At 38.1% G+C, this 229,382-nt stretch overlaps 1 protein-coding gene and 1 non-coding gene across 2 annotated transcripts; both read left to right on the plus strand.

Annotated features, from left to right (window-relative positions):
* Nucleotides 1-54,983: 54,983 nt before the first annotated feature.
* HSD17B12 (hydroxysteroid 17-beta dehydrogenase 12) lies at nucleotides 54,984-220,216 on the plus strand. The gene is made up of 11 exons (XM_061201606.1): nucleotides 54,984-55,267; nucleotides 109,163-109,209; nucleotides 116,199-116,274; nucleotides 158,455-158,562; nucleotides 179,169-179,233; nucleotides 180,080-180,124; nucleotides 196,116-196,150; nucleotides 203,525-203,606; nucleotides 205,245-205,310; nucleotides 218,333-218,482; nucleotides 218,742-220,216. Exons 1-11 carry the CDS (start codon nucleotides 55,108-55,110, stop codon nucleotides 218,844-218,846), a joined length of 939 nt encoding a protein of 312 aa, XP_061057589.1. The 5' UTR covers nucleotides 54,984-55,107; the 3' UTR covers nucleotides 218,847-220,216.
* Nucleotides 191,070-191,175, plus strand: LOC133100209 (U6 spliceosomal RNA). The gene has a single exon (XR_009702447.1). It is a non-coding gene; the product is annotated as a U6 spliceosomal RNA (small nuclear RNA).
* Nucleotides 220,217-229,382: the final 9,166 nt, after the last annotated feature.

Here is a 229,382-nt window from a genome sequence, read left to right on the forward strand (position 1 = left end):
TATAAAAGTAGGGAAGACACACGCGGAGGGTCAGAACCTTTATATTTAAAAAATAATACTCAGCTTGAAAGTAATTTAAAACAAAAAATGTTTAAACTCTTCTTGTAATATTAGCTAAATTTTTGAATGCTTATCCTATTTCAGGCATTGTTCTAAATGCTTCTTATATTTTAATTTATTTACTCTGCACGACAATCCTTTCTGGTAGGTGCCTGTATTATCCCATTTTACAGATTAGAAACTGATAAGCAGAAAGATAGTATAACGTGCCCAAGGTTATAACGTTAATAGGTAGGAATTAGGACTTGATCCCAGGTGGTCTACATCCAAAACTCTACCTTTTTAACCTGTGCACTGCCTTCAGATCAGAGAAGGATCTTGTTACTCTCTCTCCCCTTTCCCTGCCTCACTTCCCTGTCCCCAAACTTTAAAAAAAAAAAATTCTATGTTAAGTTTTGGTGAGCTGTAAAAACCTCACTGGGATTTGGTGCTGGTGAGAGTTGCTTGACTATTGAAGAGACAGGCATTCTGGTGGTCCACAGATTTTTCACACTGGACTCTTAACATCTTCCATTTCATCAGCTTCAGTAACCAATATCTCTTCGATATTTAAGTGACCTTCAAGTATGGGCAAAATTTGATGAGTGACTCAGGGAGATTTTCAGTGCCTATCTCCTTAATCTGGACTGCTTGAGAAACCAGGTGACGATTGTGATGACCCATCTTTCTTGAGATATAGGAAGTTGTTGGGGAAAAAAAATCACTTCCCTAAATCATCAGGAGACTGACTATTTCTGCTTCTGACGAGGGTGGTGAGATTGGGAGGGTGGATAGGGATCCTGACCCAGACTAGAGGCACTGAGTCTCTCTAGGATTTTGTTTCCACTTCTCTACCTGAGAGTTGATATCTCCCTGGGATGAGTTCTTCCTGTGATCTTTGAGATTTCAAGAAGGAAAAGGATAGCAGATTGCAGGCTGTTATTATGGCAAGATCATTTCTCTCTGGCCACCAAACAGTTGTTCCCTGAGTCATTGAACCACTGTGTTCAGTGTCTGTCAAACTCAACTGCCTTTGAAATTTAGAGGAGAAAGTCTGTGTGTGCCAAAACCAAGGCCCTGAATCACACAGCACCCAGCAGGAAGACAGCAATGAATCGGGTTGGAAGTAGTGCCAGGAACCACACCTTGCAGCTGGTATGGACCTACAAGTGCCTATTCCACAGACATCTTTCCAAGCCATAAAATCTCATGTCCTCGCAGACAGGAGGTGCCATTGTCTATTCTCTCTGCTGTCGGCAAGGCTCCTGATTAGTGAATCATCTCCCTAAATATCTTTTTACGTGGATTGAGCCATGTACTAGGGAGATCATGTTTTATTTGAAATATCTAAGGAAACTGCATTAGACATTACAGTTTATGAAACAAAATAGGGTGAGTTTGTATTGGAAACATAGCATCTTATTTACTAGGAAGACCTGAACTTGGACAGCTCTACCCGGGCCCATTTGAAAACTACTGTCCTTTTTCTCTTGTCAACCAGAGTTCTGCAATTATTCTATATAATTGTTATTTTTCTTTTCTTTTTGGAAGGAGTCTCCTGCTGAAGAAAGAATCTAAAGAGATGCCTAAGTTCCAGGGAATTTTCCTCTAAGACTAATAACATCAAGATAGCTTTGATTTTATTTATTTATGTTCATTATTTTTTTCCACAAGAGAAATACGTGTCATCTTCAGAGATCCTGGGTTAGAATTTTTTATTTTACTTGTGCTGGTTGAAGACAAATCTCAAAACCTGATGATGTTTTTTTGTTTATTTCATGAAGAATTTCATATGGTTCTTGACAACTGATGCCTTCTATAGAACCAAGAAATATTGTTATACACTGTGTATATTAAAGATATCTTCCAAGTGTCATTTCACCAAACAAAGAAATTGAACCACCTTGCACTATACATTTTTGGTTAAATATTTAACAGCTATTATTTTGAAAGCCACCCAGAGTAATACTAGCCAAGTCAAAAAAATGTCCCACTGAAGGGCCAGTTAAATTTTGGCTCTCATTCTACATTTATACCCCATCTTGTCCCTCTTTAAGTTCTTCTGGAAACAAAACAGAGTATCCCTCCTCCAGCAAACCACTTGCAAAATTCCATGTAAGAAAATCCTAAACTTGAAATTATGAAACGTCACCATCAGTTTCTGAGGATTCCGGAACTGGAATTCAACCAGAAACTTTATAAGTTAGGGCTCGAGAGCCTAGAACATTAACATCTGAATTGGAATGGTATTGGCTCCAAGGTTAAAAATAAAGCACCACAGTTTTATTGCCTGTGATTATGACATACTCCCCATGAACATCAGTAGGGCTCAAACGTGTATTGAAGGCAGCCAAAGGGTAAATAAATTAACTAAAGTGACTCAGAAAGCACCGAGGGAGCAGAGATGTGCAGCTGTAACAAGGGACTTTGTTTTGGAGAACAGCCCCACTCAGAACTCAAGGGAGAGAGCCTCATTAGAAAACTCAAAGTACTATAGTACTAAAATGAGTTTCATTTATAAGCTTTCTGCACAGATATGGAAAATAATACACGTATTATGACTTAAGGGGACTAGTGTTATGTTTCGAAGGTCTGGGCACTTACCAGACATTCAAGCCAATGCACTTTTCCTTTTAACCCAACAGAATACCTGGATCATGTGTACTAAGAATGTCTGTTTAAAAAGATAGACTAAAATACGTTGATGTAAAGACCTTGAGACTTTTGGGACTTCCCTGGCGGTCCAGTGGTTAAGGCTCCGCGCTTGCCTTGCAGGGGGCACAGGTTCGATCCCTGGTCAGGGAAGTTACGCATGCCGAGCGATGTGGCCAAAAAAGAAAAAAAAAAAAAAGACCTTGAGACTTATTCAATTCCTCTTACCAGCTTGCTTCTTGGAACAGCTTCCTGCTAAGGCAATTAGCTACTACTGAAGCTCATCCTTGTAGAATATTTTTTTCTCAGTGATTTGCGTTTATGACTTAACCTTGCTGCATTTTTCTGTATCAGGACAAGGCCTGGTTGTCCATTGTCTCTCATGAAGGCATCTATGGAAGGTTTTGAAGTCCACTGGTTAAGAGGAAAAAGTGCTTTTGTGTTTGATCAGTACGGAGGCGGAAGGTAGTTGGGAACAATGCTGAGTCACACTTTAAAACAGCTGCATTTGCAAACAAAATGAGAGGGCTTCATCATAGGCTTTGAAGTTCCAAACCTGGGTCCTAGCCTTGGTTGCATCAAGGGCACACCTCTCAATGACTCTCAGTTTCATTTACTTTTTGGTTAAATACCAACATTTGTTGAGCACTTGCTATATACTCAGCACTTTTATTCATTTAAACCTCACAACAATCCTGTGGAGCAAACATTATTATCATCCCCATTTTACAGGTAAGTAAACTGAGGCTCAGAAAGTCTATGAAGCTTGTTCAATGTTACACAGCTAGAAACCTAAGAGGACCAAGATTCAAATTCTCATCAGTCTCATTTCAGAGTCTGAGCTTTTAGTCACCCTGAAATGGGTCTAATAATATTGTTATCGACACTGTGAGGATCAAAAGAGATAATGTTTGTAAAAGCACCAAATTCATATACACATGGGAGGTGTTATAATTGTTAGAATGAGGTCATTTAAGAAAAAGGAAAACTAAGAAATAGTTACATGACATGGTTATGGAAAAGTACTTTCAAATGCCTATAAACCAGAGCTTACTTGTTCCATGTAAACCAACTTAGAATTTCCTGAATACATTATTTTTCTTGACAGTACTCCCATCAAAATGCTAAATATGATATGTTACATAAATCAGGTATGATGAATGACCATTCCACTTTAGATTGTATCTGTTTTTGAAAGCTGGGCAACCTAAAAGACAAAGAGAAGCAACTCTGGTCTATTTGTTACCTCTGAGCCAAGTTGCACTGGTTTGCTTATTTATTTAAGTTATGAAGACATTTGCACAGAAATTCATCTTAAACACCCCAGGAATAATAGTGTAGGTTACCAATAGTCTAGATAGTGTTATTTGTTGCTTGTAGGACATAAGAGGATCAGAGTCTATGAGACGAAGACATAATGTTCCTTAAATCACCACCACAATACCAAGTTATTTTACTTTCAAATAGAAATTTAAATGGACCTCTACAAGCAGTAAATTTAGAAACACAGTGATCAAAATGTTTTGTAGATTTACTGTTAAAAAACAACCCAAACAAACAACAACACAAAACCCCAAGGATTTTGAAAAGATTTATTTGAGTTCCATATGCTCTTTCTCAGAAATATTCAATATATAAAACCCAAGTGTTTGGGCCACAAAGCCAAAATATACTTTCCCCTCTATGGGATCTGTAGGTTCCTCAGATCCGAAAAGCACTCTGCTTTTGCTCCGTGAGCCTGTCCTCTGTGGTCAGAACTCTGTTGACAGGTGGTGCGTGAGGTAGAAGAGAAGGCTCAGGTACTTCTTCCTTCCTTCTCTTTGCTATGTCAGGAACTCAACAAGAACCCTTCAGTCATCAGCGGGAAGGTCATGGCTACATGGGCCAACCAGATGGAATCTCTTGTGCAAACTGCTTCTTAGCGTCAAACAACAGGCTTGCCTTTTTCTAGTTCCCATAGTACTGATGGAATTGATTGAAGTGATTGGTTATTTTAGGGTAATGTAGACAGATATGAATGTGTAATAATAGGTAGGTCAAGAGTAAAGGGACTGTGGTCACAGGTATGTCGTGAAACGAAAATGTACACCCTAGTTACCAGATACTGTACCCTTTGTGGAGCTGAGGACTGAAAACTTAGAAATCATACTTAATATCCCTTATAAAGAAATTTTGTCCAAATTCTTGGGCTTGATGGTGACAATAATTCCCCAACTAGAAATGGGGATACTTTATCTGATGGATGTCCTTTTTTTCTGAATTATGAGTCTATTGATAGAAAACGTCTTTCAGGGTTATAATTTGTATCACATTTAGTGCATGTTTAATAATTCATTTTATTGAAAAGAATAGCATTTTATGAAATTGGGCTACAACAGAAAATCCACACTGAATGGTTTCCATACTTATGGGTTATCTTAGCTGATCTCCCTCTGCTGGGGTGTAAAGGCTTCTCTTCTGAAAACCAAAAGTTTAGTTGAGTCATAGCTCCAGTTATGTAGCAGTTGCTCCGATCTTACCCCTTTTGTCCAAAAATAGGAAAGGGTTTGCACCCTAAACAATCTGAAATGGTTTTGTAAAGTTGCATGAGCTCTGTCATTGGAGAAGGTAAACCAGAGGTGGAGTATTCTAGGAAGAAGATACAGAATGAGATAACTGAATGCTCTGCACAATGTTTGAGGGACAAGGGATTTTACTCTCTTACTGTTTTTTTGAGGGGGGGGCGCACCTCGCGGCTTGGAGGATCTTAGTTCCCCGACCAGTAATTGAACCCGGGGCCACTTGCTGAGTCCTAACCGACAGGGAATTCCCCTCTCTTACTGTTTTGATCCCTATTGAACCCTGTTGACTTCTCAGAGCCCTTGGCCCCCAGCTACTCAATAATAACTTTTATTATCTGAAGTTGGAACCTCACTTTTTTTCTATCAGGCAGAATATTGAAAATTATTTTTAGGATAAATAGAAGAGGATATGTGATAAAGAAGGTGACCAGATTTTATAAATGAAAGATTTTCAACTAATTAATGGAATTTGCAATTTTTTGGAAAGGTGATTGTAGACTTACTAGCCCAGCCTCCTTTCTCCTTAGTGTTACTAGTTTGTGCACTTTGAGAAGAAAAGAGGGCATGAATAAGGAACCATCATATGAGGAAATGAAGATGTAAATCCCCTTGGGAAAAATTTTTTTTGAGGGGAAAGGCTTATAAAAATTTATCTAGGTGCACCCAAACCAAAATGGCTTAAGAAAGGACCATCTTCAAAAGACAATCTCATGAATTTTAACATCAGAATGGAATCTAACAGTTCTACAGGATTTGTGATTAAATCCTTTTTTGTTTTGAATATTTTTTTTCCTTTTGGTTAGCTCAACTTGTTTTATAGTGAATAGGTGCTATTTGTGATGTCAAAGAGCTCCTCTGTGGGTTTCAACAATAATATCAAGGAAAAATAATATTGCTGGAGTCATGTTTTAAGACCAGTTGATTAACAAAATTCAAGGCCTTGCATGGTTTTGGGTCTTGTGGCTGAAGCTTTACTTTCCAGGTTTTATTCTGGAGGGAGAGTGAGTAATTTATTTAAAATGGCTGAAAATGGGACTTCCCTGGTGGTCCAGTGGTTAAGACTCTGAGCTTCCACTGCAGGGGGCATGGGTTCAATCCCTGATTGGGGAACTAAGATCCCACATGCCGAGCAGTGCGGCCAAATAAATAAATAAATAAAACAAATAAAAGACAAAATAATCTGGCTGAAAATGAAGGATTCCATGCAAGGTCTTGTTTTATCAATATAGCAATAGCAATTTTTGGAGCCATAAGCTAACATTTATTAGAGCTTCTGAATCAATCATTTAAAAAATTTTTATTTCTTTTAATTATTTTTATTCTTCAGTTTTATTGAGATATAACTGACATACAGCACTGTATAAGCTTAAGGTGTACAGCCTAATGACTTGACCTACATATATTGCAAAATGATTAACACAGTAAGTTCAGGGAACTTCCATTACCTCATACAGTTATAAAAAATGTTTTTTCCTGGTGCTGAGAACTTTTAGGGTTCACTCCCTTAGCAACTTTCCAATATATCACATATAGCAATGTTAACTAGAGTCACCGTGCTGTGCATCACATCCCCAGTAATTATTTATCTTATAACTGGAAGGCTGTACCTCTTGACCACCATCATTCAATCACATTTTAAACTCTTTCCCGTCTGCCATTAGCCATTTGAAAAAATGATGACTAAAGATTTAGATTTTCTTTTTGCATACTCTTCAAACAACATGATTTTTTAAAGTAGCCTATTTTTTGTCTTATGAAATGACCAATAACTTTTTTTTTTAAAAGGTTTCAGCAAAATGTAATTGAACAAATCTAGGTCTAACAAATCAAACCATTGCTACACTGTGGTCTTTTTAAAAAGAATTACCTTTAAATAGTCTTTCAGCGATGTGTTTAAAAAACCACAAATACGGACTTTTTCCTTTTGTATAAAGAGGTAAAACACTTTTATTTGTTCATGAAAACTGGGTGGGGGAGGAGAGATCATTTATATTTTCCTGCATGTAAGTGCCACGTGAAGAAGATCTGAGGAAAAGTAGAACAGACCCTGGTAAGTTTTAAAACATATATATATGCATATATTTTATGTTTTAAAACATACATATATATATTATATATTACTGGATGAATGCTTAAAATGTCACAAGATTTCTGGAAGGCCTCAGATGCAAGCAGTCAGTGAGGTTATACATGGAAGATAGTAAGAATTACAATTCAAAATGCAGTTTCAAAAAAAAAAAGCAGTTTCAAAAATCACAGTCCTTCCAAGCCTTATTCAGTCTAGTTTCCTGTCTAGACATGCAAATTGAACTGAAGAGTTGAAGCAATTATTCAGATAATTCAAAGGAAAAAAATCTCCTCATTGAAAAAAGATTTGGAGGAGCCTAAACTGTGTGAATTGTTTGTCCTCACTGATCAATTCACCAGATAATTGTACTTCGCCCTGAGAGTTTGAAAAGGGCCGTAGGATTTGAGTCAGGAAAAAATTTCATGAACATTTTTTTTTTCCTGTGCGTTCAACCTCAATGAAATGTGTATAATTTATAGGAAAAGAAAGTAAGGCTCTCGGAGAATCCTCTTTCAAGAAAATCGGAAGTTATTTTTATGAGGGATAGAAAATCTTTTATTCATAATGACTCTCCTCTCCACCCTAAAAAAGTTTTCTCAAGTCTAACCTTCTAAGTACCTTTCTTTTTCAGATGAGATGACAAGATTTAACTGGAAGACAAAAGAAACTCATTAAGCTATTTTCAGCTGGATGTGATACCCTATGGTTCTGTTTACGTGGTATTTGTATATTCTTGTGAATTACACAATTTAAATAAAGGAGGGAATTATTACCAGTGTGTTCAGTACACATAAGGATTGTTATCGATAGGTGCTAAAGTAACAGCCAAGCTATGAAATTATAAAGGTTCAGAAATTCAAAAGTAATTACATTGATCTGGTCAGCTAAAGGTAGATGATCTTTTAAAAATATTTTTTAAAACACATTATGAATTATTTTAAACATTTAAAGAAAATGTTCACATAAAACTGAACTGGGCTGCAAATTTCAAGGTAAAAATTGAGTAGATTAATAGTCCATGAAATATATCAGATATTTAAATTAAAACAAAATTTGAAACCCATTCATGCCAGAAATTACTACTGCAAAAGCCTGTCATATGTCCTATTAGAAAATTAGAATTATAATATTTAAACCAGGAAGAGTTAAATGAGTATTAAAAGGAAGCTTATTATTTATCTCACTGTTCTTCAAATATAGACTAATGGAATACATTCAGTAGAATCACTTTAATTCTGATACTGCTTTAAAGAAAGTTTCAGGCACATACAAAATTTAAAAGACAGTTCTTCTACAAACAAAAATATTATCAAAACGATTCCAAATATCAGACATGAAATGGCTGTTATCTGTTTACAAAAAGCCTAAACTTTATGAAACTAAATTGTAAAATGTAAAAAGAAAACAAAACCAAAAATTAAAATTTCTCCAAATTTAACTTTTAGGATCTTTCATTACAATTTTATAGTATTTGAAGATTTTTTTTCAAGATGGCATAATTAAATATTTTAAACTCTTAACATAAAGTTTTTATAAAGCCTCCGGCAGATACTGGCCTTAATCATTAAATGTTAAACTAATAGTTACTGTTAAAAATGCTGTACATATTTTTTTTTAACTTCATGTATTTTCAGAATTAAAGTAAAAATAGATAATTCTAAAATAATCTGAAAAACTAAATTTTGTTTATTAACAATCAATTTGGCAATTGATTTATAATTCAGAAAAAAAAGAAGCTAGGACTAAAATATGTTTTATTTGGGAATCATAGCTTATAAATATACTGGAAGCATGCAAGACATTTTATCACATGTTTATGTGAACCTTATTTTAAAAGAAAAAACCAAATTATAGAAAGAGGATGTTATCCTTTTAAATTACATTGTTTTAATTTTTGCCAAGCTGGAACATTTTGATGAAGGCATAATTGATAACTATAGAAATTCATTGTCAGCATAGTCCTGAAATTTGCCTTTAATAATTCAAAAATATTAAAAAAGACTAAACTAAACAATTTTGGACTAATAGTTAACATATGACATTGTTAAAAACCAATATAATTTTTTACATTCTCCCATAAGAAATCATGGGCAATTTCTAAATTTTAAGATGAATTATTGTTAATTCATAAATATTTTAATTTAGGAATAACATTATTGTAAATATTGAAAACTCTTCCTATGCTTTTTAAAAGTTTAAATTCTTGATATTTGAAATAATATTTGAAATACTAAAAGGAAGATGAGCTAATTTCATTAAAGTTTTATTTCTATGAAAAACAAGGAGCTGCTAAGAAAGTATTAATTGCTTAAGATTTTTTATTTCAATTTTTGAAAAATTGAATTAAAAAAACTCTGCATTATACCATTTGTAAAACAATGGAAAAGTATACATTCTGGATAGAAATCCTATTTAAAAACATTTACTAAAAACCAAAAGCAATTTTAACTAAATATAAAAAATTTTTAATTATTTCAGTTAAGCTCTTTTTACATTTATAAAGCAGAATAACAAAATTTTATTTTGAGTGCCAAAATTCAAGTCATTTGGTATTTTATTGCTCAGATTTTTGTAACATTTAGTTGGAATATAAACCTCCTACTTACTTCAATTTATTTATAAATTCTAAACATAAAGTATACATTCTAGAATTAATCACATATTTATTTATTGGTTTTTAAAAGCATATAAAAATAATGCATTTTTGTTTTTACAAACAAATAAATGAACTAGTAGCAAGAAACAGAAACCATATGGCATATTAAAGATTTCTTGCATTTTATTTTTTAAAATTTGCTAAAACAATAATTTCAGGAAAAGGATTATTTTCATTTTATCTGAGACCTGTAGTAAAATAAGTAACATTTTCAAAGGAAAATAGTACTATTCTTTTTAAACTTTCCATTTTGCCAACTCTTAGGCTTAAATGAAACAGATGCAGCAGATTACAATTTGATGCAAAATGTAACTCAAAACATGGTTCATAATCTTATCTTACCAAACTAAGTATTTGCATTGATATAGAAATAAATATTACACATTCTATGGGGTAAAAATAATAGTAAAATGGGTATTACACAGAACGTAGGAGCTACTATAGAAAGAATCAATAAGGAGGGAAATTTTAATACAGTTTTAGAACCTTCAAATCCATGCTAATCAGTTGCATTTACTTTACTTTCTTAATGAATTAAACTCACAGTCTTGAAAGCTGCAGAGGGGTAGCTTGGTTTTAGAAGGTGCACAAAGGTTAGATGACTCGGTTCTAGCTACCTGATGTTTACAAACATCCAGTTGTCGGGCTTCACCCAGGCAATAGTCCTGTGCAGATTTCTGGTTTTCATACAGAAATACTGACATTATAAAAGCATGGTAATTGGTTTTATAGTGATTATATGGAATTATACCAACATTGAGAGAAATGTTAGGGATAAGCCCTATTATCTCCTGAATTTGCTATTTAAATGTTTAGGTATTAGTCCTTGATTTAAAAACAAAATTAACTCAATTACAATGAACTGCATTTAAGAAAAAAAAAAAATATGTTTTTGAGTTAAAACAAAATACATGATTTAACAAAAAATTTATGCTGATATCAAATAGGAACCATAGATGAAAACTAAAATGACAAAAAAAAAACCTAAAATGGCATTTTACTGTTTTGTTATTTACTATTATGCATTCATTAGATATTTAAAACATTTTAAAAATAGTGATGTTATATCTGTTAACGTGTAGTTTTTAATTAACTTTTAAAAATTTTATAGTATTAAAAAAATCTATATTCTGGTGTCAGAGTATTTGCCAGTATCAATGAAAGCTTAACAAGTAAATTGTACCTATTTCTAAAACATATTTTCAAATATTCTAAATGATACTCCTCTCTAGATTTTGATCAAAGAGTTCTGATATAATGCTAACCTTTAGACTCTTGATCGTGATAAATCTTTAAGAAGTTTTAATTTTGTGTAATGTTAAAAAAAATCTTATCTGTATTTTCAAAGTATTATTAGAAAGAACTGAAAAGCAGTGGCAAATTTTTCTTTTTGCCAGCTTTAATGTAGGTAATAATAATATTTTAAAACTCTCAATACTGGTCCAGAAGTTTTTGTCTTTATGACTTTTTTTTTTTTTTTACAAAATAACATATAAGAAGAAATATAAGCAACAAGGATTTACTGTATAACACAGGGAGCAGTATTCAATATCTTGTAATAACCTATAATGGAAATAGTCTGAAAAAAAATGTATATATAACTGAATCACTTTGCTGTGCACTTGAAATTAAATCAACTATACTTTAAAAAAAGAAGAAATATAAAATTATGGTTTAAAATGTTTGCAACATACCACATAAAACAAATATTACAAAGCAATGATTTTTTTCAATTACTAGAGAAATTAGATCCCATTTCAATACAATTTTCTTTCCTTTTTTAAATAAAATTAAAAAAAATTTTTTTATTAGCTTCTCACGTTTTGTTTTTATTGTGAAATCTCATTTTGCTGAAGAACTTTCTGTTTGAAACTTACCACAAATAAAATAGATTTGAGCATTCTCAGCGACATTATTGGTTCAAGCTTGGCAACTATTGACTATATTTCTTTTGCTATCCACATGTTAACAAAAACAACAACAAACCCTCTGGCCTTGATCACTTCTCACTGTCACTGTTGACTAGAATTTTAGAAGCATTTTTAATTCTCAAGATTTGTTAGGCATTCAGATGAGCACTGGCTCACAACTCACAGATAAAAAATCGGCTACCCAAAAAGAATACGTTGTGCAAATATAAATGTTAATAAAAATGGACAAGAAGACCAGTTCACCCTCTCGCAGTTTTTCAGGCTTTGACTTAAAACCATTGTGTCCTAATACACATTTGGCTGGGTTAGAACTAGTCTCCAGATCTGTGTTAACTTTCTAAACCTTTTTTTTAACCTGTATTATAGCCATAGCCAAAGAAATAAGAAATGAATGGATGTATGGAAGCACACATGTATATTCTTTTGGTTTTATATATTTATTGTATTCATGGTTCTAACTAAACTGTGATACTACGTTATACCATCGGTAGAGCTATCCCAAACCTCTCTTAAAAAGCTCCGAGATTCATCTAAGTAATTTTCAAACAATTACTGTCGACTTTTGCAACGTCATTTGACTGGCTTAATCAAAAGTGTTATGAGCTATCCAAATAAGCATTTAAGAATGTCACTCATCTTTACTGATAATCCATACCATTAATCTCATAACCACATTTCACCCAATGTCTGGGTCTACATTTGTAATTGTTACAAAGCAGTTACTTGGCCAAATGTGATCCCACCCTTACTTTTTTTTTTCATGTTGATGGAATTGGAAGTTGATTTACCCAAGACTATTTTTCTAGGGAAACATGGATGATGGGTGGAGGAGGGTGGGAGGGGAAGGGGGATGAAGAAACATCTTTATTCCTCTCTGTCTACAAACCTGGAAAGATCTAGTTAACTGCCAATTCTGACAAAGCCTATTTGCAATCCCTCTGCATTGAACAAATGACCTAGACTTCTTGACAAAATATAATAATTTTTTATAATATTATAATTTTACAAATGAGCAGTGTCAAGTGATTCTTATGGGGTCCTGTGACATCTTGGTTTTCAAATTGTGATCATATGTGGTATTTTTGTTCGTTAACAGGAGTAAGTCTAGTTCATTATCTCTAAATGTACCTTGAGAAAGCTACTATAATTTTGTTTGTTTGTTCTTGGTATTTGTTCAATTTTCTCTCTTTCTCAGCTTTAAATCTATTGGGTGACCCTAACCAACATAGAATATGCTGTTCTTAGAAGAGCTCATTGGCAGATGGTTCAAACCCCTTGGGGATCCCATTCATGGAGTTTATTGAGCCTGTCTGGTGAAGTTTCCTCCTCTTTCTTCCCTCTTCTCTCTTCCGTATCACTTCTCTCTAGGTCTGCGTAGAAGGACATAGTACCTTGGCCACAGGCTCAATGGGTTTACACCAGTTTCATTTGGTGAATTCCTTGTGACTGCAGGCTCTTTTCTGTATTAAATGATCGCTATAAAATAGGAAAGCCCATACGGGTGGACTTCCCAGCCATGGTAAAACCTGGTGTTAGGTCCAGAAGGGAATTTACAAATCAATACATTCTCCATAACTGTTTAGTAGGGAGGTTGCAGTGTTGGAATTCATTTTTTCACGGGAAATATTTGTATTCAGTCTGATCTCCAATTCAAACAGGGTGTGTTTAATTTTGTTTGCTTTTTTAAAAATTGGGATACAAAAGAAAAATCATAATATACGCAGTACGAATGTAGACGCTAAACAAACAGAAACTATTGTTTTCAGACGTCAGTTAGGAGAACCTCTAATTCCGTGTCCAGGAGATCTACTTTAATTCTGAGCCTGGCAGTGACTCCTGGTGTAAACTTCTATAGTAATTTCTTTGTCTGGAAAATGAGGATAACTGTGTCTACCACAGAGGTTTCCTTACAGGATTAATTAAGGTGATGAATGTTTAAACATTTTGGAAAGGTGAAATCCAGTGCATAGAAAAGAGAACTGGACAGGAGGCAGAAGTTCCGGATTTCTCAACTTGTTGGTTGTGTCGCTTCGGGTACTTTCCCTCTCCGGATCCCCGTCTCCTTATTTATAAAATGTTAAAAGTGGACTAGATGAGTTTAAGTCCTCTAGTAGCTTTGACAACTTGTCTTTGGGGATGATGATGAGCCTTAGGGCTGGTGTCTATTGACAAGATAGCAAGTCTCCGAACTACCCCCAAGGTGGAGGGTTTCCAAGGTGTTTTTTTTTTTTTTTCTGTGCTTGCATTAATGCGCTACATTTCTGTTTGCGCCTCATGCCTCCGTTTTTTTAGGTGATACTGCCCTGGAGGGTATTACAAACCACGACAAGCCCCTGTGCATCCAGGTTTCTGTGACAACCAGAAGCATTTTTGTCTAAATGCCCCGCAGTGGAGTATCTTGCCATAGAGTGGACTGTGGGGGAAGGTTCGCTATTCGGCTACCTCAACTTCTGTGTTTCTATGAAGTTCATCTCCTTGTAAGAACCTAACTGGATGGCTAATTGAATGGGTCAAAAGGATGAAGGTTCAAGATGGTTGAGTTTTTACTGCCTTAATTAATATGTCACCTCTATTGAAGTTTCCCCAGCATTGGATTTAATGCCCTGTAAATTGAATCTTAATCGTCTAATAGGTTTCTTTTCTTAAAAAAAAAAAAAATGTACCTTTGTCTTTCTAAAGTTGGTTGCTTGGACACATGATTTAGACTACAAAGGAGATTTAAGTTTTGGTGCAGTCAGAAAATAGATGGTGGCTGGTTTGTCCAGGGGTAAAACAAAACAAAAGAAAACAACTATAAAGTTTTTTGAACAAACACAGATTGGATAGAAAGTAAGGGATCTCAAGTGTCTCTTCATAAGTATTATATTTAACAAGAGAGCTCCAAGTCCTCTTGTAGCAAGAGGACTTTCTAAAATATATTTTAGAAATAAACAGAATTTACTTGTTAAGCTTTCATTGTTACTGGCAACTACGTTAAGAGGCCAGAATATAGATATTTTAATACTATAAGAAATTTTTAAGTTAATGAAAAAGTACATGCTAACAGATATAACATCACTACTTTTTTTTAAAGAATCTTCCAAACATTTTCCCTCAAAATTCCTAAGGGCAGTTTCTTATTTGTCCAGAGCATGGTCAGTCCTAATAGGCACCAGCTGAGCTCCTTTTGACCCTTTCTGTTAAAAGAGACCATTAACATTAATACTGGGAGACAATAAGGTCCCATATCAGGAGACTGAATGAACGACAGAAAAATGAGTTTCTCTCTCTCTCTCTTTCTCGTCTTTCCCCTTCATTTCTTTCATTGTAAGAATTGTTCTCTGTTAAACCCTGAGCTGTTCTGCCCTAAAGTTACCATGCAATGAGCTATGGATTCTCATAGAAAGGAACCACCTTATCAATATTTGATTTAAAGCTCAATCTGTAGGGATCCTGCCATTTTTCTGAACCGTGGTTTCGACTGTGTCTGGGAGAGCCTCTATGTCCTATAGCCAGTGTCCTGTTTTTTCCCTATCATCTCTCCCTCTCACCACACCTGGGCTGGAGAGCAATCCGGGAGGCAGTTGGTTGACCATGCCACATCAGGGTGCATGTGTGAGGGAGTGGGAGGTGAGAAAGGAGGGATGGAGAAAATGGCCAGAATGTTTCCTTCTTCTGAAAAGTTGTCAGAAAGCACAATTCTTCATCTTTTAGTTTTGCTAGCTATTCTCTATCATGTCCCTGGCAGTTCCTTCTTTTGAGCTCTTTGCCATCTATTGAAGAAGATAAACGATTCAGAAAGCTGTATGACCTTGGTAAGTCATTTTACCTCTCTTGTCTCCCTCTGTAGAGTGAATAACTTGAATTAGATTATCTTTAAGGACACTTCCAACTTCAAAGACCAATGTTTCTATTACCAGGCATGTAGAGGTAATCAATAAGTATTTATTATATAAGTAAATGATGCCAACATTCTGTTTCTTGGACATGCTGTAAGGATGGCATAACACAGGACTACTTATACTGTAAATGTCACTTAGAAAGTAAATCTGTACAGGGAAAAAAATACCTTTCTTTTGAGGCATTTAAAGTTTTCTGAACTGTGTGTGTGCGTGTGTGTGTGTGTGTGTGTGTCTGTGTCTTTTGAAGTTGTAACACGCCGTTGAGTGAAGGCAGGAAGGCATCCGGAGGGATAACGACATGGGCAAGGGTGGATGCACAGCCTGTCTGTCCATCCCCATATATGTTGAGTGGCTCTGCAGCCAGTGTCACTGGTCAGGGATGGATTTCTGAGTTTTTAGATCTCCATAGGTCCTGTACAGCTCTTTTTTACTTCTTGCATATTTGCCATTTTTCTTGCCTTTATTCCGAAGAGTGGTAAGAGGAGGTAGCCAACAATTAAGTTATTTATTTATTTTGCTGGAAAGCTTTTTATTACTAAAGGGAAAGATGGAGGACTGTCTTTGGATTCTGGTTTCCCATACTGTCCTTTGTTCCCATTTTTGGAAGCAGTCACTTTGATTTCCTCCACCTAAATTATCATATCAAATGTAAATGTTTCCACACATACGTTTTTGTAAATGTACACATGGGCATGTTGGCATGTCTTTTAGAATGAGGTTCTTAAGGGCGTGGCACATGGCTGAGCGCTGATGGGTATGCCTCACTCAATTCTGATACTATCAGTAAATATTTTCTACTTCATACTTTTGCTATAGTTCTCTTATTATAAAAGAAAAAAAAAGAGAGAGAAAACATAATATGGTATGCTTTGGTTACAAAGGAAAGGGGAAGTATCTTTTCCCCACCCAGTTTTACCTCAGTGAACAAACCAAAATTTGTATTTCCTTAACTAGTTCAGTCATAGGTAAAAAAATATATATTTTTTTAAAATAATGAGAGCACACATTTTTAAGGTGGCTTTGTGGCTTCAGGGAGAAGGGGAAGATTCAAAAGGTAAAGCTTGAGAAAGGATGCTGTTGGGAATTCCCTGGGGTTCAATCCCTGGTCAGGGAACTAAGATCCCACAAGCTGTGTGAGGTGGCCAAAAAAAAAAAAGGATGCTGTTTAGCTGTTCCAAGCAATGCTCTCACTGTAAATAGCATGGAAGAATAGCCTTCAAGTGTCCGAGCTTGCAAAACCCTTGACTAACCATCTTCCTTTGTTTGCATCAGTTTTTGAAAGACATATATATATAGAGAGAGATATATAGATATAGATTTAGATATAGATAGATGATCATTTCTAGAAAAACAAATAGCTTGCAGATGGAACTGAAAAGAAAAGATAATCTTAGGTTACCTATTTTCTTTATTCTGATTATTTCCTACAAAAGGACAAGAGAGATCTTTTGCCCTGGTCTGTATGACAAAGCATAACAAAATTTATGTCAGGTTAATCTCTAGTCTCCTCCCCAAACCCCTCAAAAAACCTCTTTATTCCTCACTTCTAGAAATCCAAATAATCCAGTTATTCCATCACCTTCATGGATTATTATAATTTTACTTTCACTGAGTTAAATAAATGTTTGAAGGAAAAATGAATTTTTTCCTCTGAGTTTCAGTGAATTTGACTCTATCAAAAATTACCACCTTAGCATCTTGTGCGGATTGGGCTGTATAGACCTGTACTGAGTGAGGCAAAACAGCCCCATTTTAAACTATGTGACTGTATTTAGGGTTTATGGTCCCCTGTCCCACTCTCTTTGCTCCCCAATGCACACTGATTATTGAGGGGAGATACCTATTTGAAATACCACAGGATCTTTTATCGAGTTCTCATCAGTGTTTGATTTAACGTGACATCCCCAACAGGCAAAAGGGCAAGATTAGATGATGCCTGATGATCTGTCAGATAACGGACTTGGAGCAGTTCAAGGTGGGTATTGCTTCCTTAGCAGAACTAGTTGGAATTAGCCACTTTAGAGGTGGCTTTTATTTAAGAACATGTGTGTACTGTCACTGATGACAGAACAGAGACTTAAAAGATATTATCAAGAAAATTAGATTCCAAGTGGAGAAATTAGAATATGGCCTGTGTAATAGGGAATTATTGTTAATTTTGTAGGAGTGATAATGGCATTCTGGTTACGTAGGAAAATGTCCTTACTTTTTAGATGAGCACAGTGAAGAATTTGGGAGTGAAATGCCATGATGTCTGTAATTTCCTTTAGCGTATCTCAGCAAAGAAAAAAAGGGAGAGAGAGGAAGCAAATATGACTAAATGTTAATAACTATTAACATTTAAATAGAAATGATGTATCCACGATGTTTGTTATACTCTTTCTACTTTTCTTTGAAATTCTCCATCATAAATAGTTAAAAAAAAAACCCCGAACAAATAAAACCCCCTTGGGATCCAATATTTTAATGTTAAAAAATACCATGCATATTAATAAAATAAAATCTTATTGAGATAATATTTTGTGTGCATGTTCAAGAGGGGAGCATGGACTTAAAATTTCCCTGGACTAAGGGCAAATTTAATGTTCTGAGGTGGGGCTTTAGTTTTAAAGAGTATGGTTAGTAACACAAACCAGTATAAAATGAAAATCCTGTGCAAAAATACTATTTAATGTTTTTTAAATGCATTTAAAATTCTAGAATTGAAACTACAAGAAAAGCTCAGTAGACATTAAAAAATGAAGACGTGTTCCTTTTTATTTACCTGAGCTAATAGATGAAAAGTTTGGGGTTCTGACCTCAGGGCAAGGTGGAATGTTGCTTGAAGAAGGTCACAGAAATAAAAGGGTTTGAGGAACTTGGATTCTTGGATAAGAACTTGAGAGGAAATCAGGGTAGCCAGTATCGCCGTATAAGATAACTGCAAATCTGATGCTGATGAGATAAATTATGAAATTATAAATTATACCGAGATATTTTAAACATCTTTAGAATTACCAGATTTATGTGCTTCTTAAAAATGCTTCTTTTATCTTTTGAATAGTAATTACCGCAGTAGCTGTGTTCTAACCAAGTAATGTAATACTTTTTTGGTATGTTAGTATAGCATTTGTTTCTCACAAAATGTGTGTGTGTGTTTATTTATTGCCATGAGGACACAAAAAGAAAATATACCTACAGTAGTGAAGGGATTGTTTCTACGTAAAATTCTAGAGTGCAGAGCTCAGCTTCAACTGTGCTGATGTCAAGCCCTTTGATTCTTTGCTGTACGCAAATGCATGCCTGAATCTACTGTTATCATATTTGATACGTCACATTGATTTAAAAATATAAATATTACCTGCACAACCCTTGCAAGCCCCAGTTTTGTTTATACAGGGAAGGAGATCTTTCCTTTTGAATACTTTTTTTTTTTTTCAGTTAATACCTATAAAATGGGCTCATTTTCAAGTATGGGGCCTCTGGTGAGAAATACATTTCACCAAATCAATATCACTATTTGAAAAGACTTTAAACCTATTCTTAACACGGTGTTCATTTTTAATAAACAGGAAGCCTCTGGTAAGCTTGCTCTTCCAAAAACAGACACTGCTGACTTACAGATTAGCAAAGCCCAGCTGTGCACTAGGAGGTGAAGACAGGCAAATCCAGACTCCTTGATTCCCTGGAATTTGCTTTTTAGCAAGAGCTGTGTGGCTCAATAGCTAAAGCCCTGAACTAAGAACCACAAGACATGGGATATTTTAAAGTCTTAAAATTTAAGTGTGTCTCTGAAGTTAGCCTTGCATTAGTAAATGGTATTTTTAAAAAAGAAGTGGGTGCATTACTCCTGGGTTCCAGTCCTAGATTTTCCCACTAACTTCTGACCTCAGTGTGTTCATTTGCAAATTGAGAGCTCACCCATTAAATAATTGCTGATGTCTTTTCAAGCTATTTACTCTGTGCCGGGCACTGTTTTGAGTGCTTTACATTAAATTTCTTTAATTCTCATAATTATAAAGTAGATATTCTTATTATGCCTAATTCATCAATTAAGAAATTAGATATTCTGAGGTAATCAAGTGTTGGGTAATCAGAGGATTTTAGAGGTGGGAGGGCCCATGGAAATCATTTAAGCAGAAAGGCAGGGCATCATAATGGTTAAGGGTGCAAGCTCTGTCCCCAAAATGTATGGTTTTCAAACTTGGATCCTTCACTCATCAGGAATACACCTTGGACAAATGACTTAACCTTTGTTTGCGTCAATTTCTTCATCTGTAATATGGGGACGATAATAGAATCTGCATTAGAAGGTTGTTAGGATTAAATGTGGAGTGCTTAGAATAGTCGTCTGCCATCTAGGAAGCTGTCATGAATATTATAAATGATGAGGAGGATGACAATGATGACAGTAGGGTAAGTAAACACTATTGTTTCACTTAGATGAATGTGTCACTGTCATTAAGAGATCCTCAATTAGGTCAGAAAAAGGCTGCTGGTGGCAGTGATAGTCTTGATGGGAAGGATAGAGTTAACATTATTAGAGATACAGATGGTTTCTTAGAGAAAGAAAATAATTAGTTTGAAGAAGCAAACTGAAGAGGGGACTGGTAGCCTAGAAAGGCAGAAAAATTGTGTTATATTGTAATTTAGCAAAAAGTTTATAGAAACATAGTGACAGCAGTAACACACATAGAAATGAGGCCCAAATTTGGGTGCTTATATGGAGTTGGTCCAGTTTCTCTGGATCATCATAGACACATATAGAATGTTAGAGCTAAATGGGACCTTGGAGATTGTCCTGTACAACCCCCTCATTTTACATTTTACATTTCTATGAGGGTAGAATTTGAAGAAATTCGGCCAAGATTGCAGTACAGTGAAGCCAGGGAAATTTGTGGTATGTTTAAAGAGGGATTTCAAATAAGGATGAAGGAAAAGAGAGGGGAAGTTTCTTCAGTTTTAAAATGATACCCAGGTAGCAGAATAGAGAAGTCAGTGAACTTTCCCAAATTAATTAAAAGAGGGAGGGAAAGAAGGAGGGAGGGAGGGAAAGAGAGAGACAGAGACAGAGAGAGAATTCTAATTTTACGCTAAAGAGTGTTAGACTGGATTTGCGGTTAATGTTTAAAAGCCCATGGTAAAGAAAATTCTTTTTTTAAAGATTATTTCTAGGAACTTGGTTTCTAAAATGAAAGGAAGTTTGGGGGAGAGTTTGGCAGCGTTTATGGTTGCAGCAAATGAAGAATCAACCCCGTTTGCAGCTGGTGTTGAAACTGGTAAGCAGTTAATGTTAATCTGTTACTGTTTAGGATGGATATATCTTGGCTTTTTAAAAAAATCACTTTTAACTAAGTTTAAGCTTAGTGCTTTCTTTTACATAATGGAGTGTCTCAATAGGATCTAATGAGTCAGATTAATTTGGCGTGGAGTTCTGAACAGGGGAGGGGCAGAATCCTCCCAAACACTAATAACGCTTTGCTGAGTTTCCTTCACAATTCACTGAGCCAGGGTTGGGTTGGAGGGAGTTTCTCTGAGGGGTTTAAAGCCTCCCCACTGTGCTTGCTCCCCAGTTATGAGAGCGTTGGGTTACTGAATGAGGACTAGTTTGTCTGTTTACATGGAGAAAAAGAAGCCAATAGCACTGAGGCTGAAGGAAAGATAAGATTTTTATGGCCCTGAACCCACTTGTGTATTCTTCTTTATAAAAAGCATTTACCTACCATGTCAATATTTTAGAAAGAGGCTTTTAGCCTGGCTTTTTTTTTTTCTTTTTTTATTAAAAAAAGAAAAACATTGCTGTTATTTCTGACCCTCATTGCCTGCACTGTTGTAGGGTTTGGATATATTGGAGGCTGTCCATTTTGTTCCCGTCAACCTCACCCAATGCCACAGCCCACCGCCATTGCTGGGAGGCTTCAGGAAAATGGGTGGAGCTGAGGAATAGATGCCAGGTTAGTTTAAGTCTCTCTTCTTTTGGCCTTTTGATTCTGCCTTCCTTGGGTACTCCCACTTCAGCATCTGCTTGTGGTACTGAGTCAGGGAATGCAGTTAGAGATGAAGAAACTGAGGCACGGTGTAGTTATATGCTTATCTTCAATCCCTCGGGAGCATATGACAGGCAAAATGAGAGGCAGAACTCAAGCTTTTAGTCTGGGTAGAGACCCCGGAGGTCACGTTGCTTCTGACCTAGAAACTGGTTGGGTCTGTGAGTGGCCACCTTTCCCACCCTCAGAAGAAACCTTTGCTTTGCGCGTGCATATTATACCACAAAGTTTACATCCTTTGAAAAAATGGCTTAGGAAATTGAAGACAGCCTAGGGTAACATGAGGAAAGGAATTTTTTAGTGCTTGTGCGTGTGAATTTTTAAAACCCTAAAGCGTCAAGGTAGTTTGAGCAAGATACTTTCAGTGATGTGAATAGTGGTATCTGTGGTTGGCATTCTTTCTTGTGGATCTAATTCACCTTCACTCTCCAACTTTATTCATCCATATGTGAATCCCAAATGGATGTCCTGGTGAAGAACAGGATATTTCTAGGGTCTGTTGAATGAAAGCCCACAAGTCTCTAGTGGGGAGTGAAATTATTTATGTTTGGAGTATGGAGAGGTACCATTAGCCAGACTGTGATACATGCATCAAAACCCAAAAAGAAAATTGGAATATGCCCTAAAATGTTGGGGAAAGAAATGTCAGACAAATCTTGGTGGTGTTTAAAAAAAAAGAAAAAAGAAAAGCTAAGTGGGGTATGGTAGAATCATATAGAGGGAAGAATTAGAAACAGGTCTAGGAAAAGAAATTCAGGGGAGAAACAGCACAATTAACACTCATTAATACTCAGTTTGAAATAGTAGATCCTTATGTGAAATTAAGGGAAAATGTAAGGGATCTGAAAGTTTTCCAAGCCGAAGGTAATTTTTCTTTGGAGAGAAGGCATGATGGGAGTTAATGAATGTAACCCTGAATTAAAGTGGAGAAAAAATTATGAGCACAAAGAGGAAGAGGGAGGAGCAGGATAATTGTTTTTAAAAATTCAGCCTAAATCCTACTCTGTCTTAGAGTATTAGTATTTCTGCCTTAGAGTAGGTAGTGTTTTACACATTTCTTTTGGGGGAAATTGATTTGAAGCTAGAAAAAGCCTTCTGAAAGAAAGTTTAGAGTTTGGATTTTTTTCTTTCACATATTTATTTGAAATTTAGACTATAGAAACTATATATAAAGGAGGCATTATTATGTATTAGAAAACATCTTAAAACAGATAAAGATAGTTAATGACTTCAATATACTGAAAGAGTATAAAACTATTGAGCCATATGCATAAAAACAAGAAAAATCAATGGCAGAATAAAATGCAGAACAAGTAAGTATAAGAAACTACTACCTTGTGGCGGTTCTGTGATAAAATTTAAACTGTAAAACAAGATGATTTTTTAATTGACAGCATTGATTTAATTAAATTCTATTTAGACCTTGCTCTCTAAAATTAAGACTAAAAAGATTCAAATATCCATCATCCTATTATGATTTTTTACAGAGTAGAAGTGATCATAATCATTAACCTGTATCTTTTTCATTTCCACAGGAAAATGTAAAAAGTCTTATCTCCAGACAAACCTTGAAGATTCTTTTTGAAAGTGAAACATTTCATCTTTAGGTAAGGAAACGTTTTCCATTGTTTATCCATCTGTTGAAAAGAGAGCATTTCGATTAGAGAAAAGAAGTGACATGTACTTAAGCTTTGCTTATCCTAACTGATGTCAAACATTATGAAGAGGAAAGAAAGCAAGATTTTTTAAATTAAATAAAACAAATTAGTTGGAAAATTTTGATTTAAAAAGATCAATTGGTTGGAAAAAAATGAATGCAAAAATTTTTTTGCACTTTCTCATAGACTGCCGTGATAATAGGATTCCCATCATCCAGCTTTTCTAAAAGTATTTAAGGCATAAAATTAAAATTATATTTAGCAAAATCAGAAACTAGAGATTTTTCAGACAACTAGAATATTCCTAAACATAAATGTAAACGTATACGGTAATAAAAAGTAGACTATTTTGATAAATTTGAAAGACCGGTCACTGCTTTAAAAGCAGGCCAATGAATTAAAGTTAATTAAGATTTGAGAGAGAAGCTTAAGCTCTGGGATAGACTCACAATATTGCTTTGTAGGGTTATAATGTAAATATAACCAATTAGTTTAATCAGGCAAGAACCTGTCCTTTGTGTGTGACCTCTTTTCAGTTTTTGCTTGTGTCATACTGGTAATGTCGGAAAAGAAAAGACAGACTAACTTTTTGAGCAAAAAAGAATATTAGCAACTCATTCTGTTTTTGGCAGTAATTCTATTAGTGCAGTTTACTTGCATGAACAGTATAAATTATGTATATGAAAATCAGATGTTTTAAAGCAGATAAACTAAAACTGCAATTAAAACGTCTAAGCAAACATTTAGAGATGCTATTTTATGAAGTTAAAAGGATAAAAGAAGTAGTTACTGAAATTATATATAGAATCTGTTGTAAGATCTGCAAATCTGTACATTCTAGCTTTGTCACCAATACCACATTTGGAAAAAGAAATAGATTGCAGTGTTTGACTTCTATTAACATATATTCTCAAGAATAAACAAGATTTACCCTAATTTTAAATACATTAATACCGTTACATGTGAATATTAAAAAAAAAACATAGTATAGAGGTTTAGGTTTTTAAGAAATACACGTAAAAATCCATGTAATAAAACAGAATCTAAAATTTTGGGAGAAAAATACTAAATTTTTGGTATGAATTTGGAAAATTCATTTCTAGAATACATTTGTTATATTATAAAGAAACTCACATTAACATTAAGTATATAGGTTAAGACTTACTTAAATTACTTAACTAGGATATACTAAACTTCTAAGTTATTTTTAAAAGAAGAATTATGGTAACCTAAAAAAAAATAAAATTACTTCTATTTTAATCTTTAAATATAGCCCTTTAATATAACAATTTTTAAATCTTATAATTTGAAAGATAAAAGCAAAGCAAAGAAAAAAATGACTAACCTCCTAATGGAAAATATCATCTCATAGCACTGAGAAGAGAGTTGAAAGCATGTAATACATATACGAGGAGATAAGTTTCATTTCTGACTTGTATCTTAGCCTTTCTTATGAATCATATATTTTAACATCAGGAGAATAATATATAAAACATGCATTAAATTCTTATGGTCTGGCAGCTATTAAAAAATAGGGGGAAAACAATGCAACTTCTTCTACCTAAATTCTAACTAAAGTGTTAAGTGAAAATTAGAAAAATACAGAAGCTAAAATAGTATAATGAACTAAAATTCAAAACATATATGTATGTATAATTTTTTATGTCTTGGTATGTAGCATTTATCTTAATTGTTAATGAAACTACATACTGTAACATGAGTGAAAAAAATAAATGATGGAGAAATATTTTCTCATTGTAGTTTACTAGATCAAAACATTTACTAATAAGCTAAATGTAATATTAAAAGATACGTTTAAAATAGAATATTGTAGAATAGAGTTTTGCTGATGATGTATCTTTCCAAGAAGGCTTTGGGTTTTTGTTTGTGTATTAGGATTTCTGAGTTTTGTGCTTTGAAATTCAGGATACATTTTGAGTGCCCTTTCAAATGGCAAAATGCTCCAATGGAAAAATCAGACATTGTGTACATTTTATTTTATATTTGGGTATAAGAAAAATAGCAGATACTTTAGGAGTATTCTAGTTGTTGTTTTAGTGCATGCATCAAATACCAAACAATTATTTTGTCTGTCGGTCAGTTACACGTCTGAGCAAGTTAGTTTGTGTAAGTACAGCTTAGAGACTTAATTTATATTGATGATACAGTGATCTCTAAATGTGATTGTCATCTTTACTGAAATTATGGGCAATATATTTAAAAGAAATGTATTTTAAACCTTACTTTTAATTAAAATGAGAAAGACTTTAAAGGAGTTCTTTCGTGAGAAAAAGATGTGCTGTGCAGTTTTCTGAAAGAATGAAGTCTTCGTTTATTTTTCAAATTATATTAAAATGTTTCTTTACCTGTTGTTTGCTGATATTTTAAAGTCGGAAAGGAATAAAGCAGCAGTTTATGCTATATCTGATTGTCTATCAATAGAAAGAGAAAAGGGAAAGCAAAGTATGTTGGCACATGAGGTTTTCCCTTAAAAAAAAATTAACTTGAAATTTAAAAGATATATTGTCCATAACTAATTTGTCTTATTAGGACTTATTTAGAGTTGCATGAATTTCTTAGTCAAATATTTGAGGAAATTCGTCTTATAAAATGGAGAGATGTAGAACATTGTGGTCAGTTATAGGATAGTCTTTCTCTCTTGATTCCCACAACTTGAAAAACAGATTTTAAATTAATAAAGTTGAGTACCAAAAGCTCTAGGCTATAATAATTCAGAAAAATGCCAGAAAATTGTAAGGGCGAAGGGGAAGATTAATTGAAGTTAAATGTCCCCGTAAATGATAAACATTTGGCACTGTGAGGAGAGCTCTGGAAATAACAAAAAGTTCTCTGTCAGGGATAATTTTCTAGGCAGCTGAGGTTGTTTGTATGATAAAAGAAGGCACCGAGATAGCATAACTGTAGCTGCTTGACAAAATTTCCAAAGTTAGTTTCGGACTGTGAGGGTGATAGTAAGTGCAGCAATTGGGAGTTGGGAGGGGGAGGGAAGAAGAGCTCGCCAGCCCCGGCGCCACGACAGGGTTAACCGCGGCGCCGCCCGGTGCACTCTGGGAGTTGTAGGCCGCGGGCATTGTGGGAGTTGTCGTAAAAGTCCGTTTTCTTGTTGTGATGGCCGCCGCCGAGGCAGGAGTTGGGGGATCCTGCCATTCCGGACGGCGTGGGGGGCTCTCTGTACCGTTAGAGGGCCCCCAGCAGCCCCCAGGTTGCCAGGAGCCTGTTAGTTGTGTGCTTGGGAGGTGGGAGAGCGGCCTGACGGGTTAATTCGGGGGCCTGCTGTCGTTAGATTGGCCGGGGGGGGGTGCCTCTGGCGGCTACCGGCTTGATGAGGGGCCCCAGCCTGCCGGACCTTGGCCGTCTGGCCTTCTGCCTTTGAAATACCTGTGTGGCTAGCGCCTGAGAGTTTTGGTGTCGCCTCTGTTTTGTTGTGGTGTGTGTCCTGCGCCCCTCCCGCGTTTCTTACAGCGCTCCACTTTCCATGTAGTCGGTGATGCTCACGACCCTGTTTGGGGTGAGGTTGGGCTCGTTTTCTTGGGTCTGGTGGGATTTATGGAAGAGCTGGGATTTTGGAAAGGGTGGACAGCAGTAGCTTGGGTGTTGTCTCTTGTTTTAGGTGTAAGACACTGTATGAGTTGTAAGCCTGTCGGTCGTGGATGTGTGATTCCCTTTCTTTTGCTTGTGGTGAACTTTGCCCTTGTTTGCTAATGCTGTGAGGCAGTGGCAGGCAGTTCCTTCTTGTGAAATGCTTTTCTGCTAACTTGGATGCGTTCTTAAATCTTTGGAGCTCTCAGAAGAGTGTTTTGCAGCTGTCTGTAGAAAAGTATTGTGTGCAAAAATGGATTTAAAACAAATGCCAGTATCACAAGTAATACCTTTAGTTCTAGGGAGCAAGCCCCTTTGGCTTCTCTGGTGCTCTGAAGTTGTTTGGGAACTTTTGGAACTGTTTGGGAATCAGATTTACTTTTACCTGTGTTACCTGACTCTTGGCTCACAGGGTGCTTTTGCATGTTGGGACACTTTGATCTTTGTTATTGGGTATTTTCTCAACATGAGGCAAAAGGAGACACTGTGCACTGACATGTAACTTCATGTATTAGCATCTCCGGATAACACCAGATTGCCAAGCAGGTCAGCACCTGCCTTACCTACTGCAAGAACTTGGACCTCACTATTTCTGCCACCATGTGTTGCTCCATAAATTCTGCCTTATAGTCTGGTTGTTGTCTATGTAACTTGAGACCTAACTGGCCATGAAAAGCCATTTCTCAGACAAGGTTATTTAAAAGCTTCCCCCCCCCCAACCCCCAAGTAGAACTGGTGTCTAGAAAGTTCTTTCACTCAAGTTTGGTGAAGTAGGGGATTTGAAATAATGTACAATAGATGTTTTGGAAATCAGCTATCAGGTTTTAGTTTGGGGGGCAGGCCACATTACAGAAATTATTTATCGAGAGAGTAAAAAAAATTATGTTCCGTTTTTTTCTTGGTATTTTGGAGCATCTAAAACCTGTTTCTGTGTCATTGCATTGGACCACTTTCATATATCATTAAAAAGCCCTTTGACGTTTTGTAATGAAGTAGCTTTTCATAATTTTCCTCGTCTGAGTTTGCTTAGTACTTGACTACTTGAGAGTGTACTAATGGTAGAAAAAGCAAAGCTGGGTGCGTTTGTGTGTTTCTGCTGAATGTGATTTTGGGTATAAATTGGTAGACTGATATTGTTGGCTTGCTAGTCACGTCAGTTCAATTCTGCTGCTGATGTAAAATGTGTTTTGTAATACATAAAGTTCTTTCCTTTCCTCTGACCTGACCCCAATGTGTCTCAGAATATTAGCTAACTTTCCAGTTGAAAAAAGATTGAGAAACTTACTTTTAAATGATCTGTATTGTCCACATTTGTTATGGTTTGGTGATGCAGTAGAATAACTGGTGAGTTGGTTTTGTATCTTAGGAAAACTGGATGGCTAGAAGTTGTAGATTTGTAGAATCATTCAGAATCATTCAAAACCAACCACAAGCACGATTTGCTTTGAAAGAAGATACATTCATTTTAAATTGCCAAGTTACCTTTGACTTGTGTTAAGCAGAACAGATGGTTCTTAAGAAGGTGCTTTGAGAGTGGATGGGTGTTTATAAGTTTAGAGATAAACTTTCCAATGCATTTGCAAAGAACCCTTCTGGACATTTACGAGTAGACACATCTCTTGACGAAATGGTGAGGTTTTACACACAAGAATTCTAACATTTGGCCCCTGAGGCCTTTATTTTGTACTCTGCTTTCCGTCTCCATCACTTCAGTTCTGCTGCTGGTATAAAATGTGTTTTGTAATATATAAAGTCAACAGTAGTTTCAGAAAAAAATATGGCAAAATCCACTGCCTTTTGGAGAAGATGATCTCTAAGGTTGTGTGTTGGATAGGTATGTCCAAAGCTGTCTTTTTGAAACTTAGGCTTTGCATGGTTTTGATGAAACTCCTTTCAATCAGACATAAGCCAAAGGGTAACTTTCTTGACCTAGGTGTTACAAGTGAAAGCCTTTGGTTCTGGTGTTCATTCAAAAAAGAGACACAAACTTAGTTCCAGATACAGGCATACTGTGTTTTACTCTGCTTCACTTTATTGCACTTAGCAGCTTTGGCGGGTTTTGTTTGTTTGTTTGTTTGTTTTAATAAATGTATTTATTTATTTTTGGCTGCATTGGGTTTTCGTTGATGTGAGCGGACTTTCTCTAGTTGTGGCCAGTGGGGGCTACTCCTCGTTGCGGTGCACGTGCTTCTCATTTTGGTGGCTTCTCTTGTTGCGGAGCACGGGCTCCAGGTGTGTGGGCTTCAGTAGTTGTGGCACATGGGCTCTAGAGCACAGGCTCTAGAGCGCAGGCTCAGTAGTTGTGACGCACGGGCTTAGTAGCTCCGTGGCATGTGGGATCTTCCTGGACCAGGGCTTGAACCCGTGTCTCCTGCATTGGCAGGCGGATTCTTAACCACTGCACCACCAGGGAAGTCCAGTACCATTTTTCTAATAGCATTTGCTTACTTTGTGTCTTTGTGTCACCTTTTTGTAATTCTCAAAATATTTCAAACTTTTTCATTATTATTATATTTTTTATGGTGATCTGTGATCAGTGATCTTTGATGTTACTGCTGTGACTTGCTGAAGGCTCAAATGAGGGTTAGCATTTTTTGGCAATAATTTTTTTTTTTTTTTTTGCCTTGCCTCGCAGCATGCGGGATCTCAGTTCCCTGACCAGGGATCGAACCCACGCCCCCTGCAGTGGAAGTGCGGAGTCTTAACCACTGGACCACCAAGAAAGTCCCAATAAAATATTTTTTAGTTGAGGTCTGTACATTATTTTTTAGATATAATGCTATTGCATACTTAATAGACTACAGTGTAGTGTAAACAGTACTTTTATATGCACTGAGAAACCAAACAATTTGCATGACTTGCTTTATTGCGATATTCGCTTTATCACGGTGGCTGGAACCGAACCTGCAATATCTCCGAGGTACGTGGTAATAGAACTCGGGAGATAACAAAAAATTAAGTTTTCATTTTAGATTGTAGCCAAAATTTGGAAACACTTGTGGGGGTGGGGGTAGGAATATCTATTTGAGGCTTTTTCTCGAGTCCTTTCTATTCCATTTCCCTTTGCTGAAAGTAAGCATCTCTTATTAATGTGTTTCTGCATCTGTGAACATTTGTGAGTGGCAAAACTGCATGTACAAGGCAACAAATCACCCATTCAGAATTTGGCCCTTATTTTTCATTTACATTATTTGAAGAGGAAGAATTATTGATTGTACTTTGTGCACTTGTATGTGTATTTTATTTTCTTCTGTTTAATACATTTGTTTTTAGATCGCAATACTCTTAAACACACAGTGTGTCTCCACCCCTCACCTCCACCTTCCTGGGAGAAAGAGGAAAGGTATTTAAAATTTTTGCATGCCTGTCAATTTTATTTTCTGATTCTTCCTACATATATTTCTAGGAAAGACTACATTATCTCTGCTCTGCTGGGCCTTAGTTTTTGAAGTCAGAGTATTAGTCATGTGATTTTTATGGGCAAGACACAGCAAACCAACAGTTACTTCAAAATACTGTGTCTAAATTAAAAGACATTAATTCATTTCCGTCTGAAAGAAAACAAGGTCATAAGCATATATCCTGCCACTTAAAGGATTCTAGCTATATCTGAAAGCTTCAGAAGACCTTAAGAGGTCATTTTGCTGTGTCCTCTGCCTTCCTTGTTTTTCTTTTTGTTTGACTTTCTCCCTCAGTGTGCCTGTGTGCTTCTAGAACTTAAATGACATTTTCGTTTAGTTTGGAATTTGTTTTTCCAAATTAATTTGCTTCAACTTTAAAAAGCATTTTTATCTGAAATATTTGTAATAAGGACATTATTTTAATAAAGGATACTTGTCATATTATAATTATAATTTATAATTAAAATGCTATGCATATTATATTTCTATGTGCTGGGGAAGAATGAGTTAATAACTACCTTAAACCTGAGCACAAAGTGCCGGAATTTGGCATGCAAAACATCCGGGACATATAGCTTCAGTTTGCTTTTCTGTTATTAACAGTCTTTAGTTAATGAAGAGACGCATGACTTGTCATTTTCAGACAAGTCTTGCTTGAAGACAGTATTATTTCTTGCCTGACACTCTCATGAAATAAATATTTGTGAAAAGTTTTATTGAGACGATATCAGAAGTCCTTGAATTCACATAATAGAAGAAAGCAGTTCTGTGTGTGTTTACTAACCAAAAAAAATTATTTGTAAACTGCTTTTGTAGTTTGCTTTTTTTAACTCTGAAATAAATACATGTTTCTGGATTTTAAATTGTTTTTAAAGAAGTTTTTTTGAGGGGGTGAGGACCATATTGTCAATGAAGTTGTATTAAAAGAGTGGACAACTTTTTCTTTTTTATTTTAGCGTTAACCAAAGGTGTAGAGTATGTGCAGTTGATGAGGGGAAAGAAAAGGTGCATTGTATTAGAAAGTTAAAATGAAGACATCAGTGATTTTAAACTTTTTGTGCCATTTGTTCTAATTATTTTATTATACAATTTTAATTTTTTTTTTGGGGCGCACCATGCAGCATGTGGGATCTTAGTTCCCCGACCAGGGATCGAACCCGCGCCCCCTGCACTGGAAGCACAGAGTCTTATAAGCACTGGACCACCAGGGAAGTCCCTGAATTTTTAATATAATGGGATTAATTTAAAGATATCTGTGAAATGGTTTATTCTTTGAGAAGATCCTATAACATATATCATTAATTTTTTGAGATATATAGATTTCAGTAATTTTTTCATCCTAACAAAAGATTTTTAGAAGGAAACAGTGAAGTAAATGAAACTGTCCTATATTCTTCTACCTGAGGAGGAAAACTTGGAAAAAACATAATTTTTATAAATGAAAAGTTTTGAGATATGTAATATAAAAAGTTTTTATAAATCAGTAGGAAAAGATGGACGGGCTAAGCCATGGTTTGACAACTCACAAAAGAAAAAAAAAATCAATAATGTGGCAGACTGTGTTTTCCAAAGTTGGCCACAACAATATCTCCCAGCTCACATGTTCTTCTACAACGTGATGTTACTCTGTCATCAAAAGGTGGCATCTCTCCACTTTATTGAATTTGGGCAGGGCCTTTGAGTGCTTCGACCAAGAGAATATGGTAGAAGTGATGGTGTGCCAATTCCAGGTGTTGCTTTTACCTTGCCTGACTTCTGTTTCCTGCCTCTTGGAAGCCAGCCACTACATAAGAAATCCAATTACCCTGAAATCACCATGTTGTGAGAAGTCCAAGGTCATAAAAATAGGCCCTGGAGACTGAGACATCAAGTAGAGAAGCCAGGGCGCACGAAGGAAACTGAAGAAGTGAAGTGTAAGTGAAGAAGTCATTTTCGAAATGGACCTTCCAGCCCCAGCTGCCTTGGCTATTGCTGTGTAAATCAGGGGAAACGCCCAGTGGAGCCCCTCCCAATTTTTGACCCAAAAATATCATGAGCAAAGTAAAATGGTTTGTTTTAAGCTTCTGAGGTTTTGAGTGCTTCATTATGCATCAACAGATCACTGGAAAAAGGTACTGAGAAAAAAAGATTTCATAATTTATAATAGATGGCACTATTGGAGAATATATTTTCATGTCTAAATCCAACAAGGAGCTAGTATCTGTAATACAACAAGGAATACCTAGTGGAATCTAGAAAAATGGTACAGGTGAACCAGTTTGCAAGGCAGAAATAGAGACACAGATGTAGAGAACAAATATGGACACCAAGGGGGGAAAGCGGTGGGGTGGGGGTGGTGGTGGGATGAATTGGGAGATTGGGATTGACATATATACACTAATATGTATAAAATAGATAACTAATAAGAACCTGCTGTATAAAAAAAAATAATAAATTTCAAAAAAAAAAAAAATACAACAAGGAACACCTAGATCATCAAACAGAAAAATGCACCAAGGTTATAATCAAGCTAACAACATAGAAAGATATGCTCAAATTCATTAGTAATCAGAGGGGTTCAGATTAAAGCCACAATATAATATCCTTTATACCCAGTAGACTAACAGAAATTAGAAGGATGGGTAATGTCAAGTGTTGATAGGGATGAGGGGATAGGAACCCTCATACACTGGTGCTGAGAGTATAAAGTGGTAGAACCATTCTGGAGATTAATCTGGCAGAATTTAGTCAAATGAATATAGATCTTAATAGTTTCTGGGTATGTGTCCTCAAGTCTTACGCAGGTCTCCAGAGAAACAAAAATGAGGATATTGATCTCATTGTTTTTGGTGGCAGTAGCTTAGAGTCAACCTGGGATTCTTAATCCCTTTGGGGAGATGGGGGAATAGGTAAAATATGGTGGAAGCACATATATAGTACTATGCATTACATAGAAGCAAAGGACTACATATACCCACCACATGTGCATATATTTTTAAAAATGCAGTGTTTAGTGAAAGTAATAATGAAATCTATAACATAATACCATTGTGTACATTTAAAACACATGGACAAAAAATGTCTTACAAGAAAATATTCAAAAACATGTCAAACATAGAATGGTTTCCTAAGGACAAGAAAAATGTTGCCCATAGACCAAAAAGGAGAGAGAATAGGAGCAGGAAATGAAGTAAAAGGAACTAAATTAAAAGGCCAGTGATGATGGTGTGCTGTAAACCAAGGCATATGGTCAAACTTTCTGTGCCCGAGGTCCAACAATCTTCCCAAGAAGAGAAAATTATTCTCCAGTAATCAAAGAAAGTAAGTTGAAAGAATAGAACTATTTTTTAAATCTGCCACATTTGGAGAAAAATGTTTAAATGTGATAAGTATTTACAAAAGTGTGGTCAAACAGGCATTCTCATATTTTGTTGGATATACAAACTGGTATGACCTTCATAAAGGACAGTATTTACCAAGAGTCTTAAAAATGCTCATGTCATAACAACAATAATTGTAAATTGAAATTAAGAAACAAAACCATTTAACTAGCACCAGTAAACATGAAATACTTAAGGATATAATTAACAAGGTATGTTCAAGACTTGTATGCTGAAGCTGCTGAGAGAAACTAAAGAATACCTAAATGAGAAAGATACCATGTTCATGTATTGGAAGACTCAATGTAATTAAAATTTGACTTCTCAAATTGGTGTGTCTCTCTCTCTCTATATATAAATATATATGTAATTCAACAGGCTAAAATTTATATGGAAATGCAAAGGCTCTAGGGTAGCCAAATCAGAACACTCTGATTTTAAGACTTTAATTTTTGGCCATGCAGTGTGGCTTGTAGGATCTTAGTTCCCCGACCAGGGATTGAACCCAGGTCCCAGCAGTGAAAGTGCCAAGTCCTAACCACTGGACCACCAGGGAATTCCCAAGACTTACTTTAAAACTACAGTAACCTAACTGCCTAACTGTAATTTTAACATAATGATAAATAAATCAGTGGAACAAAACAAAATGGAGATGTGCACATGTAACATCAAGTGACTTTCAACAAAAGTGCCAGGGTAAGTCAATAGGCAAAAATAATCTTTTCAACAGATGATTCTGGGACAGTTGGATATCCATATGGAAAATGATGAGCCCTGTTCCTAGCCTCATACTATACTATACACAAAGATTAACTTGAAATGGGTCATAAATCTAAACATAAGAGAGAAAACTCCTAGAAGAAAACAGGAGAAAAATCTTTGTGATCTTGGTTAATGCAAAGATTTTTTTAGATAAGACACAAAAAGAAGGAAGCATAAGAGAAAAAAATTGATTAATTGTATTTCATCAAAATTAAAAACTTCCTCATCAAAATACACTTAAAAAAAAAATGAAAAGCCAAAGACTGGGAAAAAATATTTGCAACACATCTCAGTAATTGCATTTCTAAGAATTTAATATAAAATAATCAGAGATGTATATAAAAACATACTAGTATTTGTTTCAGCTTTATTTATAATAGCTGAATACTTGAAACAACCTAAATGCCCAGGAATAGAATATCATTTAGACCTGTCTATGATATATCCATACATGGACTCTGTCAAGCCATTAAAAGTTATATAGAAAATATGACTGGAAAAATGTTTACTATTTTAAGTACAAAGGCAGATTACAATATAGTATGCACTCTAGCTTTTGCTTTTATTTTTATTTTGAAACTGGGTTAATAGAATACATTGTTCACTATCTCATTGATAAATGAGGGGCAAGTGGGATTTTTGTGGTATTGTGCAAATGAGATCTGAAAATCTACCTCCATATGTATTTTTCTCATCAGAAATGGAAGAGATTAAAAATTTAGAGCAATGTTCTTTAGCACTAAGGTAGACCAAGTTCACCATTTCCTTTTACTATAAAACGAGGATTATACTCACTCTGAAGGATATTGACTAATGTTTATAAATCCCCCAATTGATCCCCTTAGGTTTGATTTATTAAAAATCTCCCTAAATTAGATTAAGAGGACACTTACTCACTTGTATCTCAGATCAGAAGAGAGTTGAAATGAGACTATAACAAGGGCAAAATTCTAACTAAACATAGATCCTCAGTACATTCCCTGGGGTATGGAAAGGGTCAGAATATCTCATCCCATCTATAGCCTGTACGTAAAATTTCCCATCTACTGGTTGAGCAGCCCCAGAGCACGAGTTCAGGACCACTTAGACTATTGAATATTTCCACCTTGAGGCAGGGAAGGTAAAACAGGTCATCTGATAGTGTTCGAACCTATATTAAATAGGGAATAAAGAGACTGTGAAATTCTTGGATTAGTCTCTATCTTGGTGTCCCCAAATTTTCATTGCATGATTAAAAGAAAGAATGGATTAACTCCAAGATCTCCAACTTTGCACCTCCAACTTTGACCAACCCTAGAACATCAATCAAGGAAGTTATCTAAACAGGCAAAATAACTATTAAATAATTGTATATATATTTTCAGTATCAGTTAATTTTTTGAAGGTAAAGTAGAAAAAAGTGTTAATGTTCAAACATTTTAAACCATGTCTTTTATATACTTGGAAATCTGTACTCAAAAATTACAATCTTGTCCAAAAATTGTTTTCGTTATCTTCTCTGTAAATTTGCAATTAATTGGATCTTTAAAAACAGGGTCTTTTATGTTAAGCCCAGATTATTAAACCCTTTGTATGAATAACATATATTCTCCATTTTGGATATCAAGTCTTTTTCACATTCGCATTTAAATGATTAAAATATCTCATTCATGAAATGATGAATGAGCAGTTTATTTATGAGGAACTTGTGAAAATATTAAAATTGGGCTCTTTGGTCTCTCTACAAATTCAAACCAAAAAGAGACCTATGTTAAGAAACTTACAGAAAGAGTGAGTATTCATTCGTATCTCCATTAAATACACATATATAAACATATGATAAAGTGCAGAATATAGTTATAAGATAATGCTGAAGCAAAAAAATGTCTAAGAGACAGTGTATGGATTGGGAATAGAAAACAGAGCCCTAGGAAGTACTCATATGTTGTGCAAAGGTTGTTTCTCCCTAACAAAAACTAGAGTTTTGTTACTGAGTCCAAGCTCGCTCTGCTTGCTGCATGACAGACCAATAAATTGGGAGACGAGTTGTTGAAGCAAGCTATAGCGACTTTATTCAGAAAGCCAGTCGTCCAAGAAGATGGTGAACTAGCGTTCCAGATGTACCATCTTATGGGGTCTGGATGCTAGCTTCCTTTATAGAACAGAGAGGGGCAGGAGGTGAGGAAGTAAAGTAAAAAGGCCATAAGTCTTGCAAAATATCTCCTGGTTTTGGCAAGCCTCGGGGGAGGGGGTGTGTTAATTTCTTCTTTTCTGCAGCCATTCACAAGTGAGCGCGGTCAGGGTGTTTCCCTGTGGGCTGAACAAAGGCACTTTATTTTAACATTCAGGAAGAGGGGCAGGGTTCCCTGAGGCAGGCCATTATGTATGCCTATAGCTATAGACAGAACAAAAGTAATGGAAAGCAAAGGTCAAAGTAAAAGAAACAGATCCAACATGGAGTCAGATTTTGTTCTTCCCTGTTACAGTTTCATAGTTTTATTTTCATATGATTTGTGTCAAAGAGCTATTGTCATTTGCACCTCTGATTTTCATTTAATACAGGTATGCTAAAACCTGTATTTCATTTAATACAGGTATGCTAAAACCAAGAGCAGTTTTTTCCTTGTGTCCAACTATAAATAAAGACCACTTGCTTTGTGCTCCAAGAAGAAGCTATTTCACCATTAGGATAATCACATAGTCTTTTTTTTTTTTTTTCTTCTCCCTTCTGTTATTCACAAAGTGGAATGTTGTTTTCTTAGCTGACTTGGTTTACACATGTTTCTGATGATTTCTTTATTTGTGGTGAGTCTGGTTACTGATTTTACATCTGTCTTTAGCAATTCACTTCTAGTAGTTCTTTGTATAGTTAGCTAGATATCTATTTTTGCAGCTGACTTAAACTTTTTTTTCCATGTAATGCTACTTTCTTGTTTGCTTTTCCTGGTCATTAAAATGTTCTCAACTTGATGAATCTTCCAAGTATGTATGTTTGAAACTTGCAAAGATAAAAATGGTATGTGGTGTGTGACTTAGTGGTATTATAGTTTTAAAAAGGGCTGTTACCAAATGCAAGTTCGTGTGCCTGACTAATGTAGGAGTTTGGAGCAGAGAAATGTTTATTGTGAAGAACATACAAGGAGAATGGGTGTCTCGAACTCAAAAACCCAGAACTCCCTAATGGTTTTGTTGCAGGAAGGGGGACCCCTTCCAGGGCCCGAGAGTAGGCTCTTGTCTAACACTCGGAAATGAATTGTCTGAGGAGACACACGTGCTGACAAAGCAAGAGACTTTATTGGGAAGGGGCAGCCCGGTGGAAAGCAGGAGGGTAAGGGAACCCAGGAGTACTGCTCTGCCATGTGGCTCGCAGTCTCGGGTTTTATGGTGATGGGATTAGTTTCCGGGTTGTCTCTGGCCAATCATTCTGACTGAGGGTCCTTCCTGGTGGCGCACACATGGCCCAGCCAAGATGGATTCCAGTGAGGAGGATTCTGGGAGATTGGTAGGACATATGGACTGGCATCTCCTTTTGACCTTTCCCGAATTCTTCTGGTTGGTGGTAGCTTATTAGTTCCGTGTTCCTTACCAGGACCTCCTGTCATAAAATAACTCATGCAAATGGCTACTGTGGTGCCTGGCCAGGGTAGGCAGTTTCAGCCAGTGTTTCCCCTAAGAGTTTTGGGGGAGCTTTACAGGCAAAATTTGGGGTGGTGGCTGCAGGGGGTGTGACGTTCTTCTGATTTGTTGGTGGTGAGGTAACTAGAGTGGTGTTCCAGGATTGTGCTCAGCCTGAACTTACCATCCTCCGCCTAGACAGGGCGTTAGTTCCTGTAGCAGAATTCAAAGACACTGTTATGTATAACCCTTGAGGAGGAACCAGGACCCAGCTCTAGTTGCTGCACTATTGTTTCTTGGTTGCTCCTCCTTTGTTCTGCATTCCCTCACTTCTCTGATTAGCAATTGTTTGAATCTGCCCTTTGGAACTCAGGGAAGGTCTTAGGAGGTTAAATGAAGCCCATTTCCTACAAACAAGAAACAGGGGACATGGAAAGGATTTGTACCTGGGAGCCTCACAGGGTCCTGCTTGGTTCCAGAGCCATTATAATTTTAGAGATACATGCTGAAATATTTTCGTAAATGATATGCTTTCTGGGATTTGCTTCAGAATAATTTGTGAAAGGGGAAGTGGATAGTGGTATAGATGAAACAAGAGTGGATATGGGTTGATAGTTATGGAAGTTCATTATGTGTAGGAGTTCATCAAATTATTGTCTGCCTTTTCATGTGTTTGAAATTATCCACAATAAAAAGGTAAATGCAGGGACTTCCCTGGTGGTCCAGTGGCTAAGACTCCACGCTCCCAATGCAGGGGGCCCGGGTTCAATCCCTGGTCAGGGAACTAGATCCCACGTGCCGCAAAAGACATGAACAGGTAGTGTGCAAAAGAAAATATATAAATGGCAAATAAACATATGAAGAAAATTTCAGCCTCAAAAAAAATGCAAATTAAAACAATGTGTGATTATATTGTATTATATTATAATATATTATATAATATATAATATAATATAATATAATATTATAATATAATATATAATATAATGTATTATATTATATTGATTATATTGATTTATAATGAGAAACATATATTTGGTCTTCCTCCACTGTTCCTGGCTCACAGCTCCCCAAAGCCTTGGAATTTCCTAAGTGAAAAGAACAATGGGAGCATCATTTGTTATAATATTTGCTCTTCTATAATCAGTTCCTTGAAATAGCTCCAGAGCCATAAGGGTGATAGGAGTGTCTTGTTATTCATAGCAAGCTCCTTTGAACTGCATCTGAGTTTATGTTAATGAGGTGACTTTTAGAAAGCTCCTAAGGATGGGTGCTGGTTGCCAGGGGACCCAACAGTGATTAGAGGGTTGAAACTTTCAGTCACACCCCTCCCCCCACCTCGGGGGAGGGGAGAGGGGCTGGAGGTTGAATCAATTGCCAATGGCCTACTATTTAATCAAGCATGTCTACGTAATGAGCCCTCCAATAGGATCGGGTTCTGAGAGCTTCCAGGTTGCTGAACAAGTGTATGTGCTGAGAGAGTGGTGCAGCTGGAGAGGGCATGGAAACTCTCTTCCATCTGGTTGTTCCTGAATTATATCCTTTTACAATAAACTAGTAATCTAGTAAGCAAACTGTTTTCCTGAGTTCTGTGAGCCATTCTAGCAAATTAATAGAACCTGAGAAAGGGGTTGTAGTGAAACCCTGCACCTCAGATTGGGACTTGAACCCACTGTCTTTTAATTGAGATCACACACCTGGTCTCAGGACTTAAGGAAACTCAGGTTCTTTATGTCTAGTTGCAGAAAGAATTCAGAGACAGAGTGACAGGTAAGAAGTGGATTTATTTAGAGAGATACACGTTCCATAGACAGAATGCAGTTTGTCTCAAAAGGCAAGAGCGGCCCCAGGGCATGGGGGTCGTCTGGAAAGTGAGAGCAGCCAAGATAGAAACACACTCCACAGACAGAGTGTGGACCATCTCAGAAGGTGAGAGACCCCGAAATATGGGGTGGTTAGTTTTTATGGACTGGGTAATTTCATAGGCTAATGAGTGGGAGGATTATTCCAAGTACTTTGGAGAAGGGGTGGGGATTTCCAGGAATTGGGCCACTGCCCACTTTTTGGCCTTTTATGGTTTGGCCTTGGAACTGTCATGCTGCCTGTGGGTGTGACATTTAGCATATGCTAATGTATTACAATGAGCGTATAACAAGGCTCAAGGTCTACTGTAAGTCGAATCTTCCGCCATCTTGGACCTAGTAGGTTCTAACCAGTTTTTGTCATATCCTCAAGGGCTATGTCATTCTTTTAAAGGCTGTGCCCTGCGCCCTTCCCTCCTGTTTCAGTAGGAACCTCCAATTTATAACCAGTCAGTCAGAAGTGCAATTACAACCTGGATTTGCATTTGGTGTCTGAAGTGGGGGCAGTCTTGTGGGACTAAGCCTGTGGGATCTTATGCTATCTCCAGCAGATAGTGTCAGGATTGAGTTAATTTAATTGCTCACTAGTGTTGGCAAACACATTTGGAAATGAGAGACTTTTTTTCACCTGTAGAATTGACTGAGGAAAAAATTGAATGATAATAACTACTGTTGATGAGGATGAGGTAAGGCAAATAATCCACCTGAGACAGGAGGGAAGGAGGCAGGGCACAACCTTTAAAAGAATGACACAGCCGATGAGGATATGACAAAAACTAGTTAGAACCTACTAGGTCCAGGGACTTCCCTGGTGGTCCAGTAGGTAAGACTCCATGCTCCGAACGCAGAGGCCCTGGGTTCAATCCCTGGTTGGGGAACTAGATCCCACATGCCTGCCACAACTAAGAGTCCACATGCCACAACTAAAAAGATCTCACATGCCGCAGTGAAGATCCTACGTGCCACAACTAATACCCAGCACAGCCAAAATAAATACATACATACATAAATAAATAAATATTAAAAAAAAAAAAAAAGAACCTACTAGGGCCAAGATGGTGGAAGATTTGACTTCCAGTAGGCCTTGAGCCTCATTATATGCTCATTGTAATACATTAGCATATGCTAAATGACACACCCACAGGCGCCATGATAGTTCTGAGGCCGACCATAAAAGGCCAAAAATGGGGCGGTGGCCCAGTTCCTGGAAATCCCCGCCCCCTTCTCCAGGATAGAATATTCCTCCCACTCGTTAGCAGATGAAATTACCAAGCCCATAAAAACTAACCACCCCATATTTCAGGGCTTCTCACCTTCTGAAATGGTCCACATTCCTATGGAATGTGTATCTCTCTAAATAAACCTGTTTTCACTTTACTACAGCCCACTCTTGAATTCTTTCCTACGCAAAGCCAAGGACCCTTACTTGGCAGCCCCAAACCTGGGACATGACCATCCTCTCGCCCCCCATTTTCCTGCAACACACCCACCACTAGTAGATATGTAAACCCAGCAGGCCTCTCAGGTTTCTTGGTTGTCCTCTCTGTCTTCTCCAAAAGGTAGGCATTATTTGCCCTCCCCATTTTACACATGAGCTAACTAAATACTAGAGCTGTCCAAGGTGATACAACTTAAGACTTGTTCTTTTCCTCATACTACTGAAAGAGAAGATTCTGTTTTTGAAATATTTTGCAATATATATAATAATGAGTTGTTTTCTGACCTGGGTGATCCAAGATGATTGTGAAACAGAGCAGACATAAGCCCAGCCCTGTCATTCCCTTTCCTGCCCTACTTCCCTTGCTCTCCAGTCATGCTACTCTCTTCCTCCCTGAACTCTTCAGCCTTACACCCTTTAGGCATGCTCTTCCCTCAGTTCCCTCCATACCTGGGTGCTAGGAAAGGGGGGGGCAGCTATTTATTTCTCCATTCCCCATCTTGTTTAGAAGATTTTGAGGAGGCTTATTAAAATTCTCTTATTGCAAAATGAAGAAAAATAGAAGGGAGCTAGAGATAGGAAAATATGTTTAGGTCCCCTACATAGATAATGTGAACATAGTTCACTAACAATATCTATTTCACAGAGACATACCCAGCATTTTGACTTTTCAACATCCCCTGTAAACTGAGTAACAGGAGGTGGTATTCCTAAGATCCAATCACTCTTGAGTAAGAGGTGACAATGAAGTTCGTAGACTTACCAGGTGAGCCCCCAAAGCAGGACAAATAGTAACCAACTAATTGTGTACTATTTTTAACAGCTTGCTTTCCCCCCCTGCAGATAGTAAATAAACTGATTTGGGCTAGGTGAGTTAATAAAGCATAGCTTCTTTCCAATTCTTTGTTTTATAAAGGAAAAATCGGTGAGTTATAATAAGAAAAGTAGAACCAACAGATGAGCTATATAGTTTAAAAATTGTGATTGATTTTACTTTTCAACTGGAAGTTATTGCTCCCTGCCACTAACTTTTACACTTTTCCTTCTACAATAATAATCTATTCGATCATTTAATGGATACTTATTGAGAGCCTATTATATGTTTACCAGGGCTACACTAGTGAATAAGACAAACAGAACTTTATGGTGCTTAAAGTATGGTTGGTGCAGTATGGATCTTTGTGCTTTTGAGGACTGTAGAGAAGGACCTTATCGCTTATGTGTAGTGAACAAGAGAGGAGGGCAGGGGCCAGAACCAGGTATGCTTCTTTAGGGCACACACACACACACACACACACACACACACACCCCATTAGTTTTCTACTGTCGATATTACAAATTACTACAAATTGGTGGCTTTAAGCAACACACACTTATTATCTGACAGTTCTATAGGTTAGAATTACAACATGGGACTTACTGGACTAAAATCAAAATTTTCATTTTGGAGGTTCTAGGGAAGAGTTTTTTTCCTTGCCTTTTTCAGCTTCTAGAGGCTGCCCACATTCTTTGGCTCGTGGACCTCTTCCTACATCTTCAAAGCCAGCATCATTGCATCCCTCTGACCATTCGTCCATAGTTACATCTCCCTTTCTGACCAAAGCTGGGAAAGATTCTCTAATGTTAAGAGCCCAGGTGATTATATTAGGCTCACGTGAATAATCCCCTCATCTGAAAATCCTTAACTTAATTGTATTATCATAATATGTTGTCATATAATATTCACAGGTTCCAGTGGTTAGGATATGAATCTTTGGGGGGCGTCATTATTCTGCCTAACACATACATATATGTACAAAGATAGATATGTAATGAATTTTAAAATTTATATAGAATTTTTCTCAAAAAATGTGAAATAAAGGAACAAACAATATGACTGTACCCTCAAACAGAGGGATAATCATTGTAGAAAGAATAAAGTTTTTCACATATGTATTATTACTATGTCTCTGATGAGATATTGCCATTGATACTGGGGGGAGAAAAATGGAGAGCTACAGCTACAGTAAACAACATGAATAATTCTTAGAAACATGATGTCCAGTAAAAAAAGCAAGTCCCAGAAGACTACTGAAATGTAGGTCTTAAGTCTATGTGTGAGTTTCCTTGGGCTGCTGTAACAAATTGACAAAAGCTGGGTAGATTTAGAGAATGGAAATTTGTTCTTTCACAGTTCTGGAGGCTAAAAGTCCTAAATCAAGGTATTGGCAGGGCCATGCTCACTCTGAAGGCTCTAGCGAAGAGCCTTCTTCCTAGCTTTTGGGGGTTGTCAACAATCCTTAGCATTCTTTGTCTTGTAGCTGCATCACTACATTCTCTCCCTCACATGGCCTTCTTTCTTCTGTCTTTCTGTGTGTTTCAAATCTCCTACTCTTTATAAGGACAGTCACTGGCTGTAAGGCCCACTCTAATCCTGTATGACCTCATCTTAATTTGATTACATCTGTAAATACCTTACTTGCAAAGAAGGTCACATTCATAGGTGACCATAGGGACCATTCCTTACGGAATGCCAGGGACTTCAACATATCTTTTGTGGGAACATAGTTCAACCTACAACAGTCAAGTTTCCCAGGAAATAGACTCTAAGACTGAGATTTGCTTGCAGGTGACTTATTTATGGAGTACTCTGGGGAACAACATCAGTAAGAGAATGAGGGAAGCAGGATCAAGCTGAGGAAGAAGCTGAGCTTCAATGCAGCTGTAATAGAGGCCTCAGCCAATTCCACAGGGAGCTCTGAAGCTAGGATGGCCCTTCAGAGATGTCTGTAATTGAAATAAGTGGGCCAGGCTTTTGTATTTCTGCATTAACCAGGCACTGGAAGCAGGCTGTCCACAGGAGGGACGAAGCAGCTCCCTTTGGCCAAGGATAATGCCCATGGAGGGACACAGCTGTGAGCCCTCAGCAATTAGCACTCTCCTCAAATGGATGTCTTGATCCTGCTGTGGGTGTCTGGGTTGCATCCCCCAGCATCCATTTATACTATGGTTTTTGTTTTGTTTTAATATTTTATTTATTTATTTATTTATTTGGCTGCCTGGGTCTTAGTTGCAGCACACTGGATCTTTTTAGTTGCGGCATGCGAGATCTAGTTCCCTGACCAGGGACCAAACCCTGGCCCCCTGCATTAGGAGCATGGAGTCTTAACCACTGGACCACCAGGGAAGTCCCTACAATATGGTTTGTAATAGATCTCAAAAATAAGCAAAACTAAACAATATATTATTTCATATAAATTTGTGATAAAGTATTTATATGTATAGGTATTTTTAAAACATTTATATATAAAAACAGCAGAATGACACACAACATTTAGGAATGTGCTTACCTCTGAAGTGTAGGATAGGGTAGCTTCTTGAGTCTTTGGTTCTTGAATTGGATGGTGAGTTTAGGGTTTTTTTTTTATTATGTTTTGATTTATAACTAACTTATGTATTTCACATAATCTTTTGTATATATCAAATATATTTACAAATATAATAAAGGGAAGAAAGAAAAGAACCAGGTGAAAGTCATAGAAATTAAGGTAGCCAGAAATTTTAGGAAAAAAAAAAATGAATAAAGATAGCAAATCCTGAGTCCACTGCTAAAGGAAGCATTTAGGTGAAGAAAAACTTCACCTGAAATTCCCTCATATTCTTTACTTCAGTTTGTTTGCATAACCATCCTAAAGTTTTGTTATTTTTGGCTAGCAGTGGGATGTTGGCAAAATATATTGTTTACTTTCCCTTTCACCTCATTTTAAACTGATGTGTTCATCATGGCACGAATTTTTTTTTAAGTGTAAGAATATTTTGGGTAAGGTTGTTGGAATGATTAATAGATCTGCTGGTGAAACAAAGAAATCCAGTAATGTGCAACCCTTATATGTTATTTCACTATGTCTTTTTAAAGGTATATTGAGTGGAGAAAGAAAGTGGTTGGCTTATGTTTGTATGATCACAGTTTGTACTTTTTTTCTTCTTTTTTTATTGAAATATACAAAATATTTATTGTTGACATACAAAATTATGCTAGTTTTAGGTGTACTGCATAATGATTTGCCAATTGCATACATTATGAAATTATCACCCCAATAAGTCTAGTAACCATCTGTCCCCACACAAAGTTATTACAATATTATTGGCCATATTCCTTATGTTGTGTATTATATACCTGTGGCTTATTCATTTTATAACTGGAGATTTGTACCTGTTAACCCACTTCACCTATTTCACCCACTCCACCACCCTCTCCTCTGGCAAACACCGATTTGTTCTCTGTATCTATGAGTCTTGTTTTCATTTTGTTTTATTTGCTTTGTTTCTTACATTCCACATTTAAGTGATATCATACATATTTGTTTTTCTCTGTCTGACTTATTTCACTTAGCATAATACTCTCTAGATTCACTCATGTTGTCGCAAATGGCAAGATTTCATTATTTTTCATGGATCAGTAATATTCCATATATATCTCTATGTATCTATGTTGATATATATATATATCTCACATCTTTGTATCTACTCATCTATCGATGGACACTTAGCTTCCATATCTTGGCTATTGCAAATAATGATGCAGTGAACGTTCGTGTGCATGTATCTTTTTGAATTAATGTTTCCGTTTTCTTTAGATAAATACCCAGGAGTGGAATTGCTGGATCATATGGTAATTGATAATTATATTTTTAATTTTTTGAGGCACCTCCATACTCTTTCTCATACTGGCTGCACCAATTTATAATCTCACCAACAGTGCATGAGGGTTCCCTTTTCTCCCCATTCTCACCAACACTTATTATTTCTTGTCTTTTTGCCAATAGCCATTCTGACAAGTGTGAGGTGATAGCTCATTGTGGTTTTGATTTGCATTCCTTTCCCTGATGATAAGTAATGTTGAACATCTTTTTATGTGCCTGTTGTCCATCTGTATGTCTACTTTGGAAAAATGTCTAGTTAGGTCCTCTGCCCATTTTTTAAACAGGTTGTTTGTTTTTTTGATATTGAGTTCTGTGAATTCTTTATATATTTTGGATATTAACCCCTTATTGGACATATTGTTTGCAAATATCTTCTCCCATTCATTAGGCAGCCTTTTATTTTTGATAATTTCCTTTGCTGTGGGAAAGCATTTTAGTTTGATGTAGTCCCATTTGTTTATTTTTGCTTTGGTTTCCCTTGCCCAAGGTGACATATCCAAAAAAAATTTCTAAGACCAATGAGAAAGACCATACTGCCTATGTTTTCTTCTAGAAGTTTTATGGTTTTGTTACAAGAAAATGGGGCACAAGAGGATGGTCATGTCCTGGGTCTTGGGCGAGTTCCTGGGGTGGGCCACCAAGTGAGGGTCCTTGGCTTCGCGCAGAAAAGATTTCAAGAGTGGGCCATAGTAAAGTGAAAGCAAGTTTATTTAGAGAGATACACATTCCATAGGCAGAATGTGGTCCTTCTCAGAAGGTGACAGTGGCGCTGAAATATGGAATGGTTAGTTTTTATGGACTGGGTAATTTCATAGACAAACAAGTGGGAGGATTATTCCAACTATTTTGGGGGAGGGGCGGGGATTTCCAGGAATTGGGACATTACCTACTCTTTGGCCTTTTATGGTCAACCTCGGGACTGTCATGGCACCTGTGGGTGTGTCATTTAGCATGCTCATGTGTTACAGTGAGTGTATAATGAGGCTCAAAGTCTACCGGAAGTTGAATCTTCCACCATCTTGGGCCTAATAGGTTTTAAGCAGTTTCTGTTGTATCCTCAACAGCTAATGGTTGTGCTCTGCCCCCTTCCCTCCTTTCTCACTTTTAGGACTTACATTTAAGTCTTTAATCCATTTTGAGTTTATATGGTGTGAGAAAGTAGTCCAGTTTGATTCTTTTGCATATAGCTCTATGGGGCTCAGCAGTGTGCTCCTCTCTGGTCATCAGAACGATATGCTCTAGGGGTGCCCCCTATGTGTACACCCTTCTGTTGTGGTGGGCTTGACTACTGCGGGCTCTCTGGTAGGTGAGGCTGGCCCCTATCCTGATTGGCTGCAAGGCAATGCCTCCAGAAGTGGATGTGGGCTTGCTGGAGCATGGGGTAGTCTTCCCTTGAGGCTGTCTGCGTGGTCCAGGGGTTATTGGGGCCACTTCTGCTGCTGAAGTGTGGGGCCAGGTGCCTGGTGCTAATAGACTAGATGGAGGGTTACAAAATGACACTTGCCAGCAGCAGTGTTATTACGGAAGAATGAGCTCCCCAAAATGGCTGCCACCAATGTCTCTTTTCCCAGGGGGGAGTTCCAGTTGGCTCTTTCCTCTCCCGGAGGCTCTCCAAGATCAGCCAGTGGGTCTGACCCAGGCTCTTTTCAAACTACTGATTCTGTGCTGGGACTTGGGGCATGTGAGATTTTGTGCACACTCTTAAGAGCAGAGTCTGTGTTTCCTACAGCTCCCTGGCTCTCCCAAACATAAGCCCTGCTGGTTTTCAAAGCCAGATGTTCTGGAGGCTCATTTTCCTGGTGCAGGAGGTGCACGACCTTTGGGCTGGGGAGCCCAGTGTGGTGCTTGGGCCCCCTGCTTCACGGAGAGGACCTCAATGATTGTGATATTTTTCCCATTTGTGGGTTGCCCACCCAGGTGTGTGGGTCCTGACTATATTGCATCTCCATTCCTCCTACCTGTCTCATTGTGGTTCCTTCTTGATGTCTTTAGTTGTGAAAAATCTTTTCTGCTAGTATTCAGGCCATTCAAATAGATAGTTGCTCTGTAAGTAGCTGTAATTTTGGTGTGTCCTTGCTAAGAGGTGCGTTCAGGGTCTTCCTACGCCACCATCTTGGCTACCTCTTCACAGTATTTTTACTAAAAAAAAGAAGTATGTATGTTGTATATATCATATAGCTTTATTACATAGAAAAAGAAATGGAAGAATGCACTCCAAATTGCCAGCTGCATTAGTGGGAATAGGAAATGAGGTGGGATAGTTTTTATACACTTCTGTGAGCTTTTGAAGCTAAAAAAATAAAATACTAAAACTGTATTTTTTCAATCATTTGTTTCAAAATGATTAGTTTAGTTTTATATGTTTACAGAAGGTTGCATGAAATGTGAGCGTTAAGTTCTCTTATAAAGTAGGTGATAGAGTAGAAAAGAGCACTGGATTTTTAGTGCAAACACCTTGGTTCTAGAAACAGGCCTACTGCACCAGAGTGGTTCTTAGGCAAGAAGTTCATCTCAAAGAGTTTGTTTCCTTGTTGAAAAAATAAGAGTGCTAACATGATGTTTGAATGGATAATGTATGTGAAGTCACTTTGAAAACGATAATGCAATATTGAAGCATATAAACGTTAATGCTCATGTCATGGTACTACTGTGTGTTAAAGAAATTAAATTTTTACTTTTTGGAAACCTCCCAATTTCTAATGTCACAGGTTTGTTTATCATGGCACTATTTCTTTTTAACCTAGAATTGAACACCTCAACTGAACTTAAAGGAGAAATTAAGTGCAATATTTTGAACTGCGTTTAAATGAAGATGAGATAGAAGACAGAACTGTTATAAATATGTAAGTTTTATTATACAGACAAATGAAGGATTCAGCTCTGTTGTAATGTATTCTTAAAAATTCCTAGCTTCTATGTAATTCTCTAATTATGGAATTTTGTTTCATTATATTGAACTACTCCTGATTTCACCATGAAAATCTGACCTGGAACTCAGTTTACAGAAATACTGCAAATGAATTTACAATTAAATGGGAATATTGGTATATTAATATGATACAATTTGGTTGATTCCCATTTTTTTCCATATTAAAGATTATTCTGAACTCTGAATCTTTTAAATAAATGAGACTGAAATTCAGTGTGGTTACCTCTGAGTATGTTATCTGTGTAACAACCAAATATTTCTAGAGACTGTTCTATTCGCCCTTAAGCATTTTTTAAAATGCTGCCTTCTCTGATCTAGTTATTGAGAAATGATTTCATAACCACAGTTTATTTCCATGAATTTCTTTCTTTATTTTAATTTTATTAGAGTATAGTTGATTTACAATGTTGTGTTAGTTTCAGGTGTACAGCAAAGTGATCCAGTTATATATATACATATATTCATTCTTTTTATAGATTCTTTTCTCATATAGGTTATCACAGAATATTGAGTAGAGTTCCTGGTGCTATACAGTAGGTCCTTGTTGGTTATCTGTCTTACACATAGTAGTGTGTGTGTTCAACCCAAGCCCCTGATTTATTCCCCCGCCATGTTTCCCCTTTGGTAACCATAAGTTTGTTCTCGATATCTGTAAGTCTGTTTCTGTTTTGTAAATAAGTTCATTTGTATCTTCATTTTTTAAATTAGATTCCACACATGAGTGATATCATATATTTGTCTTTCTCTGACTTATTTCACTTAGTATGATAATCTCTAGATCCATCCATGTTGCTGCAAATGACATTATTTCATTCTTTTTTATGGCTGAGTAGTATTCCATTGTATATATGTACCACATCTTTTTTACATCTGATGATGGACATTTAGGTTACTTCCATGTCTTTGCTATTGTAAATAGTGATACAATGAACATTGGGGTGCATATATCCTTTCAGATTATGGTTTTCTCAACCACAGCTTTTTTTTAAAGACACCAATTGTACTTGAACATTTGTTACTTTCTTTCTTTTTTTTAAAAATTAATTAATTTATTTATTTATTTTTGACTGTGTTGGGTCTTCGTTTCTGTGCGAGGGCTTTCTCTAGTTGTGGCAAGCGGGGGCCACTCTTCATCGCGGTGCGCGGGCCTCTCACTATCGTGGCCTCTCTTGTTGCGGAGCACAGGCTCCAGACGCGCAGGCTCAGTAGTTGTGGCTCACGGGCCTAGTTGCTCCGCGGCATGTGGGATCCTCCCAGACCAGGGCTCGAACCCGTGTCCCCTGCATTGGCAGGCAGACTCTCAACCACTGTGCCACCAGGGAAGCCCCCTCAACCACAGCTTTTAAATTGAAATCCCAATTCTACTAGTTTCTATGTGTCCATAGGAAAAGTATGTAAATGTTTTAAGCCTCACTTTCCTCATCTGTAAAATGGGGATAAAAGTAGTACCAACCTCTCTGAACACAATATCTCTGTGCCAATCGCTGCTTAAGTAGTATTGCCACATTTTACAGATGTAGAATTTGAATGCTTAGTAGCTAAATCCACCCAAGATCATACAGCTAATAAGAGGTAGAAGTAGGATCTTGTCCCAGATTTCCCTGACACCAAGCCCAAAGTTTTATAGTTTTGCTCCCTCTTCGGAGAGTTTTTAATGGTTTCATATGTTTCTACCAATCTCTGGGAACCATGGTCTATATTAAATTTTAGCACAGAGTACTGCTGAATAGGAGTAGATCACCATAGGTTCCTGTATGTATTAGTGTTTTTAGAGGTTCATAAAGTTTATCCAGGGGCAAAGCATTGTTGTTCAATTCCAAAAGTGTGTAAGTGTCTGAACCAGAAAGGGCTTAACTCTGTCATGTACCACTTCACTCTGTGAAGCCTCTTTTTTTTACTTTTAATCAATAGAATAATTAATATTCCTAAAAGGAAGTTGAGGTGATCAGAATAAATGTGTACATTTTTAATAAAAATTATTCCTGTTAATTGCATGGGTAGTGCCCAGATTTTATAGAAAAAGAACAGATATCAAAATGAGGTGGTTTCAATCTTCAATATTCCTTGAGTTAAAATAACATACTTAATATGAACTCTAACAGCAATGGCAAGTATATTTCTATGGTACCTGTCTTTATTTATTAAGAAAAATCCAAAATCAACAATTATTTTTAATGCCTGTTTAATTTTATGTCAGATGCTATGATAGGTGCTAGAGACACATATGTGTATTCTTCAAAACCATTAACAGGTATTGTTGCTCTTTCCTCTCCTCTCTTCCACTCCATTCTTTGCCAGATTAATTTCTGCTTATCTTTAGATCCAGTTTAAATGCTACTTCCTTAGAAAGGCCTTTCAGGGCAGTCTCCTCTCCCCACCTATCCTCTTTCCTTAAGCCCTATTCTTTTCTTCTTTGTACTTATTACAATTTTTACCATATAATTAGTTGGATATTTGCTTAATGTCTGTCTCTCCTGCTAAAGTGTTTTCCTTCATTCATCATTCATCCATTCAACGGGTATTTATTGAATACCTACTAAGTGTCAAGTACTCTTAGGTGCACATCTGAGGTGAAGAGAACAGTGGTGGACAAGAAAAGATCACTGTCCTCATGAACTTAACATGCTATTGGGAAGATGAACAAAAATTAATCAAAGAATTTGAAAACATTAAGTGTTATAAGGAAAACAAATTAGGGTAAAAGGATGAGTAGTGACAGGGCAAAGGAGACAGGCTATTTGGTCTATTTATGTAGGTCAGTCAGTGAAAATCACAAGTGGTGAGCAAAAGTCTAAATAATGTAAAGGACTGAGTGTTGGGAAATAGAAGGTAAGAGGTTCCAGGGAGAGGGAACAAGAAGTAAAACTACTTTGAGATTGAAATGAACTTGACTTATCTGAGAAACTGCAAAAAGTGTGGCTGGAATCAAGTGAACATAGGAGAGGGTGGTTGATACTGCTGGAGAGGTCAGGGCAGTTAAGCTGGTATTGGAGGATTTTGTTAACGTGATGTAAAGTCCGTGAAGGGATTTGAGCGAAAGAAATATCTAATTTACTTTAAAAAAATTCTAGTTGCTTCATGGAGAACAAACGCCAAGACAGGCTTCAGGGGGACGAGTTAGGAGGCTATTGCCATATTCCAGGTAAGGAATACTTGTCATTTGGATTAGGTTGGTAGGAGCAGAAGTGGGGGAAGTGGTCTGTCAAGGTATATTTTGGAGGTAGAATGAAAAAGACTTGCTGAAGAATTGGATATGGGAATGCAATGGAAAGGCAAAAAATCAAATCAAGGTTGACCCCTAGATTTTGGGCTTTCAGAAGTGGGTATATAGTGGTGCCTTTAACAGGGGAAGGGAGGGGTGTGTGTATGGTCGGAGTAGAGTTCTGTTTTGAATGTTAAATTTGAGATGTTTATTTTTATCGTACATCTGAGTGGAGATGTTAGGTAGGCAGGTGGAGATGTGTGTGTGTGTGTGTGTGTGTGTGTGTGTATACACACTCTGGTCTGGCCAGAGACATTTGGAAATTATGCGCTTACAGTTGATATTTAAAAACAAGGGACTATGGTAGTTCCCTGGTGGTATAGTGGTTAGGATTCGGTGCTTTCACTGCCACGGCCCAGGTTCAATCCTTGGTCAGGGAACTGAGATCCTGCAAGCCGCGTGGTGTGGCCAAGATCAAACAAAGACAAAAAAACAAGCAAAAAAACAAGGGACTAGATAAAATGTAGAGAAGTAAAGAGAGCTGGGGTCTGAGCCCAAGGGCATTGCATCATTTAGGGGTCATCAAGAGCAAGGGCCAGCAAAGGACTCTGGGAAGGAGCAGCTGGTGAGGAAAACAGTGGCCACCCACTGTTGAATGATAAAATAGGATGAGGATTAAGAATTGACCATTTTTTCACTATTGTATACCTAGTACTGAGTTCAGTTACTGGTACATAATTAGAGCAGAATAATATATATATTTTTGGCTGTGCTGGGCGGCTTGCAGGATCTTAGTTCCCTGACCAGGGATTGAACCCGGGCCCTCGGCAGTGAAAGCGCAGAGTCCTAACCACTGGACCGCCAGGGAATTCCCAGAATAGTGTTTGTTGAATGAATGAATGTTTACTTCTACTTATCTGTTAGATATTTGAGTGTCTCTAAGTTCCAGGTACTATTCTAGGTCCTATGGATTCACAGCATAGTGTTCCCAATAATCATAAATTGTAGTGTGAGCTATATATGCATACAGTACATACATACAAATGCCACAAAATATGTATTTTTAGTTTATGTAACTCTTTTCCCCTCCTTCCACCCTATTCTAAGAAGAATGGGATTGAATATCTGGAGGGCCCTTTTTTGGTGAGCAATGATGAATTGGGATATATAAATTTGGGGCTGTACTGTAGGCAAAGGTTTTGACAAGAGAGAGAGAAGGAAGGTGAGGTGGAGGGAGAGGAGTGGTGAGACTTCAGCTGAATTGGACAGGCAGCCCCAGCCAAAGATATCAAATTCAATTAAAACAAAATATGGTGCCAGCTCAACTCACATGGCTGAATTCTGCCGGACAACTGACAGTTTATGAAGAACATTAATTAATCCTATAAGAGGGAGTGGAGAAATATATAATCCCGTAAGAGAGGTTATATCTAATTAATCCTATAAGAGGAGGAGAGAGGGGGTTGGGCAGGGAGAGATAAAGCTCTTAAAGTAAATATTATAAAGTTATGACTTTAGCTTCAAGATGTGTTAAAATGTTGACCCTTAGAATTATTACCCTTAAGTCTCTGCCTTTTAAGAAACTCTCAAGTCTTGAATCAGCAGCCCCTACTGGCTAAGAAAAAATTTTAGGTATCTTATATGATTCCCAAATCCCTGCCAGAAAAAGAAACAAAAACTCCTGATGGGAGGATGAGGGAGTATGTGTGAAGCACCATATGGCATTACACAATTTCTTAAATTTACCTTGTGGTCCTACTCCTCTGGAACTTTGCTGAGGTGGTTTTCATATCTGTACTTGGACTGTGCACTTTTGTACTGTCTCACCACTCCCCCGCGCCCCCCACCAAAAAAAAAGAACTACGAAAGGAAAGTAAAAGAAAAATCTCTATAGTCCTTTAAGTCCAGTTAAAACATGGAGCCCTTCCCCCATCTAACTGTTCATCAAACTGTATTCCCATAATGTATCTTTCATTCATTTTATAGCTCTTATGCCATTGCGTATTATAGTCATTTGACGCCATGAAGTTATTTGCCTTGAACTCCAAGACATTGGGAACTGTGTTATTTAATGCTCCGCGCGGGAGGGACGCCTGGCATTTAGAAGGCCCTCCATAAGGCTGTGTAACCGGAGCGAAGGTGTGTCGTGGGGACGGCACAGAAACAGAAGATGCAAGCCTTTATTCGGAAAAGCTTACAGGAACAATGACAGCACATTTAACAATGGTACAGAATCGTTCAACAAAGATGTGAAAATAAAACCATGGCTCCACGTTCACTTCTTACTACAATCTTCCCATTCACTAGCGGTGTCTCTGACCCCATTCCCTCCTCAAACCCAAGCTCAAACCAGACTGGGTCTGATTGGCCAATAGGAGCACAACCTTCGGTAATCGCGAGGCCTTCTCCAGCCAATGAGAGACCTGGGCGATTTGGCGGCGGTGAGACGTGCAACCGTCTGGCGGAATCCTGGGGGCGTGGGGACACGTTGGGCGGGACTGAAGTTTGATTGGCAGGTGAGCGATCCACCGCCTTAGAACGGAAACGCGGCTCGGTGAGAGCAAGGGGGAGATCGTGGGCGGGGCAGTGAAACTAGGGTCAGCCAATGACCGACGCACTACATGCAGAGAGAAAGATAGATCACCAATGGCGGCACGGATATGGTGCCATGGGCGGGGTTTAGGCTCAAAGCTGTGTGGGAGCATCGCCTATCACGGTAGTCCTCATCTTCACGGCCGGCGCCTCTGCCTGCATTCATTCGTTTGTTTTTTCCATTCACGAAGGTAGTGAGGCCTGGTTGAAAGCCATGGAGAGCGCTCTGCCTGCCGCCGGCTTCCTGTACTGGGTGGGCGCGGGCACCGTGGCCTACCTGGCCCTGCGCATCTCGTGCTCGCTCTTCACGGCCCTTAGGGTCTGGGGTTTGGGTCACGAGGCGGGGGTCGGACCGGGGCTCGGTGAATGGGCAGGTGAGTCGAATCCAGGGCCGCCGGCCCCCTCGCTCCTGCTGCAGCTCGCGCGGCTCCCGGCCGGGCCTGGTACGCGCTGATCACTTCTGGGCCCAGCGCTTGGCCTTCCCGTCCCCAGCTCCCCTCTCCTCCATTCTGAGACTTCTGCGTCCCGCATACCTGCCTGTCCCCTAAGCCATTTTCTGGCTTGCTTAGACTTGTAGAGTTTTTAAATACTAAATACATAGCTGGCTTAAGTCAGCGAATCTGAAGTGCCACTTGGTGGGCGCGGGAGAAATCTGGCCTGAACTCCCTGGGGCTTGTGTCCTTTAAGCCGTTCCGGGTTAACGGAGTTAGTCGCCTTGCTGCTTGCTTCCTCAGTCGCACTCTACCCACCTTGGCTCGCCCCTTATGAGTGTTTTTAAAACAAAGTCTTTGTCTTGAATACTGGCCCTGTGCTCAGGATGAAAAGCATTCTGTTGCCTTTTGGGGGGCGAGGGTGGAGGAAGAGGACATAGAATTTCAGAAGACTTTCTGCTCTTTGGAACCTTGGATTCGGCCTAGTTCATGTAATTTACAAAAAAAAAAATTGGTTAACTGTTCTGGAGTCCTAATGAGTAGCAAGAATTATTGCTTCTGCAAAACGGTAACTCTTCATGTAGAAATCGGAAATACTTTCTGCAGAAGGACATTTGCAGGAAAAAGTATTCCCAGAAAGTGAGCTAAACAAACAGGTCTTGTTCCATCTAGTCGGGGGATTTTGAAGATGGAGGAGAAAGGTCAGATTGGAGAAGTTGGGAAACATCTGAGGAAAGTTTTGCGCTTACTGTTTTTCTTTTTCTGCCTTTTTTGCTAATTTTCTTTCCTTATTTTTGGTTCTTTTAGCTTTTTTTTTAAACCGAGTGATATGCCGTTCTCCGATGTGATTATTCATTCTGCTGTTTTATAATTGAATGTTCACTTCACAAAGCATTTTATTGAATTTTGGGGTAGTTAGGGGTTGCTTTCAGACTAGGCTCAAATAAGGTACACAAATAATGTTACTCCACATTCTTAACTTTATTCACTCAAAAACATTTCAACAACTTAGTAGGAAAAACATAATAAATTAACATTTTGGGACAGCAACAAAAGGAGAAAACATCTCAAGTAGGAATGAATATGTGAAGCAGCTATTAACATAATACATATTTTAAAAAGTCACTTAATTGTTTTTTGATCGTTGAAAAAGCAAGTGAAGTGCTCAGCTTGATTATAATCAAGATTGTAATTTCACGGTTGATAAGCCCAAATTCTTGGTTGTCACGTTTGGAAAACTTGCTTGTTGACTCTTTTTTTTTTAAATGAATGTTTTATTTATTTATTTAGGCTGTGTTGGGTCTTCGTTGCTGTGCGCGGGCTTTCTCTAGTTGTGGTGAGCGGGGCTACTCTTTGTTGCGACGTGCAGCCTTCTCATTGCTGGGGCTTCTCTTGTTGCGGAGCACGGGCATCAGGTGTGCGGGCTTCAGTAGTTGTGGCACATGGGCTTAGCTGCCCCGACGCATGTGGAATCTTCCCGGACCAGGGCTCGAACCCATGTCCTCTGCATTGGCAGGCGGATTCTTAACCACTGCGCCACCAAGGAAGTCCACTTGACTTTTGAACAAGACCCTAGTGCCTTAGGAAATTGTATATCAAGATGAATAAGTTTTGTAATTTGTAAGCAAAGACTTATGGTAAAAACTTTTTTTTTTTCAACTATCTAAAATTGACCATAGTGGCTAATAACTCAAAGGGACCAAGTCATCTGTATATGAATCCATAGTAGAAAGCCAAGTGATATGACATTGTCATTTCATAAGTATTATTTATATTGAAAAGATTTGGCCCCAGAGGAAGGATGTTTGATAAATTAAGGGCAATGTTTAAAAGATTTGGAAATGAAATTTGAACTAGAACACTGGGATATAACAGAGAGGATCATAGTATCATAAAGTGAAATGTTATCCAGTTCTCTTGTTGGGAAAACTGTCTTTTTTAAGTACTTAAGTAGAAAAAATAATGAAGTTGTTATTTTTAACATTACTTATACGTGGTGGCCTGGATCTTAAAAGTAAATACGTCTTCCTTTATGTCTCCAAATTCAGGGAATCTTTGAAAAACAAAGAAAAACTGAAATAATTTGAAAAACAAACCAGCAGAGATGACATTTGAATAATTAGGGTTAAATTGTGATTAAAAATAGGTAATTTGTTTAACCAATTATTAGTGTAACTAACCAGGCAAGGGCTCGTGTGCCTGTGGTGCTGAAAGCCAAACTCTGACAGTAAGTGTTTGCAGCAAAGTAAGGGTTTATTTGCGGGGCACCAAGTAGGGGAGTGGGAGACAAGCCTTAGATCCACTTCAACTTGGTCTTTGAGTTTAAGATTCTGTTTTTTGGTTTTTTTTTTTTTACGGGAAAGAACAAAGAGGCTGGGGTTAATCATCATCTAGGGACATTTCTGTAACATTTCCTAATCATAGTTTTGGGAGTGAGGGTGTCTCTGGTTTATGATTCCCAGGCCAGGTGGCCCATGGCTCAGGGGTCTGTGAGCTCATCTTGTAGTGGAGAAACAACCTGAGTTTATACGTTGATGATGTTATTGACAACAGCAGTTTTAGTACATTAATGATGTTATGGACAGTGGCGGTTTCAGTCATCTGACTCTGGTTGATTAGTGTTCAGTTAGCACAGGATTTGAGGTCACAGGGGACCAGAGAAGGAATAAAGTTTTGGGTAGAGAGATTAATCATAAACTCAATAAGGGAACTCGGTTTTAGGGCACCTTGGTGTCATTAGGGAGGCATTGCCTAGTTTCTAATACTGATGTTTATTTAACATCTTCCTCTCCATAACCAATTATTTTAAGTATTACATAATAATGTGTGTTGAGTTGGTAGTATATTTTTATACTTGTTATTCTTAAGTCTCTGTATGTGAGTATGTTTAATTTCTCCCCCTCAAATTTTAGAATCTGAGAGGCAGGGACTGTGGGTCCTCATTTTTTGTCTTTTCCCACAGTAACTGGCATATTGATCAGATATAAGCTCTTCTAGACATTTAAAAAAAAAAAAAAAAAAAAAACCTTGGAAAATCCCCGAAATACAGTTGTGCTTTGCAATCTGTAAAAATATTCCAGACCACAGATTCCTTAGTCTAGTAGGTTTTTAAGACCATCCATTACATGGCCCATCCTCTAATTTATCTCCTTCATCTTCTAATCAAGAGCTGGGTCATCCCTTCCCTAGTTCTCTCCAGTAACAGTCCCACTCAAGTGAATTACGCTGATTTCACTAGGTCCCTAGCAGGTGGGTTTAGCCAATTTAGGAGGTAAGACTCTCTTGCCTGCCATTGTCATGGGACACTTTCTGTATCTCTTCCGAGAACAAAGAGATCCTGTGAAAGTGCAGCTTCAAGTTGTTTGAAGGTCACTGTAGCAAGTAATGAAAAGAAGATTGCTAACAAAGGTGGTCAGTTTGTGCTAAGAAGAGAATAGTCCTTGCTGTGGAGCAACAGAGAATGTAATCTGTAGAATTTGGTTTGAGCGTAGACACATTTTGCATTTATTTGAGCAAGCTTCCATCATTGGAGTTCATCTAAAATGATTGATGTAGAAATAAAGTGGGGACTTCCCTGGTGGTGTAGTGGTTAAGAATCCGCCTGCCAATGCAGGGGACACGGGTTCAAGCCCTGGTCCGGGAAGATCCCACATGCCGTGGAGCAACTAAGCCCGTACGCCACAACTGCTGAGCCTGTGCTCTAGAGCCCGTGAGCCACAACTACTGAGCCCACGTGCTGCAACTACTGAAGCCGGCACACTCAGAGCCCGTGCTCTGCAACAAAGAGAAGCCACCGCAATGAGAAGCCTGTGCACCGCAACAAAGAGTAGCCCCCGCTCGCCACAACTAGAGAAAGCCCGCGCACAGCAACGAAGACCCAATGCAGCCAGATAAATAAATAATCTTTAAAAAAAATAAAAAAATAAAAATAAAGTGGAGGTGATAGGTGCAAAGACAAGGTAATTATACTTCCAAAGCCACGATATTTTATCCTTTAAACTTGAGACAACACTCTGAGCTCTTAGTTTCTAAAGGAGAGGATATAGCTCCAGGCAGCAAAGAATGAAGGATCCACTAATCAGTTAATGAGTTAGATTTTTAAAATAGCTTTATTGAGATATAACTCATAGACCATACAATTTACCCATTTTAAAGTGTACAATTCAAGGTTTTTATTATATTCACAGGGTTGCACAACCATCATTATAACCTAATTTTAGAGCATTTTCATCTTCCTTAAAAGAAACCCTGTACCTATTAGTTGTCACTCCCTCATTCCCACCCCCTCGAGCCCTAGTCTTTCTGTCTATATACATTTCCCTATTCTGGATATTTCAGGTAAATGGAATGAGATAATGTGAAGTTTTTGGTGGCTGGCTTCTTTGATTTAGCACAGTGTTTTCAAGGTTCCTTCATGTTGTGGCACGTTTCAGTGGCTTCATTTTTTTTTTTTTTAATTGCTGAATAATATTCCATTCTGTGGGGAAGGAAATCCAAAAAAGAGGGACTATATGTATATGTATAGCTGATTCACTTTTCTATACAGCAGAAATGAACACATTATAAAGCAAACTATACTCCAATAAAAATTAATTAAATAAAAAAAGGAAAACTAATGAAATCCAAATAAAGTATGAAGTTTAACAACAACAACAAAAAATATTCCATTCTGTGGAGTGAGTTAGATTTTGCAAAGGGTCTTCTCCTCTGTATTTTGCCCTCTGCACATCTGCATTAGCAGATCCCTGAGATTTTCCAAAGCTGATGGAACTCATTTGGCTCTGTAGTATTGCAAGGTTTTCCTAATTCAGTAGACAATGAGGACTTAAAAAGGGTATGGGGTGGTGGGGTTCTCCTGTGGAAAAGCCATTCGTCAAAGCTGGCTCTGCTTAGCCAAGCTACAAGAATCAAAGGGTTCTCAAAATCAGGTGTGGTACATAATTTGTGTTTTTACGTCGGACAGCTGTGCAGGATTAGTCTAGTTACCTCAAACTGTTGAAGGCTACTTGAGTGACCAGGGCCCACTGACAGTGGGTCCCTTTCTTTAACTAGGTTTTGAGGTATTACATGATTATGTATGTACATATGTATGTATGAGATGTTATTTAACTTGGCAAGTCCAGAAGAAATATTACTATCACTTATTGAATGCTTGAAGTGTTCCAGGCACTTCACATAGATTATCATTAATTTCTCTTTGAGTTGTGCTCCAAAATCCCCAGTGTACAGAGAAGGAAACAGGGGCTTAGGTAAATGACTTCGTCTGTGGTTTCATAGCTGGTGAGTTACAGGATCAGGATGCAAAGCCAAGTTGTCCGTTATGCAACGTCTACACGCTGTGTGTGGTGGGGATTGGCTTACAGACTACATGGATACTTGGGGTGGATTCCTTTATACCTTAGGAACTTTATTGCTTTTTGATTTAAGGCACACTTTCAAATCTGGACATGCTTGGTAATTCTGGAAGCATTGCAGGATAAGTAGCACATTTTAGAATCAAGTAGCTCGGGATTTTCTTCAGATTTGTAACCATGAACACATTGGAAAGGCACTCAAGGTGCTTAACAAAGCGAAGGGTTTGACTGTCATCAGTACCTGACCTTGAATGCTGTTTTCTGTTTATCAGTCTGGCATTCTCAAATGGATTTAGTGATTCTCCGGAGGTCCAGCTTGGTTAGTGTAATATGCTCCCTGTTGACATTCTGGTAGACCTGTTCTTGCTGGTGAGTTTGTTTTTGATGTTGATCACAGTGTTTTTTAAAAAAGCTGTTTTTTTTGTTTGGTTGTTTCTTTTGTTTTTTTAAAGCAGGGCAGGTGGTGGAGGGCAGAGAAACAGATGAACTTAGTCATAAAAGTTCTTGAAGATATTTATTAATTCTTCACTTCATCTCTGAAAAGGGAGTCCATAGGCCTAAATGGAACAAAGTCTCCAGATTGGAGTTAGCAGCGGCAACCTTAAAGCACTAGGGCTAGAGCTGTGCAAGAGGAAACAGATGCAACTGGAGGATCGGCCCTAAAAGCATGCCCTGGTCTTATTTGGAGGAAAAACTAAAGAGGATGGTTTCCTGGAATTAGAAATTCAGCCTCTGTACTCTGAGCTGTTCCCTCCAACCTCACACCAGCCTCCATAGTCTCCTGCTTCCTTTTTTTTTTCTTTTTGTTCTTCCTCTTCCTTTCTGTGCAATAATAAGTTTCCTATTTAAGGGTCAAACCTGAGACCTCAGAGACTCAAATCTAGACTTGGATTCTAGCTCCTCCAGTTTAAACTAGAGTGTAACATTGAGGAAGGTAGTAAACATCTGTGAGCCTCACTTTCCTCATCTACAAAATGGGGATAATACTGGAGCCTGTTTCATAGGATTGTTGTGAAGGGTAAATGAAAATACTTATTCTGTGTAAAACAGGTGGTGCAGTGCCTAGTACATAAATGCTTAATAACTTATTAGTAATATTATTAGCCTTTGTAACATTATATATTAATCACTTGAGCTAATTGACAAGATAAGGCTTAGTAAGGAAAGGTTATTAGCTGGCTGACTGCATCTTCAGCAAACAGATTACCTTTGCTACTCAAGTGAGACTGTTGAGCTTCGAAACTAATTTTCTGTTTGTTTTTGTTGGTTGAGGGTAATTTTCAGTTTCAGAAAAAAGTTATTGAAAGATTTAGTTAGTGAGCAGAGTACATTGGTAAGTGGGTTTGAATAGATCAATTCCATTGCCTTTAAAGCCATTTGTAGATAAGGATAAGTTAAAAGAAATTTTATTTAATAGTGTCTCTTAGTTCGTTTAGGCTGCTATAACAAAAATACTCTAGGCTAGGTGGCTTAAACAACAAACATTTCTCACAGTTCTGGAGGCTGGGAAGTCAGATCAAGGTGCTGGCAGATTCGGTGTCTGATGAGGAACTGCTTCCTAGTTTATAGATAGCTGTCTTCTTTTTCTGTCTTCACATGACAGAAGGGGCCAGGGAGCTCTCTGGGGTGTCTTATAAGGGCACTGATGCCATTTGTTAGGGCTCCACCCTCATGACCCAATCACCTCCCAAAGACCCCACCTCCTAATACCATTATATTGAGGGGGTTAGGATTTCAACATATACATTTTGTTTCTAGCATATGAATTCAGTCTGTAGCACAGATCCTTTATTCCATTTCTCTCCTGCTCATCTTTCCTGAACATAAAAATATTAAAATATAGCAATTTGTATCTCTGCCTTCTGGGATAGATTACGATTAAGGCTAGGAGGCAGGGAGGGTGAAGCCTTCACCATCTTGGTGGAGAGTGTGATCCAACACTGTTCATTTGTCCACCCACCATCCACATCCTCCTGAGGCTGGCCATGGACCTTGTAACAGACCAGTGGGATGGCAAACAGGAATCAGGAACAAACTGCCCTGTTAAGTGGTGGAAGGCAGACACACTTGGTTCTGTGGGAGCTTGTGAAAGAAGGTCAGAGTGATGACTGAGCTGAGATCTGAAGGGAAGTGAAGAGTAGCAGACAGAGCAGAGGGACCAGCAGGTGCTAGGCTCCTGAGGTGGGAAAGGGCAGAGTCCCCTTAAAACAAGGCCTGAATGCTTGGAGCCAAGAAAGGGTAGGCATGATGTAAGATGGGAGTGGAGAGGGGCTCAGGGGCCAGTGAGCAGGGCTGTTTAAGAACATGGAAGACAATTGTGGGGATTTTAAGCAGAAGGGTAATGCTGAGTTGCAACTTTATTTTTTTAAGTAAATTTATTTATTTATTTATTTATGGCTGCGTTGGGTTTTCGTTGCTGCGAGTGGGCTTTCTCTAGTTGTGGAGAGAGGGTTCTACTCTTCGTTGTGGTGCGTGGGCTTCTCATTTTGGTGGCTTCTCTTGTGGAGCTTGGGCTCTGGGTGCTCAGGCTTCAGTAGTTGTGGCACTCGGGCTCAGTAGTTGTGGCTCGCGGGCTCTAGAGCACAGGCTCAGTAGTTGTGGTGCACAGGCTTAGTTGCTCCGCGGTACGTGGGATCTTCCCGGACCAGGGCTCGAACCAGTGTCGCCTGCAGTAGCAGGTGGATTCTTAACCACTGCACCACCAGGGAAGCCCTGAGTTGCAACTTTAAACAGAAGTTTTTGCTTCTATGATCTTTCTGAAGCTGTTGCATTGTCACAGAGATAGAGAAGAGCAGATTATTCACATAATCTCAGTTAAAATTGCCTTTAAAAAAATGCAAATTCATACTTTATAGTAAGGGAGGCCATTTCTGTGCACTTTCTGGTTATCATCTTTCAAGGACTATTTCTCCCTGGGGGAAAATCTAATCACTGTGGTATGGGAAGTTCTGCTCTTGACCAGGGACTGGATGATAACATTGCATGAACCCTGAAACTGGGTTATTGCTTTCTCGAGGTCACTCCATAGGACCATGGTGTGATAGTTGAGAAGCCTGCCACACATCCCTCTCAGAAGGAATGCTTTGTTTTCTTATTCATTTTGTCTGGTGAAAAAGCGTGTTTGCCTGGTCTCTAACTGGCAATTCCAGGGAGACTATCCAGTTTCTGAAAAGTTATCCTTACCACTATTAAGTGAAGTTATTTCTACTTAAATGATCTAGTCATTGGGGGAAAGGAGGAAAGACTAGAAAACTAAAGATTTTGAACAATTACTGCCTCTCAGGAGTATGATATTGGGGAACAGTAACGCTAACAGAAGATTGGCTTTAGGGTCAGTACAGCAGGTCTGAGCTTTCCTACTTGCTAAGAAGTTTGACCTTGGACAAAGATTGCTAACCTCTGAGCATAGCTTTCTTCATCTAGTAAATGGGGCTGTTACTTTTCAGGGTTATTATGACAGTGAAATGAGATGTAAATGAGGTTCTCATGTAACATCTTGTGTGTTTTTATGGATGCCAAGTAACATATATTTAAGACATCTTTATTTGTATACATTGCTCTTATTTGATGAAAAGAGATTGTTGAAACCAAGAAATAATGTAGTTCACTCAGCAGATAAACTATTGGAAATCTGAAGTTGTGAATAGATTGATTAGGAGGTGATTCACAGTACTCCAGGAGAATTGCTTGCTTTGTGAAAAGATTTACTAAGTGGTTCCTTGAAATATGGTCCCCATTAGTGAACCTGAGATACGATGGACTTAGAAAAATCTGGTTCTGTGCAACTTTTCAACTACATTTTAAAAACCTTGGGTCATTTTCAGTTCTTCTTCTCTCACCCACATACAGTCTATTAGGAAATCCTATTGACTTTAACTTCAAAATATCCAGTATCCAGTTCCTTCTACCACTCTGGTGTAAGCCACCAAAATCTCTTGCCTTGATTATTATAACAGCCTCCTGTCCTTCTGATTCCACCTTGGCTCCCCTATAATCAGTTCTTACAGAGCAGCCAGTGATCCTTGAAAAGCTCTAGTCAGATCATGTGATCCTTTGCTCAGATCCCTCCAATGTCTTCTCATCCTGTTTATTTATTTATTTTTTTAAAATGAATTTTTATTGGAGTATGGTTGCTTTACAATGTTATGTAAGTTTCTACTGTACAGCAAAATGAATCAGCTATACATATACATATATCCCCTCTTTTTTGGATTTCCTTCCCATTTAGGTCACCATAGTGCATTAAGTAGAGTTCCCTGTGCTATATAGTATGTTCTCATTAGTTGTCTATTTTATACATAGTATCAATAGTGTATATACGTCAATTCCAGTCTCCCATCTCATCCTGTTTAGATGAAAACCCCACTTGTCACCATCTCCCATACTGCATACTTTGCTCATGTATGACATTTCTTGTTTGTCTACCCCTGTTAGAATGGAAGCACCATGAAGACAAAGATCTGTCTCTCTTGTTCACTTATGTATCTCAAGTGCCTAGGACAGAGCCTGCACAAAATAAGTGCTAATACATAGTTGTTGAATGAATGAATATATTCAGGTATTCCAGTGTTTTTGAGGGATAATGTATTTTTTGTGGGGAATTATCTTCTCTTTCTATATTCTCTTATTAGTTGTAAATCTAAGAAATATTAGTGGTCTCCCCACCTCTAAAAATGAAATTATTTAGTCTGAAAACAAAATATAGACTATAACCTCAGGAAGAAGTTCTCATAGTATAGACCCTGGAACTAGACTGCCCTGAATGTCTTTGTGTCCCAGACGTGCCTGTACTTACCGCTTCTTTCTGCTTCTGTGTCCTTTTGCTTGTGCAGAGACATTCAGTAGTTTCAGTGGTTGTTGAATGTTGATCTCTCTGCCTGGAGTGCTCTTTCTTCTGTTGTTCACTCTTCCTTACTCCTCCTGTTCATGAAATTCTACCTACTTTTCAGAGTCCGGATTCTGAATGTTTATGTGCAGCTGCCCACATGGAAGCCATCATGTACTTTTGGAACTCTGATAGTGCTTGTTTTGTGCTTTTTTGTGGGCTTTTCCACACTTTACCTTTTTGGTTGTTTGTGTATGTGTCTGTGCTTGCACTCATGACTTTGTTCTAAACTACAAGCCCCTCGAGAGTGCACAATAAATAATACGTAGTGAATGAATATATTTTCTTTGAATTATATTTTGATGGGGATGGGGTGTTTTGCTTTGCTTTTGTATTTTTTTGGTTATGTTTTACAAAATAGTTTGTACACCTCTTTTCCTCTTTGTTTTAAAACCTCAAGTGACACCTAAAAAGCTAGATTGAAGTTAAACCCAGACTGACTAGACAAAGACTGGTTATGGAATTATTGTAGCAGAGCTGGGATAACAGTTTTGAAAGTGTGAAATGCAGTGAGAGCAAAGAGATGTCCTTGTGTAGCATTGGTAATAAGCTAATCTTCCTTCATACTTGTGTTAGGAAATTGCTGTAGGAAATCAACCACTTTGCCAGATTTAATAAACATTTCAATATTAATGGATATATTTATTATTCATCCCCAAGTCTTTATAAAATTGTTACAAGTAGGCTTTCTTTTAGTAAGAAAGACTTTTCCAATGAAAGTTCCAGTAAAACCTTGCTAATTGGTAAGGCTGAGATGAATGAGTGAAAAAACTGAATTCTAAGATTCGTTGACCAAAATGTAGTTTTGTTATTTTAAAGGCCTGAGAAAATGAACCCACGCCTTCTAGAGCCTTCAGACTTTTTGGGGACATTGAGCTGAATTTCCTGGAAAATCTCTTTGGTAGTAAAGGCATTGAATGGTCAATGTATATACTTAATAACTGCTAGAAAGTTAACCACAGAGCATTGAATATATGCATTGTTTGCTTCATGGAAAGAAATGAATACTGCAGTTGGTTGATAATCTACAAAAGTTTAGTCAGCCATTTTGTGAGAAACTTGAGAAAATTGAAAAATCATTAGGAGGCAGAAGAGACTAATGATAGAATAACAAAACTGGAAGGGCTGTTGGTGACCTCTTCAGTTGAACTATTAGGGAAATAAGCTGGAAGAGGTAATGACTTGCTCAAGTTCATTCATCCAGTTAGAGATTGTTTAGGCAAGAGGGTCAGTGGCAAAGAGCAGAAAATGGGGGTTGCATCGGTGGTCGGTTGATTAAAAGCAGTGGTAGGAGTGATGAGCAGCAGGCCCTGACAGCAGAATAGAAGAGATTTGTCAGGGATGAATTCAGAGAGGAAAACTGGTGAGGAGGACAGGCAGAGGTGATGAGTGGTAACAGTAAGAATGCTGGCAGAACTGAACTTCATCACATTTCCGCAACTGGTATGGGGTAAAAAGCCTTCTCTGTACAAGAGCCTGAACTCTTGAAGAAATGGCACACATCTCTGTAGCCCCGAGGGTACCATTGTTTCCTACTCTTGGTACACTCCTACATGGACATTAAGACCGGGGGACTTTTTCACTGTGTATAGTGCTACAAGCCAAGTGGGTCGATCCAATGTCTCTTATCTATAGTCTTGGCTGTGCCTATAGCCCTAACTACAGGTGATGTTGATGACACTAAATTGCCAAGGAAATACTGTATAGTTTTTAGGATTGCTTCTCAAGGTGGCCAGCAAAGGGTGCAGTATCCTTTAGAAGTTTAAATTCCAGTTTTAGAGTTCCCTTAACCTTCCTCGTATGTAGAAATCTCATTCTCCAGATTGGTTTTACTGTAATGCCGGCAGTAACTGCTCACCACCAAGCTCACTTCCAGTAGAAATATTGCCAAGCTTGCTTTAATGATTACTGAAACTCCCATCTCGTCACATAAACAGACCTAATAAAGTAAGCAAGCTCCCCTAATCTTGCACATTCAGTCATAATCTTGCTGTGGAACAGGGAGCATCTGCTTATCTGTGTGTTCCAATACCTATCATTGCCTGTCATGAGAAAGGAGGGGATGATCTCTTTATAGATAATGTGAAAAAAAACCCACAGGGGTTAGACAATGATGTTCACACATTCTGAATTAGAGGAGGCTGAATTCATGAAATTTTACCGTAATGTTGACATCTTAATTTACAAATTGCTTTTGCAAGTATTCTCCAATGATTGCCATAACCACCCTATAGTTATTATTTCCACGTAATATACCAGGACCAGAGGGAGCTGCAGGGACTGGTATAGGGGTTACATAGCTAGTAAATGACACAAGAAATTGAATCCAGGTTTTCTGAGTCCGGGCTCCTGCCAAATTTCCTGCCAAAGCTCCTGATAAGGGTGATTCTAAGGCAATTTGCAATACCTTAGATAAGCAATAAGCAAGAGCTTATATGTCGGAGACTTCCTCAAATGTTGTCTGAAAGTGAAAGGTCTGTTTATGCCAATATCCATGGGACATAAGAATCAGTTGGATGTGCTGGTTAAAAATAGAGAGTCTAGGGCTTCACTACAGACCCACTCAATCAAACTCTCTAAGAAAAGAACATGGGAAAATGTATTTTTAACAAATTAAGTTGATTCTTAAGATCATGCATTTTGGGAAACACTGGACTGGGGTCGGGCTAGCCTTAGAAGAAGGCAGTGGACTATACATGCAGGCTTTTTAGCCAGATAGCTATTCTTGGTACCAGGGCTTGGTTTATAATAGTGTTAAAACTTCAAGTGATTTCTGTACTAAATATTTACTTATAACTTTGACGGTTAAATAGAGATTCTATTTTAGGCTAGTTCTGTGTTTGTGCATTTGAAATAGATTAGGAAAAAAAAAGAGGAAACTTGAAACTTCTCTGTGTTGCTATGCAATGAGAACCACAAGCAGCACACCCAGTATTTCCCAGTCTTTACTAATTGGAGATCGGGGGTGAGGGTAGTGGGGTCAATAAGAATGGTTTTTGGTAGATGCAAATAATGGAAATTTTACTTTGCTTTTGGTAAGACCATAGGAAGAATAGCTGAGGACTTTGGAAGCTTCACTATAAAGAATTGAGAGGGGCTTCCCTGGTGGCGCAGTGGTTGAGAATCTGCCTGCCAATGCAGGGGACACGGGTTCGAGCCCTGGTCTGGGAAGATCCCACATGCCGCGGAGCAACTGGGCCCGTGAGCCACAACTACTGAGCCTGCGCGTCTGGAGCCTGTGCTCCGCAACAAGAGAGGCTGCGATAGTGAGAGGCCCGCGCACCGCAATGAAGAGTGGCCCCCGCTCACCGCAACTAGAGAAAGCCCTTGCGCAGAAACAAAAACCCAACACAGCTAAAAATAAATAAATAAAGAAATTTATTTAAAAAAAAAAGAATTGAGAGAACAATATGTCCTTATTTTCTATTTGTGATTTTTTTTTTTAGTGGCCCCATTTCTTAGTTTATGTGTATTACATTTATAGACAAGAATGTTTTAAGTCTGCTTGCTTTCTTTATAGATGGATTTAAAAAAAAATTATCCTTATTGTGAAATTAATATAAGTGATTCTTATTGGGCCAATAGACTGGAGAGGATGTTCTTTTTCTTTAAACAAAAAATTAAAGTCCTCCAAATGAGGAAACAGCAGCAAAATGGGCTTAGGTTTAACCAGAAGAAATTTCGATTATAGTTGGCAATCTGAATGACTTTTGTAGTGATTGAACAGTGGAATCGGGTCATTCATTCATTCAGCAGGTAGTCATTATGTGCTGACTGTGTGCTTGGCGTACCGCACTGGGTCTGGAAATTAGTGGTGAGCAAGAAAGCCTTGGTCGCTACCTTCTTTGTTCTAGTAGAGGACACAGATCATTACATAAGCAGCTCCGAAAAGTTTAGCAGGAGCCAGCTATGGGAGCACCTCTTCAGGGGTTTAAACGTTTCTGGAAGAAGTCACATTTAATCCAAGGTGTGGAAGAAAAGAAGTAGTAGGAAGATGATGATGTTAATAATAGTAATAAGACAAAATGTTTGTTAAAAAGCTTACCATTTACCAGATACTCTTCTAAATGCCTCAGTGAATTCATTTACTCCTCACGCACTCCAATAAGGTAGGTCCTATCCCCATCTGACTGAAAGAAAGCTAACATAATACAGAGGTCAAGCAGTTTGTCTGAAGGCACATGGCTAGGAAATGGAGGAGCCCCTGGGATTGGAACTCCTGTGAACTCTGCAAACTGCGTTGATGAATGAGAAGTGGGCAGGTGGGGGGGTTGGAGGACAGGGGAGTTTTTCCAGCAGAGAGAAGACTTGCTTGAAGACCTTGAGGAAAGTGAGAGCATTCAAGAACTTTGGGCAGACAGTCCTTGAGAGGAGAGAGGCAAGAGATAAGACTTAGAGAAATGGGCAGCGGGCCAGTCCTAAAGGACCTTGAGGCTCCGTGAGGGTTTTATTTATCCTCAGGGCAGTGGGAAGTCATTGAAAGATTTTAAGCAGTAGATGTCATGATCGAGTTTGTATTTGGACTGCTTACTCTGGCATTTTGGAGAATGGATGTGGAGGGAGCCACCCAGGAGATGGGGGGGACCAGCAGGAGACTGGTGGTGGCGGTAAGCCAGGCGCTGGGTGATGGTGGCTTGGATTAAGGTCATGGGGCAGGGACTGAGCTGGAGAGTCAGACGAGAGACAGAGGTAGAAGTCCTGGGCCCTCGTCACAGGCAGGTTGTGCTGGTGAAGGAGGCGGCAGAGGCTGACGCTGGGCACTGACCGTGGAAACCCAAAGAGAAGGAGGAGGGTTTGGGAGGAAAGCAGTGATTCCCGTGTGGTTCTGGGTGGATGTCCGGCAGTCTTCCTGTAGATTAGCACTGGCCCGAGCCTGATGTTCTGAGTTCCTTACCAAAGTCCTTTGGCTCAGCAATCAATTATAGTTGTCAAAAATTATATGCTGTATCTTATGATCTATAGAAACTTTGGAGCCTCAACATGTAATATCTTAGGACAAGGAGAACATTATTTTTGAGCTGTTTGAGTGTATCCCATGTTGCACTTGGTGGCTTAGTTTGGTAAATGTTTGCTATTTCCTTTTTAGGCGGAAAAGCAGGGAAACACAATCAGAAGACCTGAGTTCCGAGTCCACCTTCCTTTGACATTTATTATCTGTGGAATTTTCAGTCAGCCTCTCTGTTTATTGCATCTATCAAATTATATCTAAAAATACCCACTCTGTATATCTTCAGAGATATTGAGTCTCTGAATCGTGTCTGGAAACACTGTACAAAGCATTATGCACAAACGGGACATGGGGCCTTTTTCCCCCTTCCATTTTCAGTTAGAAACCTAGAAATAGAATTGCCCCATGAGTTGATCAGAGCCTTTGTGTGAGGTTCAAATTGCTTCAGAGATTTATTTTGGGATCTGTTGCACGTTTGTCATGATCAACACCTAAGTTTCTTTTGAAGTGATTATCTAATATATGTCAATTTTAGAACATACCTAAAACTTTTTTTTAAACAACTTTGTTGATGTAAGCTGGGTTTCTGAATGAAAAGTTAAACTAATTTAACCACAGATTATGTTAATTTTAAATAAATACTTCAACTTTATTTTTAACATATGCAATGGCTATGGTTAGGTATAATGGATTAAGGTTATAGTTAAGTTATTGGCAGTGAAGTGTCATTTCAACTCTGATGTAATTGGAAGACTCTCAAGTTTGACATAACTGTTTAAAGTTCCATTATTGTATTAGAAGCGTTATTGTAAGAGGTAATTAGAAGTTCCTGTCATTTCTTACTCGGTACCCTACTGTTTTTGTCTCAGGCTTAAAGATATTCAGAGAGTACTTTTTCTTTAGTTAAAGGTTTTCTGTTCCAACCTTCATTTAAGCTAGATTCTTATGAATTATGACATTGATGACATAATGGTACTTTTTAGATCTCCAGAGCAAAAGTATTATCTTTGATATGAGGAAATAGTTTCCGGATGTACTTTGATTCTAATTTTAAAAAATATAGCAAAGATTAGGACCATGTATAAACACCCAAATCTTCTAATAATACTTGCTTCAAAATACGTTACTTCTTTGAAAATTGTGAATTACTTTTTTTTTTTATTTGTCAATGTGTTAATGTTTCTTCAAATGGAAACATTTACTTTTCTCTCCTTTTGCATTCCTATCTTTGGGTTCTCCCAGAAGCAGATACTGAGACAGGGACTCAAGTGCAATTAGTTTGTTTGGAAGATGATCCCGAGAAACACCAGTAGGGAGGGAGACAGGGAAGGGAACACAGCCAATAAAGGGGCTATTATCAAGACCTGTGATCACCTGTAGCTAGTGTAGAACTCAAGTTTCAGAGCTACTTCACCTGCAGGGCCTGGAAGCTCAAGTATTTTATATACCAATGGCCATTAGTCACTGGTTGAGGGCTGTTGGTGGTGAGGAACACTTAATTCGATAGTACTTATGTCCACTGTGCACTTGGGTGTTGCTGGCTTCAGCCCCCAGATAAAGCCCTTGGGGCGAAGAGACACATTTGGAATGTGCTGTCCAATGGTGTGGTCAGCATGGATATGGACAGGGCACTACCGGCTTAGCTCTAATTCCCATCACCATATTTGCCCTTGGTTTCATTTTCTTTAAACAAAGCAACGAATAAAGACCAAGGAAAAGGTAGGAGGAGTTATTTCCTGGAAATAATAAAAGAAATATAGTAGATTTGAAGCATAAGTTGATACATGTTATAATCCTTCACTGTGGATGGGAGTTCTGCTACCTCTCAGGGTGGTTGATGGATTAGCCTGTTTTAAGTGTTTTTACACTTTTTATAAATACAGATGACTGACTAAATATTGAATGAACTTCATTAGGATTATGTTTGCATTAAGGTATGAATTAATCTCTTCCTCTCCATAATTTAATTCTGATCTACTAAACAGGAGATGGTTGCCATATGGTCAGTACAGAGTGAGTACAGCATTTGAGGGAGTTGTGGCAGATGTGGTTGGTTGCTTGTTGACAGAATGCCAGATTTGTATAGGTATTGGACAACCATATACTTCAGAGGAGAATGGCCCTTTCCTCAGACCCAGGGGCCCAATCGTAGTTTACACTTATTTTGATGATTCCTCTCTCCTTGCTAGAGATTGGTTTAGGAATGGGCATGTAGCACAGTTCTGGCCAATGAGATGTAAGAAATCTCCTGGAGCGAGGGCTTCTGAGAAGCTTTCCTCCCCTTTCAAAAGAGGCAAAAGGAAGGGTATTGGTCTGTGAGGATGTGATGCCTGTAGCCGTCTTTGGGACCAGAGGGGACAAACTGAGGAAGGAACCAGCACACTGAGGGCTGCAGAGCAGAAAGATGGAAAGCATCTGGGGTCTTTGATTCTGTCATTGAGCTGCTGAATTCACCCATTCTGGTGGTGCCTTACACTTTCTGTTGTTTTGAGATGATAAACCCCATTTTTCTTAAAGCTATTTCTGTTGTTTCAGCTGAAAGCACCCTAACCTACAGATTCAGTAGAAAAGTAGGGAGATTTTCTTGTTTTGAGTAAAATTTTATAATTGATTTAAGGTCCTATAGACTTTGATAAATAATATATTGCAGTTCATTTGAATACTGAAATGGATGAAAGGAGGCCAACTTTGGTATGAGATATGATTGCACATCTCATTAAACAAATAAAGTCTCATTCCTGATTATGCTGGTCATTGAGTTCTTGCCCATATTAGGCCATTAAATTATTTTAGTCAGGTCTACAGTTTATAAAGCCAAAGAGTATAAGTATGTGAAAACTGTCTTATTGCCAAGATTCTTTGAGAACTGTTACCAAATGATTTAGGAATATTGGGTTTTCAATTAATTTGAAGTAAATGTCATAAGATGGTCTACTTTAAGTTAGTCTAAGTAACTTTATTTTTAGGGAGTACCTGGTAATCTGAAGACTTTGACCTAGTGTATGTAGTTCAACTGAATTGGAAAAGGATCAGGACTGGACATGAAGAAGTGAAGGTGGGGTGGGTGCATGTTATGTGTGGGTCTGTTACTATCCTTAGAGCTTATTTCTCTCTAATTCCATTTCAAAGCCAGTAAGAAGTCAATAGTGTTCATTACCCTGGTGGTATATTCTTAGCTTTGCCATTTCCTCATATTAATGTATTATTAATATAAAAATTATGAAATCCGTTTCATATATTCCTGGTTGGGACAATAATCGAGTATAAGGTTAGAGATTCAGTGTTATTTAAATTCCCTTGTTTTTAAAGTCCAAATGGGGAAATGTGCCATCTGAGTCACTGAAAAGCTGGAACAAAGATACAGGAGCTTAGGGACATGGATTCTGCTTTGTATCTCAGATGGGGATATGGCCTTACCGATGCTGAGTTTGTTTTAAGAACCAGGAGAGCCTGATGTGTGAGTCTAAATACTATTTTAAAAAGAAGATAGAGATTGAGTTCATCTTGAATAGCAGTAATGTAAGGACCAAGTCTAAAAGGACTGTAGTACAATAAGAAATTAAGCCTCTCGGGCCTGTCAAGACTCAGGTTGGCCATGCACCATCGCTGGGGCTCAAGGGAAGCTGTGCTTCTTTGTGTGGGTGTGTCACTTCTGATAGGAGAGATTCGGTAACTTACTCAAATTTTGTCCCTTGAATGAAGGGGTGTGTGTGTGTGTTCTTTTCCTGCCTTCCTCTTTCAGAGGTGAAACACTCATGGGTTTTGGAAAGATGACTATTCTTGTGTTTAAGAAACAGGTATTATTTAAGGTAAGGTATTATTGCTGATTAGTGAAAGAATCTGATTCTCTGGTAACGGATCAAAGGCAAGTATAAGAAGACTAGGACAGCTATTATCACCAGTTTTAATTTTGTAGTCTTTATGCCTCTTTTTCTTCTGTATTTGTTGTTACATTTTTATATTACTACCATTTCTGCCCCTTATTTGGTATTGGCACCTCATATCAGGCATACAACATATATCATGGATATTGTATCATCTATTCTCGGGCTGTCTCCATACTCCCATCATTAATCTTTCACTTAATTGATTCAACAAATATTTGATCATCTTTGGTGTGCCAGATACTTTGCAGTGTGCTGGGGGGGATAGCAGTGAGCAAAATGGTCCAAGCGTTGGCTTTCATGGAACTTGCATTTTAATAGGGAAGGATGGACAATAAACAAACAAATAAATATTTGGTAAGTCTTGCGATGAGATGTACTAAGAAGAAAAATAAAGCAAGGTAGACAATAGAGAATAACAGGAGCATGGAGAGGAAGTTTGTATCCCTGCTAGTTTTATATAGGGTAGTTAGGCAAGATTTTCTCATGAGGTGACATTTGAACTCAGACCTGAATGCAATTGCCTCTCTCCACTCCAACCATCCTGGCCTCCTTGCTGTTCCTTGTGCATCTACATCACAGACTTTGTACTAGTTTATCCTTCTGCCTAGAAGACTCTTCTTATGGTTAGCCATGATTTAAATAAATGGGGAAAAGGATTGGGAGCGATCAATTGTGTTACCAGGCAGATCGAATTCTTTCTTCTCTTAGGACTGCAGAGGATTGGTCTGCCTGCCACTGAATTATGTAGAAGATCCTAGCTGGAACTTCTGGATTTCTTTGATGCGCTTAAAATAACATGAATAATTTGTTTAAATGTACATGATATTTAGAAGATCTTTCTGAAGGCTTAATCCCACCCAAGTTATTCTGCCCCATTTGCTACTTTAAAAAATTAATTTGATCTATCTGTAATAAAAAACTAAGTTTTAATGTTTTGTCATTTGACCTAATAAAACGTGATTCCCTGGGTAATATCCATAGAGTTGTCCTCCATCACTTTACTTTCAACACAATAAAAGCTTAGAAAGCTTACTGATAAGTTGGAGCCTACAAACAGTTTTATTCAAAAGCAGTTTTTAAAACAACAAAAGACTGTTGTTTTCTAAGCTCCTCTGTACATTTATTGAAAGCTGTACATTTATTGACTTTATCGAGAAGTGCAGTGTTTGTGTCTCTTTACTAATCTTTTTCCTAAGCATATTGAAACTACACCCTTATCATTGATTAGGTTTGTAAAGCAAAGGCAGCTATAAATGAACTGCTGAATAGCATCCCCTATTGGCTTATCTCTAAAATGATAATGCAAAAAACAGAAAATAAAAAAAACTATTTTTTCTGAGCTTATGATTTACGTCATTGCAAAAGAACTGAGTCATTCAACACCACATTCTCATGGTGATGCCTTGTTGGGACCTTAGTAGTCGTGTATATGCTTGTTGAAGAGGAGAATTTCTGTTTGCTCTTACTCTTTAGATTATTCTGTACCTGAAGTGGGTCATTTTCACCATTTTAAAAAGTCATTCTTTGCTTTCCGCCTCATCTTTTATTTACACTTTATATAGATAGTGGTGTTTGGAATATATATTTTTTGGCTGTTAGCCAATTAGTGATTATCTTTTATTATGGTTTTCAAGGAGAACAGAGATAGGTAAAATTCAGCAATATTACTGAGACATCCTTTCTGAGAGCAGCTTTAACCTCATTTCCCACCCATACTTTTTCTGGAACCGTAGAACAGACCAAATTAGGTTTCACCAAATTTTCTTTTAGCTAACTGTGCCCTCCAGTGGAGAAAACACAGGGCAGTGAAATAGCCCAGGTAATAAGCAGCAGAGAGGAGGCGATGTAACACATCAAGAGCCAAGCTGCATAACTATTTTCTACATAAAAGAAAGAGCTTGTTTTTACCCGACATAAGCAAGAATACTGTGCATTAGCCCTCCTCTTTATGGGTTTGTTGAACGTCCAAAGAGGGATTTATCAGTAGTGCTTTGACTTCATTGCTTTATCAAAGTAGTTGATGCAACGCTTTGCCGCGTTTTGTCCCCTCCGTGATGGCGTATGCAGTTTATGAAACATCAGGCAAGTTTAGTAAGAGCTGAGAGTAGGGAGTAATTGGAGTTTTCCCCCTAGAATGAGCTTAAACAATGACTTTTTAAAAAAAAATTTTTAAAGAGACAGAAGAAAACCCGAAATTAATTTAGTGGATGTACACAATAAACATCTTGCTGCTGTACCTGTGCATATTTAAAGCGTTCAGAAAATTGTGAATGGACCACTACTCCCCTCTTTTCTGAACAGAAAGGGCTGCTGCCTTGTGCTCTGACTGCTGGCCTGAGCGTAGTGGTCTTCTGGTGACCATGGGCTTCATCTGTGGGTATGGTGACTGCGTGTGCCTGAGCCCTTGAGAGCATTGCAGAGGCGCATGCTCAGAACACGGGTTGGTACATGTGCAGCTCTGGGCTGGGGGATGAAGCCAGCGTTAGGGGGTGCTGAATTCTGCTGCGTGATGATGGGCACATTGTGCCTGCAGGCTTCCTTTGTGTCTCTGCACTTCTAGGGTCGGAGAACTGGATCACTCAGTTGAAGGGGAAACATAAAAAGAGATTTGATGGTAGTTTTTGTGTTGGTGGAAATTTGGAGATATGTTTCACTAAAATAATTTAGTGGGTGATATCTGAGAAATAGTAAACACAGGCTTTCTTTTTCTTGACTCTTACAAAAACCTGGGCCAACTGTCCTTACAGTGAATTGTCATTTGAAATTTTCAACATATTCAAGAACTATAAGCTTCCTTTATCTTATTTTAATGGAGTATATACTAGGTAAACTTTTTTACACATAGAGTGATTCTTAAAATTTAGGCATATGGAGGACAACTAGAAATAAAAATACATGACTTAAAAATCTTAAAAATGCAGGTTTTGGAGCAAGAATCTTTGCATAGTAAACTTCAAAAGGCATAGTGTCTTTCACTTGAAGCATCTTTTTGCAAAACAATATAAATATCTAAAGGAGACACTGCCAAACTGAACTCATTTTTTGAAAAGTGTATGCGGACTTTTAGAGGGGAATTTTGAAATTTTTGAGGGGAAATTATGATATGACTGTGATTTAAGTTCTTTAAAAATTATTTACCTTTATTTTATCACTTTTTATTTTATTTATTTATTTATTTATTTTTGGCTGCATTGGGTCTTCGTTGCTGCGCGCGGGCTTTCTCTAGTTGCAGAAGGCGGGGGCTACTCTTTGTTGTGGTGCACGGCCTTCTCATTGCGGTGGCTTCTCTTGTTGCGGAGCATGGGCTTTAGGCACGTGTGCTCAGTAGTTGTGGCGCACGGGCTTAGTTGCTCCGTGGCATGTGGGATCTTACCAGACTAGTGCTCGAACCCGTGTCCCCTGTATTGGCAGGCGGATTCTTAACCACTGAGCCACCAGAGAAGTCCGTATCACTTTTATTTTAAATAATGAATTACTGTTTTAACATCTGGTTCACTTTGAACTGTAATAACTGACTCTAGAGGGCGCTGATGAGCACCAAACACTTCTAAAAATTTATATTGAAGGCGATTTTTATTAAAATGAAGTTTCCTTTGGTTTTTAATTTAGTACTTGAACATAAATACATAGTTTGCCTCCCAAGAGAGCCCAAAGCAAACATACTTAGTTTTTTTTCAATTGGGTAAATAATTTACCATTATATTTTGAAATTCTTTGAAAATTCCATTGAATTTGTGCAATTTCTGTAAACCGTCTTTGCATCCCGCTTTTGGAAGCTTGTTTAGTATTTCAAAAGAAAAGAACCTACTTCATGGATATAAAATACAAATCTTAGTACTGGATAGGTTTGCCATCTAACTTCTAAAGTTAGATTTTATAGAATTAACATTTAGCTATTAGAGTCCCAAATAAAATATGCTTTATATATTTTAGGAGATAAAATACTTTAAAAGTATAGTGTGATATATTAATTTGAAGAAAGTGATCAGACTTTTAACATGGGAAAGCTTTTAGAAGATTGCTCCTTTTACCCAAACTCCAAAGATGATGATGTTGAAGACGTACATTAAGAAAAAGGTCTATATTACAGGGAGGAAAGTTTGCTAAACAAAATTAGCATTGCCAATTAGTATTGCCATTAATTGGAATATTAGTCACGTCAAAGAATGAATTTTTACATAAACTTGCATCCTCTCAACCTATGAAAAAATGATATATTTCCTTTTCTTCTGACTACCCCTCTGTTTAACATTTCTTCTGAACTATCACACTGTTTTCATTACTGCAGGCAGAAAGCCATATTGAAAGAATTCTCTCAGTAATTTGATATGAAACTGTTTCACTGAAGGCAGTGTTGTCCAATAGAACTTTCCATGATGATGGGAATATTTCCTTTTTTTCTTAAATAAATTTATTTATTTTTTATTTTATTTTTGGCTTCATTGGGTCTTCGTTGCTGCGCGTGGGCTTTCTCTAGTTGCGGCGAGCGGGAGCTACTCTTCATGTGTGCAGGCTTCTCACTGCGGCAGCTTCTCTTGTTGCTCAGCACGGGCTCCAGGCGCGCGGGCTTCAGTAGTTGTGACTCTCGAGCTCTAGAGCGCAGGCTCAGTAGTTGTGGCACACGGGCTTAGTTGCTCCGCGGCATGTGGGATCTTCCCAGACCAGGGCTCGAACCCGTGTCCCCTGCATTGGCAGGCGGATTCTTAACCACTGCGCCACCAGGGAAGCCCAGTGATGGGAATATTCTATATATGCACTGTAGGGTTTGGTAGCCACCAACTACATGTGGCCTTTGAGCACTTGAAATGTGGCTAGTGCAACTGAGGAACTGAATTTTTAATTTTATCTAATTGAAATTAAAATTAAATTAAAATTAATAGCCATGTGGCTAGTGACTACTGTGATGGACAGTGTAGATTTAAAGTGCCTCTGCTGAGTGATAGATATATCAGGGATTGAATCATGACTCTGATGGGATGTATGCATATCCATTCAGTCCTCTGCATTTTTATAATCTTGCCTGAGATTCTATAATATGTAAACATCTGGCTTTAAAATAACTACCTTTATGTGGAAAGAAGAGGAATTTTGTTCTGAAAACTAAGTTGATGTGTCTGTTTAGGTCTAGAATTCTGTGACTCTTAAAACCCACAAATTAAAGAGTTTTTGCCCTTTGGATATAGCACAAACCATGAAGGTTTTCTTCATGTTAAATACAATTACATGTTAAAATACAGATACACAGGATATGACAACTGACTGCAAATGGAGTGACTGATTAAAACAAAGCAAAAAAACCCAACACACCAAATCATGTCTGGTAAATAATGTTAAAAAGTTTGAATGATGCTTTATAGTTTCCCAGGCAGTTGCAATTCAATCTTCTTCTTGGATTATTAGCCCCATTTTACAGGTGAGGGAACCATGATTTAATCAAAGTTTAAGGCTTATTCATTCAACAGACATTTATTTTTCATTTACGGTTATATGTAGATTTCTGGGTTAGAAATGGAAGAACAGCCCTCCTTTGGAGGAACTAACAATCTAGTGGGGGCAATTAAACAAATAAATAAGAAATTATAATATAGTATGTTCAGTACTGTGCTCTATTTATGCAAAGGATGCAGTGGGAGAGCAGGAGAAGCCCCTGACTGATGAGGACATCGGGAGTCCTCCAGGTGAAGAATGTGGGGGAAGGGCACTCCAGGAAGAGGAGACAGCAGGAGCAAAGGTGCAAAAGTGCTCATGTTCTAATCAGGGAATAAATTTAGTACACTGAAGATACCTGAAAACTCAGGTGTTCAAAATTTACTAGTGGTATTACATCATCTTGACCTCATTTTTTCTTCTAGCTCAGCCTGAAGAAGGGCCGGGCTAAAAAGAACTCCTGGTACAGTGATAAAGCATCCAAGTAACAATTTCAAGGAGAAAGTTAAAACTAGGTTTAATTATTTGGCAAACACTAACTTACAATATTGATGTGCTTACTAGAAATCATTTTATTTATTAAAGCAGATCCCTAAAAGTCTCTTTGTTTCGCTTGCTTGTTCCTACTTTCACACCTTTGCTCCTGCTGTCTCCACAGGACTTTAATTCACTGCTGTTTTCCCAGGGCCTAGAACAGTGCCTGACACATATTAGGTGCTCGGTAAATATTTGGTGAATGAAGAAATGAGTCCTAGGTTATTATCCTAAAAGTCACTGTGAATGTTAAAAAGTATTAAAATGTGTTTTTTTTCAAACTTGAAAAATTCAGACATTTTTATTATTCACACTGGCCTTCCCACCCCTCCACCCAATGTTTCAGTTACGTGTTGTATATAACAAGCTATCCTAAAACTCAATGGTTTAAGAAAGCAACCAAATATATTATTGCTAATGATTTGTGGATCAGGAATTTGGGCAGGGCTCAGTGGATACAACTTTATTTCCCATGGTAATCGCTGGGGCAGCTCCACTGGGGCTAGAATGTTCAAGACAGCCTCACCTCCATATCTGTGGCCTTGGAACTCTTTGAGGGGAACTTCAGTTCTTCTCCATGTGGCCTTTCTAGGTGGTCTCTCATCATTCACTAGACTGGGTTGAGCTTCTTTACATGGCAATGAGATTGTTCCAAGAAGGTAAAAACAGAAGTTGCAAGGTATCCTAAAGCCTTGACCTGGAAATCATACAGTGTCACTTCTGCCACATTCTGTTGGTCAAAACAAGTCACAGGACCCTCCCAGAATCAAATGGGAGGGAAAGGGTTCCACCTTTTGATGGAAGAGTGGCAGATTCCCATAGCAAAGTGGCATCAGATGGGAGATATTGTTGCAGCCATCTTTGGAAATGATCTACTACAGTCAGTCCTCTGAGCATAACAATTCACATCTCTTCCACATGCAGAATACACTTACCCCTTTTCCAGAAGTTTTGGAGAAGTTTTATCCCATTACTTCAACCTGAAGTTGAAGATCTTATCATTTAAATAAAGAACAGATGCACATGAAGTTTCTCAGGCACCTCTGCTCTGGTACAGCTTCTTATGATCTAGAGGTCTATGAACTAAGAAGACAAGTTGCCTACCCCACTCACCTGACCCACCCACACCCAACATATGCTGGTGAGACAGGGACAGGAAAATTGCAATAGGTATTCCCATTCAAAAAAAGGAAGAATGAGAAGTACATAGCCATCACTGATCCATAGCAATTTTGAAATCCAGCTGGGCACTATGTTGCCAGTTTTCTTATTCCACATATTGAAAATGTTCCTTGATTTGTGCCCATTTCTGCTCCTTGGGAGTTGTTCCCTAGTACATTGTTTTCTGAGACTGTCAGCTCTACCCTTTGGTCTTCTGGCTTTCTCCTCTGCTGCTTTTCTTTTCCATAAGAGATGAGTTATATTTGCAGCTGAGTAGCTTTTTCAACCTGCTTCCTATCTATATGAAGTTGGGACCCCCCCCAGACAAATTTTTTCATTTTGAACTATTTCTTTCTCTTTTAGTCCAAGATGGTAGTGCTTTTAGCACTATAATTTTCTTAGAAACTTTGAGGGTTTTCTATGAATTTTATTGGGGGTTGATTTTATGTCCCCAAAGCTACATCCATTATTTTTTCCAAGACAGACTTGTCTTTGGTTTGCATCTATAATACAAGGTCCTTACGATTCTTACAAGTCCCTTTGTATAGGTGAGAAGAGTCTACTAGATAATACCTTAAATATTTCCAGGGTCTCAACAAAAGATTTTAGGGACAAACCCTTGATTTGATATTTACCCTGAGACCATTTCTTAATTTGAGAATCTTTTGCCAATCCTGTGCCCTCTATATCTTCTTGAAAATTCTGCTTGAAAATTAAACAGGTCCTTGTTTAGTTTATTTCTCTCTGGAAATAATTTGGTATTTGAATTTGTATTCTTTGCTGCTGTAGATGATTGATTTGTACAGTAGGTTTTTTAGGGGATACAGTGATGTGTAAGACAGACATAGAGATTATTATCCATCTTTCCCTCCTTGAGTATAATCAACTAGCTCCATAAATAATAGAATCACAGATAGTGATAAGTGCTCTGATGGAATAAAGGAAGAATAAGGAGGATTGAAAGTAACTGGTATGTGAGTGGTGAAGTGGTGGGGATATTTTAGGTAGGATGGTCAGGGAGGCCTCTCTGAAGACATGATATTGAGTGGAGACCTTAGTGATGAGAAGGAGCCAATCTCGTGAAGTTCTACAGTAAGAGTGTTCCAGACAGAGGGAAAAGCAAGTAAGGAGACCAACAGGTGGGACTGGGCTTGGTGTGTTTGAGAAAAGGCAAGGCCTTTGGCTGAGCTGTGTGACTAGGTGTGGAGTGTAAGGGGGAAAATGGTAGTAGAAGAGGTAGGTATGGATGAGGCCATGAAAGATCCCATAGGACATGGAAAGGACTTTGGATTTTATTCATTTTGAATATTGGGAAGTCATGGAGGAATTCAAGAGGGGTAGTGATGTGACGTGCTGCCATTCACTTTTGTAAAGGTGACTCTGGCCGCCGTGTGGTGAATAGACTGGAGTGGCCAAGGGTGGAAGCCGGATGGGCACTAAGGAGCCTTGCAGTCATCTAGGGGAGATGTGCATGGTGGCCCCTTGAACTAGGGTATGGTGCTTTAGGGCATGAGAAGTGCTTGTACATGGTATATATGTGAGAGAGTAGACAGGTCTTGTGGGTGGATTGGGTATAGGATGTGGGAAGGAGGAATCAGAGCTGACTTCTAGGCTTTTGGCTTGAGTAGCTGATGGGTGGTCCCATGGGGAGTCTGCAAGAGGAGCAAGCTTGAAGTGGGAATCAAGAGTTTTACTGTGACCGTGACTAAGTTTGTGATACCTACTATGAAAATAAGATCGATGATAATAAAAGCTCCTAAAAATGAAATTTTTTTATCTTATGGCTTTTTAAACGTGCTTTTTTATTCATTAGGAAACTTTGCCACTATTTAGATTGAGACGCAGTGAAGCATATGGATGTGTATTGGAGGATATATATTTTTTAATGTGCAGCCATTTACTGTGAAATTAGTAGTACAACCAAATACATTCCAGAGTTAGGCAGTGTTTTTTGTACTATGTTGTAAAAACTTCATGCGCCCCTGAAAAAAATGTCGATTTGTTTTTTTTCCCCTATTTATTCCAACTGGGCGTGGTCATAAAGGGTCATGTGTCATTTGTTATTCATATGCTGTTGTTATGGAGAGTTCATTCGTTTTTACTATTAAAAATGTGGCATGATAGTACTCAAAATGTTCTGGGAGAGCCTTCTAGAGGGGCGTAACTCTTAGCATTGAAACCAGCATTTAGCTGAGACCAGACTCCTAACTACATAAAGCAGAATTGAGGAAGGTGAATGGCTTTGATGAATTAAAGTGCTGCTTGTGAAGGACAGTAACTTCACTTTTCCATTTGAGCTAACAGCTTTTTATTGTGGAGTTCAGATGCAAAATGAGATAATAGGTTTTTCACCCTATCTCCAGAGTCATTTGGAGATGGTGTTTTGACTAGATCTGCCATTCAAGTCAGCAAGCCTTAGAAATAATTCATGATTTCATTTTCAAATTGTGATTTTAGGCTATTATCACGAGATGATTATGATGCCACTCTATTTTACTATAATGGGGCTGGGAGGAAATAATCTTTTATATAAGGTGAGTTAATGGTTTATTGCTGTTACCACTTATTTTACCTTTTTTAGTAAATGAAAATCATTTAAACTTAATTTAAATTCAAATGGATATTCTATAGAGAGCATAACTGATTGAAAACCACATAAAATATGTCCTCTTGGTAACAAAACGTTCAGTTTTTCCTTCTTTTTGAAACCTTGAGTCAAAATGTGCTAGTGAGTGAGGGTGTTTGTATTCCAGTGGTGTAGCTGAACCAGACAGGTCTGCAGCGCAAGGGATTATTTTTAGACACTGGGATGCCATTTTTATCCTGCAAAAATATTCATCAGTGTCTTGCTGACAGGCCATCAGTTTTATAAATGTGTCACACAGACCAGATTTTATTCTTTGTCTCATTTTCCCTCCAACTCTTTTCCTTTCCCTTTGATTTGTTCCTATAACTGTTTGGAGGAGGAGAATTGTTTTTTTTATTTCAATTCATGAAGTAGATATTTAAATTCACAGATTTTCAGCATCACACAGTTCATTCATCTCTCTGCAGCTGCTCACGCATCTCTGCTTATTATCTATTACGGGAAAACTGTTATAGATTACTGAGCTGTAGGCAAGGAAAAGAGGAACGTGTGCATTAGAGGCTCTCTTCATGGGCCCATTCAGTTTTTGGCTGCCTTCTCCAGATATGTTATTTTGTGTATGTATTTGTATGCAGTGTGTGTGTGTGTTTATTTACTTGTCTCACCCAACTAGGGACTGGCATTATTTTGCATGAGGGATAGCTGCGTAAGGGCCTAGGGGTTACTATATGTGGCAGAAAGCCTATTGGTTTGTGTTGAAAATAAGTCCATCATTATCTCTAAATACATACAACACCAATCATTTAATTTGTTAGGAGGCCCTTCTTTTATTCTGGATGGTTGAGTGGCAGATACAGCCATAACAGGAGAATCCCTGCAATTAAGAGAAAGCAAGGGGCAGCTCATAAATATAGTAAATTCATTTTTTTTTTCATTTTTTTTTTAACAAAGTATACTCATGTCTCATTTTTATAAAAGTTTAGATTTCCAAAGTGGGCGTGGTATTCACTTGCCCATCTCTCTAATAAATGTTTACTGAGTAGATACTTCAGGTCCTAACACATTAATTGCTCTGGTAGATACCAAGGCTTGGAAAACAGGCTTCCTGACTTGTAGAGTTTATAGTTATTTTAAAGAGAGAAGATATATGTGGATATTTCACAGACATGGTTGTATAGTTTACTGGGGAAGAGTGTAGGCACAGGAGCCAGAAATTGGGGTTTTCAACTTGTGCTTGTCATCTCCTAGTTCTCTTACCTTGGGCAAATTATTTAGCTTCTCCGAGCCTCAGTTTCTTCTACAAAATTGGTATGTACCTTGAAGCTACTGACTGTAAAGGTTAAAAATGATGGTGCTTATTTAGCAATATGCTAAGGATATGGACCATCATGCCTAGAACCTAGTAAGCACATAATAAATGCTAGTTAATTTATAATAACAGTAATAGCAATAACAGGGATAATAATGAATATTTGATGAGTATTCTATAGTGCTCGAACAGTCAGGAATGTATTCAGCTATAAATAACAGAATACCTGAGTCTGGTGGCTTAAATAGATAGGTATTTATTTATCTAATAAGAGGTCTAGGGCAGGCCAGATTGAATATTCATCATTCAGTAATGTTTATTGAAAATCTATATGCCAGCTCCTATTCTAGGCACAGGGATTCATCAATAAGTAAAATATAACAGTCCCTACCCTCCTAAAGCTTTTATTCTAACTAGGGAGAGAGGCAAAATAAACAAAATAAAAATGTAAGTTATTAGTATACTAGGAGGTGGACTTCAGAAAAAGCTTCATAAAGGAAGGCCCATTTAATTAGGTCATAAGAGAACAATAGAGTTTTAGTAAATGAAGGCTAAGAGAAAATACACAATAAATGTAAGAAAGGATGGAGGGCCATCCCCAAAATGGACTTTCTGTGTTAGTCATCAAGTAGTCAGGAACCATGAATGTAAGATTTTTGTAAGTTTTCTAAATTAAAAAAATCTTCTGTGTTAATGTTATTATTCTCGCTTTATATAACAATTAGCAATCAGATACTTCAAACACCAATAATGATACTAGTATATAGTGCTTTTATGTCAAACATTGTTCTAAACAGTAATAATAATGAAACATAATGGCTGACACATATAATTAGCACATATAATGCTAATTATGTGCCAGGAACTAAGGATTTGATATCCATATTCATATCCTAGTCTCTGAGTTAAGTACTATTGCTATTGCCATTTTATAGACGAGTGCATTGAGGTAGTTGAGTAGCTTGGACCAGGTTATTTGTCTTTGAGAACGAGGAAAGAGGCAGCCAGAGAGATAGCATCTCGTTCTCTAGTCCAGAGGATCAAGTAGGTGAGAGTAATGCTAATGGAGTGTAAGTAGGTTGCATCCCTAAATCCTGAGCAAAGGAAGGAAGGAGAAATCGAGGGCCTGAGTTGGGCCTGAGATGGCTCATACAAACACTCCTATCCCTGACCTCTACGACTCGGCTTACCAGTAGATGTGATTTGGTCCAGAACTCTTGTCATACTTCACAGATAGTCTTCCCACAACTAAGCCTCAAGCATATACTTTCCTCATCAGGTACCATTAGAATCCTTTGCTCATAGAGAGAGTATCTTTTTTGTTTGTTTTTCTCTTGGTTATCTCTTGAATTAAATGAAAAAGGACTTTTGCAGCTTCAGTGTTGGCCTTCTAATGGACTGAGCTGAGTTTCCAAGATTAAGCACATTTAGGTAGTATCTGAATAGCTCTTATAGAACAAATGTTATGACATGGCCTGTCTATTAAAATTTCCATCTGGTTTCTTGTATACATTCTGTCCCAAATTAGAAGCTGCCAATCCATCAGCATACAGGTGTGGTCCATTCTTAAGGAAACCTGGTGTAAGAGAATATAAATTTACAAAAATAGCTAAAGTAGGAGGGGATATTTACATTCCAAAAAGATTCTTAAGGCTTCTATTAAGTTAATTGGGGAGTTTGCTTTATATAATAATTATTAAAACAGATTTTATTTATACAGTATATAAATATGAGACCACAGTTATTACCTAAAGGGTAAACTTACTTATATATACATTGCATGGAGGACTCGATCATGATACAATGTCATGTTTATTCTCAGTGAAGGTGACAATTGTGTAGTCAGGTAGCACATGTAAAGAAGACCGTAGCCTATTTAAAGGCCAAGAGGGAACAAATTCAATGTAAAATATTGCAGCAGTCCTCACTATTTCCTTAATTATTCTTATGTTATATGTTATCAGCTGACTCACTAAAAGTGGCTCTGTTGTCTTTATTTTTTTTAGTTTTTATTTTGGCTCTGTTGTCTTTAAATGAAAGCTGAGTAGATGGCTCCAGGGAAGATCCAGTTTAGAGACAACTTTGTGGAAACTTTGAGTCTGTTTGAATCTTTAGCTTGCTAGAAAAGTAACTCATGATTATAAGGCACTTTGTTGATATAAATTGCCCTCATAGAGTAAACCATCATCTCTTAATGCTGAATTTTACAACTGTCTTTCTCCAAGTACTTGGTATTACGGTAAAACAGTAGAAACCCTGCCAAATTCCCCTCTCAATACCCTCTTATCCTTTTTGGCCTTTGATCAGTCCTGTTTCTCTTTGTTTTCCCCACTATACCTCTGGGTCTCAGGTCAGGAGAGATGGACTGAAGCAGTGAGTGTACAGTGGGCATGGCTGTCCACTTCTCCGGAAGTGGTAGAATAGGTTCAGCTCTTTATTTTGTTTCATTTCTAGAAAGCCTGAGTTTATTAAGTGCTTTTCTATCCTAGGTTTTAAATGGTAACTGAATTGAACAGACCATCTCACTGAGGCACTAACCACATAGGGACTTCCATAGTGTAATTCAGTTTAAGTTAGCACTTACAGAATATAATTTTATTTGAATTTTAAACTTTAAAAAAACATTATATAAGAAATACATTTAATTATTATAGAAAAATTAGAAAATGCAGCTATGTAAAAAGAAGAAAATAAAAATTACTTACAGTCCTCTACCTAGAGGTAACTACCATCAACTTCTTGGTCTATGTATGACCTTTTAGACTTTTTCCAACATACACACAAACATACACATACATATGTATGTGTAAATCTTTTTTTTATATAAAAGATAGCAATTGTACTTGTCATTCCTACTATTGCATCTGGGAATTGGCTTGTTTATAAGCTAGGTTTTTGATAAGCTTCTTTTGGCTCATTATTAGATAATGGTCATTAGAAATTCCAACTAAGGGTCTTCAGGAGAAATAAATGTCGTTAAAACAAATATAGTCAATTTTGTTCCTCATGGTTTTTCTCCAATTTGTCTTCACTTAGCAATATATCATGGACACCTTTCACTGCCAATAGCCGTTCTTTGGTGCTATAATTTTTGATGGCTGCATTGTGTTTCTATTGTATTGACATACTATCATATATAATATAGGTATTATATATTTTATATGTAGTATACATATGTATGGATATACTATGTATTACTATATATACCATAATTATATACTGTATATCTACTATATCCATATATAGTATATATATTCTTAATTATATATTCTGTGTAATTTATTTAGTGGTCCCTTATTGTTGAATGGTTTCGATTTTGCTCTTGCAAACAATGCTGCAGTATACCAGCATCTTAAAGGTCATGTTCATTCTGAAAAACTAAAAAGGAAAGGCAATAGAACATTAAGTTAGTAAGGGCCAGCAGATGGCATGGAAAGGCATGACATTTAAAGAATTGCTTCAGATGCCCTTGTTTCTTAAGGATCAATGACCAATTAAGAAAAACTGTACAATTAAGGGCTACTGTACATCTACTAGAATCTAGTAGAATACTGAAATTTATGAGTTGAGCAGTGAGGCATCCTAATCTTGTGAGGAATTGAAGATGTTTTCAAAACATTAAATAGCAGATGGTATTAATCCTTCCAGCATACCTGTAAGGTAGGTGAGTAGGTCAGTAAACAACACAACTTTAACATCAGGCATCAGAGACCTTATTGTTTCTCTTTTTCAGCTCTAGTTCAGACAGTGAGACTTTGTTAAATAATTTACATTCGAAAAAGTTGTGGAAACTTTTACTAGAGACCAGTGAGTTGCCACAGTTCCTTTGCGGAATAAGAAGAGGTATAGGTAAAGAAATGGGACTGCTGAAAAGTACATAAGATTGCATTTTAGATCAGCCTTTTGTTAGAATTAATGTTTGAAGGAGGTAGCTTCTTGAAGAGAGGAGAGTATGTGTCCTTTGGGTCCATAATGCTCCCAGACAGCTGTGCTTGCTACCTAACCATTGCATCTGAGCGAGGACTTATCCATGAACTTGAATAAAGCAGGCTTCAAGCAACAAGCAGAAAATCATTTCACTGGTCTTTACCACCTCCAGAACACCAATGGTTCACAGGTGAAATAAAGTTATAAAACAAACCTCAAGCTTTCTACCTTTCTTGTTAACTTTTTTTTGGAAGAAAAGTTGAAAACAGTTAAAAGAGTTTTTGATTCAGTTACTCATGTTCTTTCTGTCTTGACTTTCTAAAGATGAGCTAGCTGTAGGTCTATTTTATTATCATAAATCATAGCTCTGACTTGACGTCTACTGTTTCTAACACTTTTGGATGTGTGTTTGTTTCAATAATTAAAGGTGAGAAAGAAGTCATGACCATGACTTTATATTCATCATAGTCATGGAACCATAGGGTCTTGGCTATTCATTTAATATGTGACTACACTTAGAAAGATGCTGAAATTGAGGCTCAGAAATGTTAATTAGTGGTCGAGGTTCACTGAGCTAGCAGAACCAGGGCTAGAACCAAGGTTTCCTGACTGCTAGTCAACTCACCCCTTTTTAATATATCAATAGAATATGATCTCTGTAACTGAGAAACATGGTGTTGGGTTATATGAAGCTCCTTTAAAAAGATTAGGTTGAAAATGTATCTCACTGAGTGTTCATTTTGAAAAGTGTGATCGTCGTTAAGTTGCTTAGCATAATTTCATTGGCAGTCTTGGGTTTTCCTAAAAAGTACAGAGGATTCAGCTAGATGTTGTCTGATAGGAGGGAACTGTGCTTCCGTGCTTCCATGGTTTTGGCTTTTCAGGGATAAGGAAAAAAAAAAAAACTATTGGAGAGAATAGATTAGCATTCTTCATTTCCTTCCTCAAATTTGTTGTTGATACTAGCCAATCTTCAAGATATATATCATAAATTGTTTATTGGGGAAGCTGTTTTGAAGTTCTTTTTTATTTTTATTTTATTTTTTATTGAAGTATAGTTGCTGGACAATGTTTTGAAGTTCTTGACCAGGTCTGAGTCAGAATGAATTTCATTTCTTCTGGGTGTAAAGTACCTGCGGATGTGGTGAGGCTTCTTTGGCCGAAGCATGAACGTTTAGGCTAGGGAAGCATTTGATCCTTGAAAAAGAAATTATTTACTAGGAAACTCTGGCTCAAAATATGACTTTATTGCAGTGTTACTGTGATAAACCTAGTTGAAAGCAGAATAGCTTTTTAGTTGGGAGGGACTTATTTATCAAAGTGACTAAAATCCGGGGTCTCTTTGTTGGAGGAATTTACCCACTTCTTATCTGAAGAATATTGTTAAGAGCTTAAACTGGTTGATTTTGGTTGAAATAAACCAAACAATCTACACTAGACCCTCCTTATATATATATGTATATATATCTACCTTGGTGTGTATAAATTCAGACCATTCAAAAGAAGTTAATTATTGGAATTCCCAAGTAGGTCTCATTATAACTCTTTCACTTTTATCAGGCCTGAATTATATATTTCAAGGACACTCATGTAATAGACACTATTGTCCTACTAGTGTGTTTTCATCCTGTTTATTAGCTAAGGAAATGTTTGACTTAGTTATCACTCTTCCAGTTAAATGCATATAATCATAAGATATGTCAAGAACTAATATTTCTTGTTTTGAGCTAAAGGACTGTTCCAATTTAGACTTGTTGAAGTAACTTCAAGCCTGTAGGCATTTACGAGATGTAAATTTCTTACATAGGCGTAGAGGGAATGTTATGGTTTATGTTGAATATAAAAACAATTACATAGAGTGGACAATTGTCATTTGAATGTTACCTACTCCACATGAAGAAGAAAATGGAGCCAGGATTACATAACATATCAGAGATAAGAATCTTGTAACTATGCCATCAACTCATTCTTTTTCTTTGCCTTATTTCTTTGGCCACACTGTGCGGCTTGTGGGATGTTAGTTCCCTGACCAGGGATTGAACCCGGGCTGGCCGCAGTGAAAGCGCAGAGTCCTAACCATTGGACTGCCAGGGAATTCCCTTCCTTGCCTTATTTCATGATCTAAGTTTTTATTTTTTTTTAAATTTATTTATTTATATTTTTGGCAGCCTTGGGTCTTCGTTGCTGCGCGTTGGCTTTCTCTAGTTGCCGTGAGTGGGGGCTACTCTTCCTTGTGGTGCGTGGGCTTCTCATTGCAGTGGCTTCTCTTGTTGCAGAGCACGGGCTCTAGGCGCGTGGGCTTCAGTAGTTGTGGCGCACAGGCTTAGTTGCTCCGTGGCATGTGGGATCTTCCTGGACCAGGGCTCAAACCCATGTCCCCTGCATTGGCAGGCGGATTCGTAACCACTGCGCCACCAGGAGAGTCCCTCATGATCTAATTAACCATTAGGATTAGAACTAGATAAAAAGTCAGAGAACTTCAGTTCTGTTTCTTTGCTTCCATTTATTTTGAACTTGTGAACAGTATTTAGCTTCGAATAATAGATTAGTCAGGCTTTGACATCCTAGAGGCTAGGCTGTGATTAAGTCAGCTGGACTTAATGATTGTTGTTGTCTGTAAAGCTTAGAGGTTCAGATTACTGGAAGGTGGCTAATGGGGGTAGAGAGTAAAGAGAAACGTCCCTCTCAATATTGAGCACAACATGGGGCCCATTCCCTGGCATGTTATATTTGGGAAACACCAGACAAATTGTCTGGGGTTAAGAGGCTGGTTAAGGAATAATGAAAAATAAAGTTGGATTCTGCATCATCAGATTAATGAACAAGGAACTCTGGAGTATTTGTGTATGCACCATGCATCCTTGCTAAATGTGACTGTTTTAGGCGCTTTCAAGTTTATAAGTCAGTGTTCTATTGTGTAGTGGGTTCATGTTCTGGGAATCAGATTTAGGATGATGTGACCATTGGCAAGTCACTTAACCTTTCTGAGATGGTTTCTTTATTTACAAAATTAGATATTGGGAATTCCCTGGCACTTCAGTGGTTGGGACTCGGTGCTTTCACTGCTGGGGCCCGGGTTCAGTCTCTGATCGGGGAACTAAGATCCCTCAAGCTGCATGGTGTGGCCCAAAAAATAAAAATTAGATACTATAATAAGATCTTCTTATCTATAACCCTCACATAGTTGCTGGGGTAGCTACTAATTGAGTGTTGGGACAATTAAAATATCTGTAAAGTGCTTGCTACTGTGTTTGGCACAGAGTAGGTCCTCCATAAATTTAGATACATGTAAAAGGGCTGTTCTACCCATGGGAGCAATCCAAATGTAGGTTCCTGTGCATTCTGTTGTGTAAATTGAATGATGTGTTAATTGAAGTCTTACTTCCTGAATTCAAGGAGCCATACGGCAAGAGAAATAGCAATTTCTTTTCTTTTCTTGGTCTAGCCCTTGGTGAAAAGCTAATCTTTACTAACTTTTTTTAAAAGAGACTTTTAAAAATTGAGGCAAAATTCTCATAACAGAAAATTAACCATTAACCATTTTAAAGTACACAGTTCAATGGAATTTAGGACATTCACAGTGTTGTGCAACCATTACTTCTATCTAATACCAACACATTTTTCTCACCCTAGAAGGAAACACCATACCAAGTAAGCAGTCACTCTTTATCCCTCTTTCCCCAGCTCCTGGCAACCACTAATCTTTCTTCTCTGTGGATTTAACTATGCTGGATGTTTCATGTAAATGGGATCATACAGTGTGTGATCTTTTGTATCTGGCTTCTTTCACTTAGAGTGTTTATACATAAGGTTCATCCACATTGTAACATGTGCCAGTACTTCATTCCTTTTTATGGCTGAGTAATGTTCATTGTATGGATATGCCACATTTTGTTTATCCATTCATCAGTCGATGGACATTTGGGTTGTTTCAACTTTTGGGCTATTAATGTACAAGTTTCTGTTTGAATGCGGTTTTCAGTTCTTTTGAGTATATATCTAGGAGTGGAATTAATGGGTCACATGGTAAATCCGTGTTTATCTTTTTGAGGAGCCACTAAACGGTTTTTCCTCAGTGGCTGTACCATCTTGCTTTCCTACCAGCAATGTACAAGGACTCCACTTTCTTTCTTTTTTTTTTTTTAATTGCATAATTTCACTATCACCCAGAGAAAATTACTGCTAGATCTTTTTCTTTCTTTCTTTCTTTCTTTTTCTTTATTTTTGGCTGTGTTGGGTGTTTGTTGCTGTGCGCAGGCTTTCTCTAGTTGTGGAGAGCGGGGGCTACTCTTCATTGTGGTGCGCGGGCTTCTCATTGTGGTGGCTTCTGTTGTTGCGGAGCATGGGCTCTATGCATGCGGGCTTCAGTAGTTGTGGCTTTCAGGCTCAGTAGTTGTGGCTCTCGGGCTCTAGAGTGCAGGCTCAGTAGTTGTGGCACACGGGCTTAGTTGTTCCGCAACATGTGGGATCTTCCCTGACCAGGGATCGAACCTGTGTCCCCTGCATTGGCAGGTGGATTCTTAATCACTGCGCCACCAGGGAAGTCTCCAAGGACTCCACTTTCTGTACATCCTGACCAACACTTGCTATTTTCCATTTTCTTTTTTAGAAAAATTATGGCCAAACTACTTTGTCATTGTAGTTTTAACTTGTGTTTTCCTAATGATGCTGAACATTTTTTCATGTGCTTGTTAGCCACTTGTATATCTTCTTTGGATAAATATCTATACAGGTCTTGCCCATTTTAATATTGGGTTGTCTTTTTGTCGTTGAGTTGCAGGAATTCTTTGTATATTTTGGGTATCGGTCCCTTATTAGATATATGATTTGAAAATATTTTCTCCCATTCTTTGGTTTGTCTTTTCACTCTCTTGATATTATCCTTTGATGGACAAAAAAATTTAGTTTTGATGAGGTCCAGCCTACCTATTTTTTTCTTTCGTTGCACATACTTTTGATGTACTTTTAGTAGCTTCTTAATTTTCCTTTCTGTACCCCTTCCACTTTCTAATATTCCTCATCTATTGCTAATATTTGTTGAGAATTTATAATATGCTAAGTTCCATGCTAAGTACATTGTATACATTATGCTGTTTAATTCTCAAACAATCCAGTATGGTGAGTACTATTATTAACATTATTTTATTGAGTCTTTACAGTAACTCTATGGGACAGATGGTGTTGTCTTCACTTTATAGATAAAGAAACTGAGACAATAGAGGTTAAGTAGCTTCTGATAGTTGGCAGAGTTTGCATTTGAACCTGGACTTGGAACCTTGCCGGTCTGATTTTAGCACCCATGTTCTTAACCACTTCACATACTCCCTTTGTACTTAAATGGCAAAAGCCTAAAGGCTTTCCTCTGTGGGATCTTACTAGGCCTGTGATCCAGAAGTAGTAACCCCTTTGTTCCAAGTCAGAATTCCTACTCTCAGGAGGCCTCTTCTGTGTTACCCTCACATTTTGGGTATTCCCAAAGGAAGCCACAAAGCAGTTTGAATCCGCTAAATCATGCAGAGGCACAAGAATTGATAACCTTTTAATTCTTGTGCAAGGGTTTGCATTTTTCAAGAGGATGTGGCATTCACTGAAATGAATCATTATCTGCCAAGGTTTTCAGTTAACCAAGTAAAGTGAAAGAATCAGGCAGAAGATATTTTTGGGTTTTGGTGCCGCCAGAATGTTATTACTCGGCCTTGCCTGGAAGTGGGCCCAGGGGATTAGCTGCCTTAAGTGGATCCTGCTTTTTGCATTTTCTTCCTTTTCTCTGTTCTGAACCTCTGGGTGCTTTGAATGTTGTCTTGTTCTGTTTTGGTTTTGTTTGTTAGTTTTTGAAGTGGCAGATTATAACTGTCTGCCCCATTTGGTTGGGTCAAGGGAAAAGGAGGGAAGGTTAAGAGAGAGAGAGCTGTTCAGTAGGGAACCCAAGAGGACGTAGTGGGAGAGGGGCCTATGCAGTACTGGGATAGCATGTTTGTAAACTGACCCTTTTCTTTCCATAGTAGTATACTGTACTTGAGAAGAGGTGTGTATTTCCCCAAACCGTGAGGTTGTGGGAAATGCCCACAATATCAAGGTTGATGCATAATCTGATTTTTTTTCCTATAAAATTTTTAAAAAAAAATATGATGAGAACAAGTTATAGTTGTCTTTATTTTGCATCACTTTCACTGCTTCTCTTTAATAAAAATGCAGGAAGTTGCTGCTGTTTTATTAACTTGCAGGCTGCATGCCTCTCTTCTTTGTTCTTTGTTAAATATGAGCTGGCATGTGTTAGACTGCTTTAGCATTTGCTGTTAGGACTTCAGTGGTTTCTAAATTCAGCCTGGCTAAGCCTGTTCCCTGTTTGCCTGAATCAATTGAGACTGCTATTTTTAGCAACAAAAGGGGATTGAAATAGCAATTTTCTTTCCATGTAATAGATCCCCAAGAGGAATACTGATGCAAGCTCTCTGTCATTTTCTATTCTCCCCACCCCGCAAAAGCACTCAGAGGAACGGCAGCTGTCGTGGTTTGCGGCAGTATTAATCTTTAATCAATCGAGTGTTTTCTGCATTCAGGTGTTGGGGGAGGGGTGGGGAGGGAAGGGTCAGGAGAAGGAACATGCTTGGAGTAACTTAAGCTCTTATGCATGGGCTCTGCAGTCAGAATTTGGTGGGTAGTGGCAGAGAATAGACAGAAGAGCTAAAAATAGCATGTTTGCTTCCAGTGTTCCTCTAGTCTACTTTTGATGTTTGATTTTGATAAGGTTGATTGGGTTCTTACTAAAAATATCTGTTCCTAGCAAGTTGAGGACGAAAAGAGTAGAATATTTTTAACCTACACAAACAGAAGCATTTTTGTTGACTGTATAAAATCTGGAAGCTGAGCCCTGGTCAGTTGCCAGTATTTTATATAATCTGTAACAAGCTAGACACTTCTGGATGCCAAGTTGGGATATTCTTTATAGTTGTCAGTTTCTATCTTCTCAAAGGCTTGCAAATTTGGTTTCTGGTGTTATATTTATATATGAAAACATAAGCCTTTTTGAATCTCCTTTTCCCCCCCTCCCTTCTCTCCTTCCTCTACCTCAATTCTGGCCCTGGCTATCATAAATTACTCTCACAACCCATAGGCCACTGGGTTATGCGTGGGCAATACCTGTAGCTTTTTTCTGTGTATTGTTGAAAACTACCTTAAGTTATCCACTTGCTCCATGGCAAAATGGAATCTGAGAACCCCGAGTGTTAATTGAAGAAGCCAATCTTAATGACAAGAACAGAGAACTGTCCTTTGAAAATGTGAATCTATAGATTCATCATAAACTAAGTTAAACTTTTCTCTGAAATTTCTTAAATTTTATTTTAGATCACTGATTCTTGATGTTGAGAGGGGCTGAAGAGTAGGTGGGGTTGTGTACAGTAGGTGATTGGGTGTTATTTCTAAAAAAATGGGTAAAGCAGTGGGGAGTATCACAAGAGGCTAGTTTTCCATTCATAATCTCCTTTTATTCATTCACTCATCTCACAGAACCTCATTCATCATCTACTTTTTGCCAGGCACCGTGCTAGCACTTAGACTGTGGTGACCCAGACCCTTATGGAAACCTATATGATGAATGTCGTGCAGGGGAAGTACAGAGTACCATGGGGCCAGTGAGCTATGAGAGCCTGCTAGTCTAGAGGGCAAGGAAGGCTTAAGGGAGAGGAGATGTTCAAGTGAAGATGTCAAGGATGGGAGAGAGAAACTGGGGGATGTGAAATTGGGAGTAGAGGGGACAACATTTGTGAAAAGAGAGCATGTTACCTTGCAGGAACTGGAAAAATTTCAGCATGACTAGGGTAGTGGGTGGTAGGGGGAAAGTGATGAGAGGTGAGGTCAGCTCATGGAAGACCTTGTGAAGAATAAGGGCACTGGGAAACAACTGACAGATTTTTGGCAGGGAAGTGATGTCAGATCTGCCCAATGGAGTGATCACTTTGGCTGCAGTGCGGAGAGTGAGTTGGAGAGGAATAAGAAAGGGAGCAAGGGGCTTCCCTGGTGTCGCAGTGGTTAAGAATCCGCCTGCCAATGCAGGGGACACAGGTTCGAGCCCTGGTCTGGGAATATCCCACATGCCGCGGAGCAGCTAAGCCCATGCGCCACAACTACTGAGCCTGCGCTCTAGAGCCCGCGAGCCACAACTACTGAGCCCGAGTGCCACAACTACTGAAGCCCGCGTGCCTAGAGCCCGTGCTCTGCAACAAGAGAAGCCACCCAATGAGAAGCCCGCGCGCCGCAATGAACAGTAGCCCCCCCGCTCGCCGCAACTAGAGAAAAGCCCGCGTGCAGCAACAAAGACCCAATGCAGCCAAAAATAAAAATTAATTAATTAATTAATTAAAAAAAAAAAAGGGAGCAGGTGAAGTAGTTAGAAGGCTGTTGCAGTAGTTCTTGTGGGAGATGCATGCTGGTAGCCCCAGGTGGTGGCAATGGGGAGACGTGACTAGATTTGTGTTCCAGGTTTTATATAATTAGCAATAGGGAAATATTGTTGCTTCTTGACAGAAGAATGAGATCATAAAAATGGTGTTTGAGAAAGATAATTCTTAGCTGTGTATTGCATGAATCAAGCGGGAAGGAACTGAAAGGGTCATTGCACAAGTCCTTGTGTGTTGGGATGATAGCTTAGACTAGGGTGAGAGCTGTTGTGAGAATTAACTGGATAATATCAATGAAGTACCTTGAGCAAATAGTCTTATAATGATGTGAATACTGTTGATGAAAATAATCAATAAACGATCAATAATGAGACTAGTAAAAGAGTTTTATTTGAACTGAACTGAGGACTATAGCTGGGAAAACAGCCTTCAGATAACTCTTGAGAAACTGCTCCTGAGAAGCCTGGTTTTCAGTACGGTTTTATATCTTGTCGGAAGAAAGAACATTAAACAACTCAGGGATACATTTCTTCAAGTTTTCCAAAAAAACGACCAGCATGTACACGGTGAGTCAGTATGGCCTTGGCGGAGGGAGTCTTATCATCAAAGAAGTACCAGCATTGGCGTCCCAGGAAGGGAGACCGTTAATCTTTATTTTTAACGTGGACATTCTTTACTTCTGTCAGTGCGCCCTTTTCTTTAATAATTAAAGCAGATGTACAGTGTATGTTTGATAGGCCACAAACAGGCTGTTTCAGTTAAAATAAAATGCAAGTTAACTCATATATAAGCCAGAATGGCTTCCCCATACCTCAAGATATGAAAATTTATTTTATCAATATTAAATATTTTGTTTTAACAATTTACTGACAGCTTACTCTTGCTTTTCTGGCCCTGTAATAGTGACTTTAACCATGTAGAAGTTTATTTATTTTTCACCCAGTTTAAAGAAGACCAGACAGACTTTTTGTGTATGTTGTTTTGTTTTTTGTTTTTTGTTTTTTTTCTTTGGCTGCTCCTTGCAGCATGCAGGATCTTAGTTTCCCAACCAGGGATCAAACCTGCACCCCTGCAGTGGAAGCTCGGAGTCCTAACCACTGGACTGCCAGGGAATTCCCACTTTTTGTGTATGTTTGATTCCCTGTGGTAAGCAGTTAATAAAAGAAGAACTGATTGGTTGAAAAAAAAACCTGGCATAGAAATTCCATGGAGTCATGAAAAACCTTGATTTCTACGAGTATGTTCCTTCACCTTAGCCCATGGCTTCTACCCTCAAGGTTACTTCCTGGTTCAAGACTGCTGGAGCTACAGCCATCATTTTTTGAATTGGCTAGACGATGGGCAGAAAGGGGCCTCTCCCTGCTGAGTCACTCCTTTAAGCAGCCTTTCTCAAAGTCCCTCACAACACTGCATCTTATTTTCAAGATTTAATCCCATGGCCACACCTAGCTGCTAGGGAGGTTGTATTCCAGGCCACGATTGCTGCAAAGAAGGAAGGGAAGGATGGGTACTGAGGAAGACAGCAGGCTCTGGCGCATGTGTGTATATAACATAAGAAGGATGGGTCCCCAGGATTGTTTTTGCACATTGCATCATCTTTCGGTGTGGCTATGAGTGCTTAATTTTTTCATCTTAAGAAAATGCAAAAAACAAGCAGTATTTCTAATTTGGATGATTTGGAAGCTGGTCTTTGTTTCATTTAGTTTTCATTGCAAGGTGGTAGGTATATCAGGGTGATAGTGCTTAGATCGTGTTTCCCAAAAGACCTACCAAGAAATGATCTTAGGTACTGCACTGATGAATATTTTAAAATGTTAATGGTTTTTTTACATACGTATTTTACACTAATCTATTTATATTTATTGAAACTGGTAGTCTTTTACAATAATCAAGTAGTTAAGTAAATAGTAGTCCAGTAATTAAGATTTCTATTAAATTTAATTTTTTAAAAATCAGTTTTAAGACGGTATTAGGTGACCTTAGGAAACACTGACTTAAGCAGTGCTACACTGATTTTGGGGAAACTGGAATAGATGAAGGACCTGCTGGATCAGTTTACACCATCTTTCTATTCCTGGTAGGAAAGGACTTCTGTTTTTGGAAAGGCAATACAAGCACACGGTTAAAAAATACCAACAGTAAGAAGAGTAAAAAATAGTAACCTCTTCCCTGTATTTCCCCAGTGCCCCAGAACAACTGCCAAAAGACTTTTGATTTAAGGTATGTTTTAATTAGCTTCAGTAGTTGTGGCTCGTGGTCTCTAGAGCACAGGCTCAGTAGTTGTGACGCACAGGCTGAGTTGCTCTGTCACATGTGGGATCTTCCCGGACCAGGGCTCGAACCCATGTCCCCTGCATTGGCAGGCGAATTCTTAACCACTGTGCCACCAGGAAAGACCCAAGGATTTTTTTTCTATCCAACTATGAGCTGCTGTCTCTGCTACTACTGTTGGAAGGTATGTAGCTTTAAAGCAAAGAATATATCTTTAAAAGCAAAGGCAGGATAATCCTTGTCCCCATCCTCCCTGTCTTAAATAAACAAATTTATTATTATTATTTTTTGGCATCAAGTAAAACTTTTATGAGTGAGTAAAGTTTGACAGATGACTTGGTTGTGTCTGTACATTATTTCAAAAATATTACCTATCATATGACTTAGAGAACTAAAGAATTTGTCATTTCCTTTGATGGGGAAATGATACTTGATCCCCCATTGCCTGGCCATTGTACATGACTCTGATTATTATAGAACTGCAGTGGTGCTTACAGAGATGAATAAAGGAGGCTCTTGGTTTCCAATTTTATTTTTTGTTTCTTTGTGCCCATAAAAATAATTTTTATACTTTTCTATTTTCTCAGGAAAAAAACATACTTGTGAGGCAGTATCTGACTTATGTGTAACTATACAGTTCTGCATTTGGTTTTGAGAATTATCAGAATATGGAAAAGTGATATTTTCATCTATCTAAAAAGATCAGAGGCTAAATTTTTAATATTTATACAATTTAAAGTCATATTATTTCTGTTTAATATTTGAAGCCTTAACCGTGAAATGGGTGATTTATGGAACACCTAATATCCACAGTGGGTCTTATACATCATTGTATTCTCTGTAGTCATACACATAATAGTTTCTAAAAACTGTTAGTTTGATTTAAATTTGATAGTTAATAGCAGATGATGGGAAAAAACGTTCTTGTTGGGAGCAGAAAGCTAAATCTTTTGAGAAGTGTGTTTAGTATTTATTCTCAACTTAGTCTACTTTAAAATGTTTAAGAGGGACCTTGGGGGACTTCCAGTTTTAAAATAGCCAAGTAACAGTATTTCTAGCCTTTTTTCTCTTGGAAATCCTCTCTAATAATTAGGAGAATAAGGAACAGAAAGCACCATTTTGATGAAACTAGGGAACTTCTGAAATCCCTCATCCCCAGTCACAGCAAATGAAGTTGGAAGAGTGATAACTTACCTCACCGAGCCGACACCTGAGTGCTCATGGATGGTCCACCATTGGGAAGCAAGCAAGTTTACTCTGCACCCCAGAAAAGCACAGGAATTAGAAGTATCAGGTACCTCAAAAGACAGGGATGGGGAAGGGCACTGAACCAGATGTGTTTGAGACTCCAGAAAATTGAGCACAGAAGAGGGCAGAGGTGAGATACGAGACTGAGAACAGGGGTTAAGTGAAAAGTCTACAGACTTAATAGCTGCCCAACTACCCCGCAGCCAGAAGACTGGAATTTGGGAAATGCTTAAGAGATACTGAAGGGTCCTAGAGAAAATGCAGATACTGACTTGTGGATTCCCTAATCAAAAAGCTGGTTTGCCCATCGATTACCCTATAGAGGGGGTCACAGTATAGTCATCCCACCCATGTACACTAATTGCCATGTTATTGCCTCCAAGATGAGACAGACCAAAACAATCAAAAGGAACTTACAGGAAACAGAATAAAAGAGTAGAAGAAAGTATAAATATGTAAACAAAGTCTAATTAATGTCCTCAGAGATAAGAGAAGATAATGGATTTATAATAAGAATAAACTGCTTTAAAAAGAGAAAGAGCAATCAATACAGAAGAGCTCTTCAAAATTAAAAAATTGGCAACCTAAGTTTAAAAAGTCAATAGAACATTTGGAAGATAAAAGTTGAAGAAATTTCCAGGAAAGTAAACAAGAAGAAAAGTAAGATTAGTAGAGAAACTCTTATGTCTGAACTCTGATTAATGGAAATTCTAGAGAAAAATGTGAAGAAATTATCAAAGAATTAATACATAAGAAAATTGCCAGAATTAAAGATCATGGATTTTAAGGCCCATCAGTGCTAGCACCAATGAATGGAAAAGCACCCAGCCCAAGCTCTGTTACCATGACAGAGTCCTAAAGATTAAGTAACAATCCTAAAAGCCCCAGTGACCAAAAAGTTCATTTGCAAATTGTCTGAAATGAGAATGGTGAAACATTCTTTTTAAACAATACTGGTGCAATGGAGAGTTGTTTTTAATTTTTTGTTAAAAATGATCTGTTTAGAATTCCATACCTAGTGTCGACTTAAAAAAAAATGCACAACCTAAAAGTTGAAAATTATGTTTTATTCGGTGGACATACTGAGGACTTAAGCCCAGGAGACAGCCTCTCAAATAGCACTGAGGGAGATAAGGGAGGAGGGGGGGGGGATACATAGGAGTTTTCACAACAAAACCAAGTAATCAAAAGATTGCTGTTAATTAAAGAAAACCAGACTTCTCGAGTTAATGAATTTAGTGCTTTTCCATGTGTGGGAAGATGCAAGAGACTGCGTTTATTGAAGTCATTCCTTTGATATGCACCCTAAAAGGCCAGTATCCTGTTTTTCTCCATCCTGAATCCCCTCAGGGTGCACACTTGGGGGTGGCTATGGCTTGATGGCCTCAACATCCGTTGTTTACTGATATGGCAGGCGACATTCTTTGTCCACACTAGTTAAACTATTATGTGTGAAGTTAGAATATAGACTTTATTTTTAAAGATATAAAAATGTAAAAAAAATTTGCTTCAAACTGTCGCATGAAGAGACGTGATAACTAAATTTAATATGATATTCTGGATGGCATCCTAGAACAGAAGGACACTCAGTAACAAGGCAGTCTGAAAAAATATGAACTTTAGTTAATAATAATGTATCATAATTGGTTCATTTATTGTGACAAATTTACCATACTAATGTAAGATGTTAGTAATAGGATAAACTGGCTTGGAGTGTAGGGAATACTCTGTATTATCTTCACTTTTTTTTTTTTGGTAAGTCTAAAACTTATTTTAAAATCTAAAATCTACTTTTCAAAATGTTTACAAAGTGTATCTTCATGCATCCTTTCTTGGGAAGCTAGATGTGCTGCATAATGAGGGAATAGAACAAGATCTAGAAAACAAGAGCTTCAACCCAGGAGAGACAGTCCAAGGGAATTCCCAAGATTATGTTTTAGAACAATAGCTGTGCCACAGAGTATTCCAGGTTGGAGTAGGATGAAAGCTAGAGTGCTGTGTGAAGGTGATCTTTAAGGGGGGGAAAAAAAAAAACTAATGGAACAAATTGATGGGGTTGATCATGCGGAAAATTATATTGAGAGGCTGTTAGAGACTGGGGGAAAATTTAAAAAGAGAACTACGCAAATGCAATAAAAAGGCAATTTTAACTCCAGGAGAACAAAAACGTTGATTAGGAAAGAGAATGTAATTCTACTATACTGTTTGGTTCACTAGTGGATAATATATTTTTCTAGCCGCAGTAATTGTTGTATAATAAAGAATTTGACTGACCTTTGTTCCTAGGAGGGAGCATCTAGATCCTTGGAATTTCCTAAGTGATAGGAGTGTCTTTGTTATTTATGGTGGGCTCTGATAGTTTATACTAATGAAATCACTCAAGGTGGGACTGTACAGAGCTTCAGGATGGGGGCTGGTCCTGCCAGAAACACCAACCATGTGGTTAGAAGATTGGAGCTTTGAGCCTTGTGATACCAACTCAACCTTCCAACCTCTGGGGAGGGAAAGGGGGGCGGGGTTGGAGATTGAGTTCAGTCCTGTGACCAATGATTCAGTCAACCATACCTTTGCAATGAAACCCACTGAAAACTCTGGACCCTGAAGCTTGATGTAGATTCTTCCTAGTGGGTGAACAGATTGATGTGCTGGGTGAGGGTGGGGGGATGACCTGCCCTGATTCAGAGAAGGCATGGAAGCTCTGCATTTGGGACCGCCCTTGACCTTGCCCTAAGTGGCTTATTCATTTGGTTGGTCCTGATTTGTATCCTTTATTATAAAGCCGTAATCATGAACTGTAAGTTATCCTGAGGTCTGTGAGTCATTCTAGTGAATTATTGAACCTGAGGAGTTATGGGAACCGGGAACTTTGTAGCCAAGTAGTCACAAGTGTTGGTGGCCTAGGGACCCCTGAACTTGTGGCTGGTGCCTGCATTGTGGGCAGTTTTGCTGGGGAACATGTATTTAACCTGTGGGATCTGTACTAACTCTGGGTGGTTAATATCAGAATTGAGTTGCAATATTACAATAAGGTAAACACTGACAAGTGACAGAATCTTGTGATACAACTTCATTGGAAGGATGGGGAAAATATAAAGGGAGTGAAAGTTCTCATCAACCCTAATGAGTCAAGTAATATATTGATGAATCAGGAAATTACAGTGTAACATAGAATTTAGAACATGTAAAGATAAGGAAAAACAATTAAAAGCAATGAAAATGGTTGCTTCTGGGGATGGAATAGGAAGGTGCAGAAGGATAGGGGTAAAGTCCTGCTGTTTTTGGTCTAAAAATTTGTAACTATTATCTTTTTTGGACTAAGTTATGTATTACTTAGACATAAATAAAATCACCTTGAAAAGAAGGAGCTTGACTGTAGGCTGTCAGTAGTTCATCAGGAAATAAACTTGGGACAGTGAGATGTGTGTATGTGGGGGGGTGTTTTGGGGGATGCTATCAGGAAGAGCACCTGTGAGGAAGCAAAGGAAGCCGAGTAGGGCAGAGGGAGAAGTCAAACTGTGATGCAGGAGTCAAACCTGATCCCATGGGAAGCTCTGAACCTGGGATGGCGCTTCAGAGATGCTTAAGTGAAGAAGGGAGCTGGATCTTTGTGTGGACCAGTCATTAGACATGTACTGCCCAGGGGAGGAACTGTAACCTCGGGCAAGGCAGCTCCCTTTGGCTGAGGGCAGTTCCTGGGAGATGCTCACTTGTGAGCTGACAGCAGATAACACTCCTGGCAAGAGGACTGCCTGAAGACCTCTGTGCTGGAAGGGAGGATGTGGTTGGTGCTCTAACAGTACCCACTACAAACTCCAAAAACTGGAGAATCTGGAAAAGGAAGGTTTGATATCCCTTAGGCAAATTTTATAATCTCTAGTCCTGGCATATTCTGAGCTATGCAGGATTATTTTTTTTTTAATTTATTTTATTTTTATTTATTTTTGGCTGTGTTGGGTCTTTGTTGCTGCGCGCGGGGGCTACTCTTCATTGTAGTGCATGGGCTTCTCATTGTCGTGGCTTCTCTTGTTGCGGAGCACGGGCTCTCGGCGTGCGGGCTTCAGTGATTGTGGCGCGCGGGCTCTAGAGCTCAGGCTCAGTAGTTGTGGTGCAAGGGCTTAGTTGCTCTGTGGCATGTGGGATCTTCCCGGACCAGGGCTCGAACCCATGTCCCCTGCATTGGCAGGCGGATTCTTAACCACTGCACCACCAGGGAAGTCCTCCAGGACTATTTTTAAAGTGTGGTATGCTGCTTTAGCTCAGCCTGGGGTTGGCAATTTTAAATACACACAAACACACACACACACACACACCCCCCCCCAGAGTCATCTGTGTTCTTCTGAAATATGTATATTCCAGCCAGAAATTCTAGATGTATTATTTGGAGTGACTTTATTGTAGTTTAATTATTGAGCATTTCTTATTGAGGGATTTTAAAGCACACAATCTGAGAAAATCTGATGTTGCCACTGATTCAATGCTGTAATCACATATAGGATTTGCTTGCTCCACAGTTGTAGAGAATAAACAGAATAATCTAGGTACCAAAGGCTCTGTGAATGGACAGATTGAGTGGCAGACAGATTAGGAGAATATAAGGTACTGTACTTGTAAAGTGAAGAACTTTGAGAAACCAGGTTCTCAGGGAAATCGTCCAAGTCTTGTGTGTTTTGTAGTTTGTAAGACCAAGTAAACGTGAGCATCATTCATGCGTTCAGCAAATGTCTACTGAGCACCTACCTTGTGCACATCACATAGCAAGGAGCCTGGAATCTGGTAGAAGAATTAAGACATGTACACGTAAGAAAATGCAATTCAAAGTAGAGAGTGGTAAGTGCTGAAAGAGAAGTGCATGTAAAGGGCTAAGGGAGCTCAGGGGAGAGAGAGGTTTCTTTTGTTTGAAGTTATCTGAACAGTGGAATTAGTTGGTGGAGTTTGAACAAGCCTTTGAAGGAAGCGGCGAGGAGGTGAGATTCTGGGGATCTTGGAGAGAGCAGAAAAGTTTATCACAGAAGGAAAAGGAGAGAATTGGAAACAGTTAGAAAATGTTTATACTTCATGTGTGACACATTAGTGCATCAGTAACAGGAATACAGTATAAAACTTGGGTCCCCATACTTCCAAAATACTCAGGAGATGAAGAGTTACAGAAATATGCAACTGAATTGATCATGAGGTTGGAGGAACTCTCATATGATACTTAATTTCATATAGATGGGTTCTGCTATGAATGTTTAAATCCATGAGTTAGTAATGTTTCTTGTAAACAAAACCACAATCATAAAAATACATGAGTTACCTTTGGGAGATGCCAGAGAACCAATTTATTTTGAAAACTGGTAAAGGAGAAAAAAAATCAAACATTTATCTTGTGTTCCTGTGCAAACTCTGTATCATTTGTAATCAAATAACTGATGAGGAGTCATTTCTCTATGGAACTATTCCAGCTACTAAATGAAGACGGGATGATAGAATTCAAATATCACCATTTTGCAATCTCTAATGAAATAATGTGTCTCAGCGGTGATCATCAATGGCTGCTAATAAAACAGAAAGTAAGGTTAGCAAACATGTGCCTCCTGATGGAAATATGCAATATCACTTATGAAGTATTCTTTTTTTTTTTTTAAAGATAGAAGGAAGTGAACAGTAATTTAGATTTTGTTTTCTCTAAGCTAATCTAAGGTTTTCGTTGTTATTGTTGTTTTTTTTCTTTTTTTAAAAAAATTAATTAATTAATTTTTTTTTTTGGCTGTGTTGGGTCTTCGTTTCTGTGTGAGGGCTTCCTCCAGTCGCGGCAAGCGGGGGCCACTCTTCATCGCGGTGCGTGGGCCTCTCACTATCGCGGCCTCTCTTGTTGGGAGCACAGGCTCCAGACGCGCAGGCTCAGTAGTTGTGGCTCACAGGCTTAGTTGCTCCGCGGCATGTGGGATCTTCCCAGACCAGGGCTCGAACCCGTGTCCCCTGCATTGGCAGGCGGATTCTCAACCACTGCGCCACCAGGGAAGCCCACTTATGAAGTATTCTTACCCAAAAAATCAAACCTGAATTTGATCATCTACAGCTAACTTTTAGGGGATGGAAGAACATGTTAAATGACATCAGGAGGATGCAATCAGCCTATGACAGGCTGGTTAAGTATAAATGTATGACCTAATGTCTTCAACAAATGACAGGGGGTGGGGCGAGCAGGGAGGGAGAGGAAGAAAAAGAGGAGGAGATAGAGGAGGGGAGACAAAGAGATGGAGACAGATAGATAAGTAGATCTAGATATGATTTCATAACTTATTCCATTATTTCATAATCTATTATGATTATGAAAGATATGACTAGGAAGAATTTAGATATGTTTGCCATATTTCTGCATAGTAAAAGTAGGGACCATGTGTAATTTCAAAGAAGTGGTTTTAAGACAAATACAAGAAAATCCTACTTTATACCATAACTTGTTTTCCATAATTTATAAATGGTTTGGGAAAACTCATAGAGAAGTTCGGGGGGCATCCCTAACCTTTTGGGATGCTATTCAAAACCATGCTATGAATTTGCAACAAACATGATTCCGGTATTTTAGAGGTAAGATACCATGGTGTAGCCTGACCCATTATCATTTTCAAATGTTTATGCTACATAAGGTTTTAGAGGTTTTAAGAGAAATATGCTCTCCCATAGAAGAAATAGATATTATTCAATTTCTACTACCTATAATTAAAAAAAAGTTTATTAAGGTATAACAGATACAGTGTGTACTTAATTGTACAGCTACATGAATTTTTACATACACACATACACAACAAGATACAGAATATTTCCTACATCCTGAAGGTTCCCTTAATGCCTCTTCCCTGTCATCTACCCTGTTACTCGGGGTAGCCAACATTATCACTTCTATCTTTATAGATTAGTTTTGCCCTTTTTGAAATTGCATAAATGGAATCATAACAGCTTGTACACTTTTATCTCAGGCTTTTTTCACTCAACATAATGTCTGGGAGATTTGTTCTTGTTTTGAGTGTATTGGTAGTTTTTTTTTAAATTGCTATTTAGTATTGTGTTAATATATCTGTTTTTTTAACCTCTTTAAAATTAATTTATTATATTTTATTTATTTTTGGCTGTGTTGGGTCTTTGTTGCTGTGCGTGGGCTTTCTCTAGTTGAGGCGAGGGGGGGCTACTCTTCTTTGCAGTGCGTGGGCTTCTCATTGCGTATTGTGTTAATATATCTTAATTTACTTACTCATTCTCTTGTAGTTTATTATTTGGGCATGTTTACCAACTGTACGTAAATAAAGCTACCATGGACATTGTTTTGGTAGACATGATGCCTATTACCTCTTGGAAATTGTTAAGTCATAGATAGGCACACATTTATTTCTGGACATAATGTAAAATCATTTTTCCAAAATGACTGTGTCAATTTACAGTGCCACCAGCAATGTATGAGAGCTCTAGTTGCTCCACATCCTTGTCAACACTTGGTATTGCAGTCTTTTAAATTTTAGCCATTGTCATGGGTATTCATTCCTAAATTTGAGCCACTGGTAATTGCTCCATCTTTTACATCAAGTACAGTTGACCCTTGAACAGCATGGGGGGGTTAGGGGCACGGACCCTCCATGCAGTTGGAAATTCAAGTATAACTTTACATTTGGCTCTCAGTATCTGGATCTTGCATCCGAGGTTTTGCATTTGCGGATTCAACCAACCTTGGATCGTGTAGTACTGTAGTATGTATTTATTGGAAAAAATATCCGTGTATAGGTGGACCCTCACAGTTCAAACCCATGTTGTACAAGGGTCAACTGTATTACACAGGTCTTCTTGTGTCTAATTGGTGGGTCCTAATTGTGGTAAGTTCTACATTGTAATTCTTAAACTAAACTGTTACTTTTTTCTTTTCTCAGTTGTCACAGGTAGTACTGATGGAATTGGAAAATCATATGCAGAAGAGGTAGGTAATTTTCAAGACTTTTCTTTTTGGTATAAGAATATAAGAACAGATATAGAATGATCTCTTATAGTAGTTTTGATTTTTGAAGTTAAAAGCACAAATATAGTGTTGCACCATATAATAGATGTACTTTGTTTCGATCTTGTTAGAAATGCTATGTTTGCTTCAACACAACTTTAAAACAAACTTTTGTGCAAAATGTGTGTCAAACTTTTTATCCTGGAAAGTTGGAGTTGTGAAAATTTTAGTGTAATTTTATTTTATATTGTGTAACTATAGACAGTTCTCAGTTTTTAAAGTTAATTGTTTTGGATTATTTTCCAAAAGGTAGAAAGATTATTAGAGAGTGGTTACATCTCCAAACAAGTCCATGGCGTCATTTTCACAAGAAGGACTGTGATGGACAGATATTGACAGACACAGGCAAAAGATTCAGGTTCTCTGTAATGTAATTGAAGGAAGGGAAACCATGATAGTTTGAAGACCACTGTACAAAGCAGGAGCCTTGGCAGTGCTATGAAGGAGAGCTTCCCTGCCTTCCAGTTCCACAGAGGCACCAATAGCCTCTGATATTGCCTGATTGTGATGAAGGTCCTGACAGATCCATTGAATCTCTCATTTGTTCTTTAAAAAGGGTTTTTAAAAAAAATCCTTTGTTTTCCCAGCTTTTTGAGTATAAAAACTACAGAAAAGTTTGAAGAAGAGTATACAATGAACACCCATACACCTTTCACAAGGATTCGCCAGCTGTTAACATTTTGCTACATTTAACTTATCATTATAATTATAATTTGGCTGGACTATTTGGGAGTTACAGACATTGTAACAGTTCACTCCTAAATATTTCAGCTTGAAGCTTCTGAGAACTAGAATATTCACCGTTGTAACCACAGTACAGTGGTCACACATAGGAAGTTTAACTTGACGCAGTACTATTATACAATATACAGTCCAGATACAAGTTTCCCAATTGTCCCATTAATGTCTTTCATAGAGCTTCTTTTTTCGTTCCAAAATCCATTTAAGGATTATGCATTGCTTCTTAATGTCATATCTCTTGACTAGGAGAGTTCCCCAGCCCCTCCTTTTTTTCTCTTTTTTCTTTTATAACAGTGGCATTTTTGAAAAAACCTAGACCAGTTGTTTTGTAGATTCCTCAGTTTGGATTTGTCTGATTGTTTCCTCATGATTAGATTCAAGTTAAACATTTTTTAGCAGGAATGCTACACAGGTGATACTGTATTTTGAGTTTATCTTATCAGGAGCCACAAGAAGTCCATTTGTTCCTTTATTGATTATGTTAAAATAAATCTTTTATTAAGATGTTGTCTACCATAATTTTCCATTATAAAAGTACCTTTTCCCCTTTGTAATTAATAAAGAATCTGTGGGATGATACTTTGAGACTGTATGAATATTTCATTTCCCAACAATCTTCCACCCAACATGTGTTGCTGTTTTTTGCTTAAATTAGTTGTTACTAGGGTGGTTTAAAAACGGTAATTTTCTGAACTTTTGAATTTTATTTAATTTAATTTTTTATCCAGCAGGTTCTTACTAGTCATCAATTTTATCCACATCAGTGTATACATGTCAATCCCAATCACCCAATTCATCACACCACCACCCCCACCCCCATCGCTTCCCCCCCTTGGTGTCCATACGTTTGTTCTCTACATCTGTGTCTCTATTTCTGCCCTGCAAACCCGTTCATCTGTACCATTTTTCTAGGTTCCACATAATACGCGTTAATATACGATATTTGTTTTTCTCTTTCTGACTTACTTCACTCTGTATGACAGTCTCTAGAACCATCCACGTCTCTGCAAATGACCCAATTTCGTTCCTTTTTATGGCTGAGTAATATTCCATTGCATATATGTGCCACATCTTCTTTATCCATTCATCGATGGGCATTTAGGTTGCTTCCATGACCTGGCTATTGTAAATAGTGCTGCAGTGAACATTGGGGTGCATGTGTCTTTTTGAATTATGGTTTTCTCTGGGTATATGCCCAGTAGTGGGATTGCTGGGTCATATGGTAATTCTATTTTTAGTTTTTTAAGGAACCTTCATACTGTTCTCTATAGTGGCTGTATCAATTTACATTCCCACCAACAGTGCAAGAGGGTCCCCTTTTTTCCACGCCCTCTCCAGCATTTGTTGTTTGTAGATTTTCTGATGATGCCCATTCTAACTGGTGTGAGGTGATACCTCATTGTAGTTTTGATTTGCATTTCTCTAATAATTAGTGATGTTGAGCAGCTTTTCATGTGCTTCTTGGCCATCTGTATGTCTTCTTTGGAGAAATGTCTATTTAGATCTTCTGCCCATTTTTTGATTGGGTTGTTTGTTTTTTTAATATTGAGCTGCATGAGCTCTTTGTATATTTTGGAGATTAATTCTTTGTATGTTGATTCGTTTGCAAACATTTCCTCCCATTCTTAGGGTTGTCTTTTCGTCGTGTTTGTAGTTTCCTTTGCTTTGCAAAAGCTTTTAAGTTTCATTAGGTCCCATTTGTTTAGTTTTGTTTTTATTTCCATTACTCTAGGAGGTGGATCAAAAAAGATCTTGCTGTGATTTATGTCAAAGAGTGTTCTTCCTATGTTTTCCTCTAAGAGTTTTATAGTGTCCAGTCTTACATTTAGGTCTGTAATCCATTTTGAGTTTATTTTTGTTTCTGGTGTTAGGGAGTGTTCTAATTTCATTCTTTTACATGTAGCTGTCCAGTTTTCCCAGCACCACTTATTGAAGAGACTGTCTTTTCTCCATTGTATATCCTTGCCTCCTTTGTCATAGATTAGTTGATCATAGGTGCGTGGGTTTATCTCTGGGCTTTCTATCCTGTTCCATTGATCTATATTTCTGTTTTTGTGCCAGTACCATATTGTCTTGATTACTGTAGTTTTGTAGTATAGTCTGAAGTCAGGGAGTCTGATTCCTCCAGCTCTGTTTTTTTCCCTCAAGACTGCTTTGGCTATTTGGGGTCTTTTGTGTCTCCATACAGAATTTATGATTTTTTGTTCTAGTTCTGTAAAAAATGCCACTGGTAATTTGATAGGGATTGCACTGAGTCTGTAGATTGCTTTGGGTAGTATAATCATTTTCACAATATTGATTCTTCCAATCCAAGAACATGGTATATCTCTCCATCTGTTTGTATCATCTTTAATTTCTTTCATCAGTGTCTTATAGTTTTCTGCATATAGGTCTTTTGTCTCCCTAGGTAGGTTTATTCCTAGGTATTTTATTCTTTTTGTTGCAATGGTAAATGGGAGTGTTTCCTTAATTTCTTTTTCAGATTTTTCATCATTAGTGTGTAGGAATGCAAGAGATTTCTGTGCATTAATTTTGTATCCTGCAACTTTACCAAATTCATTGATTAGCTCTAGTAATTTTCTGGTGGCATCTTTAGGATTCTCTATGTATAGTATCATGTCATCTGCAAACAGTGACAATTTGTATTCCTTTTATTTCTTTTTCTTCTCTGATTGCCGTGGCTAGGACTTCCAAAACTATGTTGAATAATAGTGGCGAGAGTGGACATCCTTGTCTTGTTCCTGATCTTAGAGGAAATGCATTCAGTTTTTCACCATTGAGAATGATGTTTGCTGTGGGTTTGTTGTATATGACCTTTATTATGTTGAGGTAGGTTCCCTCTATGCCCACTTTCTGGAGAGTTTTTATCATAAATGGGTGTTGAATTTTGTCAAAAGCTTTTTCTGCATCTATTGAGATGATCATATGGTTTTTATTCTTCAATTTGTTAATATGGTATATCACATTGATTTGTGTATATTGAAGAATCCTTGCATCCCTCGTATAAATCCCACTTGATCATGGTGTATGATCCTTTTAATGTGCTGTTGGATTCTGTTTGCTAGTGTTTTGTTGAGGATTTTTGCATCTATATTCATCAGTGATATTGGTCTGTAATTTTCTTTTTTTGTAGTATCTTTGTCTGGTTTTGGTATCAGGGTGATGGTGGCCTCATAGAATGAGTTTGGTAGTATTCCTTCCTCTGCAGTTTTTTGGAAGAGTTTGAGAAGGATGGGTATTAGCTTTTCTCTGAATGTTTGATAGAATTCACCTGTGAAGCCATCTGGTCCTGGGCTTTTGTTTGTTGGAAGATTTTTAATCACAGTTTCAATTTCATTACTTGTGATTGGTCTGTTCATATTTTCTATTTCTTCCTGGTTCAGTCTTGGAAGGTTATACCTTTCTAAGAATTTGTCCATTTCTTCCAGGTTGTCCATTTTATTGGCATAAAGTTGCTTGTAGTAGTCTCCTATGATGCTTTGTATTTCTGCAGTGTCCGTTGTAACTTCTCCTTTTTCATTTCTAATTTTATTGATTTGAGTCCTCTCCCTCTTTTTCTTGATGAGTCTGGCTAAAGGTTTATCAGTTTTGTTTATCTTCTCAAAAAACCAGCTTTTAGTTTTATTGAGCTTTGCTATTGTTTTCTTTGTTTCTATTTCATGTATTTCTGCTCTGATCTTTATGATTTCTTTCCTTCTACTAACTTTGGGTTTTGCTAGTTGTTCTTTCTCTAGTTCCTTTAGGTGTAAGGTTAGATTGTTTATTTGAGATTTTTCTTGTTTCTCGAGGTAGGCTTGTATTGCTATAAACGTCCCTCTTAGAACTGCTTTTGCTGCATCCCATAGGTTTTGGATTGTCGTATTTTCTTTGTAATTTGTCTCTAGATATTTTTTGACTTTCTCTTTGATTTCTTCAGTGATCTCTTGGCTATTTAGTAACGTATTGTTTAGCCTACATGTGTTTGTGTTTTTTACATTTTTTTCCCTGTAATTGATTTCTAATCTCATAGCGTTGTTGTCAGAAAAGATGCTTGATATGATTTCAATTTTCTTAAATTTACTGAGGCTTGATTTGTGACCCAAGATGTGATCTATCCTGGAGAATGTTCCCTGTGCACTTGAGAAGAAAGTGTGATCTGCTGTTTTTGGATGGACTGTCCTATAAATATCAATTAAATCTGTCTGGTCTATTGTGTCATTTAAAGCTTGTGTGTCCTTATTAATTTTCTGTCTGGATTGGTGTCAGTGAGGTGTTAAAGTCCCCCACTATTATTGTGTTACTGTCGACTTCCTCTTTTATAGCTGATAACAGTTGCCTTATGTATTGAGGTGCTCCTTTGTTGGGTGCATATATATTTATAATTGTTATATCTTCTTGGATTGATCCCTTGATCATTATGTAGTGTCCTTCCTTGTCTCTTGTAACATTCTTTATTTTAAAGTCCATTTTATCTGATATGCGTATTGCTACTCCAGCTTTCTTTTGATTTCCATTTGCATAGAATATCTTTTTCCATCCCTTCACTTTCAGTCTGTATGTGTCCCTAGGTCTGAAGTTGGTCTCTTGTAGACAGCATATATATGGGTCTTGTTTTTGTATCTATTCAGCGAACCTGTGTGTTTTGGTTGGAGCATTTAATCCATTCACGTTTAAGGTAATTATCAGTAATGTATGTTCCTGTTACCATTTTCTTAATTGTTATGGGTTTGTTCTTGTACGTCCTTTTCTTCTCTTGTGTTTCGCATTTAGAGAAGTTCCTTTAGCATTTGTTGTAGAGCTGGTTTGGTGGTGCTGAATTCTCTTAGCTTTTGCTTTCCTGTAAAGCTTTTTATTTCTCTGTCGAATGTGAATGAGATCCTTGCCGGGTAGAGTAATCTTGGTTGTAGGTTCTTCCCTTTCATCGCTTTAAATATATCATGCCACTCCCTTCTGGCTTGTAGAGTTTCTGCTGAGAAATCAGCTGTTAACCTTATGGGTGTTCCCTTGTATGTTATTTGTCATTTTTCCCTTGTTGCTTTCAATAATTTTTCTTTGTCTTTAATTTTTGTCAGTTTGATTACTATGTGTCTTGGCGTGTTTCTCCTTGGGTTTATCCTGCCTGGGACTGCGCTTCCTGGACTTGGGTGGCTATTTCCTTTCCTATGTTAGGGAAGAAAAATGGTAATTTTTTAATGCTAATGATATCTGTCCTTTTACATTTACATTAGATGCTGTTTTTCTATAAAAAGCAGCTTTTCCTTGTTCTTCCTCCCCCATTAATTGTTTAGAAAAACTATCAGTATATATTCATGAGTTCTTTAGATGTTTTATAAATGATTAATTTAGTAAATTATTACCAACCTTAATTATTTTTATAAAAAAAATGTTTTTCCATATCTTCTCATTTGCAGTACTACTGTTAATAAAAGTTGGCTTGAGGATTTAGGACTGGAAAATTAGTTCACTAAATCACTTATAGTTCATAGCACCTAATTTATTCTCATTTATATACTGTCTGGAGTAGTTCACTGAAAAGTTCTGTGTATATCAGTGTTTTTTTCCTCTGCCCCTATATTTATGGGTCTCTGGGGTAGAAACCATGTTCCCATAAATCATTCATTCTATGAAGCACTTACACAGCACTGGGGAAGTACATAGAGGGTACCGCTCAGGAAATTCTTTTTTAAGTCATCCAATAAACTATCTTAGTTTGCCTTTGTAGTCCATAAAGTCTAATGTTTAAATAAACATTTTAAAATTGATTCAAGTTTTAGGAATTCCTAACATTTTAACTGTGGTTTTCTCTGCCAGTTCTGCAGTCTTCATGTATCCTCTCTAAAATGAAAACGTTTTTAAAGCTAATTTTTCAATTAAAAAAGTAATAGATACTTATGATTAAAAAAAACTAAGTATAGAGAAGTCCAAAATAAAAGTAAAAGTCTTCCTTTTTCTAAAACCCTATGACTTTTATATACTAGCTTGATTGAGAAAGATAACCCTTTGGGGAATCTTTTTGTAAAGTCTTCATTTTGTTTTGCCCATTCATTGCCCTCGGGTTTATTAGTTTTTTAACTTGGATTATCATATGGTCAGATTTTCTTAAAATGACACTATATCTATCAATAATTTACATTTTAAAGTGAAACACTCAGGTGTCATTCAGCTGTTTGGTGTCTCTTTTATTGTTTTAGTTGGCAAAGCGTGGAATGAAGATTGTCCTTATCAGCAGATCACAGGACAAACTGAACCAGGTTTCCAGTGAAATAAGTAAGTTCTCACATCACCCTTCCCTCCTGTTATGATCACAAAAGGAATATAGCTAGTCTAAATTTAATGTTTTCAAGCAGATATCCAGCATTGACATAATTATAGTTCCGAAAGCTGCTTTTTCATGCTGTTAATGGGATGTTTCACAGATGGATCATCAGTTTTTTCAAACTAATATAGGACTATTATAATTTGCTTAAAATGTCTTTAACTGACTCATTTAGGTTCTTTTGTCAGGAGTCAAATTCTCTGATCATTTTATCATGTTCTCCTTAAATATCTGAATTCCTTTTCTGTTGTTTCATTTAAATATTCTTGCATTTTTTTACTCTTTGACTTCATTGTCTTTAAATGGTATATATGATTGAGGAAGAAATGCAAAAGGTAGCATATATACATGTGACAGGGAAACTACTTTGAACTTTTTTCTTAGCTGTGCTTGAAACCTGAATTATAATATGGCAAAAACTCTTTCAACTGACATTCAGTTAACCAACCAGCTGGATATACCAGTGCTGTCCATTTCCTTGGTAAAATGTACTGACTCGTGTTCCCAGTATGCTGACTATTTGTGACCTGTAGGCTTCTCAGTATGATGCTTGTCTACTTTTATTCCTACAAGTCAAATGGTTTACTTATGAACAGTCAGTTGTATTTGTTTCTAAACTTACTTATGCTGGGTGCATTTGTTATTAATATTCTGTAAACTGATACAATACTAGTTTAAAAAGGGGAATACAATAACTAAGTTAAAAGCTCTGAAAAAACTGGGAAAAGTAAGTTTTTTTAGAAATTGGCTGTCAGAAATTCCGTGATGGTCCAGTGATTAGGACTCAGCACATTCACTGCTGGGCCCGGGTTCGATCCCTGCTCTGGGAACTAAGATCCCACAAGTCCCATGGTGCAGCCAAAAAAAAAAAAAAAGAAATTGGCTGTCAAGTTAGGGGTAAACAAGAAAAATTCAAAATATTGGAGAAAACTATAAAAAGTAAGAAGAAATTTGTTTTGATTGTTTCATATGTGTTGAAGTTTTTGCTGCATTTTATGAGAGCTGAAACTGCAATTATAAATAATGTATTATGAGTGTGGTTTATGTAAGAAAGACTAGAATTCCAGGTAGCAGATCTAAACTCAGATAAGGACTTTGTCCTACACAGAGGATCGGTGAAAGAATTACACTTATTCATGGTTTAAATGAAAATAAAATGGTTACAGTGTATATTTATCATTTTCTAGGATTCCTTGCTGTAACTGACTTCTCTATGTAGCCAGACAACGAACTGCCCTAATTCATTCAGATGAGAGAGGATATCTACTGTATTTTACTGTTATTTTGTTCCCCAGCTTTATTGAGATATAATTGACATATAACATTATGGCAGTTTAAGGTGCACAACATACTTACTTTATTATTAACATTACCACCTACTGCTAACATTTATATAGTACGTTATTATTTATTTATTCCTTCGCATGTATTATCTTCTTTGATCCTTCAAGCATCCTTGTGAGATGTATATTTTTGTTATTATTTCTACCCAGACCATAGCTGGTCCTGTTGGACAGATTACACATTGATGCACTTTATCTTTAGGTGAAAAACAGATCTTCATAGATTCCTAGTATAACGTGTGTTAAATCTTTTTTTTTTAAACCATGTTGAGAGCACAGATCTTTACAAAAGTGAGATATTCGATAAGTCTCGGGCATTTAAGGATTTTAACTTTCAAGGTTTCAACTATGTAAAACCAACCCCGAAGGTCCAAGACATACAGAATCTTGTAGTTTTACTAAGGTGTGAATTTGAATTAAGCCGTGACACTAAGGAGCCTGAGGTAGTTATTACTTATGTAATAGGTGAACTGAACATACTGCCTGGATCTTACTGTTCCTTTCTTAGTTACTTGTAATCATGTGTATAATAACTCTTATAGTGATAAAAATGTTGTGCGTATGTGTGTGGTGTGTGTGTGTGTGTAAAACTGTTAATGAATGCACTTACTAGTTGCTAGAAATAAACGTTCATAGGCAGAAAATAGAAGCTTTTGATTAAATGGAACGTTGAATTTTGAAATGCTTTGCTATGAATGAATCCACCACTTATTTGATTCAGAAACAAGAAAAGCTACCTCACGACACTCACAGCAAGTGCTCCAACCTGTACAAAAATTGCCCAGTGAGTCAGAAGATATACTTTAATGATATTTGAGAACTTGGTTAACTTGTGATATGAGGTGACACATGACTGTGGGCAGAAATGTGATTCTGGAGAAAGACAGGATCCTGTTCAAACATTTTTCATGAAGGAACAGATGGTAAAGGCACTGAATTGACCTTTGTTATGAGGAAAAATATTTTTTTTTTAGTTGTTGAAAATTTTGAAAAATGCTTTTCTGGGCATAATACAAATGTAATGGAAGAGGTGATATCAGCAGACCAGGTCATCCATTCTAGGCTGAAGAAATAAATACACAGAGGAGATTTATAAGTTTGTACAAGTTTTTAACTCAGATGTAAATCATCTTTGAGAGGATAATGTTTTCCTGAACATATGTATTCCAGAAGAAGGAAGGACCAGAATTTAATGTTGATGAAGACAGACTAACTCTGTTTATGCCTTCAGCAAATCTTTATTGAATGCCTGTGTACCAGGTACTGTGCTAGGCAGTTAAGGATACAGTAGTGAACAAGGTAGATGCTGTCCTTGCCCTCATGGAACATATATGCAAGTGGAGGAGACAGAAAAAACAAATAGGAAAAAAAAAAACAATAAACAAAACCAAAATAAACAAAACCAAAAAAAGACAAATAAATAATTGTAGTTTGTAGTAAGTACCATGAAGGAAAAAATAAGGGACCAGAGAGAGAAAATGGGGAGTTCTTATGTTGTAGCAACATGGCAAATTTTATGACTGGCAGAGTGTTAAATGGCCAGACTAATGACCTCTTGCCCGTATGATGGACAAGCTGGAGCCTTAGTGAGCTATCTACTGGGCCCTCTGGGGGGTACAGTGATAGAGGGATTGTGTGTAAGTTATAATGATAGATTCACTCCAGCATTTCTATTTGCTTATGTTTTTGGGTCCTTGACTCTAGATTATGCCATGGGAAGTTGTGGCCTCCCTATCTTATTAAATGTGGGCTATCATGGAGTCTAAGTTTCAGTCAGCAACAAGTTAACTCTTAGAGCCCCTTCTAGCTGTATAAGCTAACTGTTAAATCCTAAATCTCTAGTAAGTGACTCATATAAAATATATTGGCCCAATCTGGTGTTATATTTTGTTTTCCTTAGTCTAACACTCTTAGAATCTATTCTCACACAGATTTTTCCAGGTTTCTACCAATACAAATTAGCAAAATTTGACAGTTATTTTTGTGTATAAATTATTACTTCATGAATCGGACTTTGTACTTGTTCCCCAGAGAATGTCAGTATATAACCCTGTTACGGGTGTTGGTAAGGGATGGTCCAGCTAGGTCTTGAGGAGAAGAGGAATTACCTTGCAAGTAAATTACCCATATATTGGGTTGGCCAAAAAGCTCGTTTGGGAAAAACCTGAATGAACTTTTGGCCAACCCAATATTTATGGTGAGGTTATTACAGGATTTTCAAGCCAGGGAAAGCTAATCTCTTCAGATACAGGAGAGCAGGCTATTTCTATTTCCACTGACAAGGGAGGCTCAGAGTGGCATTGAGGGGGCAGTGTGTGTATCCAGATTCTTAGCTTCAGCAGAGTCCACCCAAATATCCTCATCCCCAGTTTCAGGGTCTCATTCTTTCTCATTCAGTTTCGCTTTCATCCATGAAACGTGGTGAGTCTGTGGAATTCACCTTCCATTGTAATTCTGCAGATGGCACAGTTAAATCTGATGTTAGCCAGGTGAGCTCTGTGGCTATAAGACATAAAAGTTTTTATTGGGGTTGTCATAGAAGTTCTCTGGATGCTGATCATAAATGTGAGCTTGAAAGCTTAAAGACCCAAGCTTGTCATTTTCTTTCTGTAAGAGCTCCAGTGCATTCAGAAGAAGCCACATACCACAGTCTTTGTTTTTTATTGAAGTATAGTTGATAGACAATAGTATATATTACAGGTATACAGTAGAGTGATTCACAATTTTTAAAGGTTATACTCCATTTATAGTTATTATAAAATATTGGCTATATTCCTCGTGTGGTACAATATATCTTTGTAGCTTATTTTATACTTAGTAGTTTGTATGTCTTAATGCCCTACCCCTGTATTGCCCCTCCGCTCTTCCCTCTCCCCACTTATAACCACTAGTTTGTTTTCTTTATCTGAGTCTTGTTCTTTTTTGTTATATTCACTAGTTTGTTGTATTTTTTAGATTCCACATATAAGTGATATCTTACAGTATTTGTCTTTCTCTATCTGACTTATTTCACTTAGCATAATACCCTCCAAGTCCATGCATGTTGCTGCAAATGGCAAAATTTCATTCTTTTTTTATGGCTGAGTAGTATCCCATTGTATATATATACACCTCCTCTTCTTTATCCATTCATCTATTGGTGGACACTTAGGTTGCTTCCATATCTTGGGAATTGTAAATAATGCTGCTATGAACATTAGGGTGCATGGATCTTTTTGAATTAGTATTTTTGGGTTGTTTTTTTTTTTTGATATATACCCAGGAGTGGAATTGCTGGGTCATCTAGTTCTATTTTTAGTTTTTTGAGAAACCTTCATACTGTTCTCCATAGTGGTTGTAGCAATTTACATTCCCACCAACAGTGTAGGAGGGTTCCCTTTTCTCCACATCCTCGCCAACATTTGTTATTTGTGTTCTTTTTTATGATAGCCATTGTGACAGGTGTGAGGTGATATCTCCATGTGGTTTTGATTTGCTTTTCCAGTCTTTGTAGTTATCATTTCTCCCAAACTCAAATCCTTTAAGGCACTTCTTCAGTAGATACTTTGCTGCAATCAGCAATCACTGTTAATTTGATTAGTAGTGATGCTACTGCATCACATCAAACTGATATAAAAGTCTTTTGAGGTCTGTATTTTGGGCTTCCACTCCTGATACCAATTTCTGTATCAGTCAGAGTTCAGTCAGGAAACAGAAGTCAAACAAGTTCATTTAACTAGACTAACTTGTCTCTCCTAGTCCAGCTCTTACACTCACTCCGGTTGGTTAAACTCATCCCTCTTTCTTCCCTATCTCAGAGGGAAGGAGGAGACTGAAAAAGAAACTAAGTGCCAACTGGAGAGAAATAGGGCTCCTTTCACCCTCTAACTCGCTACTGTCATTATGTAAACTTGGGGATTCTATCCCCAAGAAGTAATTCCTTGAGAAGTAATTCCTGGTGAATGTGGAAGACAGTCTACTCATAAAAGTTCTTCAGAAAAAATTTAAAAGGATTATATACAATTTCGTAGGGAACTAAATGTTTCGCCAACAATGGATAAATGCTTTCTCAGGATTGACTGCTTAGATGAAATTACAGTTCTTTGTAAGGATACCTGTCACTGAAAGTGACATGCTGAAAGTCATCACACATATAATAAGCTTATTTTATTATCATTGTTAGCCAGGATTATGAATATATTAAGTATTTTTATCGATTTTGATTTGTCAAGGAAAAGAAACTCCTGGATAATTTTTGAACTCTGAGTTTTTACTTGCAGTAAAGCACAATGCACAGGAGACTGGCTTTCAGAACAACCTGTTGGTTCACAGAATATAGAGATGGGGCTATTAATAGTTCATATTATTATGTGGCAATCAATAATTCTCATTGCATACATTTTTAATAAGCTTTGATTATAAAAATACATTTCTGTCTCTGAGTAAAAAAAACAAATATGATGTTTCTTTTTTTTGTGACTTATGTCAGGGTGAAAACCTTTAGGATGGCCCTGAAATTTCCTGGCTTTATTTCTTGAAATGCAAAGCTTTTAGAAATATAAATCTTACTGTAGTCGACAGAGGAATAGGTTAGGGTGAACAGTATCAGTTTCACTTTTTCAGTCCTTACCTATGATCATATCTGTGCAGTTAAGGTGTGGATTTGACCAAACATGTTTGTTCCATGGTTTTCTGATGCACTATCAGTATTGTAAATATGGTGCTTTGGTATATTTAGCTTATTTCAGCTACATAAGGACAATGAGGCATTATTGAACACATAAAGATCTTTTTGTTTTGTGTTTAATAAAACTAGAACTGGGATTCCCCTGGTGTTCCAGTGGTTAAGACTCTGTGCTCCCAATGCAGGGAGCCTGGGTTCGATCCCCGGTCAGGGAACTAGATCCTGCATGCCGCAACTAAGAGCCCGTGTGCTGCAACTAAGATCCGGCGCAGCCAAATAAATAAATAAATATTAAAAACAAACAAACAAACAAAACCAAAAACAAACTAGAACCACATGATAGTAGGATTAGAGTTAATCTCATGCAGCCTCTAGAGTCATATATATATTTTTTTATCACTTCTATAGTGCCAGAAATATTTTTATTGCCCTTAGAATTCACCTATTTCAAGGTCAGGAGCCATCAGGAACCAAAAAACCATTCAGTTTGCCTCTAATGATTTTGCCTGTAGTACCTATGACTGTAGAAGTATCCTCTTACTCCAAGTTCCTCAAATAACTCAATGTTCCTGGCCTTCCAGAAAGTGACATTCTGTGCTACCTATAAGACTGAGACTCCTCAAGCCACAGAGCAGGTACCAGGATAGTTTCCTGGCAGGTCTTTGAAGCATTGTTTCCCCATATGCGAGTGTAATTCCTTACTAGTGGGCTTGTCATGCCTAATTAAGTGAGATTTATTATTAAATTAAACATTTCTGGCATGGTGGTAGTTACAAATTTGTTTTATCTAATTATATCCTGGTAGGGAGAAAGATAGATTCTTAGTGAGCCTATGCAAATAATTACATTGCCGTGTAAAGTAAAAGAACTCGGTAAAGACATGTGTAATTTGTGACCATTGTCCTGATGAGTTTTGCAGACAAGGCCAATCAGTATGAGTTGTAGGGACTTCCCTGGCAGTCCAGTGGTTAAGACTTTGCCTTCCAATGCAGGGGGTGCCGGTTCAATCCCTGGTCGGGGAGCTAAGATCCCACATGCCTTGCGACCAAAAACCCAAAACATAAAACAAGCAATATTGTAACAAATTCAATAAAGACTTTAAAAATGGTCCAGGGCTTCCCTGGTGGCGCAGTGGTTGAGAGTCTGCCTGCCAATGCAGGGGACACGGGTTCGAGCCCTGGTCTGGGAAGATCCCACATGCCGCGGAGCAACTAGGCCCGTGAGCCGCAACTACTAAGCCTGCGTGTCTGAAGCCTGTGCTCCGCAACAAGAGAGGCTGTGATAGTGAGAGGCCCGCGCACCGCGATGAAGAGTGGCCCCCGCTTGCTGCAACTAGAGAAAGCCCTCGCACAGAAACGAAGACCCAACACAGCCATAAATAAATAAATAAATAAATAAATAGATAGATAGATAGATAGATAGATAGATAAATAAATAAATAGATAGCATTCTCTTTAAAAAAAAAAAGGTCCACATCAAAAAAAAAAAAAGAAAAAAACCTTAAAAAAAATGTGTTGTATTTTCTACACAATTTCCATCTTTCAATCAACCTAACAATTTACTAGTTTATGTTCCAGTTACTATTGCCACATAACAAACTACCCCAAACTTATCAATGTAAAATAACCATTTGAGATGCTCACAAATTCTGCTGGTCAGGAATTTTGCCAAGACTCGGGGGACAATTTTTTGCCCGTCATAGCATTACTGAGGTCACTCAGTGGTACTTAGCGGGTGGATTGTCTGGTCTGGAAGATCTGAGATGGCTTCTTCCCAGTTTGGTGCCATGGCATAGCTGGGACTGTTGACTGCAGTGCCTTCATGTAGCTTCTGCAGCATGTCCATCACAGGGTAGTTGGACTTCTTACATGGTAGCTGTCTTTCCTCAGAGTGAATGTCCTGAGAAAACCAGGCAGAAGCTGATATCTTTTGGTGACCTACTCTCAGAATTCATATGGTGTTACTTTTGCTATAGTCTGTTGGTCAAAGCGGTGATGAACCTGCTCAGATTCAATGGGGAGAGGAAAAGATACCACCTCTCGATGGGGCCGTGACATAGTAACCTTGGAGAACATGTGGGAAGGGAGATATTTTTTTGAAAATAAAATCTGGATTTGGAAAATACAGTCTGCCACATTTTATAAGGTGTATTGAGATTTCCCAGAGAATGCTTTTCCTGAATTCAGAGGGATCGGTCGGAGCAACATATCATTCAAAGAGTGTTTTGTTCCAATTTGCCCAAGTATAGCCGGCCACCATGAGACTTAGTGAAAAATGAAGGAGAAAGATATTTTCTCAAAACTACTATTAAATTTCCCTCATGGGTTCCATTCAGTCTTGCAGAATTAATTCTTGTTCCATTGAATCTTGGGTCAGCAGCGTGGCTTTACAAAGTGTCTGATTTTCGAATAAAAGAGTCTTGTAAACGCTGACTCAGGTTTCTGGTAGCCTGTCCAAGAGTCTGCTCTTGGTGGTGATGTTGGGTTACACTGGGCAGGAAGCCTGACCCATGAGTCAGTAATAGTCAAGAATACTGATATAGGGCCTTTATCCAGGCTTTCTTCTTTGAATGTTTCATCCCACAGACTCAATTTTCTCACCTCCAGCTTATGGCCTGGCCTTTTGGCATGCTTGAAGGAAAAGTAGAAACCACCTGTTAATAAGACTGATATTAACTGGTCTCTCATTAATTTATTACAGTAATTAACAGTGTCAGAATGGAATCCCCGATTGGGGTATAATATACAGCTAATTAATGATTTAGTCAATGGTTATCCTGAGGGCACAGGCCTTATGATGGACACGAAAGACATTGATAAGTACATCTCTAGGGACTTTTATAAAGTGTGTTTTAAACATGCCACCAATTAACAAGAGTATTTAATACTTAGAAACATAATCTTAGAAATCATTTTCTTTACATCATTTTGCCAGTCTTCGCACAGGATCATGAATATGGTCTGTCCACCCTGAAAAGTATACTAGTGTTGAACCATATTCATTATTAGTTACACCATGGGTCTGCCCATATTATGGGCTTGGTAAACAGGGCAGCTCTCATGATAGAGTTAAGCTAATTAAAGATATGGAGAATACATATTTAGTTCTTCCTAATAGCCTCCTTGCTCAATAGTGCTACCTAGTGGCTATCTGGGAAGTACCAGAGATAGTTTGGGTGTAAAATATATGTTAACAATTTTATTATTTTTAATTTGAGGCTTAAGTTTGCGAAGGCAGTATCATAACGAGTTGCCAGGAGACTAGTGATTGCAGGAGAATATAAGCATAAGTCATAGGTGCCCAAGACAAGAAATGATTACAGTCTTGGTTTGGAGTGACAGTAATTAAAATAAAGCATAGGTGCAAGAAACAGTAATTGTTATGAAATCTAGCTTTTTCAGAAACAAGAAACTTTTGTTAAAAAATGTTTAAGGGGCATGACAAAGGTCAACACAAAAGCTCAAAAAGTTAACTGGCTGTTAAGAAGTGAGAGTGTTCTGGGAAGTTGAGGAACCTGGCCAGGCTAGGTACTGAAGGCACAGAATAATTTTTTTATAGCTTGCTTGTTAAGAGAAGACTATATTATCAAAAATCAAGTTTCTTCTCAACAACTGGTTTCAAACTGTTTAATTCGTAAGCTTTCTTTGTAGATTTTAACACATTTTATACACCCACATATATATAGATATATAATATATATATTTAGATTGCAAATTAACACTTTCACCTGTAACTTAAAATGTCTTAACTTTGTGTTCTCTTATCATAAGATGAAGCATATACCACACTAAATTTGCTATCCTAATTAGAGTTTTCTTTTATAATTTTAGTCTTTAGAAATTGGCCAGGTAATCAAAGATTCCTCATTATTTAACTCACTGTGATATTAGTATGGTATCTTAAGGCCAATTAGAATTATAGAAGTTTATTTACAGTGACGTTGCAGAGCAGTACAATGATTATTGATACCAAGTTTGTCAGAGATGGCATTTGAAAGTTTTACACGGAAGATGGGAACAGTGATTAAGATCAAGTGATTTGCAGCATTGTCTGTAATTTAGAAGAGCTAATAACCCTTTAATAAAGACATCAATTTTTATGACTTTAAATCGTTATGTGTGGAAGCAGTGATAATACATCTAACCAGTAAAACCTGTGAAGAAAATTTAAAAGCTCAAAGAATGAAATGTTACAGTGCATTATATTTCGTACTATGATATGATCAGAAAGAAGACAGAACTATTTTAAAAATTAAAATGATCAAACCAGCTCTAATTTGGCCAACAGTTTGCCTTAATTAGAAGTTTACATACAAATTGGATACCATTATTAAAAATATTTCAAAAGTTTGTATTACTGTAATTTAAAATAACTATTAGTTGCTAGCCAAATATCTGTTTGACTTTTTAAACTATCACTGCTTGAGCTGGTCATTTCTTTGAGAATGCATTTTCTGAAATTCCTCGCACATTTAAAGCATTAGAAGTTTTGTCCTTGCTTGGTAATTTTTGAGTTTTCTCAGATTTAAGTGAGCACTTATTAGTCAGAAAAGAAAAGGTGTTTTAAAATTTAAAACAGAGAGTTGCTTGATAGTATTGTTCTTTGCACTGGAATCTACTTTGTCCAAATTTCTTGTGATTAGTTTTAGCATCCAACTTTCTTTTGATTAGTGTTAGCATGATATATCTTTTTCTGTCTTTATTGTTAGTCTATATGCACTTCATATTTAAAATGGGTTTCTTGTAGACAACATAGATTTGGTCTTGCTTTTTATCCAGTTTGATGATTCCTGTCATTTAATTGGTATGCTCAGACCATTAACGTTTAATGTCATTGTTGATACGATTGTGTTGAAATTTACCAGTTTACTCTTTGATTTCTATTTGTCCCATCTGCTCGTTTCCTTTTTTTTTTTTTCTGCCTGCTTTTGGGTTAATAGCACGGTTATTATTACATATCATTTTCTCCCTTGGCTTATTGGCTGTACATCTTTTTTTATTTGTTTGCTTTTAGTGATTGCTTTTGATTTTGCAGGGTACATCTTTAACTTATCACAGTGTACTACTTCATGTGTAGCATATGAACCTGATGATCCTATACTTCCATTCCATATATTCTGTTTCTCTGTGTGTTATGGACTGTGTAACAAAGTATTTTGCCTTAGTTCAATTGTATTTTAAACTGTATTTCATATTATCATTTCTGATGCTCTTCATCCCTTTGTGTAAATAAAGATTTCAGGACTTTTTTTTTTTCCTGTCTGAAAGATGTCCTTTAACATATCTAGTAGTGCTGGTTTGCTGGTGACGAGTTCTTTTTGTATATCTGAAAAAACCTTTATTTTTGAAGTATATTTTCCCTGGGTATAAAATTTTAAGTTGACAGGTTCTTTCCCGCCCCCCCAATACTTTAACTATTTTGCTTCACTGCCTTCTGGCCTGCAGTGTTTCTGACAAGAAGTCTGCTGTCATTCTTTTGGCCATTAGTTCATCAGATATTTTTTTCTATCCCTCACCCATTTCCCAGGACTTCAGTTATACGTATATTAAACTGATTGGAGTTGTCCCTCAACTCACTGATAGTGTGCTCTTCTTTTTTTCAGTCTCTTTTCTCTCTGTATTTCATTTTGGATGGTGTCTCTTGCTATGCCTTCACATTCACTAACCTTTTTTCTGCAGTGTCTAATCTGCTATTAATCCTGTTAGTATATACATATTTTTTAATCCAGACATTGTGTTTTTCTCTATATATAAAAATTTAGGGTTTTTTTAAAAAAAATATCTTCCTTATCTTTTTTTAAAATGACCACCCTCTACTTTCTGGAACATATAGAACATAGCATGTTCTCTCTGTCTCTTGAGAACAACACTGGTTTGAACTGCATGGGTCCACTTATACACAGATTGCTTTCAATATATACTACCTGATCTGTAGATGCACAACTGCAGATATGGAGTGCTGCCTGTAAAGTTACATGTCGATTTTCAGCTGTGCAGGGGGTCAGCACCTGGAGTCCCGAGTTGTTCGAGGATCAGCTGTATGTATATGTCTTTCTTGCTCTTGTTCTCACTCACTCTCTCTCTTTACTCTGCTAATTCTGCAGGCTCTGTCTTTCCCAAATGCTCAAGTCTGTTTCCTCAACTCATGGGATACTGCTCAACTCTATGTGACTTCTCTCTTCATCCCAGTCTAGAAAACCTGACTGGGCAATAACCTAGGGCAACCATAGGGGTCACCTTATTTATTTCCCTTCTATTAGATATACCTCTCCTGAACTGTCTATTGTGCAGTGTCTAAAAACCATTGTTTCATATATTTTGTCAATTTTTTAAAGTTTCACGTGATAGAGTAAACCTGGTTTCTGTTACGCCACCCTGGCTATAAGCAGGAGGGGCCCCCCCCATTTTTTTTCTACCATTATAGATTTTCTAGTAAATATAATTTCTGTCTTTGCACACGTCTATAAATGTTTGGTCTGCATTAGACTTTAAAGAGAGAAAAGGACTCAGTTCTTTTGCAAACGTTTGCACGGGGCCTGGCATGAATAAGGGGGTTGTGCCCACTTAGCAAGTATTGTTTTGGTGACTGAAGAGTCATTATGAAACCTCATAATATTCTTAATATTGCACAAAAAGATGCTTTTGACATTTACCTGATGTTTCAATTTTGGCACAAGTGTTTTTCTGAGGTAATGCAGGATCCTGTTGTAAAGCTGTCCAACTAAACAATTTCACCAAGTGTAGCTTATTTCAGCTTCCTTACTGTTTGTTACCAATCATTTACTCTGATAGAGAAAAACATCTGTAATATGGGTGGATATTTTGTTAGAAATGTAGCATACCTACCAATTAGTTGGCCCAGCCAAATTAGCATGTGTTGGTCTGCATCTCCAATTAAGGCAGCTGCTTGAATGTTTCTATTCTACAGCTGGCATTTGGCATGTGGGAGTGTACTGCACCATGGCCAGACACTAGCTATACCTCTTAATTAAAATATTTGCTTATGTTGGTGTGGTTTCTTTAAAACAGTAAGTGGTCTTTCCAATCAGGTTATTGATGGTTCAGTGACTATTGTATAAAACACTTTTTTTTGGTTGGGGAAATGTGGGACCAAGGTGTTCTGAAATTACACCCATTCAAGTAGATGATTGGTGTTTCTCCTCCCACTTTTAAATTGTTAGTTGTTGTTTTAAGCGGATAATTGTAATTTGGGGTACAGCCTTCGGCTTTAACAAAAGAATTTGTAGAAAGGCATATTCTTTGAAACATTTATAAAGTTCAGTAGTCTGATACAGGGATTGCTTTCTTTTTTATCACAGAGAGAAAGTATTTTTGAAAGTTTTATGAAAAAGGTTCACTTTATTTTGATTTTCCCATCAAGTGAAGTTATGTTTTCTTGTCAATTATCCATTGTTTTAATAATCTCTTTATACTATCACTTATTAAATGTATAATTTATGTTATATGATAATCTTTAAAATAACTACAAATCAAATTTAAATGACCTACTGTTACATCTAATAATAGAATCAAAGAGAAGATGCATCCATTAAAACTGACGGGAAATTTCATAAATTTTGAACTATTTTATTCATTTGCTATTAAAAAGCAATAGAATTAATATTTAAGGACAGCAGGCTACTAGTAATATTTAGAAAGAATATTGATAGTCAGCTTTTATTATGCTTCCATTCGGTTTCATGCTGTAGAGATGTATAAAATCTAAAATGCAATCACTCTTCAATAACAGATTAAAATACTAAGCCACAAATATAAATATAATCACTTTCGTGGAATGCATAGAATCATGTTTAGGCATGTGTAGTTTGAAAAGCACACTCTACACTATTTTAAAAGGGCATCTCTGTTTAGTAACTACCGATGAACTAAAACCCTCATTTTATAAATATGGAAGCTAAGTCTGAGAAACCAAGTATAGCTAGAATGGCAGAGGTGGACAGGCTTCATATCTTTGGCTTCTTGTGCTGTGTTCTCCTTTACCCCCATGCTCTTAAATATACTTTAAATAGTGTGGCTGGGTAACTGAATGATAACTTTTTGGAAGGTACATTTCAAAAACGTAATGTCAGAATTACTTAGCATCAAAAGAATAAAGAACAAACTATGCTAAATTTGCATTGTGACTATTTTTGAATGCAGTTGCCTGTTACAGTTATTAGCATTGGATCAGTGATAAAGGACATGTGAGCATTTTGATTGCATGGATGTATTCTTTTTCTTTTTTTAAGACACAACCATGTCCAACTGTGTATTTAAGGAGGACTTTGAATTAGTAAAACCCTAACATAACTAAATAAAACTGTTTATTTATATTAAAACAAGCTTTGATTAAACACAAATAGTCTTCCAGTAGTATTTGAGATATTTCCTGAATAAGTAATGAAATAAACATTCATAATTGATCCTTAGAACAATCATGAGGACAAGCTGGCAAGGTTACCCAAGATCACATACTAGGCAGCGTGATCTTTAATTGCAGACCATCTAACTGCAGGTCTAGTTCTCCTTCCACTCCTGGGTGACACTTCTAATTATTCATCTCTCCTCCCCAAGTTATCCTTTATGGTATTAATCTAGATTTCCAAGGTGTCTTGAGTGTGTGCCTTGTTTTCCAGTCTTGAATCACTTAGAATCCATGTTTTGGACTCCCATTTCTTAATATCATGGAAGATGCTGCTGTCGTACCCAATTCTAGAAGACCATTATTCATCCTTTGTGTGTCTTTCCGTAGTGGTCTATGTGGTTGTATGTTGGACCTCCAGCAAGATAGGGGGCACCATAATGGGTAGGACTCCAGCTTTCCTTCTGCTTCAGTGTTGGCCACTCTGCTTTTATCAGTTTTGTGCATGGAGTTCTGTGGTCTTTTGATAAAAGGGCCCGTTGCAGTGAAGTTTGGAAACCATTGCTGGAAACCCACACCTTCTCTGCCATTCCTTATTGTTTTCTTCTAACAAAGGACCTGATTACTCAGCATATGTCTCTATATGCCTGGACTTTTATCCTCTTCAGAGGAAGAAATGTTTTCTTCTCTAAAAGCCAACCTTTTGCTGGTATCTTGAATCCCAAGCTGGTATCTCTTGCTAGTACCTTAGGGACCTGTTCCCATAGCACTTTTCTCCTCTGATATCTCAAACAGGTACCTTTTAGATGAGCTTTGTTGGGCTTTTTCTTTTAAAAGTCAGCACATGTCACTTAATTAAGTAAATCGTAATTTATGCCTTCCTTTGAAAATCCAAATGATCTCTTAACCCTAGGCCCAACATTCCTATAGGGCAGCAATCAGCTGGAGTTGTGACCCACTAGCCCTTTAGGTGGGGACTGTCCTGTCGAGGGTGTCCCAGCCCCTCCCCACCCTCACAGTGCATGCATATGTACTTTTATTAGGGCCTCTTCACACACTTGAGAAATGTGTTTGGCCCCTGAGGACATTTGAGTTTGCAACCTCTATTATCCTTTACAGTCTTTCTAAGCAGCACATCTAAAGAGAAATTCTGTTTCATTTGCAGGGTATGGTAGAACATTTGCAAGGCATGTAGAACACTTGTATCACTTGGATATGTCTTATCTTCAATAAAATATATTTCTAGTATGGTATAGGTACACTTTATATTTTCCGTTAATTTTGCTTTTGTCTTGTAACAGAAATATACCTGTAAATGTTAATACTGAAAACAGTATAAACTTAGGATGTGGGAAAACTATGAAAATACTCATGTACAGGTTAGTGAGTGATCACAGAGTTGAGGGAATCACATACTCCCTCCCAATTACTACTCCTTTTCTCCCCTGAAGTAACCACTATCTTAATTTCTAATGTTATCATTTAGCTTTGACTTCCTTGGACTATATATACATTGCATGACACAGTATGTATTTTTTGAGTTTCATGTTCTTCAACTCAGCATTATGCTTGTGAGTTTCATCTATATTTTTACATGTAGCTATAGTTCATTTATTGAATATACCACAATTTAGCTATCTGTTCCGTTGTTGATGGACATTTGGGTTGTTCATATCAGTGACGTTACTGGGAACAATACTGGTGTATGTCTTTTGGAGCACGTGTGCATGCATTTATGTTGGATCTATAGTACGAGTGGACTCATATTCTTGATAGCCTCTTTGTCGTGCATAAGGCATTGCTGTTTATTTCAGGGTCTTTGGTAAAGAGCTATCAAATACATTTCTTAAGATCATGTTGCAAATACAGCAACAGATTGGGAATCGGCACCTAAGACCTTAATTCCTTCTGTGCACTGCCACCTTACAAACAAAACAAAAAACACCTAATGAGACTGCAAACTACCTCTTTATTTTTATGTCTTAACTTTTGGTGCTTTTTATGAATTTATGTGTGTGTGTGTGTGTGTGTGTGTGTGTGTGTATATATATATGGCTGAACATCTAACCTTTTTACTGAACTGCTTTGAAATTTTTCTTTTTTTTTTTAAATACTCATTCACACCATTCCATTACACACATTATTGATGGAGTATATTATTTTATTTATTTATTTATTTATTTATTTATGGCTGTGATGGGTCTTTGTTGCTGTGCGCAGGCCTTCTCTAGTTGCAGCGAGTGGGGACTACTCTTTGTTGCGGTGCGCAGGCTTCTCATTGCGGTGGCTTCTCCCGTTGCAGAGCACGGGCTCTAGGCACGCAGGCTTCAGTAGTTGTGGCTCGCAGGCTCAGTAGCTGTGGCTCACGGGCTTAGTTGCTCTGCGGCATGTGGGATCTTCCCGGACCAGGACTCGAACCCGTGTCCCCTGCATTGACAGGCGGCTTCTTAACCACTGCGCCACCAGGGAAGCCCTGAAATTCTTCAAAGTTAACAAAAATTTTATAAGTTGGTTCACCTGGCAGTTTGCCTTGTTCATTCAGCATGGCTTCAAGTGGTCAGCAGTTATAGTGAGGAGACTTAAAGTACATTTTAAAGATCATGTTAATGATGATGGAACCTGAATATGTGGCAGATTACTGCATTAAATGGAAAATACATAGCGTAAGCTCCCGCATTGCTCCCCACCCCTGTTTTCTCTTAAAAGTTCATTCTTGAAAATGTTACACAACAGATATGTGTACTCATATAAATTCACATGGACCATCCTAATCAAATCATGAATTAAAATACTTTTATTTTTTGGCTTTGCCTTCTTTCCATCACCCTTTCACACACAGAGCTAAAATGTTATTAATTGAATTTTCTCTTGGCGTAAGTACAAGATGATTTCTGCAAGAAGGGCTTAATGTTACTTAAATCATCATTTTACACAACAACATTGCCTCTGGGACTTTTATACAATGCAGCTGCTTTTGGTAGATGAAGGGAATCAAGTACTGCTGCACAGACTTTTAGGAATACTAATATATTTTAAAAAGTAAGTAAAATAGCCTATGTACTGGCTTGTGACCCGGTACGAATGGAGAATAAATCCATAGGAGTGGTTACTTTTTCTTGAGAACAGAGCATCATGGGAATATGGGCTGTTTCTAATCTTTTTGTGAATGGGTTTTACTTATTTATTTTTTAAAATATTTTATTTATTCATTTATTTTGGTTGTATCAGGTCTCAGTTGCGGGCACATGGGATCTTCGTTGAGGCATGCGGGATCTTTTCGTTGTGGCGTGTGGGCTCTTCTTTGTGGCACTCAAGCTTCTTTCTAGTTGTGGCGCGCTGGCTCCAGGGTGCGTGGGCTCTGTAGTTTGCGGCACGCAGGCTCTCTAGTTGAGGCACGCGAGCTCAGTAGTTGTGGCTCGTGGGCTTAGTTGCCCCGCGGCATGTGGGATCCTAGTTCCCCAACCAGGGATCGAACCTGTGTTCCCTGCATTGGAAGGCTGACTCTTTACCACTGGACCACCAGGGAAGTCCCTGTAAATGGAGTTTAAGTTGTCAAATTCTTAGGAATGATTTTGGGGGAAAGAAAATACTTTCAAGGCATTTTGAAGATGTTTAGAAAAATTAAAGAATATTTTATGAAGAAGGTTTTATCTTACTAGATTTAAAAATATTTTGTAGTTTGTTTTTAAAAATAGGCTTTATTCTTTAGAGATAGTTTTAGGTTCACAGCAAAATTGAACTGAAGGTAGAGAGATTTCCTGTGTACACACAGCCTCCCCTGCTATCAAAATCCTGCACCAGAGTGGTACATTTGTTACAATTGATGAACCTGTGTGTTAATACAACATTATAACCCAGAATCCATAGTGCAATGTAAATATTTCATACTCTTGAAAGGAACACATTTGAATCTCAACTTTTTGTTGTTATATACTGCCCACGAAATGTTTCACTTAGATGTCTGTGCTTGGATTCCTTGGCTTATACTCCTTTGGCTTTAAAAAAAAAATGGCATGGAAAGTAAATTTTTTGCTTTTCACCATTTAATTTTTTTCAGTTTAACATTTTTGTTTTCAAAAAATATATTTATACTGTATGCCTTTTTCTGTTTCTATATCATTCATTGGGCATAGGCTGAAAGGGATCAGTTTAGATCCCAGGTTAGAAATGCATATGCTTTTAGAGACCAGGAAGGTAATGAAAATGAATGAAGTGGGCTAGAATGAGGCTAGAAGGAGTGGTGAGGTCTGGAGAGCCAGAGAGCTCTTGCCCTGTGTAAACATGTTGTTGGCTCTTGCTAATTGTACTGTGTGGCAGTGCAAGCCTGAGGGTGCCACATTTTCTAGTTATTTAAAAAGAATTTTAAAAGGAAACCAAGATGTCTTATGTAAAACTTGCAATTTTCCATCAACTTAGCCCTAATTGGGGCCAAATAAAATTGAGGAGGCCCCAACAATCTGTGGGCTACTATTTTATTTATTTTTATCGAAGTATTATTTCTACAATCATTAAATGTGCTAGGGACTATTCTAAGAACTTTATAGAAATCAACTCATTGAATCAAGCAACTCTCTGGGATTGGCGCTTTCGTTATCCCCATTTGAAAGGTGATACAAGTCAGATACAGAGGGGTAACTGTCTGTGGTAAGCAGAATTCTAAGATGCTCCTGAAGATTCATGCCCCATGGTGTACATACCCCGTATAATCCCCTCCCCTTGAGTGTTGGCAGGACTTCTTGTGATTCGGTTACATTATATGGCAAAGGTGAAGGGAGTTTGCAGATAGAAGTAAGGTCTCTCATCAGTTGACTTAGAGTTCTTCAAAAGGGAGATTATCTTTGGTGTGCCTGACCTAATTAGGTGAGCTCTTTAAAAGCTGGCTCAAGCCTTCCCTGAGGTTAAGACATTTGAAGCAGCAGAAATAGTCTTTTGGCCTCAAAGAAGCAAACTGCCATTTTATGGGGTGGGCCATAATGCAGGGAATGGCAAGGGGGCTCTAGGACCAGAGAGCCCCAGTTTTGCAACTGCAAGGAATGGTATTCTCTCAATAGCCAGTGTGCTTGAAAGGAGAACCTGAGCCTCAGGTGAGATCACAGCCTCTGAGACTGAGCAGAGGACCCAGCTACACCATGCCTAGATTCTTAACCTACAGAAACTGGGAGGCAATGAATGTCTGCTGTTTTAAACAGGCAAGTTCGTGGTAATTTATGATGCAGCAATAGAGAACTCATACATATTCCCTGGGTCACACTGCTGAGGTCATATTGCAGAACTGGGGTATGGGTCCAGGCAGTGCAGGTGCAGAGGACACTGCCCCGTGTCATTATTTGGTGGCTCCTATCCAGAGAGCTCTTTGCACAAATAACGGTAAGAATGTATTTTTAAACCTTCCACTCGGGGCTTTCCTGGTGGCGCAGTGGTTGAGAATGTGCCTGCTAATGCAGGGGACACGGGTTCGAGCCCTGGTCTGGGAAGATCCCACATGCCGCGGAGCAACTAGGCCCGTGAGCCACAACTACTGAGCCTGCACGTCTGGAGCCTGTGTTCCTCAAAGAGAGGCCATGATAGTGAGAGGCCCGCGCACCGCGATGAAGAGTGACCCCCGCTTGCCGCAACTAGAGAAAGCCCTCGCACAGAAACGAAGACCCAACACAGCCAAAAATAAATAAATAAAAATAAATTAAAGCTTCCACTCTCTCCTTCATGACCACAGGGTATATATTCTACTATGATGTTCTCCTTCATAAATCCACTTTTGTGGGCAACTCAGAAATTTATTTCTTCAAGTTCTCTTTTTATCTTTTTCCCCTTAAATTAAGAAGCTGATAGATGTATACATATGCATATTTAAATATATATATAAATCATTTATACATAGAAATATTCTTTACATAATATATTAAAATTAGTTTTATTAAAAAGCGGTATTTTTTCTGTATTGTGAACTAGTGTTAATGTTTCCATTTCTAATCTCTTTGGTATAAAATTATAAAGAATGAGCATTTCAGGATATGTAAATAAAGTATTTGCTGAAAGCTCTTTGAGGTATTGTAGAAAGTTTATTTTCCTTGATTCAAATTTTAAAAAGATGATGGAATATTTTGGAACTTGGTAATTTAATTAATGACATTCATCCTGAACTTTCTGACCTTCAGAATTTACAGTTTTTATCTTGTATTTTAAAATCATGAGATGGAATTGATCACTTTTCACTTAACCCTCATGACCTTTAAATATGTGGAAGGCAAATGAGACCTGCCCAAAGCAGTGCAGAGGACGTGGCATGGAGTATAATCTACCGTGTGGGCAATAAAATCTCTAAGGGAAACCTACTAGGCATTTATCAGTTCTCGTTATAGGTATTAATGATTAATGAATCTTAATTATTAAGGATTATCAAGGTTCTTAAATGAACTGGAATCCATACCTTTTTAAAAAAGTTCCATTTTGGAATGTGAAATCAACTGACAACATTGTTTTTATCCAGAACGCTCTATTAAATACCAAGTACTGGTAACAGTGCATGATTCTGTGACCATGGATTAACCATTTGTTAGGCAACCTGGATCCATCTCTGGTCTTCCACTGAGACCTTTGTCACCCGAGACACCTGGTTGTCTCTTGTACTTTGTGTAGGACAGATATATTCACATCTATGATGTTGATAATATCTGCTTTCTATAACTTAGAGGATTGTTGTAAGGATCAAACAAGATAACATACTTGAGAAATTTTTGAATGTAAGGGGAGAGCTTAAACTTCAGTCTTTGCCATTCCAGGTATAATATGTTAATTGCTTTCTTGGGGCAAAGTGAGAAATATAACTGCTATTTACTCAGGACAGTTTGCAAAATGTCTTCCGTATGATCCGCTACCGCCTTCCCTTTGGACAGATGATTCTTTATCTTTCTGCTTTTCATCATCCTGGTCTCCAGTCCCTACTAATAAAGAAAACTTGCCTCTCCTTTTCCCACTGCTGATCCTAAAGTTGGCTGCCACTTTAAGAATTGTTGGAAATTGATTGACATTTGCAAAATAATTTTGCTGACTTGGATCTTTGAGAGAATAAAGGTTAGTGTCTCTGTCATTTCATGGGAGACATTGGTAGCAGGATATAGGGGATCTACCCTCTCCCAGCCCCCAGTCCCCACCCTACTCCCTCCTGCTCCATATTACATTGCCTCCCATACTCTCGGCTGCATATACGTACATATCATACCTATGTTACATAATCATACATGAGGATATCATCTCATGTATCATCTTAGTGTTTCTAAGGAAGATGTAGAATTTTTTTCTTTTTTTTTTTTAATAAAACTCCCTACAGGGATGTGCTTTTTGTGACTTTCCAGTGCAATGTGATTCATTTACATAGCTCTTAAGTCTTGCTTGTTGGTGGCATTTGATAATGAGGAATAGGAGAGGATAAAAGGGAGATAAAAGATGTTGGCCCTTGCTTTTCAAGGTAACTTTTCATGGCAGTGACACTGTGGTCATTACTGAAGCTTATAAAGGAAAAAGGAAATGTTGCTACAGAAGGCTGTTGGCTGAGGGACCAGTTCAGTGACTATAAAGGTCTGCCTGGGATTATTACTTTTAGGGTAATATGAATTGGTTTCCTCAAAATGACCGCTTAGACTTCCTACAGATTTGATTGAAAATACACATATAGAGACATAGGATTTATTAATGATAGGCACATTATGTTTTATATTTTACATTAAATTGTGTTACATTTGTCAATTGGAAAAATTTCAAATACTCATTTTTTCTTAGAAATAATTGAAAGGTATAGCAAAAACAAGTAAATTTACTTCTTAAGGATTCAGCATTCAATTAGCTATATAATTTGATCCATTAAGAACCTGTAATTATGAATTTGTTGCACACTAGGAATGGCATAGGAATTTAAACACAATGTTGTACCAGTTTAACAAATTAGGAGTAGACAATTTCTTAGCTTCAAAAAATATTTTCATTTTTAAAAATTTGTTGTTCAGTCATTCCCTTTCCCTCTCACCTTGCTTAATTTTTCCCTGTGGCATTTGTTACCAAATTTGATGCATTATCTTTTTTTTTTTTTTAATTTGTCTTTCCAACTTAGTTTTCTTCTAATTTTATTTTTAAATTTTTTTATCATTCTTTTTAAAATTAATTTATTTTATTTTTGGCTGTGTTGGGTCTTTGTTGCTGCGTGTGGGCTTTCCCTAGTTGTGGTGAGGGGGGGCTACTCTTCGTTGTGGTGCGCGGGCTTCTCACTGGAGTGGCCTCTCGTTGCGGAGCGTGGGCTCTAGGTGTGCAGGCCTCAGTAGTTGTGGCACGCGGGCTCAGTAGTTGTGGCTCGCGGGCTCTAGGGTGCAGGCTCAGTAGTTGTGGTACACAGGCTTAGTTGCTCCGCGGCATGTGGGATCTTCCCGGACCAGGGCTCGAACCCGTGACCCTGCATTGACAGGCGGATTCTTAACCACTGCGCCACCAGGGAAGCCCGATGCATTATATTTTTTATATTTTTACCTGTCTCTTTCCTGTCTGCCCCCGCTCCTGCATAGACTCTAAGCTCCAAGATAAGCAGATTGGTTTGGGTCATGGCTAATATTTCCACACATAGTCGGCACTCAGTAAATATCTGTTGAATGAGTGAATGAATGTCCATAGCATCAACTGCCTTATAAAGAGACTTTGGAGGATGTGCTTTTTAGATAATGAGACTATCCAGATTTGAATTATGTCATCAACAGAAGGAGACTAGCCAAACTCAAGGTGTTCAGGGCCATGTTTCCAGATATTCATACACCGAGAGTTTCAAAAGTAAATTTATGGGTTAAATGTAGCAATAATCCTCAGCAAGTCAAGAGTCATTCTAAAACTGAAAATTTTGTTATATTGTTTGATCTAAATGTAAGGATCTTAATGTAAGGCTGGGGACTTCCGTGGTGGTGCAGTGGTTAAGAATCCGCCAGCCAATGCAGGGGACACGGGTTCGAGCCCTGGTCCAGAAAGATCCCACATGCCGCGGAGCAACTAAGCCCGTGCACTGCAACTACTGAAGCCCACGTGCCACAACTACTGAAGCCCGTGCGCCTAGAGCCTGTGCTCTGCAACGAGAGAAGCCACCGCAATGAGAAGCCTGCGCACCGCACAGAGAGTAGCCCCTGCTTGCCACAACTGGAGAAAGCCCGTGCGCAGCAACGAAGACCCAACGCAGCCAAAAATAAATAAATAAATAAATTTATTTAAAAAATAAAATAAAATAAAAATAAATGTAAGGCTGCCAGCCTCAGTTAATAAGGAAGCAGCACCTGACATGGTCAAGAGAGAGGGGGGCTGGGAGTAAGATGCCTTCTCCAGCGCTGGATGCCTGGCTTCCCATCTGGTCTCTAACAGAACTTTCTGACACTGGGCAAGCTGTTTCACTTCAGTTTAAAATGGAGACAGGCCTAGCACTATGTTCTAGGATTGTTGTGAGAATTCAGTTAGATGATTCATGGAAAACACTTGGCTCAGTGCCTGGCATGTGGTAAGCACTCAAAGGTTGCCATTGTGATTGTTTTAGAAGAGCGCTGTGAGATAAGAGAAATTTTAAGTCGGAAATAGAACAGGACAGCTCCAAGTTGTCAGAGGAACATATTCAGCTCAGGTACAGAGTGTGAAATCTGGCTGTAGGCAGGCTGCTGTGGCTGAGGGACCGTGTACCGGGAGTGGCCTGCAGTGATGCATTTATGGTTGCTGCCAAAGAGCAGTGGCCCGGGCCGGGGACGGAGAGAGCCTGTGTGCCTGCATGTCTAAGACAGAAATCTTAAATTCCACACTGTTCAGTTCAAAAGGAAACTTCTGGAGAATTGGCCAAGATTTACAAACTGGTATATAAATATTGCAGGCCCTGAACCTGATTTTGTCCAAATATTCAGAGTAAATATGCCTTTCAAGGGTAAAATTGCATGAAACCAAGTTTCATAGGCCGATAAACAAAATCAAATGCCCAGGGGCTTCCCTGGTGGCACAGTGGTTGAGAATCTGCCTGTTAATGCAGGGGACAAGGGTTCGAGCCCTGGTCTGGGAAGATCCCACATGCCGCGGAGCAACTAGGCCCGTGAGCCACAACTACTGAGCCTGCGCATCTGGAGCCTGTGCTCCGCAACAAGAGAGGCCACGATAGTGAGAGGCCCGCGCACCGCAATGAAGAGTGGCCCCCGCTTGCCGCAACTAGAGGAAGCCCTCGCACAGAAAAAGAAGACCCAACATAGCAATCAATCAATCTATCAATAAATAAATCTAAAAATATTTCAAAAAAAAAAAATCAAATGCCCAGTTTTATTTATTTATTTATTTATTTTAAAGGAAGTATAACTATGGTACAGCCTATAATACTTCTCATTGTAACTACTCCCTGTTGGCAGATGTACAGAGGAAGGCAAAATAAAACCAAAATTTCCCTTCATGAGCATGGCCATCTATTGGCCAAAGAGTTTGTGCGTCTGAGGGCATCAGGTGAAAAGAGTCTGGCATCTCCATTTCCATGATGGGAACAGCCTTGCCCGGATACCTGTTTGCTATCTCTGGCCGACTTCCCTCAGCCTGTGCTTGGAAGAACATTTCCAAGACTTGCCTTAGTGACTCTCATTTTTTCTACATTCAGGTCTCTCCAGCATTTCTCTCTCTCTACTCAACACTTTATTTCTTTATGTATTTTACTGCTTGCAGCCTGGCTCTGTTTATAGTTCTGTTAGCCCTGGGAGCCGGTCTTGACCTGGGGAAGTATTTCTTCTTTTAAAATGACAGAAATGCTTCTGGCTTTCTGAAATTCATCAACTACTTAATTCAGACTATAAAAAAGCAGAAGTTGATTCCCTTTTCTCCTGTACCCAATCTAAAAACACATATACCCTGACTGTTCTACATGTAGGAATTTATCCTACAGAAGAACTCAGGTAACTGCACAAAGATTTATATACAGGATATTCAACACAGTTTTATTTATAGTAGTGAGAAATGGGAAACTATCTAAATGTCTGTCAGTGACTCCCTAATCCATTTTCCTGTTTGAGCAGAGACAGGGCCCAACCTCTCAATGGAGATAGTAAGAGCTAGATTGCTCTGTGTTAACAGGGCAGTGGGAACATAAGCTACCTCTTCTTGGTCAGTGATTCCTTCCAGACCTTGATAGGGATGATTAGAACGGTAGCCACGGATTTATTGCCCATCTTGACCGCAGTTGTGGGGGTAAAAGAGGTGACCAGAGTCCACAAATACTCTTGAATGCTTTAGCTCAGTAGGGCTCTCTAATACATTACTCAGTGTTTTTCCTGTAGGACTTCATGCCTTTGTTTGTTGCTTGTGGTATAGCCTTTTCCAAATTCTTCCCCAGACCAGTCCCCAGGGTGGCCTTAATGAGACTACAGATAGCCCTGCCTTGGATTATGATTTATTCTACATACTTTATTTGTATACGTATGTTTTTTTCTCTTTTATTCTAATCGCTTTGGCCTGGGGAGGGTCTTGGAAGCTGGGGCAGGTGTATGTGAGGGGAGCAGCCTTAGTTGCAGCCACACCTCCTTTTGGTCAAACTGCTTTTGGCTTTGGTGTTAACAAATGTAAACATTCTGTAGTTTCCTGAGTCCTTATTCTGTCTTCTTTTAAAAATAAAGTCTTGGTGACCTGTAAAATTTCCTCTGAATTCATGGACTTCTCACATTTTGTTTTTTATAACTTGCCAGGTTACACTCTCCTTCTCCAGTACAGTGAATTCTTCCTTTGATCTGTGCCTGCTCATACTATGTTTTGAATGGCTGATTAAATAAATTGTGGTCCAGCAATTCTGTGTAATTAAAAATATCTCTCCATATGTACTGACATGGAAGGCCGTCTTTAGTGAAAAAAGCAAGTTACAGAGTAGCATATTTAGAGAAAGTCTGGTCTTACTTTTGTTTAAAAAAAAAAAACCAACATGCCACATACATACAAATACTAACCTCATGAACCAACTCTGTGTTATGTCGATATGCATCTAAAATTGTCTGCAAGGTCACAGCCCATAATGTTCACAGTGGTTATTTCTGGAGAGCAGTTTAACCAAAAATGTTTACTCTTTTGAGCGTCATGGACCATTTTGTGATTCCAAATGATAAAAACCTTATTCCTATAAAAATATGTATACATAGTATTTTGCCTACAATTTTAGGGAGTTCAGGGACTCTTCTAGGAACTGCCTTGATTCAACCAGTGTGTTGGTATTACAGTCTAATATCCATCTTAGTTTGTCTATTTTTAAGTACTGAGAAAATCCCTCATTTTTGCCTTTATGATACCCACATTGTAATAATATCTATTGAGCTTCTACTACTTTGAAGCAACTGTAAGGACAGTTGGAAATGATACTGCCTCTGTCTGCTACAGAGAAATTTGTTAATTAACAGATTTAGCTCATACATCCTTGAGCTTCTTTTTTTTAAAGGCCCATACTGCCCAAATCATTCTAAATTCTAGGAGGGCAGTTTTATTGTATATTAAGTGGGACTAATATGTTTTAAGGTCAAATTTATGATATGATAGTTACATTTTTTTATATGCTAAATATATACTTTATAGTAAATTGGGTCATCAAGGCAATCAGTATTTGGGAGCATAATTTTACTATTTTAAATTATTGTAGGGGCTGATGGTATTATTTGTGTATTTATGTTATTGGGCTTAGCTATGATTGATTTTAGTAACAGAAATTCCAATTATAAAATTGTTTCTGTGGGCAAATGGGATCTATTTTTCAATATCTGTTTAGTGTACTTTCTGGAAATGATTTGAGCAAAGTATGGAAGTTGCTTATATATCTTTAGCGTGAAACTCCATAAGTAACCAAGAGCTCATTTTGCCCTACGTAGCTCAGATATTTTTTCATACTTTATCTACCAAGTGAAGGCCCCAAATAAAGCTATCCCTTCTTAAACTAAGGCTTAAATTATAGTGTTTTGTCAGCCTTTATTACACATTATATATCAAAGAAATTTGTGTATTTAGTATCCAAGAAACTTGGATACATTTACAGTGTTCCAAGCTCTGGAGAAGAACCCCAAGGCCTGCCTACAGCATCTTTGGCTCCTCTATCAAAGCATCTCAAGTAGTGTCTCTCAGCGGCAACTAAGTCCTCTGTGGGACACTACCCAATATGTACTTGTATTGTGCCTGTGACACTGCAAAAGTTGGCTGCCAAAGCTTATGGTCTTTACTGGGACCGGCTACACCCCAATAATAATGAGTAAACTCAGCACCCAGATCTTGGCTTCCAGACTGTTTTCTAATAAAGGATGCAGTATTCCTTGGAGAAATGGCTAGTTCCAGGGCTGGGGCAGGGAAAATAGAAGGTGAGCCTGGGATATCGTATGGTGCCAGAAACCAAGAAAGTATTCAAAGAATAATGGGGACATGTCAAAAAGACACAGAAGCCAGCTTGAAGGGACTCCCTCCCATTAATCAAATCTGGATAAATTGAACTTTAAAATTAAAATGATAGAAATTATAATCTATTGACTAAAATAGGAAATTATGAGCCCATACTAATAATGATAAATAAATGCATAAATTGAAATTTTGATGAGAAAGGGGATTTTATGTAGTCTCAAAATCTCTCCCCACAAAATACCAAAATATTTGTTAATTACGAAGGGAAAAATAGTAACTTTACAGTGGAGGAGCCAGTCAAACACCACCTTAATATGAGATCAAATGTATCTTCATCGGTAATGGGACAATTGATAGGATGCAATGAGAAACACAATTTCATATCTATGATATTCCCACCAAGGATGTATAACCTGAATCTAATAATGAGGAAACATACAAACCTAAATTGAGGGACATTCTACAAAGTAATTGGCCTGTGATCTTCAAAGTATCTAAGTCATAAAGGTCAGGAAAAGACTGGAAAACTGTTCCAGATTGAAAGAAGCTGAACGGACATGGCAGCTAAATGCAATGGATGATTCTGATTTGGATCCTTTTGCAGTAAGGACATTGTTGAGACAATTGATGAAATTTGAACAGACCCCAAGAATTAGAAGGCAGTAATGTATCAAGGTTAATTTCTAGATTTTGATGGTTATGTAATATTTAGGAGACTGTCTTGGTAGGAAATAAATACAAAAGGAACATTCTTAAACTTTTTAGTCTCAGAACCCCTTTATACTCTTAAAAATTATTGAGAGCCCCAAAGAGCTTTTGTTTATGTGGGATATAGCTATCAATGTTTATTGTATTAGAAATTCAAACTGAGTCATTTTTAAAAATAATTATTTAATTCATGTAAAAATAATAGCAATAAACACATTCTGTGTTTACGTAATGTATTTTTAGTAAGAAAAATAACTTTATTCTGAAACAAAACAAGATTCAGTGAGAAGAGTGGCATTGTTTTACATTTTTGAAAATCTCTGATATCTGGCATAGAAGACAGTTGCATTTGCAGATCTGCTTCTGCATTCAGTCTGCTGAGATATGTTCTTTTGGTTGAAGTATAAGAAGAAAATCTGGCTTCACATGGATATGTAGTTGGAAAAGAGAAAGTGATTTCAGTAGCATCTTCAGATAATTGTGGATCTTCTTCTTCGATACTACATCAAAACTCCTTAAGTGGAGGTTTCTTCAAGGTTAGTTGCAATATGGAATCTGAAAACATACCAATTTTTCATACTCAATTACCTTAAAATCCGTTTGTCTACCTCCCACTTTGAATCGGTCTTTTGCCAATCATGATTTTGTAACTTGATGCATTGATCTTTGGAAAATATTGGTTCCTGAGTTCTGCAGATCTTACTGTTGTTGGCACAGTCCCCCCAAATTACAATTATGAATATCACCCCTAATCTCATCAGAAAAATCTTTTCTTTCAGTCTCATGATGGTGGATACAAGTTTTCCAAAGTACTAATTTTCACTTAAAATCTCCAGCTTTATCATGGACAGTAAATACTGTTGCTTGTTTTTCTTGAAGTGACAGACTTACTTCATTCTTTTTTTTAAGGTATGTCTGCCAACTCTGAATTAGCATAGTTTTTCTGTCAGTTGTTCTTTCAAGTAAAATGATGCTGCATGAAAAAAAGGGGCTAATTCAGCTCATGACTCAATTGCACCTACTTTTTCTCAAGACGGCCATTGTATTAGGTACACAGAAAAAGTGCTTTATGCACACTTCCCATTTTGTCACATGGAACATTAAAAAGATGTGTACGCAAGAATAGAGATTTAAGAAAATTACTTGTTTTACTGCTTCATCAGGAGACATTCTTTAACGAAACTGACTTATTTTCTTTTTTACTGCCAGTATGTGAAGAATACAGTGACTTTTAACATAGTTAGGTGCTACTGCTTTGATTCCTGTTAAGATTGTAGCAGTTTTACCCATCATTGCTCTTGTGCCATTGGTGCAATTGTCACAACACTGAAGAAGGCAAATAACGTCTTGGTATTTCTGACTCTCAGGAACCCTCAGGGTCATGGACCACAGTTTGAGAACTGCTACATTGAAGGATTTATGGGTGATGGAATCTTATCAGCAACTGAATGGAACATGGTTCCGGAAAAAAAGTTCCTTGTACAGCATTTGCAACTTTGCTTGAGATTATTTCAAAATTTAAAAAATAAATAAATAAATGATGGCCTTTCAAATGATGAAAACTGAAATTTATGAGAGTAATCATTTGCAAGTTTCAGCAAGGTACCAGTAAATTCTTTTGCAGATTAAATGACATAATGTCATTCAGTAGACTTTTTTGCATCTAGTTGATTCTCAGTAATTGATAACTATAATAGTTATTACTCCTGTTCAGTTGGTAGACTATTAACTGCAACCCTATGCATTTTACATGGAACCTCTGAGTTCTTTAGGACGTCCTAGAGCCAGGATGATTGGTGTCGGGTCCTTATCCTTAGTTCAAAGAGTACAGGAGGAGACTCTAAATCAAGCACTTTTGCTTTTACTTTGGTTTAATATATGAAGACTGTGCTCTTTTAACAGTTTAAATGAAGAGGTTTGTTTTTTGTGTTAAATAGAAAAATGGTTCTACTCTTGACAAAATGTTGAACTATATTGATCTTCAAAGTATTAATTGCCATAAAGTAAAATACTTATTTCAATAGCTGATATTTTAAATTTTATGGTGGTTTTTTCGAAAGTTCCTAGTTTTGTTTTGTTTTGTCTTTAAAGAAATAAAAGCAACTGTTAAGCTTCGTTTTTCTAAATACCAAAGTGAGAGACCCAGATCTTGAAAAGAATACTTTTTCCTGTGGCAAGATCTCACAAAACCAGAGTGGAATCTTGTAAGAACAGAGTGACAGGTTGAGATAAAAAGAGGTCACTTAAAAAAAAAAAAAGCACAATCAGCATTTTTAGAAGAAAGGTACCGTGTGATATTTGACTTCAATTAGTTCTAACTACCTTTCTCTTTGAAAGAAGAAGGGAGGAATGTTATGGAGGGTAACAAAAATATCCCTTTTGATTTCCAACTTGATTTTTAGTTCACTACTATCCTGCATGGAAAATTGGTCAGCTCTGGCCCAGATCTTACTGGTAGTACTCACGGCCCTCTGTATCTGTGGGTTCCACATTGTGGATTCAACCAACCACAGGATCATGTATTATGTTTACGATCCTGGGTTGGTTGAATCCATGAATACATGGGCTGACTGTGGGGCTTGAGCCTCTGTGGATTTTGATATCCACAGGGGGTCCTGGAACCAATCCCCCTGGATACCAAGAGATGACTATAATTTCATTTCTCAAGCCAATAAAGAGAAGTAAGTAAGCTACCTCAAGAAAAAAGTTGCTTTCCAAAAAAAATAAAAAATAAAAATAACAGAGAAACATTTTATGTGATTTAAAAAATGCCGAGACATATTGGAGGAATGTTGCCTCATATGCAAAACTTATGAAGACTGTTTTATTTTTTGATTTATTATTTTTTTTGGCTGCGCAGCATGTGGGATCTTAGTTCCCTGACCAGGGATCAAACCCGTGGCCCTTGCATTGGAATGCAGAGTCGTAACCACTGGACCGCCAGGGAAGTCCCAAATGAGGACTGTTTTAGCTCTAAGATACGATAGTTAATAAACTATCTAAAGCAGATAGATAAAACCATTGTGTCCTCTCTCCCCCAACTCAGAGATCTCCCGTTTCCACTGCTGCCTACCTTCTTTGGGCCCCTTCTCTTAGGACTAATTCGGCAGCTGCTGTGTTCTCTCCTAGCTGCCCGTTACTTTTGATAATAGGCTGTGTCCTCTTTGCCACAGCATTTCCTTCCTAAAAACAAGTGTGGTCGTGTCACTTCCCAGCTTAAGAACCTCTGCTAAGTACTCTAATACACAGGATGACTTGTCAACGTGTTATAGGGCCGCCTTCATAGGTCTGTATCCTGTGCATTTGCACAGGGCCCTGTCTTTGGTTTGATGCTCTGCTGTCACCATCCTGAAAGTCTTAATTTTTGAACAAGGGGTCCCGCATTTCTGTTTTGTACTGGGCCCCAGCAAATTATGTAGCTGGTCCTGCTTGTTATCTTGGCACATACAGCCTCCACCAGTGTCCTTCTACAGAACTGTTTCTTTCTGTTTCTCTCTGTGTACCACCTACTCCATCCACATACCCTTCCTTTTCCCCACTCTCTGCTTTTGCCTACTTCTCCTTCTCTGCATGGCCCATTCCTACTCAAGGACTCGAAACCAGTGTCACCTCCTGTAGAAAATCCCACTCTGCAAGAGTGATTGCTTTCTCTTTGCACGCTTTGTTTATATTTATTAGAGCACCAGTTGGGTTCACACACATTTCCTTCACCAGAACATGACCTATTTGCAGGTATCTGCTATTATTCTCAGGGTAAAGTCTGACATGTGGACACTACTCAGTGTGTACTTCTTGAATTTAATCAGCCAAAACATACTCATTGAGCTCCTATCATGTACCGGGCACTATTGGGCTCTGAGTGTATAGTGGTAAAGAAAAAAACCAGACACGGACCCTACCCTCACGGAACTGACAATTTAGGGAGTGAGGTGCTTTGCCTGGTGGCAAATGCCTGTGTCGCCTGAGTAAATGAATGAGCATATGCTAAGGTTGTCGGGTCTTAGTTTCGGATGGGCAAGCTTCTGCCTTCTTGACTAGCGGTGGCGTTGGAATGTAATAGGCACTGCAATACCAGAGAATCTTGCATTTAGAAGCTGTCCTTTGTTCATTTTGTGACCTGAAAGAGGAGGGTGGAGACCAGCAGGGTTCTGTTTCTTTCATCAAATCTGAGACACCATTGATCATGAAATGATGCAGCTTATAAGCATTAAGAAAGAAAAATGGCCTATTAAACTGCCACACCATCAATTGTAAGGCATTCTGATCTCAGAGATAAAAAATGAATAAAAATGTGCATCTTGAAATAGATAAAGCATAGTAATTCAAAGGTTAATAGCAAGCAAACTGAGTGAAAGAAACACTTGGGACACTAAAGGCATGGCTTAAGTAGTATATTGTAACCATAGATTCCATGGGTGATACAGTAATAAATAAATCACTCTTTAAAGTGGAGGTATATGTGCTTGGTCAGATTGACAGGGGATATGCGGCTGATGCAAAGAGGAAAGAGTTAATGATATAGATAATACCTACAGCAGCCTGTGCTGTTTAGGAAAAAACAACTATATATCATGCAGTCATCTTTGTAGATATTGGCAGATACAGGAAAAGAAAACATTTGAATAAGACTTTACAGTTTCATAAAATACATTCTCATATGCTATGACATGTAATCCTCATAGGAATTCTGTAGGGTGGGTATTATTTCTTGTAGTTTAAAGCCTAAGAAATGGAATTCCTGAAGGTTGAAAGACTTGATTGAAGGACCCTCAGACAAGTGATAGAGCTGGCATTCAAGTCCAGAGCTTCTGACTGCATCCCCATGCTGTTTTGAACAAATTCTATGTCTTGGTCGGCTCAGGATGCCATAATAAAATATCATAGTCTGGGTCTCTCTCTCTGTCTTTTTTTTTTTTCAATTTATTTATTTTATTTATTTTTATTTTTGGCTGTGTTGGGTCTTTGTTGCTGTGTGCAGGCTTTCTCTAGTTGTGGTGAGCGGGGGCTACTCTTCATTGTGGTGCGCGGGCTTCTCATTGCGGTGGCTTCTCTTGTTGCAGAGCACGGGCTCTAGGCGCTCAGGCTTCAGTAGTTGTGGCACGCGGGCTCAGTAGTTGTGGCTCTTGGGCTCTAGAGTGTAGGCTCAGTAGTTGTAGCGCACGGGCTTAGTGGCTCCGTGGCATGTGGGATCTTCCCCGACCAGGGCTCGAACCCGTGTCCCCTGCATTGGCAGGTGGATTCTTAACCACTGGGCCACCAGGGAAGCCCCATAGTCTGGATCTCTTAAACAGCAGACCTTTGTTTCTCACAGTTCTGGAGGTTGGCAAGTCCAAGATCAAGGTGCTGGCAGATTCAGTTCCTGGTGAGAGCCTCTTTCCTGGCTTGTCTTCTCCCTGTGTCCTCACTTGGCCTTTCCTAGGTGTGTTGTGTAGAGAGAAAGAGCTCTCTCTATCTTCCTTTTTGTACAAGGTCACGAATCCCATCATGAGGGCCCCACCCTCATGACCTCAGCTAAACCTAATTACTTCCCATAGGCCCCACCTCCAAACACCATCACATTGGGGTTTAGACCTTCAACATATGAATTGGGGGGGGGCACAGATATTCAGCCCATAATCCTCTGCTTCCATAGTATTAGCAATATCATCTTGGAATCTTAAGCATAATAATGTTAGAAATAATTTTTATATTTTTCTCACCTCAAAAAATAAAATTCAGATGTTTCCATTGGCAGGCCGTTTTTTCCTCCAAGTGTAGAAAATAAACATCTTTATTTGAAAATTTCTTCAAAGATGCCTTGTCCAGGGGTCTACAATACCTGAACCAAATGTAGAACTCAGGGCTTAAAAAGAATGGGACCTATTCATGCCCTATTGGTAGAACAATTTCACATGGTATAAGGTTTTTATTTATTGCAGACGGCTGTTCTAGTTAAATAGGCTGTAATGAATAAAATTTATAAGAACCTTGGCTTAAAAAAAAGAAATAAATACTTGGTTTGGGATGGAATCCCTGATGATGCTATGACAGATTTTTTGATTTGACTGAAAGTGAGTCTCTTCATCTGAGATTAAAATTGTCATGAATATATTTTCAAGGGCAATGTAAAAAAGAAATGGACCTTGATTTGTGTAGCATCTCTGATAATTATAATTAAGTGGGCCTTTAAAAAAAAATGGAGTCAGATGAATTTTTCCCATCTAGGGCATAAGCACCTTTTCTCCAGAGCTACATAAGGGAGGCTTTCTCTGTGGGGAGATGTCTAATCCCAAGGGGCAGGGGTGAAGGGAGATGGTGAGGTTTGGGGGTAAAAAAGAAAACAGGAAAAGGAGTGAAGTTAAGTGGAAAGGATATGTTTATGGGACTTGTTCTTTGTTTTCTCCTAAAAACTAGAAAAAGTACAAAAGACTCACTTTTTACAGCTCTAAATATTGTAAAACATGTGAAAATGGAGGGGGTTTTCAAAACATGCAGTACATTTTTATAGTTACAAATTGAATTTAATGAATTTAGATTTAAGAAGCTAAAATTGGTAGGCATTGAATATAGTACCATTTTCCCAAGAGTCTCTCCTCTCCCCCTGATTATCTTTTTCAGGGCTGGGGAGAGGGAGAGTGGTCCCATGACTAAAGTATCTTCCACCTTCATCTCGGTGCCCCTGAGTTAAGCTTCTGGAGTACTTTATTCATGAGACTGGATGGTTTTCTAAGGTTTCTAATTACTCTAAAGTGTTTCTACTTCCATGTGGATGGTAGTCCAACCCAGGCAGGACAGATGGAAGAACTGAGTTGTTTCTCAATTTATCTTAATGCTTTAAAAAGCCTAATGTTAAGTACCTTATGTTATTATGTCTCACACAGACATCTCTTACTGGCATGTAGTTTTATTTCTATAGAGAGGAGTTCAAGAAGTAGTGAGATGATTTTAATATATCAGCTGTGTTGGCCTAGATGCATTTATTCACTCAACAAACATTTGAGTGACCTCTGCTATATGCCAGGCATTGTGCTAGGTGCTGGGAATACAAAGATAACAAATTGATTGTGTTTGTTAGGAAGTAGAGACTCTTTGCATAATGTATTATGGGAAGTGCTTAATAGTGTTATATAGAAGGTCTCTAGGAGCACAGTCGAGAGGAAGTCAGTAGCTTTACGTTGGAGGTAATGGGAATCATGAAAATTCAGTCCACAGAGGTGGTGACACAACTCGAATCTTAAATGATGAAATTTATAATATGGAAAAGATGAGGAAGGATAAATGTAATAGGAATTTTGTAATGAATAGGGGGAAACTGAAACTTAGGGGGAAAGACAGATTGTTTATTTGGAGCAGATGTGTCAAGAAAGGAGAATCAATATATTATTTTTGGTTGTTATTAATAGAAAAATTATAAATAGTACATGAGTTTATGTAGATTAGATCTCTTTTCTAGCATTCTCAGACCTAATATCCCCAGACACCCAGGGGAAAAAATGAGGAAAGTCTTTCTAAGACCTATAAGATTATTCTTAGAGCAAAACTGTTAAATTTGAGAGATGTTGATTTTTTTTTTTCTGGTATTTGTATCAATATAAACCACCAATATATTATCCTAGTCTTCAGTGAAAGTGGAGAGATGTCAATTTGTTGAGCAAAATGAAAATAGTGATGGCCAGACCTAGAAGTATGTTAAACATAAGGCTATTATGAATATGTTCATGACCTTTCTAGGTTTGAACATAAAAACGTGTTATTTTTATTTTATTTTATTTTTTTATTTCTTTAAATTTATTTTATTTATTTATTTTTGGCTGCGTTGGGTCTTTGTTGCTGTGCGCGGACTTTCTCTAGTTACAGCAAGTGGGAGCTACTATTTGTTGCGGTGTGCGGGCTTCTCATTGCAGTGGCTTCTCTGGTTGTGGAGCATGGGCTCTAGACGTGCAGACTTCAGTAGTTGTGGCACGTGGGTTCAGTAGTTGTGCCTCGTGGGCTCCAGAGCACAGGCTCAGTAGTTGTGGTACATGGGCTTAGTTGCTCCGTGGCATGTGGGATCTTCCTGGATCAGGGATCGAACCCATGTCCCCTGCATTGGCAGGCGGATTCTTAACCACTCCACCACCAGGGAAGTCCCACCTGATAGTTTTAATATTGAGAGGTGTTTTAGCTGCATCTTGAAACTACTTTTGACAGAGAAGTTCCTTCTCTGTCAATTCCAGACTTGAACTAATTCAGGATCCTGTGAGTAAAAATCAGCAATGTGAGTGTAGGAGTGGGGCACCCATTCTTAGAAGTGATGGACTGACTCAAGGCAGTTAGGACATTCATTGTTATAGCTCTATATTTATGAATAATATTTGCTTTCTAATATTCCACCATTGTGGTCATGTGGTTTTCAGTGGAATAGTAGATAAAAAGCGATGAATGGTATCAGCCCAGCTATTTCTTAGCTTCATTCCCCACTTTTTAAGCCAGAGCTGATTTTCTGCCCCATTTCTAGTGAGTTGACTGTCTTGAACAGCTCATATCAATCATCTGAGTTTTTTGCTTCTTAGTTTTTCATTTTAGCCACTAGGCTGAGAGATAGAGGGCCAAGACCATATCGGAATCATTTCAGTCTGGAAAAAAGGGAAGGAGGGCATGATTATATTTGGCTACAACTAGTAGCTAGGATGCTAGCCTACCCAATTTCAAATATCAAAGGGTTTAAGTCAGTACAAATAGTCAGTAGTATGGAGTATCTTTGCATATGGTGTATAGTATTCTAATAATGGGATTCTTTAGTTCTTTAATTTCTTTAAGAATTCACAACACTAGATTTTACTGTGAGACATTGAATAAATGGAGAGCCTGGAGGGACCGCCACATTGTCATTCTTCATAAATTTAATTGAAATGTTGAATGCAACCCAATAAAAACTGAGACTAAACAAGTAAGGAAAACCAATAAACTTTTGAAAAAGAATAATAGTAAAGGAGCTCTGCACTACTAGATGTATTAAAACTTATCTTAAAGTTAGAATAATTAAAACTAGGGCATTACGAAAGAACAGAAAAATATGATAATAAACAGACTATACTTTTGGAATCAGAATGCGGGCAGTAAACGCTGTCCAATTGCTTTATACTCTCACCTCAATCACTCATTGGATGTGGATGTCATGAGAAAGGCATGATCTTGGTCCAGGCAACTCTCTGAAGCTGAGGCAACCCCCTCCCCCTGCCTCCCCCTTCCCCCTGCCAAGGGGCTGACACCTGAAAGCTGTCTGCTGATGATACCCCAGCAGCTGGGGTAACCAGAATTTCCTTGAAGGGGCAGTTGAGTGGCTCATCTCTTTCCATTTGCAACCTTCAGATTCACTTGTTTGTATATCTTTATTCCACACACTTGTAGGGTATTTATTTTAACTTATCACAGCTCCTACCCTGGAGGAAAGACTTGACAGAGGCTGTCATGTCATGGGCCTCTGTGGTGGGCAAGGATCAGAGTACTCAGAAGTATGTCTCCAAAGGCTTTGGTGAAGTTCTTACTCTTCCCCAGGGGTGGGCTGTTGCTGAGTTGTGAACTGGTAGTCTTATGAAGAACCTTGGGTAGGGGAGGTGGCGAAGGTGGAAATGAAGGTTGTATTATGTGTATGTGGTCCCCACTTCTCTTCCAGGTGCTTATTACATCCTTGTACTGACGTTTAAAATTGAGGATTCTTGTTCATCTGTGTTGGCTTCTGTTGGCAGGGTCAGATGAGAGCTGATAGACTATGGGGAGGAGGAAGATGACTAGATTTATTTCCTAGTTCCTAAGGAAGCCAGCTATCTCCACCTCAGCCTTTTAGAACATCCTTCGTAATTCTTTTCTAATTGTCTTGGCCAGAGAGAGGCATTTCCTGTCCTATTCTTATATATGTGCTACTATTTTTGATTCACACAACTTGGTGGTAGTGGTAGGGACGGTTCACGGAATCCTCAAAGCCAGTACATGGGCCTGGTCAAGAGCATGCATATCCCATAATCTTTTTTAAAAAAAAAATTTTATTTATATTGGCATATAGTTGATTAACAATGTTGTGATAGTTTCAGGTGTACAGCAAAAGTTGATTCAGTTATACAAATGCATGTATCTATTCTTTTTCAAATTCTTTTCCCGTTTAGGTTGTTACATAATATTGAGCAGAGTTTCCTGTGCTATACAGTAGGTCCTTGTTGGTTGTCCATTTTAAATATAGCAGTGTGTACATGTCAATCCCAAACTCCCTAACTATCCCTTCCCCCATCCTCCTCCACCCCACCCCCACCCCCGTCACCATAAATTCATTTTCTAAGTCTGTGAGTCTGTTTCTGTTTTGTAAATAAGTTCATTTGTATCATTTCTTTTTAGATTCTGCATACAAGCGATATCATAGGATATTTCTCTTTTTCTGTCTGACTTACTTCACTCAGTATGACAGTCTCTAGGTCCATCTATGTTGCTGCAAATGGCATTATTTCATTATTTTTTTAATGGCTGAGTAATATTCCATTGTATATATGTACCACATCTTCTTTATCCATTCCTCTGTCGACGGACACTTAGGTTGCTTCTTTGTCTTGGCTATTGTAAATAGTGCTGCAATGAACATTGGGGTGCATGTATCCTTTCAGACCATGTTTTTCTCCAGATATATGCCCAGGAGTGGGATTGCAGGATCATATGTTAGCTCTTTTTTTAGTTTTTTAAGACATATCCCATCATCTTGGGAAAAGAAATGTGAGGGAAGTCTGCTGGATTCTTCTGAGGAAGTTTTCCTCACTATAAAAGGGACATATAACAGGGATGCCCCATTTCTGCCTCTGAACATTGCCTGCATGGATGCTTGGAATGGCAGTGGCTCTCTTGAAACCAAGAGAAGAGCCAGCCTAGGGGAATAGGAGAAAAGGGTGGAAGGACCCTGGAGCCTTTGTGACATTGTTGAGCAACTGAACAAAGCAAATCCAAGACCTTGTCCTCACAAGCTTAATTCTGGTGGGAGCAGATGACAACAAACACATGCATTATTAAAATACATAGTATATTAGAGAGGGGTAAGCACGATGGAATGAAATAAAGCAGGGAAGGGGGACAAGGAGTGCTGGGGAGGAATGGCTGCATTTTTTTTTGTTTGTTTGTTTTTTTAGTTACTTTTGGCTGATTTGGGTCTTTGTTGCTGCGTGCCGGCTCTCCCCAGTTGCGGCGAGCGGGGGCCACTCCTCGCTGCGGAGCTCAGGCCTCTCATTGCAGTGGCCTCTCCTGTTGAGGAGCATGGGCTCCAGACGCTTGCTTCAGTGGTTGTGGCTCACAGGCTCTAGAGCGCAGGCTCAGTAGTTGTGGCGCACAGGCTTAGCTGCTCTGTGGCATGCGGGATCCTCCCGGCCCAGGGTTCGAACCCGTGTCCCCTGCACTGGCAGGCAGACTCTCAACCACTGCGCCACCAGGAAGCCCTGCATTTTTTACAGGGTGGTCAATGAAGGCTTCTCTGAGAAGGTAACATTTACTTACAGACCCAACAGAAACAGAGGATGTGGAAAAGCATTCCAGACAGAGGGCACAGTAAGTTCAAAAGCCTTGAGTATATTTGGAGAACATCCTGTGTCTAAAGAACTGCTAGGATCCCTGTGACCAAGGCTGGGGAGCAACTGGAGAGTAAGTGGGTGGAGATTAGTTCAGTATCAGGCTAATGCTGAAGACTTTGGTTCTTACTGTAAATGAGATGGAACGCTTTGGAGGATTGCAAGGAGGGTGGCAGGAGCTGACCTATGTTAAAAAAAAAAGAAAGAAAAGCCCACAATAGAGGCAGTGAAGGAAAGTTAAGAGAAAGTAAACAACGTTAACTGGACTAGAACATGATTCAGAGTAATTCAGGTATCAGTTCAAATTTTTATTTATCTTGAAAAACTTGTGTCAGAAACCATTTTGCTTATCCTAGTGTGAAGACATGAGAAAGAGCTTACTGGAGGGTTCTTATTAAGTAACATTCTTTACAAAAGGGTCTCTGAATTTTTTTTTTTTTTTTTTTTTAAGCAGCGTATCTATGTAAGACTGTGCCATATAAGTACATTCACCAAATCCTGTGAGATCTAAAAGTAAATTTGATTCAGGGGTTGTGAGGTAGCTTTTATTACTAGAGAGGAATTTTCCTAAATGTCAGTATATAGTGCTAGTGTGGAAACAGACGTTGCTTTCCTCAAATAAATAGATAAATTTTATCTTATTTTACTTCCGGAATAAAGTTTTACATTCAGTAAAAGGTATCCTTCAGCCTTTTGATTTTGGTCTTTTTTCTTGTGAATTGGTGGCTCTAATAAAGGCAGAGTTCTTTACTTACTTGTGGTAAATTCTGTGAACCATTTATGCTAAGACATGTCAGACCAGCTACTGGGAAATGACAGCCCTGTATCTGGCTGTCCATTACATGAACACGTAATAACTCATTTGTATTCGAATAGTAGGTATACCTTTAACACCAGATAAGGTATTTTCCAGGTCAGTTATATCCTCTTTAGTTTATTCATAGATTCCTATCTAGGGTGGATACTTTTCATTGAGTCTAAAGAATCTCTTGTGAACCAGCTCTTTAGTTTTAGACATAAATCCTTTCAGATCAAGAACAGAAACCTCCTATGTGGATTACTGCTGTATATTCTGTGATAAGCCGGCATTGACTTCAAAGGAAGAAAATTTTATTTTTGGAAGCAGGATTTTTAAATTAATTCTTTTGAATTCTCATCAAGTTCCAAAGAATAAGCATTCTTGGAGACTTTATGGAGTGCCTCATGTATGCCAGTACATGGTAGTATTGTTAGTACTAAAGGTAATACTTTGGTACCTTTGCGTTGATAGCACTAATGGGTATTATTACCTTCATTGTCACAAGAGGATGCTGAGGCCCATAGAGGACATGTGACTTGCTCAAAGTCATTTAGCAAATAAGTGTGGAAGTCAAATTGGTACCCAAGTCTGGGTGACCTCGCAGTCCGTGCCATCTTCTCAAAGCGGCTCACTAGTGAAGGCAGAAATCAACATGACATGTTCCCTCAGATGAGTTTTGTTTCTCCAGGGTCTCATTTCTGAATCTGTTATTTCCCTTAGCTCTGTTTGGACCTTAACAGTCCTGTGCAAAATAGAACACTGAGGTCTTTCTGATGTCACTTTGTAGCTCCATTACTATGCATTTTGTGTGGCTTTTTAAATGTAGTGATTATTCATTATTAACCAAGCTCCTAAATTCCAATATGATCATATTCATTTTATTTCCACTTTAATAAGGTGGATTTTTTGTTTTAATAGATCACCCTTAAGACTTTTTCCTGAAATTATGAAGTATCAGTTTGCAATTAAAATCACAAACCAGTGATATTTAAAGAGTATATAATATTATGATATGCATCATGTTTTATTATTTGCACCTAAGGGTCTAAAAAGTCATCATTATTGATTTATAGGAGAACTGATTAAGGAACATTCAGCCAGCTCTGTGATAACATTGGAATTTTATTGCAGAACTACTGTGTTGACTCTATATCATATCTTAGGTGGTCTCATGATCGCTTAAAATTATCCTGGTCTAAATTTCATATAAAATTGGGAAAAAAGTGTTTGAAAGGGAATGTCATCAAATGCTTAAATCTTAATTGCCATATACTAATTTTTCCTCTCTCCGTTTGTGTTTTTTTCCCTAGGAGAAAAATTCAAAGTGGAAACAAAGACCATTGCTGTTGACTTTACATCAGAAGATATTTATGATAAAATTAAAACAAGCTTGGCAGGTCTTGAAATTGGTGTTTTAGGTTTGTATCTTTTTCATGTTTAGAGATTCTTCTTGCATTTATTGACTAGGACTTTCTTTTTGGATGTTAGGTGTTCAACTGGTGAAATGACTAGTGAGAAGAAAATTGTCTCGTTAATACAAGTGATCATTAGATGATATGGATCTATATACGCTTGAATCTTTATGTTTTGGGTTGTGTTTTAATGATGATTCTACAATTTAGGTTGTTTTCCCTGCCTGCTTTATTTCCAGTCTCGCATTCTCTCTGCATATATTTAGATATAGCTATATCATAATAATCCTTTGTGGTGGGTAATGCTGACCCATTTTTACAGCTGAGGAAATAAAGGCTTAGAGGGGTCTCAGCCTTTTGTTCAATGTTAACCCCCCCCCCCACAAGGAGCCTTTTTAGACATTATTTTCCCCTAGTCCACCCTCCCATGAGACTTTAATACCACAGATCCACTGTGTATCTTGTTTATGTGCTGTATGTATATCTGTTCTTTATACATAAAAAGAATAAGAGCTCACACCATACCCCCGAATCAATTTTTGTTCCCTTGGGGGAGCTATCACCCCAGTTGAGAAGACGTGGCTCAGAGAGATGAGTGACTTGCCTAAGCTGCCGTAGAGACTGAGTACTGCGCATGGGATTTAGCCACTGTTTGTTTTTTCTGAGTCTCCTACTCCCTTGTGTTACACCTCAGCTACCTTATTGCCAAAAACCGATGCTTCTGCTGAGATGTGGAAGTATTGGACCTTGTTATGGAAAAGATTCACCAGATTTTGAGGAAAAGAAAAAAAAAAAAACAGGCTTCAGAAAGTTACCCAGCATTCTCTGACTCATTTCTAGAAAGAAAAAGGGAATCTAGTTCAGAAAAATGTCACTTCTTCTCTAAATCTCTTTATCCCACTGCCTAAATTGGTGTGAACCTGGTAATTGCCATTGTTTTCTTTATTGGACTATAAAAGGAGGAACGACGAAGAGAAAATACTTTAAAAAAAAGTTTCTTAACCTTTCTTTAGTCAAGACCCCACCTGTCTTCCTCATACTATAAAAGAATGGTCTTTTACATAATTTCTTGAAAAGGCAATTAAAAAAAAGTTATACACGTTATAGCCCTACATAGTGCCATTGGACCTGGGGTTAACCCTGGCTTTGATGTGTTATCTTTTCAGCTCCTGCCTGGTCCATATCACACATCACCACGCCCCACCTACCCTCACAGCTATTCCCATACTTATAGGAGAGCCAGTAGCAAAGGATGAATGAACACGGAGGTCTAATTTTTGCCTTGTTCTTCTCTAATACATACATTACTCGTAGTCTTTCACAAGCTCTTCTTCCTTTAGCTTAACCTAAAGCACAGCTAACATCTGTAAAATTCTCAACTTTTTAAAAATTCCAAGTCAGTAGTAGCTGTAACTTACTAGTTAGGATAGACACTGCCATAGTCCATCCAAACCCCTTTCAAACTAGTCATGGATTGGAGAGTGAAGGCTGGCTTAGGCAAGGAGGGGGATCAAGGATCCCTAATGAGAGGAGACTTATTTTGAACTTGTGTTCTTGGAGAATAACTTTGTTTCAGGAGTAGTTCAGTTAATCACAGTTGTTCTTAGCTTTGTATAAATTTCAGCTGCTTTTCACTGGGTAACTTTGAAAGTATAGCTACTCTGGGACTATGCCATTGAAAATGGAAGATGTCAGGCATCAGGTTGCTGCTGGGCTGGAGGGTTATAAAAGGCACTCTTCGGCTGTTCTTTCCTGACCCAGTATATACAAAGTCTGCAGTGTGATTTTATGCACAATAGATAGATCTCTTAAGGATGAGGGTGCAGAGTACATGGTGCCCAAGCACCTTTTCCCCACTTCTAGAATCCTAGGACTTGTGTCAATACATAAGCATTGATATTTAGACCTAAGGGTTGATATTTTCCTGGGCCACATATGCTAATGGAACCACTGCTTTTGTAGTCCAGCCCCTTAGTAAATTGCAACCTGTGAGTTGGCAGTTTACACCCCTCTTTATTCATTCATTCATTCATTCATGCATTCATTCGTCAGTCAATGAACTGGAGATACAACAATGAACAGGAAAGCGCCTGGCTTTATGTAGTGTAATGTTCTAAAGGGAAAGACAGCCCTCATCAAAACTAGTTACCTGTGGGCTAAGTGTTGAGATGGGGAGGGCAGGGTGTAATAAGAGGGCAAAAGGGATGATGGAGTTGATATGGGGAGAAATAATGGTGACTTGGCCTAGCCAGTGTTAGGAAAAAGGATGATTCCAGAAATATTGAGGAAGTAGAGGAAGCAGGACTCTACTTGTGAGAGATTGCAAGAGAACTCATGATGAACTTCAGGTTTCTGGCTTGAGCATCTGTGTCAATAGTGCCATCTAATAAAATGGGGAATCCTGGAGGAGGAGCCTTTTTGGGAATGAGGATCATTTAAGTTTGGGGTTCCTCTAGGATGTCCAAGTGGGGTTGTTAAGTCGATAGTGGACATATGGATCTAGGTTTCGGTAGAGCTCCTAACTAGAGATAGAGTTTGGAGGTAAGTCATCTCTGAGTAGTAATCTTACTGAAGAAAGGAAACTGGAGCTAATCCAAGGAGAATGGAGAGAAGATAAAGAGAAAACTGGGGACAGAGCTCTCTGTTATCAAAGGCTGCCTGGAATGTATAGTGTGAAGGAGGGAAAATTTTTTGCACAAGTTCAGCACTGTCCACTGGAAATAATAATGCAAACCACACATTTAATTTGAACATTTCTAGTAGCCACATTTTTAAAAAGCAAAAAGGAACAAATGAACTAATTTTTATAATGTATTTTATTTTAACCCACTGTATCCAAAATATTATCACTAACATGTAATCCACATAAAGTTTTTCGAAACATTTTGTGTTCTTTTTCTCATACCAAATCCTCAAGTCTAGGGTGTATTTTACATTTATAACATATCTCAGTTTGGACTAGCTACATTTTAAGTGTTCGTAGCCACATGTGCCTAGTGATGGATATCTAGCTCTAGTTCATCTTGGCTGTCTCTCATCCTCAGTTTGTGTGGGAGAGCCATAAATATAATTTCTAGGTTTTTCTTGTGCTTTAACATAGCTTTCAACCAGGGGCAGTTTTGCAGTGTCTGGCAATGTCCAGAGACATTTCTGGTTGTCACTAATTGAGGGGGAAGGAGGAGGAAGTTCTACTGGCCCCTGGCGGGTACAGGGCGGGGATGCTGCTAAGCATCCTTCAGTGCACAGGACAGACTCCCACAGCAAAGCATGATCAGTCTAAAATCTCAACAGTGCTGAGGTTGAGAAACCCTGCTTTGAAGTTATATTGTAATTAAATAGTTCTGATTGAATACTTAATGGAGACACACACACACATACACAGACAACTTAATTTTTGATTTCTAGGTTGGTTACAGATCAATAATAATTATAGCTAATGTTTACATACTCCTTTAAAGTTTATAGCAGCACTTTCACATACATTATACTATTAATTGGCTATACATTTTGTTTTCTTTCTACTCTACCAGAACTGTCTCCTTAATCATAAGCTTTGTATAATTATATTGACATTTATTAGTAGATATCTTATATTGCATTGTAATTTTAATTTGTCAAGATTTTTGAGGAAACTATTAAAACACCTTTATGAGCTAAATTTTATCTTATTGCTAGGTCATATTTCAACTCAAATCTTACATTTCTTTCTCTAGTGTGGGTATAGCCCTCTAGAACTTGTGGAAGAGGTCTGGTGTTGATGTTTTCTTTTTTTTTTGATTACCTGGGCCTATAGCCCCTTCACTTTCTTTCTTCCCTTTTTCCTCCCCATCCAGATCCCACATACCCCCCCTTCTGTCTAATAAGGGGAAGATAATCTTATTTATTCTCCTTCCTCCTCTGCTTAATGTCAGTCTCACCTTTATAACATTCCCTAAAATAACAAACATGTACATTGATTTCTAGTAAGATATAGCAATCCATATTAAGTCATAGGAGAGAATTTTGTCTACCGAGTATTAATGAAACCAGTAATGATAAAAAGAAATAAAAATCACCAAGGTACATTCCATTTGTTTGAATAGCACTAACCACTAAAGCATAGTCAGTGCTTAATAAAGAAAATTAATATTTTCAGAATTACAAAGGAAAATGCTAAAGCTATTGGTTATGAAAGAAACGTTGTTTTCAATAAGATAAGCAGAAAGAAAATGGCCATGAATTGTGTGAATTTGTACTGAAAGGTCACCATCACTTGATGAGACTATAAATGCGTAAGGTTGAGACAATGAATTCTTAACTCTGGTGTGTAAAATAAGTAAGCATCTGCTGTCTTCTCTCAGGCAAAGGCCAAGAAACACAGATTTGAGAAAACTTTAAAAACTTCAGCTATTTAGAGAAAATGACATCAGTCCTGCTTTCAATAAGCAAACAATTAGTTAACAAAATATGACTGCTATACTGCTCACTTGATTCCTCAAGAGAGACTCTCATGTGTGTTCCAGATTGGTTTGGAGGACTTTATACAATACATCGCAGGAGGCGTAATTTACCAAGGCCAGGGGAGTAGCCTTGCATTTAGAAGTATGCCACAGAGAATACTTTTTTCAAATTTCACTATGATTTTTTTAACTTTTAAAAAGTGGCATTCTTTATTCTAGAGGTAAAAATAAAAAGGTCCTCCTGGAAAAAGTTAGTTACTTGTTTTGTGATTCATTAAAAAAAAAAAATCAACCATAGCTTTATTCAAGCTTGTAATTCATACTAGACCAAGAATTTCCCTATGCCAAATGCTGTGAAGGTCCTCTCCACCCATACTATCATTATTATTATTATTATTATTTTTAAACTTATTTATTTATTTTATTTTTGGCTGCCTTGGGTCTTTGTGGCTGTGCGTGGGCTTTTCTCTAGTTGCGGCAAGCGGGGGCTACTCTTCGTTGCGGTGCGCGGGCTTCTCGTTGGGTGGCTTCTCTTGTTGCAGAGCACAGGCTCCAGGCACACGGGCTTCAGTAGTTGTGGCTCACGGGCTCTAGAGCACAGGCTCAGTAGTTGTGGCGCAGGGGCATAGTTGCTCCGCGACATGTGGCATCTTTCCGGACAAGGGCTTGAACCCGTGTCCCCTGCATTGGCAGGTGGATTCTTAACCACTGTGCCACCAGGGAAGCCCATACTATCATTATTTATGTAACTTGTAGAGTCAAGAGAATCGGTTGGTACAGGGTGACAGCCTGTGATGGCTTAGTGTCTTAGGCCTATTTATTACCCATCAACTTTTTCCTATCTCTACACAGTGCCCATAATTTTATTAGGAAGCATCATTTAAATAACAACAATATGTATAGATAATAAAAGTCAGTTGATTGCAAAGAGTCATTGACTGTAAAATCTGGAATAGACCTTTTTATTCTCTTTTCTTCCTGTGCCCTTCATAAATGAATAATTGTTCTATTAATGTATTTGGTGGGTTATTTTTAAATTAGTATCCTTCCTTTCTCCTCAGCTGAATGCAAAAATACCTCTTGATTATCCTTGCCTAAGCAACTTTATGGATTATGGGAAATACTTGGGAAGCATTTGTGTTCTGTTTTTCTCCCCTACAACCTAGTATTACCCTGAATGTTCTGAGATGGAGAATAGTTGAGCGTTGGGAATAAGTATCTTAGAAGATAGTTTGAGCAGAGATTAATAGTTAAGATCAGTCAACTCTATAACTGTTTATACTTAATTTTCAAAGCTTTTTAACAAAAGACCCAAGAGTATTTTTAGCTATTTGGGGGAAAGGACCAGTGATCTTCAAAATGGCAAACTCCCAGGTAATTAATTTGGTTGGGATCCAGAGATGGCTTCCTTATAGTTCAGTGTCAAAGAAAGAGGAAATAGATGCCTAGGAGAGGGAGCCGCAAGCCGGCAGGAACTGGGTTGAGGAAAACTTTTCTAGGAACCCTGGGAAGGAAGAAATCTTGAGCGTACTGGGAAGTTATGTGGCTTTCCAGTCCCAATTGATGAAGGAAGTTACAAGTAGAAGAGTCTTGCTTCTTCAGAGGGTTTAAAAATATATAACGCTTCAAAATAACGCTTCAGATTATCTTCTTGCCAATTTCAGGAACTTTACTAATTAGAAATTAGTTTTAAATTGCCTTCTTTTGAAATGTAAATATCTCTGAAAGGGCAATGACATCTTCATTTACATCTTATTGGGATTAGTACATTCAGTTTACTGTCTTCTTGCTGGATCAGTCACCCTGAGGAAATGACTATTTTAGTTAATGAAAGACATGGAGAAATCATTTCAAAATGGAGAGGAGAGGCTTAAAGAGGAAACTGTAGTGGTAGGTTGGCGATTGGCGGGGTGCTGAGAGGGGACGAAAAATAGTAGGGCAAAATAAAGTTAGTTGAGAAAGCACCAATGATAAGTGTTTAGAAATACCCTCCTTCCTTTTTTTTTTCCTGTAGCCCAGGTATAAAATGACTCAGGCTCAAGAAAGGACAGAGGCTATTATTCTAAAGTATATAGGAAAGGATTACAGGAGCATGGTAGGGTGATAGTTTGCAGAGAGGGTGGAGTTTCTCTATTATGCCACGATATGATTTTCATGCCTTCTAGGGGTTAAGGATACTTCCCCAAACTTCCCTTTTGTAATACAATTGAATTCTGTCCCTAACTACCCCAGAGGTAGTGTAGACTCCACAAGTTCAAGGACACAGTCTCCAATTAAACTGCATTCACTTCAGACATCAGCTACAAGTTTGGGGGTGCCCAGGCCACCTGCACTTCTGACCAACTGGCTACAAATTCCCATGACCCCTTCAGGTTCGACAATTTGCTACCCTTAAAATTACAGTTGTATTGTGAAGGATACAAATCAAGACCAGCCAAATGAACAGACACATAAGGCACAGTCCGAGAGGCGTCCAGACACAGAGCTTCTGAGACCTCTCCTTGTGGAGTCTGGACTCATCACCCTTTCCACACATCTGTGTGTTTACCAGCTAGGAAGCCTGTGCTGATTTGTCTCCTTAGCTTAAACTCAGGTGTGATCCCAAAGGCCCCGCCTTGAATAGCAAAGACATTCCAAGGGTTTAGACATTTCCAGCCCAGGAATCTGGGGCAAAGACCAGACAAATTCTTTACTATACAGCATCTTTTCTTTCCTATTTGTTTTTTGTGTTTTTTTTAAAGATACTTTTCTCTTTGGTTTTTTTTTTTTTTAAACATCTTTATTGGAGTATAATTGCTTTACAATGTGTTAGTTTCTGCCGTATAACAAAGTAAATCAGCTATACATATACACATATCCCCATATCCCCTCCCTATTGCATCTTCCTCCCACCCTCCCTATCCTACCCCTCCAGGTGGTCACAAAGCACCAAGCTGATCTCCCTGTGCTATGCAGCTGCTTCCACTAGCCATCTGTTTTACATTTGGTAGTGTATATATGTCCATTCCACTCTCTCACTTCCTCCCAGCTTACCCTTCCCACTCCCCGTGTCCTCAAGTCCATTCCCTATGTCTGCGTCTTTTTTCCTGTCCTGCCCCTAGGTTCTTCAGAACCTTTTTTTTTTTTTTTTGAGAGTCCATATATATGCGTTAGCATACAGTATTTGTTTTTCTCCTTCTGACTTACTTCACTCTGTATGACAGACTCTAGGTGCATCCACCTCACTACAAATAACTCAATTTCGTTTCTTTTTATGGCTGAGTAATATTCCATTGTATATATGTGCCACATCTTTATCCATTCATCTATTGATGGACACTTAGGTTGCTTCCGTGTCCTGGTTATTGTAAATAGAGCTGCAGTGAACATTGTGGTACATGACTCTTTTTGAATTATGGTTTTCTCAGGGTATATGCCCAGTAGTGGGATTGCTGGGTCGTATGGTAGTTCTATTTTTAGTTTTTTAAGGAACCTCCATACTGTTCTCCATAGTGGCTGTATCAACTTACATTCCCACCAACAGTGCAAGAGGGTTCCCTTTTCTCCACACCCTCTCCAGCATTTATTGTTTGTAGGTTTTTTGATGATGGCCATTCTGATTGGTGTGAGGTGATACCTCATTGTAGTTTTGATTTGCCTTTCTCTAATGATTAGTGATGTTGAGCATCCTTTCATGTGTTTGTTGGCAAATTGTATATCTTCTTTGGAGAAATGTCTATTTAGGTCTTCTGTGCATTTTTGGATTGGGTTGTTTGTTTTTTTTGATATTGAGCTGCATGAGCTGCTTGTATACTTTAGAGATTAATCCTTTGTCAGTTGCTTTGTTTGCAAATATCTTCTCCCATTCTGAAGGTTATCTTTTCGTCTTGTTTTGGTTTCCTTTGCTGTGCAAAAGCTTTTAAGTTTCATTAGGTCCCATTTGTTTATTTTTGTTTTTATTTCCATTTCTCTAGGAGGTGGGTCAAAAAGGATCTTGCTGTGATTTATGTCACAGAGTGTTCTGCCTATGTTTTCCTCTAAGAGTTTTATAGTGTCCAGTCTTACATTTAGGTCTTTAACCCATTTTGAGTTTATTTTTGTGTATGGTGTTAGGGAGTGTCCTAATTTCATTCTTTTACGTGTAGCTGTCCAGTTTTCCCAGCACCACTTATTGAAGAGGCTGTCTTTTCTCCATTGTGTATTCTTGCTTCCTTTATCAAAGATAAGGTGACCATATGTGTGTGGGTTTATCTCTGGGCTTCCTATCCTGTTCCACTGATCTATATTTCTGTTTTTGTGCCAGTACCGTACTGTCTTGATTACCGTAGCTTTGTAGTATAGTCTGAAGTCAAGGAGCCTGATTCCTCCAGCTCCGTTTTTCTTTTTCAAGATTGCCTTGGCTGTTCGGGATCTTTTGTGTTTCCATACAAGTTGTGAAATTTTTTGTTCTAGTTCTGTGAAAAATGCCATTGGTAGTTTGATAGGGATTGCGTTGAATCTGTAGATTGCTTTGGGTAGTATAGTCATTTTCACAGTGTTGATTCTTCCAATCCAAGAGCATGGTATATCTCTCCATCTGTTTGTATCATCTTTAATTTCTTTCATCAGTGTCTTATAGTTTTCTGCATACAGGTCTTTTTTCTCCTTAGGTAGGTTTCTTCCTAAGTATTTTATTCTTTTTGTTGCAATGGTAAATGGAAGTGTTTCCTTAATTTTTTTTTCAGATTTTTCATCATTAGTGTATAGGAATACAAGAGATTTCTGTGCATTAATTTTGTATCCTGCTACTTTACCAAATTCATTAATTAGCTCTAGTAGTTTTCTGGTAACATCTTTAGGATTCTCTGTGTATAGTATCATGTCATCTGCAAACAGTGACAGTTTTACTTCTTCTTTTCTGATTTGGATTCCTTTTATTTCTTTTTCTTCTCTAATTGCTGTGGCTAAAACTTCCAAAACTATGTTGAATAATAGCAGTGAGAGTGGGCAACCCCTTCTTCTTCCTGATCTTAGTGGAAATGGTTTCAGTTGTTCACCACTGAGGACGATGTTGGCTGTGCATTTGTCATATATGGCCTTTATTATGTTGAGGTAAGTTCCCTCTATGCTTGCTTTCTGGAGGGTTTTATCATAAATGGGCGTTGAATTTTGTTGAAAGCTTTTTCTGCATCTATTGAGATTATCATATGGTTTTTATCCTTCAGTTTGTTAATATGGTGTATCACATTGATTGATTTGCATATATTGAAGAATCCTTACATTCCTGGGATACACCATGATCAAGTGGGGTTTATGATCCTTTTAATGTGTTGTTAGATTCTGTTTGCTAATATTTTGTTGAGGATTTTTGCATCTGTGTTCATCAGTGATATTGGCCTGTAGTTTTCTTTTTTTGTGACGTTTTTGTCTGGTTTTGGTATCAGGGTAATGGTGGCCTCGTAGAATGAGTTTGAGAGTGTTCCTCCCTCTGCTATATTTTGAAGAGTTTGAGAAGGACAGGCATTAGCTCTTCTCTAAATGTTTGATACAATTCACCTGTGAAGCCATCTGGTCCTGGGCTTTTGTTTGTTGGAAGATTTTTAATCACAGTTTCAATTTCAGTGCTTGTGATTGGTCTTTTTATATTTTCTATTTCTTCCTGGTTCAGTCTCGGAAGGTTGTGCTTTTCTAAGAATTTGTCCATTTCTTCCAGGTTGTCCATTTTATTGGCATACAGTTGCTTGTAGTAATCTCTCATGAGCCTTTGTATTTCTGCAGTGTTAGTTGTTACTTCTCCTTTTTCACTTCTATTTCTGTTGATTTGAGCCTTCTCCCTTTTTACTTGATGAGTTTGGCTAAAGGTTTATCAATTTTGTTTATCTTCTCAAAGAACCAGCTTTTAGTTTTATTGATTTTTCTATTGTTTCCTTCATTTCTTTTTCATTTATTTCTGCTCTGATCTTTATGATTTCTTTCCTTCTGCTAACTTTGGGTTTTTGTTGTCCTTCTTTCTCTAATTGCTTTAGGTGTGAAGTTAGGTTGCTTATTTGAGATTTTTCTTGTTTCTTAAGGTAGGATTGTATTGCTATAAACTTGCCACTTAGAACTGCTTTTGCTGCATCCTGTAGGTTTTGGGTTGTCGTGTTTTCATTTTCATTTGTTTCTAGGTATCTTTTGATTTCCTCTTTGATTTCTTCAGTGATCTCTTGGTTATTTAGTAGCGTATTGTTTAACCTCCATGTGTTTGTATTTTTTACAGTTTTTTTGCTGTAATTGATATCTAGTCTCATAGCGCTGTGGTCGGAAAAGATACTTGATACAATTTCAATTTTCTTAAATTTACCAAGGCTTGATTTGTGACCCAAGATATGATCTATCCTGGAGAATGTTCCATGAGCACTTGAGAAGAAAGTGTATTCTGTTGTTTGTGGATGGAATGTCCTATAAGTATCGATTAAGTCCATCTTGTTTGTATCATTTAAAGCTTGTGTTTCCTTATTTATTTTCATTTTGGATGATCTCTCCATTGGTGAAAGTGGGATGTTAAAGTCCCCTACTATGATTGTGTTACTGTCGATATCCCCTTCTGTGGCTGTTAGCATTTGCCTTATGTACTGAGGTGCTCCTATGTTGGGTGCATAAATGTTTACAATTTTTATATCTTCTCAGATTGAGCCCGTGATCATTATGTACTGTCCTTCTTTGTCTCTTGTAGTAGACTTTATTTTAAAGTCTGTTTTGTCTGATATGAGAATTGCTACTCCAGCTTTCTTTTGATTTCCATTTGCATGGAATATCTTTTTCCATCCCCTCACTTTCAGTCTGTACGTGTCCCTATGTCTGAAGTGGGTCTCTCGTAGACAGCATGTATACGGGTCTTGTTTTTGTATCCATTCAGCCACTCTGTGTCTTTTGGTTGGAGCATTTAATCCATTTACATTTATGGTAATTATCGATATGTATGTTCCTATTACCATTTTCTTAATTGTTTTGGGGTTTTTTTTGTGGGTATTTTCCTTCTCTTGTGTTTCCTGCCTAGAGAAGTTCCTTTAGCATTTGTTGTAAAGCTGGTTTGGTGGTGCTGAATTCTCTTAGCTTTTGCTTCTCTGTAAAGGTTTTAATTTCTCCATCAAATCTGAATGAGATCCTTGCTGTGTAGAGTAATCTTGGTTGTACATTTTTCCCTTTCATCACTTTAAATATGTCCTTCCACTCCCTTCTGGCTTGCAGCGTTTCTGCTGAAAGATCAGCTGTTAACCTTATGGGGATTCCCTTGTATGTTTTTTGTTGCTTTTCCCTTGCTGCTTTTAATATTTTTTCTTTGTATTTAATTTTTGATAGTTTGATTAATATGTGTCTTGGCATGTTTTTCCTTGGATTTATCCTGTATGGGACTCTCTGCGCTTCCTGAACTTGATTGACTGTTTCCTTTCCCATATTAGGGAAGTTTTCGACTCTAATCTCTTCAAATATTTTTCAGTCCCTTTCTTTTTCTCTTCTTCTTCTGGGACCCTTATAGTTTGAATGTTGGTGCGTTTAATGTTGTCCCAGAGGTCTCTGAGACTGTCCTCAATTCTTTTCATTCTTTTTTCTTTATTCTGATCTGTGGTAGTTATTTCCACTATTTTATCTTCCAGGTCACTTATCCGTTCTTCTGCCTCAGTTATTCTGCTATTGATGCCTTCTAGAGAATTTTTAATTTCATTTATTGTGTGTTCATCATTGTTTGTTTGCTCTTTAGTTCTTCTAGGTCCTAGCTAAACGTTTCTTGTATTTTCTCCATTCTATTTCCAATATTTTGGATCATCTTTACTATCATTACTCTGAATTGTTTTTCAGGTAGACTGCCTACTTCATCTTCATTTGTTTGGTCTGGTGGGTTTTTACTTTGTTCCTTCATCTACGTATTTCTCTGTCTTCTCATTTTGCTTAACTTACTATGTTTGGGGTCTCCTTTTTGCAGGCTGCAGGTTCGTAGTTCCCATTGTTTTTGGTGTCTGCCCCCAGTGGGTAAGGTTGGTTCAGTGGGTTGTGTAAGCTTCCTGGTGGAGGGGACTGGTGCGTGTGTTCTGGTGGATGAGGCTGGATCTTGTCTTTCTGGTGGGCAGGACCATGTCCGGTGGTGTGTTTTGGGGTGCCTGTAACTTTATTATGATTTTAAGTAGCCTTTCTGCTAATGGGTGGGGTTGTGTTCCTGTCTTGCTAGTTGTTTGACATGGGGTGTCCAGCAGTGGAGCTTGCTGGTTGTTGAGTGGAGCTAGGTCTTAGCGTTGAAACGGAGATCTCTGGGAGAGCTCTCGCTGATTGATATTACATGGGGCTGCGAGGTCTCTGGTGGTCCAGTGTCCTGACTTTGGCTCTCCCACCTCCAAGGCTCAGGCCTGACAGCCAGCCGGAGCACCAAGACCCTGTCAGCCACACAGCCTGGTACGTGGGGAGTTTCTTGCCTTTTGGGAAGTCTGAGGTCTTCTGCCAGCGTTCAGTAGGTGTTCTGTAGGAGTTGTTCCACATGTAGATGTATTTTTGATGTATTTGTGGGGAGGAAGGTGATCTCCATGTCTTATTCCTCTGCCATCTTGAAGGCCCTCCTTTCCTATTTGTTGATTGATTCATCAGTCAGTCATACACTCACTCATTCAAGAAGTATAATTCCAGAGATATAGCAGTAAACAAAACTGATATTGTTTTTGCTTTCATAGAAGACAGCCAGTAAACAAGTAATTGGGAATGTGTTGCCTTTAATGACAAGGTATGTTACAGAGGAAGCTAAGAGTATTGGAGATGATCTCTCTGAGAAAGTAATATTTAAGTTGAGACCTGAATGCTGATTAACCCTGGGAGAAGAGATGTTTCCCGGTAGAAGAAACAGTATGTACGAAACAGTATGTACTCTGAGGTGAATGTGCTTGGCAAGTTGGAGGAACTGACAGAAGATATGTAAATCTAGAGCATGAATGCAAAGGGGATAGTGCTAGAGTCTGGAGATAAAGCAGCACCAGATCCCAGAAGGCTTTAGAAAACCAGGTTGATATGTTTGGACTTTATTGGAAGGACAGTGTAGACATTGTAGAGTTTTAAGCAGTAAATTGATATCATCCTAGAATTTCAGAGAGATCCTTCTGACTCCCAAGTGGAAGGGGCAAGAATTGACACAAGGAGATCAGTAAGGTTATTTCAGCAATGAAATATAAGATGAGGATGGCTTATATTAGGATGATGGCAATGGGAACGGATAGAAGTGAATTGACTAGAGACATGTTTAGGAAATAGAAATAGGACTAATTTCTGATGAGGTCCTCATCAGAAGTCTTGTCTGACAGAAGGAGTGAAGAATAATGGTAGTTTGTTATTTTTAATTATTATTGCCAAGATTCATTAAGTATTTTTTATATGCCATGCATCATGCTAATGAATCTCATTTAATCCCCAATCCTATAAGGTAGATATTAATATTTCTATACCCATTTTACAGACAGAAAACAGGCTTACAGTGATTAAATGCATTATCCAGGGTTATACAATTGCTAATTAGCAACCTGCAGGTCAACTTGAGCAACTGGCTGCTGTTTCTCTAAGACAGGAGACCGTGAGCCAGGACAGTTCTGTAGAGAAGAATGATGATTTCGTTTTGGGTTATGTTAAACTTGAGAGAGCTGTGAGAAAGCCAAGTGGAGTTTCAAGTAGACAGTGGCATCTGGTATAAATGCCCTCCTTTGTGTTGAATGAAGCAGAAGCCTGATGTAGCCAATCATGGCAAGCAGAATAGGTACATGGAATTTTTAGGAGATTCATCAGGAACATTATTAGACTAAGTATAGTGCCTTATAGTTCCATTAGATGTATTGAATGAGATTGGATTTCCAAAGTGAGAATAAGATTTTGAATTCATATTATTTTCTTTTATTCGAAAACCACTAATGGTATTAATTAAAGCAAAACCTTTAACTTAAAACTGGGTAATTAGCTGTGATTTCAGAAATGTAAGTAGAACCATAATTCATGAAATTGATACATATTCCTCCTGTTCGCTGAGATTTAACTACCAACCTTCTGCCATCCTTCTTTCCTCATCCTCTCTTCCAACTTTATGTATGGCAAATCTTATGTGGTTTTGTAATGAACGGCACGTAGCAATTTATAATTAAACAGCTGAGGTGAAATGTTCTGTTGTTTTGCTTCTGACTCGATCTTAATTTTTCAATTTCTGAGTAAAAGCGCTGCAGATTTAAAGCCTTGTAAACTCTCTTTTATTTAGAAATTGCTACTCGCAAGTGTAGGAAAACTGTAAAGTTTGCAAAATGTTTTACTTGGTGTTCCAAATATCATCTGTCAGAGTATGAACATGTGCTAGCTACAGCAATATGTTAAATAAGGCAAAGAAGAAATTTTCTTTGCATCACTTTCCAAACTCTGCAGACTGTAAGATTAGATCTTCTTGAATGAAGTAAAGAGGGTAAAGGAGCAATTAGGATAAATTCAATCAGTATAAAATTATTCTGGTTAACTGTTGCCTAGAGCTGTCTTATAGAAGGATCTCTCCACTTCAGTGCTGGTCACGAACAGTAAAAACAGAGAGACCTTGGTTGTCTTGCTGCAGCCCCTATGGTAGTGTTGGGTGCAAAATAGGAGTTCAGTGAATACTTGTTGAATAAATGACCAGACAACAAGAACAACTCTTTCTCCTCCATTTATTAACATACTAGTATGTTCCAGGCATTGGGTTAAAGATTTTATGCATATTATCTCATTTAATTCTTATCCCTATTTATACATAAAGGCGATGAGGAAACTGAGGCTTGTTGGGGTGAAATCACCTGCATCTTGTTAAGATCTGGTAGTAGTAGAGCCAGGACTGAAACCTGGGTCTATTGGACTCCAAGATCCATCCCCTCCTAGTTCAAAAGCTTAAGAGAGGAGGTGTTTCTCCCTACTTGTGCTGTTACTTGGGTCTACATTTTTATTTTTTTATTTTTTAAAATTTATTTTATTTTTTTGGCTGCATTGGGTCTTCATTGCCGCACGCGGGCTTTCTCTAGTTGTGATGAGTGGGGGCTACTCTTCGTCGCGTTGTGCGTGCTTCTCATTGCGGTGGCTTCTCTTGTTGTGGAGCACGGGCTCTAGGCGCACGGGCTGCAGTAGTTGTGGCGTGTGGACTCAGTAGTTGTGGCTTGCGGGCTCTAGAGTGCAGGCTCAGTAGTTGTGGTGCACGGGCTTAGTTGCTCCGCGGCATGTGGGATCTTCCCCGACCAGGGCTCAAACCCGTGTCCCCTGCATTGGCAGGTGGATTCTTAACCACTGCGCCACCAGGGAAGCCCCTACATTTTAAAAATTAAGTATATTTTGAAATATAGTGAGGTAGCAGCATTTTTAAAAATTCATTTTTATTAATGAACTCTAATAGGTTTTCCATTTCTCTAGTCTTTATATGGGTGCTTGAACTGCATTAGTGTATCCAACTACAAACGTGACCAAAATGTAAACTTATTATAATATTTTCTACTTTTATATGATGAGAAGGAGATACAGAAGACTTTTGCATTATTTCATATATATTAGGAAGCCCAACCATTAGGCAGTGTATTTTTTTTTTATATCTTTATTGGAGTATAATTGCTTTACAATGGTGTGTTAGTTTCTGCTTTATAACAAAGTGAATCAGCTATACATATATCCCCATATCTCTTCCCTCTTGCATCTCCCTCCCATCCTCCTTATCCCAGCCCTCTAGGTGGTCACAAAGCACCGAGCTGTTCTCCCTGTGTTATGCGGCTGCTTCCCACTAGCTATCTGTTTTACATTTGGTAGAGTATATATGTCCATGCCACTCTCTCACTTCGTCCCAGCTTACCGTTCCCCCTCCCCGTGTCCTCAAGTCCATTCTCTACGTCTGCGTCTTTATACCTGTCCTGCCCCTAGGTTCTTCAGAACCCTTTTTTTTTTTTAGATTCCATATATATGTGTTAGCATACGGTATTTGTTTTTCTCTTTCTGCCTTACTTCACTCTGTATGATAGTTTCTAGGTCCATCCACGTCACTACAAATAACTCAATTTCGTTTCTTTTTATGGCTGAGTAATATTCCATTGTTTATATGTGCCACATCTTCTTTATCCATTCATCTGTCGATGGACACTTAGGTTGCTTCCATGTCCTGGCTATTGTAAATAGAGCTGCAGTGAACATTGTGGTACATGACTCTTTTTGAATTATGGTTTTCTCAGGGTATATGCCCAGTAGTGGGATTGCTGGGTCGTATGATAGTTATATTTTTAGTTTTTTAAGGAACCTCCGTACTGTTCTCCATAGTGGCTGTATCAATTTACATTCCCACCAAAGTGCAAGAGGATTCCCTTTTCTCCACATCCTATCCAGCATTTATTGTTTGTAGGTTTTTTGATGATGGCCATTCTGATTGGTGTGAGGTGATACCTCATTGTAGTTTTGATTTGCCTTTCTCTAATGATTAGTGATGTTGAGCATCCTTTCATGTGTTTGTAGGCAGTGTATTTCTAAACCACCTTGATTTCTTATGTCTGATTAATCTGGAAAAGGTAGCAGGTTGAAGGTGGTCTCTGTGTGGTTACCCATATCTGTTATTATTCTGTTTGTTCAGATGGATTTTATTCTCTAGTAATTTATTGTCATTTGCTCCTCCCGCATGCCCAACCCAGATACCAAAAATCTAATTTCCTAATGACATTATTATCTCTATAGCAGCTGGTTTTGACAAAGGATTCTAAGTCCAGTGAGGTCAGAAGCAGCAGCAAATGAGTTTAGAAGAAACAAACCTTGTGTATGTTCTTGTCATTTTTAAAAAGTGTGAGATGTGGAAGTGATTTTTAAACAGTAGTATGATGTAATTTAGAATATTTATATATATAACATTCAGAAATACTCTGTGTATTTTCTGAGTCTAAAGTACTATACGTATCAGTATTGGTGTTTTAGAAAGTTCTGGATGGCAAACGTGGAGAGCACTGCTGAACACGGCGCACTGACAGTTCCTCCCTGCGAGGATCTCGCCACCTCCTTCTTCCCACTTACCTGTCGTTGTTCTTGGTCTGTCTTCACCTCTGTTCTCCATCTGCCTCATCTCTTCTGTTGAGCTCTTCCCAATCTTGGAACTCCACTGAGAAACTGATGGGAAATAGTTTATATGTTCATGGCCCGTGGGGTGGTGGTTGGAATTCTGAGATTATATGGACATACCTCGTTTTCTGAAAGACATGGTGTGTTACACGAGTTAAAAGGCTTTTTCAGGTCATTGAACAAAAAATGTTCAATCTGTCTCTGGTGCCTCACTTGAAGAATTCAAGAAAACTCATTAATGAACAGATATTTAATGCCAATTTAAAATGCTACCATTTAAGAGGGATTTTCAACTATCCGAAAAATGTTGGAACAACTTGTGGCATTGTTTGGTTTGGTGAATCCTATAATGAATCCTGTAATATAAGAAGGTGGCATTGCATGCACCCATTCTAAATGAGATTAAATTATAATGGAAATATTTCCCTCCTTCCCTCCTACCCAAAGCCTGTTTTCTTCCTTTTCCAAGTCTCTGAAAGCTTTCCGCCTGCTGTTTGGCTGTTGCTGCCACCTAATGTCTCAAAATAAAATTGCAATGAGTTTGCCTTTTCCATAAGATTCACACTATTGTGCAATTTATGGAAATAACTGTTTGAGAGCAACAGTTGTTTTTCTTTAACTCTTAAATGATAGCACCCTGAAGTGATTACTTATTGTGAAGACAATATGGGTAGCATATATTCCACTAGCAAAATGGGCAACTAATAAAGCAGGAAAGGATTTAAGAGTCCTAGTCCCTAGTAAAGGACAACTTGCCAGTGTGACCTTGACGTGTACTTCCCTTCATAAAATCAGGCTCAGTGCTCTGAAAGATCTGTTCCAGCTTTAACACCTTTTTCTTTTCTGTGTGTATTTTTGGTTATAAAAGTATAACCCTTATACATGATGCTGTTTAATTCTTTGGGTTAACGTTCTCAGTGTTGACTGTGTGTTCTTTTAGAGTTGTGTTAAATAGATGATCACGTTTTCACTGTATGAGCAGATAGCTTTGATGGCTTTCCTTTGCTCAATTAGCAGAGACAGATCTGAAGATTTTCTGTTGTGAATACAGCCTTACCCAGAGTAACACTTCCTTGCTTGCTTAGTTATGTGTGGGCTTCCTTAGCTCGACTTTGGCCTTGTAACAGAAGTTGCAAAGATTGCAAAGTTAACTGTGCTGCTTACAAAGTTCCTGGATTTTTTTCTTTAATCCATATCTGGACTTTAAATATTTATAATTACACTATTCAATTTTCTTTAGAATTTTGAAATAGAGCATTAGCATTTCCATGGGCTAGAAAGAGATCTGAAGATAGAAAGTTTTCTAGATACAGGAGAGTGAAAAGAGATGGAGTTTGCTGTATGTGACAGCATTTTCTTTATTTTATTTTTTAAAAAATATTTATTTGTTTATTTGGCTGCGCTGAGTCTTAGTTGTGGCACGCGGGATCTTTTAGTTGTGGCATGTGGGATCTAGTTTCCTGACCAGGGATCGAACCCGGGCCCCCTGCATTGGGAGTGCAGAGTCTTAACCACTGGACCACCAGAGAAGTCCCCAACAGCATTTTCTTGAAATCGTGAAGAATGTTACAATTTGGCAAAAACCTTTCCTTGAGGATTCTGTAATCTTAAACTGACTTTGTAAAGAATATTTTGTTTATGCATAGTGTTTTAACAGATATTTTGGTTGTTGCTGTTTCTCTTAGTAACATTATAAATAAGACATTCATCCTTTATAACTCTGTAGATGGTTAAGACAAAGTTGAATGAACATAAACCCTCACCTTCAACTAGTTTTGGCTTAATTGTTAACAGATCTTTTATAGAATTGATTCCTAGACCTCTGGTGGGTGGAGAACCTTTTGAATAAAATAAAAATAAAAATGGATTTGAACCTGCTATTATTTTTTTGTTTAGATACCATCCCTATTCAGATGGGCAAGAATCTGAGTTAAATACAGTTTGCTTTGCTACTGTCCTTTGCCTACAGACTTTTCAGACAGGTTTCAGTGATCTTGTTCGAGCCATCCTGACCAAATTGTACCAGTAAAATCTTGAGACTGGCTTACTGCTAAATATAGAACCCTTATTGAGTTCCTTTGAACTGCTTATTTTGTTAGTCTATTGAAAAAGTTACTATTACTACTATCAGGTTTATCAGGCACAATTCCTTATAAGCTTGAGCAGAACTATCAGAATTTCATTATCTTTTTGCTACTGAAAGCTTTCTTTTCTAATACTCTACAGTTTTATTAAACATTGCTGTCAGATTTCTGTTTATTATCCAATTATTACTCACAGTTTTTCCTGAACTAAATACTGAATGAAGGCATAGGATGGCTTTAAAGTAGTGGTTAAGAGCCTAGCCTCTGAAGTCAAATTTCCTGAGTTTGAATCCTAGCCTTACTTTGCTCTATGACCTTGCGCAAGTTATTTAACCGCTGTGAACTTCAAGCCTTCCCGCATATCCCAGATGAGGTCTGGGACAGGCTCCCATAGCACTCTGTACTTTGCAATGGAATAATTGTTTTAATCCTTTTTGTTTAGTGCCTCTCTCTTCCTACTGGATAGTTTGCTCCACGATGCCAGAAACTGCCTTTTTCTTTATGGTTTTTCTAGTTCCTGACACGTCTTGCACATAGATGAATGGTAAATTTTGTTGAATGATTAAATGAGCACTCATTTAAGAGGTGAAGAAACTGAGATGTGTATCATGCGTGACTTAACCCAATTCACACATTTTCTGAAACAGTTATAAGTAGAACTCAAGTTTCCGGTCTCCTACATAATAGTACTTTCCGCTCTTTCTACTGCACTATGGAAGTTGAAGATCTAGAGAGGGGTTAAGCAATATCTACAAATAATTGTATTACAGAGGCAGAATACACACATACTTCAAGGGGCTAGGGAAATTGAGAGGCAAATAAAAAGTCCTTTTGCCAGGAGTTGGGTATAGAAAGGCTTAATGAAGGAGGAAACATTTGAACTGTCCCTACAGGTAGATTTTGGAGAGACAGGTCACTCTAGACATAAACAGCATTTTATGTAATTGTATGTATCATCTTAGTTGATATCTTTAATCTCTTTTTTTTCAATAAATCTCTAAAATGTATATGTTAGCCAGCTAATGATCTTGTCTTATTTCAGTGAACAATGTGGGAATGTCATATGGGTATCCGGAATACTTTTTGGATGTTCCTGACTTGGACAGTGTAAGTCGTTCTTTATAGATTATGGTCACAAAAAGAATGCACGTAGGTATGTGTGAGACAATATGGTATAATGTTCGGGCTCTGAGCACTAGAGTCCAACTAACGACCGAGGTTCACACCCTGGTCCTTCTACTCTACCTGAGTTCCCTGGGGAATGACCCAACCATACTTAGTCTCCGTTCTCCGGTCTGTAAAATAGGCAGCTTTACAGAGATGTTAGAAGGATTGAATGAGAAAATATTTATCACCTCATTTGTACAGAGCCAGGTTCAATAATAGCTCCAGTTTTTTATTATCATTTTTATTATATCAAAACAGCTCTGTTTAAGTATCAGGATTCTAAACATCAATTTAAAAACCATAAATGTGTTAATATCGATATAAAGCAATATGGTTGATTCAGATAAACTAGCTCTACCAAAATGAAAGCTATATCCTTGATGCATGTATAATTCTTTAATAAAAACTAGAAAAGCATATCATTGAAAGAATATGTAAATTAAAAAAAATTGTTGAAAACCTTAGATTCAATCATTTCTCCTTTCCATGTTAGCAGAGAGGAAACTGCATATTTATTTAGGTTTAGTATGTCTTTTTGCTTGCACATTTCACTTGTACATATACCTTGAATTTTGTATATTAGTATGAATTGCTGCATTTGGTAGAAAAGTACTGTAACACAGAGTAAAATAAAATCTGCCTCTTTGCCCCAACTCCTCTCATTTTCCAAGTTCTTTACTGTATCTGGGGAAACTTTCAATGCACCTCTGGATCATTTACATATGTATCTAATATGGTTACTTCCATGATCAAATCTATATAAAATTATCAATATTTCTTTTGCAGACCATCAAGAAACTGATAAATGTTAATGTTCTTTCTGTTTGCAAGGTAAGCAGCTTCTTTATAAATATGCCATCTTCTTTTGTTTTTTTTCTATTTAAAAACACTGAATCAGTTTGTTCACTTCAGTCAGCTCTTGTTTTGATGTAAGTACATATGCCAGATGAAAGCAATCTATTTCCTCGTGTCTTCAGGAAATAGAACTAAATACCAAACAGGTGTCTGTATAGTTTTACTTTTTAACAACTGAACATTTATTAAATGCCTCCTATATGCAAGCACTGTAGTAGGCCCTGGGACTATACAAACTAACTTAGGCTGAAGATTGATTTTTTTTTACAAAGTTTTCATCTGTATGTAATTCATCACTGATAAATTGTCTCCATTCCATATCCCCTGTGGTCTATGTAAGGTGATGAGCTAAATGTTGTGGGAAAGCATTGTATGGGGAGTGTGGGACCATAGAGTAATGAGAGTGATTTTTATTAGTCACACATGAAAACTACTCTCATTTCTAGTTGCTAGGCGTTCATTATAGCCATGTCACTCGTATATGCCAACAAAAGACACCACAGCTAATGTATGATGAAAGGACGAATAGCTAGGAAGTATGAGCATCTGAACACCATTTTCTTTTTTTTGGCCACACTGTGCGACATTCAGGATCTTAGTTCCCTGACCAGGGATCGAACCCCTATAGTGGAAGTACGGAGTCCTAACCACTGGACTGCCAGGGAATTCCCATTTCCCCTTCTATTTTAACAGTAACTACAATGAGATATCATACCTTGATTATACATACCAGACCAGAAGAAAATATTGCCTGAGGCAGAATTCCATACATAATGTTGGGTAGTTTAAATTTGAACATACTGATGGAAAAACCTAATTATTTTCATTAACTCTTATATACTAATTTAAGAAAACCAAAAAAACATTTAGCTCACAACTATTTGAAGTGACCAGATAAATATAAATAAGAACATAATTATTAATTTTTACTTTATGGCATAGTCTTGATCCTTTTTTCTATTGTGATATTTAAAAGAAAAGTTCTCCTTGGGTCTTCATTTCCTGAGAAATCATAACCCTTACATGGTTGATTTCAAGTTCAAGGACCCTAAAATCTTATGCCTTGATCAGCTTTTCGTATATGGCTGTGCTTCTCCCTGTGTAACATATATGTTGCTTTTAAAGTATGTAGTTAATTCAGTCTTTATAATTTCGGCCTTTAGCAATATGGTTGATTCAGGTAAACCAGCTCTACCGAAAAGAAAGCTACATTGTTGATGCATGCACACTGTGTAACATTTGGTAGCTTGCTACCTAAAGGCACCTCTAATGAATCATATTGTAATATGACAAATAATTTTATAAAACAAATAATCGCTGTATCTCTTTCGTTGTTGTTATTAACCAAGATTTTTTCTCAAGTAAGATTCAGTGTGAGGCAAACTGTCAATACAAACAAGTGCATCTGTGAGTAGCTTTGGATCAAGACCCACATGCAGAAAATTAATGCTTTTAAAATGTAGTTAAGGGGACTTCCCTGGTGGCGCAGTGGTTAAGAATCTGCCTGCCAATGCAGGGGACACAGTTCGAGCCCTGGTCCGGGAAGATCCCACATGCCGCGGAGCAACTAAGCCCGTGTGCCACAACTACTGAGCCTGCGCTCTAGAGCCCGCGAGCCACAACTACTGAGCCTGCGTGCCACAACTACTGAAGCCCGCACGCCTAGAGCCCGTGCTCTGCAACAAGAGAAGCCATCGCAATGAGAAGCCTGCACACCGCAATGAAGAGTAGCCTCCGCTCGCCGCAACTAGAGAAAGCCTGCGTCCAGCAACAAAAACCCAATGCAGCCAAAAAATAAAGAAATTTAAAAAAACAAAACAAAACAAACAAAAAACGTGGTTAATGTGCATGTATCTGTATAGTTTTAAAGGTATTTCCCTTGGCATACTATGTAATCATTCTTCAATAATCTGTATGAGGTTTCAAGTTAATTAAATAACTCCATCATTTACTAGTTATATGGCGTTGAGTGAATTACTTACCCTCTGTGCTTCAGTTTTTCATCTATAAATTGACGATGATAATTCTCTTTACCTCACAGAGTTGTTTTGGGAATTAAACAAGGTAATATGTGTAAACCTCTTTAGAATAGTGCCCAGATCATACTAAAGCCTCTAAAAAATGTTTCTATTACTTTGTTAAACTCAGAGGTGATAAAGATTTTTAGTAAACATGTGCAACTGTTACTTTTTAAGCAAGCAAATTATTATTATTATTTTTTTTGGCTGCATCGGGTCTTCGTTTTGGCATGTGGGATCTTTTTGTAGTGGTGCGTGGGCTCTTTATTGCAGTGCGCAGGCTTCTCTCTAGCTGTGGCTCACAGGTTCCAGAGCGCGTGGGTTCTGTAGTCTGCAGCCTGCCAGCTCTCTCGTTGTGGCACGCGGGCTGAGTTGTCCCGCGGCATGTGGGATCTTAGTTCCCAGACCAGAGATCGAACCCGCATCCGCTGCGTTGGAAGGCAGATTCTTTACCACTGGACCACCAGGGAAGTCCCATAGCAAGCAAATTTTTTGATCAAAATTAATATCACTTCTAGTCTATAGTTTGTTTTATGGTTTTGTCTTTTGAAATGACTGATTTGTACTATTGTTTTGATAATCTTTTCTAATACATTTGGCCAAATGCTTAAAAATAATGAGAGTTAAAAAATAATGAGTGTTTTATTATGTACATGTGTTTCATAATATATTGTAATGAGTTAATCATGAAAAATATTTTCCAGTGTTTAAATTGTATTTTATAGAATTGTGGGGTCTTAAAAAATATCTTTATTGGAGTATAATTGCTTTACAATGTTGTGTTAATTTCTGCTGTACAACAAAGTGAATCAGCTATATGTATACATATATCCCCATATCCCCTCCCTCTTGAGCCTCCCTCCCACCCTCCCTATGCCACCCCTCTAGGTGGTCACAAAGCACCGAGCTGATCTCACTGTGCTATGCAGCAGCTTCCCACTAGCCATCCATTTTACATTTGGTTGTGTATATATGTCAGTGCTAATCTCTCACTTTGTGCCAGCTTCCCGTTCCCCTGCTGTGTCCTCAAGTCTGTTCTCTACATCTGTGTCTTTATTCCTGCCCTGCCACTAGGTTCATCAGTACCGTTTTTTTAGATTCCATATACGTGCGTTAGCATCTGGTATTTGTTTTTCTCTTTCTGAACTTACTTCACTCTGTATGACAGACTCTAGGTCCATCCTATAGCATTGTTAATGCTAGCTCCAAATTAGTCCCCTGATAATTTTAATTCCTCTATCAGATAAACTGTGCAGAGTTTTTACTCTAGATACGTTAGTATCTTCACCTGAGATCTCCTGCTTGTCAGTACTTCTGTGTTTGTATACCCTTACACTCTAAAACCCTGGCTTCCTCTGTCTCCCAAAACATGCATTTTGGGCTGTCAGTCTACAGAATAGTAGTGATAAAAGGCCAAGGTCCTGACCTTGATCTGTGAGAACCAGTCAGCTTGCTGTGCTCTGCAGTCACACACCGCATCCTTCAAGCAGCATCTGAGCACAGATCAGCATGTGCTGGTGGTGGTCACCTCATGGCCCTGCTCAAAGATGAGTAGTATAGTGGCGGGAGATGTGGATGAAGCACCACCAGTCCCACAGCACTGGAGAGGATCTTTCCGTTTTCTTTAAAATAATGATGAAATAATAATGAGGCACCAGTCCTAGTATCTTGACGAATTATAAAATGCTTCTCCCACCTCTTTATTCTTCCTCTTCCACTTTCTTTTTCCCCGTGGGCATGGATACTTTTTCCCACGAAATGAGTTAGAGACAAATGCCAACTTATTAAACATCATGCCCTATCATATTGTGAGCCATACTGATGGGAAGTATCACCAGCAGAAGAGTTGGATATATGCTTAAAATTTTTATATGTGAACCTCTTTTTGCAAGTCACATCCCATTTACAAAGCACTAAGGGAGTTTGATATTTAAAACACTTTTTTGTTAAGCCAAACAATCATCCTTTAATTTATCTTTCATGTAAATATGCATTTTCCTGTCCCTTTGTGATCGGTACTTTTAGTGGAAAAACAATTCAAAATTCTTGATTTATTCATCATGGAATTAGTAACATCTGGAGGACAGCCAGTTAGTCTTCACTGTACTATAGGCAGGATCCTGTACTATAGGCAGGATCCATAATGACTATGTACTATAGTCATTATCATCTCTGTCACACAGTGGACTAGTGACCGTTCAGGTGTGGATATGGTTTGATCAAACAGCAGGAGGTGAGTGGTGTGCAGTGGCCAGAAAAGTAAATTAGGACATGATTGTGCAGGTCCTTGAGTGCTGTGCTCAAGAGGGCAGAGAGCCTTAAAGTAGAAACAAGGTGTGATCTGATGTACATTTTAGAAAGACAGTTCTAGTGGCAGAGTGGCCTGGCAATGTGTATTTTATGGTATGTGTGTGGCTCTTGTACTGAGAAGGGGCATTCACCTTGATGGAGTTCTGTGTCTGTCGCTCCCAGGTTTAGTGTTCTTTCGTGCTGCTGTGATTTGCCCTATAGTATATTTTGATGAATTGTGCCTATTGTCCTTTAGTTGACTGTGTTATGTTGCAGGGTCCGGGCTACATTTTCAGTATCAGTGGCTGTTTGGAGCCCTGGGGTAACTTAAAAGAAGATGAAAATTAGTCTGGCTCTAGAATCTTACAAGGTTTTCTGGTGGCTGGATATGTGGGGAACCAGGGCATGGATGTCTGCAGCTTAATGCCTTAATAAATGTATCGAAAAAGGCTTACATGAGAAAGAGAACAACCTCTTCTCACCATCAATATTGGTCCAAGTTTTATCTCCTCACCAAACCACATGATAGGGGCTGACCATCTGAGAAGTGTGCCAGGAAAGATTGGAAAAGTCAGCTTGCCCTTGTGACCTTGGGTTTGTGCCCCTAATTTGGAGATATTTCCTGGGTAGGGCCCAGCATCTAGTTGGAAGCCTGTGCTGCCTCATGAGTATTGAATGACCTGGCTTGACCTTCCTTCAGGTCCAGGATTAGTGCTTGGTCCATGTGTTCCCATCCTCTATCAATAGGTCAGATGATAAAAATCGTATCAGTCCCCCATTCCAATAGAGGAATAATAGAAGTGAAATATCCTGACCGAGGGAATTACAGGTCATCAGCAGATGAAGTGGCGATAAGTGGTCCCCAGAATATTGAGGAAGAAATATTAACAAGAATAGTTGTGACTGTAGACCCCTGATGTTCAATTAAAGAGTCCAGATTAGCTCTCCCAGGCCTTTATCTCTCCAGTTCCATCTGATTATTTCACTTTTCATCTTATCCAATAATTTAGGATTATTCCTTTCTTCTCTCTCTGTGACTTGCTTAACTGGGCTTTCCCTTTACCAGGTTAGTTGAGGTAACCCAAGGGGTATTTAGAAGCCTTGTTGCTTGCTTTACAGTTTTGCTCTTAATACCTTCAGGGTTAAATTTAGTCTTGTTCTTATCCCCTGCAGAGCAGGAATGTGCCAAGGTGAGGAGAGCAGTGGTGTGGAAATTGTACATAGGTGACTGATATGGCAGGTAGATCAGCCTTCAACTGGAAGAAAGGTCCTCCTAGCCAGGGCTTTTTTCCTTGTGATTTCAGATGTTCTGTGACTAAAATCTAAGGTAAGGCTTATTTCTCCTCAGGAACAATGACCTTCAGACCAGAAATGATGGAGTTTAGAGATAATTAAACCTCCAGTTATTGAACTACACCCTTCTACAATAGTTCCAGTTTTATGCCTGGAAGGGGTTTCCATCTCAGAATACGGAGAGTTTGCAAATGAAATTGTTGTATTGCTATGGGTTATTATTAGAGAAATCATGGAAAATGGGGAACGTGCCACAACTCCAGAGACAGGTATATACAAGTCCACTTTCAAACAGGTAGCACACTGAGCACCAATCCAAAGACAAGTTCTGAAGCAGATCTTCTTTGCATTGTTTGTTACTGTTTTGAGATCACTTGTTTTAACATCTGCCACATTCGGTGTTGCCTTCCTTCTCTAGGCCTGACTTTCTTTGATTCCTTTAATGACAGTTTTAGGACCTCAAGACACCATAGACTCTTCACTCCTTTTCAAATGAACATGGCCCAAACCATATTACCTGCACTTCCCACAGTTTACCTAAGCCTTCTGAAGGTACTGGGCCCTGAAGCTGCAACTGGGCTTGGTGAATATAGCGGACGATAGGGAGTGGCCCTGCCTACACCTGGATCCCTTAGGAGATTTCCAGACTATCATTCTGACAAATAGAGGGGATGTCCCAACCTTCTTTATTACCTTTCTTAGAGCAGAGAAGGAGGTGGGTGGAGGTGTGACCCAAGGAAAAATTTATTAACAATTTCCACTTACAGTGAAGTACCACTGAGTTTTGTTTGTTTTAATTGGGAATGGGGAGGAGGAGTATTAAGCAGGGGATCAGAATTTAGTTCTTCCTTCATCAGATAATCAGCCAAAGTGGAAACTTGAAACCACGTCTTATTAGGAGTGGTTGAAAGAACTAGAGATGTTTAGCATGGAGAAGGGACGCGTGACATCACACACAGGCACGTGCGCGCACACACACATCTAATCAAGGCCAGTTAGTTCAACCTCCTAAGTATTTTAAAGATCAACTCGCTTTTCATCCCCAGTGATAAAAGGTGAGTTCCCTTCTGATTCTAGGCCAGAGGTTGCAAATCAATTGTCTGTGGGCTGGATGTGCCTACCAGCATATTTTGGTTGGCTCCAGCTGTGTTTTCAAATTGGGACATTTCACACCCAAATTTCTAGCTTCTCTTGGGAAAAATCTAAGACTAGGGTAACATAGACCTGAACTGCTGCATGGCAACAAGTGATTAGAGCTGAGTAACAGCTGAGCATGCTGAGTAATTACGCCTGCACTCTCCAGATTACCACAGTCCCCACTAGTCTGACTTACTGCACTCATTTATGTTACCCACCTGGACCTTTTAGACATTTGAGTTCCTGTTCCCCTGTTCAGTAACTCCAAGTATTCGGTCTACTCAAACGGAATCATTGCTTGCTTGGTTGAGTTGAAGAATTTGAATGGCTTTGACTAAATCAATCTCTTCCATCCCTATGATTATCTGAAATCAAATCACTTGGAGTATGAGGCCCTTTGCATGCTTTTGAAAAGTCAGGTTTTTTTTCTCATAATACCACTATGTATTCATTGTACGTCACTTAGCCATAATGCTATGCCCTGCCCATGGGATAGACAATAATAATAAATGTTCGGATGGATGGACAGATGGATGAAAAAGCACAGGAGAAGCGCTTGTTTACTTTTTCTTACATGGATTTGCCTCTGGCATGTGACCTAGTACCAGTAGGGGGAGCCCTGTATTAATTTGGAAATCCATCAGAAGAATCTCTGTTCAGCAGTCTAGTTGTATTTAATTTAGGGATTATGCTAAGAATTTATCCCCCCGACTCTGCCCCAAGAATTCAAGTTAACAACAGTAGGAAATTTACAAACTTTAGGAAGGAGAGTATGACCCTCACCACTGCCCCCACCCAGGGCTTTTCAGAACGAAGACATTCCAAGTTAATATCTAGAGCCTTTTAATCCACTTGAAAGCAGCTATCATTAAGCTCTTAAAAATTTCCAAATTTGGGGGCACATTTAACCCTTAGAGTCTCATAGGAATGGGCTGCTTCAGGCACAACCACAAAATGATGGGTTTGTCAAACTACATGACAACCACTCTATCCATAGTTTTCATCTTAAAAAATGAGGGAGTAGTTGGAGATTGGTTCTAAGGTTCTTTCCAGCTCCAAGTAAAGCTAGTTTATAGGAGAAATGCCTTATAAATGGGTGAAAATGTAAAAATCTCTTTGAGAACTTTAGGAATTATTTTCTCCTACCTAAATCTGTCACTTTTGGAGAAGTCAGCCTATTTGGGGAAAACGTAAGTAATAGAAACTCTTAGCATATTATAAAATGCTAAACTTAGAAAAACAGTATGTGATGGTATGTGTGTTCTTTTTCTTTTTGTTTAGAGTTTATAAATTATGGCTTTAGTTTCATTATAATTAATTGGCATTCAGTTCTCTGTTCTGGAAAGTTCTTTTCTTTTTCTTTTGGTAATTATTTTAACAAAATCAAACCAGAATTTATTATAAAAGGAAAAGTTTTTTATGGCGTGGGGCTGAATTTCAGGTTAAGTAATATGGGGTGAGGGGAAATGGCAAGGAGGGCTCATAACTTCCACAAAGACCTAAACATTAATAGAGAAGAAAACCAAACAATGCTCAGAGATCTCAAAGCACTCTAAAAACTTTATCTCATTAAGCTTTTCACCCCCTGCGCAGTAAGTATTCTGTTAGCCATACAGGTGAGATTCTAAGAATTTCTAATTAAGTTGTATTTTTGGTACCACAGAGCTCATATTATACGGTTTGTCAAAGGAAATGTGTGCTGTGTCATTCTAGTGTGACTTCAGTGGAGTTACCATCTCATTTCTCCAAAACAGGCATTGTGTAACATCGTTGTTACTTTACGTAATTCTTTTCGCTATTTTACTGTGATTTTAAAAATTACTGCTAATGATTCCAGTTGAAAATTTGCTTAAGGCATTTGCATCTGTTTCCTTCTAATTTGTGTGGGTTCATTTTTCAGTTGCTTGAATTCAGATCCTGTTTACTCCAAGCAGGTTTCTCTGGGGTAGAGGGCAGGGCAGAAGTGGACAAAGTGGCTATTTGTGGTGTCCTAATTATTTGTACTAATAGCTTGGATTCCTGGGGCTTTGCCCAGATTCTAGAGCAAGTTGTTACACTTCCTATTTGTATATAATGGTGATACAGGTGTCAGTATTTGTTTTCTTATTTTACTAAAGTATCTTGAATTTTAATCATTTCACTTGGGTTTTTAGTTATCTTTTTGAGCACTCTACAACAGTGTTTTCTCTATACTGTTCTCTCCAAAAAATGACCAAACGCCAGAGGTTACATGATATAAAAAAAGAAAAAAAATGTATTCCTCATAAAATTGTACTTTTATTGTAATAACTATCAACGTTTAGATTATACTTACATTGTTTTGGTCAATTGTACACCTATAATATTTGAAAAAATAAATCTTAAAAAAAATAATTTGCTTGTAAAAAGAAATTATTTGCTTGTGAAATAATTGCATAATTTGCATAATTTGCCTGTGTTACCAGTTTTCATACCAAACTAAAAAGTGGGAAACTCGGATTGGCTTTTGAGTATAAAATAAGGTTCCTTCTACAAACTCTTGATTACTGATGCCAGAGAAATGAAAAGAAAAAAAATTTATTCATGTTAATTTCTTTTAGAAATGACACTGATTGTGGGTGCTCTTCTAATTACAAAAGCAATGCAAGCAGTTGCCAAAAATATGAGAAATATTTCAGAATACTACGATGGATACATTTTAGTATAATGTCTTCAAGGATTTTCTAGGCCAGCCAATGCATTTTTTAAAAAAATTATTTTTTTATACAGCAGGTTCTTATTAGTTATCCATTTTATACATATTAGTGTATATAGGTCAATCCCAATCTCCCAATTCATCAAGCCAATGCATTTTTGAGTCAGGTTATCTCAACTGAATGATCTAATAATACTGATTTTGATTTTGTATGAAGTAAATCAGCCTCTTATTTATTTCCCAACCAGGATATACGTACTTGTGGCAATAAATACCAGTAAATATTTCACTCTTGAGTAGAATATGTGGTGTCCCCAAGAGAAATTGTATATTGAGCTATTGTTGGTGAAGACTCATTTATCTTTGTATATGTGTATACTCTATGGCCAGCTTGCATACAAAGTGATGTGATATCTTGGTATGAGATAACATATAGTGACCTTTCTCCCTTTGATTTTAGACATCTAGGACTTTTTTGTGGTAAGGATTGATGAAACGGTCACTAAAAAGTATATATATAGAGGAAACATTTGTTTTTTTTCTTCTGCAAGAATTTAAAGCTCCCATTGTTGTAGAGGTACTATTACAGGACTTTTATCTACTTTTTAGGAAAGAATTAAATTTAAATTGTTTGCTGTATACTTTTGGAAACAGCCTCAACATAGGAGAAAACAAGTATAGAAGTCATGTTTACTACTATTTTTCTAATATTCTCAACCACTGAACTTACAAGTTATGGTAACCTTATTTTAGCGGTATCTTAAGAGGAACAAACATTTTCCTAGTACAGCAATTATCACCTGCAGATGGCCTAAAATAAGCATATTGAGTTAACTCCAGAAACAGCCTGTAAGCTGTGAGATGGAGTTCAGATAGATAGTGAGATTTCACAGAAACACTTGGTGTATGTTATAAATAACCAGATATCAAGATACCAATTGATGCATATAAAGTAAAATGAGAATACTAATAGCTTAATTTAAATATCCTATGTAAAACTTGATGTTAAAGAGAATTTAATTTGATGTTAACGTAGTGAAGCCTCTCTACTTATACACAGAATATTGAGTTACTTGTATACACATACCCAGATAAAGAAGGCTTGAAATTGAATTTATTATGACGTGTATTCTGAGTAGAAGGAAAGATAATTTAAGTATAAATAAAGGCATTAATCAATTTTATAAAAGCCGGCAGATTTCAGGTTAACTCTTCTTAGGCTTTTCAGTGTTGCTATATTTGATAGATCCGAGAAGATGGTCTATTTTATGGCAAGGAGAAATAATGTAGAGTCAGAATTTAAGAGGAGAAACCAATGAACAATGCAAAAGAATATAACTTTTTCATGAGTGGATTTCTGTTTTTGCTGATGAATCATTTGGTCATTGAGCATTCCACCAAGTGTTTCTGGCCCTTTAATAGCCAGGTACTGAAAACACTGCTTCTTCCTTTGGGTTAAGTTATTAAAACTTCTTGAGTTTTAATTCACCTGTATAAAGAATATATTTTAGTTCTCACTTCAGCAGCACATATACTAGAATTGGAACGATACAGAGAAGATCAGCATGGCCCTGTACAAGGATGACATGCAGATTTGTGAGGTGTTCCATATTTTTGATGTTAACTAAACTTATTGTGGTAATCGTTTCACAATATATACATATATCATTATGTTGTATACCTTAAACTAATAAAAAGTTATATGTCAATTATATCTCAATGAAATGGGGAGAAAAAAGACTATATTTTGAAGATGTCCACACACTGATGACCATCAAGACTGATTTAATGTTTAGCATGCTGTTGATATAATTTTGTAAGTCAGATTATATCTTATGGGGTTTTATTTCGTCTCTGATCATTTCCTGTATAATCTTTGCCATTCAGAAAGGAGACATTTAATATATGACATGCACAATGTAAGGAAAAAACAGCTCCCAATGTGTGCATTTGTATTTCCTTAATATCCCAGCTTAAGGTGATATTTCTTATAGGACTGTATTTATGTGTACATAATATGTAATGTGTAAATGTACATCTTGGGGGAAAACCTGAGTTAAACTTTAAAACTCTGCACGACTGCTTATTAAATATTCAAATGGTACTGAGATTCCTGGTCAGAATAAAGGAATCCATCAGCAGATCTTGTAGACTTTCCTGGTAGTTCTCCAGATTGATCAGTGCCTACAAATCCCATCCCTTCTCTCCTTTTGTGTAGGAAAGCTGAACAGTTAGTGGCTACCCCTGTCAACTCTACTTAGCTACTTTGCACTTAACAAGTCTCATTTCCTTACTGCAAATGCGCTTGTGCATGCGCACACGCATACACATGCACAAGCACACACACACACACACACACACACACCTACCCCTAGGTGAGAACATTTTTATTGTCAGTCTTCTCCTTTCTCATCCTGTTTCTAGTGATCTCCGGACTTCGGGGAACTGCATAATAGCTTCTTTTCACAAAATGCTTGGGGACCTCTTTATAATACATTAGCTAAGCATTATGGTCCCCTGATGAAATGTACTAAATAAAAAAATGTTTTCAGATACGGCTAAGAATGCATATAATCTATCCTTACAAAGAAAATCCTCCACAACTGTTACCATGCCTGATGTACATCTGCTTGTAATACTAGCATGGGAAGCTGTCCGTGATGTAGTATGATATGCACATTGCATGACGTATATAATAGGATGCACATATTTTTACTTCTTTGTATATTTCATCCATTCAACAAAAAGTTATTTTAAATGCATTAATTCTATAGCATATTGTAATTTCCTGCAGCTGTTTGCATTTTTGCATTCTATTCCCTTGATTAGAATTTTTTTTCTGCCTAGTGAACTCTTATTTATTCTTTCAGAACTTAAATGAACCGTAATCTGTGAAGCTCTACCTGTTTCCCCAGTCGTAACTAGTCCCTCTCCTAAGCGTTGGTGCCCTCTGTCGTTACTCCTGTTGTCCCACTCATAGCATTGTCGTCTAATGATTTATTTATATAAATATCTGTTCTCCTGCTCAGTCGTGAGCTCCCATCACCCAACCCTGATTCAAGTAACTAACATGTCTTCTACTGAATGGAAGAATGCCTGTTTATTACTTTGCGTTGCTCCAGGCCATGAGTTGATATGCATAGAGCATTTTGAGAGCTCTTTTATTTCCTGTGTCTGATAAAGTAACATCAAATGTATTTTGTGATTCCAGTTCTTTAATTCTTATCCATATGCTTATTGAGATTTTCTTTAAAAAAAAAGCTTTATCGAGGGATAGTTTATATACTCTAAAATTCATCCATTTTAAGTGTATAGTTGAATGGTTTTTAGTAAATTTACACAATCTTGAAATCATCATGGCACTCTAATTTTAGAACAGTTCTTTTACCCTAAGAAGCTCCCAATTGAGGCACTTTAAAATATTGCTGGAACTGTCCAGAAATTTCTGTGTGGTGAGTTGAATTGGATGACCTCAAAATGTGTCACTGTTTTTGGCTCTAAACTGTGTTGGGCACAACATACTTAAGGGAGGCCTAGATACTTAGTGGTGCTGTGTCCTGAAAGAAGAGTGCACGCTGGCAATAAGGGACATAATTTCCTTTCAGGGGCTTACTCCGTGGTGCGCTCTGTGCTAGGTCCGTTATGTACATCACCTTATATGAAATTCAGAATATAATAAGCTGTGATGTAGATGCCTTCTTCATTTAATACATAAGGACTGCAGAGGAGGATAAGAAGCAAACTCGAGGTCACATGGCTAGGAGTAGAAGGATTAGCTCTTTGGCCTGACTACGTACCACATTGCCTTAAACATTCAGCAGCTATTGCTACATGTGGAGCGATTCCTATGCTCCTGTAAAAACGTAAATCTTAGGAAACATGTAAGCCGATTTGAAGAGTTGTTATTTAATCTGAAAAGAGAAGAGCTGACTGCGTTGAAAGGATAAACTTTGAACTCAGCCTTTTCGGCTTTTTCTTTGACTTGGTTCCATACAGTTTTTTGGGGGTTTTTTTTTGTTTTTTGTTTTTTTTATTTTTGGCTGCGTTGGGTCTTCGTTGCTGTGCGCAGACTTTCTCTAGTTGCGGTGCGCAGGCTTCTCATTGTGGTGGCTTCTCTTGTTGCGGAGCACGGGCTCTAGGCGCGCGGGCTTCAGTAGTTGTGGCTCGTGGGCTCAGTAGTTGTGGTGCACAGGTTTAGTTGCTCCGTGGCATGCGGGATCTTCCCGGACCAGGGCTTGAACCTGTGTCCCCTGAATTGGCAGGTGGATTCTTAACCACTGTGCCACCAGGGAAGCCCAGTTCCATACTGTTTGGTCTGAGGCTGAGCGGGCACATTCTGGCTTGAGTCAAGCAGACCTAGAAGAGCGAAGAAATAGGGTCGTGTTTTAACAAACTATAAAATATTGAAGCCATTTGGGCTGTCAGCATAATTTCTGATTGAGTTTGCTTTGGGGATTGTTTCTCTGTTAAGTCATAAAATGTTAACAGTGGTTGGTCTTTAACAATTCACAAGGTCAGTTATGTCAGTTAGAATATTGGTTTGGCTGCTGTAGCAGAGGTTTAGTAATGGCTTAAATAAAATAGAAATTTATTTCTCTGTCAGATAAAAGGCTAGGTGGGTAAGCAATGTTTGGCATAAGAGCTCCACAATCATTAGAGATCCTGCCTCTTTTTATCTCACTGCTCTGCCACCATTAGCACATGGTTTCACCTTGGGGTCTAGGATGGCTGCTTTAGCTCCTTCCATCACATCTACTTTCTAGCCATCAAGAGGAGGAACAGGCACAGAGGAGGACATGTATTTTTTTCCTCCTATAAGGGCATGACCAAGAAATTGCATGTATTACTTGTCATCTTATCAGATAGAACATAGTTATAGGGCCACATGCACTGTGAGAGAGAATGCAGAAAGTACAGTTTTTATGGCCAGCATATCCAACTGAAAATTCAGTTGTTATATTAAGGAAAGAATGAATGTTGAGGGACAGTTGGCATTCTTTGCCCCATCCTTCTATGAAGATGAGTTTAATATGAGAAGCATAGAGGGACTTCCCTGGCGGTCCAATGCTTAAGACTTCGCGCTTCCACTGCAGGGGGCACGGGTTCCATCCCTGGTTGGGGACCTAAGATCCCGCGTGCAGTGTGGCGCAGGCAAAAACAAACAAAAAACCCCAAAAAAACGCAAGCGCAGACTTCTATATAAGAAGGAGGGAGATAGGGGACGCTTCAGGCCAAACTCTTTCTTATGGTCTCTCCTTTTTTCATCTGGAAGATTTGACCAAATCTAGATACTTCTGTTGAAATGATTCCCCTAGGCTTTGAAGACACCACTTTGTCTGTTTAGAAGTTGGCGGTGTGTTAGTCTACCTTTTATGACGCAGTGTCAGTTTGAATTCGTGTTCTTCCTGGAGAAGTGTATGCAACGGCCCCAAGGTTGATATCTGGGTTGGGAGTACTCCAGAGCAGATTCTACGTTGGTAAAGTCTGGATGCGTTTTCTTTCTTCAAAATGTTTCTAGGAAAAAAATTCTCTGCTCGTCAGAATGCTGTTTTAATTAAGACATTATTCAAGATAGAAAGCTTAAAATTCCTATGGTTGGCACGCATGCAAACTTTTCTGTAACAAAACAGCATTTGTTTCTTAGAGAACTGATGATATTCAGGAGTCCAGAGTTCATACTCCAACCTCAGTACTTAACTATGACGTGGCCTTGACTAAGCCAGTGGATGTCTTAACTTTTCTTAGTTAATAATATCTTAAAACAGAGTTTAGAAGTACTTTCTCTCATCATTGTATATGTATTTAGTCAGCAACTATGAAGTCCTTTAAAAATGTGGGTGTCCATGGAATTTTCTGGTGGTCCAGTGGTTAAGACTCCATGCTTCCACTGCAGGGGGTGTGGGTTCTATCCCTAGTCCGGGAACTAAGATCCTGCATGCCATGCAGTGCGGCCAAAAATAAAAATAAAAAAATTAAAATGCTGGTGTCCTTTTTTTCATTGTTGGTTATTTGAGATGACAGATAACTTCAACTTTCTTTAAGGATGCGTTTTACTCACAGTTAGCTTGAGCAACAAGAGAAATAAATGTGAAGATAGACCTAATACTTGCCAACATGTCACTTTATGGCATTCTTCTAAAGGCTTTTTTGATAGGAAAAGGTTATTTGATCTCTTCAGATTAAAAAGCTTAAGTAAGTTAGGTAGGCAGGATATCTCTTGTGATAACGTATGTCCTTTTCTGAGAATGTATTTTGGGAGACATAGATTTCACCATAAAGCCTTAATTATTTGAAGATCTGCATGTCAGTATTACATTTCAGGCAAGACTAATTTTAGCCAAGTTCACTGAAAGTATTTACAATATTATCTCCAGTAATTTCATCTGATTCCTTTTTAGCACGCTTGCCACTGGCAAATTATACAGAGTATATCAAATAACTGCTGTCTGTAGAAGTGGCGAGTGGTTTCGTGATTCCCTCCCTGTTTGTGTGGGTGAGTTCTCTCCATTGTCTGTAGCCTGCATCCTCACTGATGTTTTGTTTTTCTCTTTTGCAGATGACATGGTTGGTACTGCCTGGCATGGTAGAAAGGTGAGTCATAAGCTCACACACAAACACTAGAGCAACAGAGCTCATGATTATTTATAGGGAGAATCCTTACTTTGAAAAATTCATTAAAGTGACTAATGAACCTCTCCTCCATGTCTTAGTGACAGAGTAATGTGCCAGGCGAGTCACACGGTCGAGCATGAGTCATCTGGTGGTGGAGGCCTTTTCCACTCGATTCCCTTTTTATTTTCCTCTCCAGGGTTGTGTGGTTCCTTTACATCAGGATTAAAAAATCTGCTTGAGTCACCATCACTAACTCAATTGCCTGCTGTTCTGAGGGGGCGGATGGAGTTGCTAGGATATTCCCGGGAATGCCTTCCTAAAGCTTTATGCTCTCAGAGCCCAAATCAGTGGACTTTCATGCAGCGAGACCCCATCCATCCTCTGGTGTTTTCTGTTCTTACTAGGAGAATGGATGTATGAGGGACTTGGGCATGTTAGAAAGTGATTATGAGATGTCAGCCCCCACCCTTGCCCTGGGAGGAAGAGGCTGTGTCCTCTAGCCCAGCTGTGTTCCAGTTTGAATGGGGTTCCACTAGGATATGCTAGATGTCTTCATTTTTATTGAGAAATGTGTTGCTAAGTCCTTACATTTGAAATAGCGTGAAGTGTCAGATGGTAATTAAGCTCTGTTCCTCCCTTAGAGAAGCCTGAGTGATGGCTAAGCTTTCCAAGAAAACCTGTTGCAAAGAGCTGGGCTTGCTTGGTCATTTGCTAAATTTAGGGCTTCACAGTCATCCTTCCTCTGCAAAATAGCTTTGAGTTTGGAAGAGATCCAAAGGAGTCACAGCTTTGCAAAGGGGAGACCCAGGGACCCTACTTCTGTGAAGAAACCTCCATGACCAGCTTTAGGCAGGGTTTACAGCTCGTGTTTATTGATTCCATGTTATGTGCCAGGTGTTGGATGAGAACTTGATATATGTTTGCTCATTTAACTTCGATAGCCTCCCACCATCGTGCAAATAAGGGCACTGAAGTTAGGAATCCATTTTGTTTTGCAGCTACTTTGTAGCAAGGCTCTTTCTTTGTAATGCATTTTACATGTGGTTTTGTATATTTTAATTGCTTTATTTTAGTAAAATTCCCCTTTAAAACCTTTAAACTACTTATTGATGGCTACAGTGGGAGTGTGCCCCTGATGGTCAGGTATGGAAGTGATGGTGGTCAAACCAGACCAGAATCCTAGAAGATTACAGAGAATTAGGGCAGACAGAGTAGAACTCAAGAGGGATGAAGTTTGGGTCATCAACTTAATTCTAGTTTGGATATCTGCAAGTGACACAGTATTAATTCAGGATAGTACATTCCATCCGTTAAAGAAGAAATTTATATACCACAGAGGTACTGTAAAAGGAATTTTTAAGTGTGTTGGTAAAAATCATATCAAAAGAGATATTGGTTATGACCAGGAAGAACTAGATTCAAAGAGTTAGAGAATTCCAGTACTTTAAAATTAATTGAGACCAACCCCCCCCTCACTTGACATAAAAAGTGAGATCCAAAGAAACTGAGTGCCATGAGGCTATGTAATCAGTTAGTAAATGATACAGACACAAGGTGCTCACACCTCTCTCTGTAGACCTAGCAGCCACGATCACAGTTGTAGCTGGAGCCTTAGATAAAGACAAAGAATGCAAAGGAAAGGATCCATCTGTTTCAACAGGCATTCACTGAGCAAAGTTTATCATACAGAAGATGAATTGGATCCTTGCCTGTAAGAAATCAAATTGATTTTACACGGGGGTTGCAAAATGATCTGGTAGAAAGCCATCATAGGCTAGGTATTGAAACTGACGTCACAGGGGTGATTGTGGCACCTGCTAAGAACTAGTCAGAAATGTAAGTGGGTTTTATGAATCGGTACTTTTGGATAGGAGAAGGAACAGCTATGTCTGCTTGAGTTAAAGGAGTTACTCGTTATATTAGTCAAGGCAGGCTAACTGCTATAACAGACCACCCCAGAATCTCAGTGGCTTAACACTCTAAAGGTTGATTTTCCCCTCACGTCACAGTCTGGTGTGGATCAGCGATCGGGGCTCTGCTCTACCCAGTCATCCAGGGATCTCAGGCTCCTTCCTTCTGGGGTGAGGGGGTCCACTCTTCTCTTGGGCCTTGCGATTCTCTGCAGAAACATCTGCATCCAGCCAGCAGATGAGAGAAGAGAGGGGAAGGATGATTTTATGGGTGGTTTCATGGGCCAGGCCTAAAAGTGGTGTCCCTCACTTCTGCCCTCATCCCATTGTCTAGAACTCAGTCACAGGCTACAGCTAACTGCAAGGGAGGCCAGAAATGTCGTTAGCTGTGTGCCCAAGAAGAAAGAAAGACTCCGAGTTCACAGATCACCTGAAAGCATTCTTACTTACGTATTACAAGTGATTGGTTTATCGCCTGCCCTTTATACCATCCCCAAATGGCATAACTATGGTTGGTTACCGTAAGTAGGTTTCGTATCTCCATTGAGGAACAGCAGGGTTCTTTGTTGTTGTGGGTTTTTCCCCTTTCACTGATTCTACTTCTGATGTATGCGATTTTCCAAACTCTCTAGAACTATAGCCTAGGGCCAGCTGACTATCACTAAACAAGTCCCTATAATCAAACTAAGGTATTATTATCATACAAGTAGAAAGTGCATAATTATGTTATAGAGGAAACTTGCTCTTTCCACTTCCCTGGAATTATAAACATTTTGTACAGCTGGAGCCAGGAGGTGGTTGCCATAACAACCATGGAAAAGCTAAAAATAGCCCCTTTCATACTGTATTGCTTAAGGTGGAATTATGACATGTTATGGTGTTTTAGGGCAGGCAGTTCTCTTTCATGTGGGAAATGTTTGCAAACTTTCTTCCACAAAGCAATGTTTGTATAATGTATTTGGATCGCTGGTTCTAATTATATATCTGACCTCTGTGATCCAGGATTCTTTTCTGACATGGAACCCTGTTTTGATATGTTTCTCAGTCTTTTTGAGAATCTGTTAGAGAACTGTCTGTACCAATTTCTGTGTTATGTTTAAGCTTAAAAAAAAAAAAAAGTAATGACCCTCCAAGAGCACACTTATATGCTCCCTGATAAGAAGTGAAAATATGAAGAATTGGGATGTAGTCTTTTTTGCACAATCTCCCTTGTCTGCAGTCACACTCTGTATCAAGTAAGCGGTCCACATTAGGACCGACCCTGTGTTCCATTGCTTCACAGCAGCATTTACGCCTCCCCATCTTCCCCCCCTCACCTGCAGCGTGGAGCAGTGATGAGAGGGTCCTAAGGAAGGCAGAAGTCAGTGACTTATTTCATGGAAGACCTGTCACTTCCTCTATGACAATAGTATTTTTGTAAGAGCTGTGCACAAGGATACTACAACAGTCTGATAGAATAGTGGGGCATGTAAGGAAGAAAAGAGGCTTGGGAATTTTTTTTATCCAAGTGATCATTAAGGAGAGTTTTCTAATTGGGGATTTCACAGGATGGAGGAAAGTCTAGAAAGCATAGCTATAGGAGGCTATAAATATAAGGTACTGAATTTTATAGGGTTTGGTGTGTTTAATGTCTGGCTTGTGGGAGGGCTAGTCATTGAAGAGAATAATTTTGGATGAAAAGGTGCTTCCTTATCTGCAATGGTGTTTTCTGCTTTGTTTTTTGCAGTATTTTAATTCTAGTAGATCCTCAGTAACTTACACTACTGAGACACCATCGTGTGGCTGTTAGCAAGTAAGCAACCTGATGAATTAAGAATGTTGTATCACAGAAAATATTACTTGACTTGTTTATTTGGATATATGTCATAACAAACTAGAAATGTGCTGAACTATGAGCATCGTGAGTCTTCATTATGGAACTTCAGCAAATATTCTCAATGTACCTTCCAGTCTTAGAATTGTTCCCCAAGTCCCCAGAAAATGAGAGATTAACCAGGGTTTGGTTTTATGTTTGTTTCTGTGTGCAATTAAGCGCAGCCCATTTTGTCCTTCTGCTTCATATAACAGAGTTGTCATGAGTCTGGCTGTGCCATGGAAACTGGTTTGACGTCACTAATTCTGCTTAGATGGGGGATTAGCACTAGACAAAGTAGTTGATTTTAAAGGCAAGTCCTTTGTGCCTCGTGGTCCCAAATGTTCATCTCCATCTCTACGTAAAGAATAGATACTGTATACAGTACAAGGATTGAGACAGCTCTACAAGTGTGTTATTTGTGATTCAGACAAAACTAAGTCGAATATCATTATCCTTGGAGAGAGAGAGAGAGACTTGTATGCTGTTGTGTGTGGGGGGGAGGTTTTTTGCGAGACAAACCTTCTTCGTAGCACAGTGTTTTTGTGGAAGGGGTGTTTTCTCTACTGTCATTTTGATCCAGTGATAAATGCTATCCTTTTAGTGTTTACTTAGATCTAGTGCATTCTCGCTTTATACTTTGTTGGTGTTGGATTTGCTTTCATGCATTTTAGAGTGCAAATATGGTGTTTTGAATAAAGTACCTTCCAATTCTGACTTTTCACTAACTCAAACTAACTCTACCCCCTAGAAATTTTAAATTAGGAAAGAATATTTGAGAAACAAAAATCTCACTTGCCTCAAGGAGTAAACAAAGCACATGCTTGCATAATTGTGGCATATTTGACTATTGGTCTGTATTAATTTTGCAACCAGGAATGAGGTTTTTATTATCTTTAAATAAATTTTCCTGTATTGAAATCATTGCTTTGGTGAGTGAAGTTTTAGGAATCGATTTTGGTGAGGTCAAGATTTAATTTTTAAATTGTTTTTGATAACATTTAAACTTTAATTTTGGAAGACTTTTAAATTGTATTTCATTTCTGTGGAAGGAAATAAAGAATGTAAGATTTTTGTTCAAGGGCACATGCAGCCACCTCAGCCAATTTGAGTATCATCCAGCCCATAATCCCGCTGATAAAACCTGCAGTGATAGGTTACAGTGAAAAACAGCATCTTCTACAACTACTTCAAATTGGCTTTTCTTCACTTGCTGTGAATGAGTGAGGACATAGCAATTCCTGGTTACATGAGAAAACATTAAAATAAAGCACTACCTAAACCTACAAGGATGCCTGGGGCTCAGGATGGGGTGCAACTTGTCGGGATTTGGGGTTACTTCTCAGAAAGCATATTGTATTGCAGAAGATACAATAGCTTTCTTAGCTTCTACTTGATTGGGATCTGCCCTTAGCTTAAAGGTGACACATTCCAGTATATCATAAATATATTTCACTTTCTCTTTCTCTTTTTTAATAGATTTATTGAGAATATATTTCACGTATCATAAAGTCCACTCATTTAAAGCATATAATTTGATGGTTTCTAGTATATTCACAGAGTATATCACCACCATGATCTAATTTGAGAACATTTTTAACACCCTATAAAAGATAAAGATATTTTACGGGACTTCCCTGGTGGCGCAGTGGTTAAGAATCCGCCTGTCAATGCAGGGGACATGGGTTCGAGCCCTGGTCCGGGAAGATCCCACATGCCTCGGAGCAGCTAAGCCCGTGTGCCGCAACTACTGAGCCTGTGCTCTAGAGCCTGCGAGCCACAACTACTGAAGCCCGTGGGCCTAGATTCCGTGCTCTGCAACAAGAGAAGCCACCACAATGAGAAGCCCACGCACCGCAACGAAGAGTAGCCCCCGCTCACCGCAATTAGAGAAAGCCCGTGCACAGCAAGGAAGACCCAACACAGCCAAAATAAATTAATTAATTTTTAAAAAAAGATATTTTAAACATCATAAATTAATACTGTATTAAAAGTCTCAGTAACCAAAGTGGTTTTTAACCCGTTTCGGTCAAAGGAATGTCTCACAAATATAGATAAAATGAAATTACTAGATACTCATTGCTAATTCACCAGTTTTTATCTTAGAGTAATTGGGTTCTAACTCCTGATAGGCATTCTTACTCTCTTAAAATTTAAAAAGAAAAGCCTTTTCTGTCTGTGTGAGAGATGCAAGCAAAAACTACAAGAATGGTATAATTAATACATTGACTAAATATTTCCAACTTTCTTCAAAACCGTAATATAACAATTTAAAATTTGAGATTTGATTTCTGTGTCCAACGTGTTAATGGATTTCGCCGCTTAGGAAAGTGTATATAACTATTACTAATAAGGACTTCAGTTCAAAAACAGAAACAAAAAACAACAGCTCGTTTTCAGTGACTCATTAAGTGGAGGGTCCAGACTTCCATTTGATGGTTGAAGTGGCATCTTGCCTAGAGGCTGGCAGATGGACCGGGTGACCTTTGGGGATTATTTCTTTTCAGAGTTTTGTCTAAAATAACTTAGATGCCATTTAATCATGTTTCTTTTATTATTTTGTATAAGAGGAGTCTGTATCGTCCTTTATAAAAAATACTTAAAAATTAGGCCTTAGGAAGTAAATTCAGCTCAAGAATAATGAGAAACTAAGTTGAAGGAAAGGAACCTGATCTACAGGGCAGGAGGCAGGTGGGGCAGATTGCAGTAGCTGAACAAGGGGACCAACTCCCCTGAGAAGAATTTCAGGATTTGAGGGGGAAAAGTTGGCTGTTCATTCTGTCTAAAATTCCTAAAACCCTAACTTCACACTTTACCCAAGCCATTTACGACTGCTGACAACTTGTATGTTTTTACAGCATTGCTTTCCTCAAACTTATTTTCATTTATTTGTAGAATGAATAATTCCTGGTAACTTTCTGACTTTGAACTTTCATTAGTTGCTAAAAGCTACAGTAGAAATTGAGCTTTGCCTCTTGGCAAAAGAATATGGTTTGATGAACTATAGAGTCGCATGATTTTAGAGTCAACTCTGCATTTAGTGCCTGAGAGCAGGACATAACCATTCATTCATGTAAGTACCTGTTACATGCTCAGGACCGTGCAGAGTATTTTGAGGAAAAGTGTAAGATAAGGGCTCTGAGGTCTAGAAGCTTACGGTTTTTTTGAGGGAGAAGAATGTTTATACTCATAGAATGATTAAATATGACAGCATGATAATATGTGGTGATATGCCAAATTAAAGGCATACAAGGAGTACTCTTATTTAAGAGTAAGAATTCTTGGTGCTATGGCCAGAGAAGACCTCAGAGAATAGAAATCAACTCGAAGAGACTGAAGATCTAATCTGGTCATGCCCCTGATTACTAAGACTGAGAAATGAGCTAATTGCAAAGAAGAGCTATTTTTAGTTGATTGAGTTATGCCTCGTTCACTGACCAAGCATGTCACGTGCTGATGAAAGGCAAGGAGAGATGTGTGTTAGAAAAACAGCCAGGTTATTCGGTTTCAAATAATTAGATATCTAGATCTGTAATTTATAAACAATTGTACATATGATTTCATTCTGTTTACTTGCATCTTCCTTTTTAGATCTAAAGGGGCAATTCTGAACATCTCCTCTGCCAGTGGCATGTACCCAGTTCCACTGTTGACCATGTACTCTGCAACCAAGGTGAACAATTTTTTAGTAAATTGTGTCAGAATAAGAATAACGAATACTTTTCAGTCTGAGAAATGGGCATGGAACTTTCTTGAAGTTCTAGCCTTAGCAGTTTTCAAATGGACTGAGAAGAAAAGGAAAATAGCCAACACTAGTTTCAGAGGAGCCAGAGCTGGAGATATACTGACTGGTATCAACTTTACAAATGAGGCACTAAGATCTCAGATCTGCAGATGCTTTTTCTCTCCCAATAGTTTACTGGTTTTAAAATTGGTATTTGTACTTCCCAACAGAGAGCTGGTCTGGGCCAGTTAGCTCAGCTGATCAGAACATAACATAAATGAGTCTAAGAATGGGGATTTGATTCATGAATGACTCAGCACACAGCTTAAGTGCCAAGTCCACAGAGCTTAGAAGGATCGCAGCTAGTCAGCACATAGATACACATAGTATGCACAAGATAGATGGCGAGAGTGTGAGTTTTTGCCACATTATTCAGAGTTCACAGATATTTACTGCCACTTCTGGAGTGAGACAAGAATTTTCCAGACCTCTCTGTCAGATGCCATAATTTTAGACCACATCACCATTCACCTCTTCACGTTACTACTAGGACAATAATTTAGAATGCATTTTGTACTGCCTGCAGGTCAATAGCATCATTTTCAAATACGTTGTTGAAGCATAGGATACATCTCTGAAATAAAAATGACCATTGGGATGCTGAAATTAAACAAGCTTTTAGGGGAAAATGAACAAAATAAAATGCACAATAAGAACTTGCAATATGGCAGGAAAGGAAAAGAGCAAAACACCTGCCCTCTTTTTCACTTGGCTCTTTGTCCCCTGGAAAAACTTAAAGTGACTACATACTGTATTTTGAAAAAGCTAGGCTCCGCGCCCCCCAGCCCTGCAATCTGCTTGCTTTCTATATATCTGAAACATGCAGTAGGCATGTTTAAAATGAACACCATGTTTCTTGAAGGTGAACTTCAACTTCTTGCCTGTTCTGCTCCACGGAAAGACTGTCACAAATTAGGACCCTAGTAGAGTCATCATTGACACTTTGCATTTCAAGCCTGAGGTTGAGTCCACCTTTGTAAAAAATGGCACATTATATTTTACAAATAGATTTAAAGTTGTTCTATTGGAAGAAGGTGGGCTGTCACGTTCACCTCTACACTTCTTGGATCTTGCCATCCCAAAGGACCAAGAGGACGCTTGCTCTTTTCTTCTCTTTACTGACAACAAAATCCCCGTAGAACAGACTTGAACAGAATTCATACTGTGTTTCTGTTTGAATGGCAAGTGGGGAGGAGGAACGCATCCTTTGTTATATAATAAGACGTTTCTTCTCGGAAAGTCATTTTCCGAAAAAAGAAAAGATAAGAAGAGCCTCTTCCAGTTAAATCAGAATTTGATCTGGATAGTATATTTGGTAAGAGAATACTTAATTTAGTGGCAGATAAAGAAAACTTGAGGTTTTGAAGGTTTTTTTTTTTTTTAAGGTCTCTTCTGCATTTGAAATGAAAAGAATGATTAGAAACTATAGTGTTAAATAGTTAGTTGATTATTTTTGTTTCCATGGCTACAGATCAGGCAGATTGATGTAATATGTGTGTTTGTGTTCTCACTCCCACCCCCTCCCAGGCTTTTGTAGATTTCTTCTCTAGGTGCCTCCATGAGGAATATAAGAGCAAGGGCATCTTTGTGCAGGTGAGTGGAGTTTGTTTCAGTTAAGTGTCCCTGTTATTGTGTGGTTTCCACAGCAACTGTTGCTGTCTTGGCAACGAAAGAAAATCACATTCCTAAGTAAGTGAATGTGACGTTAGCACACCATTAAAGACATGGTTTCTTTTCCTTTATGCACTTAAGTCTAGATTTTAAACAATTATTTCCTAGAATTTTTAAGTGGTAATGCCTAAAGTAGAACTATGCAGCATAAACAGTTGGTGCATAATAATTGTAAGTTCTTATTTTAAGAGAATTAGACTGTCAATATCTCTCAGCTGCCAGGTATGCAAGGAGTGCCATGACTATTCGAAAGCCTCTGTATAATAATCACAAGAGAGGAGAGAGCTGAATAAAACTGAGTTTTACTAGAGAGAGGATGACTGCATACAACAGGATGATATAGGTGTGGTAGTGATCTTTTACTTTTTTTTAATTGTGGTAAAATACACATAACCGAAAACACCATTTAAATCACTTTTAAGTATGCAGTTCAGTGGCATTAAGTACATTGACATTGTTATGCACCCATTACTACCTTACATCTCCAGGACTTTTTTCATCCTCCAAAACTGAAACTCTGTATTCATTAAACAATAACTTTCCATTTCCCCTGCCCCCAGCCCCTGACAACCACCATTCTACTTTCTGTCTCTGAATTTGACCTCACTAGGTACTTCATGTGAGTGGAATCCTACAGTATTTGTCTTTTTGTGACTGGCTTATTTCACTTAGCATAATGTCTTCAACCTTCATGCATGTTATAGGATGTGTCAGAATTTCCTTCATAATTCCGTTGTGTGTATATACCACATTGTGTTTATACATTCATCTGTCGATGGACATTTGGGAGGCTTCCACCACTTGACTGCTGTGAATAATGCTGCTATGAACATGGGTGTACACCTATCTTTTTGAGACCCTGCTTTCAATTCTTTTGGATATGTACCCAGAAATGGAATTGCTGGATCATATGATAATTCTTTTTGTTTGTTTTGAAGAATCGCCTTACTGTTTTCCATAGTAGCTGCCCTATTTTACGTTCCTACCAGCAATGCATAAGGGTTCCAGTTTCTTCGCCTCCTCAGCAATACTCGTTATTTTCTTTTTGTTTGTTTGTGTTTAATAGTAGCCATCGTTATGAGTGTGAAGTGGTATCACATTGTGGTTTTGATTTGGATTTGCATTTCCTCAGTGAGTAGTGCAGTTGAGCATCTTTTCAAGTGTTTACTGGCCATTCGGCTGTCTTCTTTGGAGAAATGTCTATTGACGTTCTTTGCCCGTTTTTTCATTGGGTTGCTTGCTTTTAATTTTTGAATTGTAGGAGTTCTTGATATAGTCTAGATATTAACCCTTTATTAGGTGTATGATTTGTACATATTTTCTCCCTCTCCGTGGGTTACCTTTTCACTCTATGGATAGTGTCCTGTGATGCGCAAAAGTTTTAAATTTTGATGTAGTCCAATTTATCTATTTTTTGTTGTTGTTGCCTGTGCTTTTGGTGTTATATCCAAGAAATCATTGCCAAATCAAATGTCATGAGGGTTTTCCCCTATTTTTAAAAAAATTTTATTGACGTATAGTTGATTTTTCCCCCCTATGTTTTCTTTCAAGAGTTTTATAGTTTTAGCTCTTACATTTAGGCCTTTGATCCATTTTGACTTAATTTTTATAGAGACCATTGATTTTATTATGTAGCTAACAGATACAACGCTGTGAAACTACAGTACAAAATACAAGAGGAAGCAAATGTAGAGGTTTTTGTGGGTGTCAGTCTCAAATCAGCTATTGCTCAACACAAATGGTTCACAGTATTTCCACGGTTAGGCACATTTTTAACAATGTCTTGGGAGAGGTTGCAATTCTTACCCCTTTCCTGCTCCTGTCCACGACCTGCCCCCACCTCTTCACACATCCAGTGTTCATTATGGCTTTTAATTCTGTGAGCCTAGTATTTTCCTTTTTGCATCCTGAAGCCTCAAATGATCAATCATAATAATAATAGGTAATATTTGGGGGGATACTTTTGAGGAACAATGCTAAGCACTTCACATGTACCCATGTATTTCATGGCATCTCATAATGATCTTATAAGATGGTGTTGATCATCATCATCTTTAAATTTATGGAAGTTGGGGTTCAGAGAGGTTAAGCCACTTGCTCATGTTGAACTGGACTCAAGTCCAGGTCTGTCTGGCACCAAAGCCTTTGTTCTTAACCACTGGGCTACTTGCTCCAGGCCTTCAGGACAGCCCTGAAGACTTATTGGATCCATCTGCTTAGGCAGCCACGAACCAGAAGGTGCTGGGCTGCTTCGTTCCACTTCCTCCCTTATATCTTTAGGGTAAATGTTTCCTCATCTTCCAGGGTCAGTTTAGAGCCTGCTTCCCCCTCAATCCTTACCTGAGGTCTCCCCCAAGGGATCCTTCGATGTCATAGCCCTTTGGTGTCATTCCGATTTGCAGCTCCACATAAATACAGGGTACCCTGGGGAGGACAGGGTTTTCGAGAATCTTGAATTTTATACGGAGCTACCGTACGCCCCCTTTTCCCCCTTCCTTGACACCAGTCACTTTAATGCTAATAGTTTGAAACTGCTACGTAGAATGTGTTATATTTTGGTAACAGGAAATCAGTAAAGCACTCAGGGGAGGTCAGGCATCATGTGCCACACGGTGTGGTGCCATTTTCTGATTCTGATGAATCTATTATAGTCACGCTATTAACTTAACAATTTTTAAACACTACTGAGAGCAAGCAGGAATCTTAAAGGTCCATCGGTGGGTGACCTAGAGTCAGTGTGACCAGAAGCTGCAAGTGTTTCAGTGACAAAGGGAGTCTTAGGCCTTGTGAGCATAGATGAGCAATTTCTAAAATTCCGTGAACAGACAGGACTGTTTTCGTCTCTCACTTTCAGGTCTGGTTTCCCTCAAAGATCTTTTCTGCATATGGTCTGCCTATTGATCTGCTGTGACTAACAGCTACTACAAAAGCACATTAACATTTGTTTTCTGAAATATTTTACTTTGACAAATTTTTATTTTTTCCTAATAATGAATTACAAATGATGTCATTTCATTCATCATTCTCTTCCTTCATAGGAATTCATTCATGGTTTAAACTTAGAATGAATTTGGTGAAAAAACAAAAACTGAAATGTTTGTGAGGAAAAGTACAGTTGTCATTTCTGTGTGAACACATCAAAACTCTGAAGTAGAAGAGAATCTCATATTAATTCTGACCAAAGGGATTAAAAAAAAAAAATCTGGTCTAAATGAAGCTCAGTTTAAAAATCATTGGTTTTTCTCTGGTGGTATGTTGTGTCTGCACGTTTTTTGGACTAGGAGTATTTATCAGCTGGATTTCCCTTCCACTCCATCCCACATACTGTTTCCCGGGTGATCTTATTAAAAACAAGTCAGATGACGTTGCTTTCCTTCAGTGTCCTCCAGTGGCCACCCGTCATGTTGAGGATTGAATTCAGACCCCACGAGGCCATTGCCTCTTGCCATTCTATCACGCCACCCTACGTTCCAGCCAGAGCGGACACTGTAGTGTCCAGTGCATGCTCTGCCCTCTGCGGTGCCCCTGACTGGCTCCTCTGCTGGCACGCCTTTGCCCCCACTCCTCTGCAAGTCTCCTCTCCACATCTCCTCCCTGCCCCATTCGCTCCAGAGCCTGCAGCCCCTGTCCGTCTTTCAGGGCTTCAGCCTCATTTCACCTGCCCTGGGAAACCTTATCTTGGCCGCTGGGCACTTGTGGTTACACCTTCCTTTCTGCTCTCTTATTCCTTATTATATACCTCTGCCTGATACTCTCTGGCCCAGGACTCCCTCCACTCCAGTGTATTCTTGAGAACAGACTTTTTATCGTGTTTGTCTCTGTGTTGCTAATGGCACGTGTAATGCAGGGCACACCAGAGACCTGCCATTTGCTGGCATCACAGAGGACCCTGGCTATGCATGGCCATGCTTGGTGGTACACAGTCCTCTGTTTTTAAGGCCTTTTGAGCTTCTTCTGTTGCTCCCATATGCCTCTGGTCTTGAATTTTCAAACTCTATATCTAGAGGGTTTCCAAGCTAATGCTATGATGCCAAAATTCAGTTTCTTCTAATCTTTGGAAGGCAAGTGCTCTTCTTAGGTCTACCTCCATATGAAGATACAACAGATTGCTCTTTTGGGAGAGGAAGAGAGTATGGTTTTCAAATCCCAGCTCGTTTTATATTAATTCCTTGTTAATATTTTTTTCTTTGCTTTTTTCTCTCCCCATCTTTCCCTCAACTTCTTTCCTGTAATTTTGTAAGCGCATTTAAAATTTTCTTCATGAATTCAGATTTGCTAATATGTAAGCATTTCCTGGAAACACAAATAAATAGTAGCAACAAGATGTGCTGTAAACGTCCTAGAGGTGAATTTTGACTCTGTTTATGTTTGAATAGAGGATAAGAAGTACATTCTTGTAAATCTCATGGAAAGTGTGCTCTGTTGGTGAGAACAATCTGTTCTCATTCTTACCCTATAACTAAAACCCAGTCAAAATTATGCCTCTTTCAAAGGGCCAAATCCAAAGTGCTCTGACTGGCTAGTTGGTGGGCCCCAGTACTGGGCTCTGTCTCTTAATGCTAAGCAAGTAAGAAATAGCTGAAACTAAGATGACATCCTAAAACTATACTCCTTGAACTCTTATTCTGTAAAACTTTCACAGGCTGCCTTGTTTTTTTTAAACTTTTTATTTGGAAATAATTTCAAATCTATAGAAAGCTTGTAAAAATAAGAATAGTATAAAGAACACCCCAATACTCTTTACGCAGATTCACTTACTGTTAACATTTTACTCCATTTGTTTTATCATTGGGAAGTGAGTTGCATATATCATGTTTCTTTACCTCCAAATCCTTTGGTGTGTATTTCCAAAGAATAAGGATATCCTTATAAATAATCACAATATAGTTACCAACTTTAGAATTAACATTGTTGTAGTATTTTTATCTAACCTACCATCTGTATTCTAATTTCTGACCTCATAGTATTCTTTTTTTTTTTTTTTTTTTTGGCCACACTGCACGGGTTGTGGGATCTCAGTTCCCTGACCAGGGGTTGAACCCGGGCCACAGCAGCGAGAGCCCAGAATCCTGACCACTAGCCCACCAGGGAACTCCCCCTCATAGTATTCTTTATAGCATTTTTTACCCTCCCATAAAGAATTCAGTCTAGGACCAGGTATTATATAGTTTTCCTGTCTCTTTAGTTTCCTTTAATCTGGAATACATCCATAGCCTTTCTTTGTCTTTTATGACATGAACATTTTTGAAGAGGACAATACTCCTCTGCTCTTTTTAATCAAACATTTCTCACTTGGGGTTTCTCTGATGCTTCCTCGTGGTTAGATTCAGGTTATGCTTTCCTGGCCAAAATGACATCTGTGACATTGTGTCCTTCTCAGGGCATCACATCCAGAGACACATGATATCCATCTGCCCCTTATTGCTGATGTTGATTTCGACCCTTCAGTCAAGGAGTTACCCAGTTTCTCTGCTGTAGCGTTACTGTTTTTTTCTCTTGCACTGATAAGCAGTCTGTGGGGAGACACTTTGAAAACTGTGCAGATGTCCTGCCCCCTCTCACAGTTTCCCCTAGATTTAGCATCCAGCAATGAATGGCTCTTCACAAACCTGCCTTATGAAGAGCTTTTTGATGCTAAAGAATTCATGAAGCCCTGCCCGGATATTTACCCATTTCAAAGTAAGAAGTCTTAGCTCCCTCAGTCCAGGCTGTGGTTTTATGCAGACCACATTGATTACTGGTGTGCTTAGAGGCGGTGAGGAAAGGGTGCTGAGCCTAGAGTCAGCAGACCGAGGTTTTAGTTCTGGTATCACCCCTCAGTGGTCTAACCCGCAGAAAGCTGCTTCATTACCTTGAGACTCAGCCTCCCCCTCTAGCAGGTGGGGACACATGATAATGCATATATAAATAAAAACTGGAAACTCTGAAACATAAGCATGAAGTAAGGAAAGAAACTTGCATTTATTGACTATCTACAATATGCCCCATGTCTTCACCTATTTTGTTATCTCACTTAAGATAGATGTTAACCTAGTCCCATTTTACAGACAAAAAGCCAAGAATCAATAGGAATCATGTAACTTGCGTAAGGTCAGTGAGTGCCTGCCACTGGCCAGCTCTTCAGCCAGGCAGGGAGAAGCAAGTGAATAAGACACGGTTCTGACCTCAGGGCACTCACAGAGAGAGACAGATACTTAAACACATTACAATGACAAGGGATAGTAAGTCCAAAACCAGAGGTGTATATTTTGTTCCACGTTTCTTCAGTCAAGAAATGCTGAGAGGGAACTACTAGGGAGGTGGGGATGCAATAGCAAAAAGACAGATGAAGTCCCTGCTGTGGCAGAGTTTATATTTAGTGGGAAGGAGACAGACAATAGCAAGCAAGCAAACACGTGAATGTGATTATTTTACATAGTGATCCGCTCTATGAAGAACCTAAAGGAGGCTGCTGTGTTGGGTAATGTGGGGAGGTGTGGGGAATTTAGCCATCCGGATTGGCCTTGAGGGTTTGAATAACGCCGTTATCTGTGCTCTTTCTGCCGTGCCCTCCTGCTTCTCCCCGGGGTGTTACTCTGCACCATAGTTTTCTTCTTTGGAGCTGCGAAGCCAGGTCTCTGGAAATGCTGTCAACAAGGAGATCATTTGCTAACTGAAACCATCGCATGAGGTTTAGTTTACCTGACCTTTTACCAGAGGAAAGGTGAGGACACAGGTGGAGACCCCCCCAGACCCAGAGAAGGCGGATGTAGGTTTCAGCCGGTCTGGCCTGAAAACGAAGGGGGCTTCTTACTCTTAGCACAAAGATTACAAAAGAATATTCCATTTAAATGTGAATTTACCATAATGGAGAAATTCTTTGGGCCCCATTCTCTTAAAGTCCTACCTTCCAATGCTTTGTTGCTCTCTTCTGATGAGGGTTGGTGGTTTTGTTAATTCGGTTAAAAATGTAGTTTTTAGTCAGAATAAATTTAGAAAACAAATCGGACAAATTGAGATGAGGGAGCAAACAATTCCAGTTTATTTTGTTAATGAAAGAAGATATTCCTCGATTATATTTTGTTAAAACATTTTATCGCTTAGAGTAATCATACAGATCTACTGGGCTTCAAAGAGCTGGAAAGCTAAACAGAAAAATTCGTGTCGGGACTGAAAACATAAGTCCTCATCCATCTTTCTTGTTAATTGCCAATGACAATAAAAGAAGGTAATGGCATGTGTCTTTAGTGCAAATGGAGTCTAAATACAGAGAACTATAAAGCAACAGAAAGATTCTCACAGGAAATATTCATATCTAGTCAACTGCACCAACTTTGAGAAATGGCTGAAGAATAGTAAAATTAGTCCTGTTGGGATCATTGGACCCAGACGCCTTCAAACTAGGTGAATCCTCATTTTTGTCAGTGATAATGGCTTTTTTCCCTTGGCCTTTTACAGCAGTGTTACACCACAAGAACTAAAAACCTAAGGTGTCCTTTAGTCCTTCAAACCACATTAAATCTGTATCCAGAAAGGACTCAGATATCCAGGTGGTTACCACAGTCATTTTCTATAGAAAATGATGTTCTTACCCCTCTTACAGGATATAAAAACTCAGCCAAGTTTTTCTTTCTAAATCCATTCTGAAAATTATAAATATTAGAAAACTTAGAAAAGAATTCTAATACATACCAGAGTTTAAATCTCACACTCTTTAACTGACAATATTTTTTTCAATCCTCATAATAATACAATAGGGAAGATGCTATATCCCCCAAGGAAGAAAATAAAGCTCAGTATTTTGCTCAAGATCTCACGACTAGTAAGTGGTCAAGTGGAATTTGAATCCAAGTCTGTCTAATTTCAAAGCTGAAGTTTTCTCCCCCCCGCCCCGTATCCAGCTTATTCTTTCTCTTACACCCCAAATTCAGTCCATCAGGGAATCTCACTGACTTTAGTTGACCCTTTAAACACATCCACTGTCTGACCACTTCTCATGACTGCCACCGTGATCTCTTGCCCTGGTTGCCCTGGACCTTTTGCAGTATCTTCCTATGTGGCCTCCCTACTCCCACCCCTGCTTATAGCGCCCCCCCCCACCCAGTCTCTGATCTCTTTAAAGCATAATCCAGGTCATCTTACTCCTCTGCTGAAAATTCTCCTGTGGCTTTTCATCTCTTTCAGAGTAAAACCATGAGTTCTTGTGACCCACCATGTTCTGACTGCAGATGTTCCACATTATTGTGTGCTCCCCCCACACCCCGCTATTTCTCTGGCCTCCTTGCAGTCCTCAAACCCTCTGAGCACACTCACACCTCAGGCCCTTTGCACTTGCTCTTCTTTCAGTCTAAGGCTCTTTATCCAGGTATCTTTTTGGCTTGCTCTCTCCCTTCACTGAGATCTTTGCTTATATGTGACCACGTCACATACATGTCACCGTTGTCCCAGAGGCCTTCCTTGATTACCTGCAGGAACAGCCTCCATCACCTCCACCCTTTACTCAGGTTTATTTTTCTTCTTCCTTTTTATCATCACCTGCCAATATTGTAGACATTCTTTTAACCATTTGTTTGTAGGCTGTGTGCACCAGCCCCCCCTTCCCCCCACTAAAATGTAAGCTCAGTAAGATCAGGGACTTTGTCTTTGTTCATAACTGTATTCCGAGTGCCTGAAACAGTGTTCTAGTAGGCGCTCGGGAAATACTTGTTAAATACATGCTGTTTTGTGAGAGAACGCTGTTTTCCCTTTTGTCCTTTGAATGTTAGCATACGAATTCCACATATTTGGAGGTAGGTCATTTGTAAGATTATCAGCCAGCCAGTGTTGATCAAGGATTTTTTTGTGTAGAGCACAACATTTTAACTCCTTCATTTTGGGCTTAGGTGCTAAGGTTTATACCTAATGTTACTGTGGGGCTTTTGCTCATTGCCATGTTATCAGGGATCTCTGTTCCATCAGAATGATTCCTTTTTCCTAACATTTTCTAATAAGGCCAAGGGTTTCTACCAATGAGATAATCAAGGGCCCTTTTGTGGAAATGCTCATCTTGTGGTCTGCAAGTGAAATAATACAAACTCTAAAACTAGGCTCTATGCATACAGTTATTCAGATTTTCTGGAGGATATCAGATCCTGAAATGGAGGATGAATACACAGACTTAAGGAGAAAAGATTCCCTGAAATGCCTCATAGGAGCCTCAGCCTGTGCCTTAAGAATATGTGCTGACTTCACTGGTGAACTTAGTGCTCATAAAAGGCAGATTAGACCCCGTCTTGAGAATTCCATGTTGTGTAAATAGACTGGAGCCTGGCGTTCTCTGGACCCATGTTTCCCAAAGCATGGGTGTGAGTTGTCCTAGTCATTTTCAAATTTGAGAAGGCATATTTAGTACACAGATGACAACATGAAAGATGTGCTACTACATGAAGTTAGAAGGTTCAGTGTTTGATTCTTGAATATCTGCCATGCAGCCCTGGGCATCCATCTTTCTCTTGTTCTGTGACATTAAGTTGTAATAACCTTCTTATTCCTGAATCGAGGCCCCCTAAACTGTTCCCTAAAGACCAGATACCTCAGCAAGCTACTCAGTGGGTGAGAAAAAAAGATGCCAAGTTTGTTTCCAGGGATTTTGTCAATAGGCTGAGCAAGGACAAAAAAAGCTTTGCTTTATGGGCTGGTTAATTATTTTCAGTTTGGGATTCTAAGTGCAAAGACCAGGGCACTTGCCTGCATGGGTAGCTGTCAAGGTTCACGCTGTTTCCAAGCTGGCAATATTTATAATGGCAAATTGTTGAGCATAAGAAACTTTTAAAAATTTGTTCTGCCCAAAATACCCCCTACGAAAGTATGGGTATCTTCTTGACCTGTTCACTGTAATGTTTCCTTGCGTAGACAGGAAAAGTGGATTAATTATCATTTATTGGGTTTTTGTTTAACTGTTTAAGGATGTACCTAGATGACATTTTGACATATAAGATAAAGATACTTCTTTACTTTTACATAACTTGAAATTCTCCTTTACTTTTACATAACTTGGAATTCTCCTTCTTTTTAAATTCTGAGTAACGAAGACCTGTAAGTTTGCCTTTGTTTAGATAGATAATCTTGCTTAAGCTCTAGAATATCTAAAATTGTGGTTTAAACTCTCATATTACATTGTCAGCTTCCTCCTGTCATTAATTTTCTGGGCAGCAGCAGTAGAAAGGGACCCCAGTACTATATTCAGTGCTGTCCATAATGAAGTGTTCTGTTGCTAATTCATTCAGTAGATCTTCTTAGCACTCCTGCTACATGCTAGGCAATGGCAATGGCTAAGCATTGGCAATATAATGGTGAATAAGACTGTGTCGTCACAGAGCTTATGCTCTAGAAATCGATAGTGTCGGTGATTGGATTTCGTTTTCTGTACCGTTTAGCCTTCCTTCTGCCACTGCTTCACACATTTCCAATGTTTGAACCATGCTGGCTGAACTACTGTAGTTCCATGAGAACATCCTGCTCTGTCTCCTTTTCTTTGCCCCAGCTGTTCCCATTACAAAATGTTTTTCCCTTATGTGTTTACCTGGCAAATTCCTCCACATTATTAAGACTTAGCCCAAAAGTTATTTCATCTCTGAATCCTTTCCATCCTCTGCTAGGCCATGTTAACTGCTTTGATTTTAAACCATTGTAGAAATAAATACCCTTTCCAGAATAGAATGTACATGCATCTGTTGTCCTCACCTCAAGAGCCAGGACCTTCTCTAGACTAGCTGGATGGTTTAGCCGAATGATGAGTTTGTTAACTTGTGGCACCATCAAGTGGTTCAGCCAAGCAGTGCGACTTCATTCTTCTGCAAAATCAGAACAGTCCGATTTATGCCACATAGAGAGGGAGGGGGGATTAGAATACCTAATTATGTAATTGGAAGGTATAATGAGTGGACCACCTTTATGTTGAGAAGCTCAATACTCTACAGTACTCTTGGCAGGCTTGTGATCAATATATGGGAAGGTTTTTGTTTTGTTTTTTTTTTTAATCTTTATTTTTTATTTTTTTAACTTTATTTATTTATGGCGGTGTTGGGTCTTCGCTTCTGTGCGAGGGCCTTCTCCAGTTGCGGCAAGCGGGGGCCACTTTTTATCGCGGTGCGCGGGCCTCTCACTATCGCGGCCTCTCTTGTTGCGAAGCACAGGCTCCAGACACGCAGGCTCAGTAATTGTGGCTCACGGGCCCAGCCGCTCCGCGGCACGTGGGATCTTCCCAGACCAGGGCTCGAACCCGTGACCCCTGCATTGGCAGGCGGATTCTCAACCACTGCGCCACCAGGGAAGCCCCTAATCTTTATTTTTTTTGTAACCAGGAAACCTGGGTCATAGAGATGTGATGGGGTTTGCTTATGGCCCTTCACTGTTGGAGTCAGAGTATATGCATACACTCTCTTTGCTTTGTTTCCTGCTCAGCTTGAACAAACTTTTCTTTCCCTACCCATTGGCAGAGCCTCATGAGCTCTGCATTTCATATTGTGTGTTAGTCTGGGATCTCTCTTTGGTTTGTGCTCTCATATACTGGATCCTTGCAGCAACATGGGTTTAAAAATAAAGACCTGCTTGACAAAAAAAAAAAAAAAAAATTTGCTTTTTAAGTGAGGAATAAGTGTAGAGTAATAATTCCAATACACAAATTCTCGAAAACCAAAAGTCACCTAATCAAAGTTGGCCCAGGTATTGAAGTACTTTGGGGAAGTTAGTTTACTTAGTGTGGGTTTGTGGCTGCAGGGACTAAGAAGGAGAAAGTTGGAGAGTAACAGTGGTTAGGCCCTTGGGTTCATGGTTCTAACAGGTGGGCTGAAGTTTCAGCTCACCTGTTAAGGAGGGTGACTTATACTTGGGAATGGGAAAAATACAAAATAAAACAAAAGAGATATGGGAACTTCTCAGCTCTTGGCAGGAAGAAAATCTATAGTTTGAAGCACATCTCAATTTTATTTCTGCCTTTAGTAATGAAGTTTTTGATTTTGACCACCGTGTGTTGAAACAGATCCTCTTCCTTAATAGAAGTTTCATTGTAATTTATACCCTTTCCTTTCATACATGTCAGATAAACAGAATACATTCACTCCTTGGTGTACAGCCATGCCCAAGTAATTTCAAACTATAGAAGGAACCGCTTGTGTCATGACTCAGGAGTCGTTGTAATAGGGTTTCCTTGCATTCTGTGTTGAAGCATATACAAAATATAGCAAGCATAAGAAATAAACAGCTCCCCTAACCTAAAAGGTAATGTCCAGCTTTGTCATCCCACACCACTTCTGTCAAGTGTCTGTTAGTTACCCAAGCTGTTTCCATACTGTTATCCTGTCTCCCCCCAACAAAGAAAAAAGAAAAAAAGAGGTGGTCCTATCTTATCAATAGCAAAGTTTATAAAACTCAGAGCAGAATGGTAAGAAACTAGGGAAGAAAAGTGGTAGCCCAAAGCTGAGAACATGAAATGTTTATTTTAGAGGGACCAAAGCTGATAGAACAAGCTTAATAACCATAAAGTATGGAGAAAATTATTATTATCTCTTTAGGGGCATAAAATGTCAAAAATCTCCTATGTGGTGGTTCTGTAACTATGTTGTTTAGTCAGAGTAGAAAGCATCCGGCCCCAAATCTCTGCTATATAGATTTGTTTAATGCCTTCTTTTTAAAGACTCAAAAAGGTATGTTATGTTTCTGCTTATTTTTAATACTTTCTCTAGTCTCAAACTCTGTTGTATTGACGGATTGTTTTTTTACAACTTGTTTTATGCTATCGTTTGTTCTATCAAGGTAGCTTTTAGATAGCTGCTTCTCTTTTCTTCTCTCTCTCTAAAGATACAAACTTTAGATTTTTTCAGAATGTTTCTGCCACTAAGAGCAATCAAGCATCAGTGTGAATTGAGTTTGTGGCCTTCCTAATCAGTGGCATGGTTTTTTTGGGGGGGTGTATGTTGCCATTCTAGAGTGTCCTGCCCTACTATGTAGCTACGAAACTGGCTAAAATTCGAAAGCCAACTTTGGATAAGCCCTCTTCAGAGACGTTTGTGAAGTCTGCCATTAAAACCGTCGGTGTGCAATCCCGAACCAACGGATACCTGATCCATTCTCTCATGGTATGTAGATTTTTAAGTTCCAAATCAGTGCTTTGGTTTGGGGTTTTCTTTCCCATCGAGTCACAAAACAGTATGTGGTAGATTAGCATATATACATTGTCTACACTTACTAGCAAGGCATCTGTTTTCAACTGTACACCCAAGAACTCTAAAATCTACCTATAAATAAAACAACAATATAGTAAAACATAAGATCATATGTTTCAAATGAGTTCAAATTGTAAGCCTTAATTGCATATCTCCCCATTTCTTTCCCTAGGCCTCAGTAGTCTCAAGTCTGCCTTCCTGGTTGTATTTTAAAGTGACCATGAATTTAGGCAACTCCACCCGGGCTCGCTATCTGAAGAAAATTAAGAAGAACTAAGCATTGGTAACCGTGTTGAGTAACTTGACCAGATGTTCCAGCCTAGGCATGTTTGCTGCAAGGCACCCACCATCTCCAAGTCTTCAGTTGTCATGTTAATTAACAGTTACTGATAAAGCTAAATGTCATAATTGAGAGGAAAGCAGAGTTGCTTTCAGGAGTTCCTGACATATATTCTGGATGCTACCAGGAGTTATTTTGAAATGTAACATAAATGCCCCTATCAAATAGATACAGAACTAACATTAGCAAGAACTGCTTACTAGGAAGGAACACAATTATAACAAATCACTGAATGATAGAGTCAGATGTAAGGCTTAAGAGTTTCATCTGGTCCACAATGCCAATGATGATTATGCTTGTATTTTCTCTGAAACATACTTTAAAAAGTAATGGCCAGCTATCCTTTTTTGTTTTTAACACTTTGAGGGAGTGGGGATTAATTGATTTACTTATGGGAGGACACACTGCAATTTGCATAGCACTCTGTAAGGTTTTCTAAAAGTATGTCCTGGTTTGTACATTTATATGGAACTTCCCTTTCTCAAGGGTAGCTAATGACGTAAAAATAATGATGAAATACAGAGTTATTTTTGACACATGCCCACTAAAATATGCTTTCCTCTAATACGTATGCCTTCTCAGTTTAAATGTATGTAAATACTGAATGCTATATGGTATGATTTATAAAGGTAAATGGGCCAAAATGTACATTGATGGGCAGCCCCTTCAGTGCCACTAAAACCCTGACCCAGCAAGGTGGCCTGCTTGGACCCCAGCTTCTTTGTTTCTGCACTGCACCAATACTGCTCACATATGTGACACCAGGCTACTCCTAGAACAATGATGATATTAGAGTAGTGGCATTATACTTTTAAATAGGTACCCTATAGATACTGATACAATTAGTTTTAATAAAAGATGTTATAACCATGGTGTTGATTGAAAATATATTCCTTTGGTGCTTGAAATTAAGCCCAGTTTTGCACTGGTTTAATATAAATTAAGACTTACTTTTATTCTGCTACATAACTTGTTTGGGGAACTTGCTAAGAAATTAATTCAATGTTGTGAAACATGCAACACAGAAGGTAGGTCTTTACCTAGGCTATGGTTCCCAGGCTCTGAGATTTAAGCACCAGGAAATCTGCAGATAAATAAAATTTTTAATTGGGGCATTTAAGTGTTTCTAGCTTTTAAACTTGCCAGCTAAGGACATAAAACAAAAACAGAAAAACCCATATTACCGTCTGCTATTGGCATTATTATATAAAAGAAAAGACATTTTAGCATTCCCAAAATAGGAAGAACATAATCTCAGAATAAAGAATAGTCATTTAAATTCAATAAATGTAGCTTTACGAAAACCACATTGCCTTTCTCTCTCTCTCATTTCGTTGTAGAAATGGTGAAATCACAATGACCTGGGCAATATATTATTTGCTTTCACACATTTGTTGGTTAATTGTTGTGGTGGTGGTTTTTGCTGGACAGTTGGTAGAGAGGGGGAGGGATTGGTTTGCAAGTATACAAAATACTTCGCCTTTTATCCCGTCTAGAATATAGTTGTAATCTGGCTAGGAAATCCCTTAGCAATCTCAAGACTTCTGAGCTATGGCTTTGACTGCTTCAACTTAGCAAGTGTCCTCTTGTATTTGACACTCAAGGTTGAAGATGATGACATAAAAATCTATGTTTCCAGGCACATGAAAGAAAAATTATACTAAAAGAGCAACCAATGTTCTCAAAAACCTTCAAAATAGTGAAGCATAATTTTTAGACTTAACTTTATATTGACTTGATTTTATAGTCTGATGTGTGCTAGATAAGGTTTGAACTCAAAGAGCAGAGTAGAAGATTAGTATTGATTATTACTGTAGAATCAGCTCTCCTCACAACATAGAAAACTGGATTTTAATTTATTGTTCTTTCATTGTCCTTTCAGTACAATAGCATGGGGGAGGGAGGCCAGGAGAGGAATTGCCCTGCACACAGAATGATGTGTGCCATTTTGATTTGTCCTTATGTCAGGCCCATGTGCACTGGCAATAAATAAAGATGATATTGGTCTCCATTTCCTCAAATGTGGTCCTGCCCTAAAGAGATGAATTCTGAGTTCTCACTTGATATTTATTGCAGCAAAATACAATAGAAGTGAACTTTATATAGAGTGAACATCAATGCCAATACCAATACAAATGGTGCTGATTCAGTGTAAAAGAGGAGATTTATTGTGATAATAATACCTTATGAGAATGAAATGAGCTTAAGTAGTACTATAATTTCTGAAGTCTATTGATACCAAAAATTACCTGATATTTTGGTGGTCCTGGATTTTGCTACTTTGCTCTGTAGTTTACCAGTATCAAAACAAATGATCAAAGCTTTTTATTTAATATGTTAGAAACTAATTAATTAAAGAAATTTTAAGGACTCACTACTTTGTGACATTCGAATATTTTAAGATTAGCATATTTATGTTACTCCTGATGCAAAACATACAAATATAGACAGAATTAAAATTCCCTTGTGGAAATGTAATTCTTTCTATTGAGATTTATATGGAAACATCTAGAAATGGAACACTGTTTAGCATGAACACAAACTTAATAGATGAAAAAAATTTTAATGTGATAAACAGCATATTACAACTTTGACCACTCTCCTTTACCTGTGTCGCTGAAAAGCAAGCAAAATGGGTACTACAAACGGTAATCCTACAAGGATATAAAGCCAGCTTGTCTTCCTTGTTAACAAAAGTTTCTAGACAAACTGATGTGTGCGTTTATTGAATGCCAACCATGTCCATTTACGCTTCTGGATGCTGGAGAAACTACAATGAACAAAGCAGACAAAAAATTCTTAACCCCAGTTGAGCTTACACTTGAACAGAATGTGGGGCGGGGGAGGGACCTGGGGAGGGAGCAAATGAGGGACAGGTAATAAACAAAAGGAATAATAATGTGGTGTAAGTGCTATATGCTGTGGGGAAAAATGAAGCAGGGTAAGTAGGATGGGGAATCAATGTTTGTTGGGGTAGGGGTGGGAGGCTTGTGACGTTAAATAAGGTACTCATGGCAGACCCAGAGAGAGGTGGCATTGGAACCATCTCGAGCAAGACTTTTACCTCCCTGGGGGAAGAGCATTTCAGGCATACTAGCCTATGCAAAGAGCCCAAGGAGAGAGCATACCTGGTATGTTCCAAGAATAGCTAGGAGTACATACATATTGAAGCACATACTAGGTGAGCTATTTCTGGAAGATTTCAGAGATCTTGCTTTAGTTTAGTTATGATTTTCTAGTATTAAATCACCTTTACATTCTTGACCTTATTTCACTATCATTATTTACTGTGGAATTCAGTTTGCTGGTATTTTAGTTAGAATTTCTGCATCTATATTTAAGAAATGGGCTTACAGTCTTTCTCATACTTGTCTGGTTTTCATATCAAGATTATAACTTCATTAAATGAGCTGGGGAGTGCTACCTATTTTATTTACTGTGCTCTAGAAGAATCTGTAAAAGATTGGGACAGACTTTTCTTTGAAAGCTTATAAAACAATCTGGTCCTAGTATTTATTTGTGGCAAGATTTTTAACTATTATATTGCTTTAAAAATAATAAGACTACTCAGGGTTTCTATTTTTTCTCGAGTCAATTTTGAAAAAAAAGTTTTGTTCTAAGCATATACTCATTTTCCCCCCAAATTTATTAGCATAAAGTAACTTGAGGAACTTTCTTATTTTTTAAACCTCTGCTAGATATATACCTATTTCCTTTCCCAGTATTGTTTCTGTCTTCTCACTTTCTTCTCCTTGACCATTTTGCCAGAAGTTTGTCTATTTTATTAGTTTTTAAAGAACCAACTTTTGGCTTTGTTGATCCTCTCTGCCTTTTTCTTTTCATGCTCTCCTTCTTTCTGGAGGTTTATTCTGTTATTTTTCTTTCATAAATTGGACATTTAATTCATTCATGTTCAATGTTTTTTTTACTCTGAAATAAACATCTAAGGCTCTAAGTTTATCTTTTACTACATCCCACAATTTGTGTGTTTGTGTGTGTGCACAAATATGTATGTACACAAATGTATTCTCAGTGCTAATATTAAAAAATTTAAATTATGATTTCTATGAGCTATGAATTTTTTGTTTTTAAAAGCACAAATTTAAGTTTTTGTAAATGTATTTCCTTTAAAAAACTTATATTCGTGTCACCATTAATAAGACAATTTTATATTACGTGCATTCTGATATGATGGACTGAAGATACAACATCACTTATGTGGTATTCCTGGCAAAAATGTATAAACTGAACATAATCAAGAAGAAATATTTTTTGGGCTTCCCTGGTGGCGCAGTGGTTAAGAATCCGCCTGCCAATGCAGGGGACACGGGTTCAAGCCCTGGTCCGGGAAGATCCCATATGCCGCGGAGCAACTAAGCCCGTGTGCCACAACTACTGAGCCTGCGCTCTAGAGCCCACGAGCCACAACTACTGAAGCCTGCGCGCCTAGAGCCCGTGCTCCTCAACAAGAGAAGCCACTGCAATGAGAAGCCCACGCACCGCAACGAAGAGTAGCCCCCACTCGCCGCAACTAGAGAAAGCCCGCGCACAGCAATGAAGACCCAATGCAGCCAAAATAAATATAAATAAAATGAAATTTATTAAAAAAAAATATTTTAAAAAAACTAAATTGAAGGATATTCTACAAAATAACCAGCTTATACTTGTCAGAAGTTTCAGATTAAAGAAGACTAAAGAAATGTGACAAATAATGCAAAACACATGATCTTGGATTGGATCCTGGTTAAGAAAAATTTTTTTTTGCTATGAAGGACAATTTTGAGACAATTTCTGAGATTTGAGTATAGATTAGATAATAGCATTGTATCAATGGTAATTTCCTGAATTTGATCATTGTACTGTGGTTACTTAAGAAAAAGTTTTTTAGGAAATACACACTAGACTATTTAGGGATAATGAGACATTATATATGCAACTTAAACTCAAAAGTTTCAGAAAAAAGTATGTATATAGAAAATGATAAAGCAAATGTGTTAATATGTTAACATTTGGAGAATCTAGGTGAAGGGTACATGGGAATTTGTGCTGTTTTGCAAATTTCCTGTATTTCTTAAGTTACTTCAAAATAAAAAGTTAAATCTTTTGTTACTGATTTCTAAATAATTGCATTGTAGTCAAAGAATATGTGAATATGACATAGCTTGGGCAGGTTATAACCTTTCTCCACCTCAGTTTTGCCTTCTGAAAATGGGAATAATAGCTCCTATCTCATAGATTGTTGAGAGCATAAATTAATATTTTAAAAGTGCTCAGAATCCAGCACAGCATAAGGTAAATATATATATATATGATATATATGAGATAAATAATGGTCCCCAAAGGTATCAGGTTCTAATCCCTGTACCTGTAAATGTTACCTTATATGGAAAAAGACCCTTGCAAATGTGATTAAGTTAGGGATCTTGAGATGAGATTTTCTTAGGTTATCCAGATGGGCCCTAAATGGAATCACAATATTCTTAATAAGAGTGAAGCAGAGAAAGATTACAGCCAGAAGAGGAGAAAGCAATGTGACCACAGAGGCAGAAACTGGAGTATTGCAGCCATAAGCCAAGGAATGCCATCAGCCACCAAAAGCTGTTAGGGGCCAGGAATGGATTCTCCCCTAGAGGTTCTGGAGGATGCAGGGCTCAGCCAACACTTTGATTTGGACTAGTAACAATTTGGACTTCTGGCCTCCTGAACTGTGAGAGGATAGTCTTATTTTAGGCCACTGGGTTTGTTACAGCAGCCATAGGAAACTTATACAAATGTAAGCTTTTTATTATTACCTTTTCTTAGAAGTTTTTTTGAGACATGTCTTGGTACAGCCAATTTTTTTAATGTGCCATATGTGCTTAAGAATGTTTATATTCTAATTGTTATTTTTCAATATATGTCCTTTAAGTCATTTGTTAATTGTATGCAGATCTTCCATCTCTTTATTAACGTTTGTCTGCCTGACCTGTCAATAATTGAGAGGAGTGTTTTGAATTCTCTCACTGTAATGACAGATTTGTCAAATTCCCCTATTTTATCATTTTTACTTTATACATTTTGAGCCTGTCTTTTTAGGCAAATAAAGTTTAGAATTATGTCTTCCTGGTGAGCTGAACTTTTTTTTGTCATGTACTGACATCCTTATTGCTAATGCTTTTTGCCTTAAAATCTGTTTTCTGTGATATCAACTTAGCTACCTTTGCTTTATTTTGGTTAGTATTTAGTAGTATATATTTTTCAATTCTTTTCCCTTCTATCTTTCTACATATTTGTGTCTCGTAAGCCAAATAAACCTGGATTGGGGGTGGGGGATTGTTTTTTTGGTAATCTCTGCTTTTTACAGGCAAGTTTATTCCATTTACATTTATTATGATTCTTAAAACATGAAGACTTCTATCATGCTATTTGGTGCTATTTGTTTCTCTCTTTTATGCTGCTTCTCACTTTTTGATTGGCTCAATTTTTCTTTTTTTTAAACTCCATTTCCCCCCTGTACTAGTTTGGAAGTTTTACACTATATTTTCCTTGTCTTTACTCCTGAACATTTTCAGTGCATATGCAATACAATTTAAAGTTGTCTGGAATCATAACCCCTTCTTTAATAATATATGGTCTTTAGAACATTATTATTCTGATCAACCCTTTCCTGACTTAACATGTTTTTGTGGACCAGTATTTTAATTTGTTTTTTTTAACTCTATAAATTGTGTTTTCATTATTTTATACAAACATGTTGGCATAAAATAAATTACATGTTTATCACTTTGCACACCTCTTGCATCTCAGACCTTCCCTCTGGTGCATGTCATAGTTTAATTGGCACTATATTTTCCCCTTTGTTGGTGGTATATTTAAAGTAATGGTGTGACTTAGAATTGATGGCATTTTAAAGTTCATGAAACACCTGATCATTCCACTGACTTCTGGCTTCCACTGTTAGTGTTCAGAAGTGTCAGTATGGCATTCTTCTGTAGGTGATACATCTCTGGCCAGTTTAAAGACACCATTTGACGTGGTGTTCCTCAGTATTATGATAATGTATGCAAGTGTGGAATTTTGAAAATTTATCCTGCTTGGTTTATACTGTGCTTCCTGTATCTAAGAATTCATGTATTTTGTCTTTCTGAAAAACCCTCATTGTCTCCATCTGTCTCTCGTTATGTGTCATATCTTTATTCTGTCTCTTAGCCTCTCGTTCATATTTTCCATACTTCTTGTCTCCCTGAGCTGCATGCTGCATAATTTCTTTACATCTACATTCCAGTTCTCTAATTCTTTCTTCATATATTTTTATCTGCTGTTAAAGCTATTCACTGCTATTTTAATTTCAGTTATATTTTTCATTTTAAAAAGTTCTTTTTAGTTCTTGTTTAAATTTGCCTGGTCATTCATAGTTTCTTAGTGTGTGCTTATTTTAAAAATTCAGTTTTAAAAGTTAATGAAAGTATTTCATACATTGGTCTTTTACATTCCACGTCTGGTGATTCTTCCATCTGAAATTCTTAGGAGTCTAAATCTATTTTTTATATTTTTGCTCTTACCTGGATGTTTGTTTTCTTCTGTGTTTGATATTTTTATTTTGAAGTCTATTTGTTTGATTTTAATCTGGAGACGAATCCTGAGGGCTAAATTGGGATGTTCTGCAGAGATAAATGTTTTGTTTCTGTCTGTCAGCGGCCTAGGCCCTCTACCACACGGCACCACTCTATTTGAGGTACCTGACGATGCAGGAGTCTCAGGCTTAGTTCTGTCACCTTGTAGTGATTCCAAGAGTTACTCTCCTCTTACTAATGCTGATTTGGGCATTTCCCTCACTGATTTATTTTCCTTACTGCTCCCTGCTTCTAGCTCTGGTTTCAGTTTCTTACACTTTTTTCCCTTTTGGTTTGGTTTGTCTTCTGCCCTTAGAGATATCATTTTTATTTCTTGTGAGTCCAGCCTTGCATTAAAATGTAGAGTGGGTACAAATTAATTTTTAGAGTTTGCATAAACATTCTTTTTTACATTTCTTCTAGTTGGGGATTCAGTATGATATAAGCTAATAGATATATGACAGAACAACCCAGGAAAATTCAAAATTTCTGCAAAGAACAGAGGAGCCATACAGACAACTTACGACTAACGTTCATAGGGATTTTGTGGCCATTCAGCATGTTTGTCCTAATTTAGCCAAAATCTAGTTGTATTAGCCAAACTGGCAGAATCCTCCATTAAGTTTTCCATTTTTTTCTTTCTCTCTGTGCTTGGATATCTTCTACTGTCACTTTTTAAAATTAATAGACTGTATAGAGCAGTTTTATGCTTACAGAAAATGCGTGTGATATAACCACCATTATAGTATCATAAAGAATAGTTTCACTGCCCTAAAAATCCCATGCTCCATTTATTCATCCCTTCCTTTCCCCCGACCTCCAAACCCTGGCATCAGTGATCTTTCTGTTGCCTCTATAGTTTTGCCTTTTCCAGAATTCTATAGTTGGAATCATACAGTACATAGCCTTTTCAGACTGGCTTTTTTCACTTAATATGCATTTAAGGTTCCTCCATGACTTCTGAGGGCTTGAGAGCTCTATTCTTTTTATTGCTGAGTAATATTCCATTGTACAGATGTACCACAGTTTGCTTATCCACTCACCTATTGAAGGGCATCTTGGTTGCTTCTAGTTTGGACAATCATGAATTAAGCTGCTATAAACATTTGCGTGCAGGGTTTTATGTGGACAAAAGTTTTCAGCTCATTTCGGGTAAATACAAAGGAGCATGATTACTGGATTATATAGTAAGAGTGTTTAGGTTAGCTCAACTTAGCTTCTTTTCTATTGACCATCTTTTAAGTTCACTAATCCTACCATATTGAGGATACATTCTGTTAAATCCATGTAATATCAGGTATTAAACATTTCATGTCTGGAATATTCATTTGATTCTTTCATGAAATTTCTAATCACCTATTTAAATACTCCCTTTTTCATATTTTGTCCGTTTCCTCTATTTTTATAAATATTCCAGTCATTGTTTTAAAGTCCTTGTCTGCTTACTCCTACATTTGGATTATCTGTGGATCTACTTGTTTGTTTTTTCTCTTGATGAGCAGTCACATTTTTCTGCCTCCTTGCGTGTCCCATAATTTTTAAAAATTGTATGCCAGACATTCTATATAAAAGAACCATCAAGACTGAAGTCAATGTTATTTTTCTCCAGGGAGGGCTTGCCTCCTCGCTGGTAGATAGGGTGGGGACTGATCACTTCACCTGAAGGTGGGTACTGAACTGAGCTATGGTTAGGATGCCAATTTAATTAAATTCATAGTTTGAAATGTCAGCAGAATGAAACCTGTCATGTGTTTCTTGTGGGCTCCTCTTTCTCAGAACTTGGTTTTTAAAGCATAGTAAGACTGTGAGAGGTTTTACCTTGTCTTTCCATCCCAGCCCTCTATCCTTCTGTGCTGCCCCACTACTCAGCAAATGCCTTGTAGGGCAAACTGGTTATGCATTTGAGAACTCTTCTAGATTCCAATCTATCATGCCATCCCAATGGCTGTCAAAAGGTCTGTTGGATTCTCTTTCCCCTTGTAGAGATGCCACTGTCTTTGGCAAACCCAGTTCTCCATTGTCATGCTTGGAAAATGTCCCTGGGGAAGAACATAGCTCACCTAGCAAGGGTTCTTTTTTTAGAATTTTAGTTAAGCTAGTCCTCATTGCATCCAAAAATCTCCAGTGTCTTCAAAGAAAAACAAATTGTAATTTACTTGTTTATTTTTACCATTATAATAGTGACTGCTCACTACTACCATGTCCCACCCAGAAATAGAGGCTTCACTGAGTTTTTAATTTTAATTGTTACATTTGGTTCTTTTTAAAACCATCAAAAATTCAAAGCTATTTTTAAACTATACTTATGTTTTTCATTCTTTTATTTATTTCAACATATTAAACATAATTATGTTGTGTATCTAATAGTTCCAATAATCCAATAATTTTTGTAGATGTTTCTACTGTGTCTGCTGACTTCTGCTAATGGTGCTTCCTTTCCCTGTATTTTTCATGATTTGTGTGTGTTTATGTTCATTAGACCTATATTGGAATTATTCAAAGTCTTAATGAGTGTAAATTTTCCTGGCAGGATTTGTGTTTGTTTGCATCAGACATGAGGGCACTACCAATTTTCACCTGCCTTAAATTAAAATTCTCAGCCTATGCAGTTGTTGGTTTTTGTTGGTCTTGGGTTTTGGGGAGGGGACAGGGGAATTGTATAAATGGTATTAATTCAGCCTTTAATCCTATGTAAAGTTAGGCTAGTGGCCATGAATTCTCAGGGAAGAGTTTTCCCTACCCTAAGTTAGTGCCAAGACAAAAAAGTTTTCTTGCTGTTGGCCTCTGTGAGATTTCTTTTCTGCACCCCCTCCCGGTACGTACTCCTTCCTAGGTCCTAGCTTTATGCAGAAGGTCTCTGCTATAACTCCCCTTCACAAAC

This window comes from Eubalaena glacialis, chromosome 10, assembly GCF_028564815.1.
Source record: "Eubalaena glacialis isolate mEubGla1 chromosome 10, mEubGla1.1.hap2.+ XY, whole genome shotgun sequence".
Lineage (NCBI taxonomy): Eukaryota > Metazoa > Chordata > Mammalia > Artiodactyla > Balaenidae > Eubalaena > Eubalaena glacialis.

Bases quoted from the DNA above. Each gene is read 5' to 3' on its own strand.
- HSD17B12 (XM_061201606.1), top strand. From the start codon at position 55,108: ATGGAGAGCGCTCTGCCTGCCGCCGGCTTCCTGTACTGGGTGGGCGCG. The intron at 179,234-180,079 runs GTAAGTCGTTCT...TTTCTTTTGCAG, and splicing joins ATGTTCCTGACTTGGACAGT to ACCATCAAGAAACTGATAAA. The intron at 180,125-196,115 runs GTAAGCAGCTTC...TCTCTTTTGCAG, and splicing joins ATGTTCTTTCTGTTTGCAAG to ATGACATGGTTGGTACTGCC.